Source organism: Chiroxiphia lanceolata, chromosome 6 (genome assembly GCF_009829145.1).
Source record: "Chiroxiphia lanceolata isolate bChiLan1 chromosome 6, bChiLan1.pri, whole genome shotgun sequence".
NCBI lineage: Eukaryota > Metazoa > Chordata > Aves > Passeriformes > Pipridae > Chiroxiphia > Chiroxiphia lanceolata.
Genome location: NC_045642.1, coordinates 59,151,775 through 59,438,022, shown reverse-complemented (window position 1 = coordinate 59,438,022; position 286,248 = coordinate 59,151,775). Strand labels below are relative to the sequence as shown.

Below are 286,248 nucleotides of genomic sequence, written 5' to 3'. Positions count from 1 at the left end.
TTTTTTACGGTACAACAGTTTCGGAGTTGTAAAGCAGGAACATGAATTTCAGATATGCCAAACAGCCTGGAATTCCTTTGGTTTCAATATTCCTGCTCTCTCCTTCTTTGAACAATCATTTCTTTTGATCCTTTTCTGTACCTCTTTGCTGCATTCCACCTTTTGATACCAGAGGACCACTTCTGTGTAAAAAAGTGAATTTTGAAGTAGTCTCAGAATACTTTACATTTCTTTACCCTAAAGTTCACAGAGGGTAATTCATGTCCTCAATCCATGCCTGGCTTAAGGGAATCTTCTGCAAACTGAATGAGAACTCCCCAGGAAGTATTTTTGCACCCCCACCCAGAACTTTGGCCCCGAGCATGTGAGGGAAGCCTCACATGGGATCAGCCTATATTGAGTCTTGACCAACATGTTCCCAGGGTGTGGGAAGGATTATACTTGTTTTTTAGAATAAACCCCAACCATTGCACATACAACATTAAGAAATGCGTTCTAAAACTTAAAGCTGATCACAGACCTGTATCTGATTTTAGAAACCAGTAGAGCATGTGGTATAAACCAGTTACCTTATTTCATAGCATATTCCTGAATCTCAAAGCACAGAATAGCGGTGTAGCTTTTTTCATTTGTTCCCAGAAATCAGATTTTACAGAAATCTGATAATACAATAGTCCAGCACTCATTAGTATAAATTACTGCTTCACCTTAAAAACCACTCCACTGTGACTCTCAAGGTTCATACATCTTAAGAATTGCACTTAAAGAGCTGTTAAAGAGCTGTAAACCTTAATGCAGTCACAATAGCCCTCAAGTCAGTGGTCTGGAGAAGAATTGGAGCACATTGCATGAGAGTTTGTCACTAACTAACTAAAACCCCAGAATATCCTAAAACATCAGAGGGCAGTTGTTCAGGAGGGTGTGACTCCCAGTGTCTGCCTGACCAGCCTCAGGAAAGAATGTGTATTTTGATTTGGTTTTTAAAAGCCTATTTGGTTTAGCTGCCGAATGGGAATGCTCTTCTAGTCTGCAAGTAAGTTCTCTGCTTACTTCAAAGCTGACATGGAGCAAGCTGCTAAAATGAACAGTTACACTTTTTTCATGGCATCAGACGTTTTCCTCCTCTTTCAAAACAACCCTAAACTGATAACTGTGAATTAAAATGTGGTATCTGGATTTTTTTTTTCAGCATCCCAGAGCTGCAGCTGAGACGGGAGCGGGGTTGGATGCAGGTTTCCCATGGCTTTTCCTAGGTCAGTGCCTAAGGGCTCAGACCACCTGCACGGCACCTGCAGGTGAATTATTCAAGGTAATGAGCCTGAAGATCTCCATTTGCTGTCAGCTTCCTCCCCCATTCATTTCAAATGCTGAGCTGTCACAGAGGGACTGTGACAAGCATTCTCCCTGAATGTGAGGGCCTCTTTTTTTTCTCCGGAACTGTGCTGGAGGATTTACTCACCCTTCAGCTGTTGGTGTTTCCAAGCTGGGCAGAATGCTTAGGAATACCACCAACAATTACAAACGATGTATCTCAGGTAACATCAAAGTGCAGATATTCTGAATAGACCCTTGATTTCTGCTGTGTCCTGCAGGACAACCCCTAATTTTGATCTGTTCCCACCTGTGACACCATTCACACTCCTGGGACATGAATTCATTGAAATGGAGGCAAAGGGAGCAGAGGGCTTTGTTGTATGGGGTCAGCAAAGGTGGGGGGCACTGGTGGCCACAAGACCTTGGTGAGGTGTAGGGAAGTGTGGCAGAACATGCTCCCTGTGTCCCAAGGTTTAATCCTTTGGAACAACCAGCTCAGAGGGCTGTACACAGCAGCAGGGTGCTAAACTCCCATGAAATGATGGGCTTCTTCATGTTGTAGGTTGAAATCCTGTGTCTTTCCCTGTGTCACATTGGCTTCCATTTGGACCCTCTCCTGAGATCTGACCTAGGAAAGCTCTCACAGCCCTCTTGGCTGTGTCAGGGGGCAAGTTTTAATCCTTACACATGCACTGTGTGATAAAACCTGAAACAAAGGGCATGCCCATGACCACCTGACCCAATCAAGGGCTCTCTGGTGAGGCCTGGGCTGGCTCAGGGGATGCTCGGCCTGTGTGAGTCCACATGATGGGGATTGCCCCTTGTTGGGAGCCCTGCTTTGGGCTGGGCCTTATCACTCCAGAGGTGGTGGGCACAAGAGGCCAACAGTTCTCATGGTGTGTGTTCACAACTGCTGGGAAGAATTGCTTCCCTGAGCTGCGAGGGAAGGAGCTGCACCCAAGACGCTTCCTCTGACGTGGTCTGCAAGGAGGTGCTGGCTCAGGATGTCAGATCTTCACACAGATGAGCTGGGAGATGCTTTGGCACATCATTTTGAAGTGGTTTGTCCATTAGTGTTCAGCAACATAAAATTTCCCCATTTTTCTGGCTTTCCAACTTTTATCTAGCCACCCCTTTTGGCAGGGAAGGTATGCCAAAGTATTTTCCTGTAAAGAAGCAGAGCTCCAGGGTTTTTCTGCAGTGCACCATAGGATGCTTTTTCTTTTTTGCAAGAAAAGGAAATGTTTAGTAAAAAGTTCAAGCCACAGATGTTGGATCTGTGGATACAGATTTTTTTTTTTTAAAATACCCTAAAGTTGGGAAGTGCCTGCCCTAGAACAACAGTTGGACTGTGTTCAGCTTTCTAAAATAACCATGCCCAAAATCCAGACTCTGACCCCACCCTTCAGGCTCATGTCTCTTTCTTTAGTAAAAGTGGAAATAGAAATTAAATCTCGCTTTATCTGAAATTTTCAATTCATAACACTCTTCATTTTTTAGTTTTGTTTTCTTAATAATTTGTGGTGGTTACAAAACGGGTCTTTTGACCTCTCTTGCCCTCTCAGCCAGCAGTTTTCCAAGCCTTGTCCTTCAGGGGTTAAGGAAAGGAGGCCTGAGAGAAACTGCCACTAATTAACTGTGACAGCTGAAATCTTTGAAATTGCTATTGAACTTGGAACCTTGTGTGCTATTGTTCTTCGCTCCTCTGCTGGAGTCTTGCGTGATGGTGGTTTGGATGGAAACATTTTTGGGCAGGTCCTTGGAAAAACAATGGGAAAAAGCCGTTTTAAACGACCCTGTGAAAGCCAGCAGTGGCAATACTGACCAGAACTTACAGTTTTGATTTCATGCATTTGGATTTGAAGGGGAGTTTCCCTCCAGGTTGATGGCAAAAGTCCACCTGAATCAGTGCTCAGGGACGGGGGACCAAAATCTTTCCAGGCCTAAGGACTAACTGATGGTGCTGTACATCTACCCAGGTGACAACTGTGGATTGAAAACAAATTTTGGGAAACCACAGTGTCGTTTTCAGCCTAGTTTTCAGCCTACCAGTCAATTACTGCTTATAATTGTGAAAGCATCAATTTTTATAAGGTGTCTTGAGATACTTCTTGAAGTATCAAAAGTATCTTGAGGTACTTTCCCACCATTCCTTCTGGTACCTGTAGTGAACACAAGAGGTCTACAAAAAAAACCTGAGCCTGAGCATTGAAATCTTCTGCTGGATGGCTACCTGTAATTCTTCTGAAGATGACACACAGAGAAAAAGAGAAGAGAAAATGAGTCAAAACTGTATTTTCTCTGGTTCTTGGCCGCTGGTGAGCAATACTGGTTTGGGTGTATATTTGTTCCCTAACTGCTTTGCCACATTATTTCAGCTTTGCTAAGGGATACAGACTGTGATCCCTCGACAGACACTCTCTTTGTCCTTGTGGAATATTTTTGAGTGAAGGGGACTTTGGACTTGTCTCAATATTTTTCTTCTGGGCAATTATGGTTTTCTGGCCTTTCCATAAAAGAATACCATATCCATATGTGTACTTGTGTCACCCAATCCTTGTTTTAATTAAGATGATCACCAGATTCATACTAACCCAAGCAGAAATGTGGGACAATGTCCACAAGCTGCCCTCTAACTTACATAGGATTGTTTTCTGTTACCACAGAGTAGGATCTCAGGAACTGAGCAGGATGTACCTGCCAAGAGTGTTTAATGCTGCTGAAAACACTTCTTTTTGGGTAACCTCAAAATGCTCCTGTTGGGAACCTTGAAGTCTGCTGTGCTTTAGAGAAATTATCCCCAGACCAGCCTGGCTGCTGCACAGTGCCATGTCCTGTTCCCTATGGATCAACTCTCCAGTCTCCAGCTTAAATGCATGCCCAGGTATGGGATAGATAGAAATGTCTTCCCTTTCTCAGTATTCAGTCCTGTATTAGCCACTGCAAAAGGCACAGCTCAGCTACAGAGAGCTCTGGAGTCTCAACTGACCCCGGATGAACCTTATCATAAAATAATAATAAAAATAATACAGGAATATGAATCCTGTAAATCACTGACCCCTTTTGAACATAAACTAGATCTCTTTTAACATTTTTAAGATTCATTTACCGCCGTCTTTATGGCCAGCTTGTATGTCATAATGGTATGGCCAGGTCTTCAGCTGATATAAATCCCAGAGGTTCCACTAAAACTGTCATTTCAGTTTTGATTTACAGTTGCCTGAGTGAGACAGTCCCTGTGCTATTTCTATTCAGATAAGGAGCTAGTGAAAGTTGTTATCAGAGCATATAACACTCTAATTTTTCTGACTTTGGAGACAGTTTAGAAAGCAGATCTTTGGAAGCCTCTTGAATTGGACTCATGATATTTGAATTTTAAATATCTTCTGATTTGCAACTGCAATTGCACTTGCAAATTTATCCGGGCCTTAATGTTATTTCAGCATGCCTGAATAGCTGATTTTATTTGCTTGCTTTGTGATTAAAACTAATGGGAGTAGACCACAACTTCATGCTGCGTTTCCATATAGGAGAGTAATTACAGAACAGGCTTTGAAAATATATTTGCAATGCACTTTCTTAATCAGGTTTTTACTAGGGAATATGCCCACTTCTTTGCATGTACACTTACTTTCCATGTGTTTAGAGCATTCAGGGAATTTGATTATCCTTTAAAGCCTGGCAAGAACACTTGTCAAAATACCACTTCTGCTCTTAGAGGTTAAGAAGTAATTTATTTCTTGACATTTGCTAACTTATTCTTCCTTGAAATCCTTGTCTTGTACTTGATATGGACATATCTGTAACTGACTAATTAAATTTCATGATAAACCTAACAAAAGCATTTCTGACAGTTTACACTTCTGGTTGTAATCATGAGTTTGGACATAAGAGGAGCAGCAAGAGTGGACAAGGCAGCAAAGAGAGAAGAAACCAAGGGACCTGAGCTGCTGCCAGAGGTGTGCTTAGAGAGAATAACACAGAGAATATGGGTGAGCAGTTGATTGCAATAAAACCAGGTGTTGCCCCCATACATTATTTGATTCCCACTCTGCTCAGAGAAACGAGATTTGATTCACAAAGAGTTCATAAAGAGTTTTGATTATAGGGGTAAAAAAAATAAAGTCAATTTCTTCTCTTAGTGGAAACAGCCAGTGAGATCCCCAAAAAACCACTGAACTCCTGGAAGACAGCACTGAAGGGACTCTCCACAGGACGTCAGTGACAGAGAGCAACAGGGCAATTGGTGATGACTTCATCCCTGTTCTCTTGGACCTCTTTTGCAAGAGCAGAATGGCTGAGGGGATCATGAGGAAACCCAGCCTCTTCCCTCTGCGTACAGCTCCTGCTCAGTGTGTCAGAGAGCACCAACCAAATCAGGAGGTGAGCCAGGAACTGCTGAGTCTGCTGAGGTGTTGCAGACCCCCTCGTGCGAGGCGTGCCTGGCCAGGATCACTCAGGACATGTGTCCCACCACCACACCAGCCAGGTTATAAATCCTTGCACAGACTGGACATCAAGCTGTCTGAACCCATGGAAAAGGAGCATCAGCCTTTGGTCCGGGGTTGTTGATAATGGCTAGAAATGTTCATTTTAAAAAATGAGGTAAGTGTAATGTTACTAGAAGGTGGAAAGCTTCCAAGCCTGATCCTGCCTCATGCCCCTGCTGCTCTTAGGCTTGAGACCAGACCTTAGGGGTAAGCTTCACCCTCCAGCAAATATTCACTGTGACGTTGTAGTCCCTCAAGGGAAAGGAGGGTTTATGATGGAAATGATGATGGAGTATTAAATGCCATGGTGCTTCATGAACAGCACAGCTACAACAACAACACCCAAACCAGGAAATAGGAAAAAGGTCTTCTCCATCCAGATGGGGAGGCAGGTGATATAACCCTACTGTACGTAACACCAGAGACTTTCCAAATCCTGCTCCAAATCTTATAATCCCTTCAGTCCTTAACGGTTCAAAATTACATCATCATTTCCTCCATTTCAGACAGAGCTTTACCCCTTCTGCTTCTTAGCTGCAGTGCAGCCTAATAGGACTCATACTTCTTCATCTTAAATGGAAAAATGTATGTCAAGGCAAAACAAAGCACAGCTTCTAGACCTCCACAGGGGGTGGAGGGGGCGTCTCATAAATCTGTATGTGATTAAAGGCAGCTGCAGATTGACATGGACAGTTTGAGCTTGTCAGTCCTTTGTGTGATAGATGGCTGCTGGAGCAAGACAGCAGTGGCAAGCTCAAGACAATGAATTTCCTGCACTTCCTAATCTTATTGCCGAGGATCGGGAAATACATGGCTAATCAGCCCTGGATTGGTAACTCCAGCACAAGCACTGCTATTTTTCAGCCTGGCCATTTATTCTTAAATCTTTCAATCTCTTGTTTCAATAGCACTGAATGTGGAGAAGTACAATGAATTCCTGTCTGGTAACCTGAGAATATCAGCTAATGGAAAAAACAAGAAGTGCTCTGCAACTATATGAAATTTTCAGGGATTTTTCCCTCCTGCCCTCAACTGGCTGATGTTAACATTTTTCTAATGTCCTTGAGATTACAGCAAACAGCTTGCAGGAGAAAAAGAAAAACAAACTCCACAAACAGCTTGAACCACATCCTCAGCTGGCACAAACCGATGCAACTCTTCTTTTTATACCAGCTGAGAAGCCAGGGTACTGCTGCTTTTATTTCAGCTTCACAACACAGTTACCATCATAAAAGTAAGATATTGAGATGAGTTTTGCTCCAAGTGACATCATAAAGTAGTGGGGAGCATGAAATGTGTTGGCAGAGCTAGAAGGGGTGATGTGCACAGAGTCCATTTGGCACCAGCAGCCAGACTCCAGGATCCATGGAGACGCATCCAAGGACAGAGTCTTGCATTTTGTCTCCTGTTTTTATGAACATCAAACTGATCTGTTTGTTTAGAAATGGAGGAAGGAAAAATAACGTAGCACGGTGGCATTTCTGATTATTTAGCATGTTTCACTACAAAAATTGAGTGGGTTAAAAGTCATCTCACTGTCTGTGAAGTCCTACTCATGCTGGTGTTTCCAGGCAAGCAGTTCCCCACTGGTGTTAGAGACAAGTAATAGGTACACAAAGAAAGGAAAAAGATGTAGCTGATGGAAATGATCATGTTAGACCTACAGGGTTGGCCTGGCTCTAGTGTTCAGATATTCAAGTTTTGGCTTAGACATGAGCAGTTCAGATGTTTTCAGTCCCCTGTGGACATTTGAGCAGCTGAAAATTAGTATAAAATGCAAGTTGTCCCTAATGAGCAGTGAATGTCATGACTGAAAACTGTCTCAGGACATCATCTTTCACCTCTGATGGAGAAATCTTCCATCTGGGCAGATATGACCAGCTCTTGGCAACTTGGAGCCTTCACTGCAGCATAAATAAGAGAACATCTGGCTTACACCAATCTTTAGTTTTCCATGCCCTTGGGAAAGTCATAGTACTGGCTCACCCTCCTCTACACCCTCTGCAGGATAACTCCATATCAAAGATACCTTAATAGAGAAACAATATGCTTTGGTCTTTATCAACAATATATTAATATTTGAAAGAGAATAGAATAGAATAGAATAGAATAGAATAGAATAGAATAGAATAGAATAGAATAGAATAGAATAGAATAATTTCAGTTGAAAGGTACCTACAATGATTATCTGGTCCAACTGTCTGCCCATTTCAAGGCTGACCAAAAGTTAAAACACATTGTTAAGGCATTGTCCAAATGCCTCTTAAACACTGATAGATTTGGGGCATGAACCACTTCTCTGGGAAGTCTGTTCCAGTGTATGACTACCCTCTTGGTAAAGAAATGCTCCCTAATATCCAGCCTAAACCTCTCCTGGTGCTGCTTTGAACCATTTCCACACAGTTGATCCTACACAGTTGCAGGATGTGAAGTTTATGAACAGGAGTTTGGGGATCTGAAGTTTTGAATTTAAATACAACTGCCACATCTCTCAAAGGTATTGTAAGTATTCATATTTTGTCTGGGAGAAGAGATTTTTGGTGAACTGCAAGTCTGGGGCTTAAAATGTGCAGAGATAACAAGTTACTAGGGACCTACTGATGTCAATAAAGGCTAAAGCAAAAGGGCCTTTAAAGTCAGGAGGACTCTGATGTGCTCCAGAAGATCCTTTGGAAAAGCTGACTCCAGGATTCAGTATTTGCTAACTGGAAGACCTCACATTTTGCATTTGGGTGACTGAAAAAATTACTGCCATGGAAACCATCTTTTCAAAGGTGAATTTTGAAGACAAAACAAAAGTAAGGAACTTGAAGCCACTGCTGTTTTGTATAAAGTGGGTAGTAATTGCTTTTTGGGCAGTCTTCCTGTATTTTCACAAAACTGCAATACCTATTCCAAATGACTGTAGTGTAAAAAACTGTGCCTGGCAAAAAAATCAGGCCTGGCAGCAACTTGTTTCAGAACTTTGAAAATGAGATTAATGAGGAAGAAGGTGTTGAAAAAGGGAGCCAGACAGGATGGAGATTGATGATTTTGTAGAATGGACTTTCTTGTAGCACTTCTCAAGTTTTCTTGCTTTTCATTTATTTTTGCATTATTCACCTGGAAGGAAAAAAAAAATCCTGAAGTTCATGCACTTCACTGGAAAATGCTGGTCTCAAAGAGATATGTTTGCTGTTTTCACATGGGAATGGTTACTACCTGGCATCTATTCTAAATTCAAAATGCATTGGGTCTAATTCATGTGTGTTGCAGCCTTCTCAAATTGCGGGATTTTCAGTCTGGATGCATTTGGCCCAGTGTGCTCTGCCTGCTTTAGCTTCAATACATTATGAGATTGCTAGTTCCATATCCCCTGAAGGATTATATTCTTCCTTGGGCACAGAGCCCACTCAGGTCTCTGTGTTCCACTAAACTAGACTATAAAGAGTAGGTGCAAACCCTGCACAGGAACTTCACTCATCATGTCAATACCTTTTTGAGTTGCCCTTCGAAAGAAGGTGTTTAATGATGGGCTTGGTGTGCTCTTCCCAGTCATGAAAGCTCTGAGGATTGAGTTCTTCTACACAGCTACCCTTAATGTGGGGAATAAAATCCTGCCAAACCCCTTCAGCTCATTGCCAGTGATAGAAGTGCCCATTAACCAGTGTAGTTACACCACCTGCACTGTTCTGCTGTCTGGGAAACATCCTGCATGTCTGCACCCCCAGCTCCTGCTGGGAATCCTCCAAAGCGAACTCCTCCATTCACCTTTCCAGGTGCCACACATCCCTTGTTCCTGGGTTGCACAGAGCTCAGACAGTGCCCTCCCTGTATCAATAGGCAGTGCCACCTGTGGACAGATGGGCAGGGGTGAGGAACGCAGTGGGAATTTTGGGTGATGTGATGTGGATCTCAGATTCAAACATCACTTCCATGGTGATGTCTTGCTGTAGCACAACACTGCAGATGCCTGAGATACAGTCTTTGCCAAGGAAGAGGAGAGGATCACGAGACAGGGCCAGGGCTGTGTGCCTTACCCTCGGTGTACAGGACTTGTCTAAGCTCAGCCTGCAGGTCACAGCCCAGAAAGCCTGAAATGACCCCCCACACTAAACTCCCCCAAAATGTCCCTCAGTCATGCAAGTCTGGAATGGCTCTGTGCATCGAACAGGCGGGAAAGAAGAAGTAACAAATAAGAGCTTTGCTGTCGTGTTTTGCTGTTGTTTGATTAGAAATCTTTGTCAGGAACAAAACCTGAACCTGCTGTGACTGTGGTTCTAGATTGGGATGCAAGAAGCGTGTATGAGGTCTCCAGGCATAGTTTACCTACAGCCTTGAATAAATCACTTGTTTCTCCTTTGCAGGAAGGGTTCATGGGCCTGTCTTTATCTGTCTTGTCCTGGTAGACTCTAAGGTGCTTTGTCAAGGCCATGGTTTGGAAAGTGCTAAGCAAATTTGGCCAAGGCCCATAGATGCTCCTGTAGCACAAGGCAGGAAGAGCAGCAAAATTTAGTGAGATTCTTTCTCAGGAAGGAGGGAGGGAGAGAGAACCTTTATAGAGCTGAATACTGGCTGTATTGCCTACAAAACTAGACTGAAGTTCAAGGTAAATCCAGTTTCTTTTGTTGCCTTTATTAAAGGCAAAAATCTGATACCTTCTAATGAGTATAAAATGTAAATCTAAATTACTTAAGCTTCATCAGAAGACTGGTCTTCCATTTGGGAGTAGCCTGTGCAGTTTTCAGTGTAAGAAACAGGCCATAACCCCTCCACAGGCAATACAATTAATCAAATAATACAATTATGCTAAGCCAGTGCTGATGATCATTTCAAGGGATAAGTATAGTTATCCTGGCTCGCAAATAAAAAACAAAAGTGATTGAAAGTTAGAACATGGAACAAATGGACAATTCTGAATCCTCCCTCTATTGTTAAACTGTACAAATCTATTGCTTTTCTAATAAATATTCCCAGCGCAAAGCGTTTTCTTGCCAATATTTTCAGCAGTGGAAGCCAAGCCAGAAGGTTCTGAAACCAGCATATTGGCATGGGTGTTTTTTCTTCTCCTTCTTCTAATATACCATGGAATCTAGTTAAATATTTTTCCACTCCTTACTTCTCTCTGCGTCTTCTGGAGAAAATGTGAGTCCTATTTCCTCATAAAAATATCTTAGCATTTGACAGGTTGGGTGTCTTTGATCCTGAAATATTTTTGGATGATTTTTCTCCCCCACTTTGACTTTGTAATATAACGCTCCATAAAAAGTATATGCATATATGCAACTTGAAAAGGGGATCCTTATTTGAAATTAAACTTTTACACCAATTAACCTCCTCCCAGTGCTCTATAAAGTGCAGTAAAAACAGTGCTCTTACAGAGACCCTTGCAATTCTCAGATTGATGCCTCCCTGGCTGTGGAACCCAGAACATCTGCTTTAAATTAGCTCTGATGGAAGGTCTACTTGTAAATGCATGACTTAATCAGCCTTACTAAAGTAAATGGCACATACTGTAGCAAAGGGTGCTTCAGAGTCAGACTCAGACCTGTCTTTCTTTTGAAGCAGAGAGGGGGGAAAAAAGGGGGGGCACAGAGGGGGCAAACTTTAAACCAAAGGCGATTTCTTTTTTTTTTTTTGTCTTTTATGAGCTGACATTAGCAGACGTGTGGCTGTACCATAGCCAGTCTAACTCCCCAGCACCATGTGCAGCTGTGCAGGGTAAGCCTGCCTTGCTCCTCCCCACCCTCATATCCCCATGCTTTCAGGCCCCCTTTAGGAGAAGGCTGCAGAGAATTCCATGGAGGCGTGCTAGGGAAGTGCTAGGGAATCTTCTTGTTCGCCTGAAGGCTCTTGCCCAGCATCCCCTGAGAGTGCCCAGTTTGTCCTGAGGGAAGTCTAAGGGCAGCTGATCCAGCTGACTTCCTCCAAGGATGAGTCTCCCTGCATTGTTCAGACCCTGCTAATCTTCCCTGAGCAAAAGGAGCCACAGGCTTCCTGTTGGCTTTTAACAGTGGGGATTGTGAGGGGTGAAGGGTTGCAGAAGGTCCTTATGAGGCTGAGTGACGGGGCAATAAAATGACAGATGAAATTCAGTGTATATAAACAGAAAGTGATGCATGTGGGGAAAACCAACCCTGGATTAATTATAAAATGATGGGCTCTGAGCTGACTCTTATGACTAAAAAGTGAACTTTGAATGAAAACATCAGCTCAGGGCTCAGAAGCCACCAGAAAAAAAGAAGTAAATTGAATGTTAGGAATGGTTAGGAAAGGAGTAGAAAGCAAAATAAAAAGTATTTCATCACTCTCTATAGCCATGGTTCATCCACACCTCAAATAACATGTGTTGTTCTGCTCCCTCACCTGAAAAAAAGGATACAGTAAACTAGAAAAGGTTCAAAAAGGGTAAAAAGGATGAGCAAAGGCTTGGAATTACTTCCATATGAGAAATTATTGAATCTGGAAAAGGGACAGATTAGGAGTAGGGGTATGACAGACCTCTAGAGCACCAGGGACCAACTGTTCACTGTCTTTTCCCTGGAAGTGTTCAAGGCCAGGTTGGACGGGGCTTGGAGCAACCTGGTCTAGAGAAGGTGTCCCTGCCCATGGCTGTGGAGTTGGAACTTATGGTCTTTGAAGTCCCTTCCAACCCAAACCATTCTGTGATTTTTGTAGTACAAAAACTAGTGGCCATGGCACAGAGCTAGTAAAAGCCAGGGTAAAAACAACAGGAAGTCTTTCTTCACGCAGTGATAACAAGAGCTGTGGAATTCCTACCAAAGGATGTTATGGATGCAAGAAGTTTAGTGGTTTCAGAAGAGGACAGATGAGAATTCAGAAGACACTAATAGGGTAGGGAATCGGTAGATAGGACATAAAGAAAATACTGCCAGAGAAAAGAAAACCCAGAAAAATTAGAACAAAGTGAACAATTAGAAAAATCTAGACAATAACAAAGGAAAAGGACAAGTAAAATGAGAAAAGGCACCGGGGAGCCTGAAGAATGGATCTGGAAAGGGATTAAGGGATTAGTCTCACTTGCAAGATGTGTAAGAATGGTTGTAAAATACACATGGAAGGCACAAGGACACAGACCAAAGATGTCAAGAAAAATGGGACAAAGTCACGAAGGTACAGGTGGGTGGGAATGAGGACCATCAAGATTGCTGGAGAGGAAAAAAAGTAAAGTGAAACAAGGGGGAAGAATAGTCAGGGAAGCAAGTTCTGCTGTTTGTCTGCCGAGGAGGGAGAGCTTTATGTGCAGAACAGCAGATTGTCACCACCTCAGGACAGTTCATTAATACATACTGGTCATGCCAAGGCATCTCATATAAAAACAAAGTGGAAGAACAACATCATAGATGCAAAATGGGGTCCACAAAACTCTGAAACCACTCAAACCGGGGTAGTTGTGCAATCTTAATCTGACCCTATTGTTCTTTACAGGATAATTACTCCAGTATATCCTTTTCCAAAAATTAACCCATGCATCTCGTTTCCTCTGCCTTTGCCCACAGCACTTTCATCCCCTCTACTTTTGAATCAGGCTGCTCTCTACCTTTGCTGGTGGGTTGAACGCTTTCCAACAACTTACCAGCTCCCGAGTTCTCCAATCAGAAGGTAAGAAGCACAGCAGCCATTCACTGAAAAGACACTAAAATTGATTTAACGGAGAAGAATCAGTATGTTTCTCCCAATCCTATTTTTTCAAAAGAGACAACTCCTTTGTTTTGAGTAAACAAATCTTCTAAAAAGGCCCAAATATTCAACCTGAGACTTCCGAAATATGTGAGAAATCTCTGCAATCGCATCTGCATAAAATATAAGCAATCAAATTTAGGACATTGCAATGTCAAATGCTGAGCAATTGCAATAAAAGGCAGCACAACTGGTCCCACATGTACCACAATGAACAGCAACACCATTATGCCATTTTTTTCCTCATTTTGGAACTACCTGTACTTGGAAAGAGAGAAGTTTTAAAGTAACAAGTGTATACATTAGGAACACCTAAAAAGGGAAAACCAGGGATGCTATGTTATCAAGTGTTAATGTATTTCACTTTACATGGATATCTTTATTTTCTGCAGTGTGCTTCAGGAATGCACATTAGGGCATGTGAGTGGGTCCTGGTGGGTTCAGTGGAACTTTAATGTGTACTCAAGTGCTCCTTTAAACCAGATTGAGGCATTTCCAACCCAGAAATAATATGCTAATATAAATCTCAATAGACATGTTAATTTAACGTTCCTGTTTGCATCCACAGTCACTGAAGTGGGTAGATAAAGACTTCGAGACTGAGATAATTTAGGGTCAGAGTGCAGCATTAGATTATGTAGTCTAGTTTAGCAAAGAGTAATCCACTTACTGAGGGTAACTGTCTTCTGAGACCAGTAATTTGAGTTTGGCACAAGGCTACATTGGGTTTGGCTGGAATTTCTTTTCCAGAAAGGGACATAAAGTGGCAGAAAGCCTCTCGCTGTCCTTGGTGATGAGTCCCTGAAATTATCTGTTCAATATTTCCTTTCAAGAGTTAAAACTCTGTTTTGCCTATGGGTTTTTGTGACACCATTCCTTTTCGCATAATCATAGGATTGTTAAGCGTGGAAATGACCTCTAAGATCAAGTCCAGTCATCAACCCAGCACCCACTATCATGTTCACCACTAAAAGGTGTCCTCACAGGTTTTTTTAACACTTCCAGGGATGGTAACTCCATTATTTCCCTAGGAAGCCTGTTCCAGTGCCTGACGACCCTGTCTGTGAAGAAATTTTTCCTAATATTCAACCTGAACCTCCCCTGGCACAAGTTGAGGCCATTTTCTCTCATCCTGAAAAGGGTTAGAAAACCATCGGTACCTGTAATTTTGGTGGAGAGGCTTATATACTGCTATTAAATCACTTTTCAGTCTTCTGTTTGTTTGTTTTTGATGAGCAGAACAGTCAGAGCTGTTTAAGTGTCCATCCATCATTTTCTCTAGCCTTTGATCAGCATTTTTGGTGCACAAAAGAGTCAACATCCAACACATAGAATGATTACTCCCATCCATGTGGCTTACTGCATTGTAGGCCACACTTCCCACCCCACAGATGGATGCTTGCTCAGAAATCCTCCTGATAAGCCACGCTCAAAAGGCCTAGACTTTATTTTTCTGAAAAGAAAGACGTGCAAGAGTGGTTTGTGATGTTTGGCAAGCAGCTTTGTCTTCGATTTCCTCTGTTGAGATGCTTGGGACTCTTTGTCTGAATAGCTCTGTGCATTACAATATAAAAATATGGTTTCTGTGAAAAGCCTCCTCTCCCTCTGCTGGTTCCACTCAAATCAGAATTAAACCAGAGTTAAATGGAAGCTTTCAAACCTCAGGACTTCCTGGGGGCCCTGCTCTTTGCTATCAATCCATCATTTCTTTACAGCTCATTTTCAGATGCATTTGTTAGAAGTTACTCTCTGGCTACACCCTTCTTTTTGTCATAAATCAGTCACTTCTGGCCCGAGTGGACACTTCTCAGTCCTTCCAGTGCCATTCCTGCCAGCCCTCACAAAATACAGCAGGCTGAGTCATACCTCAGGAAAAGGTCTGTAATTGCCCAATTTCATGTTATTTCTTTTCCATTAGAGAGCTAAACTAGAGGTGACCATTTACATTTTTGAGGTAATGCATATTCTAAATAATGCCTTGTTGCTGTTTTCTTCCTCTTCCACTTTCTTTTTGGGTTATTCATTATATGTGATTCTGAAAAACATTTATTTAGCATTGGTCTTTCAGTGTTAGAAAATATGAGACATATTGATTGGTAGTTGCTCATGTGAAGTTGTTTAAATAGTACTTTAAAAGACATTAAGCAGCATTTCGCATCAAAAACCACTCAGACACATGAATTTGGAAAGATGCTGACTAGACTCATATTTCCTGTATTAAAACACTTGTATAAAAATGTGTTCTTCTCTGATTTATCAAACAAGCAAATGACCCTCTGGAGAGTTTCTGGTTCAGACAAGAATACCTAAACAAAATCTCAGTGAATCACTTGAACTTGCTAGAATTTTTCCATATGAAGACCATTATAAATGTATCAATATTATGGTGTGCACATATTCAGTACAAGCCTGAAATCTGTATTACTACGGTGTTGGCTCTTGAGATATATGAGTAAAAATGCACACAAGAATACCAGGGAGATGTACAGAGAATATCAAATCCTCAATCACATTTGGTTTGCTACGTGCTGACAAAATATTTAGCCAAACTTACCTCCTTGTCTCAGCACCACAAATTTAAGCTTTAATTATAATTTAATTATATTTAAGTTTTTTTTTCCATTTCACATAGTTGTCTTGCATGCTTAGGGACAAGAAAACACCAGAGTGAGACCCACTGAGCAGATCTTAGCAGATAATTTGACCCATCTGTAGGATTTAGGAGTAGGTTGGGAGATGTCAAAGTATTTTAAGCAATTTAAAAGTCATGTGTTTAATTCAGCCGGTAGATATAGATGCATAAAAAACTCTACCAGATGTTGCAAGAAAGGCAGGGAATTGTGGGAGACATGGGAAAATCAGAGTGAAAAGAGAGAGGACAATGTGCAGCTTTTGGCTTAGGCCAAGAATTCGGGTCCTGATCTGAAACACAAGGGGTTGACAGAAAGATTCCTGTTGTTCTCAAAGGCTTTTGGCTAATATTTCCTAATATTACCTAAAAAACATTAGAGGCAGTGAGGCACTGAGATATCACACTGGTGACAGCTACAGTGCCTGATACAGACTGGAAGGATTTTTGCTTAAGCCTGAGTAAAGCTGAGACACAGACATATGGATGATAAATGTGTGTGTATGTGTGTGCATATATATATATATACACATATTTAAAATGTGTTCTATGGAATTGCTCTCTTGCTCTGGAGCCAGAGAGGAGCCTGCTCCAGCCTCAGAAGTGGCCAGCCCAGAGGAAGGGTGGTGGGCTAAGTGTGCTTCTGACCCATTGGCTGTTGAGAAGGAGCTAAATTCCTGTTTAGGCAGAGAGGAGGAAAGCTGCCTGAACTGCTGGCACCAGCAGCTACTTTGGCTGCTCAAATCTGGGACCTCCTAAACTGTAAAAGGAAAAAAAAAAAAGGGTATAAAGTACCTGATAAACATGTTCCACGAGAAAGGAGAGTAGATGGATTTCCCTTTCTGCCACAGGGGAAGCCTGGCATTAACTGTGGCCAGGGAAGAGAAGAAACTAAAGATTTGTTTGCTCATTTTGTCAAAGATTAAATGCTAAAGCTTAGGCATTGAAACAGTGAGATCTGAACAGATGTGGACAAGGAAGATTAATTAGTCACTAAGGAAGGAGGGAGAGCTGTGGCTGACAGGCAGATTGAAGGCTCGGATAATGTACAGAGGAATCTCAGCCCTGCTAACAGAAACCTAATGTGCTTTTGGAGCGGGGGAAGAACCTGGAAGGGAATGCTGGTGGGTCTGAGTGCCCTTCAGGTACACACTGCCCAGTAATGCTGATCTGTGATCACCAGTAAAGGTACCTGAGGAATCCTGGAGATGACTTGGGTGAGGAATTCGCCACAAAGTCCAAACGGGTCCAATAACAACCTCACAATAAGACTGAGAGAGGGAGGAAAAATCCCCTATAATGTATCTTCCCTGTGGTTTAATTTTTTACACTGTTAAAATTTTTCCATAATCCAAGCATTTGAGCACCGGTTGATTTTGGACATTTTAACAAAATATCTCTTTTAAAAGTCATTTGTTCTAGGACAGTGAACCAGACAGCACAGGAAACAGCTTAGAGAGCAGCTGAAGGAGCAAAATTAGAGGAATTTATAGTGCTACCTCCACAACAGAAGGAACTTCTGAATTCAGGATGGCCTGTCCCAGCATGGATGGAGCTCCCTCTCCATCCATACAGCTGTAAACTGGATGGAGAGAGTCTGTTGCCTTCTCCTGGGGGGGAGGATTGAGAAATTAGAGGGGAGACTGCACATCCCACTTCAGTCTTGGCTAAAGTCCCTTGGGCTCATGGATTTGAATCACGGTCTGTGCAGCTTTCTTGAAGTCAGCATTACAAGTTCAGCCGTGTGGTGATGGGGGGAAGGGGTCGGGTTGCCATGATTTCACTCAGTTAGTTTTTTACTCTCCATATAAATATATCCCAGTTTTGTTACCTTATGTTAAAAATTGCTTTTAATAGACACAGTGGAATCACAGCTAACCCAGACAGAAGTCGGATGGGGTTGTTATTTCTCTTCTCTCAGGTTTTTGGGGCAGGGAGGCCCTCCCTTGTAGTGTCAGAGCTGCAATAAACTCAGGGCAATTTGTGACTGTTAACAACAGTAGGACACTATCACCACCTCCCCACCATCAACATGGGTCTGTTATGATGGGATTCACATCTCAAGCTTGTTCAGTAAGTGCCTGTCCCATCACAACAGGCCTAAATATACAGACTGTACTGGGTTGGCTTCCCGTGTTTGCATGGGGACACTGCTGATGCTTTTTCAGGTCGTCAGTTCATAAGAGTGTCCACCTTAGGTTAGCCAGGAAAATGCTGCCAGGAATTGAATATATTTTTCTAGTCAGTAGTGAAAAATATTCCCTTCTGGATCTTTGGATTTCTAGACCTCTGTGAAGGCAAAGATGATCAGCCACTTCTGGAATGACTGCTAACCACAGGATTTCACTCAGACTATTTGTAATGGAGAGGCATTGTAGGCCAAGTAAGTGCCTCTGTACAGAACAGTGTCTTTGGTAATTGCTAGTGCCAGCATGTGAGAGCTTATCTGAAATGTTCTGTGGTTCTGCATCAGGCATGGGTGTTTACAGATATCCCTCATAAACTGATACCTCGTTATAATAGTCAGCACAGTGACCTCCAGAGTGGCTCTTTTGCTCTGTTACTGAAACATGAGCACACTGAAGTCCATGTGGGTGACCGTCTACCCACATCCTTCTGGTAGTGCAGGAATTAACTCCATTTCTGTATTTCATTTCATAGGAAGGGCTGGTTTCCTGCACTTGATGCTCATCAAGAGTTTACCTGACTCTGCAGCGTGAGAACTCCGAAGTTAAGAGTTGTACTTCCAGAACTTCATGGTTTGTTGAAATCCTCAGATGTTTCACTATTGCCTTTGTTGTTCTGTATTTTCCTTCCCTTATATAACTCACTGCTTTCTCTTAGTTAAAATCCATGCTGTGGTGGCCTGGGATAAAGTATGTCAACTGTCTCTGTGCATGGAGTGAGTAGAAGCTACTCCAGAGTTTCCCTTTCAGTGAGAGGGCTCTGTGACACAAACATAAATCTTTGAAGTATGTGTTGAGCCAGCTGCTACATCATTTAAAAATAGTCAGGTTGGTGCCAACAAGACAGATCACTCAACTTGGGGGCCATAAACAGAAATCAAAGGCATGCATTAACAATGCCCCAGTGTTTGTGTGGTTCCATGACGAACCCTCTGCCCCTTCTAGCACGTATGTGATGGTGTTACAGAAGAGCCTGCTGTCACTTCTAGCATGGATCAACATTGTCCAGTCTGGGAAGATGCTGTATGTTGCAGGCTGTATGAAGGGGGAAGATATTTTCTAACCTTCTGTGTTGGACTGCAGTCAGTTTTCTCAACTTCACAACAAAGGAGAGGTTTTAAGAGTTCTAATAGCCCCAGCAGCTCTGGTGACATGCCATTTGGGTATTAAATACTTGTAAAGGGTCAAAACCTATGAAGTGGTCGAAGGGAAAAGAAATGAGGTCAAAAGTTTAAGCCATGATACACAGTAGGCAGGGAGAACTCATATTTTAAGCAGTCTAGACAGCATATTAGCAGAGAAAGCTTACTGTGTTGTACTCTGTTTATGGGAGTTTTCCATAAACTGCAAAAAATATTAGGAGAGCAGCATAAGCAAAGCTTTTCCTTTCCCTGTTGAGAATAAACTGCTGTGCAGTTTTATGTTCAAAGAGCATGGCACCTATACACACTTAATTCAAGTAAAAGGGCTACCAGGCCTTAGGCAAAAAGATGAAAAAAAGAAAAAGTTTATTTAAGATGACTTTTTCCTGCTAAAATACCTCAGACCATTAATTTATGTATCTGTCTGGAGACAGGTATAACATAGCTGTTGGTGCTTTATAGCAGATTTAGGAGGCAACTGTAGTGCTTGGGCACCTGTGTTTTTTATGTTCATGTGTATATATTTTCTTGTTTTCAGAATGAAAAATATGCAGTCTTGATCCATTTGCTTTACTCAGCTTGTTTCAAGCTTTTTTTCCTCCCTGAATAAAAAGCAAAGTATGTGGCATTTTCAGTCCATAAATCTTGGTTGCTGTGGGCTAAGTTCTTCTTGCAGCTCTTATTTAGAGTAAGTTAATGAGGCCAACACGTACCCCAGGGCAGAATCTGGACCTCTGAGGCTACCTGGGTAAAACTGCCTAAGTGGAAGGATGGATAAAGCTTTGTCCTGGGACTTGGGTTCAGCTCAGGGAGCTCAGCTCTGTGATGTGATCCCTGAGTTCCTGGGGGAAGCTCCTTATGGTCTCTCAGGCTCTATGGCTGTGCTCCATGATGGCCCTGGATTGCAACACTTACACCCTTTATTTCCTTCAATTTTGTGCTAAAAATTCATGCTCTTATCTGCCCCTTTGCATCAACACAGAAGTGGAAACGATCATTACTTTGGTCTGACATGACTAAAAGTCCTTTTGGGGCAGGGAGCACTTTTTTTTTTTGATTCACTTCTACAAGAAAGTAAAATTGTCTCAAGTATTCTGCTAAAAGCAGTGCCATCAACAGCTTGATTATGTTGTACCATACAGTCAACATTTATAAGCTCTAATCAAGATGTTCTTGCCAAAACTCACTTGAGAGTGAGTTCAGGTAAACCTCTAAGCATACCTGAAGATACTGAACTAAAAGAGGGCACTGAAATAGCTGTCCACACGTGTGCATATCTAAAATACAACTGTCAAAACAGTTTTATGCAAAACACCTCAGCTATTCTATTTCTGTCTCACTGGTTCAGACTGACCCTCTAAACTGTGAATTCTTAGTCTTCATGAGCAGGAACCTCCTTTCTGGACTATAAACCACCAGCATCACTTTTTAAGAAACACAGGATTATGTAGGAATTGTTTCTGAACTTTAGATCAGGAGTTTAAAGCTTCGCAGTGGGAATTTCAAAAGCCCCTTTTGGAAACTGTGCCAGGCCACTGCAGAGCAGTTTTTTAAAGCCCTACATAAGTTCTGAGTCATGCTGCCCTCTTACCTGTGGGTGTTCAATATTAGACTGAGCATGTTGCCTAATTTTGCCTGTAAGTTTATCTGGTTCAGTTTGATAGTGGCGGGGTATGTATTTTGTAAAAGTGAGTCCATGAGAAGAAAGATCAGGGAGAAAATTTAAGTGGGATTGAGAAAGAGGGAGGCGGGAATATTGGGAAAAAACAAAGATATGAGAGTTATGTGAGAGAGCAAAATGAGGATAGAGAAAAACTATTAATTAATAAATATGATCTATATGGAGTATAAAAAAGTCCAGCTAGCTCCAGCATTATGAGATAAACTGAATCTTATACAAATGATACAGCAAAGGAGTCTTTTGCTGTAACGTAAAATGTAAATTTGAATTAAATGTTCTTATTGCTTGTATACATGTGGGGTCTTAAAGCATCACTGAACAAGGACCCAGAGGGAGAAGAGTGAGCAGGTGTTCTTTGCCAGGAAGATAGCTGGGATTTGAATCCCAGATAGGATTATAGTTTAACGGTGACTCTTGAAACAAAGTCCAGGTGCTGCAGTCTGGTCACTGGGATGGCAGGCTGAGTATCTGCCAGCCCAGAAAGAAAAGCAAACTTTTCTTCCCAAGAGAATAAGGATGTGTGAACTTCTAGCAAGGTAAGCTGAGGCAATTCACATGGAGCAGAAATCTCTCTGTGAAGATGAGATGAGGGAGGATTTTTAGCAACGTGCAGTGATGAGTCATTGCAACTTCTATTAATATAATTGGCACGTATGTAAATAAATTCACATGTGCTCCTCTGAAAAGTTAGCTCATGAAGTCAGTCAGCAATAATAAACTAAGAAGAAATGCAGTTTCATAGAAACAGTGACCCATGGCATTATTTTCCAGGCATTTTAGAAAGAAAAGGAACAACGTGGTCATTTGCAGCGGGACAAGTGACCGTGTATTTCAGAAATTGTCTTTTAGCTCTGCACAGGTATTTTCATTTTCATATGGTTTCATAGAAAAGTTTGCTAAAGAAATTTGTGCATTCTCTGATTGCTTACAGACAACATATGGTGTGTAGATCTGGGAAAGTGAATCATCACAGCTCCCTGGAAGTTAATAGAGCTTCAACTATGCTATACCTGTCGACCTGCCCATGTATAACAGGAGGTGGATGAAGTCCTTTCGTGTTTCAGGTAGTGGTATACATAAATACCACAATGTAGGACTGCCTTTCCCCCCCCTCCTCATAAAAGTCTGAAACCTGTGGCCTATTATGCCCTTAGCCACCCATTCATAGTTCAGACACCCTTGAGTCCAACATCGTACAAGAAGAAACTTGTATTTTTCTGAACAAAAGCTGCTGCTGCTCTTAGGGTGGGACTTTCCAGACTTATGGGTTATCCTAGTAAAACCCAGGAATGTTTTAAAGGCAGTAGCATTAGAGACCACCAACTATTTTATTGTTGAAGCCTAAAGAAAAATCTATTATACCTGAGATTGACTCTGTAGCTGTTTCTTTTAGCAGGCTCCTTAGAAAAGTAGAAGAGCTGAATTTTTACAAGGGCATTAAATGCATTATTTTAGATTGCATGAGTCTGGATATTTACACACAACTGTATAATAAGCATGTGAGAAAATAAACTACATTCAGCCATGTCACAACTCCTTTCTAACGCAGAATGCAGAAGAAACAGTATAAACAAAGAGAAGCAGATCTTGCCTGTTCGGCACATTACTTTTACTTTTCTAGATGTTTGTCAGTCCTGTCCTCATCAGTGTTATATACAAAAAAATCATGTGTACATAAAATATGTCCAAACATGCATCCATCCTCACAATCTTCCCAGGAAAGAGTTAATAAACAGACAGGGAATTCTGCAGGCTGAAAACTGAGTCACCTAAAACTGAAAACCTGAAACGTCTCAACAAGGTTCAGTGACAATTCCCGTTGACTTAGATGCACTGACTAACTGCATCTGATGGATCTGGGCTTTCCATGCACAAGACTCGGCAAGAAAATATCAGGTAAATGGATCGAGTTCTCTTGAGAGCCAAACTGATCCCGTGCACATCACTTATTTCAACACTTGTCCTGCTGAAGGTAATAAAGCAGGTGAAGTGGAAGCACCCCTGCTCCATGGTCAAACGTCCAGAGGCTCTTGTCCTGAGCATGTGACTTTTAATTTTTGGAAACACTGATGACAGGTTTGCACGTGGTAGCTCAAACTATATTCGGTGATCCAAATGTCTCATCTAGATATATGGCTATGCAGAACCTTCTTCACCAGCCATACCCCTTGCTATTATTTACAGCTTTGTTGGTCACTGAGTTAGTATTTCTCTCACAAAGCACTGCCTGTGGAGGATGTGAATACATAATGCAAGTTTTCAGGAGTGAGGGTTTAGTTAAAAGTGTTGCTTGCCTTCTCAAAGGAGTGATGTCCACTGCCTCTCTCAGTACAGGATGATATATGCAATTGAGAAGATCTGAGCCTTGCCATAAAACTCACTGTAGCCCTGACACTTGAGACATAGGGCCAGGCTGTCAAACTCTCAGACAAAGAACAGTTGTTCAAAGTATACCAAGGGAACCTGCATCTCTCCATGTAACATCCGTCGTGGTAGCCTAATTTACACCCACCGACCCCAGTCAGTATTTGCACTGCCTGCTGACAGGGAAGGTTACAGGAACTGCTCTGTAAGAAGGCCTACAGAGCTGGCTCCTTGCCTTGCTAGTTCAGAGGAAAATTCCTGCCAATTTGGCTGTTTTTTATGTTATACTACAAATAACAGAAAAAAAAAAAAGAAATTGAAAGTGTTGGATACATTTTGGCCTTATCTTAAGTCTGATTCAAATTTAAATGTAATACTTGACATGGGATTACCTCTTAAAATGTCCTTGATGATTCCCTCTCTACCTAAGAGGGAAGAAAATCAGACACAAAGAAACAGTGATCAAGATCTGGAGATTTAAAAATCAGCTGCTGTGCTTCATCCGATATATTCCCTGATCTACCCACACATTTATACTCTTGCTCACACACAGACAGAATTAATTCATCCCAAGATGCAACTGTGCATCTGTTTTATATATTTGACTAGTCACTTCAGAAATATTTTTAACTTGTGGGGAGCATTTACAAGTGCAAGAGCAGGAAAGGTGACAAATAAAGGTGAGAGTATACATTTACCAGACAAGAATAATGAGACATAACAACTATGGACAAAAATCTACTTCTCTGTGATTCATCCTATATGTAATCCCCAGCAGGGATTCGGTGATTTCACCTGGAAAGTATTGAGAGATTATAAGGAAATCCTGCCTGTTACTAGGCATAGGTAGGAGTCAGGTCATCTGCATCCACATCTACAGTAGCACGGATTTCTGTTGCTTGGTTTAAAGGTAATCTCAAGCTGTTGTTTAAATCAGGACAGCTGCTATTAACTGCTCATCCAAAGCAGCACATGATGATATGAAGCAATAGATAGGAATGCACAAGGCAGGATAAAGTCTAAATAAAGGACCCTGCTGCCTTCCAGGCAAACCCCTCGTTTCCTCAGGTGAACTTTTGCCTTCATTCCTACTAAAGAATTCTTAATCTTCCTGCTAAAAATCAAAGGTGTTGTCCTCTCTCTGACAGCAATTGCATCTTAAATTCCCCGGCTTAATTTGCCCTCACACAAATGCGAGCTGAAGGTTCATCTCTGATCTGAGCCTCTGCTTCTTTCCTGGTTACTGAAGTTGACAGGGATTTCTCTTTCCTTCTAATCTGAGGATCCCTCCTGACAGGGCTGCAGATGAGGAAAGGAGGCTGACCACAAAAAGTGAACTACCTCCGGCTTCCTCCAAATCCTTTTCCTGGTCCCCAAGGAATGCATTCAGGAGGCCAAATGCCTCAGGAAGCAGCTGCCACACTAAATACTTCTAGCTGGGGATTGGTTCTGAGACGGTGGGAAAGTTGAACTGGTTTGGAAAATGTAAGTGAAATCGCCTTCGAAACCAGCTTAGCAGGGAGCTGCCTCTCAGCTCATGTTTCATGGCACAGAGGAGATAAGAACCCCCCTTGCAGTGCAGATGCAAGGGGCTTTTCACACTTGATGCACCAGATATTGTTTAGGGTAAATAAGCAAAATCTCGGTGTTTCATTGCTATGGAACTGGGATTTCTTTTTCCTCCTCCTGAAGGATGACCCAAGGCTCGCAATGTCAGAAGATGTCTGCAGTCATACATTTGAGAATTGTGGAGTTGGAGGGGGATTTAAAGTATGTTGTAGCCTCTGGTTACATACTGGTACTGCTTCAGGTACCGCTTCAGGAGCAAGGCTACATCTCAACTTGGGAAAATGTGTTACAAATTAAGAAAAAAAAAAAAAAAAGGGAAAGAAAAGCTGATTACATTAGAGGCTTGGTCTATTTCGTATCTTATGCCCAGAGACCTTGATTAGTGCAAGTGCAAATGCTGGGCTGAAAAATAAAATAAAAAGCTTTGATTCAGCATATTTGTAACAAAACTGGGCTATTCTCCAGTTACCAGAGGGTTTTTCTTTTTAAATAAGATTTATCCTTTGCTTTTTGCATTTCTTGGGATAAATTATATAATTTGGGACCATCATCACTTGTATTTTTTCAGAACATAAACTCTTGTAAAAACAATGCATCTCTGTTTTAGAGAGAAATTTTAAGGAAGGTTGCGTTTTGTTTTGGTTTTTTTTTTGGGGGGGGGGAACAGGGAGAGACAGACAAAACCTTCCCAAATTCTAATTCTCCTAATCCCTGAACTGTTTTAGGAGAGAGGAACAGACCTGCTGTTTGCAGTGTGTTGCAGGCAAGACCGACCTCTGCAGGACAAAATGGGACAGGTCTAAGGAATATCAGGCTGAATGGAATTGTGGCTTGTAGCAATAGCACTAAAAAGTAAATATTCTCCTATTTTTTGGAGAAAGTCCTTCCTCTCCCCTCTTCTTAAGTAAAATTCAGTGTGTGTGTTTACAGAATGGGGCAGGTGAAATTTTTGTGTGCGCTCCAATCCTTCTCAAAGAGGGTTTCCTTTGCTCCCCCTCATGCACAGGAGGGTTGTGAAGGGTAATAAACTCTTGCCACTACTTTCACTCAGCATGAGAAGCTCCTTGCAAAGTGGCTGTCGAGCCCTAGGGCACTTTGCTATGAATTTGAAAAGTTACACAGTGGTGAAACTCAGCCTAACACTGAAAAGGGGATTAACATTTTTCCAAGCCCCCTATGACCAAACCTGGGATAGGTGACAGGGTGAGTGTGTGTGGCAAATTGGAAAGTGTTTCTCCTCCCACAGGCTGAAATTGAGAATAAGTCTCTTTTTTTTTTTTTTTTTTTTTAAAGGGTCCTGGATCAAAAAGCTGCCTTGATTGTTTTAAAGGCTGTTCTGGTTCTTTTCCTTCTAATCACTTGCCAGCACCAAAGAGAGCTGTTCTTGTACAGTCAGCACTGCAGATTCTTTGGAGATCCCAAACCAGTTGAATAAAAGCTAGTAAATCAAACAAGTTGCTCAGTGAGCAGTGGAGCTTGTGAATCCAGGCTTCCTGTGCCCCTCCAGTGTGGATGCTTTGGTGACTAATAACACCAGTGTCTCTGAAAGTGGTTGGACATGTGGATTCTCTGATGGCTGATAAGAGCTGAGCTCACACTGTGGTTTTTCTCCTCTGAGGAGTCTCTGACTTTGGTCTCTCCCCTTTTCTCAGGAGTGAGAAGTAGGAACTTGATGTATTTGAGTCCTCAGCCCTCCTGTAAGGTTTGGTGGAGGTGACCAGACAGATTCAAGAGCTATGCAGGGACACGACAGCAAAGACTGATGAACACACACACACACGTGGAGTACTTTGGTGACCCTTTAACCTGTCCACTGGAAAACTCAGCACCCCTCTCCCTCTGTGCTCCCTGTGGGCTGTCTGTTGCTCCTCTGGGTGTTTGTTCTTGGCACAGGTATTTATACAGCTGGGTGGTGAACTTATCACAGTTAAAAATGTATGAAGGATTGGGTTTGGGTACTAGGTTTGGGTTAATAAGACTTCATGGTTTGTCTTTTTTTCAGCCAGCACCATTCCCTCCTCTGCTTTGCTGCAAGGCTGCATGAACCCATCCTGTGCAGGCAGAAGTGGGTGGCCAGGAGGGGTGGGGTGAGGACGAGCAAGTATTTTGTCTTTACAATAGCAGCACCTGTTTTAAATGCACACCAAACTACAGCCACAGGCACCATGAGAGCTCAACTCTTCTTTCTTAAGAAAATAAAACTAAAATTATCTATTAAAAAAAAAAGGTGATGGGTTTCACACCTAGCAGAGGAAGAATAAGTATAAAACCGATGGCCAAAACATGAAAATTTGCTTTTCCAGCAGCTCTGACTTACACAGAGAAGTACTTCTTTTTGCAAGAATTATGAAGGGGGCAGACAAAGCAGAGAGATTTTGCAACTATGTCAACCTTTCAAATACAGATCCAGGCATGAGAATTTTAAGAAAAATTTCAAATTACCATGTAAAAAATAGCAGTGGGGAAGTCATGGCAAGAATACAATAGCCCTGAGGAGATAATCACACCAAAAGCATTGCCTAAGGTTGCTTAAACGTCCATCACTTGGAGTCTTTAAGTCAGTATTGGATGCTGTACCATCCAATGGAGGAGGAGGCAGTGTTTCTATGAATACTAGACAGCTTTACTATATGTCCAGTTTCCTTTTCATCAGATTTTTGTGCCCTTTTAACTTTCTAAAATGGCAAAATAATGTAAACTGAAATTCCGTATGACATCTGGATGACTTGTCACTCTTCTGGCTGTGGGAGGGTCAGGGAAAAGTTCTGTGCTTGTGTAATGTAATGCAGGAGATCTAATTTGATTATTACAATGACTCCTTATGGCCTAAAAGAATCTGTTATGTAGCCTGGGCTTGGGCTACTGAAAAAAACAAGTTATTGTTGAAATGGAGCTTTTGAGACCTGTTTTTTAAGTGCTGGAAAGTTCTTGGTTTTCAGATGACAATGCTGTGGTCGGTGATCATCTGACAACTGACCACTGTTTTACTTAGTGGCAAACACCTGCCATAACCAAAGCAATGGCAATGACAACCATTACCTACACTATTCCATGTATTCCTGCTTTATCCTTTTACTGAAAATTTAATTATTATCTTAGTTACTCTTCTGTAGTCTATGTGCTGCAGAATACACTGGAATTTATTAAAATGCCTTTTTAATTTTTTTTGACTGAGGCAAAATACTTAAGTAATTGATTTGAAGCAGGATTTTCTTTGATTATAACAAAATCACTAGATGCTTGAGCTGCTCCAGTTCCCTGCTTGCTTCCAGGAGGCTTTCATTTTGAATAAGCTCAGTCTCTGCTCCTCAGCCATCTGGCTTTGAGTTCTTCAGCATTTTCATCCTAATCTCCTTCATATGCAAGCCCAGAATACAGGAGTTTGTTCCAGCTCCAGATAAATAGTAGCTGGATTTTTCTCTCCCGGTTGCCAAAACTGCCACAGCCCATCACAGTCCAGCTATGCATTGTGACCTAAAGGACCTTGGTTGAGGTACTTGGCCTTCAGCTCCTATTTTGGTGATTCATCTGTGGGGAAAGTAAAACTGTGTCTGCAATGCTGATTACAGAATCGGATGTTTTCTTTGATGAAGACATTGCATTTTTGCTATTCCACCCAAAAGTTTGAATCAGAGGTAGGTAAACATGAGGAGTGGGTTTCATTTGTCCAGGTGGAAGTGCCTACAGGGTAGTTCTCTGCACCGTGCTAATATTCTGCATTTCTTTGTAGTCCATGGAGGGAGAGGCACATGGAGTGTAGGATTTATCTCATTGAAGACATCTGAAGGAATTTAGATGAACTAGACCTGGAAGTGATGTAGTTCATTCCCTCCAGTGATTAAAGGGAGCATTAAGTGGTTACAAACCAGACTTTTAAGTGCAAGATCCATTCTAAGCCCTTATAGAAATAAAGTGTCTGAAAGTCTGCAACTTTGCTGATTGCATTTCTTTCACCACGCTCGGGCTGAGCTCTACTCTTCATGAGTATCTTAGGGGGATTCTAACAATCAGGTATTGTAGCTGTGACATTATTACCATAAGCTGTAGCTCAGAAATGCCTCTAGATTAGCTGAAATGTGCTTTCCATCAACACCAGGTAGGGACACGTCTCTTTCCCTTCCTTTATTTTTTTGCAGGGAGGGCAAAGGGGAGCAAACCATGTCTTTTGCAATTCAAAACTGAACAGTCTCCACTTGTGTCAGCGTTCCCATATGACTTTCTTATAGTACAGTGGGGTCTCATGGAATGAAGGATCTTGTTTCACACACATCTGTCTTTTTAGAACCCACATCACCACAGCAGCAAACACTCGGTTTTAGTGACCTCCTGTGCCAATACTTGTGTCTCATTGGGAAGGGAAAGGATTTTCCTCCCTTGGCAGGTGAACATCTAGATTGTGTCTCATATTCCATCTCCTCAGAGCCAAGATCTGCAGAACATGCATTAGGAAGGCAGCAGTCTTAAGGTCTCTGGAGAATGAGATAATGTTATTAAACTTGTGCTCTCTTTTTCCCTTTGCAACAGTGTTTTTCAGCCTGTGGTCTGCGTACCTCTGGGAGTCTGCAGAATACTCCAAGAGGTCTGTGAAAAACAGCTAACAGAAGCAAGCCTATTGTCAGTGTGTTTAAATTCCCTATACAAGGATACATACCTCTTTTGGAAAAAAAAATAGGAGGCTTGTGAATTGAAAACTGTTGAAAACTGCAGCTCTGTAATATTCCAAGGTGTAATTTTTCTAAACACTTCGATGCGTGAAGGGTCGGAGGGTGAATTATTCTAGCTTGGTGGTTAGCACCATCACTCAGGCAAAAGCAGTTGCTTTTATAAGCATTTAATTATTTTGTACAAACAGGAGAGACTAAAAATTTCCTACCTCTGAATATCCTATAGCACAGGAATTAAGAAAATCTCTAGGAAGGTGTGAGGCTTGAATTGGGCAGGAAAAAATGTTGAAGCTTAGCACACGTGTGGGGAAAATTCCCACCTCCTCTATACTGTAGATATAAAAGCAACAGCTTTCCACACATCTCTCTCCTTGATGTTTTGTTCTGTGTGGGATCTGGTAAATGTTTCCTTGTGGCTGTATGTGTGCTCAGTGTTGGAGTGGTGGTACATGTCCCACAACTAGAGACTGTGAGGGTGGTAATATAGAGGTGGCACTGCATCAGGGTGCTGAAGGTCTGGGTTTGTGAGTTGAGCATCAAAAGATGCTTCATGATTTAGCCTTTTGTGGTTCACTCAAGGCCATACAGGAGGTCCTTGATAGAGAAACGATGTGAGGCTGAGTTTGCCAAATATGAGACCAGTACCTTCACCACAGGGCTGTGATGTTTCTACTAACACGAGAGACCAGATTAAGGATGAGCAAGGGAAGCTTTCTTTCCCCACAGAGAGTTTTTAAAGAGAACCAGCACATGGGAGTGCTACCACTGAGGAAGCTGTGCCAAGTGGCAGAGGGGGAAGACAAAGCCCTGTGTTGTATGTGGGAAGTACAGAGGTGACACAGAAAGAAACGTAAGGTTAGATTTACAAACCAGAGGAGAGGTTACAAAGAGGGTTACTGCTGCTCTGTGATGCAAATCCCATTGTATCCCTGCATACAGTTCAGAGCATCCTAACGAGAAGCAAAGATGGGTTCATGGTTCTAGTAAAAACAATATTTGGGTTTAAAACAATGAATCAGCTTAAACGGATGAACATCATCTTATTCCTTGAAAGACCTGTAATTCCTGAGGGATTGTCATAAGGTTCAGACATCCTGAGGAACTGTAATTGGATTTTTACCATAAACAAGCATGGAGAAACATGTTTCTTATTTAGATTGTTCATGTGTTCATGCACTTTTTTGCTTCCCTGTTAGTCAACAGAATTTCTGTGGACACAAATGGGAACAGGAAGGGAATATGTCGTGTGGGGAAAGGCAAACCTCCCAAAGCCCGTAGAACTCAAAACTATTAACCTATTTTGGGTATTTAGAAAACAAAATGTTTACCTTCACAAACTTGTTTTGCCTGTAATTTAAACTCATGTTCTCTCCCGTGCTATTTAAGGAGATTACATTTCAAAACCAAAGAGATTTTCTAGGGAGCCTGTATATGTATTAAAGAAGGATGATGAAAGCAAAGCAGCCACAGATCAGTCTTATGGAGAGGATTTCTGTATGTCCTGCCCTCATACTTCTGTGGTTTCTTCTGTTGGAAAGTGTTTTAGATTTTTATGTGACATCAAATATTAAATTATGTATTATATAAATGCAATAATGCACATTAATTTTAGCTTTGTATTTGTTATCTTTATTGCTTGTATTTATTTGTATTTTTGTTTGTATTTATTATATCTACTAAAGCTTCTGTTTGTTTCTCTCCCTTTTTATTTGTTGTGCCTCTGTCAACTTCTCACAGCAGTCCATGTGTTAGTGGGAGGTTACGCTCTGTTTAGAAAACATGAATCCAATAATGTGGAAAATAACTTTCAGACCTAATTTATTGGCATTGTCAAAGAATTTGGAAAATTTCAAACTTTAAGGTCAAGACAGCTGAGAAAGCAAATGTTTAAATATACCAAAGCTTGAAAGATTGAGTTGCTCTTCAGACTCCCCTTTCTTGTCAGTCTCTTTTTATTGCTCATAACTGAGTCAATTTTGCAAGCAGGATACTGTGAATGGGAGTGAATAAGATTCTTATTTGTATTACAATGACAACCAAACAACTTGTAATGATAAGGAGGTTTTCTTTTATGAGGGGAAGAACCAAAGTTGAGCTTTCAGATCTAACTTTCTGTGATCTGACAGTTGTATGTTTGATTTTTTGTTGTTATGGTTGTCTGCTAACCCAGAAAGACTGTAATGACAATTTTGAAGCACGGTGATAAAATTGGTTTTTACTGTGGTCCCTGAAAGTAGATAGTGTGGAAACAATTTGGCTGCAGTATTTTAAACAGTGGCTTGAATTGAAATACTTTATTTTTAGAGAACAGAAATATTTCTAAATTTTCTACTTTTTTTTTAACCTACATGCTGTATTTCTGTGTTTGTTGTGGCTTCTAAGGAATTACATTTTATTCTTTTGTCTATTCAGAAAGTTTTTGAACACACCACCAGCAAAACAAGAAGGGTGGTTCCTAAATACAGTGCTGAAGAGCCAGACCCAAGTCCCATGGAAATACTCGTCCCATCGACACATGAAGAGCAGGGCTGGGTTCACAGTGGGTCTGAGTCAAAACCTTGCAAAATCATTGTGAGCTTTCCCTGTGACTCCAGTTGTCTTTGGCTGATGTTCAGTGAATGGGGAGTCAGTTGACTTGTAATTCTGACCCCAACTTATTTTTATTTATTATGAGTGGACACCAACTGCTTCTTTGTTGTCTGAAATATACTGTGTGCCCTTGAACTTTGACATCTTCCTTCCAAGAGGATGATTTAGACTCGTCTGTGGTTTGCCAAACCAGCAGGCTACATCATACTTTTGGACTTCCGACAGACCATGAGGGACTAATCCCCCACCTACCTTTGGAGTGATACATAAAGCAAAATATGGAAAACATATACGAGGCCTTATGAAATAGAAGCATTGAGATCGACGGGGCCACAGTTTGTGTGATTACCTCTGCTGATATGTTCAATTAACAGTCTTGTCAAGGAGAACCTGGCTTTGGTCACTCAACCTTACTTCATTTAAGTTGATAGTCCTCGGCATCCAACAGTGGGATAAGCCAGATTCCTTAGCTTTGTTTGTTTTGGCCTACCGTGTCTCTTTATGAGGAAAATGGTCAAAGTAAAGTGCTTCCTCTGTGTATTTTGACAGGAAACAGTACTAATATGCTTTCCTTTTGTCGTATGCCTTGCTCTTTTCTCTCGGTGTTGTTTAAATATTTTCAGTCCAATGACATATTTATTAACCCACCACCCTCTGCATGGGGTAAGACTTTGATTGGCCCATCTGTAAAGACTCTCGGTTAAGGTGGTTTTTTCAGCGAGAGTTAATAATATTACTACTATTCACGTAAAACTCTGAGACAATCTCTTTAAAAATGGAGCACATTTATCTAAAACAGCTGGTTAAGAGAGCATGAGGGCCCAGCTAGAGTCGGCAAGGTCGGGGGTCAGGGTTAACACCAATCTCTGTGGAACTTTGAAGCTGACATTTTACAGATTATATGTGTCTCAGTGCACAGTGGGCATGGCATATAAATTGGTCTTAGAGGCCCCTATTTGTTCTCTGCATTTTTATGAGCCCACAGAGTTGTTCTTTGAAGCAGCACACACAGAAAATAAAAACTCATTTTAATGTTGTGGAACTATTTGCAGTAAATCATGTTAACATCCTGGCTTTTCTTTAGAGAGATTCAGTGTGTTTTTCCATGTTCTTGGGTGCTGTGATCACCCCTGATTTAATCCTGTATTTTTCATTTTAATCTCACTTCATACATCTTGTCTTCCCTCCTGTTCCTCGCTTTGGTATTTGCACAGTTGTCCTGCCTGGCTGGCTGATTTTAAACTACAGGGACACCTTCATTTTGCTTCATGTAGTGACTTACCTATTGTAAGTGCTTACTCCCTCCTCTATCAAAAATCTCCTGGCACTATAAACCCCTTGCTATTGTATGGCACTGCAGCCTTAGAAGAAAGCATCTGATTTCAAAGAGACCAAGTTCCATTCTGGAACTAATTATATCATTTATTTTATGATTTTTTTTTTAATTGCTAGGTGTTTTAACTGGAAAATACTGAATTCTGGAGAGCCACAAGGAACAGACACTGTTAACAGAATCTGCTGGAGGTATTTTAGCCACCTAATTAATTTTCAATAAATGCTTCCAATAGGTAATTTGCTTCTGGCCAAATGTAAATCAACTGGAGACAAATAGGGTTAAAATTAGAAATGTGTGATGGGGACAATGTTTATGGACAAAATAACCTGGCACTCCTAGAAATAACTTGCTGACAGTAATAGAAAATTAGACCACACAGACGTTAACAAAAACTGAACATTGTGTGTCACATGGCCCTGGTAGAGTTTCACCAGCTGGACATGCAATGGGCTCCTACGTGTGAGTCCCACCACACAAGGCCTGCTTATCCTTAATCTTCCTTGGTATGGATTTGGTATGACATGCCCCAGTCATCTTCTATGTGGCATCCTTTCTAAGGTGCCTTTTCTCCATTCTCTTTTGCAAAAATTGACTTTATGATCCTCTTGAACCTCCATGAAGCCTCAGAGACACTCCAGCTTGTACAAATAGCCTCTGCAGAGCTCCAAGATTCTGTGTTCTCTGGTCTCAGAGGTCATGTTTGCAGTAGCTGAAGCACAGACAGTTGAGGATTAAAGTTAATTACTAATGGTACAAATCTACATTGGCTTCTGAGAGAAATTTAAAATACAGATTAAAAAAAACCAAAACAAAACACTTCTTGTGTGTTTACTTTTTTATATTTCCTCACCCCTTTCACATGTTCTCCGCTCCTTCTAATCCCATTGTCTTCCCCTCTAGTAAATGAAGTCAGCATCTATCCCTCCCTAAAAGGTCTGGTGAGAGATTAATTTCATACTTCCCAGACTGCCATGCCAGGTGGCCCTTGGACAGGCCTGTCACATGGCCAAGGTCCCACATGAAGAAACACACTGCCTAAATCCCTTCCTGCCCTAAAATTCAAACTATAAAAAGTCTGACCTGGGCAGAAGTAGAGTCTTTATCCATGAAAACGTTCATATGACAAGAGGAGTGTTAAGGTTTGATGCCTCTTTATTATGGGTCTTAAGTCACTTATGTTTATAATTTAGAATAAATTAGGTAACTTGGTTCAGAGACAAGGACAGGATTGGTGTTACTTGCTACTGAGTGTGCCTGTGGATACTGGAAGGGCCCTCAGAGCAGATACCAGCTGCTGTTTAAACAGGGAAATCTCTCAAAGCTGGCATTCATGGGCAGACCAGCAGCAGCACTAACGAGGCTGCAGTGACATTGCTGGCCTGAAAAACAGGCCACAGAAAACACAGAAAATGAGATGGAACAGGCATAGGCTGCCATTAAACAAACCTAAGGACAAGTGAACTTTGGAGACATTTGTTTGCCCTTCTAGAAGGAAGCTTGCTTAAGTCTCTAGCATTTTCTGAAAGCAAAAAGTTAACATCGGAGGCTTGCAACTCCTGTAAACTTCTCTAAACATAAAGGTGACAAAGCAAACTGATAATTATCCTGACATTTTCCTAGTCTCTGTTGCTGAAAAGACACTCGTACAGTCTCAACATTTGCCTGAGTTTAGTGGATTTAAGTCTTGTCATGCTCTGTAGGTAGGATCTCTCTCAACTTCAGGAAAAGGGCTTGGCAGCAAATTTGTTGGTTGATTCAGAAAATCTTTTAACACTGTAGAATCATAGGGGGTCTGGAAAATTTTGTTCATCTTTTTGAAGTCCCGCAAAGTTTATTTCTGTCACTTCTGCTTTTCTGTGATGGCCAGTACATGGAAAATGGCAACATATCAGACTCCATTCCTGCCTCAAGCAGCCCCAAACAAGGTTGTGTGCTGGCTCCCACGCTGGTTTCCTTCTTTTTCTTGGCTGTGCTGGCGGAGGCATTTTGCTGACATTGAGAGAGGAATATTTATTTAGTTCTATACCAATGGAAAGTTTCTCCATCTGCAGTGCTGCTCATCAGAGATCTTCTTTTTTTCAAATGGCTTAGTGCTGGTAACCTCTCCAGTGGAAGACATTTGCTCAAGCATTTTGCTGAGCAGGCAATCGGGTGGGTTTCGTGATTGAACAGGACGTGCATGTCCATTCTGTTCCTGCTTCTCTCCAGCCTGGAGAGCTTTGCTGGTTAGTAAGAATGCTGTCACAGAACCTGCCCATAGGAGCAGCCACTGCAAGGCTTTGCATTTGGTCTGTGGTCATACCTCTGTAGAACAACATTGTGGAACTAAGTAGTAATAACAGTGTCTGTCAAAATGTCCAGCTCACGTCTTCCTTGTTATAAGACATGAAACATACTGTTGCTCCATTGAAATACCTAATCTGTAGAGCCTATATTCTTTGGTTTCCCCTGTTTTTGAGATTAGAAGGTTGGGGTGAAATACCCAATACACAAATCCTTGTATATTGACAAATTGTTCTCATTGAAAGCGGAACATACCTGGAGACCTTGCTATATGGCTTGAAAATTCTTAAGGAAATACTTTATGATCAACAAAACCAAACCAGCTGTTCCCATTTTGCTGGAATAATGCAAACCCAGCTGGAAAGTGAGCTGGACTGACCCCTGCCCTGAGGAGGCAGCAGCCCACAACAGAGCAGAGTGGTGGCAACAGTGCTGTAAACATCTTTGAAAGAGATTGTGAAATGTACAAAAAGAGAGTGCTGTTCCTTGATGTCCTTGACAATTCCACTTATTCCATGTCTAGCTATTCTTAAGACTCTTGCAAAGCACCACTTTCCAACACATCTGCGCAAACTGAGTGTTTTCTGAACTCACGTGTGCTGAAATCAGGATGAGCTTTCATAATTTTTGATGACATAACAAGAAAGGCAGGTAAGAGCTGAATCCAACAGAACTCTGCAACTCGACACAGAATCCCACTACAAACAGATATTTTAGATGGGCTCCCCAGAGCTGACATAGTTTAAAATGGATAAAGTAAATAACTGGTTAAAAAGATTGTGTAAAGATGAGGACAGATCCTCAGCTGGTATAAATTTCTGTAGCTCTGCTGAAGCCAGTGGAGCCTTTTTATACTCTGGTGTACTGGTGTTTCAGCCCATAAACTTGCCCTTTTAATTCCATCATTAATTATGAGCCATATTTTTGAAATTCATAGCCAGACAAATAATTCTTAGCATTGTGACTAAACATGCATTTAGGGTTGCAGGAAGAGGGATCAGTTAATCTAAAGAGCAATACGACAGCAATACCCATGAGAAAAGAGAATCTGATTTTGTATGGCATTTTTAGCATATTTTTCTGTTGTATTGTGGAGTGAATTGATGAATTAATCCTGAATCACATTTAATAATCGAGACTCAAGCAATCAATTATGTTCCAGCAATTCTGATTTTTATGACCCATCTACCTATAATAGCAAATTATTAACTGTGTTTCAGATGGAGTTATCATGAGTTCTTTACACAACTAGAAGAACAGATGGTCATAACATCAGACAGATGGATCAGTTTCAGATAATAATCTTGCTTTCTGGAAAAGGACAGTATTTTTATTTCTAAAATTCTATTAAGATAAATGATAGTAAGTTTTCCCTAAGCTCAGTGCTACCTAATAGTACAAGCTACTTCATGAGGGACTTAGAAGTCGCTGAAAATACTTTATTTTTGAGTTTATGGACATCTGATACAGTGCTGAATCCATATATTGCCTTTAAACCTAAAAAGCATAAAAAACCTCTACATTTTCTGCATTAATCTAGATGTATTTAATTAGCAGTACAGCACAAGGCTGGGAGCCAGGAGGTCTGGGTTGTAACTCCTATGGGGATCCTTTGCAAGCCTTGCCTTGCCTGTCACCTGGGAATAAAAGTCTCTCTAGGGAGAGTTTGCCACAGTGGAACTTAATTTACTGATGTTTTTAAAGCACTTTAAAGGACTGAAATGGGAGGCACAGGAAAAATGAGAATTGTGTGGATCTATTGTGCATCCCAGGACCCTGGTGACTGTTAATGATGGACACATGGCAGAAAGTTTACAGCATAGCTTAGATAGACATGTATTTGGGCACTTACCAAACATAAAGCCTGTTTCTGCTGAAATCAATAGAAGTCCTGTGCTAAGCCTCATGAAGGCAAGACCAGTCCTTGTTCAGGGTCTGTGTCAAAAAAACCCATTCTCATAAAATTTTCTCACCAAAACTACCTTTACCACAGTGAACTAGAAAGTGCAAAGGGTATGTAGAAAGTGCAAGATGCGTATCTCTTTAAATGAAATGGAATTTTATTCTTAATCTCAAGACAGGCTTTTCTTGAATGTTGTGCACAAATTTGTTTTACTTTGCTATTGCTAAATTTCTTGAGCTACTGCCAGTCATAATTCATTTGAGCTCTCATGTCATGATTAAACATGTTGAGTGACTGAATGAAGATGGGAAATGCCAGTGTATATAAATCACAACAGACTGCCAGTTGTTCTCCATTTGCTTCCTCCTCCTTTTCTCCTAACACCCATGATCAATGCTGTTTCCTGATTGCTTCACTCAAATGGAGATGTGTCCTCATCCAGCCTTTCTTACAGATTATTTTAAAAAACCTCTCTCTTGCTCTGCCAAGTAGCCCTTTTTTCTGGGGGAAGCCTGAGTGAGCCCAGCTGTAACACTCAGATGAGCCAAATCCAGTGGCTTCCATTAATACTGCAGGGGTAAGTCCACATTAATGTGAAAAGACATCTCAAAAAATATTTAGCTTGACTTTTCAGCCACATGAGTAATGCCATTTATTTACATCTATCTGTTCTCATGGATCTACCCCAGCAATGGCTCCTACCCCAGGCCAAAATGTCTTTAAGCTCACAGCTAGTGGAAAAAGCAGACAGAAATCTGGTGCTACATTTCATCCCTGGTTGATGAAGATAAAGAAACGTGCTCTGGGCTGCTGGCAGAAGGTCACAAAAAATGATAAGTGAAACACCGAAAAAATGGTAAATCACTCAAAGAATACTAGATCTATTTTGTTTTGTCCCAAAGTGTTTCATTATAATCATAAACTATAAGGTGTTAAAGGGGTTAACAGGCTCTCAACTCATTGTCAACTAATTATCTTTAAGGTGTTGTCATCACATACTAATCGCTGGGTGAATGCTGGTCCCACCACTGGGAGGTGCCCAACCCCAGGGTGACCTTCTCTCACCTAACAGATGCTTACTTCATTAACTTCAACCATCACTTGCACAAAAAAAAGCTTTTAGGGACTTTCATCTTTTTAAAAGGGCAGGCAAAAAACCCTAATAAACTGGTAGCCTGGTTAGCAGTAGGGGACAGCTTTAGCTTAAGGCACCATGGGTGGCTAAGATGTATGAGAAACAGATGTAAGGCCTTTGGTGATAGGTCTGCACTTTCTATTTATTGACAAATGAAACAGGCAATAGAAGGCAATTAAAAGCCAATGATTGCACACAAACAGTGCAAACCATAACAGCAGAGAGGAAAGAAAATCAACAACACAGTGCAGCTCAGCTTGTTCGGGGCCAAGTGACATCGATTTGGGAAGCAAAAATGTGATTTCTTTGCAAAGAAAATGTTTTGAGTTTAAAGATGAAGATGTTTGTTCTTGCTTTTGTATTTGGTTTTTCCACAAGTGCTGCCTAGTTACAAGGCACTTCCCAACTGTTTGACGATGGTTTTCTTTCTGTGGTTCAAAGAGAACGTTTAGTATTGGTTTTAACTGATGGAATGGATAAGAAAGATAATCAAATGTGAATAGATAGCAAAGGGACAGTCCTTTCTTGCAACAACTGACTGTGTCAGTGATTTGATATCACACCCCAAGTTTGATAACCTCTTTATATTTTAATATTTTCTTAACAGGCACTTGAGACCTGGACATGAAGAGATAAATTCAAATTCCTTTACTCAGCTTCTCTAAAGAGACAGGTTTATCCCTTTTATTACTAATCTTCTGCCCTCAGGAAATAAGCATGCAAGATAGTTTATCCCCGAAAGAACTCGAAGAGTGTGTGTTCTGCCTGTAGGCTGACCTCCCTGATCCCAGAATGTACAGATAGGTAATGTGGGGAAGAGGAGATCTTCTTTGTAGGCATTTTAACAACCAGACTTGTGATAACACCTACTTTTCACTTAATAAGATGAAGGTGCAAATCCATAGGCCTAATTTAAATGCATCTTTATTCTGCAAACCATGATTTTGCACCAGAGGCAAGGACAAAGCCAGCTCACCCTCCCAGGATGATGTTACGGCCAAGCAGAATCTCATTAAAAATCAATTCCTCATGTCTATAAAACAAGTTTATTTTATCTTGTGGGAGCCTGCTGTTAGCACTCACACAGTCCCATTGTGTGGAATTCTTGCCCCTAGTTGTATGCCAAACTGCATAGTGTACCATTAACGAGTTTCAATTTTATGCTAAGCTTTTCAATATTTTTGGTGTCATTTACTGCAGGTTATTTTGCCAGCATGTGGTGTCTTATAACATATGTTATTAATAGTGATGACATGTTTAGGTTCTGAAGGTTTAAACAAGACCTCCAATATTTACATTTATAAAAGAGGGAAATGATGAGAGCGGGGCTGGGATTAACCACTGAAGGCTCCAGCTGTGCAGGTATTCATCCTAACCCTTGCAGGTCAAGGCTTGCTAGCCAACTGTTACAAAAACATAATGCAAAACACATTTTATAAGCACCACAAGACAAGCCAATACAGGTTAATTATCTATTAATCTGCCCTTTTTTGCAGGGGGTAGTAGGAGGCACATGTGTTTGGCCTTGTGCTTTGTGGTACCCCATACACCCATGGTCTGCATGGGATGATGGAACCCTTGGCTGGGCAATTTGGGGAATGCCATGGGGCTCAGGTGTCCTGATGAATTTCACTGTCTTAACACCACAGATAATCATAGATTATCAGATAATCCCTTCCTTGAGTTGGAAGGGACCCACGAACGTCTTTGAGTACAACTCCAGACCCCACACAGGACAACCCCAAAAATCACACCATGTGTCTGAGACCACTGTCCAAATGTCTCTTAAACTCTGGAATAGTTCTTCACTGAGACTATGAAACCAAAGCAAAGTAAAATACATTCACTTACATCTCAATAAGAGAGGTTTGAGTTAATGCATTTTATGCCTTACTGCAACAGATTAAGGGTATCCACATGCTCAGTAAATAGTTTTGCTGACCTGTGGTAATTTAAATTGCTGTAACTTGGTTTTGTCTCTGGGCCTTTCATCTGTGGGGCTTTTGCATGTCTCTATCTGCGTCCTGGTGGAAAAATGGTAATTGGGAGTTTTAGGCACTCTTGTAATTAATAAATAACGGTCTCACAGTAATTTAGAAATATCATTTTTAAAAGCTGTGAAGAAAATATCATATGTTCAAAGTATTGCTAATCTTGTATGTGTGTATTTGGGAAGGAGGAGGGGGGGAGGAGAGGTGCTTCAGTCTGTAGTAGCAGATATAATTAGGATGATTAGTCAAGGCTGACTACACTGTAAATTATAGGGAGCAAAGAATGGTGCTTGAGTGATGTTTTGTGGTGCTAGGAAATGACTCATGTCTAGGAAAGATAAATACAGAGTATTAAATGAATTATCATATATTGTATTTAGTAATATCGACAAAAGAACTCTAATTTTTTTATTTCTGGGGTGCCCAAAATTGCAGGGTTAGGATTTTCAAAAGGATACTTCCAGCCTTATTTAGGCAAACAACCAATTGAGTTTGTTTGCTTGATTAAGCTTCCCTCAGAAATTCCAGTGACACTGGTTTAGATTTTTGGTTCACCAGAAAGTGCAGGCCTGGAAAAGTGCTGCTTAAAGTGAAATTTCCTGTGAACACACAGCATGATTGTTTTTATAACAGGTAGGTGTAAGCAGCAAGGAACTGATGGTCTCAAATGTGCCCATGGGCCCAGATGCTGAACTTGCATATGTGGAATAGAACATGGGCACGGGACCTCTTGGGAGAAGACAACCACTTTTATTCCTTCACTTCTACGTTGTTTGGTGCAATAGCATCCTTGAGGGCATCATCTGTTTATTTAAACATAATAATATGAATAGATATCATGTACTGAGTAATTAATAAGCTGATGTATTGTTCTGATCAGACAATTATGTCAGGTTTTAAAACACCTTATTTTATAAATGTCCTCTTTACCAGAATGTTTTGCACTCAGAAATCGGGCACAAGACCTTCATGGGTTAAAATCATAGTCCTATTCACTGTATAGACCCTAGCAATATAGGAATATCTCTGTGTGTCTTCTGTCCAGTCCAGCAATGGCAAGTGTGTATAAAGTGGCCTTGAAAACCAGTAGTCTTTATACTGTGTTATTTTCTGATATTTCACTACCTAGAAAATATCTATGAACCATCTTATATCCCACGGTTGTCTGGCAGCTGAGGGTGGCAAGTAAAGGACAGAGCAATTATTGTGCTTTATATAACAGTGATGTTATTCGCCATAATCTCAACTGCTTCAACTAAAATACAGATAATTAAAAATATGACATGACCTCATGGTAGTATATCTGAAATGCCTGGCCACAGAGAACAGCCGGGAGCCTGGTGACACGTCACCTGTTTGGATCACCAGGGAGCCCAAAATCTCTGTTCCTTGAACCTCTCTGGGCATAGGAGATGCTATGATTAGTCAATTTATTTTATTTTCCCATTATTTTGAATTGAAGTTTTGCAATAAATAAAGTCAAGGATAAAATATAGCTGGAATTATCCTTATGGTTTTGTATAAGGAAACGAACAAAATTACCTACTGCATCGCATTTTTCCACACCTATACTTTTGGCTTCTATTCACCCAAGAAAAATTGTGAATGTTTTAGGGAATTACAATCAAATCAGACTAACAGGAAGAAGATTCAAAGGAAGGGTTCACAGAAGAGTCCTACAGGTTTTATGGAATCAGATGTCTGTGTAAAATGGAAACTACTTTCAGTACTTAAAGTGACCTTATAAGAATAGAGGGAGAGCGACTTTTTACACAGGCAAGTAGTGACAGGATAAGGGGGAACTCTTTCAAACTAAACAAGGAGTGATTTAGATTGGATGTTAGGAAGAAATTCTTTACTGTGATGGTGGTGAGGCACTGGCACAGGTTGCCCAGAGAAGCTGTGGATGCCCCATCCCTGGAAGTGTTCGAGGCCAGGTTGGACAGGGCTTTGAGTAACATTGTTTAGTGAAAGGTGCCCTTCCCGTGGATTGGATCAAGATGATCTTTAGGGTCCCTTCTGATCCAAGCCATTCTGTGATGATTCTATGAAAGATGTAAATGAATGCCCCCCTCCCTGAGAGAAAGGCTGCAGCACAGCTCCTGCTGTATTAATAGAAACGGGAATACATGAGAAACAGTCATACTGAATACTCCAGGAAGAGAAGAAGCCTCTGCTGGAGTTCATGTTATATTAGACACAGGTTGATCCAAGCATGAGACACAGTCACAGCTTTCACCCTTTGGTTTAAATCCCCATCCCCAGAAATTACAATTCAATTTGAATTCAGCACTGTAAGAACATCTATGAATTGGAATACTTGCAGTACAGTCAGGAAACTTCAGTGTTTTTATAATGTTTAAAAGGCTTGTTTTTATGTGTTCTTTCAAAGGTTACACACAGAAGAAATAATTTGTTCTTGAATTTCTTAAAGTCAAGAAAAATCACCCAAATTTTATTTTCTTTTTAGTTAATGATTTTCAAAATAATATTTATTAGAGTTTTCCAAGGCAAATGGACAAGTTAGGCATGCATCTCCTGCTGATTTTAATGGGGACTCAACAATTCAGTGTCATATTTTTTCTTTAAAAAATCTCCCCTACCACTATGCAACTATTCATTTAGGCAGGACTGATTTTGTAGAGAAGGAGAGCCAGGACATTAACACAGCTCACAAATAACAGAGGGCTCAGCTGGGTGGTGAACTGGGTCCTGCCTCACCCTGCCACAGCCCTCTCACAACAGAGATAATCCTGGATTTAGGCATCCAGCACTAGGAGTGCAAACATAAAAGAATGCAGCTGGTGACTTTTTGCTTTATTCTTGTTTAGCTCCTTCTCCTAAAAGTCTCCAGGCCAGCTAGAATTTCACAACAGGGCCCCCTGCAGACAGTGGGAGCAAAGTAGTTGGTGGAGTCAGAAAATTTTGGAGAGCCAGAATGATCTGATCTTCATTATTGATCCTCTTGTTTCATACTTTATTTCTGTTGTGGTAAGTGTCACCGCCTCAGTACAGCATCTCTTAAAGGTCACCTGTGGAACTTTTCAGAATTTTAAGAGCGCTCAGCTTTCTCCAGTTCATCTGGTAACAAAGAGGTGGGACAGCACAGTGCTGTACCTCCCCAGAGAAGGACTGGGAAGGAAGGGAAGTGTGACAGGGACTCGGGTGTCCCAGCTGCTGTTGGGGCCAGGAATGTGGGTCCATATGCAGTGAGCTGGCTCTCCTACATCCTGTCAGTGGGGGCTCTGCCCTGGTCTTAACCTCAGCACAGGATCTTACCTCTTCCCTGAAATAGGGGTTACACGTACAGCAGCTGAGCAGCCTCAGGACCAGTGTTTTATTTCCTCTTTGCTTAAAACTGCCCTTTTTGTGGGCTATACCCATGCAGTTCACTGCTTTGGAGAAACACACAGAAACTCAGGTTTTGCAGGAGGATCTAAATTCAGTTATTGCTTTGAAGTCATTACTATAATCAACACCAAAAAACATATGGACTCAGATGCACTTCCCTGCTTTCCTTGTTTTTGTGTGCTCTTTGGGATCCAGGCAAAGTTCCTGCAGGTCTGGCTCTTTCTCACTCTTACTACCTATGTTTTCTCTTTAGCACTTGGAAGCCTTTTCCACTCCTCTCTGGCTGGATTTCTTTATCTCTGCTGGTCTTGAAGTCAACATCCTTCTGGATTAGAGCACGCTTCCATGTCCTGTTTCCTGCACACGGTGTCTTTCCCAGAATCTACAGTCCCTTTGGCATCTTCATTTTTCAATTCCCTCAATTGTCAGGTGACCTCAAGCAGACTCCAAAATGATCAAAGTTCCTACCTGATATCTGCAGCTTAGTTCTCTTCCCTCCCTATCCCTTAGGTGTTCATCATACTCAAGAAATGAGGTTATAGCCTTCTCCTTGTCCATGACTGTTGCAGCGGAACAGACTGTCGGTAACATTTAATGACCCCTATGCAAAAGCATAAAAGCTTCTCTCCTCACCCCTTGTGGATTCTGGGACACTGTAAGCCAAAGGGAGCCAAGAAAGAAAAAGATTCCCTGCTCAGAGTGGATTTTGTAGCCCCTCAGACATGCAGAGAGAGTCCCCTGTAGCAGCAAAATTCACAAGCTGTATGTGGAGAGGTTGCCCAAATTGTCACTTAAGTTAACATGAAATTTTACAGTCTTTCCCTAGGAACATATATTACTTTAACAAAATAAAAAGACTTTCCCCCTTATCAAGTATTATTCTTTTACATTTACAGTTTGCCTGACATACAGGAGTAATATTCCATGGTTTGCTACAACTTATAAGTTTATGACCCTTCTGTGGCAGATCAGACTAAACATAATTCATTCACAGCTACTTAGTGTTCTGGGAAATAAACCCCTGAACTTAAATAACTATAGTGTGACCTCTTTAAAATATTATTTATGGGTTAAGAACTATTATTATGTACATATCAAGATGTGCCAAAGGTTATAAAACAAACACTAGTCAGCAAACTGCACTGTTTACAGGCCGAGTCACTTGTGGCTTGCTTTCTCGTCATGGTCCTACAAATATCTGTAAATGGAGAAAAATAAGACTTGGCTGCCTTGGTAATTAAAATGAAGTTGATGCTATGGATCACTAAGGATTCAATAACAAATAATTCTCTGCCATAAACAGAATGCCGAACTATAGCTAAGCAATCCAGTTGAAATACATGGTGTTTTCCATTAAAAGAACATTGATTGCCACAGGGGTGCAGCCACTGTCACGATTAGCAGGGAAATGACAGCCCTTCATCTGCTATTCATTTTGTAAATCAGGTGATTGAATGCAGGGAGAAAGCTCCAAGCATGTAATGTAAGGCTCCCAGAAGGGAATTTCAGGTTCTGGTTTCGATATCTACCAGCCCACAGGGGGTTTGGGGAGCGTGTATGTATTCATTGCACTGTTTGTTCATGTGTAATCCACCTATATCAGAACACATCTTGTGCACAAGGCTCCTAAAATGTTTTATGGGCAGGGCTGTATAGACACATAGATCAGAAATGTTCATATGACTCAAAACTACATCGTGTAATTTTATGTGAGAAATCTGTCATGGTTTATTTCCACTTCCCCTCACTCCCCCCTTATAATAATAATAATATAATAATAATAATAATGACAAAAAAGATTTGAATGAAAAGTTAACCATCATCTCTATCTGGACAAGTATTATAACAGCCACATATAATATCACAGGACAGCCTCTTCTATTTCTTTTTCAGACAGGGAGGTTCCCCAGGAATGTCAAAGGGGTTTAAATAATTTCTGCAGTAAGGACAGATAGAAGTACCTGCATACAGGTTTTCTTTGCTTTCAAATCAAGTCCAGCTCACAGAGATCATCTCCATCCAACTTGCTAGACATCAGGGACAGTTTCATGCATGTAAGGTAAATGCTGAGTAATCAGTATGAGGAAATAAATAATTTTTCAGCCCTCTGAAGAGAGTTTTTTTCTGTTGTTAACTCAGGGGAATTTTTTTCTCCTTTGAGTACAAAAATACTGCATAAGAGAGCTGGTACCAAACCAGCAAACAGCACTGTGGTGAGGGCAATCCCTAGAGGTGGTGAAGACCAAGTTCATGTCCTTTTGAAAACTTGGGGTTTGCAGCTTTGTGTGCCACATCCTATGAGAATGCTTTGTCTGTTTACCCTCCTCTGACACTGACCAAAATCCCATCCTGGGCTGAGCCAGCTTTCCCTCTGGGACCTGGGTGGAAACCAGCACCTTTCCCATCAGAGGATTGTGTCCCTGGAATGTTTCAATCCATTTTGTTCAATAGTTCTCTTCTGCCCTACTAGTTAATGATTCTTCTACTGTGTTTGCTGAGGGATCTCAGTCTGTTACACAGATTAACCTTTCCTTCATCATTTGATCCCATTACACCAGTGACACCCCTACAGCAACTCCAGATATTCACATAAACCACCATTTTCATTGGATTGAGGCTGTTGAAAGATCCCAGTTTATTAGAAAGCAAAAGCCAGGTCTTGCACCCATATGGTGCAGTATGGGAACAGGGAGTTTGCTCACTGTAACCGAGAGTTATTACTTCCCGCAGAAGTGGGATGGAGTTGTATGAATTCCAGGATGATATCCCTTATCTGGGTGAAAAACTGACTGCTAGCATGTGAGCCAAACTGCTTACAAAGTCCTTCTGAGTTTCCCTTAGAACATGGCAGGTGCAAACTTAACCAGCAGTCTCCAGGGACATGGGAGGTACTGGAAGAGGCAGATCTTGAAGTGCTGGGTGTATTTTCCATCAACAAAAAGTAGGTAGCATTTCCTAATATTTGGTTCTTTTCCCTGTCTCACAGTTTAGGTTAATGTTTACTCATGGTAGGTATTTCCCATGACCTGCTTTAGTTTAGCTGAAGCAGGACTGTGGGGGACCTGGCTTTCAGAGGAGCTGTGCATCCATGTTTGTATCCTAGCCGAGAAAAATCCAAACCACAGAGAAACCAGGGCATGCTGTGAGCATAGAGCATCTGGGACAGTGTGAGCCAAGGAGGAGGACCCTGGTAGAGGAACTGAGTGAGCTAGGTCCTACTCCTGGCTCTGTTCCATCTGCAGGGTAGTCTCAGGCCACTACTTTTTCCCTCTTTGGCCTGTTTTCCTTCTTCCCTTGTGCATTGTCTGTTTTGATTGCAAGTTCTGTGGGACAAGCTGTGTGCTTCTTGCTAGATGTTCATCCAGTTCCTAGCACAGTGTAGTCCTGTGCTTATTTAATTCCTCTAAGGCACCGCTATAGTGCAAATAATATTAGATATCTGAACATTTTTGCTCTTGTATTTTTAATAAGATTAAATACGTGTTTTAAATGTGGTCCTTTGCAGACCTCCTGGTTTTTTTTCATTTACACCCCAGAGTAATTTTCGGCTTTGATTGCACAGGAGGCTTTAACATTTACATCCCTGGAAGAGGCTGGAGCTGTTAGTTGAAAGCACAGCCGTGTGCTGCTCAGTGCAGTCCCAGCCTGCCCAGGGGGCTGCCCTAACTAACCAGAATCAAATTAAAGCGCATCATAAAATTACAGCATGCTTTTCTGTAAAGTTTTATTTTTACTTTCCTAGGCCTGGCCTTCAGGTTTCATTAGGAGCAGCGCTCAGCAGAGCTCGCTGCAGGCTGAGGGTACCCTCTAGAGGAACAGGCAGCAGTGAAAAACAGGGATGCTCTGTCTTCCCAGGGGCTTTTTTAGGGCCAGTGAGAAATCAGGGGAAATGAAATGCTGAGTCTGGCCCCTGCCCACCTGTGCACTTTACCCTGTGCAAGGGAGACAGGATGCTGGTGGGTTTAGGTGTCATGTTTAAAGGGAGATATGTGCTGCCTTAATCCTTCAAAAATCAGGGCTTTGAGGTTCTCGGGGCTGCTGGGAAAGATGCAGTACAAACAGGGACACAACACTGTTCATGTTTCCTCCTGTCCATAGTGCTGGCAGAGAATCAGGTAGGCTGGAAAACATCATCAAGTCCAACCATTATCCCAGCACTCCCAAGCTCAACACTAAACCACGTTCCTAAGCACCACATCTAAGAGTTTTTTGAACGCTTCCAGGGACAGTTATTCCACTACTTCCCCAGACAGCCTGTTTTGGGAGGTTTGACCACCTTTTCAGTGAAGAAATTTTTCCTAATACCCAATCTAGATCTTCTCTGGTGCAATATGAGGCCATTTCCTCTCATCCTATTGCTTGTTACTTGAGGGAAGAGACCAACACCCACCTGTCTACAGTCTCCTTTCAGGTAGTTTTAGAGAGTCATAAGGCCCCCTGTTTAGCCCCCTTTTCTCCAAACTGAGCATCCCCAGGTCCCTTAGCCACTCTTCATCAGACTTTTGCTCCAGCCCCTTTCTCAGCTCTGTTGTCTGTCTCTGGACACGATCCAGCACCTCAACATCTTTCCTGTAATGAGAGGCCCAAAACTGAAAACAGGATTTGAAGTGTGGCCAGGTTGGTACAATGGCCTCAAGGCTTGTTCTCCAGGCTTACAGGGTCATGCAGGCTGAGCAAGACACTCATGCTGTCAGTTTTCTTCAGCCTGGCCAGCCCTGCTGGGAAAATTTCTGCCTCTGTCCATGGAAGGGGTAGGTCTTCCTCAAATGAAGCCCCACATCATGGGAAACAAAGGACTTCTTTGGTGTCCAAATTTTTGCAGTTTTTCCTTCTTCATAGGGACCTAGTCCAGCACTGAGCTCAGCTCTCAGGCTCCTGTGTGTCAGTGCTACACCACTAAGATAAATTCATCTGGCTGATCTGCTCAGCTGGAGACCAGCCATATTCTTTACATTCAGATCTCAGCACTCTCTGGTCCAATCTGACTGTTTCTTCACTCTCAAAAAATTCTCTTCTGGAAGGAGTGACTTCTGCAAGTAATACAAGGGCATTGGCAACACAGCTGGTTTCTCGAAGAATTATGGAAAAGCTTACAATATGTAATGACAGCACAATGTGTATGCAAAATGATGTTCCCATCCCATTCTCCCATTGCAAATGCCTAAGCTTTATACTCCTATTGCCTTACCTCATGGCAGTACTTCAGTGGCTCTCACGTGGTTTGAAAACAAAAGAGGCAGCTCCATCTAGAGGTCTGTGACAAGGCAGAAAAACCTGGTTTTCATAGTTCTGCACTTATGGGTTTCTGTCTGATGCAGTTCTGTGTAAGTGGGAGTGCTTTTTCTTGTGCGGGGTGGCTTTACCTCTGATTCCAAAGGAGGGAAGAGTCCCACTGTGGTAATCACCATGGAGTGGCGATGGGAATATGCTGGTAACTTTTACTCATAGATGCACACCAACAAAAGGGCTACTTTAAGTAATTAGGAATCTAACAGTTTGATTCAAAGGGTACTTGGGATGGTTTCTTTGTATCTCAGAGCTCTCACAGCACTGAGATTTTAAAGAGCTTGATAAAAGTGCATGCACTGCATATTTTTTTCCTACCAGTAATGATTAAAGCATAAACATAGAGATACCTCCACTGAATAGCATATCCCAGAGTGCAGGCCTGGCACAGCACTGCAATTGTATGCTGGTTTTGGTTCTGAACCAAGAGGAGAGTTCTTTATAATGGACTGAAGAATAAAAATCAATCCTTAGGTAGAATTTAAAGGTTAATAATGCTCAATTGTGTGTTTCTTTTTCTTCTAATCACCTTGTCCAGGTAATTGTTCCCTTCTGTCTTTGAGCATCCTTCATCACCGTTACCTGTAAATCCATTTGTTCTAACCCTTTTCTGCTGTCTTTTCAACTTCCATCTGTACTATAGGTATTAGAGATGACAGATCTGGTGGTTACTAGAAAATGTACAGATAAATAGAAATTATTGGTCAATGCTGACATTTCAGAGGAACAGAGTTCAGCACTTGAGGTGAAAAAAGAATATGCAGTTCTTGGCAGATGAGACTTTGTTTTAATGAGAAAAGGAAATTTAATGAGAGACAGGGCAGGAAACTGATAGATGAGGCTCAGTCTTGACTGATAAAAGGACTTTGAGGGCTTGCTGATCCTTCTTCAGAATTAAAGGAGTCGACTCAGTTAGGTATTATTAGCATTAGTCTGCAACATGCAGTCATAATAGTCTCATAACCTTAGTACATTTTTTTTTCTCCTCTTTAGTTTACTTACTGTTAAACAATATCTACAATTGTTTTAGCACAGATTATAGTCTTTTTTAAGTCTTTGGAAGACTTGAAAAATTGCAAAGTTAAACTATTCAGGAAAAGAACATCATCCTACTTCTTAAGGAATAATACTAATATTAGATAAACCTTTCTGGAGAACATTGGGAATGCCAGTCCATAAACAGATCTCTGGCACCCACTGCAGTGGATTTGTTTACCATTCTCTCCATCATTTGCTGTTTCACCTGTTCCAGTTTCAGGGCTCGGTCTCCTTCATCTGAAATACATCTACATACCGTTGCAGTGATGGGTCCTGATCTGACTCACGACTCTGAATCTTAACATAATTCCCTAATTTCAAATGTGAACCTGTTACCACATTCATCTAGGTCTCATCAGCTGGGCTTAGGCAGCAGCTCCTGACCAAAGTAGTATAGAAAGTACAAACAAAGATATTTCACAAATGGAAGGACCATCCTGTCAGTGTTCTGTGGCTGGCTGCACCAGCAAATCACAGAATCATTGAACCTTTTGTGTTGGAAGGGACCTTTAAAGCTCAATCCCCATGCAGTGAGTGGGGACATTAACTAAATCAGGTTGCTCAGAGCTCTGTCCAAACTGATCTTGAATGTTTCCAGGGATTGGGCATCCACCACCTTTCTGGACAACCTGTACCAGTGTTTCACCACTCTCATTATAAAAAATTTCTTCCTTATATCGAATCTAAATCAGCCAACTTTTAGTTTAAAACCATTACTGTTGTCTTACTGCAACGAGGTCTACTAAAAAGTCTTTTTCCATCTTTCTTATGAGCCCTCTCTAAGTACTGAAAGGTCTTCCTGGAGCCTTCTCTTTTCTGGGCTGAAGAATCCTCTCACAGGAGAGGTGCTCCAGCTGTCTGAGCATCCTTGTGGCCTCCTCTGGACCAGCTCCAACAAGTCCATGTCTTTCCTGTGCTGAGGACCTCAGAGCTGGATGCAGCATTCTAGGTGAGCTCCCACGAGAGCAGAGGGGCAGAATCACCTCCTTTGACCTGCTGGTCACTCTGCTTTTTGATGCAGCCCAGGATGTGATTTGTTTTCTAGCCTGCAAGCACACACTGACAAATCATATCCAGCTTTTCACCCACCAGCACCCCCAAGTCCTTCTTGGCAGGGCTGCTCTTAAACCATTCATCCCCCAGCCAGTATTGATACTGGGGGTTGCCACAACCCAAGTGCAGCACGAGTACTTGGCCTTGTTGAGCCTCCTCCCAGGGGCTCATTTCTCAAGCTTGTCCGAGTCCCTCTGGATGGGATCTTGTCCCTCAAACAATCATAATGTCCTTTCAGTTGCTGTGGTAGGATCAACTCCTTTTCTGAGCTGACACTCAGATCCTTGGACAGAAAAAAGATCCAGTGACAGCAAAAGGAGAGAATAGCATGCTGCATGAAGTGCACAGTGACTTCGTTAGAAAGACTCATTTCTGCAAGAGGAGCTTGAGGGATGAGAGGAAACAGGAGAGGGAGGTTGGTACAATGGCACAGTATGCCATGCCAGAGGGGGAATGGAGTGCCCTGGAATCCACTGATGTATGTAAAGCAAAGACTATGGAGTCTCCTCAGTGTTTGAAGAGTCCTGCTGTTCATGGAAAATCCTGGGATTCATTAAGCTCTGAGCTGTACCAGGAGCTAAAAGAGGCAGAGATGCTCTTTTTATTCTACCCTATTACCACCATGTAAGGAGAATGCACACACCTCTTACGATCTTGGGCCATTCCCAGCAACTCTCTGCTTCTCCATGATGTAAAGTCCACATCCTTGGGCTTCCTAAATACTTATATATTTCTTGTCCTACTGGTTTTGTTGCATAATGTGTTAGCATGTGCTAGCTTTGGAAAGAGGGTAGGAAGGAAGTTTGTTATCAGAAGCTGATAGGAGGGGAGTTGTATCCAAGGTGCCTTGTCTATAGGCAGGAGCAGATAAGCTGACTCACATCTCTGAGTCCCCAGCACCACAGCACTACACATCCCTATGCATGTACCATGTGAAACACAGACATGGGCATACACAAGAGGCTTTAACCTCTACACCAGGGATAATAGAACACTTTCTAATCACCTGTGCTGCTTGTACAAAACAGTAGTGTCTTGTATATCAGGGCACTGCAGGTTGAAGAAAACTGTCCAGATTGCTTGATGAAAGCCACTTTCATGAGAAGCTGCTGCCAGTCCTTCATGATAATTCGACACTGGTGCTGTTTTTCTATTGTTCTGAATCACATGAGGGTGAAGAAAGCAGAGAGAGGTGTGCATCATTGGTCTTCAGCATTCAGAAAGTGGAAGGGAAGGTCTTTCAGACCTTGATAATACTGGGTGATACTCCTCACTTGTAGGCATTTGTGGCTCTAGGCTTGCTTGTAAACCAGAAGGCCAGAAGAGAACTGTACAATTATCTGAACTAAATCTTCGTGCAAAACAGAAACTCATCACCCTTGTTTGATGCATCAGTCCCAAAAAAGAGGAACTAAAAGATATGTTTAAACTTGAATGTTGGATTCCAGTGAATTAGAAAGACAAAACCATGAATGAAGCGGAAGATTCTACAGCCTCCTATGTACACATTAGTGTATCTTTACTTAAATCCCATTATTATATATGTGGGTGAAAGCTGCTGTCCAACAAAAAGACACAGAAAAATCAGAAAAGCAGAGGGCACTGCAGATGCCTGATGTCTCAGAGCTCTCTGGTTTAAAGGAGAGGTTTGTTGGGCTCAGAGGGATTGGCAGGAGGGGCTGGCATGTGAACTGATTATCCACGTAGATGTCTTGAACCCATTTCTCAGTGTGTCCATCATGTTCGGGAATAAGTGAGAAACTAAATTATAAATAGTAGGGCAAGACTGCTGGGAAAGAAATAAATCCCAGTAAATCAGAACAATCAGTTTGTTCTCCAGTGTTTCCTGTACAAGTAATAAAATCTAATAACTGAGTTGCTGTTAACAGTTAATGACCACTGCATTTGTTAATGGACCCAGACAAATGAGAGCAGTTTAATACAACAAACAGGCCATTAGCTGTATTAATGGTTGGCTTGTAGGAGTTAGGGCTCTTATAAACTATATTCTGCAGTTTATAATACCAGCACTTTATAAAATGACCTGGTGTTTTCCAAAAAATAAAAAATAATAAGGATCAGGTGAGCTCTAATGTAGTAGTGGAAAATAAGTATGCATGGTAACTAAGAAAAGCTGATATTAGGCTAAAATCTCTTTTTCTAGTTTGCACTGGAATAAATCAGGATCAACAGCAGACACACAAGTCTTATATAGCTTAAATGAGTGGCAACTCCGCTTTTGACTTCAATGAGTTTGAGATTGATCTTGTAATTATTATCATTAGAGAGGAACTGGATCTTTTCTTTCCCCCCCTCAGACCACAAATGATTCCACAAATGGGATATTTGGTCTTTAGCAGCTGTCATTATTCAGAGGTTTAACAAGCACTCTTATAGAAAGAACTATAAAAGGCAAGTGGTATAAATAGACTAAAATTAATACAGGAACAAAATAGAGTTAGTTCCTGCTTCACTTGCCTCTACAGCTCTTTTAATTTTTGTATTTTTATAGTGTATTTAGCTGCAGTTCCATTTACAAGAAGTGTCAGCAGCATTTTTTGCAATGGTTGTTATAAAAGCCACAGTTTTTCCATCACTTTACAGACTGACTGCTGAATGTAACCAGTGTCTGGTAGAAATATGAAGTGGAACAATTTAAGCATTTGCTCTTAACTTGCCAAATCAGGATGATACTAAATTATTACAGAATTATAGGTTACTGAAGAAGGGAATAATTCACACTTTGGTAGGAAAAAGGCTCTAATTTGTGTATAGCTGCAGTGTGAGATAAGGCCAGGTTTAAATCATAAGTTTACAACAGAGCTTGGCCAAATTCTTTGGCTTTGTTTATGGAGCTGAATTGCAAGTTTTCCAGATAGACCCCCAAAAACACAAGAGAGAAGTTGCATAAACTTATCCTTGTGGTCACTGTGACCTGAAGGAAGAATGCAGGAGTAAACTCAGAGAGTTGTTCCCATCTATGGCCATTCATCCACCTGCAGGAAATGGTGCCTAAGCCAGTCTAAAGAGGTGTCACTGCAGTTTTTTATTTAGATATGGAAATTACAATCCAGGGGAACACAATGGACTCACTGGGTCTCTCCTAGATTCATCATATCTCAGCCATGTTGTTCCATGTCCTTCCTCTGTTGATTCCTCTCAGCTGGCAATTTGTGGTTTAAGAAGTTCCTGAACCAGGGTTTATCTCATGGTCAGTAGCCACTAGTAAGTCTATCCTCCATAAATATCTAGTCCTTTATGAGGCCACTTATATTTCTGCCCCCCATTTTTGGCAATGGATTCGAAATTATTTTGTGAAAAGGTGTTTGCTTCTATATGTTTTAAACCTGTGACCTCAAAATTTCTGTGACTACCCTTTAGGTCTTGGCTGGGAAAGACTGAAAAATCCTTTCCCATTCATCCAGCTCATACAGTTTTTGACTGTACAGATGTCTCTCACATTTTCCTCTTCAGTCATTCCTTCCCAGACCCAGAAATCTTAAGCTAGAGAGTCTTTCTCCCTTCTCAACCATGTTTCATGCCTTTCATTATCTTCATCATCTTTTTTTCTGTGTGTTTCCTAGTTCTACTCTGCAGTTTTTTAGATGCGGGGAGAAGTGGGTTTAAACATAATAAATGGTATGGGTGTATCATTTATAAAGTGCCTGAGTGACAGTTTTGGCATTGCTGTCAGTTCTGTTTCTAATCATTACCAATAGTCTATTTGTCTTTTTGACTGTTGGTGAGCACTAAGCTGTGTTTTTTTCCAGAGGGTTCTCCACCACTACACCAAAACCTTCTCTCAGAGTGGCAGGTTATCAAACCTGCTTGTTTATCCTGTAATTTACCCATAATTCAGATTACACTGCCTCCTGTGCTTTATTTTCTGTTTGTTGTCATTGCATGTCTTCCAGCACGCTGCTACTCAGGCACGTCAGATCTGTTCGCTCTTCTCAGGGGGTTTCTGGAACAACTCTGTGTCATCAGCCAACTGCTAAGGAAACCATCCAGCTTGGCAGGAAGCACTGGGAAGAGCCCAGTCTAGCTGAACACTGGAGGGCACAGAATGAATCACCGTGCCATGCCTGGAGCCTGGTCTCCGAGGTGGTGCAGAGAAAGAGAAGGGAATCCACGCTCCTGCAGTCCTGCCTGGCTCCCGGAGCTGTGCAGGGATGATCAGCTCTGTCATCACCAGATGGTGCTGCTGCATTCAGCCTCACAAGGTCATTGTGTGTAGGGATGTTTCGATTCCTTGAAGAGAATACTGAACTGGGGATGTTTTTCCACTGTGCAGATGTCTGGAGAGTAGGAAGGGTACGTTCTGACTTCATGTCACTCCTCAATTCTCTTTGAGAACAGGACATTTGGCCTTTGGTTGGGAGTTCAGAATAGGGGTCTGTTCAGATACTGTTTGAGATGATCAGTTCCAGAATGTTCCAGTGTTTGAATGGATAAACAAAATTAATTAGATTCATATCATACGCATCTACATGACTGATTTTTCCTCCAGTAGAAAACTGACCAGCAGTGAGTACTGCTGCTCATCAAAAGTACTTACAACTCTAACTCACCTGTTTTTTCCATGAGTTTTAGAATACTTGCTTTTTTTTAAACGTTCAGGTACAGGAATCGTGCTATCACATGGGACTCCAGTGCAAGAAGAGCCAATGAGCAGCACATTTGGGAGCAAAACGTTCCAAACCTTTCCTAAGGCCAAGGATACACCAAGCTCAGCCAAGATCAGAGAGAAGGACCCTCCACAATGCCTGGCCCATGCACCCCAGCTCTGTGCTGGCCATGGCCCAGAGCATCTTCCACCAAGCAAGAGGTAAATGCATGAATGAAAAATCCCAGATAGATAAGATGGGATAAGGGTGTGGATAAAGATCTTTTAATTCCCAACTCTCTGCGAGAGCTTTGGGGCTCTTGGCTGGACAGAGATGCTCCTGCTCAGACCTCTACTGAAAGGTGGGTAAGACACCTTGCTGGCAGCTGCTTGGGTTGGTCTCTACAGGTACAGAGAGAAGCCAAGCCTGCTCCTCACAGCCTTTCCCCTTCCCCTGGCCCTCTCCCAAGTGCCATGGGACACAAGGTGTGAAAGGAGCACCGAGAGCCAGAGGGACACATTTGTAGGTACCTCAGCACTTTCCTTAAGAAGTAAGCTCCTTGCCTCCAGATGGATGACCCAAATCTGTAGTTTTCTTGGGGAACACCAGCACACACCTAAGAAAGCCTGGCAAGCCTGAATTCCTTCCAGTCCTCTGAGAACAGGCACTCCAGCTCTAGATCCTATTGCTCGCAGTGTGTCTGGCAGGTTCAGACTAGTGGCCTTCAGTGTGTCCAGCAAAATCTTTAAGTGCACTTAATGTCGTGGAAGGGGCCCTTCCGGACAGGGCCCTTTGCAAACTGAAGAGCCCTTGTCCCTGTGTGTGTGTGCCCATGGTGCAAGGGGCAAAAGCAAGGCAGGAGTGGGCCTGTGTGCTGCAGGGCTGAGGGTTTGTGCCGCTTAAGTTCCACAAAGACGCATCTCAGGGGGAGAAAGAAAATGTTTATTAACCAAAGGGGAAGGGCAGGGAAGAACTTTCTTAACCTAAGGGGAAGGGGAGGGATGAACCTTCTTAACCTAAGGGGAAGGGGAGGGATGAACGTTCTTCAACCACAAAGTGGCTGGAGAAGGTAATCAGGCGTTGGAATGGGCTGCCTAGGGAAGTCGTGGATTCTCTGTCCCTGGAGGTTTTTAAGATGAGATTGGATGTGGCACTTAGTGCCATGGTGTCATGGGTTTACTTGTCCTTTCCCCCCTGGAACTAAAGGTGGTTGGTTCCACAGGGGTGGAGCCAGGAGAGTGAAGAGGGAGCCGCTGGGCCTGGGGGGGCCGAATCCCCCTCGACCCTGTCCTGGGACGGGACAGGGTGGTGGCCATGACCCTTGGTCCGTGGCAGCTGCTGTCCCAGAGCAGAGAGGCCCCTGCAGAACCTGCGACCCGAGGAGGTGTGGATCGTACTTGGAGGGGTCCCCTGAGAGCTTGCTCCCCTGGAGGGACCCCACGTAGCAGGGAAAAGACTCAGAGCTTTAACTCCCTGTAAGCCGTGGTAAAGATGATGGTGGAGCGGGTTGTCCCCCCACAGCCCATGAAGGACCATGGGGGATGCACAGACCCCTCGCACCCCCATAAAGAGAGACTTCAGCTATGGCCCTGAGAATTCTCCTCCTGCGTTGATGCAAGGGGCCAAAGGGTGGTTCAAAAGTGTATTTAATACTGTGTATTTTCTGACTTGTTAGTTTTTATCCTGTTAGCAATGAATTTGGATATTATCCTCCTGTACAGTCTGTTTTGCCTGTGTGAACCTCTCTCAATCTTTAGCAGTTTTTGGGAGGGTTTGAATCCGGCCAGAGTAAACCCACGACACATGGTCTAGTAACCAGGGCAGTAATGGATCAAGGTTTGGACCTGAGGATCTCAGACTTCCCTTCCAACCTGGCTGATCCTGTGATTCTATGGTTTTATGATTCTTAAGCTAAGGGAAAAGGAAGGGAAAAACCTTCCTAATCTAAGGGGAAGGGGACAGACAAAACATCTTAACCTAAGGGGAAGGGGAGGGAAGAACCTTCTTAACCTAAGGGAAAGGGAAGAACCTTATTAACTTAAGGGGAAGGGGAGGGAAGAACCTTCTTAACCTAAGGGGAAGGGGAGGGAAGAACCTTCTTAAACTAAGGGGAAGGAAAGGGAAGAACCTTCTTAAGCTAAGGGGAAGGGGAGGGATGAAGTGTGGGTAGGAGATGGGAAGGGAAGGGAGGAAGCTGTCCATAGGGATGGGGAGGCCAGGAGCTGCCTGGTTTTGCCAGCTGGCCCAGTTGGGCCCAGCATCAGCTGCAGCTCCAGCTGCGCTGAGAAGCTGACTCGTCCCTTGGTCTTTCATTGCTGTTGGAGGGACGCTGGTTGTGTCGATGGAGAGGATGACTTTGTTACTGCCCGTCGAAAAGCGGACAAGGCTGCAGTCCGCATGGTGGAGTAGGAGGGGCAGTCATCTTCAGACATGACTTCAAGGGCTGGAAGAGAGAGGAATGGAGCCAAGGTCAGAGCCTGGATCTGTGGGGACTCCAGGAGCCCCTCCTGAAAGGCCATCCCAGCCAGTTTTGCCATGGCCAGGAGGGAGAAGGGGCCAACAGGATGAGCGGGAAGGTGCTGGCCCTTAATGTCCCCTGTGCCCCTGAAATGTGTCCCTGCTCTGCCCACAGCGCAACTTGTCCATGCAGGGAGCAGAGCTCTGTGCGGCCAGGGCAGGGATTGCAGCTCCATGCTCGGGGTCTGTGCTCCTCCCCGCCAGCCCCCAGTGAGAGCCCGCTGTCCTCACTCACCCTTCATGATGGGCTGCAGGTCTTTTGTGTGCCAGGCGGCAACCCCTGTGAACAGAGAGCGTGTCAGGGCCCCAGCGGCACAGCTCCACCCCAGTGGCGCTGCCAGCCCAGCCACACGGCCTCCTGGCCACACGGCCTCCTGGCCACACGGCCTCCTGGCCACACGGCCTCCTGGCCTTCTCGCATCGGGACACCAAAGGGCACGACTGGCAGAGGGCGGCAGCAGTCACCAGGGCACTCAGAGTTTCACAGCACATCCCTGGGCCGCATCCTGCTGCCGCTGCAGTAGCCGGGGCTGGGGCCGAGCTGCAGTGGGGGGGAGGGACCGCGGGCTTGTGGCTCACCCATGAACCTGATGGCCACCTCTCGCAGGGGCTGCTGTGGGCTCTGCAGGTAGGGCAGGGCCTGGCGCAGGTGCTCGTCCCTTCGGCTGACGTCCTTGTCCATCTGTAGAGAGCAGCAGGGCACAGAGGGAAGGGTTGGCTGAGGCTCTGCCCCTTGGCCGGGTGCTGCCTGCTCCCAGCACTGGCCTCCCCTGCCTGCACAGCCCTGAGGCCCAGTGGTGCCGGGCTTTGGAGGGAGCAGAGTTGCTCATGGGGAGCCACGGGGCCACCCTGCCCCACAGCCCAGCTGGGCTGGGGCTCCAGCAGCCCCCTGGCTCAGGGGCAGCAGAGCCTGGAGAAGAGCCCACACGGCCGAGGGAAGGGAGCAGCGTGTGGGGTGCAGGCCGGTGTCCCACAGCTGGGTGCAGCAGTGGGCAGGGGCACAGGGCCAGCCCCACACACTGGGTATTGGGACTGGGGGCTTGTCCAGCCTGGGGCTGGGTCTTTAGGGTGCTCCTTACCAGGCAATCGCAGAACTCCAAGTGCTGCTGTTTCCTCAGCAGCTGCTCAAGATCCCTTCTCTTGAGGAAACTTGCAGCACAAAGGAGTGTTTCCCGAGAGGCCTGCAGAGCAGCAGAGACCAAGACATGGCACTACAGCCCAGGGCACAGCACTTGCATCCCTGGGCCAAGGCCAGGAAGAGGATGGAGCTCGCCAGGCATCAGGACAAGAGGCAGCTGAGCCCCCTGCCACAGGGACACCAGAGCCCACAAGTGCTCACCTCTGCTACGCACTGGTTCTCATCATAGCAGTGGAAGAACAGCGGCACAGGGCTCTGCTGCACAAGTGTCTTTTGTCCCTCTTCTGCCAGAAAGTCCATCATTTCTCGGAAGAGACGAATGGAGAGCAGCCGCACGTGGCTGTTGTCCTGGTGTAGAAGAAAAGAAGGAGACCTCAGCATTGGCTGCTCCAGGCCCACCAGGCAGAGGCCTGAAAATCCACAAGGCACAAACTATCCTGGAAGCACCAGAACCTTACATTGTCAAAGAGTGATAGAAGTGCTTCAGCCAGCTTTGGGGCAGCGGAGCTGAACGCCTGAAGATCTTCATCCCGGAGCACGTTGAGGAACACTGAGAGGGTCATCCCGACCAGCTCTCCGTCTTCATGATGCAGCAACGCCAGGAGGCTTTCAGCCAGGCTGCAGACGCTTTCGGCCTGTGTGGAACACAGTGCTCTGCTGTGAAGTCCTGAACAGCTGCCCCACCAACAGCTCTCTGGTGGTGCAAATCCCATGCTGCTGCCACAGGGCCCAGAGGCCAAAGGCCTGTCCCACAGGGCCTGGGCAGCTGCACAGGGAGGCAGGAGAGCTGGGAGCAGCAGCCACAGCTCCCAAAGCCCAGTCAAGCCCAAGTGCCTGTGTTCCCCAGCCCCAGGCTGCCAGCGTGGCTTCAGCCAGATGTCCCCTTCTTACCATTGAGGGATCCACACTGAGAACCAGGAGGCCTCTGAGTGCCAGGCGACGCCTGTCTGGGCACTGGCTCTGCAGGTTCCTTGACAGGATGGGCAGGACCCTGTCGTGACATTTTCTCCCATCCAGATAGTCCAGGAGCTGGAAGGCAGAGAGCAGTGACGGGGTGCCCGGGTGGTTGGAACCTGGAGCTGCCCAGGGCTGGGCCCAGGCAGCAGCACAGGGCGCAGGCACCATCCCGGGCAGCTGCGGCTGTGAGAGGGCAGAGAGGGGGAGGCAGGCAGGCAAAGCAGCACTTGCCATCAGGCTCACCTCCACAAGGAAGGCCAGGGCAGGGAGCTCCCAGCGAGGCTGGTCCCTGCTGAGCAGCCCAAGCAGGTGGATTGTCATCTGGGAATGGAAGGGGACCAAGACACTGCGCATCTCCCTGTCAGGAGGAAAAACAGAGCCATCGAGCCTGAGCTGGGCAGGCAAAACTCTCCAAGGACTGAGTCACAGAGGCTTGGATTTTTCCCACCAGCCCTGGACGGAACAGGACAATTGGTGAAGTGGCTCCTCCTGTGCATCTGCCTCTCACAGTCTTTTCCAATCTGCTCTGCCATCTCTTGATGTCAAGGCCTTTGGCCCACGCCCACGGGGGCTGTGTGGGATGCCCCATGCCCAGGGAAGAGACAACAGGGGCAGTGGGGAGAAGGGTGTCTCACCTGGCCAGCAGCCCCACTGCATAGTGGTGGGTGTCACAGCACAGGAGTGTCTCCCAGCCACACTTGCGTTCAATGGCCACCACCTCATTCTCCCAGTGCAGGCGGCAGAGCAGGGCCTTCAGGGTCTGTACTGCAAACCTGTGTGCAGAGCAAAGGCCAGGTCATGCTGGGAGCCCTGGCCTCAGCCCCAAGGGCATGGGAGGGATAGAGGACTGGGATGGAGCACCTGTTGGGGTTGCTGGGAAGGCCATATTCCTCCTGGCATCCCCTCCAGAAAGTGCTGACCTCCTCTGGCATCTGCTCTGTGCTCATGAAAATTTGGAAGAGCAGAGCCACTAGAAGATGGGGGGCATAATTGATTACAACATCTTGGCACTCGGGCTCCTGGATGATCAGCCACAGTGCCAGGGTTGCCTGCAAGAAAACCACACAGAGACAGCACTCAGTGCGAGAGGTCCATGTGGTGGGGCTGGAGCATGGGAGGGAGAGGCCAGGGGAGACCCAGGGGGAGCAGCCAGCCTGGTGTCCCTGAACCTGCCCCTCAGCCACACTTGCAGCCCAATGCCTGAGGCAGGGAGATGCAGTGGTGGGGGAGGATGGAGAGTCACTGGAGAGGCGACCTGGGGAGGAGCAAAGGCCAATTCCAGAAACTCACAGCCAGGGCAAAGATGTCGTCTCCATCAGAAGTGGACACATTGTGCACTGGCCAGTCCTCAATCACTCCAAGCAGTGTTGGCAGCACCTTCTCCACTGTTGTTCCTGAGGAGGCGATGCTGCTCCACATCATTGCAGCAGCTCTGTGGAGTTAGAGCTCTGCATCAGGGGGGTCTCAGCCACAGCACCATAGCCTGGGCAGCTGTGGGGGCCCAGGTGACAGAGGCATGGTGCCTTGAGGGGTATGGAGGGCACATGGCTGTAGGATCAGGGGCTGACTGGCCAGGGCTGGGAAATGGAGGGACCAGAGTATCCTGGAACACTCCATCTCTCTGGTAGACCAGGTGAGACAGGCTCTAGAGGGTGATGGGTTGTAAGGGTTGGTGATCCCTGAGCCACCAAGGCAGCTGGGCCCTGTACCTGTCACATGCTGGGGCACAGCGCAGGAGAGTCATCACAACCTCATGAGGGTTTGTGTCAGCGAGTCTGCGGATGTCAATGTGCTGCCTGACATCTGGAGACACGTGGAAGGTGAGGCACTGGTGGATGTACCTCACGATGGCCGGCACCTGAACAGGGAGTGGGGGAGAGTTGGAGAGCTGCCACAGTGAGCAGGGTGCCCAGCTTTCCCCAAGAGTACAGCCTCAAAGGCTTACGGGGCCCAGCAGACCTAGTTTGAGGGGCCACAAGACCCCTGGCGGGCAGGAGCCCAGGCCACAGGCTGCTTGCCTGCTTGCTTCTGATTGTAGACACCTTTCTCCACTAAAAAGTTCAGATTGGAAGTTGTCTGGGGTTTCTGTGGTCAGGTCTTGGTAGCAGGGTTCGACAGGGGTGGCCTCTGTCAGAAGTTGCTCAAAGCTTCCCCCATGTGGCAGAGCCAATGCCTGCCGGCTCCAGGACAGAGCTGCCGCTGGCCAAGGCCAAGCCACTCAGGAATGATAGTAATGCCTCTGTGATGCCATATTTAAGAGGGGAAAGAAAATTCTTGTGCAGGTGCAAATTGCAGCCAGGGAAGAATAGAGTGAGCACATGTGAACCACAACACAGAAAGCAAGGAGGACGAGGAGGAACTCCAGGTGCTGGAGCTGAGGTGCCCCTGCAGCCCATAGTGCAGATCCTGGTGAAGCAGCTGTGCCCCTGCAGCTCATGGAGGAGCACCAGGGTGCAGAGCTCCCCCTGCAGCCTGTGGGGGAGCCCCTGTGGCAGTGGGTGGATGGTCAAAGGAGGCTGTGAGCCTGTGGGAGGCCCATGCTGGAGCTGGGGGCTGGCAGGGACCTGCAGCCCATGGAGAGAGCCCACGCAGGAGCAGGTTTCCCTGGCAGGACTTGTAGCCCTGTGGAGGACCCACACTGGAGCATCTTGTTCCCGAAGGCCTGCACCCCATGGAGGCACCTGGATGAGAGGCAGCCGAGCCCCCTGCCACAGGGACAGCAGAGCCCACAAATGCTCACCTCTGCCATGCACTGGTTCTCATCATCCCAGCGGAAGAATGGGACCAGGCTCTGGTGCACATCCGTCTTTCCCTCTTCTGCTGCCAACTCCATCAGCTCTCGGAAGAGGCGAATGGAGAGCAGCTGCACGTGGCTGTTGTCCTGGTGCAAAAGAAGACAAAAAAGACCTCAGTAATGGCTGCTCCAGGCCCACCAGGCAGAGGTCTGAAAATCCCAAGAGCAAAAAGTTTCCTGGCAGCACCAGAACCTTACGTTGTCAAAGAGTGGCCGAAGTGCCTCAGCCAGCTTTGGGGCAGCGGAGCTGAATGTCTGAAGGTCTTCATCCCGGAGCACATTGAGGAACACTGAGAGGGTCATCCCGACCAGCTCTCCGTCTTCATGATGCAGCAACTCCAGGAGGCTTTCAGCCAGGCTGCAGATGCTTTTGGCCTGTGTGGAACACAGTGCTCTGCTGTGAAGCTGCGCAACAGCTCTCTGGTGGTGCAACCCCACAGGGCCCAGAGGCCAAAGGCCTGTCCCACAGGGCCTGGGCAGCAGAAGAGGGAGACAGGAGAGCTGGGAGCAGCAGCCACAGCTCCCAAAGCCCAGTCAAGCCCAAGTGCCTGTGTTCCCCAGCCAGTTCCAGTGTGGCTTCAGCCAGATGTCCCCTTCTTACCATTGAGGGATCCACACTGAGAACCAGGAGGCCTCTGAGTGCCAGGCGACGCCTGTCTGGGCACTGGCTCTGCAGGTTCCTTGACAGGATGGGCAGGACCCTGTCGTGACACTCTCTCCCACCCAGATAGTCCAGGAGCTGGAAGGCAGAGAGCAGTGATGGGATGCCCAGGTGGCAGGAGCCTGGAGCTGTCCAGGGCTGGGCCCAGGCAGCAGCACAGGGCGCAGGCACCGTCCCGGGCAGCTGCGGCTGTGAGAGGGCAGAGAGGGGGAGGCAGGCAAGCAAAGCAGCACTTGCCATCAGGCTCACCTCCACAAGGAAGGCCAGGGCAGGGAGCTCCCAGCGAGGCTGGTCCCTGCTGAGCAGCCCGATCAGGTGGATTGTCATCTGGGAATGGAAGGGGACCAAGACACTGCGCATCTCCCTGTCAGGAGGAAAAACAGAGCCATTGAGCCTGAGTTGGGTGGGCAAAGCTATCCAAGGATTGACTCCAGGACAGAGGCCTGGATTTTCCCACCAGCCCTGGACGGAACAGGACAATTGGTGAAGTGGCTCCTCCTGTGCACCTGCCTCTCACAGTCTTTTCTAATCTGCTCTGCCATCCCTTGATGTCAAGGCCTTTGGCCCACGCCCATGGGGGCTGTGTGGGATGCCCCATGCCCAGGGGAGAGACAACATGGGCAGTGGGGAGAAGGGTGTCTCACCTGGCCAGCAGCCCCACTGCATAGTGGTGGGTGTCACAGCACAGCAGTGTCTCCCAGCCACACTTGCGTTCAATGGCCACCACCTCATTCTCCCAGTGCAGGCGGCAGAGCAGGGCCTTCAGGGTCTGTACTGCAAACCTGTGTGCAGAGCAAAGGCCAGGTCATGCTGGGAGCCCTGGCCTCAGCCTCGAGGGCATGGGAGGGATAGAGGACTGGGATGGAGCACCTGTTGGGATTGCTGGGAAGGCCATGTTCCTCCTGACATCCCCTCCAGAAAGTGCTGACCTCCTCTGGCATCTGCTCTGTGCTCATGAAAATTTGGAAGAGCAGAGCCATGAGGAGCTGTGGGGCATAACTTATCAGGTCCTCTTGGCACTTGGGCTCCTGGATGATCAGCCACAGTGCCAGGGTTGCCTGCAAGAAAACCACACAGAGACAGCACTCAGTGCGAGAGGTCCATGTGGTGGGGCTGGAGCATGGGAGGGAGAGGCCAGCGGAGACCCAGGGGGAGCAGCCAGCCTGGTGTCCCTGAATCTGCCCCTCAGCCACACTTGCAGCCCAGTGCCTGAGGCAGGGAGATGCAGTGGTGGGGGAGGATGGAGAGTCACTGGAGAGGCGACCTGGGGAGGAGCAAAGGCCAATTCCAGAAACTCACAGCCAGGGCAAAGATGTCTGTGTCATCGCCATCAGAAGTGGACACATTGTGCACTGGCCAGTCCTCAATTGCTCCGAGCAGTGTTGGCAGCACCTTCTCCACTGTTGTTCCTGAGGAGGCGATGCTGCTCCACATCATTGCAGCAGCTCTGTGGAGTTAGAGCTCTGGGTCAGGGGGGTCTCAGCCACAGCGCCATAGCCTGGGCAGCTGTGGAGGCCCAGGTGACAGAGCCACGGTGCCTTGAGGGGCATGGAGGGCACATGGCTGTAGGATCAGGGGCTGATAGGCCAGGGCTGGGAAATGGAGGGACCAGAGTGTCCTGCAACTCTCCATCTCTCTGGTAGACCAGGTGAGACAGGCTCTAGAGGGTGATGGGTTGTAAGGGTTGGTGATCCCTGAGCCACCAAGGCAGCTGGGCCCTGTACCTGTCACACGCTGGGGCACAGTGCAGGAGAGTTGTCACCACATCACAGGGGTGTGCCTCAGTGAGTCTGCGGATGTCAATGTGCTGCCTGACATCTGGAGACACGTGGGATGTGAGGCACTGGTGGATGTACCTCACGATGGCCGGCACCTGAACAGGGAGTGGGGGAGAGTTGGAGAGTTGTAAGAGCGAGCAGGGTGTCCAGCTTCCCCCAAGAAGTGCTTCTCTTCCCACCACAGAGTGCAGCCTCAAAGGCTTAGGGGGCCCAGCAGACCCAGCTTGAGGGGCCACAAGACCCCTGGGGCACTTGAGCCCTGGCCACAGGCTGCTTACTTGCTTCCGACTGGAGACACCTTTCTCCTGGAAAAAGTCCAGATTGGGAGCATCGGTGACACACTGAGTGGGGGTGGTGTCATCGTTTCTGATGCCCTCAGTCATGGCGTCACCCTCTGCCATGAGATCAGTTGGTTTGGTTTCAGCGTTGATTGTGTCCTGGGTCAACGCAGTCTCAGGCTTTGCTGTGTCATCCATCGGTGTCGTGGCTGAGCTTGATGTGCCATCAGTTGACATCGGTGGGCAGTCAGCCCGTGCCACGATATCAAGGTCGGAGCTGGTTCTGTCATCAGCGAAAGCGGTGTCAGGCTTTGCTGTGCTGTCCATTGATGCCCCGTCAGAGTTTGATGTCCCGTCAGTGGGCATCGGCGCCATGTCAGCCTTGGCCATGACATCAGTCGCTGCAGTGTCAGAGCCGATTGTGTCATCAGCCAAAGCGGTGTCGGGCTTTGCTGTGCAATGAGTCAGTTCGATGTCAGCCTTCACAGTGAGATCGGCCAGTGCGGTGTCAGGGTTGGCCGTGTCCTCAGTCACAGCAGTGTCAGAGATTTCCATGGGATTAATCGGCGCAGTGCTGACATCAGGCTTCTCCTTGATCTCGGTTGTCCTGGTGTCAGGCTCTGCCATAACCTCAGGTGCTGTGGTCCTGGGTGTTCTGCGCCGAATTCCCATGAATTTCAGAAACCTCTGCATGAGAACAAAAGGCAGGGAAGAGAGGGAAGTCGGACGGAGTGATCCACCAGCGGTGCCAGGCTGAGCAGGGACAGCAGGCCCAGCCCAGGGGGGGATGGCTGCAGGTACCTGAACTGCTCTGCGGAAACGGCCACGGGGGCGGTCCTGCTCCTCTGTCCGTTCCTGGCCTGGATCTGTCAAAGAGCGAGCGCAGGCAGAGCTGAGGGGCTGCAGGAGAGGCCAGGGAACACAGCCCAGCCCTGTGCTCCAGAGGCAGGGCCGGCCCTGGGGTGCCCAGCAGATGGAGCAGGGATGCTGGGGAGGTCAGCCTGGGCCCCTCTTCCTCCCTGCCTTTCCCTGGGCGTGTCCACGGGGAACGGGAAGGAGCCAAGTTGGCTGCAGCCCGCAGCCCTGTGGCCCAACTCCAGCACTCACCCTGCTGCAGGGGCTGGAAGTGCTGCATCTCCTCAGGTTGCTGTTCTGAGGCAGCCCCAGGGCCTTCTCTCTTCCTCTTCAGCCTGAGCAGCCTGCGCAGGCCGGAGCGTCTCCCCGCCATCCCACACGTTGACCTTGAGGGTACGAGAGACGCCTTGGAAAAGACCCTGGTTGCCAAGTCTCACAGAATGTCTTCAAGGGCACCTTCCCCAGTGAGTGGGGATGCCCGGGAAAAACTCCAGATCACAAAGTCGGGTGTTCTGGCCTCAAGGGCACCTTCCACAGGGACTGCAGGTGACTGAGTCCCGTGGTCTGGCCTCGAGAGCAACTTCCACAGGGACTGTAGGTGACCAAGTCCCGTGGTCTGGCCTCGAGGGTACCTTCCACAGGGACTGGTGATGCCCAGAAAAGTTCTGAGTCACCAAAGTCCCGTGGCCTGGCCTCGAGGGCCACTCCCACAGGGAGTGGGGAAGCCTCAGAAAAGCTCTGGGTCACCAACTCCCGTGGTCCGGCCTCGAGGGATCTTGCTATAAAAAGAACTCTCGGAAATGCTTCGGGTCAGCGACGAATGAGTTGGCTGCGAGGAGACTCCTCACAGCACCGCTCTCTCCCGTCCTGACCAGACGCGTGCTCCGAGCACTGTGGCGCGGCCGCGTTGACGACAAACACCTATATCAGGATGTGTCACAAAGGGCCCTTGGACACACTGCCCTCTCCCATCCCATTGACGACAGCCACCATGTCACAAAGGGCCCTGTGACACAGGGACACGTGCCCTGGGGCCTCCCCCATTGTGGCCAACCTGCCCCAGGTTGGAAGGAATGCATTCCCTAAAGCATCTGAGACAGCTGGACGTGAACTTTAGGAATGGCTCCAAAAAGCACCAAACACTCCCCTCCCGTGCCACTGCTTTGAGTCCTGGCAGGGATGGTGCCCGTCTCCTGCCCCAAAGACCTGCGCCCCTGGGGACTTCCCTGCCACAGGGCAGCCAAAGCCAACAGGCATTCATGGCTGTGCTCTTGCAAGGGGTTGTTGGGAGGAGCTGCTGCAGCAACTGCTGGCAAGGCTTGGCATCTGTCAGAAGGCAGAAACTGTGGCTCCTTGCTGGAACGATTTCTTCACGGAAATGATTACCTGCAGCACAAAAACATCTTTGCTGGGAAGGCACAGAAGAATCTGGCCTTTAATAAACCTAAATTCAGGAAAGCATTATTTCCCATTACTCAACACAGGCAGTTGAAAGAAGTGGCAAACTTTGCAGTTTAACTGAATTGGGAGGACCTGAGAACATCAAAGATTTGGAAGCTCGCTTCCCCTCTCAAACCTGCAAATCCTTTGCGTTCACATGGTCCATTGAGAGTCAATTTCAAAAACTAAACAGAAGCAAAAAAACTGGGCATGGTTGTTTGGTTTGCAAACAGTTTTCTATTAAGGGAAAAGAATAAAATAATTCTGCTAAAGGATAAAAACTCTCAAGGAACAAAAGTTCCCTCAGTGTTCCAAAAGCACCCCAAACAAGGGAGGATATGGCAAAAACACTAATCCTCCCTCTGGTGCAGAGAGCTGACTGGCCAGGAAAGCCTTTGAAGGGCTCTCAGCAAAGTAAAATCTCTATTGGATGATTTGGAGCTGAGAGAGCGAGTGCTCCAGCCTTTCTAAGGCCTTCCAACTCATCCTGTGGACACTCGGGTGCTTTAAAGCTCAGGCTGTCTTCAAATCTTGCCTGCAGCCATGAGCAAGTCCAGGTGAAGTCTTCCCAGAACTGTGGGCTGCCCCTGGTGGTCAGGGTGGATTCCACCCTGGTTCATGTGGACTCAAGGGACAGCTCTTAGTAAGGAGAGGCTGAAAGTGCCAAGTGACAACTAGTGATGCCCTTGAGAAGGGAGACAGGGGGCTTTTTTATTTGAAGGTGTCATGAAAGCAGTGGAGTGGTGAATCAAGACATGGAAGTGAGAGCAGATAAATAGATGACAGAAAGAAATGTTTCTTTTGGACCAGCTCACTGCTGTGGGATGGAGGAAGCCAAGAAGTTATGAATATTCGAAGGAGGGAAAATAAAACTCCCCAGAATGATCACAGTTCATGCTAAAATGCATTTCAGAAGGAACAGCAATGTCCCCCTCTCATAGGTTTGTCTGTTTTAAATTAACAAAACAAAACAAAATAAAACAGAAAAAACAACCCCAAAAGAAAACCCAGAAGAAAAGTGTTGAACATGGGAGGGGGAGGAGGTGGCTGGAGTGATTCACACACACAGAAGAGTAGCCCATAGCCCCATATTCCAAGCTAATTGGCTCAGAAGTCTGTGGGGGGGAAGGTGAGTTTTTCTCCTGGGGAAACTGCAACTTTTTACTTTATTGTTGCCCGGGACTCAGGGAGGGCGTGTGTGGAGAGAAAAAAGCTCCAGGTTTTCATCTCTGTTTTCCTCCAAGTTGCCGAGTTGCCTTGGCCCCTGCCCGCCTCTGTTTCTCTCACTGCCTGCCCTGCCCACTGCCCAGTCTGCCTCAGATTTCATCGGAGAAGCCAGTGCCGACTGCAAAGGAGCTTTGGAGGGAAAAGGCCGGCCCTGCCCTCCTCGGTTGCCGTGTGGGCACAGCTCGGACCCACCAACGAAGGGGGGTGTCTCCATTCGGCCCCTCACGGGAGCCGCCACAGCCCAGCAGCGCCCCCTGCCGGTCGTGCATAGAATTGCGCCAAAAGGCAAAAAGAACTGGATTTGTTTGGGAATTTGGGTGCAGGACCGTTGTTTGCTTTTGTTCTTTTTCTGTGCTACCTATACACATATATCCTTTAATAAAGGGCTGCTATTTTTTTTATTTCTCCACATTTCCTTGACTTGAGCCTCTTAATTTTGGATTTACAATTGCTTAGAGAGGGAAGTTTGGTCTTCCTCATAACTCGTCCTCCTCAGCAAACACTTCTGTCTTGTTAAACTGAGACATAATTGGCACCCAACGTGAGGCCCTGAGAGAGGAAAGGTGGAGAAGAAATAACTGCCTTTATGTGATTTACACATGTATTGAACCTGTAGGCACCATGATGCTTGGGGTTGTTCTTTCCTCTGCCACATAACCATGCCAAGAGGCCTGTCCCATCTGTCAGTTTGTTTCAGCTGAGATATTAAGACCCTTCTTGAGATAAGGACCTTCAAGTTTGTGCATTGGGTTTATGACGTGGTGAACTCAGCACCTGTGAGTCTCATTTGGAATATGTCCTCAAGGTTGTAGTCCTGCTCTAGCCTAAACTGCTTCCTTTGGGGGTGGACTTTGCTGAATGAGAGAAGTGGCTGAGGCTTTACCTCTCCACTGAATCGTGGACGGTGGCCAATGCTCTGTGGGGATGGTTGGATAGATGGAAGGAGGCCAATTGGAAATGCAGAGGGAAACCCATCTGGGCTGCTGCTATGTGTCAAGACATTGCCACCTGGGTAGAGAAGTTGATTGTGAGAGTCCACCATGTAGATGCCACATGCCCAAAAATGCTTGTCCCAGTGTGTGTGTGCCCACGGCGCAAGGGGCAAAAGCAAGGCAGGAGCGGGCCCGTGTGCTGCAGGGCTGAGGGTTTGTGCCGCTTAAGTTCCACACTGATGCATCTCAGGGGGAGAAAGTGAATGTTTATTAATCAAAGGAGAAGGGGAGGGCTGAAGCTTCTTAACCTAAGGGGAAGGGGAGGGATGAAATTTCTTAATCTAAGGGGAAGGGGAGGGATGAACGTTCTTCAACCACAAAGTGGCTGGAGAAGGTAATCAGGTGTTGGAATGGGCTGCCTAGGGAAGTGGTGTATTCTCTGTCCCTGGAGGTTTTTAAGATGAGATTGGATGTGGCACTTAGTGCCATGGTGTCGTGGGTTTACTCGTCCTTTCCCCCCTGGAACTGAAGGTGGTTGGTTCCACAGGGGTGGACTTTCTGATTCTCACCGGGAGAAGAACCAATAGAAAGCTTTAGCAATGCCTCTGTGAATTAAATATTTAAAAGGCTGGAAGAGAAGCTTATTGCACAGTAGAAACTGGAGCCAGGAGAGTGACGAGGGAGCCGCTGGGCCTGGGGGGGCCGAATCCCCCTCAGCCCTGGCCCAGGATGGGACGGGGTGGTGGCCATGACCCTTGGTCTGTGGCAGCTGCTGTCCCAGAGCAGAGAGGCCCCTGCAGAACCTGCGACCCGAGGAGGTGTGGATCGTACTTGGAGGGGTCCCCTGAGAGCTTGCTCCCCTGGAGGGACCCCACGTAGCAGGGAAAAGACTCAGAGCTTTAACTCCCTGTAAGCCGTGGTGAAGATGATGGTGGAGCGGGTTGTCCCCCAACAGCCCATGAAGGACCATGGGGGATGCACAGACCCCTCACACCCCCATAAAGAGAGACTTTAGCTATGACCCTGAGAGTTCTCCTCCTGCGTTGATGCAAGGGGCCAAAGGGTGGTTGAAAAGTGGATTTAATACTGTGTATTTTCTGACTTGTTAGTTTTTATCCTGTTAGCAATAAATTTGAATATTATCCTCCTGTTGAGTCTGTTTTGCCTGTGTGAACCTCTCTCAATCTTTAGCAATTTTTGGGAGGGTTTGAATCCAGCCAGAGTAAACCCACGACACATGGTCTAGTAACCAGGGCAGTAATGGATCAAGGTTTGGACCTGAGGATCTCAGACTTCCCTTCCAACCTGGCTGATCCTGTGATTCTATGGTTTTATGATTCTTAAGCTAAGGGAAAAGGAAGGGAAAAACCTTCCTAACCTAAGGGGAAGGGGACAGACAAAACATCTTAACCTAAGGGGAAGGGGAGGGAAGAACCTTCTTAACCTAAGGGGAAGGGGAGGGAAGAACCTTCTTAAACTAAGGGGAAGGAAAGGGAAGAACCTTCTTAAGCTAAGGGGAAGGGGAGGGATGAAGTGTGGGCAGGAGATGGGAAGGAAGGGAGGAAGCTGTCCATAGGGATGGGGAGGCCAGGAGCTGCCTGGTTTTGCCAGCTGGCTCAGTTGGGCCCAGCATCAGCTGCAGCTCCAGCTGCGCTGAGAAGCTGACTCGTCCCTTGGTCTTTCATTGCTGTTGGAGGGACGCTGGTTGTGTCGATGGAGAGGATTACTTTGTTACTGCCCGTCGAAAAGCGGACAAGGCTGCAGTCCGCATGGTGGAGTAGGAGGGGCAGTCATCTTCAGACATGACTTCAAGGGCTGGAAGAGAGAGGAATGGAGCCAAGGTCAGAGCCCGGATCTGTGGGGACTCCAGGAGCCCCTCCTGAAAGGCCATCCCAGCCAGCTTTGCCATGGCCAGGAGGGAGAAGGGGCCAACAGGATGAGCGGGAAGGTGCTGGCCCTTAATGCCCCCTGTGCCCCTGAAATGTGTCCCTACTCTGCCCACAGCGCAACTTGTCCATGCAGGGAGTAGAGCTCTGTGCAGGCAGGGCAGGGATTGCAGCTCCATGCTCAGGGTCTGTGCTCCTCCCCGCCAGCCCCCAGGGAGAGCCCACTGTCCTCACTCACCCTTCATGATGGGCTGCAGGTCTTTTGTGTGCCAGGCAGCGACCCCTGTGAACAGAGAGCGTGTCAGGGCCCCAGCGGCACAGCTCCACCCCAGTGGCGCTGCCAGCCCAGCCACACGGCCTCCTGGCCACACGGCCTCCTGGCCACACGGCCTCCTGGCCACACGGCCTCCTGGCCTTCTCGCATCGGGACACCAAAGGGCACGACTGGCAGAGGGTGGCAGCAGTCACCAGGGCACTCAGAGTTTCACAGCACATCCCTGGGCCGCATCCTGCTGCCGCTGCAGCAGCCGGGGCTGGGGCCGAGCTGCAGTGGGGGGGAGGGACCGCGGGCTTGTGGCTCACCCATGAACCTGATGGCCACCTCTCGCAGGGGCTGCTGTGGGCTCTGCAGGTAGGGCAGGGCCTGGCGCAGGTGCTCGTCCCTTCGGCTGACGTCCTTGTCCATCTGTAGAGAGCAGCAGGGCACAGAGGGAAGGGTTGGCTGAGGCTCTGCCCCTTGGCCGGGTGCTGCCTGCTCCCAGCACTGGCCTCCCCTGCCTGCACAGCCCTGAGGCCCAGTGGTGCCGGGCTTTGGAGGGAGCAGAGTTTCTCATGGGGAGCCATGGGGCCACCCTGCCCCACAGCCCAGCTGGGCTGGGGTTCCAGCAGCCCCCTGGCTCAGGGGCAGCCTGGAGAAGAGCCCACATGGCCGAGGGAAGGTAGCAGCGTGTGGGGTGCAGGCTGGTGTCCCACAGCTGGGTGCAGCAGTGGGCAGGGGCACAGGGCCAACCCCACACACTGGGCATCGGGACTGGGGGCTTGTCCAGCCTGGGGTTGGGTCTTTAGGGTGCTCCTTACCAGGCAATCGCAGAACTCCAAGTGCTGCTGTTTCCTCAGCAGCTGCTCAAGATCCCTTCTCTTGAGGAAACTTGCAGCACAAAGGAGTGTTTCCCGAGAGGCCTGCAGAGCAGCAGAGACCAAGACATGGCACTACAGCCCAGGGCACAGCACTTGCATCCCTGGGCCAAGGCCAGGAAGAGGATGGAGCTCGCCAGGCATCACGACTAGAGGCAGCTGAGCCCCCTGCCACAGGGACGCCAGAGCCCACAAGTGCTCACCTCTGCCACGCACTGGTTCTCATCATAGCAGTGGAAGAACAGCGGCACAAGGCTCTGCTGCACAAGTGTCTTTTGTCCCTCTTCTGCCAGAAAGTCCATCATTTCTCGGAAGAGATGAATGGAGAGTAGCTGCACGTGGCTGTTGTCCTGGTGCAGAAGAAAAGAAGGAGACCTCAGCATTGGCTGCTCCAGGCCCACCAGGCAGAGGCCTGAAAATCCACAAGGCACAAACTATCCTGGTAGCACCAGAGCCTTACATTGTCAAAGAGTGGCCGAAGTGCCTCAGCCAGCTTTGGGGCAGCGGAGCTGAACGCCTGAAGATCTTCATCCCGGAGCACATTGAGGAACACAGAGAGGGTCATCCCGACCAGCTCTCCGTCTTCATGATACAGCAACTCCAGGAGGCTTTCAGCCAGGCTGCAGACGCTTTCGGCCTGTGTGGAACACAGTGCTCTGCTGTGAAGTCCTGAACAGCTGCCCCACCAACAGCTCTCTGGTGGTGCAAATCCCACGCTGATGCCACAGGGCCCAGAGGCCAAAGGCCTGTCCCACAGGGCCTGGGCAGCTGCACAGGGAGGCAGGAGAGCTGGGAGCAGCAGCCACAGCTCCCAAAGCCCAGTTAAGTCCAAGTGCCTGCATTCCCCAGCCCCAGGCTGCCAGTGTGGCTTCAGCCAGATGTCCCCTTCTTACCATTGAGGGATCCACACTGAGAACCAGGAGGCCTCTGAGTGCCAGGCGACGCCTGTCTGGGCACTGGCTCTGCAGGTTCCTTGACAGGATGGGCAGGACCCTGTCGTGACATTTTCTCCCATCCAGATAGTCCAGGAGCTGGAAGGCAGAGAGCAGTGACGGGGTGCCCGGGTGGTTGGAACCTGGAGCTGCCCAGGGCTGCGCCCAGGCAGCAGCACAGGGCGCAGGCACCATCCCGGGCAGCTGCGGCTGTGAGAGGGCAGAGAGGGGGAGGCAGGCACGCAAAGCAGCACTTGCCATCAGGCTCACCTCCACAAGGAAGGCCAGGGCAGGGAGCTCCCAGCGAGGCTGGTCCCTGCTGAGCAGCCCAAGCAGGTGGATTGTCATCTGGGAATGGAAGGGGACCAAGACACTGCGCATCTCTCTGTCAGGAGGAAAAACAGAGCCATCAAGCCTGAGCTGGGTGGGCAAAGCTCTCCAAGGACTGAGTCACAGAGGCTTGGATTTTTCCCACCAGCCCTGGACGGAACAGGACAATTGGTGAAGTGGCTCCTCCTGTGCATCTGCCTCTCACAGTCTTTTCCAATCTGCTCTGCCATCTCTTGATATCAAGGCCTTTGGCCCACGCCCACGGGGGCTGTGTGGGATGCCTCGTGCCCAGGGGAGAGACAACAGGGGCAGTGGGGAGAAGGGTGTCTCACCTGGCCAGCAGCCCCACTGCATAGTGGTGGGTGTCACAGCACAGGAGTGTCTCCCAGCCACACTTGCGTTCAATGGCCACCACCTCATTCTCCCAGTGCAGGCGGCAGAGCAGGGCCTTCAGGGTCTGTACTGCAAACCTGTGTGCAGAGCAAAGGCCAGGCCATGCTGGGAGCCCTGGCCTCAGCCCCAAGGGCATGGGAGGGATAGAGGACTGGGATGGAGCACCTGTTGGGGTTGCTGGGAAGGCCATATTCCTCCTGGCATCCCCTCCAGAAAGTGCTGACCTCCTCTGGCATCTGCTCTGTGCTCATGAAAATTTGGAAGAGCAGAGCCACTAGAAGATGGGGGGCATAATTGATTACAATATCTTGGCACTCGGGCTCCTGGATGATCAGCCACAGTGCCAGGGTTGCCTGCAAGAAAACCACACAGAGACAGCACTCAGTGCGAGAGGTCCATGTGGTGGGGCTGGAGCATGGGAGGGAGAGGCCAGGGGAGACCCAGGGGGAGCAGCCAGCCTGGTGTCCCTGAACCTGCCCCTCAGCCACACTTGCAGCCCAGTGCCTGGGGCAGGGAGATGCAGTGGTGGGGGAGGATGGAGAGTTGCTGGAGAGGCGACTTGGGGAGGAGCAAAGGCCAATTCCAGAAACTCACAGCCAGGGCAAAGATGTCTGTGTCGTCATCATCAGAAGTGGACACGGTGTGCACTGGCCAGTCCTCAATCACTCCGAGCAGTGTTGGCAGCACCTTCTCCACTGTTGTTCCCGAGGAGGCGATGCTGCTCCACATCACTGCAGCAGCTCTGTGGAGTTAGAGCTCTGCATCAGGGGGGTCTCAGCCACAGCACCATAGCCTGGGCAGCTGTGGGGGCCCAGGTGACAGAGCCACGGTGCCTTGAGGGGCAGGGAGGGCACATGGCTGCAGGATCAGGGGCTGACTGGCCAGGGCTGGGAAATGGAGGGGCCAGAGTATCCTGGAACACTCCATCTCTCTGGCAGACCAGGTGGGACAGGCTCTAGAGGGTGATGGGTTGTAAGGGTTGGTGATCCCTGAGCCACCAAGGCAGCTGGGCCCTGTACCTGTCACACGCTGGGGCACAGTGCAGGAGAGTCATCACAACCTCATGAGGGTTTGTGTCAGCGAGTCTGCGGATGTCAATGTGCTGCCTGACATCTGGAGACACGTGGGATGTGAGGCACTGGTGGATGTACCTCACGATGGCCGGCACCTGAACAGGGAGTGGGGGAGAGTTGGAGAGCTGCCACAGTGAGCAGGGTGCCCAGCTTTCCACAAGAGTACAGCCTCAAAGGCTTACGGGGCCCAGCAGACCTAGTTTGAGGGGCCACAAGACCCCTGGCGGGCAGGAGCCCTGGCCACAGGCTGCTTGCCTGCTTGCTTCTGATTGTAGACACCTTTCTCCACTAAAAAGTTCAGATTGGAAGTTGTCTGGGGTTTCTGTGGTCAGGTCTTGGTAGCAGGGTTCGACAGGGGTGGCCTCTGTCAGAAGCTGCTCAAAGCTTCCCCCATGTGGCAGAGCCAATGCCTGCCGGCTCCAGGACAGAGCTGCCGCTGGCCAAGGCCAAGCCACTCAGGAATGATAGTAATGCCTCTGTGATGCCATATTTAAGAGGGGAAAGAAAATTCTTGTGCAGGTGCAAATTGCAGCCAGGGAAGAATAGAGTGAGCACATGTGAACCACAACACAGAAAGCAAGGAGGACGAGGAGGAACTCCAGGTGCTGGAGCTGAGGTGCCCCTGCAGCCCGTGGTGCAGATCCTGGTGAAGCAGCTGTGCCCCTGCAGCTCATGGAGGAGCACCAGGGTGCAGAGCTCCCCCTGCAGCCTGTGGGGGAGCCCCTGTGGCAGTGGGTGGATGGTCAAAGGAGGCTGTGAGCCTGTGGGAGGCCCATGCTGGAGCTGGGCGCTGTCAGGGTCCTGCAGCCCATGGAGAGAGCCCACGCAGGAGCAGGTTTCCATGGCAGGACTTGTAGCCCTGTGGATGACCCACACTGGAGCATCTTGTTCCCGAAGGCCTGCACCCCATGGAGGCACCTGGATGAGAGGCAGCCGAGCCCCCTGCCACGGGGACAGCAGAGCCCACAAATGCTCACCTCTGCCATGCACTGGTTCTCATCATCCCAGCGGAAGAATGGGACCAGGCTCTGGTGCACATCCGTCTTTCCCTCTTCTGCTGCCAACTCCATCAGCTCTCGGAAGAGGCGAATGGAGAGCAGCTGCACGTGGCTGTTGTCCTGGTGCAAAAGAAGACAAAAAAGACCTCAGTAATGGCTGCTCCAGGCCCACCTGGCAGAGGTCTGAAAATCCCAAGAGCAAAAAGTTTCCTGGCAGCACCAGAACCTTACGTTGTCAAAGAGTGGCCGAAGTGCCTCAGCCAGCTTTGGGGCAGCGGAGCTGAATGTCTGAAGGTCTTCGTCCCGGAGCACATTGAGGAACACAGAGAGGGTCATCCCGACCAGCTCTCCGTCTTCATGATGCAGCAACTCCAGGAGGCTTTCAGCCAGGCTGCAGATGCTTTCGGCCTGTGTGGAACACAGTGCTGTGCTGTGAAGCTGTGCAACAGCTCTCTGGCGGTGCAACCCCACAGGGCCCAGAGGCCAAAGGCCTGTCCCACAGGGCCTGGGCAGCTGCACAGGGAGGCAGGAGAGCTGGGAGCAGCAGCCACAGCTCCCAAAGCCCAGCCAAGCCCAAGTGCCTGCGTTCCCCAGCCCCAGGCTGCCAGTGTGGCTTCAGCCAGATGTCCCCTTCTTACCATTGAGGGATCCACACTGAGAACCAGGAGGCCTCTGAGTGCCAGGCGACGCCTGTCTGGGCACTGGCTCTGCAGGTTCCTTGACAGGATGGGCAGGACCCTGTCATGACACTCTCTCCCATCCAGATAGTCCAGGAGCTGGAAGGCAGAGAGCAGTGACGGGGTGCCCAGGTGGCAGGAGCCTGGAGCTGTCCAGGACTGGGCCCAGGCAGCAGCACAGGGCGCAGGCACCATCCTGGGCAGCTGCGGCTGTGAGAGGGCAGAGAGGGGGAGGCAGGCAAGCAAAGCAGCACTTGCCATCAGGCTCACCTCCACAAGGAAGGCCAGGGCAGGGAGCTCCCAGCGAGGCTGGTCCCTGCTGAGCAGCCCGATCAGGTGGATTGTCATCTGGGAATGGAAGGGGACCAAGACACTGCGCATCTCCCTGTCAGGAGGAAAAACAGAGCCATTGAGCCTGAGCTGGGTGGGCAAAGCTCTCCAAGGATTGACTCCAGGACAGAGGCTTGCATTTTTCCCACCAGCCCTGGACAAAACGGGGATGTTTTGGGATGTAGCTCCTCCTGTGCATCTGCCTCTCACAGCCTTTTCTAATCTGCTCTGCCATCCCTTTATGTCAAGGCCTTTGGCCCACGCCCACGGGGGCTGTGTGGGATGTCCCATGCCCAGGGGAGAGACAACATGGGCAGTGGGGAGAAGGGTGTCTCACCTGGCCAGCAGCCCCACTGCATAGTGGTGGGTGTCACAGCACAGGAGTGTCTCCCAGCCACACTTGCGTTCAATGGCCACCACCTCATTCTCCCAGTGCAGGCGGCAGAGCAGGCCCTTCAGGGTCTGTACTGCAAACCTGTGTGCAGAGCAAAGGCCAGGTCATGCTGGGAGCCCTGGCCTCAGCCCCAAGGGCATGGGAGGAATAGAGGACTGGGATGGAGCACCTGTTGGGATTGCTGGGAAGGCCATGTTCCTCCTGACATCCCCTCCAGAAAGTGCTGACCTCCTCTGGCATCTGCTCTGTGCTCATGAAAATTTGGAAGAGCAGAGCCACGAGGAGCTGTGGGGCATAACTTGTCAGGTCCTCTTGGCACTTGGGCTCCTGGATGATCAGCCACAGTGCCAGGGTTGCCTGCAAGAAAATCACACAGAGACAGCACTCAGTGCGAGAGGTCCATGTGGTGGGGCTGGAGCATGGGAGGGAGAGGCCAGGGGAGACCCAGGGGGAGCAGCCAGCCTGGTGTCCCTGAACCTGCCCCTCAGCCACACTTGCAGCCCAGTGCCTGAGGCAGGGAGATGCAGTGGTGGGGGAAGTGACCTGGGGAGGAGCAAAGGCCAATTCCAGAAACTCACAGCCAGGGCAAAGATGTCTGTGTCATCGCCATTAGAAGTGGACACATTGTGCACTGGCCAGTCCTCAATTGCTCCGAGCAGTGTTGGCAGCACCTTCTCCATTGTTGTTCCTGAGGAAGCGATGCTGCTCCACATCATTGCAGCAGCTCTGTGGAGTCAGAGCTCTGCATCAGGGGGGTCTCAGCCACAGCACCATAGCCTGGGCAGCTGTGGGGGCCCAGGTGACAGAGGCATGGTGCCTTGAGGGGCATGGAGGGCACATGGCTGTAGGATCAGGGGCTGACAGGCCAGGGCTGGGAAATGGAGGGGCCAGAGTGTCCTGGAACACTCCATCTCTCTGGCAGACCAGGTGAGACAGGCTCTAGAGGGTGATGGGTTGTAAGGGTTGGTGATCCCTGAGCCACCAAGGCAGCTGGGCCCTGTACCTGTCACACGCTGGGGCACAGTGCAGGAGAGTTGTCACCACATCACAGGGGTGTGCCTCAGTGAGTCTGCGGATGTCAATGTGCTGCCTGACATCTGGAGACACATGGGATGTGAGGCACTGGTGGATGTACCTCACGATGGCCAGCACCTGAACAGGGAGTGGGGGAGAGTTGGAGAGTTGTAAGAGCGAGCAGGTTGTCCAGCTTCCCCCAAGAAGTGCTTCTCTTCCCACCACAGAGTGCAGCCTCAAAAGCTTAGGGGGCCCAGCAGACCCAGCTTGAGGGGCCACAAGACCCCTGGGGCACTTGAGCCCTGGCCACAGGCTGCTTACTTGCTTCCGACTGGAGACACCTTTCTCCTGGAAAAAGTACAGATTGGGAGCATCGGTGACACTCTGAGTGGGGGTGGTGTCATCGTTTCTGATGCCCTCAGTCATGGCGTCACCCTCTGCCATGAGATCAGTTGGTTTGGTTTCAGCGTTGATTGTGTCCTGGGTCAACGCAGACTCAGGCTTTGCTGTGTCATCCATCGGTGTCGTGGCTGAGCTTGATGTGCCATCAGTTGACATCGGTGGGCAGTCAGTCCGTGCCACGATATCAATGTCAGAGCTGGGTCTGTCATCAGCGAAAGCGGTGTCAGGCTTTGCTGTGCTGTCCATTGATGCCCCGTCAGAGTTTGATGTCCCGTCAGTGGGCATCGGCGCCATGTCAGCCTTGGCCATGACATCAGTCGCTGCAGTGTCAGAGCCGATTGTGTCATCAGCCAAAGCGGTGTCGGGCTTTGCTGTGCAATGAGTCAGTTCGATGTCAGCCTTCACAGTGAGATCGGCCAGTGCGGTGTCAGGGTTGGCCGTGTCCTCAGTCACAGCAGTGTCAGAGATTTCCATGGGATTAATCGGCGCAGTGCTGACATCAGGCTTCTCCTTGATCTCGGTTGTCCTGGTGTCAGGCTCTGCCATAACCTCAGGTGCTGTGGTCCTGGGTGTTCTGCGCCGAATTCCCATGAATTTCAGAAACCTCTGCACGAGAACAAAAGGCAGGGAAGAGAGGGAAGTCGGACGGAGTGATCCACCAGCGGTGCCAGGCTGAGCAGGGACAGCAGGCCCAGCCCAGGGGGGGATGGCTGCAGGTACCTGAACTGCTCTGCGGAAACGGCCACGGGGGCGGTCCTGCTCCTCTGTCCGTTCCTGGCCTGGATCTGTCAAAGAGCGAGCGCAGGCAGAGCTGAGGGGCTGCAGGAGAGGCCAGGGAACACAGCCCAGCCCTGTGCTCCAGAGGCAGGGCCGGCCCTGGGGTGCCCAGCGGATGGAGCAGGGATGCTGGGGAGGTCAGCCTGGGCCCCTCTTCCTCCCTGCCTTTCCCTGGGCGTGTCCACGGGGAACGGGAAGGAGCCAAGTTGGCTGCAGCCCGCAGCCCTGTGGCCCAACTCCAGCACTCACCCTGCTGCAGGGGCTGGAAGTGCTGCATCTCCTCAGGTTGCTGTTCTGAGGCAGCCCCAGGGCCTTCTCTCTTCCTCTTCAGCCTGAGCAGCCTGCGCAGGCCGGAGCGTCTCCCCGCCATCCCACACGTTGACCTTGAGGGTACGAGAGACGCCTTGGAAAAGACCCTGGTTGCCAAGTCTCACAGAATGTCTTCAAGGGCACCTTCCCCAGTGAGTGGGGATGCCCGGGAAAAACTCCAGATCACAAAGTCGGGTGTTCTGGCCTCAAGGGCACCTTCCACAGGGACTGCAGGTGACCGAGTCCCGTGGTCTGGCCTCGAGGGCACCTTCCACAGGGACTGTAGGTGACCAAGTCCCGTGGTCTGGTCTCGAGGGCACCTTCCACAGGGACTGGTGATGCCCAGAAAAGTTCTGGGTCACCGAAGTCCCGTGGCCTGGCCTCGAGGGCCACTCCCACAGGGAGTGGGGAAGCCTCAGAAAAGCTCTGGGTCACCAACTCCCGTGGTCCGGCCTCGAGGGATCTTGCTATAAAAAGAACTCTCGGAAATGCTTCGGGTCAGCGACGAATGAGTTGGCTGCGAGGAGACTCCTCACAGCACCGCTCTCTCCCGTCCTGACCAGACGCGTGCTCCGAGCACTGTGGCGCGGCCGCGTTGACGACAAACACCTATATCAGGATGTGTCACAAAGGGCCCATGGACACCCTGCCTGTCCCATCCCATTGACGACAGCCACCATGTCACAAAGGGCCCTGTGACACAGGGACACGTGCCCTGGGGCCTCCCCCATTGTGGCCAACCTGCCCCAGGTTGGAAGGAATGCATTCCCTAAAGCATCTGAGGCAACTGGATGTGAACTTTAGGAACTGCTCCAAAAAGCAGCAAACACTCCCCTCCTGCACCTGCTCATGGCAGCAGAAGGAGCCCCCTCGGGAGAAGTCCGGGCTGTGGCCATCTAAACAGGGGGCTGTGACACAGAGGAGACACATGTGGGCAAGGGCACGAATGCTGCTCTGACCCCTTTGGCCACGGCTGCACTGAAATCAGCAGCAACTCATTTGCCTTCCCATGATCCATTGAGAGTCAATTTCAAAAACTAAAGAGAAGCAAAAAAACCCGGCATTGTTTGGTTTGCAAAGGGTTTTTTATTAAGGGATAAGAATAGAATAATTCTGGTAAGGGATAAAAACCCTCAAGGAACAAAAGTTCCCTCAGTCTTCCAAAAGCACCCCAAACAAGGGAGGATATTGCAAAAACACTGATCCTCCCTCTGCTGCAGAGAGCTGACTGGCCAGGAAAGTTTTGAAGGGCTTGAAAATACAAACTGAAATCTGTATTGGATGATTTGGAGTTGAGAGAGCGAGTACTCCAGCCTTTCTCAGGCCTTCTCACTCATCCTAGGGACACTCAGGTGAGGTGCTTTAAAGTTCAGGCTGTCTTGTAATCTTGCCTGCAGCCATGAGGGAGTCCTGGTGAAGTCTTCCCAGAACTGCGAGTTGCCCCTGGTGGTCAGGGTGGGTTCTGCCCTGCTTCATATGGACTCCAAGGGACAGCTCTGAGTAAGGAGAGAGAGGACGAAAGTGCCAAGTGACAACTAGTAATGTTCTTGAGAGAGGAGATGAGGGGCTTTTTCATTTGAGCCTGTCATGATAGCAGAGGAGTGACAAGACACAGAAGTGAGAGCAGATACACAGAGGATAAAAAGAAATGTTTCTTTTGGACCAGCTCACTGCTGTGGTATAGAGGAAGCCAAGAAGGTAGGAATATTCAAACCAGGGAAAAATAAAACTACCCAGAATGATCACAGCTCGTGCCAAAATGCATTTCAGAAGCAACATCAATGCCTCTCCCTCCCAACCCCCAGTACCCTCCCTCATCCAAAAGCCCCCAAAGAACTAAATCTTTGAGTCTTTGAAGAGAAAGAAGTACTCTGTATTTACTTGGCCATACCTGTTACTTGGCCAGAGCTGTTAAAAGGTCTGGAGCTGGTCACTGCTGGACACAAGATCCCGGAACGTGTGGCTGGATTTTGTATGTTTTGGCAATTTCTAAGTTGAAGCCTGTGTTCTTCCCCAAGCTGAGCTGTCCTATCTGAGCTCCAAAAAATCTTCCACACTTCTTTTCTCTGGCTAATAGGGACAGATCAAGGAACTTAAAAGCCTTGGAAGAAGCCCTCTCAGAAGTCTGCTAAAAGACGCTACACATTTTTCTGGCAAAAGGGTTGCTTCCCTGTGAGGAACGATAACATTGCTGAAGCTGTTCCACCTGCTCTCTCCAGAGGAGGCAATGGGAAGCCCCCTGCTCTGTCTGAGGCTGGAAGGAGCCTTGGCTTGGTGCTCCTGCAAAACTTGTAGCTCTCAAAGAAGAAAAGAGCATGGGCAAGGGGGCAAGGAGGAAAGGGGGTGGCAAACCAGGGGCACTCTGCTCTGGCCTGAGTAGAATAGGAAAGATGAAGGGTTGAGGTGAGAAGAGTGGTCTGGAAAAGGACAAGAAAAGAAAAAAGAAAAGAAACACATGCCTAGAAAAGGCTGCAAGCTCTCAGCCAGCCTCGGCACCATCCAGCTGCAGCGGGGACATTCAAAAGACCACATCTTAGGCAGTGCAACCTCACCGGGATGATGTCAGCCAAACAGTGCCACAGGGAAAGCAGGACTTCCTTGTTCCCTACCCAGTTCACCCCATTTTGCTGTGAACTTTGCAAAGCAATTCCAACTTTCTTCATTCCAACTTTATTAGATGCCATCAAAGCCCCCAAGAAACGCGCCCCAAAACAAAGCCTGCACGCCGAGTGCCAAAATCCTTAATCAGCTGCGATTAATGCCCAATCGGCAGAGCTGTTCCAAGAAAGTTTTCAGAGGCCGAGCCAGCCCATCCCGATGCGCTCCTCCCTGCGGGCGGCTGGGGCAGCGCTGCCCTGGGTCACCGCTCTGGCCGTGCAGGCGGCGACCTGCCGCAGGTCGGAGCAGGGGCAGGCTCAGCCCTCGCCGGGAGATGCGGAGCGGCGGCTTTGGAGCCCGGCGGGCGGCGCGGAGCTTTGTCCCGGCCTTGCCAGCGGCTGTGCGGCCCCGCCGCGCTTCTCGGGGCTGGGCAGCGGCTCCTCCCGGCGGCAGCTCCTGGCTCCTGCCGGCCGGGCCTGGGCTAAAGCGGGGCGGGACGGGAGCGAGCCGCGCCGGGCGCCCGCCCGTCCCCAGCCCGGGGCCGCCCCCGCGGCTCCTCCCCGCCCGGCACCGCCCCACGCTCCGGTGTGCCCGAGCCGAGCACAGCCCAGCCGAGCTCAGCCCAACCCAGCCCAGCCTAACACAACACAACACAACCTAACCTAACCCAACCCAGCCCAACCCAACTGAGCCGCTCCCCCTGGGCAGGAGGAGGCCGGGCCGGGCGGCGGAGCGGCTGCGGGAGGCGGGCGGTGCGCGGCGGTTCCGCAGCTCCGGCATGGCCCGGGGGCGGGCGCGGTGTCGCCGCTCGGCCCCTTGAGGAGGTGCTGCGGGGCTGCTGCCGGCGCGGCAGGAGAGGCTGGGTGCGTGTCCCGGCGGGAGAGCGCTGTGGCTGTGCTCCGGGCTCCCGGCGGGGCGGGTATGTCCGGAGCCATGAAGTTCAACGGCGACCTGAAGGTGCGCATCGGGGAGGCGGTGGGGCTGCAGCCCACCCGCTGGTCCCTCCGGCACTCGCTCTTCCGCAAGGGCTACCAACTCCTGGATCCCTATGTCACCGTTAGCGTGGACCAGGTGCGCGTGGGGCAGACCAGCACCAAGCAGAAGACCAACAAACCCACCTACAACGAGGAGTTCTCGGCCACGGTCTCCGACGGCCATCAGATCGAGCTCTCCGTCTTCCACGACACCCCCATCGGCTACGACGACTTCGTGGCCAACTGCACCTTGCCCTTCCAGGACCTCCTGCGCTCCGCCGGCCCCAGCGACAGCTTCGAGGGCTGGGTGAGTGGCCGCTTTCGGTGGGGGAGAAGCTGAGCCGGACTCCTCTCGCAATGAATGGAGACGCCGGAAGGGGACTCGCAGAGCTGGGGCTTGTCCTCGCCTGCCTGTGCCGCAGCCGCGCGCTGTGTGTGTGTCTGCATGGACACAGGGCTGTTCCTTCCCGCATCTCTTTGTGCCCCTCTGCTTTAGGTTGCCTTAGGCTGCTTCTGCAGCTGATGCATTTGGGGACCCTAAGAGCAAAATGTCTCAGGTGTGGTAGCTGGAGGGTGCAGCCGCTGCAGCAGGGGCTGTGAAGTCTGTCCTCTTTGTAGGCTACCAGAAGACTTGGAATAGATAACTGAGAGGAAGGTGCCCATTCGTCCTCTTGCTTAGCACTGCACAGAGACGGTACGTGGAGACGTGGATAGCTGGGGTTGTACTTCTGCTCAGCTCTCCACATACTTGCACATGAGTTTGCTGTGTGCCTGCGAATTTCTGGGACTTCTTACCAGAATGTCAGGAGTAGCCTTGTGTCTGTTCTGTACAGTGTTGTTCTGGGTGAAGACAGTTTCACTTAGAGCTAGTTCTAGGTTATTTCCAAGTCATTGTCACTTGCATCCAGCCCAGAGAACCTCCTTTATGCCTTAGTCGTGATGTCAGAGAAATAGCACAGGCTCTAAAGTTGCACCTTTGCTTCCAGGACTGTAAAGGAGGAGCAAGTAATTGTGTTGATCCAGACAGTAGTTTGCTTATGAGAGTTAGGGGGAAAAGGCATTTCTTCGGAGTAGAGAAGGTGCAGAAGAGATGAGAATTTTTGAGGCTAAGCTAGATGTCAACATTTTGAGGCCAAGAAGCTCAACGTGTGCCATCAGGTAACCAGCAGAATAAATCAGATGGGGAGGAAGGAGAGCTGAGAGTATAGAGAACGGATTGACGTCTTGATCCTATCACAAGGAGATCAGTGGTGCTTTCTGCTCTCAGCCAGGGTCTGTGGCTGAGGTGTGCTGTTTCACCTTTGGGATGCTTAGAGTGATTGATGGATAGGTGTAGATTGGTGCTATTTTTGTTGTTTATTATGGAGTGCTCAGGTACCCTATGGATAGGCTTGAAGTTGATGTCCTGAAGGTGTTGTCTCTGAGACAGTCAGTGCTGTGACCGAGTGTGGGACAGAAGGGCCCCAGCCCAGCTGCAGTGGCTGAGCTGAGGTGTTGCCTGAGGCAGAGCAGAGTTGCTGGGGGTTTGCTGAGTGGGTTCGTGCCCAGCTTGCCAGGCTCCCTTTGGCACTGGAGAGAAGCTACTCCTGGGACTTGTGCTAAAGCAGTTTTACATATGGTCCAGAGCCCTACAGACAAGGCAAAGGAGTGAGCTCAGGAGAGTGAGCTGTGGTTTTGAGGGTTTTCTTCATGTTTGCTTTGCTGGGGGTGTTTCCTCTTTGCTGTTGAGTGAGGCCCTGTCCTCTTGGGAGGCTGGAATCGTGGTTGCGCTGGGGCTGGCTGCATGTGGGATTGAACTACTGTGCTGCAGAGGTGGTGGCCTTATTCCCATGACTAAAATACCTGTCATCATATTGCTCTAATATGGATGCATGCACGTTTCTTTCATTTCATGTGCTGTTTCTTTCATTTCATTCATCCTGCAGTGCTGATTTTTAGGGCTGATGCAGTCTGAAATAGTCATCTGGTCTTTGGTGAGGGAAAAGTTTCTAAGCCTTGCTGGATAGACATGTGTTTTATGAACTCCTGTACCTGTGAGCTGATGGGTGCAATGGGTTGAACAATCAGCAAGTTTTTTGAATGAGACTGATCTAAACTGATGTTATATCTCGGCACGTAGACAGAGGCTAAGAGCTGCTCTCCTTTCTAGTTAATGTCTGGAAATTACAGCTGATGTGGATTTACTGGGGAGTGAACAAGTGTTGTCTTCTGTTCCCTTTCTCCTCTCCTCTCCCTTGTGATTTGCTTTTTTAGCCTCTTGCATAGCGTGCAGCCAGGGTCACATGATGACAGGGAACAGCATCTTGCCCTGATAATTGAATATGCCTTGATAAATGCAGCAAGGCTGTCACGGGTGTTTGTGTATCAGAAGGATAGGAAATGCTGGTTTCTACTAACCCAGGGTCCACGAACTGCTGGCACAATACAAAATACCAGAAGGAACTGTAGATTATTTGCGACACCTATACTCCGAAGTCCTTCATTTCTGCCCTTTTCCATCCCCAAAACAAAAGCACAGATAGGCGAGGAATGAGTGAATAAAATGTAGGGAAAATTGATGAATCCCCAACATTTAACCTGGTTTATACTCCCTTGACTGTGCCCAATTTTTGATTTTGATTTGAAATAAAACTTTTATGTTTACTTTTCAGAGACAAAGATAACAGTATATTGGGAATTTCCAAATGATTGATAACAGCCAAACAGGGCAGGGCAGTTTGCTACCTCTGCTCCCTGAGCTCTTCTCCGCAGAGTGGAGCTGCCTGGGAATTACCTGTGCAGTCCCTCAGCTCACCTTCTGGCCTGAAAGTTTTGGCGAGAGTTCTCGGGCTCATGCTGCTCTGTTGATAAGCATGGGTTTTCTTCTGCTGAAAAAAAAGGAATGATTACTTGTAACTTGGTCACCACCTCTTGTGAGATCTGTAGGAAGTGTCAGCGAGAGGCAAGGAGGAGCAGTTGGTGTGTAAGCATTGGTACTTCCCAGATGACTTGCAGGTACCTCACTGCAATAATGGCCCTGAACACTTATGCAGATGAGTAAATGTATGGACATGAGCTGTCTCATCAGTAATGCTGATACACCTGAGTCATACCACTGGGTCAGGGACAGAGTTCTCTGTTCGTGATTTGCATTAAAATCCACGTTTCAGAGATTCTTCAAAAGTCACCCTTTTTCTCCCAACTATTTTAGTTGTTTTCTGAAGTCTTTCTAATAAACATATGAGCACAGTCTGGTATTTTCTAACTTGTATATTAATTGTTAAACACATTTGACTAAGTTTCCACTGATCAAACATCTAAGATCTTACTAACTTCAAGATCCTTCTCTCTTTCCCATTTCTTATATTTACTTGTCAAGTTGCGGCACCGTAGTTTTTATTAATATTGTCAAATAAATGCCATCTAGCCTTCAGCATACTTTAGTGTAGTCCAAACTGAGAGTGATCTCTCCAGTGCCATGTTCTCTCTGGGAGGCATTTGCCTGTGTGGGTGTGAAATTGTGCAAACCTGAATGGTAGCATTTCACACAGGTGCGCATGACCAGGTGCAGGGCAGGAGAGAACTGAGCTGGCTGCTATCCGAAAGCTCTTATGCTGTGATTTACATCAGGGTTGAAACTTGCCTTTTAAAGCATTTAGTTTTGCACTAGCATGTGCTAAGATCTTTTTACTCGGCAGGTAAATGCATCTTTAAAGTTATTATCTCCTCTTTAACTGCCTCTGAGTGCAGCGTAGGAAGATGTCGTAGGTCAGTGAAACAACATAAATAAGTTGGAGTACTGAGTGTAGCTGAAAGGGGGGATGTTTACAATACATAGGATTATTCCTATGAGTTTTATGTAGTAGCTAAAGTAATTTTTAACCTTGGGGAAACACTGTTTACAGGTACTGAATGGCATTGTTTACCAGGGAATTATTTAATCCTGATTGTAAAAATTGTTAGTCTCTGGGCAGAGATGTCATAATTTCTAGGACTTTAACAAGGAGTGTAAATTAAACCTTCATCTTGAAGTAGCACATCATCAGAGCACACTGAAGGAAATCACATAACAGATGGGCTATAAGATTAATGAGCCCGTCGCAACTTCCTGATGAGTTTGTTATGATTTGTTCATGTGTGCAGGAAGAGATTAAGACAAATAATTCTCGTGCATTCCTTCACTTGAGCTCTTTTGCTTGTACCCTTCCCTATGATTTTTTTTCTTTCTGAAGGCAAAAAAAAATTGTTCTTTACCCATGTTTATATACAATTGTATTTGCTGAACATTAAGTTGAGGCGTTAAAGGAAAAGGCAACTTCTCCAGAGCATCATGACTGTGGGAGAGAGCCAGGATGCTGCAGGTCAAATATGATATAGTTGCTGCTTGTTTTGACTCCTGCTTGGCTGCAGAGTGTTCTTCAGGTGAGCAAAACTTTCTTCAGGAGCCAAAATACTTTATAGCTCTTGACAGAGGATTTTGTGGTGCAGTATTTTGTGTCTGCATCAGTTGATGCCTACCTGTAGAGATGGACTGCAGCTTGTAGAGCTGGGAATAAACAGTGTCTCCTTCCAGAGGGCAGGAGGAGGCTGAGATAAAAAGCAGTGCTAATCTGTCCATATGATTTCTATTTCCATGAACACAATAACCATTTTTGTATGTAATACAGATCTCTGATTTGTGTGAAGGTCACACTGCACATTAATTGCAAACTAGGCTCCGGTAAAATAAGATCCTTCCCTATTCCTTGATAAGTTTTATGTTGTTTCTGTAATTATTATTACTGAAATGCAGTTATTATGTTTAGTAGGACTAGTGGAGAGAAAGACTCACTGCAGAATGTAAGATGGGTTTTAAAACTACTGTAATTTCAGCTTTTCTTTCTTTTCTTTAGCATACACTTGTCCTTTGGCCCTGTGAACAGATTCTTCAGAATGCCAGCAGAGTCCCCTGCACCACGGCTACCTGAGAGTGCCCTGCAGCCTAAAAGAAAGGCTGTAATAACTAAAAGAAAGGTTGTTGCTATTTGTCAGGTGTTAAATAATCCATGTGTGTGTGATGCTGATAACAGTTGTACTGATCAGAGCGGATGAGAACATCTAGAGCTGACTGTCGTGAAGGGCTGCACACTTTCTGCCCTGTTTCAGCATCAGAAGTTGAGCTATTTGGAGTCCTGTTTCCTGCTCCTCCCCAATAAATGGCCCGTCTGGCAACTGTGAGCATCCTTGGAGAACACAGGCATTTTGCTTGAGATTGTGTTTGCCTGGAAAGATTTGGTCAAAGCATGAGAAAAAACAGTTTCCAGTGATTGGAACCAGTAGGGGTCTGTAGAATTGAAGTCCCTGTCTTGCCTTTGAAGTGGGTACAGCAAGATGTGGGTTTGTCTGTCCTTCATGTACCTGGGTGCCTGGTCCTGCTGCAGTAATGGCTCTCTAGAGAGTTCCTTAGTCTGTTTTTCCACAGCTGTGTCTTGAGAGCTGTTGCTTTGATGTTCTTGGAGTTGGGAAGGGCTGTGGGAATGCTGGAGAGGTGTGTGTGAGAGAAGCACACTTCACTCAGAGCAGTTTGGGTGGGATAGGCTGTGCAAGGATCACCACCTCACTTTCCCCACCTGTGAGCATCCACTGAGCCAAAAGCTGAACCCAACCCCTCTGCAGGGTACCCAGGCCCTTTGGCTTTGCAGCTTGGTGGGCCCATAGGTTTGGGGAATATGGGCAGTTAGGTGTTTCTATCCCCTTCAGAGATGTTGGCAGTCACTGCATTCACCTGGGACTGTGGCTGAAGGGGGGGAGAATTCTTTGCCTGGGGAAGAGCAGGAGTCCTGAGAGTGAAGGATAGGGCAGGCCAGAGTCCAGGCAATCAGGTGCTTCAGTGACCCAGAGAGAAATGGTCTTATGGGGACTGCAGTGGCAGTCACTTCAAGGTGAATCTGCATGAGGGATGATATACAGGAGTACTGCATCCATCTCTGGGGCTCTCAATAAAAGGTGGTCATGGACCTGTTGGAGCAAGTCCAGAGGAGGCCACAAAGGTGCTCAAAGGGCTGGAGCACCTCTGCTATGAGGACAGGCTGAGAGAGTTGGGGTTTTTCAGCTTGGAGAAGAGAAGGCTCCAGGAAAACATTATAGCACCTTCTAGTACCTAGAGGGGCTGCAAGAGACCTGGAGAGGGACTTTGGACAAGGGCATGGAGTAACAGGACAAACGGTAATGGCTTTAAACTGAAAGGGGAGAGATTTAGATTGGATATAAGGAAGAAGTTTTTTACAATGAGGGTGGTAAAACATTGGCACAGGTGGTTCAAAGAAGTTATGGATGCCCCATCCCTGAAAGTGTTCAAGGCCAGGCTGGTTGGGGCTTGGAGCAGCTAGTCTAGTGGAAGGTGTCCCTGACCATGGTGTTGGGGGATGGAAGGAGGTGATCTTTAAAGTCCATTTCAACCCAAACCATTCTGTGAAGCCCTTGTTGATGTGATTTGTTGGAGTGGGGGCATTGACTTTAATGCCAGGGATATCTTTATATTCCTGCTGCTGGTGTTGCCACTGAATTACCTGCAAGCCCCAGTTAGAGGGAGAAGAGGCAGCCAAGGGCTGATGCCCACATTGCCTTCAACAGTGTTGATCATGGTAGAAGCTCATGAGAGGGTGTTTGCAGACCTACACCCCCAGCCCTGGGATTGCTCTTTTCAGAGAGACTGTGTGTGGAGGAGGAGGAGGGGGCAATGGGGTGACCACAGCACAAGTGAGCCCAGCACCCCAGGAAGCTCTGTCCTCAGCCCTGGGCCCCACAGCCTTGCCTCACTCAGTTCATGGTTTATATTTAGCTTTTGCCACAGGTCTTTCAGTAAAGCACATTTCACCCAGGCTGTCAGAGGCTTTCTGTTTGGAGTATTTTCTGAGTAATGATTTGGTTTCTGGCCATTTTGAGCTTATTGGCAATAAACCCTGCAGAACGGATTGTCAAGGGGGCCATTTAAGCTATTGAAATGCCATTAGAAAGTCTACTGATTTGCAGGGTAATTCAATATGAAAAACATATCCCTTAGTGAAGTGAATAAGACTCCCACCCTTTCTTCACAAACTATCAAAGCTCCTTTGATGTTTTAGGCTGGATTGTAGCTATTGTGCTTTGCTAATACAATCGGGAAATCGGGGACCTTTTGTGTAACCATGGAGAAAAAGATGAACAGAAGAATTTCCACGTGAAATGAGTTACTGGAAGCTTTTCTAAAGGATTCTGGATCAGCCATCGCACCTTTTTGCCTCCCAGATCTCATCCTATTTAGGCATGCAGTTAATATATGTCATACCATGCTGCAAACTTAATTTCTTCTCGAAACAGTGAGCAATCTTTGCTCTGACTGCTTGTTCCACCCCTGCATTATTTGTGGGGTGACCCAGGCTGGAGTCCTGGATAACGAACCTGGTGCCGTGTCCTGGTGGAGCTCACCAGGTGGTTGCTCCTCTCCCAAGCCATGCCCTTGTGCTGGTACAAGATCCCTGGATTGCTGTGAGAGAAAGACTTGCTTTGTAATAATTATATCAAAGATAACTAATATATATCTAGAACAAAGTGCATCTTGAAACGTCCAATTAACGTTGCTAAGCCACTTAGGGTAAGCCAGACAAACTGCTTAAATTTCTGCAATGCCAATGATGCTTTTTTATGCTCTGATATCGTGAGTTGTTCTCATCACTTACGGAGGTCAATTGCTGAGGAAACCATCCTGCTTTATTTTGGGAGCCAGCACCATGAACAGATGTAAACCAGGTCTTGTTGTGTTAGAACAATGCCGTGCAGGAGCAAGCATTTCTCAGCAGTTCTGGTGTTCCAGATATTCAGCGTCTGTCCTGGGCCCAAGGTGATGGAAAAAACTGCTTTTTCACTACCCCGACCTTGTGATCTCTTGTGCCCTTGTTGTGCTAGACCAGAGGCATCTAATCGATGGCCAGATCTATCCCACAGCTGCCAGAGCAGTCTGACCGGCTGATGGCCCCGCTCCCTGCTCTGCTCTTTCCTGGGGCTCCTCCAATGTGGGGCAGGGGGCAGGTTGCAAGCAGAAGAGTTGCTCTGACAACTGCCAGTTTTGGGCTACTGCCTTTCTTTGTGGGACCCACTGCATCTCCAGAAAGCCTCATGCTCTCTAGCCCAGCAATGATCTGTGTCCTGATGAAGGGATGCAGTCCTCAACACGAACAGAGAGAGACAGGGGATGCCTGTGTCTTGTCTGACAGGTAGATGTCACACCCAGGGTTGTCTCCTCTGAGTGCCACCTTGCAAAGCAGTGAAGCCCAGCCTGGGGAGGATGGCAATCCTGGGCTACACAGCCTCAGGGCATTTGGGATGTCAGGTCTGGGATAAGATTTCTGCTTGTCTGCTGGCCCTCCGTGTCACTGGATGGGAATTTCTGTGCTCCATCATATGGTGTGGTCCTGCCCTTTGGGCCAGCACAGCTCGCACTGCAGGAAGAGCCAGCTGCTGTGACTGTGCTTACCCAGGAGCTTTGCCAATACAAAAAAATGTTGGCAGGGGAGGAGGGAGGGAGTGGAGTGTGAATCTGTAGATGACATTACATAAGGACTTCTTCTTGGTGTTCACCTGCCCAGTTTTGTAAGTATTGAGTTTCATGAGTGAATTGATTGTATTTGCTTCAGTCGTATGGTGGCAGCTCTCCAGACTCCTTCTAGGAGAGTTCTCCTGACTGTGGAACAGGCAGGAGATGAAATACTGGTGAAGAAAAACAAGTTGGGCAGCTTGGGTAGCTGACTTGAGTTTGTGAGGTGGGAGACAGATTATTTATTCTGTTTTTTAAACCAACATGAGAACGCTGTTTAGGCATAAGTGGAATTTCTTTTTTTATTTTTTTATTTTTTTATTTTTTTTTACTTTATATTGTAATACAGATATTTTTGTCAAAAGGAGAAGAGGAGGAAAATACATCCATGCAAGTCACATTTCTAAACATGATTTGCTGTATGAGTATCGTGTGTCTGCTGTATGTTTAAAAAAAAAATCGTAAAACCATTTGCAGTGTGAAATCATTTGACAGATCAGTAGAGCCCTGTAATCTCTCAAATGGAGGCAAGTGAGGAAGAGGATGTGAGAAACAGGCTATGTGGCTATGCTGTCCCAGGACATTACACCTAATAGCAAGAATTACAGTGACAGACTGTCTGACAATGTGAATCTAGAGGCTGAGGAGAGGTTTGAGATAGTAGTTCCATATCTAACAGTGAGGTGTTTTTCCTGCCTTTGTCTTGTATATTCTATGCCAGCCATCCTCAGACAGGATTTTGACTTACCAGCTGGTCTCATTTAGTCTGAAAAAGCAGCTCATACCTGCCTGCAGCACCTCTGGTTTCTAGCCCTCTCTCTCTCTGGCCTACTCTGTGGTTTCTGTTTTGCCTTTGCTTGTTTCTTATTTTTTTCTTAGTTCCTTGTCATTAGTCTACATTTTAGCATAACACTGTCTTTTGTATTTTTTCTCTTGAGTAAATTTAATTTTACTCTGTCATGTAAGCAAGATGTCACTTGTAAATTTAAGTCTTCATATAAATCTCCACCTGCTTCAGTGTCTTAAACCACCTGTGATAGCAATGGGGTCTTAGTTTGGGAATCTTTTTATTGTTTTTTGGATAGAAAATATTTGCCATCATTCACAGTTTTATAGATACTGTAGTAGGTTCAACCAGGGACCAGCTGTAACTATGCCGAGTGCTGTGGGTGTGAGTCAGAGAGAGACGTGCACTGTCAGGAAGATCATTTAGGGTTGTGTCAGTCTGCTGGAGCTGGCTCCATGGCTGGGATAGGAAGGAGGGTGACAATTTTACTATGACAGTAAAAATCAGCCCACAGCATGGGATGTCTGTGCTCCAAAGTGCTTTTATCTGACAACATAGTTGCAAATCAATGCTGTCTCTGATAGCACTGGAGCTGGATTGGCAGCATGTGAGTTAGTTCCTAGAGGGATTCTCTCCACCTAGTCTGGTCAGTGTGCTCATCCCTTGCTAAATGTATTCAGTTCTGGGCTTTGTTCCTTCAGAATAATGAAGGTTGTCTAAATCAAGAATGGCTAATGAAAGACTAGCTTATCCTGTTTGAATTCCTACTTTGTCCTGCATTTATTTTCCTTGGTAAACAAGGCCTTATAGCTTGTTGGCCTTTTCCCCAGGATTGAAGAGCACAGGAAAAATGTAGTCCTAAGTAATGAAATTTGGGAATTGATTTACAGCGTGTTTCCTTCTATCTCATATCCTTTAATTCTTTTAAATTTTAAGTGCTTTAAATCTTATCCTTTCCTCATATGTAAACTGATACACACATGGTGTTTTCTATACCTCACTTTTTTCTGGCATCAATTTTTAATAACATCAATGTGAAAGTTATATTCTTCCTTTCTTACTTTTCATAAAAATTGTTTGCCTGTGTCTTCAGTGCGATTTCAGCAGAACAGGAGCCTGGTGCTTGCTTCTGGTGTTGCTTGCAAGATTTCCATCAGGGGATTTCCAGTGGCATCAATGGAGTTAATGCTGCCAGCTTTGCACTGGCTAATTGGGAGAAGAACTGGACATGTTTCTTTCCCCCTTCTTGCATGTAACAAGAGTTTATAATGATGGCTGGGTTGTACATTATTTATTGGGCACAGTGAGTGCCTATGGAGCTCTGAGGAAGAAGAGGGAACTGGCTTCCGTGCAATGAGTTCATTATCTAGGTCATTCACAGACTTAGGCATCTAACATTAATATGTTCAATTAAAATTTATTCTGTAAGGCAGTTTGCTCCTGGGCAAGGAAAAAAAATATAACCATGTGAGGAAAATGTTACTGTGCGGTCCCAATCCATGGTGGGATTTTTCTCAAAGCTACTCAGTTGGAAAACAGTGTTAGTACAAAAGCTCTGTTGGTGTTGAGTGTGCGAGCCTCCATCTCCTAATAGGTCTTGGTGGGAGTATTGCTGTTGATAATCAGTTTTCAAGTTGGAGCCCCACACCTATCACTTCATAATCTCTTTCCTCAGTAACAGTAAAAAGCACAGCTTTGGGTACTCCCCAAGAATTGCTCACATGACTGGTGTGTGAGGGAGGGCAAGGTACTGGAGATTGCTGGAAATGACTCTGCAATCAGTTTCCTTTCTTAGAAGTTTCTGTCCCTTGTTTCTGCAGGGGGCTCGTGATGTGGCAGCTCACAGACCTATGCTAAGGAAAAATACTGGCTTGTTGCATCTTCCTTAACGTAATGGGATGTAACTGTGGTCATTTAGTAGCTACTATATAAGCAACTAAGCTGTTCTCAGTTTTGAGTGGAGCAGAACTGGGTAGAAACCCAGCTGTGCTAGATCAAGCCATCTTCCTCTCGAAAATTACCCCCTGTTGTAATAACCCCATCAGTACTTCATGGTAGCAACTAATTTTGACCACATTTTCAAATAATTAGCTCAAGTAACATTTTTGCCAATCAAGATGATATTTCTCCCTGTTTTCTTGATTCTAGAAAGGGACACATTTGACTTTCTGTTGCAAAACCTTGCTGAATGATTTTTTGATGTGAACGTAGATCATCAAATTCATGGTGCTCATGTCCAAGAAAGGAGCGAGTTCAAGAGATCTGCTAGTGAGCCCAGATAGTAGGGTTTTCTTCTTTCCCTTTGAGGGACAAAAGGGGTATGATGAAGCAAAAGAAATGGGCAAAAGTGATACAGAAGCAGATGTCGTTTCTTTGTCACGTTCTGATCTCCAGCTCTACCTAAAGGACAGTGGAACCCCCATGTTTACTGTTAAAATGTAGTCTCTGTAGGCCAAAACTCACTGTATCCACATCCTTAGGGCTTGTCATCCTCTTGGAGTGACAGTGCTGAAATGAAGAACAAACTTCTGGATTCTGGAGTGTCTGGAAGGCTCAGGAATAAAGCATCAAAAATTCAGGCATCCTCATAGAATGTTTTTCAGCCCCTTGTAGGCAAAATACGTTCACGTGCTAGTATGGATGAAACCCTTTTCATTTGGGTTAATGCTTACAAAGTCATTCAGACTAGGAATGAGTTTTGTGTTCAAACATGATGGAGCACTTTTTCAGCAGGCTTGTGACTTGTGAGCTCTGGCAGTTTGTACAGGGCAGATCTGGGAGGGCACCCAGCAGGTTTTTGTCCTCCTCTGCCTCATGGGCAGTTGCTGTGAAGCAGGAAAGGCAGAGAGCTTCCTGCTTGTGCCTCTGCTTCTCACCTACCCTATTTCACAGCTGAGCTTGCTAAAAAACCCATCAGTCAAATGCTGAATGAGTTAATGTGGTGGGCTGTTAGCTGTGGTTTTGGAGTCGTGCAAAAGCAACCGTCCATTCTGCTGCCTTTGCAGAGGAGTGGTGATGACTGGAAGAAAAGGGGAGGGGGGGGAATTTTGGGGGGGCTAGGGCCAGTAATCTGCTTTTGATCAAAGCTTGATACCAAGATGGATTTTCCCCTAATTTTGTATCTACCAAAGAACTTGGTTAATGATGTATCAGTTTGTAGAATCACAGAATGGTTTGGGTTGGAAGGGACCTTAAAGATCATCTCGTTCCAGCCCCCCAGCCATGGGCAGGGACACCTTCCACTAGACCAGATTGCTCAGAGCCCCTTCCAACCTGGCCTTGAACACTTCCAGGGATGGGGCAGCCACAGCTTCTCTGGGCAACCTGTGCCAGTTGCCTCACCACCCTTACAGTAAAGAATTTCTTCCTAATATCTAATATAAATCTTCCCTCCTTAAACCATAGTCAACCCTGTGCTCTTCCCAGAAGCTGCCGATGTTGGACATGTACAAAACCCCACTCTGAGGTTACCTGAGCTCTGCCAAAGGGGTGTTGGGAGCTGTGTCTGGGGTGAGGAGTTGCTGTGTGTGGCTGCACCTCTGCAGGAGCACAGGATGTCACTGCTCGTGGTGTAGAGTTGCCGGTGAACGTGTGCGTGTCGTGGGACAGAACAGGACACAACACAAACTCATTTCGGTTCTTGCTCAGCACTGCCTGTAGCAAGGAGAAACCCCTTTGACTGCTTATGTTCTCTCTAGTTACCACTTCCTTGGGTAAAAGTCTTAGAATTAAAAACTTTAGCGCTCCAGAATTTGAGAAGAACCTTGGAATGGAGAATTCAAGCTATCGCCAAATCACCGACTGGTTCCTTTTAGAATTGCACAATTCTGATCTTGTCAAGAATAAAATTTTAGGGTTGAGGTGGATTTCTTCAAAGAAGAGCAAAGATCAGTCAAGTTGTCACATGTTTTGGCTTATGTGGATGCCATCTTAGAAGGCTTCTAGTATGTCCTTGCAAGTTTGTCATTTCCCTTTGTCATAGGGAAAGGAGTATTTGTGATTAATACGAGGTCACTGGTGTTATTTCTATATATAAAAAAGCTTACTGCAAAGAGACTTGCCTCAGCAATGCATATGCAGTACTCATTGTTTTTAAGCAATGCACTTCTTATTTTAGTAACATTTTTTGAAGCGCCTGTTCCTGTTTTGAACATGAGCATTAGGTGAGAAAAGAGCAACTGAGCTTGTTGGTTTTAAACAGCCCTCGGTGCCCGTATGCTTGGCTCCTGAAAGACTGTTCTGAAAACATCTTCCTGACCTCAGAAAAGCTCATCAACATTTTCTCAGTATAAGTCTTGTGGTTCATTTCTAGGTTGACTAAACTGTCTCTTTATGTTAATAGTCCTGGGCATAAGAAATTTTATTTGCAGAGAAATTTGCAGATTCCCCCATCCCTGGAAGTGCTCAAGGCCGGTTTGGATGCGACTTGGAGCAACCTGATCTAGTGGAAGGAGTCCCTGCCCATGGCAGGGCATAGGAACTGGGTGGTCTTTAAAGTCTCTTCCAACCCAAACCATTCTGTGATTCTATGAAATATGGGTTTGTTGGGGTTTATTTTAATTACTTCAACTGCATAAAAATACACTTTATCTGTGCCCAATAATGCTTTTCACTGTCAACAGTAAGAACAGGACGTGTTTTTTTCTTTTAAATATATACATATTTTAGCCAGTAAAAGGGTAGTTGCAAAATTCTTCACACCTATAGCATTTATTCTTACTCCATCTCTGACAATATTAAGCAACTGTTTCCACAGGAACAGTGCTCTTTACAATAGACAGTGTTGTGGTTTGCTTCAAAGCCACAACCAGAACATGTAGGTGTTTGAAGAGTACCAGATCTTTCCATCACTCACTGTGAATTTTCCAGTAGGTCATTACATGTTCAGACTTTCAGTATCTGAAACCACCCCACTGCTTCGTGTTACCGTCTGTGGTAATGTCCCAGAAGCTTTTCAAATGCTGCTGGGCTGCAGGAGGAACCTTTTAGAATCATAAAAAGCTGAAATTCATCGTGTAGCCGTGGTAGGGATCTAGTCAGCAGCTCCAGTTTAGGATCAGCTGTTCAAGGACAGGATGGACAGGGCTTGATTTAACCTGTGGAAGGTGTCCCTCCCTGTGGCAGTGGGATGGGAACTAGGTGATCTTTAAGGTCCCTTCTAACGCAAAGTATTTATTCTATGATTCCATCTAACTCTTCACTTCTATAATCTTACCTTGAGCTCTTCCTATATCATGTATATTAGGAGTTGAACAGCATTATGTGTTTTATTATCCTTTTTAAGGGACTATGTTTGTAATCATTCCCTTCACTGAATGTGTATCGGTTATTAGAGGGACCGTATCTCTTTCATTTATTTCCCCTCAAGGTGGTTGCTGAGAGTCCTGCTCGTACAGAACACAGGAATTGTTTGACTGGCTTCTCAGCTTTATATTACAAGGCTTGGTAAATCTTAAAGAAGGCAAGTGATTCAATTTTATTTTGAAAGAAAAGAAATTCTGTCCAAGGGATTTCTGTCCTCGGCAGATGAAGGCTCTCTGGTTGAGGTTATAAGACTAAAATTGATGTGACTTTTCCTGGAGTAAATAAAATTTTGCTTGGGAATTAAGGGAATGTGTCCCCCCTCACCAGGGCTATTTCTCAGTGGGAAGAGGAGCATAAGGTCCACATTAGCAGTGCCACCCACGTGCTTTTCTCCAGGAGGGTATTTATACTTTTGGTAGTGTGCTGGAGTTAAAAGCATGTGTGTTTGTATAGAAAGCATATGCAACACTGTGGCACAGATAAAATGCCAGGCCTCCCATTTACAAGGAAACTAAACATCTATCAAGGAGGGAACATGGCAACAGTTGTCCTAAATATGATGGCTTTGTAAGGGAGCCTGCCCTCTTGGCTTACCTGAGATTGCCTGGGACTTTTGGCAATCCTCAGCCGAAGCTTTGTTTGAAGAGAAGAACATTTACCTGCAGCTTCGTGGGTGATGTTGAGTTGCGGATGGGAAATGTGGCCAGCACCAGATTATGTTCTCAACTGACGTGAGAGCAAAACCACTCCAACCATACTCTGACCTTTTCCTCCACATACCAGTTCTGGGTGTCCTCCACCTCTGTTTTTTAGTCCAAGGTAAATCTCGGTCACATTGGTTGAGAAGTGCTTCCTCATCGTGAAACCACGCTTTGGAATGGGAAAAAGAAGCATTAAAAAGAGGAAATATGCGTGCTGCTGGTAGATGCCAGCAAGCTGCCTGTCAGCTTGCAGTTGCACACAAACCCCAAAAGAGCCTCCTCTCCTTCAGATGGAGGCAGATGGCTGGGTCAGCTGAACAGCACATCCCAGTGACACGGCACCTCGTCACCCATCCGGTGGCTTGGGAAGGCTGGAGGCCTGTTCAGCTCCTTCTGGTCTCAGCCTAATTGCTGGAGTCACAGCTGTGACTTAATGGTCACAAGTGGGTAGTGAGATCATCTTTCTCATGAGGTAGCTGAGGAAAACTGTAATCACAGACTTGATGGGACTAAAAATTGCTTGTCTTGGACAGTCTGTCTCTTATTGCAGTGCAGTGCTTGGCCTCAGGATTTCAGAACTTTTTTTTTTCCTAATCCTTTCTGTACAAATGAACAACCCAGGTCCTTCCCTATGAAGAACCTCATCTATACACCCTTTTTTCTAACTGCTGTTTTACAGAAATATTTTTATTGAACTCTTCCCTCTCACCCACCAAAAATACCCCAAACCCCAAACAGAAAAACAAACCCATAGACAAAACCCACTATAGACATAGGATATGATCTAACTTGGCAAAGCAGATGTTGGCAATGGTGTGTCCCTTCTGGGTGTTGACAGCTGCAACCTACATTCTTTTTGCTGCGTGAAGACTTGACTGTGGCTCCCAGCACTGACCTCGTGGGATTAGAGCAGAGTCATGAGCGGTAACATCTGGACACCAGGAGCAAACATCATACCTTCAGGAATGCTGGGGGAGTGCATGCCTTGGCACTCCTCTTTTTTTGTACCTTTGGAAACATCTAATTGGCTATGCAGCCAGAAACTGCTACTGCTTTTACATGATGTTCTGGGATGTGTGTACCAGGGATATTGAACAATCTCATAAATGGTTGGCAGAGAGTGGAAGAGGGAGTATGTGGGATAAAGTGCTTTTAACCTTTCTCTACATCTTTCCCTGTGTCCCAGGCAGGTTCTCTCCTGTGAGATGCCACTCATATTTGATATTTTGCTTTTCATCCTTCTGTCTCAAATCATTTGGCAGAACATGGAGTGTAAGAGGGGATGTGGTGGATTAATACTGGCTGGCTATAAATGATAGTCCTTAATAGTTTCAGTGTTAAGAAACTGCCAGGTGAGGAAGTGGGAGGAGGAAGAAGGAAGTCACTGTGATTATTCCAGATCTGGAAAGAATTATCAGAACATAGGTGCTTAGGCTTTCCCATGGTGTTACAGCCCATGCCAGCATCAAAAGTTGCTTGAATTAATCTCTCCTTTTTGTATCCTCACTATGGATGAGTAATACAGTTAAGACTTTAAATGGGAATATCCATGATGGGAGCTGTACTTCTAAAGACTGGCATGCCCCTGGGACATGTCTTTGAAGTCTAAGGTTTTGCCAGAAATATTGCTGATAACTTGATCTTGTACATCAGTTAATGCACTGTGATGCTGACAGGAGTGGTGGTGGTGTTTGCCCCCCAGTGCACTTAGAGCAAGGCTTTAAAGTCACTGAAAAGACTGATGGGTTCTGGTGCTGTGGAGCAATTGACTCTTCTTGACCTCTGGATTGCTGTGTTTGACCGCTGCACTTGTTGCTTTCATGGGTTCTGTGGAGTCTTCCTTGCACTTTTCCGAGGTGTTTTGCAGTGGGCTAGGCCAGGCTTTTGAAGACCCCAAGCCCTGTTTCTAGCTCTGCCTGTGCCATCCCCATGCACTGCTTTCCTTGTTGGCAGTCTAAGGTTTCCTTGGCACCCTGAGGGGCTTTGCTGTCTTTGGTTGGAAAGGTGGAGATGTGCATGATCTTGTCTGGAGCTCCTTTCATCCATCACATTGCCTTTAGGAGTGATACAGCAACACTGCTTTAGGATTTGGAATACGAGGATGGCAGCCTACCTGGGAAGCTTCCCTGGGTAAAAGCAAGTGCTGTGGGCCTCCCTGGCATTTCTACCCTAAAGTAGTGCTCTAGCAGCTCTGGAAGTCAGGCTGAGAAAGGTGAGTGATGATCAGGGCACATTCCTCTTGGACCCTCATACAGCACACAAACTACTTGCCAACTGAGCAAATTGGGTATTGCAAGGCCCTTGACTCAGAAGAGATCTTTTCAGCACTTAGTGTTGAGGGGAAGAAGAAGGAAGGTGCCTGTAAATCAAGCCCTCTGTTGGTTTGTGTCTGTACCTCTGTGTTGTGGAACCCCATCTTCCTGCTGTCAAGCTGCTGGCATTGAGATGTCGATCACGTCTCACTCCAGAATCCTTCTTTTTTTTTAATTTTACTGTGCTCATTAGTGGTCATTAAGCACCATAAATAACTGAAGTTTTCCAGCAGATTGCTTTTTGCTATACCACCAGGGTTTGACTTTTTAACTCTTGTTAAAAACACGGGATTTGGCTCTTTTCAAAAGTGAGCATCTGACAGAAATGGTTGGAGTCGCAGAAAGTTGTGACCTTTCCCCTTGCTACCTGAGGTGTTGAGAAATTTGATGGATTGTATCTGGGGGACTAATGGATTTTAATGGTTCGTGATCTCATCAGCTGTGGCCTGTTTTAGAAAGAAGAAAGGGCTACTGGACAAAAATGGAAAAGCAGCAGTACACCAAATGAATTATATGTAGCAGGAAGATATTTTAAAAATAGTGACACACCTAATGGAGGCTTGAATGAGAATAATTTCTCAGAAACTTAATATTAGGCAATAAAAACCTGTGAATAACAAGAAAATATTTCCCAGCACTGAAAATTAGAGAACAACATAAGTATGTAAATGAGCAAGGTACTGAGGAGACAACTGCAGAGGGGTTCTTTGCAGAGTATTGCAGCTGGTTTAGGGACCCACAATTCCCTGTGTTGGATCCATAAACAGGGTGTTGAGGACTGAAACTGTACAAGCCAGTGGATTTCCCTTAAGTTACACAGTGCTTTCCTGCTGTAGCTGTGTGGTGATGATTCTTGGGCAGCCAGCAAGAGTTCCTTGGACACAGAACCTCAGAACACGTGCAGACTTTGCTGCTATATGTAAAGTCCTGAATGATTTATAAGTCTGCCTAGATTTGTTAATAATATTAATTAAAACTGCAGGTGAATGCTGTGCCATGGTAGACTTCTCAAGGCTGAGAGAATCATTATTGCTTCTCTACCCAGTCTTTGTGTTTCTCCTTCTATATTTCTGCCTGTTGCGCCTGTTCTGTTCCTCTGTGGGCCAAACCCAGATCTTTGGTGTGCTCTGGCTGGTGTATGGGCTACCTGGGCTCACTGCCTTGTTATCACTCACCAGCCCTTTCCTTCTTGGGGAACCTTGCATCAGTGCTAAGCTCAGCTATGTCAGAGGAAGCTCTGCTCACCATCTCATGGCTGTGGCCCTTGGACCGTTTCCAAATGGGAAGTGCCACCAACTTGCCTACTTGGCACCAGTCAGTGACATATTTCTTTATTCCTGTAAACAGCAAAAGTGGCAGAGCTTCCTGGGTTTTCTGCCAAGTAGTGTCCAGTTAATGTAGAAGACTGAAGATATGCTTGTTGATAAACTACAGAACTTGGAGATAGAAAAGGGCATTCCCTGCATTGTGTACTCAGTGACAGACTTTCAGCCTCTTTTGCCTGCAGTTGCACACACACATGTTTGCAGGCAGATTTCCATATATTGCATATGCAGAACTGATAGCCTGATACCAGCTACTGAATGTGATCACGGGTGTATTTGCTGTAATCAAGTGTTCAGACAGCTGAAAATGAAGTCCTGCATTTGCCATCCTTTAATTTAGTGGTCCTGCAATTGATGTCAGTATTTGCCTTTGGGAAATTAAAGTAATCTGTGATTTTCCTCCCCACCCCTTAAAAAATAAAATAGCTGTGGGAGGAAGGCAAGTGGAGTTGAAAGGAAAATCCAGTGATGGACTGGCCATGGTGGTATTTGGCATGGTGTTACAAAGATTTATGTTTAATAATTAGTGTCTAATTGTGCTCAGCAGAGCTAAAGCTCTGCTTGTGAGTTCATGTCGTGGGGAAGGCAGCATCTGTCCTGCCCACATGGTTCTGGTTTCACATGGACCATGGTCGTACAGGCTGTGGGAGGGAGCTGGGGAGGCAGGTGTGGTGTCCTGCCCCTTCTTCTCTGCAGCCAGCTGGGCTGCAGGGGCTGCTCAGGGAGGCTCAGAGCAGCCTTTTCTCTCTACCTGGCATCTCCCCTGGCTGCCACATACCATTCCTGGGGCAGTTTCTGCACCTGCTTTGCTGTTCTTGGGCAGTTTGCAGAGTCATCCCGTGCTTGGCACATTCTCTGCCCTCGCTGGTAGGGTCTGGTCATCCTTCATGCTTTCTTCTCAGCCCATTTACCAATCTGGTCCCTTCTAGCCCCACACTTGTCTTGAAGTTGTGGATGAAATCCCTCCTCTGTTGCAGATTCCAGTTGTGTGCACGGGACTCTGAGACTCTCCCACGTTACCCCATTTTATTTTGAGTTTCACTTAAATTTCTGAAGGAACAGGTTCTTGTCCAGTGGTGGTACTGTTGGGGTCAATACTTCTTTTTCTTCAGGAAACTTCAGTACTGTGGGACTTATAAACAGGCAATTGGATTCCCTCCCCCTGCCACGTAACTCGGGAAAAGAAGTAAAAAATTCCTCTGGAGAGTTGCTGCTGCTTTTCTTTAAAAATATAAGGAGAACAAAAACATAATGGTCCCTGAACCAGTTATGTCTTTGTTTCTCCCTTTTTAACTTTATAACCCTAAAATTTTTCTTCAATTATACTAAAGAGGAGCTGCCTGCAACCATTACTCATAAACCATTCATTGCTTTAGAGGTGGGATTTCTCAAAAGTAATATAAATTGGTGTAACTCCATTAGGAGCAGGCTCTGGCTAATGCTCTTGAAAGTTTTATTTTTTTTAAGATTTTATACCTTTTCTAATTTATATTTTATTTATCTATATTTTATTTGTAGCCCTTCAAGAAAGTTTTCTTGGCAGGAATTTTCACAGGACGGATAGATCTTGTTCCTACCTGAGCAAATCTCCTATTGAAGTGGGAAATCTCTTAGGTGAAACCAGACTAAAATTGATTAAAGAGTCCAGGATTGGCTAAGAGTCATTAGTTATGCATGATTGTTCATGGCTGGTGCACAGCTTATAATTATGCAGCTTGACTGAAAACAAAAGTAATATTTTAAGCAGCTGTCCTGAAACAAAAAATTAGAATAACAATATTACAGTAATAGCTGGAATAACTGGTTATAGGAGTTATGAGAGAGACTGACTTTCCACCCATTCCTGAGTTTACCTACAGCCTTTCCCCAGCACTGGGACACCCTGTTCTCCCTCATTGCTTGGTGACTTGGCTTCTAAGTTAAATGTTGTTGGGAGCAAGGGAGATGCTGCTGTTTGGCAGCACCAGACTCAAACCTTGGGTGGAACAAGAGCTTGGGTTACTGCCATTCACGGAATGCCCAAATCTCCTTGAGCCTCCCCTGCACAGAGCTTCCCATGGGTCGTGGAGATACTGTCCCTGTCTGCCCTTAGCACCTGCAGTGGGAATTACTGCCCTAAGCACTTACCAGCCTTTGCAGGAATGAGAAGATACTTGACACCCTTTTGTTTGGGTTTGCTTGTTTGTTTGTTTTTTAGGCACACTGACTTGAGTCTTTAAAAGTGCACGCTGTGTGCATTTGTAATGCTTTAAACTGTTGGTCTGGAAATGCAAAATCCCCTCTGTACTAGACAGCCCTAAGGATTTTCATAGGTGCTTGACTTGGTAGACAGGTGTCTGTCAGCCTTGAAAAGGACAAGTGGGACTGATTAATCCAGACACCATGTATTTATCTGAGAAAGTTTCTATCTGACCTGTCCAACAAAGGCATGCTCAGGAAGTGCTACCTTATTAAAACACAGAAAGATCTGACATTCCATAAGCATGATCTGTTAGGAGCTTAAACAAGAAAGATTACAAGAAATAACTAGAGGCATGTGAAAAACCAGGTTTAACCTAACCCAGACTCTCAACTCTTTCAACTGAGCAGAGCCTTGGGAATTGCCTCTACAAATGACTGATTACATATGCAGTTCTGTTAATTAAAATTAAAAATTATGTAGGAAGTCAAAAGATAGAGCTACTTGTTTAATTAAGCTAATGAAGTCCCCAGGTAGCTTTTATATTTGCTTTATTCACTGCAAGTGTCTGGCCTGTTCTGGTTCTGAAGCCACGTCAGCATTGACATGGCTTAGAAAAAAGGCTGTACTTCTAGGATGCTTATGAATTGTGCCTGTGGGGAAGGAAGGACGGAGCAGCAATGGGAGAAAGGCTGTTCTAAGCTCCAGGGTAAATGCAGTCGTCTTTTGTGTCTGATCCAAAGACAATAAAAAGATTCCCACTGATTCTGATGTACTTCAGACCAGGCTTCCCAGACTGGATTATCTGTTGTGGGGGACGGGAGGAAAAAGGAAAAATTTTCTAAACTTGTGTTTGCAAGATTTAGTGCTTGTGCGAGATGCAGTGCTGAGGAGGTCTTTTCATGCTGGAGGCCCACCTTGTCTGGGTTTTGGAGAGGGAGCAACTCGCAGGGAGGCAGCCGCCCTTTGGATCTGCCTCTTCCCATCCACAGCGCGCCTCTCACAGAGCCACGATGGGCTGTCTCGGAGGCCAACCCACTATACCTGCTCTTCGGGTTCAGTGGATGCTTCAGCTGGGTGTTGATATGTTGCCTGAGAGATTACCCTCCTTCTGAATTTGTTTTCCAAACCTCTTCCATTGGTGAATCATGCATGACCAGTTTTTATTATATGTGTGAAGGCATGTGATTAAGGAGCCCTGTTTTGGTCTCCCTGCATCTGTTCCCTTGTCTGCTCCTGAATTAGCTTTTTTTTTTTTTTGTAACACAGTGAAAGGGAGTAAATACCATTTGCCCTGCTGTTGGGAACGATGTTAGTACAGCCCTTTTTGGAGAAGGTGTGTGAGGTGGTTGACTGGGGCCCCTCCTTGTGGGAAACCGATCTCTGGCAGCTCCCTTTGAAGTCACGTGGAGCGACACGATCTCGGCAAGTTCAGGCATGGGGCACCGTGTGAGTGGTTTGAGTTAGCAGTGAAGTCCTCCTTGGTTCTTGTTCAGCCTCGCTGCCAAGGGCTTGTGTCTCACAATGGAAATGTAATGAAGCCGTGGCTGAACTCATCATCCTTACCTGCTCGTTTCCAGCTCACTTGCCAAAATCCTCCAGCACTTGTTTTCTCTTAGGAACGGCTGTGGAGTTCAACAGAAGTTAAAGCGTATGCTTAGCTCTGGGCCAAAATCCTGTGGTGTTCTCACAGGTACAGCTGAGCTCCAACAGTTGATCTTATCCACCCCTGGTGCTATGGACAAATGTGCTGTCATCATTTCCTTGAAGGTGACTAAAGGATTTACCACACTGATAAGCACACTTTCCTCTCCCAGTGAGCTAAAACCTGGCCAACTTACCTCTAAACCAGCCAGAAAGTCTATGTTTTTCCTCCTGATTGTTCCCTGGGGGACCAGGCTGAGGATGAAAGCCCTGGAGAGAGGGGAGGGTGATGCTTGTTTACAGCTCTGTGTGCCAGTGGTGTGATGCTGCTCACCACCAGTTCAGTTTGATTTATTCAGAGATCACCTCACAGTATTCACAATATAAGGCATGCACAGAATTTCAGACTTCTCCTTTGTTTCTTCTAATACTTTCTCTTTGCACTTTATCTTCTGCTTTGATACTAAACCTTCCAGGCAGAAATCTGTGATTCCCTAAAAGAAGTTATCCTGTGCCAAATAGATCTTGGCATTAAGAAACTTTTCTCTGTGCGTATTACCCTTTGATTATTTTGTCAAATACATATGGTTACATTCCTGTATCACTTATCTCCTGTATTATGATGTAGGAGTTCCCCCTGAACATAATATATGCTGCCTTCAGGCTGTGGAGTTTTTCTGAGGTTCTCCAGCTTTCTTTGAGAAAGGAGATCAACATCACCTGCATTGTTGACCCAAACTGATTTCATGGTCTACTTTGGACTTTACTAATTCTGTTAAGAATAATACTATGACCCCTGTTTCTCTGTAAAAATGTAGGTTTGTGGGGTTTTTTTTTGCCTTTAAGCAGCCATGGTCAGTGCTGGGAGGAAAAGAAAGAAAGGAAGTGAGAAGAGAAACTTGGCATCTGCGTGGTACTTGCATTACACCCACACTGCTGTTGGGAGGTTGGATCCCGAGGATGTTGGCTGGTGCTGGGAGGTACCAGCATTGCCAGAGCTTTGCCAGCATGCAGTCAGGGCCTGGGCTGCCAGCCAGCCGTCCCCAGATAGGGTTATCCCTTCCATGGCTGGAGGGCCAGTCCTTTGGCAGCCGCTTCCTTTTGAAGTGCTCAGGTCTTATTAAGTAACATAACACTGAGAAGCCCTCTCAGTCTGTGAAAGTGGGTGCTGGTAATGAAAGTGCTTTAGTGACTGAAAAGGTTGAAGGAAGGCTTTTATTAGCAGTTCCTTCTTATAGGGAAGAAGTAGGGTACCACACTCCTAATCTGTGGGCATCTGTTTTCAGGTGGTTATGGGCATATTTCTGCAAGCCCAGTTGTGGCTGCAGTTGCTTGCTGGGTTGGTAAAGCTATCCTGAAGCATGTGCTGTTTCTGTAGCTGCACAGCAAACGTGAAGGCCATGATGAAGGTGTGAAGCAGGGGCAGCAGCTCAGCGTGGGAACGGTGGTGGGGCTGCACCAGCATCGCAGGTTGTGGTCCAGCAAGTGTGAGGAGCTCACAGGCCAATTGCTGCCAGCACGAGGCCCCTCCACGTTGTGTGGCCGTGGTACAGGGTTTGTGATGGTGAGAAGTATGTCCTGTCAGGTGGGTGTTGCTGCCTGGGAGCTGCTTGATCATCTGATCTCGGGCCGGTTCACGGGAGGGCAGGTCTGCGGTCTGACATTTTCATTTCAGTTTTCTAGGTCAGAGATTATTTTCTGTTTCGGGCACATTCCAGATATCTGGGAGTTATCTCAGGTGTTGTGTTGGCCGCTACTTAGCTGGTTGAATTTCATCTTTAAAGGAGATCACAGCAGGTCCAAAAGCCAGACTTTTACCTGTGGTCTGTTATTATTTATTTCATTTCATCTTGTCTTTTGTTGCTGTTGCTATCAATTTAAGACCAGAGAAACTCTTAAGACTGTCTGACTTAACCTCATTTAGGATAAAAATTCCCTGTTGGTCCTGCATCCAGTGGAGTGCTGGTGTACCAAAGTTTCAGCAGCTCCTGGCATGCTGGGGCTTCACTTCTTGTTTTGGAGCCTTTCAGCTGTAATTTTTAATTATATCCTGCTTACATGTGCTGTGGGAAGATCTTGAGTGTAGCTAGATCCTCTCTGCCGAGTGCTCTTGGCCTGTGGTATAACATGAGCACAGCTGCTTAGTTGGTGTAGGGGATTTGACTGGTCTTTAATCTTGGAGTCTGGAGGGGAGATAAACTGTTCTATAACTCATAAATCTCCTGCTATTACTTTCAGCATTATTTTGTTTCTGTTTTGTAAGACTGTGCTGCAGGCAGAGGACTATGCTGTGCTAGGGGCAGAGGAGTCCCATTTGTAGTGATGGAGAGCAAAGGTGTGCCACAGAGTTTGGGACCAGTTTTTGTCTCTGCCCTGTGTCGAAGGTGGATGATGCTTTTGTTGCATCTCCTGGTCTCAGCCCAGCTGCTTGAGTCTTGACAAGCCTTTGCTTTTAAGACTAAACAAGGAGTGCAGGATTTGCTCTGCATCCCACCAGAGACCATGTCTGTCAGAAGAAGGGAGGAAGGATCCTCTTTGTGAGTGTAAAAGTAGGAGTCTGACGTATCGTGTACAGAGACTGGCAGGAAAATGATAAGCACTGAAGAATGATTTTGGAAACCTAAGTAAGTAAAGGATTTTTCCATAAAATCTGAATTTTTGATATCCCATAAATCAGTTTGGGTGATGGGATGTTATAGATATTATGTATTTTTGAAAGAACTATTTATTTACAAAGCTGTGCATCTCTCCAGTGAACTCAAATTTAGACATAAACGATGCCTGATATTACTGGAGTTGAAATTTATTTGGGGAAATGTCTTCAGTATTAATGGAGACAGAGGGCTGTTCAAACACAGCTTCCTAAAGCCAATCTAATATGCAGCACAAACAAGCATGAAAATTAATATTGAGTCGAAGCTAAATATTGACTTTAAATTTTCCCTGAGAGAGTGATTTTTATGGGTTTTTTTAGTGGAAAATATAGTGCCCGCAAAATCAACTTTTTGATAGGATTTTCTCAAGCAGTTCTAGCTTCCCTGTTTTGTGTTCCACGAGTTAACAGTGGAGAGGAATCAGAGGGTTGACAGGATACATTGTGTGTTACCCCTGAAAAAGGAGGGAGCCTGGGCACATCATTCATTCTTGCAGGACTGGGAAATATTTTTCTACTCTGCAGTGTGCTCACCAAGGTGCATTAAATTCTGGGCACTTCTGTGGTGAAACTTGGTGCTGCCAATGTGAATTTGCTTCTTTTTCTGCCCAACTAAGGAAAGGTGCTTGTACAAGAGCAGAGAGGGTTCGGATAATGATTTTTATTTATTCCCCCAGAGAGATCTATTTTCAGAATTCCTGTTCAGCAGTGGTTATCGATACCCACGAGGTGCGAAGCTCCTCTTTGCTGATTTTAAACTTGCAATTTGTGGAGGGTGTCGGGGAGTGCCTTGTCCTTGTTTTGTTTGGTTTTGGTTTTTAAGTGAGATTTCTGTGTGACAGCCTGACTCAAACTTCAGGAATCCTTAGCTGTGACTTTATCTAGTGAATAAAAAAAATACAAAAGCAAGACTTGTATTAAAAATATATCTCAGAATGAAAAATCTACTCACTAAAAAATAGGTACTTTCTTTCAAGGACAGGTTGACTGACACTGGGATTGAATCTCTGATCCCTAAAATTATGTTCTGTATCTCTCTCTTTATCTAATTTAGATTAAATAACAAGAGGTCCTTAGGTAACAGCACTAACAGTTTTCTATTTCCTATGGTTTAAGGCCAAAAGGTGATTTATGTAAGAAATCAGCATTTACCTCAGCACTGATGATATTTTGAGAGACTGAAACAATTTCACTGGGATAATATATAATAGGGGGGAAATAACCATATAATTCTCAAAACAGATATGCATTGATCTTTTCAGAGAATTGTGTGCATTCAGTGTTAGTCCTGCTTCATGTATCTGACAAATTGGAATACAGTTAACCATATTTTATTTTTTTTAAATCTCTGTTTCCTCTAGTAAGGCTGAGATTGTGCAGCACTTCTAGGAAAAAGAAGGAATCAAATTTGTTGTTTTTTATGGAGCTGGACAGTTTGGGCCGTGGATGCTTTTTTTTCTTTTTTTAATTAAGGGAATGCATGAGAATATATACAGGTTTAAATATTATCAAATGTTGGCAAGATTAGTCATCCAAAATCCTGAAAAGGATTTTTGCCTTAAAGAAACCAATCTTCTAACATTGTCTTTACTTTTTCAGGTGGATTTGGAGCCAGAAGGCAAAGTGTTTGTTGTCATAACTCTTACAGGAAGCTTCACGGAAGGTAAGGGAATTATTCTGGCTTGTTTCCATTAAGAGCTGGACTCTGGTGTGTATTCCTGCCATCAGTTACCAGGCAGTACATAAGGGAATGGCATTCTTTACCAGGCACGTGCTGTGGTGTGCTGGAGATTTCTGGAGCAGTGGGGGAAATCTGGAAGGGGCTGTTGGTAACGACTCGTGCTGTTTGTGCCCTCTGCCCTGATCTTGGACCTGGGGAGCTGGTTCGTGCTTGATCTGGTTTATTTATCTGAAGTTGTCCTTCAAACAGATTGTTTTTGTCACTCCTACTTTTCACCTGGGTGCCTCTTGAAGGGCAAGCTAAGGAAAAACAGCATGTTTAAAGTGGAACATGTTTAAAACATCTGGATGACTTTTATTCCATAATGGTTCCCATCTACTTCACAAGCATTTCTGTTTCCCGGGTTCACTTTGCACAGGAAACTTAGAAGTTTTTAGTGTGACAGCTGCCCTGAAAAAGTATCTGGGCAGCTTTTTTTTTTCTGTAGCTATATTTTATAGTGTGATATTTTTAATTTCCCTGTTGTTTATTGTGATACTAATTATGAGCGTGGATGTGAGCTCTGCTGCAGCAACCCAGGAAACCTGGGATGGGGCACAGAAAAAGCTTATTTTCTTCAAACCATGGTTCTTGTTTTAGCTGCAGCCTCAAACTGCATTTGTTGGGGGGTGTTTTCTGTACAGAAGCCAGGAATTGAGGCAGGATCTGCTGTTACCTGCAGGATGGGGGAGATGGATTTTTAATGTTCTCTCTGGTTCTGCCCCAGAAACTGATTGCTTGGCACAAAGGCAGTGCTGGGGGTGGCTTTAGGAATTCTGGGGGAGCTCTGCTCTCCTGCCTTGCATCTACCATGGGTCCCACCTCGTGCTAGTGCCCAGGCCTGTCACTGCCCCTGCCTTTGTGCTTCAAATGCAGGTTTCAATAAGAGCTTGTGCTTTACTTGGGTGCTTTTGGAGAGTGTGTGCACCTGGGGCTGCTCTTACTCCTGGGGATGACTGACCGGGTGTAACTCCTCTTGTAGAAGGTATGTTAAGAGGGAGATAGGAACAGAAAGCCTGGCTTCAGTTCCTAAAGAAGTATATAGTCTTGGAGTGATGGAAAAGATGAGGAATATGACATTCTGGCACTGCAGTCAGGCAGAGAGGACCAGAATTCCCTTTTCCAGTAAAGTTCACTTACGAGGTAAAGTTGGGCAGGTTACATAGCATCACTACAACTTTTAGCTCTCTGTCTGCCGAGTAGGAATCCATGTTTTTCTCTGCCTAGGTGTCAGCTTTGTGGCCTGGGAACTGCTCTTGTGTTTATCCACATGTAAAATGTTAACAGAGCATTTACCTTTCCTACCCTTCCCTAGAACTGTGCTTTGACAGGGAGACATGAAGGTTACTTTTTCAAGTAGCTTCAGGCTTTCAAGTACTTTTGCAAGAAGCTTTCTATTTGTAACCAGAGAAGAGGATGAGTCCAAAACTGTGCTAGGGAGGCCTGGAGGACTTTTTTGAAGATCCAGAGGCCATGGCTCTTAGGGGTGAAAAGGACACTGGAAATTGGCTGTAATTGCCTATTGCAGAACTGATGATGGAAGGAGGGGAGAAAAAGGGGGCTTTTAGTGACCTGCATCCTGGTTTGTATCCACATGCAAGAGCATCATGCTTGGCCATTTAAAGCAGGTTTGAGCAGGGATGGTGGGCTTGAGCATTAATCCAGAGTGTGCTTCAAATCTGTGCTGGTGGCTGAGCTGAGATGAGAGATGGAGAACTCAGATGTTTGTACAGCTACTGCTTTCCAAGGGAAATGGGAAATGTTGGAAATTATTTACTTCTCTTTTCTGTGTTGTTATTGAGGATGTATAGACTTAACAGAACAGGAAGATCAAAGATCTTTTTGTTGTTGTTGTTGACTGGTAGTTCCCATGTATGATCACATTTAGAGTTTCCAAGAATAGACATAATGCAGGGCAAGCCTGATTGCAGATACTGACTTTTCCCAGTCATTGGATAAAGGAGGCATCCACAAGGAAGGGCTTTCCTTCTAATGAGCAGTGAGGTCTTGTTTATAACATCATATTTTATTCTTTTTTTTCTCTCTCTTTTGCTGAAAATGTGGAGGCTCAGAACTGTATTTGAAATTTGAAGTTTTATGAAAGGAAGACCAAGAATAGATCACAACCTGAAAGTACAAAAAGTGGCTTCCCACTTGTTCCCCTGACCTGGAAGGCAGCCACTATCACATCCTCCCTGCTCGTTATGGCTAATGTGGCAGAGACCTCCTGAAGGCTTTCTGTGTCTGTGGGCACACAGGGAACCCAATGGTCAGTGTGCATTAGATCCCACCAGTGTAACACGTGGATTTTCAAGCAATATGATATTTAGGACATTTAATCATTTTCCTGTGACTTTGATGGTTAAGAGTGTGTCTCTGGTGTGTTTTCTGCTCTGAAAAGGATTAAGCAGTGGTGACACAGTGCTACAAAAAGCAGCCAGACTTTAGCAGGTAAAAGGAGCATCGTGGCCGTGTCCACAGACAGACTCTTCAAGCCACCCACATGGGGTTTTTTTGCAGGATAACATAATGGAGTCAGTCTGAACTGTGGGGGAGCATCTTCCTTTGAAAAGCTTCTGAGAGCTCCACTGAGCAAAGGTGGAGCGTCAGTGCCTGCTGCTGGACCTCACACACCTCATTCATCTCAGAGAGGTTTTATGCCAACCTGGTTGTTTTGTTTATGGAAATAGTCAAATTCACAGGGGCTCAGGTGCCATTGTCTAAATCCAGCAAAGCAAAAGTCCAAAAAGTGGGTAGAGAGAGGGGATAAAAAAGAAAAAAAAAAGCAACCCCCCCAAAAAAAAACCCCAAATAAAAAAAGACTTGGATCTTAGGTCCACCTGACACTGTATTATTTTGTTGTCTGAGCAAGCTTACCCAAAACAGACAGTCCCGGTGTTGGTTGCTTGGACTTTCTTTACGTTCAGGAATGGTGGGGTTTTTCTGTTTGATCAAAAGTTCTTCTGACCAAAATCTAAATTTGGTTCTGTTCGCCTGCAGCAGGGATGGGGGAGAAGGGTGTCACTCCTGTGAGGGGTGCAGTGTGTCCGACAGAAGCATTCGTGTGCTGTCAGGATAAAGGCAGCATAGAAAACATACAGCTGGAAAGGTTAATTCTTTATAGGTTCCCATATGGCTCTTCTGTCCATCAGTGTTATCACCCTGCTGTGTTGAGGTAGGGAAATCTTCCCGTTTCACATGTTAAAAATACATGTAGCTTTTCAGGAAGAGAAAGGAACAGAGCAATAGGAAGCGAGGGAGACCTAGTGAAATTACCCCTGCCTATCTTTATTTTCTCTGTTGGATGTATTTGTTGCTGTGCTAAGCTGTACCTGATTATATTAACTCCCCTCATTCAGCTGACATTTCCTGTGTAAAGCAACCAGTGCAAAATTAAAATGAAAATCTCCTTACCTTGGGAGGAGATTACCTCTCACAGAAATCACAGAATATTCTGAGTTGGAAGAGACTCACAAGGATCATCAAAGTCCAGCTCCTGAACTCTCCAAGCATGCCTCATCTCTGCTGGCTGTGCTCGGTCTTGGTGGCACCTGTCTGGGGTGGAGGGAAGCACACTCTTGCCCAGCCATCTCCCTCACTAACCCAAGAGCTGTTTCAGTCCAGGCTGTTTCACAGAGAAGGTGAGGACTAACCTTCTACCTGCCAGTCTTCAGGCATTGTGTAGGGATTGATTTCCCTCCCCTCCTCGAATGAATTTATTTACTCTTTTCTGGGTTTTCTTTATTTCACCCTGCCTGATAACAGGATTTTTTTTCAAGTCACCAAAAAAGATTTCTTTTAAAATTTCCTTATTCTTTTTACTCTGGATACAAATATGATTTTTCCCCCAAGGGTGTCTTTAGCCTTTCTTACCTCCCTGTCGTGACATCTCGGTTCCCTACACTCTGCGTCTCTGTTTGTGTCTCCTTGCCCCTGCTCTCTTAAAACTAATTCACCAGGACTCCTTTTAAAAAAGTCTGCTTTATTTCTCTCTAAAACATATAGTGCTGTATAAGGTGTAGAGTTCCCTAATGTTTTTCCTCTTCTCCTAACGTTGGTCATAACCATTTCCAGGCAGACAACTTCCAAGTAGGGTGATCTTCCTCATCACTCCAGGGAGCACCTGGGAGCATCCTGGCAGAAAGACACACTGACTGGGGGCCTTTATGGTTCTCCAGCACCTCTGTGCTCTCCCAGGTGTCATCGAGGTCCCCCTGGCTCTGGCTGAAGGTTGTGTCTCTGGGAGGAGACTCCGGGGCTTGTGTTGCTTATAGGAAGTGGCTGATGCTGCTGGAGTACCCCAATGGGTGACATGAATTTAGATCCTCTCTCCACTGCTTGTCGATTTTTTTTGCCACTGAATACTGGTTTCAGCTGTGAAAAGGCAAATCCATGCATTACATTCTTCTTGATCAGGAGGTGATTGACTTGAAATAAAAAGCCTTGCAGTGACTGGGTGAACTGCTGCTGTTGGTGGTGCTTCTGGACACCTGTGAGAGGTTGGTAGAGATACTCAAGACCAGGTGATGGTGTGTGGGTGTTCGGCTGCAGCAAGGTCAGACTTGGACACTGAGAGGCCCCAGGTGTGTGCCTGAAGGATGGTATGAACCTCTCTCCTTGCAACACTGGGAACACCAAGTCCCCTTGCAGCTTTGCCTGCGAGGCGTGTTGCTGTGCCCTCAGTTTGCCGCCTCTCTTGCTATTTGCTCTATTTAATTTTGAGCAGAGCTAATTAAATTAATACAGATTAAGTGTTTGACTGAACTGATGAATGAGGCAAGCCCTGTAGAAAATAAAGTGCTTCTATTTTAGTGCTTTGAACTCTTGCAATTTGCCTTTTTTTAGCTTTTTTTTTTTTTTACGTTGTCACTCAACGTGATAATTCTGCTTGAAGTTCACTTTTAATTTCATCATTGTTAGATAAGTAATGGTTGTTTCTTTTCTTTCAGTGTCAGGAAAGACAAAGACAAATTTGAGTTCTGGGCAAGAAATAGAACAACGAGAATATTGAAAAGCCAAGTGACTTGGTAGAGCAGATATAGTATGCATTATTAAATAATTAATGTTGGTAGGGTTTGCAGCAGCAAGGAATCATAGAATCATGGGCTTGGGTTGGAAGGGACCTTAAAGATCATCTAGTTCCAACCCCTCCAAGGTTCCCTCCAAGGGAACCTGCAGGTTCAGGCAGGTTCCCTTCCTGAACCTGCCTCTAGACCAGGAAATGCTTCTTTGTTTTGCAACTGGCACATCATATGTTTGGGATAGTTTGTTCTCAAACACAGATACTTGGTCTTTTGCTGTCATTTTTCTTGGACTACATTTTGCTAACACCGAGTGGGTTTTATTTTAAGAAATAACATTTGCTCAGATGGGTACCAGTAAAAATCTGCAGCCTTAAAGTCTGAAGTGGTGTATAGGTGTTGTGCTAACAAGATCTTTGCACTATAATGTAGCTCTTCAGCCCCATAAAACTTCTATTGCCAGATATGTTATCAGGTTCTTGCACAAGACAGAGAAAAAAAGATTTTACCAGTTCTCCATTAACTGCAATAATGACTGTTTTTAGCCTGTTTTTTTTTCTAGTTAAGGGAATAATTATTGGAAGCCAGGAACCAGGAATGAATAATGTCCTGTTCTCATCCCCTGCCTAGTTGGGCCATTGTTCTGTTTTGGTTTACTAGCTCAAGCAGAGTTTTAAGACATGTAGTAGACACCATCTAGAGAACCTCCTGATCTATACAGGCAGTATCAGTACAGAATAGTATAGAGAAAGCTTTTGCTGTCTTTGGTTCCCAGTCTGAGAACATGGAAGTCTTTAATGTCTAGCCCAAAGTCTTACATGGCAGAGAGCAGCAGGAGACATGTTGTTCTATACCCTTGCATTTTTTTTCCAATACCTACACTTTTTCAAGTGCTTTACACTTGTCCCATGTGTGCGTGCTGCAGCCAAGGGATTTCCAGATGCACTCCATGTTATTTCAACTCTTCATTTCCACGTGGAAATAGGTCAGAACAATGTCAGTGTCTCCATGGGGGAGAAAACATACCTTAAATGTACTCTGGAGAAGATTGAGCCCTTGCAGAGACCAGGAATGTAATCGACAGATGCTGCACATCTCTGTGCAGCAGGCAGGTGAACTTCAGTGGATCCCCAGCCTTGATGGAAGATCAGTCAGATTAAAAAGTAAAAAGTTTCCAGAGGCTGATCTTGAAGTCCTGAGCAGGCATTGCTCTCCTGGAGGTCACACCCTGCAAACCTGCACCCCAACAGAGGTGTATCAGCTAAGCTAACGGGAGCAAGAGCAGCTCTTTGTCCTGAAGCCTCCATGAGCTTTTTTTCTTTTTCAAAGAGAAACCTTCAAAATGTACATATTGCATTTCACATGTAAATACTGCAGAGAGAACTCAAGTGTTTTTGCACCCTGACACTATCTCACATATGCCTCTCCTCCATTAAAAAAATAAATATGGCAAGTGTGGTAAATTCCAAATTTTCACGGGGAAAAAAAGATTTCAATGGGAAAGCAAACAAAACTGTTTATTCCTGATTGCTGGAAGATCCAGGCCCTGGGAAATGAAGTGGTTTGCTTGGTGTTTATGGAGAGGCTCTAACACAGAGCCAGGAGGTGAACAGCACCCCAGCCTGCTGCATATCCAAAAGACTACCTTTACTTCTTGGAAAACAGTCCTTTTGAGCACCACAGCTATTGCAGTATGTCTAATGCTGAGAGGATTTTGTCAGTAATTCATGACTTGCCGGGATCTGCCAACTGCTTAGATATCCAGGCACTGCAAAAATGCAGCAAGCAGCGATATCAGGGTTAACTTCACTTCCTCAGTGGGCTGTGTTTTGTCTGGGCTCTGAAACCTAGAGATAAATATGCAAGCTTGCAATCTGCCCTGGGATTTCAGTGTTCCTGGCTGTAATGAGGAACAGAGATTTTTTGCTTTATTTAAGTGTAATTCCTGGAAGAGGTGACCGGAGCTCCCAGAGGAGCTTAAATCTATCTCCTTGGCCTTGGAGGGCAGGGCTGTGCTGGAGCCAGTGTTTGTGCTGCCATGGAGCAGGATGGTGAATGTGGAGTGGAAGGAGGCAAACATGAAGCTATGGGAGGTCAGTGCTGTGATCCTGTGGCCAGGGATGATGGCAGCAGCCCTGATTGCTGCACCCTGTGCTGGGGGATGCTGTTTCATGGCCATCTCTCTCTGGACCCATTGTGGTCAAGGGCATCTGGATGGTGCTCTGGACTGGAACAAAGGGAGTTGTTCCATACACTAGCACACCTCATGGCTGTGCCTAAATTTCTCCAGACCACAGTTTGTGAGGTACCTGACTGATGAAATAGGTAAATGGATGTCCAAAACCTCCAGTAGTTTACCTAGGGTCACTCTGTAAATCTGTACCAGAAAGTGGAAAAAAATACCAATAAAACCACACTGGTTTATATATCTATCTATCTATATCTATCTATCTATCTATCTATCTATCTATATAACATCACCATCTATCAAATTAGGCTGTATCCCATTTAATATCCAAGTCTGTCAACTCTGGCTGCTAGAGGAGACTCCTAATTTAGGTGGCACCACCACAGTCAAGGATCTTCCTTGTGTCTGAGTGTCTGGCAGCCCAATCTGTCCAGTGTCCATAAGTCCCTGTCACCTGAAGGTAACAAAATGCTGTTGTGTCACAGTATTTAATTCCCTCAATTCACCTGGAAGCTATTCAGGCATTGTTAGTGCTTGTGGGGAGACCCAAGCTTCCCTCTGGCTCTGCAGACACGAGGAGGACCAGCAGCATCAGTCTGCTGCGTGTTGGGGATGTTGTGTCAGTTGAGTCCTGCACCTCACTGGAGGTGGGCAAGATATCTCAAACAGCCAAGCAGAACAGGGTCTTCAGCCTTAGGCGAGCTGGCACGGAGCTGTAGGAATCAGAATTCATCTTCTAGTGGTGCTTTTGGAGGCAAATATTTGCACTTGCAATTTATACACCCCTGTTTTAGGTTGTTCCTGAGTATGCCCAGCATAAAATAATGAGTTTCCTGCTCTTCAGTGCCAGATGTTTTTGTTTCCTGGAGTGGTTCAGCAGCAATGATTCTGTTGTTTTCCAGAATGAGATGCTGAGTTAAAATAGAGCTTTGAGCAGAGAGATCCTGATGTTGTTTTGCCAGGGTGACCTCAAGCTTGGCAGAGGCGAGAGTGGGAGGGATGGAAGCTTCTGCCATCCCTGTCTACCTTTGGGAAAAATCTGCTCATTCCTGATCTGGGAAAAACTGCACGACATCAGCGTGGCTTTGAGTGCTGTGGACACCCCCTGCACTCAGCAGGTTCCCACCTCACTGACTGCTCCTGCTGGCCATGCCAACACCACTGGTTTATGGGAATGAGGCAGTTTCATAACTGAGGGTAAATCTGTCTGTCTGAAAAGGATGCTCTTGGGTGTCCCTTGGGCTGCCTTGAGTGGGGCCAGTTCTGCACCGGACTCCAGCTGGCTGGACTGGGAAACTGAGCAAAGCTGGAGCAGGGCTGTGGGTTAGTTTGGGGCCAGATCTATCTTTTGATCGAACTCAGCACTGGCCCAGGGTGCTGTGGTGAGGCAGGAGGGGGAGCCCCAGCAGTGGGGCAGAGGAGGGAGGAAGGCAAGAGGTCTGGTTGAGAGGGTGTCCTGCTCTCCATGCCCCATCTGCTGGGACACAGGGCAAGGACAGTGAATGGTGGAAACACTGAGAAAAGTTGATTGGAGAAGAAATAGAGACAAAAGGGATGGGAGGAAGGCCAGATAAGAGGAATATTAGGAGAGACAGAAGGACGTAGGAGACTGGTCTAGGGGGTGGTGATAGGTGGATATGGACAGGAATTGTCAGGAAGAAGCAGCTTAAAGAAACTCAAAAAGTTTAGGAAGGTGAGAGGAGGAAAATACAGACAGATGGATTGTAGAGGAGCTGTGGGGGACAAGGAAAGGCTGCAGCAGCAGCAGCATAGCTGTGACTATCAAAGCCTGTTTCTTGCTAGAATCTGAAACAGTTTCTAATCCCAGAATCTCAGCTCTTTTCTGCCGTCTAGCTGTCAGACTTGTTGAGCAAGTGTGTCTGTCTGTCACTGTACTGGCACAGCAGCACACAGTCCTTTCCTAGGAAGTGTGTGTTCCCTGTTATTGCTCTCCTTTTTCCCTGAAGCTGTGTGAGACCACAGCCATGCTGGTGAGCTGGGACTGTGAAGGGGAAAGGCTGCTCCAGTTCCAGCAGATGAATTTGCTTCCAATGATAGTTTTCTTTGTTTGTAAAATGTAGGTAGTTGCCTTAAAACCAGAAACCTTTTCATTTGAAGAATTTTTACTAGAAAATGAAACTCTCAGAAGTCAGAGAATTCTGAATTTTTGTGTCTAAAATCTATCCTTCCTATACGTTCACAATACAATCTTGCAGATCACACTTGCAGGTCAGCAAGGACAAAGGCAGAAAGATGTTTCTTCTCCAGCCTGCCCAGATCAGAGTACTGAGGTGGTGGGTGAGGTATCTGGGGCCTCAGTCTGATCCTACACACGTTTTTACCTGCATGGTCTCTGTTCTGTATTTCACTTGTGAATGAGAGGTAGAGTGGGAAGAACAAGTCGTTCAGGGAAAGACTCCATTGTTGCATCTCAAAGGGCTGATGATAACTTGTACATGAAGGCCACTGCACTTCTTGGCCGTAGAGGCACCCTGTGTCCCATGTGTTGGGACAGATCTGGCTGGAAAATGTGTGGAAGGGTGTGCTGGAAGGAAGGCAGGGGTGAGAAAAGCTTAAATCTGTGTAAGGGCTGTCGTGACCATCAAACTGCAGGCTGGCTGACATCTCTTGTCATTTGAACTTAAATTCCCTCCCTGTGTGTTCTTTTCCCACTGAGGTACTGAGAAGAAAGATGAGAAGAGGTGAAGGCTTTAGGTGTCTCTCACAAGCTGTTGGAGAAAGTGACTGTCTTCCTGCTCATCCACCTCTGCTTGTTTGTTAATTGAGAGGAGTGAGATGGGAGAGCTGGTGGGGAGGCAGGGTATGTACTTATTGCTGCTGCTCTTACACCTGGTGGAAAGGGCCACCCATTTGTGAGAATGAAAGTGGCTGGTGGCACTGGTGGCCATTATGGAGCTGTTGAAATTGGTGGGTCCTTCCCTTTCTCAACATGTTCAGAGCAACAGAGCTGGTGAAGAGTTTGGAGCACAAGTTTGATGAGGATTGGTTGAGGGAGCTGGGGGTGTTTAGTCTGGAGTAAAAGAGTCTCAGGGGTAGCTTATCACTCTCTACAACTCCCTGGAAGGAGGGTGTAGCAAAGTGAGGGTCTGTCTATTCTCCCAGGCAACCAGTGACAGGATAAGAGGAAATGGCCTCAAGCTGTGCCAGGGGAGCTTCAGGTTGGATATCAGGAAGAATTCTTCACTGAAAGGGTGATTAACGTTGGAACAGGCTGCCCAGAGAGGCGGGGAGTTGCTATCCCTGGAAGTGTTCGAAAAATGACTGGACATGTCTCTTAGTGCCATTTGTTTGAATTCAGGATATCTGCTTTTGAAATCTCAGAAACACATCTCAGACATGGAGAAGTATGTATTGCAGGGTGAAAACCCTGTAGGGGAGGAGATGGGGAAGGGGGATAGATCAGCTCTGGCTGTGGTAGCTGCTGGGAAGCTGTTGAGGACAGCTGTGTTTCCTGAACATGCAGCTCCCCTGGCCTTGAGCCCTTGGGAAATCCGTCTGGGAAGTCATAATAATCCGCTGGCACTAGGAGGGGTGCAGTGTGTGTGCCAGAGCAGTCAAGGTCTGTGCCATCTGCAGAGGTGTTCTAGGAGGGACTGTGCAGTGAAGCCAAGTGCGGTCGCCAGCCTGAGCACTCGAGCACTGAGTATTTCCTTGCTGCATTGCCAAGGTGGGGACTGTGTTGATGAGAAGAGGTGCTGCCTTTTGGCAGGTCTCTTCCTGGTAGCAATAAGCTTGGGATACAAGAGGCTGAATTTATTTCTTTTGACAGATGCTTTGCTGCGGCAGTGTCTTACTCAGCCCATGGTGTGTGGGAATCTGCGTGGGAGAACGACATGGTAAACAACCTGCTTTTTAAGGCTGTTGCAATTAGAGAACTCGTTAGCAAGCTGCCACATGGAAATCTCAAAAGTGCCCGGGATCAGCTGTGTAATCAGAGCTGAGTGTGCAGCTGGACCACTTGGGCTGGGTCTGTGCAGCTGTGGGGTGACCAGTCCACCAGGAGAATCCTGGTGTTGCAGGGTGGTGATTCAGGTGTTGGTCATCCTGGTGAGCCCAAGGCCAAGTGCACCTCCAGGGCCTGGGGAAAAGCTGAGACATCGCACGGCAGCAGTCGGAGGCCCTGAGAGGGGAAAAGATGGGAGTGTTTAACTTATTCTAGTTAATTAGCTCTCCCAGTTAATTTATTCCTGACTAGATTCCAGTTGTGCTTTGGGTTACAGTTTGCCTTCTCATGGAGAGGTGCAGTGCCCCCGGAGAGGAAGGTATGAGGTTTCATCCTAGGGGTGGCTGTGTCGAGGAACGTGGTTGGTGTTTGTGGAAATGCTGCAAAACTTTGGGTGCCTCTGGGCGCAAGCTGCTCGATACTCCCATTTCAACTTGCCTTCTGTTCATCCTGGTTTCTTTGTGTGTTTTGTCTCGTGTTGCATAAAGAGTGTTTTCCTGCTCCTCCTTTCTTTGAGACAGACGTTAAGCCCGTGTCTCCAGAAAATTGCAGTGCCTGAACAAAAAGGTGGGAATTTTAAGGGGATTTAGTTGAGTGTGAGACCTTGAGTGGAGACTCTTGTTTTACTACCAGAGTGGCCAACTTTAATTCCAAAGCTGGCCACATGGCCCAAAAGAAGGATGTCCCCAGAGCATCCACTTAAAAATAGCTTTCAACTGCACCTGGTTAAAAATAGGTTTAACCTGGATCTCGTGCTTCCCTGTGTGGGCAGGGCCTCCTAATAGCATGTTGTGATACCTACTAGGGAACCACCTACGAGCATGTGAGTTGCTGATGGTTGCAACAGGCCAGAGCCCCAAGGCATCGGGAGCAGGGAAGGGTTCAGGATCTCCCTGCTCTTTGCCTGTCCTGACAATTCTGTTTTTCTCAAGGATTTTGCACAAGTGATGGGAGCTTTGACTTATAAATGCTGTCACACTCTGTTGCTGCTACTTCTGCCAGCATAGTTTGAAATCTTCTAAATCTTATGGCATGGAGGGTTTCTGGTGCATGAATTAATCATGGAAAAGATCAAAGTTGCTTTGTTAGTTTTCTTTTCCTGTTTTTAATGAATAATGTATTTAAATGGTTTCCTTCCCTGGTAAATCACATCTCAACATTTTTCTCTTGAGTGTAATAGGTGGGAAGGACTAACAGGAGGTTTTACAATGGAAATTCGCTTGCCTAAGCACAAGGAAATAGCAATAATTATGATTGTGAGGAGAGGAGGGAGAGGAATCAGTTTGTTAAGGCTCTAATGAGCAATGCAGTAAGAAGTATAAGGTAGTAGTATTATTTGCACATCTTAAGGTAAGGAGGAGAATTGTACCTATCTTATGATAAAATTGAGACTGCAAGCAGATGTGTAGTGCAGATCTTATGATAAAATTGAGACTGCCTTTAGCTGAGGAGGGGAGATGATTATTGCTGCCTGTTTCTCACTGTTTGTGCATGTCAACTTAAAATTTGAATCATAGGGCTTTTCTGTGAGGTTTTGGGATTTTTTTGGTGTTTAGTTGTTTTTGGTGTTGGGTTTTTTTTTGTTTGTTTTTTGTTCTTACCTAGGTCAATGTGACAGGAGTGGGTTATGGAGTAGTTGAAATACTGGTAGTTCTAAGATGGTAGGAAGGGGACTCCATTGTGAGAGGGGAACAGCAGGGTGGGGGTGACTTTTAGACTCTGTTTTTGCTGGAAAACCACGTTCAGCTACCGTCAGAGGGAAGCAGCTGTCTGTTATCCACTGGATATGACTGGACTAATTTACCTTGCTTTTCCAAACTGCATGGGTATCATGTGTCTCCTGCTTGGTATGGGACAGATATGAGATGGCTTTCCAGTCACAGTGCCAGTGCAGGGCTCTGATGGGCTCAGTTCAGTGCTCAGGTTTCTCCTGTCTCCCTCAAATCCCTCTTCTACTTTTTAAATAAAATCCTTCTCTTCTGGAATATCCTCTCTGTGCAAGCTGAGACAGTTCTCTGCCGTTGTCACCCCAGCCTGGTCTCTCTGGCAAACAGAAGTGTCCCAAGGTTGCCATCTCCAAATGAATGCAAAAACTTGCAGAGATGGAATGGTAAAATGGAGCTCAGGTAAAACCTTCCTTGCTCTTGATGGAGAAACAAGCATGGGGTGACAAATGGGGCTGTCCCCTTTCTTCTGTCAGTGTGGTGTGCCTGTACAGAGAAGGAAGAGGGAAGTGCAGGGAAGTGGCTGTTGCCTTCATGCACACCCTCCTTGTCATCCAGCAGCATTTATGCAGCCTGTGGCCTGGAAAGCACAAATGGGGCTGGCATGCAGTGGTCTCTGAGAACCTGGGGCATGGGGTTGCTCATGTCTGCTGAAATCTTCTGTTATCCTCTCTATCCCATTTACTCAGTTCCTGGTTACTCAGTACAGAAATGAATGGAAAGGCTTTTCCATTCATATTTTTCAGCCCTGTGCAACACCCTGCAGTGCCTTGTTCAGAGCTGTCAACATCCACAAGCAGACGTCTAAAAACAATTTTTCCCAGAAAAAGACTTGTAAAACCAGATGTGAAAAATAGCATTTTGTTTTGAGCTGCTCTGTGCGCATCTGAAAACCTGTGTGGCAATTGTGATTAAAACTCTGTATAGGATAACCTGTATGGGATTCGTAACTGGTTGGTAGACTCAAAGTGGCAGCAGAATACTTGTTTTGAGTTTCTCAAGCTGCCTTCTTCATGCTCTCTCATGTTCTCTCAGAACTCATGCAAACAGATAAAAAGGTCTTTCAGGCCCAGCACTGGGCTCTACCCTCTGCTTTGCAGCCCTCTCCCCTCCTGCATATGTAGATGGCTCCCAGCAGCCACATACTGGTCACTCCAGCTCTGCAGTGCTGGAATTTCTCTACCCAAGTGCAAAAGACTGAAGAAAACTGAAAAAGTGCTGAACCCCAGTCCCATGCTGGTGAGGAGAAGGTTAGGTTAGCAGTGATGGATGGAGCTGCTAAGCCTGAGAAACACAGAGACATGTCCTGTCAGCTTTTCTGTCTCACCTACTGGTGCCACCAGAGCTTTGGCATCATTGTGTAATTCTAGACATAAGCCTATAATGGGATTTTGCAGTAATAGCTGAGCACTGTCATGCTCATCAGTATTGTTGTGTGAACTTCATTGGTCCTGTTCTCGCTGCTGCTGCCACACTGAAACATCACCCTTCAGCCTCAGTCCTCAAAATGCTGCTAACCACTTAGAGCTGAATTCATGTCCTAGATCTGGCAAGAAAACAAGGAAGATGAATCTGCCTTACTTCAGCCCTTGGATGAGAAACAGAAACCTTGCCTCCAGTGCACAGTTCTGTGTGATCCAGTGCAGGGATGATTACATGTTTGCTTTTCCAAGACTATTTCATACTCATGAGTGGGGAAAGTTCTAATTTTTTGGTTTCAGAACATCATTGTTCCTTCTTACTCTTTCAGTATTCACAGGTATTTAAAAGATTTCAGACAGTATTTAAAAGATGAGCTGGCCATTATTGTGGCTTTTCTGTGAAATCCTTGAAGACAGTGCTGCCTGAACTAGCTGTTGCTTTCTCTGGTCTTCATATAAAACTTTATCCAGTTTCAGAGGGCAAAATGGCAGCTGGATCAACCATAAATCCCAGTCTGTGTTTGATGTGCCACACCTTTGATTTGCAAGGAGCCTCTCCTGGGAGTGGAACCAATATGGTTTTGTGCACAGACTGGCAAAAGCAGCGGAAGGAAAAGAACTCTGACAGATGTGAAGTAGGAGAGAAACCCTCTGTGGTTAACTCTTTGTGGATGTGGCTGTTTCCCACTGGCTGATCCAAGTTACTTTTGAGGGAAACTGAAGAAAAACCTTGGTAATAGGATAGGCAAGGCTTTACTCTGCAGCACTAATACTAAGGGAAGCAGAATAGTCAGCGATGGAAATACCACTTTGGGTTGTAGCCTTTAAATCCTGTTCCCTTTTCAGAGTCAGGCTGTCAGCTTCTTTAATGCTGTGTTGGTGGTATAATGTTTTAATTAGCAAGGCTTCCCATGGTTTTGACCATCCACAGGATCATGGTTATAAAACTCCTGATTAAAAGATACCAAACCTTAGTAAGGGATTTTTGTCATAACATACATGTTTTCCAGCCTGGAAAATAAACACCTGGGTTTAGCCTCAGTTTACATTCAGTAGATGTGAGGAAGCCCACTATTAGGTAAATATTAAGAGAACACCTACATACTGATGGCTGGAGGGGACAGGGGTGTGAGTTCATTTACTTGATCTGGTTTGTATATTCATTTCCTAAAACACCCACTACGTCTCACTGTTAGGGCTTGGGATAGATGAGCATTTAGCGTAATCTGAGATTGTTGTTCAGTGCTTGTGAGAGGTGAGGGATCTCTCAATCCACTAGCTTGCTTTTTTACAATGTTTGGGCTCTGCTCTGTGCTTTTACATCACTCAGTGCAAGGGGAGCTTGCTTGCAGTGCTCCCAGGGGAGCACAGGATAACATGTATGCAGTTCCTGGCACTAATAAAAAAAAGCTTAATTAAATTTTAATCTACCAGCATTATTGCTTTACGGCTTTTTACATTGCTTTTTTAAAATATCTTTATTCCTTTCAAAGAAAAATCCCACTGATTCATGCAGGAGTGTAACACTAGGCACTGTCATGTGTCAGGAGGTACCTGGATGACCTTTGCCGTGCCAGCGTTACAGCAGCAGTCGATAGCACGGCAGCAAGATTGATTTCCAGTAGATGGGACCTGAGAGGCTTTAACTACTTGAGGCAAATAGTTCCACACACACACACCTCACTTCATCCTGCAGCTCTTCCTCTTGTTTTTCTGCTGTAGTTATTGCCACTGCTGTAAGGATTTGCCTGAAATAACCCCCTGGAATACAAAATGGGAGGGAGAGAAATGGGGGGGGGATCTCTAACCAGGAAGGGCAGGATCAGGTAAGTGCTGGGGACAGGTGGGGTGGTATTAGAGGCTGCAGAGTGGGTGAGGATGTGCTAGTGCTTGCACATTGTCCTCAGACGACTCCATGGGTTATTTATTCTCCTCTCTTGCTGTGTGTATAATTTCCACTGCCATACACATGTGTTCAGCATGAGTGGAGAGGAGGAAAGAGGAAGAGGCTTTTCAGTATTGAACTTCGTAGCTACTTTTGCACACGGTATATCCCTCATAGTTACAGATGTCCAAATTTAACCACGGATGTGGAAACTCCCTTCACTGAGCAATTACTTGTCCACTTTTAGAGCAGTATTTGGATATTCATTTGAACCATTCATGGTGGTTGTTGCTTTACCAGAGATTAGAGGCATTTAAAAGTCTAGGTCTCTTAGAGTGGTCTAGGATGGCTTTGTTTTGTAAAATGCTCTCTGTGTGCAGAAGGAAAAGATATATCCTATAGGAAATTGGCCAGAATGCAAAACATGAGCGGGAAAAACATGATGGCGTATTCTCTGACACCAAAGGTGAGAGGCACAAGGGGCTGCTGCATTGGCCAGCCTGTCATAGAATCAGAGTGGTTTGGGTTGGAAGGGACCTTAAAGATCATCTCGTTCCAGCCCCCCAGCCATGGGCAGGGACACCTTCCACTAGACCAGGTTGCTCCAAGCCCAGCAACCTGGCCTTGAACACTTCCAGGGATGGGGCTTCCACAGTTTGTCTGGGCAACCTGTGCCAGTTGCCTCAGCACCCTCACAATAAAGAACTTCTTCCTAATATGCCATCTAAACCTACTCTTTTTCAGTTTGAAGCCATTCCCCCCTTATCCTATGACTCTATGCCCTTGTAAACAGTCTCTCTTCATATTTCTTGTAGGCTCCCTTCAGGTACTGAAAGGCTGCAGTAAGGTCACCCCAGAGCCTCTTCTCCAGGCTGAACGATACGAATTCTCTCAGCCTTTCCACCAGCAGACTTCAGTGCTGTGTTGATGGATGGTTTCTGCAGCCTCTCCCTCAGCAGTGCTGGGACCTGTTTAACAGATGTGATGGGTGTGAGCTGAGGAACTGCCTTCCTGGTGACTGGAGAGGGTGGTGGTTGGGAGGAAGGAGGTTTTGGTAGCGATATGTTCCACCATTTCAAAATCACTTGCACCCTGTTGAAGGGCTGAACCTTCCTGCTCCACGGTGTGGTGTGTGGGATGCATGAGTGCCCAAGCCCTCAGAGAGAGGGATTTATTCTGTGGGATGTGGTTGATCTAGTGTAGATCCACTAGATCACATGATGGGTGGTCTCCTAAAGGTACACCTGGGCCTGAGGTATGGCTGAGGTTGTGCTGGGCTCTCCCTCCCCAGTGAAATTCGAGTAATGTTTGAAGTATGAGTTATGCTTTTAGTAAAGAAAAAAACCCACCTTGTAGCATGTGTTTTAATGAAAAGTGGGTCAGTAAGAGAGAACCTGTTGTCCTATGTGAGGTGTTGGTGGCTGGAGAACAGGAGGTGGAGGCCAAGTGCAGCTCAGAGGAGAAGGCTCTAGGCTGGGTATAGGTGTGATCCACCAGTACAGGCAGCATGGAGACTTCTGCTGCCCATGAAAAAGCAAGTGACTGTCAGTTTTCTGTTTCCATGAACTGTTCCAAAGTTGCAGTGTGTCTGAAGCCAGGCAAACCACAGGGATGCACAGCAGTGGCTTTGCAGGCCATGTCCAAGTGTCCCCTGTTTTTGGTGCAGAGGATTGATTTTCTCTTGGCTGTGTGTGGGCTCTGCTGCATGAGAGAGCACCAGGGAGGTGATCACCCCATGCTGGTTCTTGATGGGAACCGTAACAAACACAGAAACTGCATGAGCTAAATTGGGAACACATTCTCTTAAACTCTGCTAAATGTGAGTGCCGGAACTTAAAGGGCATCAGCTGTTGGGCTTCTAATGGAGCAGCTGGTATGAAGCAAGCTGGTAACTGGATTCCTTCCTTAGGTGCTTTATTTACATGCTCACCACGCACTCATAGACTCTGTGCTTCCCTTTCCATGCCTCAGAAGTTCTCCTGTACATGCTGAACACTAGTACAGGATACTTTTCCAATTGAGGTGTTTGGCCCTTATCTAGGAAAACAAGAAAAAAGCTGCTTGCTTAAACCTAGATCAAAGAGATGTTCTCTTGAATTTGAAGTTGGGCAAATTCTGTAATACTGTAAGGAATATTTTTATTGTTATTATTTTTTTAATTCTCACGTGAAGCTGCAGGAGGCTCTGGCTCAGCGAAGCAACTGGCTCTTGATTTCTCTTTTGGGGAAGAGGGATGGTCTGGTTGCCCTCTTGAAGTTCTTCTCAGGCATGTTTCCTATGGTAGATAACGAGGCTGTTGAACTTGTGCAATAATTGAATGTTTGAAAGGAATATTAAACTCTGCAAATCAGCTCTCGCTTCTAGAGATTAAAATGACAGCTCCTATGTGGGAAAGAGGCAAATTATCTCCCAGCTGCAAAGTTCCTCCATCTTACTGTCATGTGTTTCTGGTTGCCCACTGACAGAGGCAGGATGCTGAATTAGGTGGATCAATGTTCTGACTCAATCTGGCAATTCCTGTGGTCCCCTGAATCCTGTTGACCTCAGTGGGAATTAAACACATGTTTAAGCACTTCCCTAGAAAGGCAGGCTCTTCTGCCCCAGTCCTTGCCCAACTGCTTGGAGCAGAGAGCAGGTCTTTGTTAAGTGCTTGGATTACCCTCACCACATCCTTTTTTTGCGTGTATGTTTTAGTGGGAAAATCCTAATCTATACCATGTGCTTCCATTTTAAAAATAAATCCAAGCTGTCCTAAAGTCAAGCCGTGCTCCATGTCGCAGTTGTACCGTCGTGTAGGGGGCTTCCATTAGTGCCTGTGGAGGGGACGAACCCACGAAAGGCTGGGAGAACACAACAGAAAAAAAACTCCTTGAGCTCTATGGCTGGCTTTGTTTCTAAACCTGTGTGGCAAGAGCACAGAGAGAAATACGGCCCCTTGAAGTGGCTGCGTTCAGTACTGACAGGATGGTTTCCCTTATCTCCACTCCTACAAAGAGAACTGGGAAATATGCCTGTGATGTGGGACTCCTGCATTTCAAGCCTTGATCAGGTTGACAGCTTTTCCTCTGTTTTTCCCCTCCGGCAGTTAATCAGCAAAGTTAGTTGAAAGCAAGGAATTGCTCTGCCCCCTTTTTGTGGGTGGATAAGTGGGATGGTGACAGCTGTGTTTGGGTTCTGCTGCCCATCCACTGCTCCGGGATGATCTGATGGGTGGGAAGTTTGCAGGCTGCCTGTCCCTTCCTGTGTCATTATACCCATGCAGAGGGTTTGGCAGGAGCTGGGTTTTGTCTTGCATCCAGTCCAGGCTCAAAGCAGGAGTCCTGAGTACACGCGTTGGTGCACAATCACCTCCAGCAGACTCCAGTGTGTGTCCCCAGAATGCCCTTTTTCCCAGGGCCTTTACTTCACAAAGCAACTGACTTGAAAACCACAGAATGCATTTCTTTCCTCTGAGGCAAGTGTGCCCCAGATGAGGCTTTGATCTGGGAAGCTCAGCTGAGCCTGACCTGGTCTGTGTGAGGGTCCCAGAGACCAGCTGGCTGGGATGTGCATGTCAGATGGCTGCTGCCAAATGGGAGTGGCTTTCTTGATCTAGAGCTCAGTTCTGCCTTTTGAGAGTCACTTGTTTTGTGTAAATTGAGCTTTGCGAGGAAATTGTTATATGGCTGAACTAAACCCGGTAAAAAATTAAATTATACAGATAGATAATTAAATTGTGATATTAAATTATACCAGGAGAGGTCTAGTCTGAACATTAGGAAGCATTTCTTTACTAAGAGGTTGTTCTTTACCAAGAGGTTGGTCAGACACTGGAACAGGCTTCCTAGAAAGGTGGTCAGTGCCCCCAGCCTGTCAGTGTTTAAGAGGCATTTGAACAATGCTCTTAAAATATATTAATTTTTGGTCCGTCCTGAAGTAGTCAGGCAGTTGGACTAGATGATTGTTGTGGGTCCCTTACAACTGAAATAGTCTGTTCTTTTCTAAAATTAGAGTAAATTTTGGCTCCCTGCTTTCCAGAACTGTAAAATATTATCTAACTTTGGAAAATGAGCACTTTAAAGAAAGTTGAGTGTGGCACATATGAAATGACTAACAGTCATTGAAAAAATAGCCTCGGTTTTTTTATATAATACAGGAAGCAAAAGTGCTGCAAATGGTGATACAGAAATGTAGCCTGAGAATACCAAAGGTATAACACTGTTCACCAAGCAAGACACTGCTTTGGCTCAGCAGGTGGTCATTTGGTTACATGTAGTCATGTTTTCAGGATTTATTGCCCAAAAAGCTGTGAGTTATAACAACTCATTAGCCTTAAGCTTCCAGTCTTTTTACAGTTTGTGAATTAATAAGTTAGTGATGTGTCTCCATATAGGAGAGGAGTGAGAGGAAGATAGAAAAAGGCAGTTATTTCTACATGAAAAATGGAATTTTGAACTAAAGGGTCCTTTGCAGTTAACTTCTGTACCTGTCCCAGATGCTATCCTTGTTCTAGACTGTGGTCTCCCAACTTCTAAACCGGAGATGCAATTATGGCTTTTGAAAGCATTTTATCATAGAACCACAAAACGGTCTGGGTTGGAAGGAACCCTAAAGATCATCCAGTTCCAACCCCCTGCCATGGGAAGTGAGACTTTCCACTAGACCAGGTTGCTCCAAGCCCTGTCCAACCTGGCCTTGAACACTTCCAAGGATGGTATATCCACAGCTTCTCTGGGCAACCCGTGCTAATGCCTCACCACCCTCACAGTCATTACTTTCTTCAAAATACCCAATCTAAACCTCTTGTCTTTCAGTTTAAATCCATTCCCCCTTGTCCTGTCACTCCATGCCCTTGTAAAAAGTCCCTCTCCAGCTCTCTTGTAGCACCTTTAGGCACTGAAAGGGGCTCTAATGTGTTCCCACAGCCTCCTCCTCTCCAAGCTGAACAATCCCAGCCTGTCTCCACAGCAGACGTGCTCCAGCCCTTGCATCATCTCTGTGGCCTCCTCTGGACTTGCTTCAGCAGTTCCATGTTTTCCTTATGCTGGGGGCCTGAATTGAACAGCATGGCAAAACCAGGAGTTTGTGTGATGATGTTAATCTTTTGTTGCCCTGTTGTTTTTGTTTTTTTTTACTTCCTACCCCCTGCACAGCGACTCTCCAGAGGGATCGGATTTTTAAGAACCTCACTCGGAAGCGCCAGCGGGCGATGCGAAGGCGAGTGCACCAGGTGAACGGGCACAAGTTCATGGCCACCTACCTGCGACAGCCAACGTACTGCTCACACTGCAGGGAGTTCATCTGGTAAGGACGGCTCAAAGAGGGTGTTTTGGAGCCTCCCATCCCTGGGGACCAACATGCAACCCCCAGTCCTGAACCAGTCACCCGGCACTTTACCAAGGGCCACCAATGTGACACTCCTTGACCATCAGGTTTAGGAGGGCACGTTTGTGCTGCAAACTGGAGTCTACTGCAGAGAGGCCATGGGGGATGTGAATCTTGGATGCTGGAAACAGAATGGGGTGGTGTAGGGATGAGGTAGTGTTCCTGCCTCGTAACCACAGATGTTATTTCAAGGAGGAAAAAAGTAACTGAGGCAACCTGAAGAAAGACCTCAGTCTGGAGTGGAACATTGAGATTACACTGAGGGAAAAAACAGTTGCTTGAAATTTTGGAGAAAACTCCTGAGAACAGAAAAGCCATCAGAGGTGTGAGGTGTGGGGTGATGCATGTGGGGGAGTAGGCAGAGCAGGGAGAAAAAGGTAGATATGCCTCAAAAGAACATGGAGTGGGAGAGATAATAACAGGTTGTGGGCTGCTGGGATCTCTCTAATATGTGCAGTGTGTGTTGTAATGAAGTGAGAAATTGGAGTGAGGGGGAATAAGGGGAATGCAGACATGTTGTCAACCTGCCCCGTAAGCCATGGCCTGTGCAGTGTTTTCCTGTGCTCTCACACCCCTGTGCTGGATTGCACCATTACTACCGGGCAGTTTTGCCTTGGGATCTGATCATTTGGGATCCTTTTGCATTTTGGCTCTCTCTTCTGTAAACAACCTCCAAGATGACCGTCTTTCTGATGCTAAATTATGTTCCTGTTTTGTTTTGAACAGGGGCGTGTTTGGGAAGCAGGGATACCAGTGCCAAGGTGAGGTGCTCCACTCCTGCTCTGTGTGTGTGTGTGTGTAGGATGTGCTGTTTCGGGAGCACTTTCCCGTGCTGCTGGGACATCCTGCAGTTACAAGCTTGTCTGAAGTCACCACTCCTCTTCCTCCCCAGCCAACCAAAACTGTGCATTTGAGCATCTGTCAGGCTTGCATGTGTGCAGGAGTGACCACTGACATTCCTGCAAACACTTGGGGGGTCTGGTTGCTGTGTTTCATCCTGTGCAGATCCACTGAGTTGCTGACTACATGCAACACCCAACTAGGCTTGAGGCACCCAGGGTCCCTTCAGGGCAGTGTTCAGCAGGTATTGTGACACAAAGTGCCCTACTGGAATGGCCACCCTCTTCCTTTCTCTCCCTATGAAGTTCAAATGAAGTAAAATTAGGGATTTTGTGACTTCAAAGGGCAGTTTGTGGGCTGACACAGCACTTTTGTCTGTTTGGCTGTTTGCATGGTTTGCCTGAATGACTGTGTAGATGTATGTGGTGCTTGTTTGCATTTAATTATTGTTCTGCCTCTCCCTTTTTTTGCCTTTTCCTCTTCCTTTTTCCCAGAATTACCTGCCTCACAGGTGTGTGGTCATTGATTATAGCCTTCTAATGCAGCCTGTTTGCCGTGCACTATAACAGGGCATTGGTGTCCTCATTCCCAAATCTTGCTTAGCGAAGCCTAGCCATGAGGTGTCCTCATATGAAAGGAAGCTGCATGTAAACAAAATGGTTATACTGCATAAAATGTCTGGGTGGAAATGAATGTTATTGGTAGCCCTTCATGAGTGAAAGCTTAAAGCAACAAACAGAATAGTGTGAGACCCTGAAAAATATCTGCCATTTGCAGTTGCCACTACAAAAATCTCCTTATGCAGACAGTGGCTGCGGGTCTTAGTGGTATCTACAGCACATGCTGGGTTATGGAATGAAGGAATCCAAGTTGGTTCCAGCCAAGCCATCTTCAGACTTGGAGAGAGCCCAACGCAGGTTTAGGGCTGATTAGCCCTCTTGATGGGGACTAACTAACTGGCCTAGACACTGCCCCATTCTGCTGCAGTTATCCAGCTTCCCAGACCCAAGCATTGCACTGAGCCTCAGGGACAAACTAACCTGGGCAGGATGCACTTGGACACCCAACCTAAGAGGCACTATGTCACTGAGATACAGGGATGACTCTGGGTATCTCAGACCTGTGTTCTCTAGGATGGGTTTTGTGTGTTGTGTGAAACACTCTTCACTGGATAATTATTTCAACAGCATTCTTTTAGTTCATTTGAGAAATTACAGTGTTGTTTTCTGTGTGCATCACCCATATTTTTTATAGGCAGCTTTTTCTAGGCTGTATGAATGACCCAGTGCAGGATTTCTGTTGCAGTGGGTTAAAGATACATCTCCAGATCTGTTAGGAGATTTTGTTAATTCCAAGACACTGATTATTCAGTTATTTTTCACGTCTTTTCTGTGTGCTGTTGATACAGCTAAACCTTAAAGAACCCAGCCTGTGGGTTGATGTATTCTGAGTCTTTCAAGAGCTCTTTTCAGCATGCCTCTTTTATTTCCTAGTATGCACCTGTGTTGTACACAAGCGCTGCCACCACCTAATTGTTACAGCTTGCACGTGCCAAAACAATACTAACAAGACCGATCTTAAGGTAAAGTCATGCTGGTTATTTTGGGTCATCATGCTTTGTCTGGGGTTGTCAGGGTTGCTGGGGTTGCCCTATAACAGAATTTACTCTATGTTATCATGTTACCCTATGTTATTCATGGATTTAAAAGTGGGAAAGAGTGTTAGTGACATGTAAAGGCCAAGCAATGTCATCCAGTTATTCTTTTGTTGATGCCAATAACTGTTTGGACTAGCACATGGTTTAGGAAGTTAGAGTGTCTTCATTGGAAGACATCAAAGAATAGCAAATCCACTGTTTTCCTTGGTAATTTTCTTGCCCGATTAACTGTGGGTGCAATCAAAATTTGGTGCCTGTTTCTTGATGTAGGTTTCTCTGGCCAACCATAGGTCTTTGTTATGCCTATTTTTGCTTTTCTGGTAACCTGAAGTGCCCATTTAGTCATTGCTCCACACCTTTGGCCTGTATGTTGTAACCCTTGCATAACTCGTGTTTCTGAAGGTTTTCTTTCTTGCTAGTTCTGGCTGTATTTGATGGGAGTAACATCTCCACCTAAAACTGCTCTGTGCATTGTGTGTCTCATTTCTGTAACTGGAAATTGTTTAATAACTGTTTGAGGAAAAATCAAGTAAAATCTATTTATTCATGAGGCAGCCCTGTGTTTTGTGCCATGCAATTGCTTTTGGTTGTTATTTCTTACCTCCAAACTGCTGAGCTGAACTTATTAAGACAACCCCATGACAAGCCAGATCAAAATAAGTTAAAATGCCTAAGGGTAAAGTGCAATTTAAATAGTGAGTGTCCTTGCCCCTCTTTCAGGATTGTGAAGGGTTTATAACACATTTAAGCTAGTTTAAAAGAAGCCAAAGGTGAGGAGGCACTGTTCACTTTAAACTTGTTGTTCCAGTCACACCCCTGATTTTTCTTTATGGAGCTCTGTGTTCCTCCTCAGCCTTCCAGGATCTGAATGTTAAAAAAACAAAGTCAAAAGTGATGAATTTGCTAAATGGGGGCTGGTTTCTTCAGGCAATGGAACATTTTTAAAGGTGTCTTTGAGATCTGAATGATTTACAGTCGGAAAAGAACAAGGTTAAAAAGGGGGTGAGAGCAAGTGATAAAATGAAATGTGTGGCTGAAAGGAAAACCTGTTAATAACAAGGACGGTGAGAAGAGGATTGAGAATTTTAGGAGGAGGTGCAAAAGCTATTCTATATTAAATTTAATAAAATCAACAGTTTGACCTAAAGTTACATTTTTGCACATAGTGTGCAAGTCAATAATTTGAAAACTGTGTGGTTACAAACTACTGTTGCTCACACTGCAGTGGGATTGGCCTGTGATGAAGTAATCCACACTTCTAATTCTAACTTGGCTTTAAGAATTTAGGGTCTAGACAACCCTAATTTTAAAATCTGCTTTGCCAGGTAGTCCAGCCAAGGAGAGCAGGGCTGGCTCACAGCAGATGACGCTGGTCATTCAGTGTTCACCTGCAGTAAACCTCAGTGAGATGATGGACCAGGACATTTTCTGACTTGGAATTATTTCCTTAGTTTTGCACTGAAATGTCTGTATGTACATGAACATCATCTTATATATATGTATTTGAATTTTAAACCTGTGCTTCTCTTCTGGTGCCTCAGGTGACCGAACAGAGGTTTGGAATCAACATTCCTCATAAGTTCAGCGTCCACAACTACAAAGTCCCGACGTTCTGTGACCACTGCGGGTCCTTGCTCTGGGGAATCATGCGACAGGGGCTACAGTGTAAAAGTGAGCAGCTTCTCACTGTTGCCTTTTCGCAAAATACATTTATTTTTAGACTTCCGATGCACCGTGTGGGCTTGATTTGTGCAACCTTGAAGAGAAAGCTGAGCAATGAATATTCATCTTTGTAAGAGTTAAAAAAACCTCCGATCTACTTTTTAGTCTTGGGCTGCCAGAAGGACTCTGCACTCTCAGCACAGCTTTGTTTAACTTGCATTATTAAAAATATTCTGCTTCCTGCATTCATATTTTCCCTTTACCTGAAGGTTTTTCCTCAGCTAATGAGATAAGGCAATGAAAAGGCATCCGAGGGGAAAAAGAGGGCATTGCTTTAGGCTGACTACCCTGTCTGTTAATTGATGACAAAGCATGTCCTGGTGTTATGTTTTTGTTTCAGTGATCCAGACTGTAAAACCCTAACAGTCTCCAGTTGCCTTCATCTCCCACAAGAGGGTGCGTGTGTGCCCATGAGTTAGAGCAAGAATGATTTTTGCTTACCACTGAGCACTGTCTTTCAAATTAGATACCTGAAAATGCAGGGGATGTTTGTTGCAAATTCTGTGACATTATAAATACTAACTGTACCTACAGGCATAGCCACAATGGTAGTTATGTACCTCAAAAATACAAGCTTACGAATTGCTTCAGGCAATGTGGCATCCTACTTGGAGAGTTTGTGGTCTATTCCTGATTTTCAGGATTTTATTCTCTTGTGAGAGTCCTAATTTTGCTTCTACTTAGATCAATGACAAAAATCCCTCTAGTTTAAAAATAGATCCAGGGTAGATCCAGATTAGTGTATGTTCTGAAGCAGAACTGCAAAATTATTTCTCAGCAGTAAATCCCTCCAAGTTGTTTAAATTGTTCCTTTGCTTTTGCTTTCCATCCCTCCCATCACCCGCGTCAGTCTGTAAAATGAACGTCCACATCCGATGCCAAGCAAACGTTGCTCCAAACTGTGGAGTGAACTCAGCAGAGCTCGCTAAAACCTTGGCATGCATGGGTCTGCAACCAGGAAGCATTTCCCCAAATTCGGTGAGTCGTCTTCTTTTAGCTTTTTCCTCCTCTATTTAAAACATTTACAACGGAGTCTGTATATGGGTGCAGAGACTTCAGTTAGGACAGATGGTGTTGGGTGGTGGAATGTAGGTGTAGGTTGTTACTGTCTGTGGCTTGTGGCAAAGGCTTCACCTGGGAAATGGATGCTTGATATCCAGGTTTACCCTGGTGCAGCCTTTAATCTATAGGTGTTGCTTTGCTATATGTTTATGTTTCACAGTGCTGTGACTCCATTCACTCTTTTATCTGTTCGTCGTGAATGAGAGGAGAATAAGGCCCCTAAATAATTGGTGGTCAATATAATTCATGCCATACGTTTTTTCACTTTCACTGGAAGCAAAAATGCTCTGTCTGCGTTTGTGTGGCTTGTGACAGAACAAAACAAGAGCTCAGCAAGAGGCCTAGTTCTCTTCCCAGCTTCATCACTATTTTTCTTAGTGTTCTTTGGGAAGCCGTTTCACTCTTCACTACAGTAACTCTGGCTAAAAATCTGTGGTCCCTGTCAACACAATATCTTTTGAGAAACCTGGTCTAATGGAAGGTATCCCTGCCCATGGCAGAAGGCTTGGAATTAGGTGATCTTTAAGATCTTCTCCAAGCCAAACCGTTCTATGATTCTGTGATCTCTGGTCTTACGTGTCTGAGACATGGTCCTCGTGAGATTGTTGCCAGGGTTGGGATGTAGCTGTACAGATTTTATCTGTACAATTCCTGCTTGTCAGCACTTAAGGCATCCTAAAAATCCAGCTAGTGTATATCTGAATCTGTTCATGGAGTTTAAGACACACTGTAAGAACTTAAGTGAAAGTGCTGGTAATGGAAATCAGAGCTGTCATTTGATAACAGGTCAGTTTTCATCATATTTCCTTTGCGAGCAGTTTTGAAAAGTGAGTTTGCTTGAGACCACTGTAACCCGTAATAAAAGGTTGGTCTACTTATATTTATTTGACCGAAAAAGAAAATATTAAAACCCAAAACATAATTCCCAGTTGTGGTAAATCTTGTAATACAGTTAGTCAGCTACATTGATCAACCACATCATGCTGTATCAGGCTAGCATGCTCATTAGGCTGTGCTGCCCCTTTGGATTTCAGTTAGTTCATAGCAGACTGTCTTATCTTTACTCTTCCTCCTGTAGCAGTCCAGGGGGACAGTTATCCTGGGAGTTACTGGGAAGCAAAAGTCCCACACTCCCTTCTCAGTTCTGCAAAAATCAGCACTTTTTAACATTTGTTGTTCGCATCATCTGCACATCAAAAGGAGATGAAACCAGAAAAAACTAAAAATCTGTGTTTGGTGTTTAACGATCTCTTCTTGTTATTTCTGAGCTGAAAGCTCCAGGAAAGTGTGTGCTGTAAGCACAGCCCTGAATGGCTTTATGCTGAATGAGAGTAGATTTAGATTAGATCTTTGGAAGAAATTCTCCACTGTGAGGGTGGTGAGGCACAGGTTGCCCAGAGAAGCTGTGGATGCCCCATCCCTGTAAGTGTTCAAGGCCAGGCTGGATGGAGCTTTCAGCAACCTGGTCTAGTGGAAGGTGTCTCTGCCCATGGCAGTTGGAAGAAGATGATCTTTAAGGTCTCTTCTGGCTCAAACCATTCTATCATTCTATGAATGCTCTTGGTTCTTTCCCTATGGTGACAAGTCTCCTGTGCAGGAGGAACTTTGCTGTACACCAAAGTAGTCACAAGATGGAGCTCACGAAGTCCGTGTGAGTTTGTTCAGACTACTAAACTGAATAAGAGTGCTCATTTGTATGCAAACACATACCTGCAGAGCCATGAACTGAGGGCACTGGAGGCTGACTTGATCTTTGTGTACTTCAGAATTACGAGCTCTAGAAATGTGTGCCAACACTGGTACGATTCACTGGTACAATTCCTGAATATGCAGCACCTCACTGCTGGTGTGGGAATGAACAGCTTTCCATTGAATTTACAGCTGTGGGGGAAGCCAGCAGCCCAGATGTGGGAAACATATTTTGAACTTTGGGTCCTGCTAAACTCGGCTTTGAGTAAGAGTCTTAAAATTGGGTAGAAACCTGAGAAATTCAGATGAAATCTGCTCTGGTTCTAGATCTCACCAGCACTTCACCTACTGCAGAAGTTATGGAGTTCTCCTTGCTCTGCTCTTAGATAGGGAGTGAGAATGGAGAGAGTCAGATTTGCCTCTAGGATCTGCTGGGCAATGGGTTTACAACTCGAAATGCCCAGGTTAGGAGCTGGTGTTGACATCTCAGCACATCCCTGAGCAGTGCTGAGTTTGGCCTGTCACACATGGCAGCTCTGTGGGGTGGTGGTACCAACACAACTTTCTGTTCCAGTGGCCATACAGTGCCCCTGAACAGGTCCCAAATGCCCATGTTGGTGGGTTGACCATCTGTGAGCACCTCTGAGTCAGAAGTACCATTTCTATGCAGACTGATACTTCTGTGATTCTGTGATTCTTTGCTTTCTTCCTTCCACAGAAACTGGTTTCGAGATCTACATTGAGACATCAGGGAAAAGGCAGCCTGAAGGATGGCAACAACGTTAGTGAGAGTTCAGAGAGCAAACTTGGGATCAAAGACTTGACCTTCCTTCGTGTATTGGGAAAGGGAAGCTTTGGAAAGGTGAGAGTTATTCATGGCTCTTTTGTGGGAAACCACATTCCTTATTTAAGAAGCTCCAAGGTAGGTGAAGTTATTTCATAACATGGCACACAGGCTGTCCAGTGGTACTCCAGTGTAAGTACTAAGTGGTACCTCCTTTGTCCAACAAAGCTGGTCACAGAGAGCAGGGAGAAAAGGGAAGAGAAAGAAAGTTGACAGCAAAGTTAAGAAGTGAATATCACAGGAAAGAAAGAAGTTAGCACCTGAAGGAACAGCTGCATGCCAGGGCCCATACCAAGAATTGCAAGTGTGTGTGTGTTAGCACTTGTTTGGGCAGCATTTCTTGGAGCATGTAAAGACTTCTCCTTTAAAGGAAACAAGACAGTGGTTTCAAGTGTGGTGAGATGGGGGTTTTGTTTCTCTGCTTTACCACAAAGCTGATTTGAAGTGGTGCATTTGGGTTTGATAACTGAGGAGGGAATTGGGATGAATGGCACTGCCCAGCGAGTTTGTCCTGGCACAGTGGGTGACCTTCGACCAGCTGTCCCTGTGCCAGACATTGGAGCAAAGTGTGTGGGTATTTCTGTCCAGAGAAGCCTGCTGCAGGCAGTAGCATGTGTCATTGATTGTACACTGATGCCCAGACTGACAGGCTGACTCACTTTCATCCACAAGCCTGGTCATGAGATGACTGACCTTTCCAGTGTGAGAAGGTGCAAGGCTCTGTGTTACTCAGAGACCAAGGGCTCCACCCTTGCCACTCACCCTCCCCTTTGGTTTAGGTGATGCTTGCCAAGATGAAAGAGAGTGGGCAGCTCTATGCAGTGAAGGTGTTGAAGAAGGACGTCATTCTCCAGGACGATGACGTCGAGTGCACCATGACTGAGAAACGCATCCTTTCCTTAGCAAGGAACCACCCATTCCTCACCAAGCTCTACTGTTGCTTCCAGACTGCTGTAAGTATAGCCCAGGGAGTGGACAGCCTTTCTCCTGACACTGGCTGGCATGAGGCACTCTGCTGTATATTTGGCCCCTGGCCCATTATAAATGTCCACCTTAGGCCAGGAGAAACCTCTCTGCTCAAGGGTGAAGAGAGCACTCTACTGTATTCCACCTCTAACATCTGCTGGGCATTTGGCAAACAAAATCCTGGCTTGTTCTAAGCTCCCCAACAAATTGGTAAGACACAAAGGTCTTCCCTAGAGACATCTCCATGCCACTGAATGTTTCCAAATGCATATGTGCCAATGGGTACAGACCTGCAGTGTCCTCTGGTTGCTGTGAGATCTCAAGCTCTGCTCTGTTGCTACCTGAATTTTAACAGGCCCGTGTTTGAATTTTTGGCAAACTCAGAGATTTGTGCTTGGAAGCAGGGGTAGCCTCCTGTCTCTGCCAGCCTGTGTATACTGGTCAGAACTGAACAAAAGATCCTTCTGGGGTTACTGGAAAGGGACTGACTGACATGGGTGGACACTGAGTCAGGTCCATGTACAGCTGGTATTTCTTCTTGTGTAGAGAAGACAAGTGGTAGCGTTGCTGTCACTTGTGCCTTGTGTAGCTCAGTAGAGGACTGCACATGCACTGCCTGCCCAGCTGAGAGCCTCATTTGGAGTGTGCTTGTGGGTGGGAGCCCCTTGCTGGTGTGGATGGTGGAGGGAGGAGTGGCTGAGGTGGAGGCAGTGGCCACAACCCTGTGCCAGCAAGGTGAGTTTGGCAGTCCCTCAGCTAAGCTGTTATTAGGACTGAAGCATTTTCTGCAGTGTAGCTCTTCCAAACTGCCTGGACTCCTTTCCAGTTGCATTTTGTCCTTTGCTAAATGGCAGTAGAGCTTGTTTTCCTCTGAGAAGAGGCAGGAGAAACTTGCCCTTTTAATTGTGGCTTTGCTCCTCCTACGTAAACCCAAAATACTTAAAAAAAAAAAAAAAAAAGGCAGACAAATGCATCCTGCCACCCACCTATTTCTCTTTTCAGCGAGGTGATGCAACAGCCAGCTATGAAGTTGAAGAAATATGCTCACTGAGGGTGGAACCCTTGGGTAGACTCATGTAATAGAAATGAGATGGTTGTGTTGGGTTTTTTTTAATACACAGCTCACATGGTTCACAGAGCACCTGGGCTGTATAGCAGAAGCAAAGCTTGTCACTAGTAACCAAGGAAACTCCTATTTTATTTAATAATATTTCAACTTTTAATACTTTTCCTGAAATACCAGAAGTGTCCAATATTGACGTGTTCTGTTTGAGGTCAAATGTGGGATACCAGTGGGTTTTGCCACTCATAGCTGTGCCCTTTGCTATGGCTTTGCTCACTGAGTTACAGCATAGATGTGAAAATAACACATGTTCTCCTGGGCTGTGCAGAGTGTTTCCCATGAACTTAAGCAAGATTTAAGGTCACTGTGTGAGTGCTGTCTATCATGTTCAAAAAAATGAATGCAATCTGCTGTGGGTGCAGACAAGGTCTTCTGGGCTGATGAAGTAATTGCAGAGTCTTTTGCAAAGAGGAAGAAAAGGGAAGAACTGAGCCTGTTTAGACTAGCAAATTGAAAGCAAAAAGAGGATCTGATTGATGTCTGCAGATGTCAAACACTGAGGAGGGAAACAAAGCTGTCAGGATTCTGGCTAAGATTAAATGAGTCTAGACTGGCCATGGATACAGTTAGACAGAAAATGAAAAGGAGGTTGCTAAACAGTAGAGCAGCCTGGAACAGGAATTTCTGGACCAGCTGGGCATCAGAGGAGCGGAGGGAAGAACCCCTCAGCCCTTGGTGTCCTGAACACAGAGCTGGTCAGTCTCTGAAATGGTGCCAAGGGAGTGGTGCTTGTCTAGCAGGACCCTGCTATTTCCAGTCTTTCCTAGGTTCCTCTTTTACTTGAATCCCACTTTGCTTCATTGTCTAGATTGTCTGTAACAGAAAACCACTTCTGCCTGATAATAAACAAAACCAAAAAGGAAGGGTTTACGAAAAAAAAAAGGCAGATTTCAAGCTAATGTGGTTCATGACGTCTTTTGCCCATGGTCTGCACTCAGTGACACCCACTGCAATCCAGAATAACCAGATTTAAATTGCTTATAAAAGCATAATTAAATCCTTTTGCTATAGTAGAGAAATGATTGCAACAGCAGGGTATCCACTGGACAGAATCCTTCCAGGAGGACTTAACCAGGCTGATATGAACTTAGGGTTTCTGTTCATCCCATGGCATTGGGATATCCCCCCCATTTACAAGAACTTGGCAGAAAAGATGTATATACATACATCTGTAACATTATATATACATAAAGAGTAACCACTTCTTCAAAATGTCAGCCTGCAACCATATATAAAAATGTTGGAATTGGGGGCAGGGTTACACAAAACAATACCTAGTTTTGCTTGCAGTGACATGGAAACCACGTCACATGTATCACACTTACAGTCCAAACTGTGAAAATGTGGTATTAAGGGTTCATGTTATAAAAAACAAAGCATAACTCCAGTCTGCCATGGAGATCCTGGATACATAATGACCTGCTGGGCCTGCTGTTAGGAATTTTTTAAGAACTGGCCACTTTGAGGCTTCTTACTATTTGTCAAAGCACAGTCAGAGCCTGATCCCATAAGATGCATCAGGACAGGCTGGCACTAACTGGCAGGGTTGTAGCCCAGCTGGAAGGTACCCAGGGCTTAAGGTGTATGCCAAGCTCAATATGAGCCAGCAGTGCAGTCCCACGGCACGTGAGTTAAATTATGTACTGGGCTGCTTTGGGAGCTCAGGAGATTCATTATCCCTGCTGCTTGGCACTGGTGAGGCTGTACCTAGAACAGAGGTGTCCAGCTATGGCCTCCCCCCTCCCAGTTCAAGAGGAAACTGTGGAAACTAGAAACAAGGTACTTGGAAGTGCATAAGATGCTGCTACAGTTTGAGGACAGAGCGCTCAGAGGCTTGGCTGGATCTAGAGCCCTTTAAATTCTAACTCTTGTATAACATTCCACCCAAACCAGCAAACTCTTCCCCTGAATTAAGCAGCCTGGGGGTGACTTTAACAGCCCAGGGTATGTCCGTGCTGCATGGAGTGGTGTTGTGTGGTGCCAGTAATGCAGCATTATTGCAGTGTGTTCAAGGCCAGGCTGGATGGAACTCGTAACAACCTGGTCTAGTGAAAGGTGTCCCTGCACAATAGCAAGGGGGTGGGAACTAGACAGTCTGTAAGGTCCCTTCCAACCCAACCCATTCTATGATTCTGTGATTAGCTGAGCTGGCACAAGTACTCAAAACAGCAATGCATTACCCAAGTTCATCTATATTGCTGCTACTTTTTATCACCTGTTTTAGAGCTGGCTGAGGTTTTTCTGTACTCATGTTTGCCACTGATGGTTTTCAGAAAGGTTTTCTGTTCTCCTGTGCTGCCTCGGTGCTCAGTGTGGTCCTGACTTAGTCTCAGATGCAGCACAAGTGATGCCCTCCAGCAGAGGTGGCCTTATTTGCCCGGGGTGGGCTGAGGCTGATCTCCAAACAGCCTCCTCGCTCCATCACAGCCAAATCCTGCAGCCACTAGGTGGTAGAAGCTGCAAGGGCTTTCTCTGCCTGCTGTGGGTCACAGTTTTCAGAGACTAAAGAGGAAATACTAGCTGCCCAGCAGGCTGGCAGATGCTGGATGTAGCACTCCGTGTGCCCAGCACTGGGCTGGGCAATTTTGGACTTGTACCTCCAGATTCCTTTCCTATGAAAGGCAGGGAAGCAGTCCTGCTGCTCCATTGTGGGGGGGAGAGTTTAAGTCCTGCTCCAGCTGCATCTGTGGGAGGTCTTCCTTGCTCACCACATCTCTGTTTTTTAAATCTTTTTTTTGATTGAAGGCCTTGCCTTGGGAGCTTTCCACCTTGCCTAAGCCATTTAACTCTGCTTTTTCTGGGGCCTTAGAATAATTCTTCAGTGTCAGAGAGGATTATGCTTCTGCTCCAGTCATCTGTGAGTTGCCAACAGGTGGTGGGACCTGGGAACAGTCATGGATCCTGCATTAGGGGCCGTAAGCACCAAAAAGTGTTTGTTTTCGTTTACCTGACACTGGTGTCATCCAACACCTCAACAATACTGTCCTAGAGGGGGTGAAAGAGGCTATATGTATAAATAGCTAAGTCAGTAATGTAATCCTGGGGAATGTGAATCCTGGAATGTTTTAATTAAAATGAGTTTGCAGTAAGTGGGTCCTGTCTTCTTCGGGGTTTAGGAACCATCCTTCCTGCACAGGTGGTTTGCTTTTAAATCCTTTTGTCTCCACTCATATACATGAGAATGAAGAGGGCTGGGGGAGATCAGCTTCCTATGCAAATAGTGTCAAATAGCTTCTGGGTTTTATGTTTATTGCCCTTATCCCTTTTCTCATGACCGAAGGGTCCTTCCAGGGGACTGTCCCGCAGGCAGTGCCATTCCCAGCACTGTTCCCGTCAGCCTGATCGTTATATGGATTTGCTTTGCCTGTGGCTCTGCTGACAGTTGCTGAGGCAGAGCCTGCCCATGTTGTTCCAAAAATAGTGAGACACCAGAACTTGGCAGAGGGATGTGATTTTCTATAACGAGTGTCCTTCGAGATAATAGCTGGCAGGGGTGCTATTTAAGCCAGGCGGGACTGGCCTGGGACTCCAGGACAGCACAATCATTGAACTGGTCCCATTTTACGAGGACAGCCTGCTGTTTGGCACGCAGCTTTTTGTTCCCTGTACAGGCTGCAGGCTGAAGTCACGCTCTCTCGACATGGAAGAGGAAGGTTTCTCCACATCTCTGCTGGCTCTTGGGGCACTCAGGCAGTTCTCCCAGGGTCAGCGTGGGTGTCATGTGATGGGTTACCCAGCTGAGCCTGTATTTCACCTCCTAGTGGTGTTAAGAGCTAACCTGGAGCCTTCTATGGGGGGCATAATTTTCAGGGGAGAGCCCAACAGCCAAGGGGGGGACTGAGTAGTGGCATCTGGCTGGTACCCTTGCTACCCAGGTGCCACAAGAGGAGTCTAAGTGCCCTTGTATTGCCCAGGAGAGTCCCTCAGCCATGGTCCCTCTGGGGGATCTCCAGCATCAACCTGGTTGTCCACCAGCCACTCTGCTGTCACCAAATGGAGAGAGCACAGGGCAGACCCGGGGCAGAGCCTGTTGTGGTGGAGGTGAGGAAGGCTGGAGAGACAGCAACAGCCTTCCCGAGGCTCTGATAGATGAGCAAGTGTCCTGACACAGACTTTGGAGTGTGCTGGTGGGTGTTAAGGAAGCAGTGAGGCCTCTTTGATGTTCTCTTTGGAAGGCGCTGAGAGGGAGCCCTTTGGGAGCAGGGAGGAAGGCTTTGATCAACTCCCAGGCTCTGAACCCCCAGCATTCCCTCTCTGGCATGTTGTAGAGGCACAACTCTGTATTCACCTGACAGCCAAATGCACTTCTTGGACACTTTTCTGCAGGCATTGAGACTTTTATTCTTGAGAGTTGAGGCCTGTGCTTGCCCCAAGCCGCTTTGCTGGAAGACCAGCACACACTTCATTGTTGCTTCAAGTCAAAACCAAGTGAAGATGTTGTTGGGACATCCTGTTTCTAGGCCTGTCATGTTTCAAAAAGCTTGCTACAGTCTGACATGGCTTCTGGTCATAAGCACAGGCACCTCTAAGGGGCTTGCTGCAGTCAGGTGTGAAGGAGCTCGAATTCTGCTTTACCTGGGGCAGCGGGTTGGTTTTTTGGGGCCTCCTGAAGAGGGAGGTACAGGGGAATTTCTTCTCTCTGCCTTCACTCTCATGTGTGGCTTCCGCAGGTGTGTGTGCTGTGGTGCCCTTGTGTTGGTTTCGTGACAACAGGAGGGACAGTTGCTTTTTGCTTTTCTGTGCCTCCTGTCCTATCTAGCACTGAATAAAGACAGAGTGGTCCAAAAGTGCATCTTTCCATGGTTTTACAGTGTTCACATCCACCAAAAACCTGTGATGTGTTTGCTGGCACTCTGGTTCAAGTTGTCAGTAAAGCAGATGTGCGAGGCCTCCAAAGCCTGGTGTGAAAGGCTCTCTCAGGTGTGCAGTGACACCTTGCAGTGGTCACTTTGTTGCAGGAGTGTTCCAGGTCAGGGTCTTCTTTGCAGGCAGAGTGGTTTTGCTTGCAGGGGATGAAACAAGATCAGAGTGACATTTCTGACTCTATCTGTGAACTTTGCCTGGTGTCCACATTTGGGCAGCACGTTGAGGTGATACAAGCTGAAGTGAAAACATGAGCTGGAGGGTTAGAAGGGTCAGCTGCCATCACCGTGTTGTAGCTCCCAAGTGTAACTTTCCCACCCCAGATGGTTGAGGGACTTTGGATACTTGCATTTTCATGAACCTGATAAATACCTGTCCCCATCTGCAGTGGCTTAGGGGAGAGACTGTAACTTGGACTAACTATCAAGTTCAGCAGCTGAAGGAGATGCTGTTGCCTATGGTTAGCCACAGCATGTGAAACTAATATTTTTTGGCCTTAAAATCAAGGAAGTTGTAGCATAAAAAGGGCTGAAAATGGAAGCAACTCTCAAGCAGCCTGAGGGAGCAGGTGCCAGACAGTACTGAGGAGGAAGGGGAAGAGAAAAACAAAGGCAGTGGAAGCTCAGAGAAGAGGTAACCAGCTGAGGTGCAACCCAATGGTGCTTTAGTCTCTTTGAATCCATATTGCTTTCCAGGTGATGTGTAAGGTGAGAGGATGCATCCCTCGTAGCAAGCTGTTTCCAAGTGGCCTTTGGGTGTTTTGATATTCTTAATTTTCCTGAAGACCTTTGGCTGTGCTGTAGAAGTAAGTGTCTAGCCTTCCCCAGCCCAGGCTGAGCCAGCAGATATTGCAGAGATCAGTATTTTTAAAAGCAGGGCAGAGCTGTCGCAGGTTGGTGACTCCATACTGAAAGCACGTATTCCAGTAGCCTTTTTCTGAACTGAGGGCTGTAAGAAGAGCATGATGTTCACAGTGCTACTCTCTTCTGAGACATCATGATGCCAGCAGCCAGCTGAGGGGTGCAGATGTCCTATAAATCTTTGATTAACAGGTAATGTCTGTAGCGTGATACATTTTAGTTCCTTATTCCTCAATTTATTCCCCTCTTAAGTTCAGCCAGTCCTTTGGTTTTTTTGATCTTTCAGGTGGCAAGGAGTGTTTATGTAGTTTTCTATAGCATTTCAGAAGGTCTGGGGAGGAAGATTTCATTTTACTTTCTTTTGATTCTTGCTAATTCTTTCAATTTGTTTCATGGGGTCTTTTATATTTTATTTTAACAGTGGCCAAACTGCCTTTCCTTTTTTATTTGGGATTAAAAAACCAAGCATTTTTTGTACACAATTTAATTGATTGACTTCGTATCTGAGTTTTGGGTTTTTTCCTAGTTGGGGTCTGGTTTTGTTTGAAATGGAACAGATAAGGATGAACAAGAGTGATAAAGATCATCCTTTTGCATATATGTTATGTTAAAGTTTCTAGTGAAAAGATGAACTAATGATGTAATCCTTCTGTGAATTAGCCTGTCTTGAAGGGGAGGGATGAGGAGGAAGGATGTGCATATGGTTCACTTGAATACCCCAAAACATGCATTGTTCCGGACAAGTGACTGAATTTGCCTGTTACAAATCTCTCCAGCGCACGAGCTTGAGATTTCAGCCAAGTGTTTAAGAAAATAGGGGCAAAAATTTGAAGGGTGCAGTTAGATTTGTGGTTATTTATTTTTTTTCCTGGGGCAAGTGGGAACCCACAACTCCCCTCAGCTCACCCTGGGTTGTGGTTGCTGTTGTTTAGCTCTTCTGGAATGAGTTTGGTATTAATGCTGTGCTGTGCACACAGGCACCATGGCAGCCTTCACCCCGAGGGACCCTGCAGAGTTTATTTATGCAAATGGAAAGAACCAGTTTATTATGTGTATGTGTCTCACTGCAGTGGCCTCATAAGGAAGCCTCGTGGTGCCCACTATCAGCAGGTCAAAGAGCAGAGCGTGGTTGAGGTGATAAATGGTGATAACTGCCCAGTTCACAGAGTTGTGACAGTGAGGTTGGTGACTCTTTGTTAAAGAAGCTGAAAACGAACCCTGTGTGGGGAAGTGACCTGCACTTCTCAGAAATGTGTTCACCAGCTGCTCAGCCTGGAGGAGACACCACGTGCACCTTATACCCATTCTGAGTTTGCTTAATTTTCGCTACACCTCCTTCCAGCTTAAAAACCCACACAAAACCAGCGGAAGGAGGAAAGCTTCCCTTTCTCAGCCTTTTGGCTGCATCACACAGTGACCCCCATCTCAGTAGCCCCAGGTCTGTATATGCAGTCTCTGGCTTGATTTCCCCGAGGCTGAAGAAGTTCCTGAGGGTACTCCTGCAGTCACTGAAGCAGGGAGGCAGAGCAGCTCAGAGAGCTGCACAACTCAGGGAGCAGATGGCTGTAAAACCTGCTGCCTCTCTGCGGTGTTGGGCTGCGAGTCCTGGGCCGGGGCAGCAGGTGCCGTGGCCCTGTTTGAGAAGTGTCACTGTCACGTGCATGTAGTTCCAGCTGAGCAAGCGTGGAGCAGAGGTGTTCCTTCTCTGCTTGGTGTATTTACTCTGATTTGAAATCAAAGGACCAAATCTTCACGCCTTGCTCCGTTGCAGTTAGGCGAGAGGGGCTTTGTCTGGAAGTTTGGGGCTGAACTCATTAGATCTGCTCTTGTGTGCACATGTGTGCGTGCAAGGGCTGTTTTAGTGATTCCCTCTTGGTAAGCCTGTTTTTATGACAGCTGAGATCTTCCCTGGTTCTGAGACACTGCCATGTATAACCCCCCCTGAGGAGCCTGCCCTCCCTCGGAGCTGGGAGCACCAGGCAGCTCGTGAGGGTGTGGCACTGCCTTGGTCAAAGGGCTGGGTATGGAGGGGAAGCATTTCCAACAAGGATTCATAGAATCTAATGATTGTGTGAAGGGCTGGGTGTGGAATCGTAGAAGCATAGAATATTCTGAGTTGAAAGGGACACATCAGGATCATCAAGTCCAACTCCTGGCTCTGCAGAGGACACCCCAAGAATCCCACCATGCACCTGAGGGCATTGTCCAAACGCTTCTTGAACTCCGTGAGGCTTGGTGCTGTGACCACTGCCCTGGGGAGCCTGTTCCAGTGCCTGACCACCCTCTGGGGGAAAAACTTTTCCTGGTATCCAACCTAAACTTCCCCTGACTCAGCTTCATGCCATTTCCCTGAGTACTGTCATTGGTCAGAAGTGTGAAGAGATCAGTGTCTGCCCCTCTGCTTCCCCTCACGAGGATGTTGAAGACTGCACTGAGGGAGGGGAGCCATTTCCAACAGGAATTCATAGATTCTGTGAAGGGCTGGGTATGAAGGATGGGCATTTCGGCACAGAGCAGCATCTAACAGTGGGCATTGACTGCATTAGTCCTACAGAGATAAATATTAGGAAACGAACCTGTTTATTATTCCTCCTGCAGATCCTGTGCTTTTGCAGTGGCTTGACCCAGATACTGATGGCCGCTTGCACTGCTGGGGGAGTTGGACATGTGGCTTTCCAAAGCCCAGTACTGAGACATCACGGTTTATTTGCTCACTCGTAGCAAGACCTAAGGCAGATTTGCTTTGTGTGGGGGTTGTGGACCACGAAGGGAGAACAGGAACATCGGGAGCGCTGAGGGAGCCTGCCAGCTCTTGTAATTATCTTGTAATAATTTGCTTGCAAGCTCCCTAAGCCCTGCTACTCTTTTTTGGAAACAATAAACTTTCTCTGGGAAGCAGTGACACAGCTGTCTCTGTTTGGGGATGATTTGGAGAGCCTGCCTTCTGCTCTGCAAAGCATAAACTGCCAAAACAGGGGAAAATGACTGTTTTCATGGGGAAACCCTTTGGCTTCAGTAAACTCAGACTGAGCCCAAAGCTGATTTTCTAAGGAGTTGTGTGCATTAATTATTTCCAAAAAGTTGAAATGCAAACATTAGCAGAATTCCTGAGCTAGGCCGATTTTTCTGGGGCAGGGGGGGAAGATTGAACCCTTGCCCTAAAATGCATTTAGCCATATCTGCCTTCTATGGCAGCTGTCAGCTAAAGAGGAGGCTTGGGTGAAATTCCAGCTGGGCTGTGTTCTTGGTGGGTTCATCCTCTTGTCCTGCAGAGGAACCAGCGTGGGCAGAAGCAGCATCTGGGAAAGCTGTGCTGCCACGGGGGTGCAGAGCTTGTCCAAACCTATTCCTGGTGGCATTGGAGGCTGGAGAGGCCTCATTGGTGTTTTCCAGTGGGTCTCCTGAACCTCTACTGATGACTGTTTAGAGAGAAGTCCCTCCTGGCCTCCATGCTTCCCTTGGCACAGCAGCTCTTGTAGGGTGGCAGGAAGGGGCGACTGCTGTCTTCTTCCCTGTCTGCACATGGGAAACACTTGTGTTTCCCCATCTCCTCCCTCCATGCTGCCTGAACCAGGGCAGTGATGATGCCCTGTCCCACTGGGAATATGGTTTAGGGGGTGATTATGGTGTTGCTAAGCTGGGGGTTGGACTAGATGATCTTGAAGGTCCCTTCCAATCCTGATGATTCTGTGATTTATGTAGCATGAAAGCCTGTGATCGGAGATAAGGGCCCAAGCTGTCTTCAGAGGTCTTTGATCTTGTGTGGGCTGTCCATGGACATCAGCTATGACTCTTAACTAGAAGAGTGTAGAAGTTGACCATCACACTGGTCTTTTAGGGCATAGTAAGAGAAAAAGGATGCTCTTTTAATAAAATCTGATTTTTCTTTTCCTCCTGTGATGATGAAGAGGAAAGCTATGAGGGTTTAAAACAGCTTGTGGATCTAATGAGGACAAAGGGCTGAAGTGATGCTTGAGATGGATCTCAGTGTCTACAAGGGGCAGTAACCAGTTTATAGATTGTCCTCCCAGTGGCTTTTGCAGCCAGGGATTTTCTTCAAGCCTCACCAAAACCCCCACCTAGAACAACAAACAAATACAATGTTTATGTGTAATTGGTATCAAACACTGCCCTTAGGACAGACTACATGCTTCCAACAGACCCTCCCCTGCTAGTAGGTAAACAAATAGGGATGGAAAACTGGAATTTAAACAAACAAACAAATAAATAAATAAAGCTAAAACCAGAGAGTTTTCTTGCACAACAGTTGTCAGGGTTAATTTCTAGGTTTAGGCAAGCCTTGAAATGAGCCCTCCTGATCCCACAGACTTTGTTTCCTCCAAGTGTTTCTTTAATTTACAGTAACAATTGCTCTGTGTCTTTATTCATCTCAATCCCAGTCCAGGAATGGTGCAATGTGATTTCCTCCTGTGGCTGTCACTTGCTGCAAAGCCTTTTGTGTCACTATTTCCTGTTGATTCAAGTGCTCTTTTCTTGCTGTTGCTGATGTCAAACAGAGATAGCAGATCAGGGAGACTTCTGGGCAATGGAAAATAGTGAACTAGATATGTGAGGAGTTCAGCATTAGGTCCTGTCAAAAACCAGTTCAACTTTCAACTCCTTCTTATTCCCACTGGTAATCGCCAAGAGAGGAGACACATAACTCTTAGGTCAAATTTGCAAGTGTCTGAACTATCTGCTCTTTTAAGATTTCCTTTTCCTGGCCCCTTTTTAAGTTATATACTCACTCTTCTGGCTTTAAATTGCCTTTTTTATTTATTTTATTTTTTTTCCCTCCCTCCCTGTGTCCTCTGTCTCCTCTGCCTCCCTTCCTGCCTCTTCTCTCTCCTCTGCCTCTTTCTTCCCCTCCCTTACCCCTCCCTCTTTCTCTCTTTTCCTTTTCCCCCTCTTTTCTTATCCTCTCTCCCCTCTTTTTTCACCCTCTTTTTTAAAAAAATAGAATACCACCTGTTTATTTTACTTTTCGATGATTCCCAAAAGAGTGGTTGGTCTTTGCGGTTTGGCAAGCTGATGGTCTTGCTTAAGAGTAAAAATGGGAGGCCTTGCCTGGCTTTTAGATGTTGTTCCCCAAAGGATGGTCATTATGCTGATTTTCCTAGTGCTTGTTGCCAGGCATGTAGCAGGCCAGTGCACAAATGCTGCATTATAAACCAGTTGTGATACCCATCCTACTCTTTTCTTCAGCAGCCCCGTGGGCCTTCTAAGTGTTAGAAAACTGGGCAGAAGACTAGCTGAACTCTTTAAAATAAACAAACAAATAAATAATTAAATAGAGTAGCCCAAAGTTCTATATTTATGCTTGACCTGTGAAATGAGCCCCTGGGTGCAGGTGACTGTATAACACATGAGGTGGTACTTGCTCAGGTGTGCAGTTAGTCTGAAGCAAGAGAAGTTTTTAGCAAAAAGCTGCTAATTCCGTGACAGCAGTGATGTGAATTTTAAAACTGTTTCAGTGCTCACTTCAGCATTTGAGAAAGAAGTAGTATCTTCCTTCAAGCATCACGGTAGAGAGGAGTACAACCAGGAGTCTGAGGTGGGCCATGGGGTTTTGCCTGCGCTGGAGAAGCTGTATGTTTTAAGATAGGAAGAGTTAACTTTGCTTCCCTGAAGCTCACCTTTAAGGAAAGAGTAGAAAATCCATGTGTGTTCACCTAACTATATGCATGTTTATACAAGCATATGTATTACTTACATAAATACACACACACCATCCCTCGTCAGGCTGCTGGTAAATTAAATTACTTCCTGTTGGGGATCTGGCAAGAGGGATTTCTTTTTTAAGTACAGGCTTGAGGAGATGCCTGGACAAGCTGGGCTGGATAAGCATGTGTCATGTGGAGAGATCAGCAAGGAAGGAGGCGGGGAAGAATAGCAAGGAGATGTAAAAGCTGGCCTGAATGGCAAGGCAGAGGCAATACCAGTGCTGCAGCTGGAGGAAGGGCTGCCAAACAGGTAGGCACAGCACAGCCAGACTGAGTTGAACCAGCTGCAGTGAAGATGTGGCATTAGAGATCTGATAAGGGCTGAAGAGCCAAGGCTGCTGGTGGGTTTGTACAGTTCATGCTCCTCTGGCTCAAACTGCTGCCGTAGATGAGCCAGCTTGGGTGTCTTTCATTGCCCTCTAATAAAGGCAGAGTGAACAATGAAATGTTGTTGTTTATATAGACTGGAGATAGCTTTTAACACGTGGCCTTGGTGCTGCACACAGTAGTGCTGTGAGATTGCTGGGAACAATGGTGAGGCTGCACTGCAAATTCTGTGTTTAATTTTGGGCCCCTCACTGCAAGAAAGACATTGAGGTACTGCAGCATGTCCAGAAAAGGGCAACAGAGCTGGGGAATCTGCTGAGGAGCAGTTGGGGGTGTTTAACCTGGAGAAAAAGAGGCTCATGAGGGGACCTTCTCCTTCTCTACCACTACCTTTCGGGGGCTGTAGCCATGTGGCAGTGAATGTCTTCTTCCAGGTAAAAAGCAGCAGGATGTGAGGAAGCAGCCTGAAGTTGCACCATGGGAGGTTTAGGTTTCATATTTGGAACAAATTCACTGAAAGGGTGGTCAAGTGCCTGGAACAGGCTACCTGGGGAAGTCTTTTAAATGTCTCCATCCCTGGAGGTATTTAAAAGTTGTGTAGATGTGGCACTTAGGGACATGGTTTAGTGGTGGGCTTGCCAGTGTTGGGTTAGTGGTTAGTTGATGATCTTTATAGGTCTTTTCCAACCCAAATGATTCCATGATTTAATGATCTTTATCTTCTGGAAGGAGCCCAGAAGGGACTGTTGGGCAGAGCCCAGGATGGCGTTGAGAAACAAGCTGTCCTCATCTGTCACAAGCCATTTGCTTTCCTTCTCGTGTCCATTGAGGAATGAGAGGATTTCTGGTTGCTTTTCTTCTGCTGTGTGTGTCTCAAGACGTTAATACCAGTAGTCATTTCAAGCTGGCTAGCTGCCAGAAAGTGGAGCACGACAATGCTTATCCTCTTAAAATTAGAGAGGGTTTAAAAGTATCTTGTAGATGATTAACATCAGACCTGGGAAGGGGCTTGTGGGGAAAGAAGGGCAAATATTACTGTTAAAAGCCTGACTGGTCTCGATTGAATTGTATGCCTGTTTTCCAATTTACTTGTTCCTGATACTCAGAGTAAAACTGAAGCAATAAATACTGAAGGTTCTGAAACAATTATTAAGAGAAATTTTTGAACCAGACTGCAGCAATTCTAGGGTTTAGTTTTGGGACAGATCTCTGTGTGTCCTTCCTCTCACAATGAAACAAGCACCCCTTTTGCACATCCTGAACCCCTACTCACTGTTAAGCATGCAGCTCAAGTGAGCTTGCCTATGTGTAGGCTTTTGCAAAACCCAGAACAAAGCCAAAAAAGAAACCTCAGAGACCAGCAGCTGTGGTTAATGAACTGAACGTTATCAAACGGGTTACTTTTCTGCTCAGCAGAAGCTTTGATTTATACTTCATCCTTATCAGTTCCTCCGTTGCCCAGAGGTCTCTGCAGGTTAATCAGAGGAAAGCTGGAGTCTGAGGGCCTGAAAAGCAGCTGCCATGCAAGTGTATGGCAGGAAATCCCATCCTGGAAAACAACACACATACTTCAGAAATAATGGTGGGATATCCTCGAGACAATGTTGTGCTGTCATGGCAAAGCTGCAGTCTGTGAGCAGTCTGGTTATGCACATTGTATTAAGGAACATCTTTCCCCAGAGATCTAAGGTGTTTACTAGGGAGTGAGTGACCTTTTACAGATTTGTTATGTGCCACTCGGGTTAGAGAATGCTGATGGAGTATCATTCCTTGCTGTGTCAGGCTAAGGATAGTTCAGAGAAAACCCAACAGGAGCTGATTAGCGATGAGCACGCACCTACTGATATGTCCAATCCACATGTGAACAGGAATTCGTTTCATGACCGGGGGCAAAACTTTTGGGAGGAGTGCAGGGCAAGGAGGTACTAACAGATCCTCCTGGTATTGACTTGATTTTTCCTGAAAAAGCATCAGCATTTCCCCCCGTACACTGTCTCATGAGTACTTAATCTGTTTTTATTTGGGAGATAATAGTTTTGCTTAAGAGTTTTCTAGGCCCAACCAAGGATGTGATTAATGCTGTTCATGTTTGTTGTGTTTGCCTGTGTGAAGGATCGCCTGTTCTTTGTGATGGAGTTCGTAAATGGCGGGGACTTGATGTTCCACATTCAGAAGTCGCGTCGCTTCGATGAAGATCGGGCCCGGTTCTATGCCGCAGAAATTATTTCAGCCCTTATGTTTCTCCATGAAAGAGGCATCATTTATCGGTGAGCTCTGCATTCATTCCTTCTCTTTGTCTGGACCCCGTGGCTGAGGTGATAGCTGGAGTTTCCTACTTGAATAAACAACTGTCACTTGCTATCCACCAGGAACAAGTTGTCAGCTGGGGTAACAGTAACTCCACATCCTCCCCTGCATTGTTGGCCAAGGTGCACCACTTTCCAGGAAGAAGTGAAATTTTTGGGCAGGCATTAGATTAAACCTTCCTAGATTTTCTGGGAGGTGAACATAAGCATATGTTACTTTTGCCACTGTGTGCCATGCTATTTAAAAGGCTGGGGTGTGCTGATTACACCAAAGCCTCTGTTTCCCTATAGCAGCTACAGACCTGTGTTTAAACCCTATGTGTTTGACGTATCTATCCAGTGCCACTCAGCCACTAAAAGTCTTCTCATTCCTGCCATGGTCCTGCAGCAGGAGTTTTTCCTGCCTGTCGATGTCTGGCACCTTTGTGTTTGCAGCAGCATTGGAGCATTGTTGCCTCCCTGCGTAAGCCTCCACTCCGGGTCTCAAGACTTTTCTCAGGAAGCTATTTCCCACAGATAGCTTTCTTTTGTTATTTGTCATTGTTCTGTACTCAGGGGGGCAATTTCGTTATATTTTTTCCTTTCTGTACTGCTCTAGTGCTCCCCTGTGAGCTCAAGCATAAAGGCATAGAGCAGCCAGCATGGATCAGAGCCAGTCTACTGAGCAGAGCCCTCCCTGACCAGGGTGACCATTTGACCAGCATCTTCCCATGTGCCCCAGAGGCAGAGCAGGGCCTCTTCTGGTGTGGAACAGGGCAGATGGAACAGGGAGATGTCAGCACTGAGGCAGTCTGGTTGTACAGAACGGTTTCTTTCTGCCGTGCTTTGCAGGATATCTTTGGCATCCTCCTGCCCAGAGCGCTGGAGAGGAGGAACAGACAGTTGTTTTCTTTGGAATGCTGTTACCTGGAATCCAGCAGCAAAGCATGCATATTTGAGTATGGTCTGCTGTAGCCCTGCTCAGTCCCACTTGTGGCATGCCAGCACTGCAAAGAATAATGTCAAGTCTCTCTTTTTTGCTGCGTGGTTACAGTTGTACAGCTGGGACTCAGAGCTGGGTTCAGGATGGGACCGGTTCCAATCTCAGTCAGGCTCTGTTGGTACCATTTCAGACTGTGGGTTGGGCCAAGTGTTGTTTGGTTTGAGACTTTACACAGTTTAACCCAGACATTAGTGCATCCTCCTGTGACAGATAAACCCAGGTTTGAGCTCACTAAAACCATAATAGCTGAGGGCTAAAGTGGCCAAAGGGCTGGGTGCTCTGTGGGGGGCACTTTCCTGTTTGACGGTGAGATGATAGGATCAGTTAAGTAAAAGCAGCTTCTCTTGTCTCTTCCTAGCTCCAAGCAAGAAACAGATGGTCAGGTGAGGACAGAGAATATTAAAATATTTTTAAGTATGAAATCATATGATATACATGGCACAGTGAAATAGAGAAGGAGTGTCATTTTAATGCTCTCCGGGCCCTGAGAGCATGAAAATGACTAGTGATAGATACCATATGTATCAAGCTCCTAAAGCACAGTGATTGTCTGCATAGAATAGCAAATCTACTTACACTACAGCTGGATTTCAGTGTAATTCTTCCCTTGTGAATAATGCCAGTTGCTGAAGAGAAACCCTGCCAGATAATTACGCAAATGACATTATCCTTAAAATAGTGACATCCAGTAGTTATTGTCAATCATTCAGCAGCAAAACTGTATCTGTGCATAATGTAATGCCACTGTGCTTACAGCTTATCCTGTCCCCCCCCAGCCTGCTGCCTGTCACAGGGCAGGAGTAACCGATCCCTCTGGATTTTGGCACTCTTCAAGTGCTGCCATAATTCATGATAGAAACTGGAGGAGTAATTGAAAAGCTCCTTGAACAACTGCACAGACTTTGATCTTGTTGAGAAACTGGTTAAGCTGTGGAGTCAGGTAGCTTCAGCTGCATGGGGCAGATTTGCAGAGGGATGACTTGGTTTCTTAAAATTAGATGGGGTTCTGGAAGATTTAAGAGAAGAGAGCTGCTGGCTGTGGTTGTACTGATCTGATGTTGCTTCTGTCAGGTTGCAAACACTGGACTCTAGGAGGGAGTCTGCAGTATGGAAGGGGTAATTCAGGAGGGAATCACTGCACTTGTGTAACAGAGGTTTGAGATTTTATGGTCAGAATGTGAGTGCTGGGAACAGCAGAGAGAGACACCAGGAATAGTCTGACCAGAAAGCATTTTGCCACAAGTTATTCAAGGTGTCTCTTCTTTCTGGATTCCCAGGGTCAGCAGAGGAAGAGAGTTGCTGACCTAGAATACCCTGGGTCATTTGGTTTTCTTCTGGGCTAAACTTAATAATGCTGTATTTCTCCTTGCCCCTTCGAGATTAAGCAGTTCAGGAGAGAATCTGCATTTATTAGTGCAATGAGCGTTTTCCCAGTAGGTCAAGTTACTTTTGCCACAAGTGCTGCCAAAAGCAGGGCCTCCTCTGCATTCAAATGCCCCAGGGGTTTGAAAACCAGCACTGGAAGTTCATCAAGAAGTAGCTGAGATGTGTCACTGTGGCCCGGTGTGACAATGCTGGTAGCTGCTAAAATCAGGTGTTTGTTGATTCCTCTTTCAGCCACACATAAGCAGTTTGAAATAGGTCTAGTACAGTACTTCTGCAAATGCTACTGTGTGTCCATGACAATGAAGTTCTTGAGGCAGGTGGTAAATTTGGTTATATGTGATTTTTAATGTTAAAACTGGGCTTACTGCTGGATTGGAGCTCTTTTCATAGGGTGGTTTTCATGATTCAACTGAAATTTCAAGTGAGTTTGCTCTTCACTTTGAGGAAACTCCTTTTTGTTACTAAGCCATGGCTGGAATAGAAGTCCTTAAACACACACATATGTATTAGGGCTTTTTTAAAAGAGAGCTTTCACTTTCACAGACCTTTATTTCTTTTCTTCATTTGCAACTCTGCAAAGGAGAGATGGCTTTCTGGCCTTATCAAGGAAAGATCTTTGTCTTGCCCTAAGATAAGGTTTAGCTGCCAACTTAGCAGGACCTATTTAAAGTTGCTTCCTGAAAAAAAAAAAAAAAAAACAATCAGCACATACAGGGAAATGCATCCAGACATGAAAACAAGCTTTTTACATGTTGCAACACAGTATGTTGTGCACACTTAACCACAGAGGAGTAGGACAAGGACATATTTGGGATCAGCTCGTGCTGGATGTTGCCAGGAAAAAGTTAGGTGATAATCAAGGCTGTTGCAAATAAAATCTTTGCTCACAGGGCAATGTTTGAGCACTGCTGCTTTCTTTAAACTTACTTCTAAAGGAAAATAGTTTGCTGGGCTCTGTTACAAGTAGGTTGGTTTGTCATTTTTATCTAAAGACTGCATGTGCTATTTTCCTTGAGTCAGCTCTTCCAGACTTTCATTTTCCAGTTCAGCAGTTCCCAGGGTAGGGAAAGCATATTTTGGCTTCTGTGCATGCCAGAAACAAAACAAAGCAGTGTATCTGAGCAGAATTAGGTTGCACAGTGGCTTACTCAGTGCAAGTGATCTAGTCCACTCACAATCTGCTAAAAAGCAAAAAGATAGTGAATGATTTTAAGGGTTTATTTTAAAAGCAGTAGCTCCTTCCATGTAGTGTTACTGTAAGAATGGCTGTTCTGCCCTGCTGCCCTCAAATTCAGACCCCTTGCACAGGCTGATGTACAGCTTTGCTAATGGATGGGTCCACTTGCCGAGGTCTCCTACATGGTGTCCCTCAGTAGAGGCACCATACCTGCATGCTGAGGGCAATTGCAAATGTTTCCTTAAACTTAGTTGTTGTGGGCCTGGATTTTTTTGGAGGAGGGGGCTTAGGGGCTTAGAGTACGATGATGACCTTTCTACAAGCAACATAGAGCAGTCAGCCCAACCTAGTGGCACAGCCTTAACTTTTCTGACAAGCCTTCTTTCTCTCTCTCTGAAAATGTGTCTCCCAGTCACTTTCCAAACACATCTTCACTACCTGTAGAGGGGATACAGGATGCAGTATATGGTGACATACCTGAACTAGAGCTGGAAGCAGAGGCAGTATCACCTTTGCAGCCTGAGGTATGGAGTTGGATGGTCGAGACACTCAGGTGACCCAGCTCACCGTTTGGCATGGCACAGTGTCAGATACATCCTTAAGGCTATAGAGAGTGTAGCATGCAGGTAATGTAGCTGACCAGGAGCCAGAGGAGCTAAAAGGTTGGGCTGGAGAGTCTGGGAGAAGGACTGGTTATTGGCTGGCTGAAGAACCCTGTTTTTATCCTGAGGGCTCATGCTAGTTAGCTCATTCCACTGCCTTTGTGTCTGTATTGAAGTTTCTAAGGCAGCCCACACATCTAGAGATGTTTGGGGTCTGCTTGTGCTCCATCACGCCTCTGGATGTGGGATGGTGTGCACGGAGTCCCTGTGCTCTGATGTGGCACCAGCCACCATTAAGTAGGTCCTGTGACTTGATGGTGTTTATTGGCATGCATGGTCCCTTTGGAAGGCAAAATATAATTATACAATTATCCAGATGAGACCATGGGCTGGTCTTGGGGCTTAACACTTGGGGAAAATAAGATAGGCATATTAACAGGAAGTGTTTACTCTTCTGTGTGTTACCTGAAAGCATCTCCTCTATGTGTGTGGTGTTCTTAGGAGAGGGAAAGACTCTGTCTTTCCTAGGATCTGGAAAGACTGCTGGGTACTGGCCAGGTCTCTAAAATCATCACCTTTCTGTAGTGGAGGAGACCCATTAGGTCTGCAGCTGTGTGTCTCATGACTCTTGGCTTTTATAGAGAATGGGCTTTTTGCAACAGGTTAATTCCCTGCCAGTTCAAACCTGTGACACTTAAAGGAAGCTTTACGTAAGCCTTTTATGGAGATCAGTTTTGCTGGAAAGACTCCTATTAACTCTAACAACACTAAGATTTCTTTCAGCAAAATCAATTAAAAATTACGTGCTGAAAACAGAAGCTGAATGTCTTTCCTAATTACGTACAGCCACTGTTAACAGAGCAACTTTTATTAGTGTGCTGTTTGCTTTTTCCATGGGTCAAGGCAGTATAGACATGGGATTCCTCATGTTTGCTCTCTGTTGTTTTTTGGTTGTTTTTCTTTTTGGCCACTGGTGATTTTGTTTATTCTCATTCTATGCCCTTTTTTACATCTGGAGCCAGATCTTATTTCCCCTGAAGTCAAGGGGCTTTCCCCAGGGAGATAAATTAGCAGTTGAACTGGATCTGTGACTGATATCAGCAATGCTCTGTGGGGCAAACTGGCTGCCAGGGCAGGGGCTGTCCCAGGGATTATCGATGGTTTGCTTAGGTGCTGTGCATAGCTTTGTTTTCTTGGCAAACAAAGATAAATCTTTGGTTCACTGAAGTGTTTTTAAGCTTTTCTGAAAGAGGGAGACCTTGTAGCAGCCTGGAGACCTTATAGCAGCCTTCTAATACCTAAACAAGGCCTACAAGAAGGCTGGAGAGAGACTTTTTACAAGGGTATGCAGTGAAGGACAAGGGGAAAGCTGAAGGAGGGTAGATTTAGATTATATATTAGAAGAAAATTCTTTGATGTTAGGGTGCTGAGGCACTGGAACAGGTTGCTCAGACAAACTGTGGCTGCATCCCTGGAAGTGTTAAAAGCCAGGTTGGACGGGGCTCGGAGCAACCTGGTCTAGTGGAAGGTGTCCCTGCCCATGGCAGGGGGTTTGGAATGAGATGAACTCTAAGGTCCCTTCCAACCCAAACTGTATTATGATTCAGTGAAAGTTTTTGCTTGAATGTACTGCAGCAGATGCCTCTGTAGGTACTCTTTACTGATTTGATGGATTTTTATGCCTCCCTCTTCCCCACCGATTCTTCTGTGTATGGAGAGTCATGTTGTTTGCATCTGAGAGGAAAGGGTGGGAAAGAGCTCAACCAGTGCCAAAAGAGGTGTGAGTCCCCTCTGTGGAGGACCATAACCTCAGCTGTGGGATCTGGTCCCTATTGCTCTGAGAGCTCCTAGAACTCCAGTGTTTTGCAGAACTGCAACCCTGAAGACCAGAGTAGATATATGTAAGGAGAACAAAATGAAGGATGATGCTGTGTTATGAGAACAGCAGAAAGAATGAAATATAAGCTGATTATATGGTGAATGAGTGAAGCAAATCACCTAAAAGCTGCAAGCTGGCACAGAATAACATATCAGCAGCCATGTTCCTACAGCAACTGCTTATTGTAGAAGAGGAATTTTCATGCCTGAGTCTCTGGAAACACTTAATTCAGCTTTAGAAAATATAAAGGGATGTCTCTGAGGGTCAGGAGTGTAGTGATGTCTGTGGCTATCTTATCTGACAGTCAACAGCTCGTGTAGACTGATTTGTGCTTCTAGACACTACATCTTCCACATAGTTTTCCACTCAGATGTGGTTGTTGCACGCTTGTGAGATGGGCTCTTTTACAGCCTCTGGCATGCAGTGCTTAAAGGGTTGTTTCTCTGTACTTGACCAAATGGAAAGTGCAGAGAAAAAAAGCCGAGCCTCTCACGTTTCGATGTCATGTTTAATCAGTCAGTGTGCAGGACAGTTTAGTCCTGATTTACAGTTATGCTTACGAAGAGCAGTCCTGTTTTGAGATCCACACATCAGATCTCTGTGCCCCATTGACTCCACTGTATATCGTCTGTGAACTTTGATGGAACTTTCCACATGACTAAGGACTACTGAATAGCCTACAGAAGTTGTTGGCTCTGCTAGTGTCTACTTTTCCTTTATGGTTATTTAAAGGGATTGATTGGAAACCTGCAAACCCTGCACATAATGAGTTTGTATAAATCATTAAAAAACAGAGCTTGAAGGGGCCTCAAGAGTTTGACTGGTTCATCCACCGACCCCAAGGCTGGAGAACCCTTACCTAAATGCAAATCTCTCATACTTTCACTCTTCTCCTTTGCTGTAACTCTTACATTTGCGTGTAATAACTTGTGAACTCTTACAGGCACAAACTCTCATTTACCAAACGTTTGCAATGAGAGGTCAGCGTTAGTCAGGAATTCTGGTACTGCTGCAATAGAAATAAACAGCACTACTCCTCTGTGCAGGGGGATAAGTGATTACCTGTGATTTGTGTTCTGACATTCTTTTTGTGACTAATACATCGTTATGAAAGCATTTCACAATTAAAAAGTGGGCAGATGCAATTAAGAAATAGCTACATGTAATGATTACAGACAAGTTCTTAAAGAAAGGAGATTTGGAGACCAGATTTAGGCTCAATCTTAAGTCCCAGAGCACCTGCGAATATTTAGATTAGAACTTCTGAAACTAAAAACATTTCTGCAAAAATATTGGTTTCCTGCCTTTCCCACCCTCTTCATTCTACTTTAAAGGCATAGAAGCCATGAGAAGCAGAAAAAAACACAAAAATTTAAATAAGTTTGAAGATGTTATGTAAGTATATTTTTTAAAATTGCCCCTAAATATTATTGCTATGTTTTCAGCCAGAACCGTTCATCTGACTTTTAACATATTCCCTAATATCAAGGACATTCAGGTCTATGATTTTATGAATTTTGAAAACATTTGCTCTGAGATCTCCAGAATTGCCCAGCATTAATCCAGTAATTTTATTGATCTCTGTACCCATCTCGAACCGAGAAAGCTTTTAGTATTAATGTCAGAGAATATGAGCCCTGGGTTAGCATTAGAGAGGTTGATATATATAGCTGAGGAAAAGGTCTCTCTGTCAACTTTAATAAATGTTTTGTGCAACTTTTTAAAACATTATGCCAACAAAATGCTGTTGCATCTGCTCCCTCTGACTTGCTGAAATGGAGGATTTCTTGCAATGCAACATGTTGCAGCGAGTGAAGCTGCTCTGTGTGTAAGGGAGACAGTGAGAGATTCAGTGTTGTTTAAATACTTGGCCTGCAGCAACTGCCGTAGCTATCCAGGGATTATTTGACTTACTCTTTTAGCTGTAGCAAGATCGGCACCTGATGTGTCCTTGGTCAGTAATACCAATGTTTAGGTTTTATTCTTTGTGCCAATGGGCAGGCAGACACTCTGCTTTTATGGAAACAGAGTTATTTTGTAAAGCCACACAACAACCTTTAGTATCAGTGGTGCACTGCCTTGTCTGTAGATTCTAGTTCAGAACCATCAGCTGCCTGTAACAGCACAGATATAAACCAGAAATAATAACACAGTATAAAATTTAAATTATTACATGGCAGTGCTGCATGGTATGGCATGGCAGTAGCTGTCTGGTTTACAATTCAGAATTTCTGTGGGAGAAAATTCCCTTTTTTCTACCACTGGTACTATGGGCAGGACAGTGGGCACAGCTTTGTTTCTGCCCTCTGTGTGCCAGCAGAGCTGGGGCTGGGGCTTGTTGTTAGCTGCTGGTGTTGGCCAGGATGCAGGATGTGAAGGTTATTCCCGTGGAGCAAGGGGAAAGCATTGCTCATCATTTGCCCTCTGAGTCATTGCAGCTTTACTGTTAATAGGATGGAGAACCTCCCCTTTTATGAGGCCGTGCCTAAAGGCACAGTTTAATCTTGGATTTGTATTACCTGTTATTATTCCACTGAAGTAGTGGCGGCATTCCAGCTGACAACAATGGGAATGGGAGCAAGCCTTCAAGTTCCAGCCATGTACAAATGGGATATATTCAAAACCACGGAGATCCTCCATGCTGTGAGCTGATTTCTTCTGAATCAATTAAAGTTTCACAAGCACAATATATTATTAACATCCAGAGCTGCTTTCACAAATCTCTCGGCAGCGTAGTAGAGACGTGCTCATGAATCAGGAAAATTACTTCTAAGTAGGAGAGGTTATTTACTAGCTAAATCCCTGATCCAGGCATACTGCCATGGAAAATTTATCCAATAGGATGTGTATGTTCACATCTGAAGCATTTCTGGTCTACATTTCAGGGAAGGCAGCAGTGTCCCGGTGCCTTGGCGGAGTGGGTCATGTCATCTTTGGTTATTGTGTTGGAAAAGGAAAGGGGCTGGAGGAGGAGACAGGGCAGGGGTAAATGGAGAAAAGCAGGGTTAACTGTGCAAGGTAGCAGGGGGAAATTATTCCATGTGCAAACCTGTGTTGTAAAGGGATGGTAGGAAGTGATCCTTTCAACTTCTTCAAGGATTATCAAGTAAGCCAATGTGGGCTGCTGTAGTGAGGCTGCAGCACTTCTTGGTGTCCAGACTCTGTGGCACTCATGTTAAGAGTCTGAGCTGGTGTGTGACATTTAGCAAGCAAGCTTTGGGTTTTCTCCTCCCTTCTCTGGATCTGGTTACATTCCTTTTGACATTTACCTGAATATGAAAATGTAGCAAGGTCCCATGTCCTTGTTGAGTTGTGCCTAAAAGCTGAGTTCGTGTGCTTTGTATTTCTCTTTGTCAGTATCTCTTAACTGTAGGTTGAGGAATCATGTGCTTATCTATGGTTTTGTCACAGTCTTATCAATTTAATATTGCTTTCCGCATTGCCTGCACCTTCTCTAAATTTTTTTCTCTCTCTTTATCCTTTGTAGCCATTCTTCCTAACTAGAACTCCCCATTCCAATGTTCCTCATGTCACTAGTTCAAAACTTGGTGCCCAAACAGCAGCTTTACAGCCAGAATTTCTACCTTCAGGCACTGTTGAGCACAGAGGGAGCAAAAATCTTGGCAGCTGGCTTCTGCTCCTTGCTTCTCTGCCCAGCCTTGATAAATGAGAAAGCTAAGGAGCTCCTCTGACTCTTGCCAGCTGGCCAAGCTCCCAAAGAGATAGTCCACCCACTGCGAAGGTCAGAAGGCGGCACTGCCCGGCTGCTCTTCCCTTGCATTAGCACGGAGCGTGGAGCAAGAGCTGGTCCTGCCTGTCCTGCTCCTGCTGGGGTCTCTTTGGGGCCAGGGCCAACCCCTGCAGGAGGGTGACAGTTCTTGGTGTCCTCTGTGTCCTCTGTGCTGCTTTTGAAGAGTTCAGATTCGGGATGGCTGATCAATGGTGGTAGGTTTAAGATGGACTGGTGTAACTCAGATCTGAAATCATGATTTTTTTTTCCCTGTTCTTACACTAAGAGAAAATGCCTAAATAACGTTTTGGAAAGGAACCAGAGCGAAGGGAGACCTGCTTTCAAACCCCTAAAGCCACAAGTCATCTGTGGCATGAGTGGGCTGAAGTTGGATTCATGAGTGGAAAGTCTCTGTTTCCCACATCCCCCTACACTGTTTTGATCTTGCGAAATTGCCCTGCTCACTCAAATGGGTGACTACCCTGACAGGGATAGCCCCAGGGGCAAAGACAGGTATTTTGTGTGATAAAATTAATGGGAATCTGTCTTGCAGCCTGCCCTGTTTACTGCACCTTATTGACTCCACTGAGAGCTGCCTTTGGGGTCCTTTAGGACTGATGGTTTTGCCAAGCCACAGGGCACTCAGGAGAATTTCCTGCCAGAGCTGTTGGATGCTGCTTTTCAGCATCAGCTAGTGGCATCTCTGAATCCTCACTGGCCAGGAAGCAAGACAGCAAATGCCAAATATTGCCATGAACCAGTAAGCTGATATTGGAATGGGGACACGTGGAAGAGAGGGGATGTCAAATGATGGTTTCTGGAGGCCGGGCTGTTACCTCTGCATGAGTTAAATGTGTCATGGAGTATCGGGTATCTCCGTGTTCTGTCATGTCTAGGACAGGTTAATTGAAGTCACTGTTTGACTGTCCAAGAGGCTTCCTTACTTTCTCTTGACTTTCTTACAACCAGACTCATGCTGAAATTCTCCACCTCTTCTCCAGGGAAGCTCCAGATATTTCCAAGTCTTGTGTCTTCCTTGAGGCCTTGCTGTGGTTTGGGGTAGTTCAAGCTGATCTCCTGTTCCCTGGGGGATGCAGTTAGAAGACAGCTGTCCCTCTATAGAGGTGGTTTATAGATGTGAGCACACCATTCCCATAAGGTTCTGATCCCTAATTCCCTGAAGCCCACACTGAATATGTAAGTGTGCCTGTATCCAGTGGGTATAACACAGGCATTGCTCACTTGCTCCCAGGCTTTCCTTGGGCTCTGTTGGCAGGGCCATGGGCAGCATTGTCCAGGCGAGTGTCTGTCCCAGGCGCTGTTATATAAGGAGGAATTTCAACATTAATTACGTGTCTTGGCTTTAGGTTTCATTCTGTCTCTCCAGACACCAGAATTAGTCTCAGAAGATTGAGTGTGGCTACTGCAAACAAAACAAACAAAGTTTATTTCACAGGCTTTGGGCTCCACTGCTTTCTGCAGGAGCATCCGCTCTTTCGGGATGTTTTCCCTTTGTTTCCCTGCCACTGAGAAGGGACAGCAGTTTTTCTGGAGATGTTACCAAGCATAGCTAACACGCTCAAATATCTGAGCTGCAGGAGGGCTGGCACTTCCAGTCAGGCTGATTAAAAAAGAAAACTTAACATGTCCCTTTACTCTCAGCCATCTTCCTCGATTCTGAAGGGCTGGAGGAGGGAGGGATGGATGGGCAGAGGCACAGCGCTGTTGCCATCAGGGCTGTAGAGGTTGGCTGGCACAGAGGTGTGTGCTGGGCCAGAGGTATCTGTGTGGATCATGTTCTCCCTAATGGCTTTCCTCCCCCCGTTTGAAGTCATTAATGCTCGTTAAGCCAGGATGGAAACAAACCCAAACAACAACAGTCTACAAAATAATTCCGTCACTCCAGACTGGTTCTTTTTTTTTCCTCCAGTGAAGCAATTAGTCTCCTGTGATCCCATTTTTAGCCAGACTGGAAACAGCCAGCCGGACAATAGTGAATTCCTATCCTGGCAGGGCAGTCACCGGATCTGCTCCCTGATGGGAAAGGTGAGGCGAGTTCCCTCGCCTGTCTCTGGGGGAAGAATCTCCCTAAAGAAATTCCTGTGGGCCTTGCTGAAAGCCCTATTTTTGTGCAGCCTCTCCTGGTGAGTCACAACCTCTGGCTCTCTGGCTACTCTGAGAGCTCTCTGTACTTAGGATGTTCTCCCAGCCCACTGCAGGGTTAACCCTTCTGTGGTTTTGCTCTCATGCATGTACAGCCCGTCCCACTCGCTGGCTGATGATGTTGGTTGTAGGTGCCAGAAAGTCATGAAGTAATCTGTGGTTTATACCAACACAGGCCAATGTAGGACTCGCATGGAGGTGGGCAGGATTTTTCCAGTCTTGTTCATCTGAGTGGTACTTTATCCTAGGAATGGCTCAGCCTGTGTAAAGGGACAGCGCTGCAAAGCAGGGCACTGAGTGATATGAGTGGGGTCTGGCAAAATTCAGGGTGTGTGGCTGGGAGGAGATGGGCCAGCTAAAGCCACTGAAACTGCCTCCTGAACAGGTTGCCCAGAGAAGTTGTGGATGGCCCATCCCTGGAAGTGTTTAGGTGTTCAGGCTGGATGGAGCTCTGAGCAACCTGATCTAGTGTGTGCCATACCTGTCCATGGCCAGGGGATTTTTATGGCCCCTTCCAACCCAAACCATTCTGCGATTCTGTTCTACGATTCTGTGAAGTCCTGTGGTGGCACCACACAGGGCTGTGACGCAGCTTGGCCGGAGCCACCTGGGAAATGTCTCTATTCCTGTAACTGGTTGCAACGTGAAGTGACGTCCTCTGCCCAGGGCAAACCCTGCAGCTGTGCCGCACACAGGGCCTTCCTCTTGCCTCTGAGGTTTTTGTAGTATGTGGGGAAGCACTGGATTCCCCCTCCATTGCTGCACCTCCTTGCAGGGCACTGCCTGCCAGGCGTGCAGCACCCTCGCTGCCCTGGAAAGCTCGAATGGGAGAGGGTATGAAAGGGCAGGTTCAGGCTGGAGAGCATTGTGACCATGCTGCTCTGAGAGAAAGCTTAAAATCACCATAAAAAGGGACCTTGCTCTCTTTACTTTCTAAAAAGCAGCCCTGATGGCACTTAAACAGCTGGCCAGTGCTAAACCCGAACACTTCCCTTTCAGGGCGCAGGAAGGCTCTAAGCCCAAATCCATGTTTTAGCTCATGCACACGAGGTAAAAGCCACAGGGTTGCTAGTCAGGTGCCAGGAAAAGCTGCAGCTGCCCAGAAAAGGGCAGCTGAGGACAGAGGGGAGCTCTGCTTGCTCGGCTGCTGGGATTAACAGCAGTTCACCACGTGTTTGAGTAGTGTGTCACCAGTGCTGGAGCTCTGACTTCTGTGGTATGAAGGTGCCGTGTGGGCACCGGGGCCATTGGGCTGTGGAATGCTGTGCCTTGAGATGGAAAGCTGGGGTGGAGAAACACTTGGCAAAGAAATCTGCCGTGCAGGCTCATGCAGGGGATGCACAGCGAAAAGTGTTCCTGCCTGATCCCTGAAGCTTGGATCAGCACTGGGGCAGAGCCTGCTGCATCCAAGCATTACACTGGGTGTCAGCTGCACCCACTCCATGCCTGGGCAGAGCCACTTTGGTTGCTGTGGAGGGATGAAAGGCTGTTGATAAGCATTGTCATCCTGCTGGGTGTCTTCTCTTTTGAGTCATTCCAGCCATGGTGGTGGTTGCTGGAAGTGCCAGGAGTGACAGCAAGCGCTTGGGGTGGGGACAGCAAACCAAGTGCCCAAGGGTTGAGTTCCAGGTAGCTGGGGTGGCTGTGGAGATACAGGCATATGCAATGGAAAATCAGGAATTGAAAACCAGGAGTATGAAATGAAGGAATTGGCTGGAAAGGAGGCAAGATGGGTTTGCGTTTGTATCACTGTGGTGCTTCCCAAGTCACCACAGGGACAATATGAGGTGGGAAGTGAAAGTAACCCCGTGTTTAAAAGCTGATTCCAAATGCCCTTGGATGTAATCTTGATGTGAAAGCAGCTGCTATGTCGTGGTGTGGTTGCTTTCCTGTCAGCAGTGTCTAGCACTGCTCTCACAACCACGAGATCATTTCATGTACCATGAAATCTTTTCTCGTGCAAAATCATGAAGAAGTTTGCAAACCATTTGTGCAGTAAAGCACTGTGAGATCTGCTTGAGAACAGAGATGGAGGAGAGGTAAACCACATGTGAATGGTGTTCCCAAAGAGCAGAGAGGACACAGGTCATTTATTGCTCCTTGTCTGCACATCCATCTAGAACAGTTCCAGGGGTTCATTAGCTTTAATGTGTCTTTTGCGGGTGATGCATTTCAGCATGTTAATATTAAAATAATTCCCTCTTTATTCCTTTTTCTCGGGGCAGTAAAGAGTCATTCTGCTTTACCTGAGCCTCCATGGGCTTCCATTAGTACTCAATCAATTATTTATTCATGGGAGAGTATCTGAAAACTGCAGTCCAGTCTGAGAGCAGCAGCACTTGACTGTGTAGATGAGTTTGAACTACTGAACCCACTGGAATTGTCAATAACATTAAGAACTGCTTTCCTGCCACAAAATAAAAATATGGCCTTGTAGGTGGAGTGTGCTAAACCTTGATGAGGATATGAGCTAAAAACCAGTGAGCTTTAGACATCACCTGGGTGTACCTTTAGTGAGAACACACAAGGAGGTTTTTGAAAACCATCTTGTCTTCAAGTTGACTAACTTTTGTATTGTGATCGAAAATGTGTATTGTTGTGCAGTTCTGGGTTGTGTAAACATAGGAGGTCTGGACAGAAATTCTGTACTTCTGAGTTTTGATCTCATGTGATGCCTCAGCAAGGGGCACCAAGATTTTTGCCTGCTGTTTCTTGTCCCCCTAGACTAGAAATAAGTTTCAATGGAGAATTGTGGTGTCTTTTTCCTGACAAAAGGGATTTATCATCAAGATGCTCAAGCATACAGTCAAGGCCTATTCCCAGGTATACAGGCATACAGTACCCCTGGGTATCCTTCTCCATGGTCATATGTTGCAGAGGCCAAAGTGCCCCACTGCACTGAGGAGGTTGGAGTTGGGTTACAGTGATTCTCATGCAGGGACTTGACATATCAATGTGCTAAAATCTCAAGAGTGTAAAGACCAGCTTTTCTTGTTCATGTCTCATTTTTACTCTTTTTCTCAATAGGGTCAGTGGAGACAGTGCTTATTTTCGTTTTCTGATTCATTTGTTTCATATATAACAGGAACAAGGGAGTTGGCAGCTCTTTGTGCATGGTAGCCATGTCAGATGAGCATCACTTGACTTCTGCTCTAAGTTACTTCTGTTTTACTTGCAATCAGGCAACCACCTAAGGCACCTAATTTGGGAACTTTGATAGCCTTGTCATCTGGTCAGTCAAATTTTAGGGGGGCTGAAGTGCCTTGGGAAAGCACCTGTTTCCCTGTGCCAGCTGAAGAGTGAGCCTGAACCAGTGAGACTCATGTGTTAAGTGCCTGATGTGACATGAGGACATTTTTCATGGGCAGTTTGGGGTCTGTTTGATGCTATGGCATTTGGGGTGACACATGGGATCTAGTCTGTCCCTGTTGGCCTGGCACAAAGGTTAGTGTCACTGGTTCCTGCATGCAGGCAGCTTGGGAGGAGTCCCCCAGAGTGGGAGTGGAGCTGCAGAGAGCCAGACATTCCCAGCCTGGAATTCCACCTGGCTCTACCCTGCTTATCCACGATCCTTGGGCTTCACACAGCCCGGGGTGAATCACCTGTAATGAGTGAATAGCAACAGTAATCCACATGAAATGAAAAACTAAATCTTGGGATAATGACCTATTTGCTAGGCTCCTACAAAAACCTCTTCTATCTGATATTTAAGTGGTGGTTGTGGCCAAAAGCAGGGAGACCAGAGCATTTAGGAAAGCACTTTGTTTGCCCTCAGGTTCCCTGGAGTCTTAGGAAAAAAAGAGTCAATGATATCAGTGATGGTGTCAGTTTGTTCCAAGGGGAACCAGGCAGTACCCCCTCCTGTGCAGTACTGGGATGCCTGTGTGCTTTGTGCCCACAATGTGTCACTAGCACGGAGACTGTTCTTTTGCTCTGCACATAAAAATTCAGTGCAGATGGTGAGATTTTCAAAAGTATCCACGCTGGGCCAGCACAGATGCTCCTTCAAAAGTTAGTAGTAAGTTTGGCAGTGGAAATCTACAGGCTAAAGCAAGGTGCTTTCAAAAATCCTGTCTAAAAATACAGGACTTCTGCCTTCAGCTTTGTTTATTCCATTATAGAAAGGAGATTAGTGCCTATAGCCTTAGCTTTATAAATCTGGATCTGTAATTCAGAGCCTTAATAAGGTTAAGTAATTTTTTTTTTCTCAGAGTCTTTTTCAAAATTGAGTTAACTTGACTTTTTTCCACTGATTTACCTGGATTCAGGATCAGGCTCAGAGTAAAGTGAATCTTATCCATATCAGATGAATGTGGGGAAGTCTGCCTTACAAGACATACAGGTTCAGTGCAGGAGTGGCCTTCCCAAAGAGCCCTGCTGGCATTGCCAATACCAGCCCAGGTTGATTTGCTGCTCAAGCTGTCACCAGAGGCAGTCTGCACACATCATCCTGATGGATAGGGCCATCTTTATTTTTATTTCTACTTTCTTTGATATTTCTGAGAGTGAAATACTCCTAGTAAGACTGGAGTGTGGGGAGGGTGGATGTCATGGAAGCGGTGAGATTAGCAGTGAGAGCAGGAGAGTTGCTTTAGTGTTGGCTGCCTCCTCATTCCCCCAGGGCAGGCTCAGTGGCACACAGTGGTGAAATGGGGACCTGCCACTATGTGCTGGTGAAAGGAGGAGCCTTTACAGCAGCACAGTCCAACCCTGATCCTACCAGGACAGCTTGGAGATGGGACAGGGCCTTCGAGCAGCTCTGTGGTGGGCTATGGGCAGTTGGTGATGGCTAATCTTGGAAAACTCTTTCACTCCATCTTGCAACGTTGAGACCGTGTTGTGCTGTGGGATCAAACCTGATTTCATTTTAATTTCTGTATCAGGCTTGAATCAACATTAGTCTATTTTTGTCTAAGTGGCACAACAGGCTTATGCTTTTTAACATCTCCTGGCACCATCAGTCATAAGCCCACACCTGATTTTGTTTCGTGCGTTTGGGTCTTGAGTCTGTTGTGCTCCTCCTCTGAAGACTTCAGGCAATGGGATGCACAGAAAGAAGCATTGTGGTTGTGGGGTTTTTTTTTCTCTTTCCCTCTCTTTCTGGCAAGGGTAAAATAGGAGCTCTGTTGGGAGCAACTCAGCAAGTAATGTTTCAGGGCCAGCAAATTCCAGTGTTGCTGCCCAGTGGGACTGAGGAGTCTATCACAGGACCAGGCTGGCGGCTCCTCCGGAGAGGGAACGCGTGGTGTGCATACCAAAAGCTGGACACGAGGCCTTTTTCTGTGCACCTCTCCCCTTCCTGCACTAAATGGGAGGACGTTTGCTCTGGGATTCAGGGAAATGCCTCAAGTGTAACTCCTCTTTTCCTGATTAGAGTCCCACATAAAAGTGCAGCAGATATTATATAGATTATATATACACATATATAAAAAAATTTACGTACACCAATTTGGACATATATATATATATATAGGGATTGTGCCATCTTTGGGATTACTCCAACATGGCAATCTCCAGCGCGTCTGTGTTTCAGCAGTAATGGCTCTGGCTCGTGGCTGCCCCATTTCACAAGAGTGTCTTTTTGCCCTTGTAAAGCTGCCTTTGGACACTGTCATTAGCTCTCTTACAGCTGCCATGTGTGTAATAAAGGGGAAGCTTATAGGTGTGCCTGACCCCAGAGGGACTCAAGACACCCATGAGGCCCCACTGGATCTGTACCAGTTGGATTCAGATCCACTAACGTGGTGGAAGCTTTGTGATTGTCTGTTGTGGTATGCCAAGGGTTTTTTAGTTATGCCTGTATACTTGAGCCTACCACTCTGTTTTAACTGGAGGATGAATCATGCCTGCTCATCTCAGCAGCAATGAAATCCTCTGAGTAATTGTGTTCGCTTCCACAGGCACTTTTCTGAAGTGCCCAGAGGGAGGGGAGGTGGGACGGCTGGCGCTTCAAACCATGAGAGGTCTTGGATCCCTGGTCATGCCATCTTTGCTGTAAGAGAAGTCAGTGCCTTGGGCACTGCTTCGTCTCTGGAGCAGCAGGCCCAGGGAGTGCCCAAGGGTAGGGATGGTGTTCTGATGTGGTCTGGGGAACTGGGTTCCAGAGAGCCCGTGCCAGCAGGAAGGGGTCAGGCAGCCAGGCAGCCGGCAGCACTGGGTTCCAGCCCATCTCTGCCAAAATCCCCCGGCGCTGCCTTAACCCGGGCAGATTGCTTGCATAAACTTGTCCTTGTGCTTGAAGAGCTGCTTGACTTTTAAGATTAAAATGTAATAACAGCTCTTCTGGATATAAGTACTGCCACTCTGAGTTTAGTCTGAAGCCCAAACAGCAGGGCAAGACTGTATTTTAAAGCTTATTCAGACTTATCCCTGTGAGTGTGCAAGACTGACACCGAGTGCCTTTGGACATCCTGAAGAGCACAGATGCAGGTGGGTGTGAGGATCTCCCTCTGTCTTGCACAAATTCACACACCTGTGACCTTGCCCTCAGGGTAGTCCCTAGGCATGTGCTGTGCTCAGAGTTTTTAGAGAAGTTCAGCTATGTGTTCTGGTGGTGTTTCTGACCCCAGACATGAATCCCTATTGCATCAGTCTATAACATCTTGTGTTGCAAGAGAGGTGGAGCCTGCTTTGGAGGCTGGGTGTCCGTAATCCATCTCAACTTTATCCTAACCCACAGGTGCAGAGCATTTTAAAAGGTCTGTGCTCTGTGTGCCAGCGGGTGGGAATTAGGTGATGCAGAGAAAAGCCATGAGGCTCTGTTGTGTTCTGACACATTCCTTCTCTGCAGCTCTCTGCAGAGTCTGTAGGGCGTGCTGTGGTGGGATGAGGCTGTAAAATCCCCAGGCATAGTACTGGAGCACTACTCGGGTGCTGAGGTGCTCTGCCTCTCACAGCTGCCCAAAGCAGCCAGCAGGGACAGGCGGTTGTCTCCTGTTCAATGGCCTAGCAATGAGGGTGGATTTTCAGTGGAGTTTCTCTTACTCATACCACTTATCCTGAGTCTGAGTTGGATCCTTGAATCATTATATCACATTTCTGCTATTGCTTTGTTTTTGGGAAATGAGAAGTTCAGCCTGGAGCCATGGTGGCTGTATTTACGGTCCCTAAACACTTAAGTGTGGTCAGCTTTTGAAAACAACTTCTGGCTGTTAGGCCAGTGCAGAAGGGCACTTGCTATGTTTCATTGCTACTGTCTGGTAATTATGAATTACAGAATCTGGAGACATCTTCCCTTCACTTCTGTCCTGTCACATTGCACTGCAGGTTGCAGTACACCATATCCAGGCTGTCTGCTTGCCTACTGGTGGTCTGAATGTGTTTGCACCTCAGAGGTTGTTTGGAAACCAGAAGAAATGTTTTCTTTACCCAAAAGAGTGTTTTTCAAGGAAACAAGGAGTTGAAGTTGCGTTTTACAGTCCCTGTGCTGTAATTTGGATGTTACTTTGTGCAGTACTGGGAAGGATGGAGCACACAGACTAAATCCCATGGGATTTTGGGGATTGTGCTGTGAAGCTGTGGGTGTGTAAAGCAATGCTTTGCATCTCAGCATGTCAGCCCCATGCAGTGATTTATGTAAATGGTTAGACACTGATTATATACTGTGTAACAAAGTCCTACCTCTGGTTCTTCACTTGGTGCTGTGCCCACGAGGGTGCCCTGTGTAAGCACGGGGGGGCTGCTCCACCTGTGCTGATTTTCCCCTTTAAAATATGACAGGAGTTGAATTAGATGAAGCCTCTGAGGCTGGAAGGGAGCAACAGTTCATCCTTTTAATTGGCAGCAAAACTCAGGATTTCAAACTGTTTTTCTCCAGCTCGGTGCAGCTTGATCTTTTTCTGATCTGGTGTTTCATTTGTGATTTCACTGTTTCCTACTACCCTAAAGATGTTTCTAAGCAAATAGCAGCAGCTTAGCCTGAGTTTTTATGTCTTAGCTCTGGTGGAATACGTAACAGGTCAGCTTCAGCCTGTATTTACTGCTGCCTGCTCACACTCAGCTTTACCACTGCCTAGGAAATTTGCTTAACTCTTCCTTGATGCTGTGAGAATATGAGTTTCTGGTTATAAAAGCTTACTTGACCATAACGATACATTTTGGTTGTTATTAGAAAAATATGGGCGATGTGAACCATTTTCTGTGAAGGAATTTTATAAGCAAGTTCTCTACAACCCAAGACACACGGGATTAGAAATAGCCTTAATTCCCAAAGTGGTATGAAATCTTGGGAACAAAACATGAAGGTCCCTGGTCCAAACCTGGTGGGAATAGATCAATGAAAATAATTATTTTCTTTGAGAAATAGAAAATTGTTTCAGATTTTGTGGGCCCAAAATAGCTGTTAGGGCTTTTGTAAAACAGTAATTTTTTTTTGCAAGTCAAGAGAGCGTTGGTTTCCAGTAAACTAAAATATTTTGTTTGGATGTTAATGATGAATGGAAAGGAAAATGGGAAACAATATTAGCTTCACATGAGTATTCAGGGCTTTACATAAAACTGAGACCTCCATTTCATCTCCTCATTGAATCAAAATATGGGTTTAAATCTGTTGTCCACTGTGTTTGGAGCAGGGCCTCCAACTTGAAAAATCCTGCCTCTTCTTTAAGTACCTTACCAACTGTGCTATTCCACAGGTTGTATATCTTTCATTCTCCTCTGCTGAAGCTACTTCATTTCACACACACAGAAAAATAATTACAATGTCACTGGAGAAGGAGTTGGAAATGTGTATTGCTTTGGCTACAGAGCAGGCAATAGAAACACATTTTTCTCCATCATGATGGAGATTTCAGTATTTCTATGAAGTCAAATGACTTCAGCAGAAGAGGTGGAGAAAAATCAAAATCTCCTCCCTGCTTGTGAAGGGGGTTGAATGCACATTTGCTCACCCAAAAGTGTTTCCAAGGAGTGTCTACGGAGAAAATATTTTTTCCCTTTCAGAAATGCCAAAATTACTCATTTGGCTAATTTCAGGTTTGGGGACTTTGTTTTTCACTGTGTATTTTTTATAAACCATTTGGCTGGAGTTTGACGTTGGTCACACCTACCTTTGTGTCCGGCTCCCACTGCTCTGCACCTACAGCTTCCGTGGCTGAATGATTTGCATTCAGATGGGAACACCAGGCTTTTACAAGCTTTAAACTGGACCTCTGACATTAGCAAACCTGGGAGAACCTTGAACTGAGGCAAGAAGCCAGTTTCTGCCACCCCTCCTCCTCTGAAGAAGATCCTTACTGCATGTACAGCTCTTACCACAACAGAGACGTAAAACCAAAATAAGGGGAAAATAACTTCATCTTTTCAAACATAGTTTGTACATCACGAGTAAGATGGTCAGAGTAGAGCAAGTGGCAGGTACGTGTATAACACATATTCATTGGCACAACTCCATGGTGCAGGGAGATTGCATTTGACAGGTTGCTTCGGAAAAGGACCAGATCATCTGCAATTGTAATTTTGTGTTTTTTACGAATGTCAAACTCGAGCAGCAGATGTGTAAAGAACACCTCTTCCAGAGAGTGACGCTGAAGCAGCTCATTTTGTCACTTCTTCTGGGTCTAGACTAAACCAAGGCCGTTAAGCTGATGTGCCGTAGCTGTGGGTGAGGACAAAGACGGCCTTTCTGAGTCAGGATGAAGCCTGTTTTCCAGGGAAGGTTTGCCAGTGAAAGGCAGAACCTCAGCCGGACCTCAGAAAACCTCTTTGCCGTTATAGCTTCATGGAACTGCTAAAAATATTGGATGGAAAATGCAAGTATTAAGGAAATGAGGTAGATTTGGGCCTTCTGAGCTGGATGACTTCCAGTTTCATCAACTTCCCGGAATTCTTGCAAAAATGAAGAGCTCCTTGTAAATCTCAGAAGCTGTCAGTGTTTTTCCTCTCATGTGGCTGTGCTGGTTCACAGAGTATCAATGTGTGGGGGGACCTGTCAACATCGAGCAGCGAGTTCAGAGCTTAGCGACTGCTGGGATGGCTTGAGACAAATGCTCAAACCACAACTTTCCGAGAGAATTATCTTATAGGGCAGCTGGAGAGAGCAGGCTCCAATGGAGCCATGTGGCTGAGCCAGCCACTGCCCATCCTAAAATGATCTGCACGTAGCAAGGGCCTGAGCAAGCAAGAGCCAGAGTAATGTCACATTGCAGGCTATGTGAAAATAGAAAATGTTGGATTTCACATTGCTGGACAGAAGTCAGGAGAAGCCGGCGTTTCAGCTGCAGGAGGAGACAACAGGCACTGTTAATGAGTGTAACGTGCCATGTGGAGAAGCCAAAGGGCTGGAGGTTTGCCTCGTGTGGTTAAAACTGTGCTCATCCAGTGAGAGGCAGAGAGTTTAATTAAATTCAGTGGCAGTCACACAGGTAGAGGCTCTCTGGGAGGACACAGCGAGCGCAGAGCACTCTCGCACCTGCAGAGCTGTGCTGAGCACAGTGCATTATCCAGCTAACAGGGGTTTGGGGGCTCCTGCAGCATGTCCTGTGGGGCAGAGACTGGGAAGTGGCAGCTTGCCTGGAGATGTGGTCGGCAGAGCTGGCCCTGCTCTGTAGCTGTCTCTTGCTGCTCCATGTACGTGACTCTTTCTGCTGACTCAGATGTAAGGATGGTGTATTTTGAGGTATTCCCAAAGCATGCCAGGACATGGTTGATGTTGCAGGGAGTGAGGGGAGGTTTTCAAGGGGATTATCGAGCGAGTTCACCAAAATTCCCCTTCCAGTTGTACCTTTAGGGGCACACCACAACAGTCAGCACTGCCCAGGACCGAGTAGTGTTTGCTACATTTAAACCCAAGCCAAGAATAAACTGCACGTTTCAACCACATCGCTGCAGATTCCTGGAAACAAGGCCTACCTTTGTGCTTGGAGGGCTTCCTGGCTCTGCCAGGAACCACAGGGAAGAGCAACAGGAGCTTTGGCTGTAAAGTGGTGCTGAAGATGGACTGTCATGGGTAACCAAGCACAATACCTCTCACTGTACTCACCTAAAGCTTTCCCAGGACAAGCCTTTGCCCACAGGCCTTAGCAGCCATTCGTGATTCTCAGAAGGGAAAAAAATAAGTGTCTCCCGCTGAGCATCCCGCCCAGAGCAAACACTGCAGCGGGAGACAGGCGTGGGCACTGTCCCTGGCATCCAGATTTCAGTGGCCACTGGATGGCTGATGGGCCTGCTGGGAAGGGCAGAAGCATTGCAGCAGGCCTTTTGCTGGCTTGTGTTGCCAAGCTGAGTTAAAGTTGAAGAGAGAGGATGTGTGATGATCTGGTGATTAAGATCCGGACCTGGAATTCAGGAAGCTGGTGTTCGGTCTTGTCTCTGGGGGACACGGGCAAGTTTCTTAACCTCTATCCCTTGCTTTCCCATCCATTCAAGAGAGTAATAATACTTTTCCTTATCTCTTTAGGAGAGGATGTGGCTCTGATTGTCTTAACACAATGTGTCCTTGATCTTTCTCCACTGCAACAGTGAAGTTGAGGGAGAGATGTCTCAAGCCACAGAGAAGCTTCCTGTGGTGGTATGGGCTGTGGAAATGCCAATGCACAGCAGAGCCATCAACCACATGATTTTCGCTTTAGGATCATAGATGGAGGATGACCAGGATCAGGCTGAATTCAGATTTCAGCTCACCCCTGGGTTTTCATAGTGATATGGATATGCCACCACCTATGATAGGATGGGAACCGTTTTAAACGAAAAGAGATTTACATTAGATTTACATAAACTAAAAGATTTACATTAGATATTAGGAAGAAGGTCTTTACTTAGCGGGTAGTGAGGCACTGTCACAGGCTGTCCAGAGAAGTTTTGGATCCATCCAAAAGTGTTTGGATCCAACCCAGAAGTGTTCAAGGCCAGTTTGGATGGGGCTTTTGGTCTAGTGGAAGGTACCTCTGCTCGTGGCAGTGGGCTTGGAACTAGATGATCTTTAAAATCTCTTCCAGTTCTTCAATTCTATGATACTGTGTTACCACCCTCCCCATTGCTCCCACTTTCCAGGGAAATAGATGTCCAACCAGAGGGCAGAGTGGATCAAGATCCAGCATGGCTTTAAGAGGCCCTGAGACCATCAAATGTATTTAGATTTTTGGTCATGATCTGGGCTTGGGAATGACTTTGAAGGTGGCTTCGTCTAGGACTACAAGGTGTCCTCCACCTCAGTAAAATGGTGATGGTAACACCTCCCTGCCATAGAGCTGCTGTGAGGGTTCTGGGCAGCTCTTGGGCCAATACCTGAGACAGTTCAAAAAATGAGCTGTGAAATGTTTGTGCTGCACAGAACTCCCATCATAGCTCCTTTCCTCCATCTCCAGTGGTGCCTGGAGCTTGTTTGACAGCTGAAAAACAGAGGTGCTATGAGCTGATGTATTTTTAGGCAGGCATTGCCTAAGTCTGCAGGTGACCCCATGCTTTCTGGTGATGTTCCTGACAGTGCTTCTGACTGTGGGCTATTCCCTTGGGCAGTCTCAAGGTCAGGCAAGCTGATAAGCTTTGTTAGGGCTCTGTCATTCTGAAAGATCTGCTTTTGATGAGGAGCTCCCGGGCTGTTAGAGGTGATGTATTGGAAAATGTGCCTCTCTGCAGCTTGTTGGGCTGCAGATCTCTTGACAATGACAAGGAGGTCCCTACCCAAATGAGCACTATGGGGAAAGTTCACTTCTTATATTAGTGTGCTGCTGGAATCAATACAGCTGGGAAGATTTAAAAACTTTACCTTATGGTGGAGGCACCTCATGCTGCCCAGAGATTCCCACTGCCCATGTGGTGTGATGTCGGCAGGGAGTTTCTTTTCTTCTGAACCTGGATAATGCTCCAGTTGGAGTTTATTAATCAGACTTGCCCCGATACAGGGAAGTCTGTGGCTGAAACCCCCACACCTCGGGAGAAGAGGGGATCTGCTGCCCCTCTGCAGAGGTCTTGCTCGCCTCCCAAGCTCCAGCTGTCTGCTCCAGTGCTTTGCTGAATCAGAGCATGTCCCGTGCGGTGCATTTTGCTGCTGCATGGTAACATCCTTACGCAATCTGACAGCTCTGGCAACCTCTGCTCCAGTGAGTCCCAGAGCTAAATGAGCAGGAGCCCTACCAGCCAAGCTTGTGGTGAGTTTGGAAAGCCATGTGGGTGAAATCCTGTAGCACCTGCCCCTTTTAAATGCTGTTCGGCAGAATGGTGTTTGTTCCTCCCTCCCTTTTGTAAGAGATGAAGTAAAAGAAAACCCCATCCTGCATGACTTTTGTTTATTTTTTTGTGATGATGAATCTTGTCCAGTTTACAAGTTGAGTTCTGAGGCCTGGGATGCTGCCTCCCTCTGTGCTGGGGCTGCTCCAAGCACGTAGCAACTCTGTGAATGATTCTCATTGCAGGGACTTGAAACTGGACAACGTGCTGCTGGACTACGAGGGGCACTGCAAGCTGGCAGACTTTGGAATGTGCAAAGAGGGCATTCATGACGGCATCACCACAGCCACCTTCTGTGGTACGCCAGACTACATCGCTCCAGAGGTATAGGAAACCTTTCTTTGGCCAGGAAAACTTGGTTACAATATGGAAAGCACAGGTTAGCTTTGGAACAGCCAGTGTAGTCCCTGGTATCTTTAGCTGTGCCTTATTTGACTGCCAAGCTCAAGGCTTCCTCCTAAATGTGTTATCAATCCCTTGTGCAAACAAAGTATGAGTAAATCTTCGGGCTGCTGTATGCACCAGAGTAAGTCTATATTTTTGATTAGAAAACATGAGATGAGAAATGGAAATAGAGCTACAAAAATCTTGAGAGTCACATACAGATGCTGTCCCAGTTTGATTTGAAAGAAGAGTGAATTCTCCTTCATTTTCCAGTTCCTTTTTCTACCTCCTTGCATTCCCTGTCATTCCCCAAGCTCACTACAAAATTAATAAACAGCTCTTCAAGGATCAGATGCTGCCAGATGTTCTGACAGGGTTTCAGATCCTTCAGCACAATTGAATTTTTGTCCATGGTTCATGTTTGTACCATTCTCACACACTCGCAGTCCTTCCCCTCTCCAGCTGAAAGCCTTGCCATTGGAGCCAGGTAAACATTTCCTTCCCAGGGGCAAGGAAGAGGCGATGTCAACTCACACACTTGGCTGCTCAGCCAGTTTTGCCAAAGTGCCTCCTCTCCAGCTCAGCCTCAGGATCACTCTAGGGGCTTGTTTCCCAGGTGACCCTGTGAGCAGCTGAACTAGTTCACCCCTTTAAAATGCACTGAGGTACCTCTGTGCTGATCTGGGCGTTCCCAGAGTGAGATCACCTTTACATTCCCGGACATCCACCAGCCTTGCAGAGAGCACTGTTAGGACATAGCAAGAACTTGTACATTAACGTTTCCAAATCCTTTTTCCTCTCCAGCTCGGTTTGAAAAGCTTCAGGGTTAATACTTCCTTCCCACCTTTTCCCCAGATCCTACAGGAGATGCTGTATGGCCCTGACGTGGACTGGTGGGCCATGGGTGTGCTGCTGTACGAGATGCTGTGCGGCCACGCGCCCTTCGAGGCGGAGAACGAGGACGACCTCTTCGAGGCCATTCTGAATGACGAAGTCGTCTACCCGACGTGGCTCCAGCAGGATGCGGTGGCAATCCTCAAAGCAGTGAGTTCCTTTGGCCATTTCCTCTCTGTCCTGGCTTTCTTCATCCAAACTCCAGCAAAGGAAAAACAGGGCTGCGGTATTGGCACACAGAAATTGCAGTTACCCTGACCCTGACCCTCTTCTTATCTTGGATTGAAGGGTAAACAGAAAAAACACATCCTGCTACACTTAGGTGTGTTTGCATAGTTATGGCCTTTGTATGGCTCAGTAGCCAACCTGGCAAGAGAAGTATGAGCATGTCTGTGTGTCTGGGCATTTCCCTGATGGCTTAATGATTGACAGCATGTGATCATCGTCCGGAACGGAAGCAGCAGGTAAACACAGTGTTTAGTATGTACTGACTGTATGGTTTCCACGTGACTGCAGTGGCAAAGAAGTGAGAGCTTCATGATAATCCTTCGTTCTGACTGTGGGTAATAACTAAATCCCCCAGGATTGCTGCCTACCTGCATGCAAAGACAGGGGTTTAATTTTTGTGTGTTTGGGAGGCAAAAAAAAGGGGCTGTACAACAAAGAGCTTGAGGAGAGCTGTTGCTGGCGACACTTTGTCCTTGTCCTACCAGATACTCCTCACTTTTTCCATGGTTCTTTTATCCACATCCCTCAAATATTTTCCTGTGAAATGGGAATGAAGCTTTGTAAGATTTTGGGCTGTGTGGGAGCCTAGTGCACTGGAAGTACCTGGCTTTTCTGTAGTGAATCAAAAGGTGATTAAGCTACAGACCTTACTTGGCTTACTTCTGCTTCCTACCCCTCATCAAATCATTTAATATCTCTAAGCACTTTTTGGAGAGAGAGAGGGATCAGCATATTCTCTTTTCTTGCAAAAGCACAGTGAACAAAGATGTATATAAGACTGGATACTACTAAATATTGTGGCAATAGAGGATCTAAGAAATGGTTACATAACATATTAATTTACATTAACTTGTGAAGCACTGATACAAAGAAATGGGGCAATCAATGATGGGCCCATTTGAGGGAAAGAAGAGAGCTTGTTTTCATCAGCTTTTTAGTAGTAAAAATCTGGAAGTTTTCTGCTGAAGGGTTTCTGTTGTATAAGAGTTGAGCAACTACTTTCTGTAGCTGAAAACGCATCTGATAAATTCCACAGAAATCAATTGAGAAAAAAATCCACTTCTTGAGGAGGCAGAGGAGTTTTTAAATCACAAGTTGTGCTCAGGAGTGATTGTTTGTCATGCTGAAGGCCCTCTTGGGTTTTGAAAGTAACCTGCAACGTATATGAAATATAAAAAAGGTGAAGTTCAGATTCATTGCAGCTTCTGTAGCAGTGTTCATGTAGTTGGACTGGGACTCTTGAATGCCTGAGCCAATTCCTGTTCAGCTGAAGTAATAGCAGAATAGATTTGTTGCAGGTGTCTTGCATAAGTATGACATGGAGGTAAAATGTGGTCAGGTAGATACTCATCATAACAGGACCCTCAGGAGGTAGTAAAATATGATTTGTGTTTTAACTTCTTGATGAAAAGCTTATTTTCTTAATTCTGATTGGAACCTTATAAAAACAGTCAGTGCAAGCTGCAGTCATCCCTGGCTGCTCTACCTTGTGTTCAGAGCCCAAATTTTAACAGTAAGTCCCTTCTGTGATTAACAGGCAAGAAACATGATGAGGGGTACTGGAGAAAAAAGCCCAGAATTGAGGAGGGAGCTAAGAATTTAAATAGAAAGCAATTGAGTGTTTCCAAAACTGCACAGCCAGCTTAGTAACTGCCTGATAAATCTCTCCAGCCACTCTGCTTGTCTGCTCTATCACGTGTTGCTGATGAAACCTAAATGAAACCAAAACTGCCTCTCTGAAATGCACATGCACTGCTCAAGGGAACCACTACCCTATGTCTGCTCTCGGGAAAAAGGCTGAAATTCGGGGCATTAACCAGAAACCTTGTGATAAAGTAGTGGGAAGTTGCAACTGAAATTCTCACTGGCCCTTCAGTTCTTCAGTGTTTCTATTCCCTGGGTGGTCACTACGTGGAGGTGACTTTTGCATCTTGTTGTACAGCACTGATGGTTGTTGGCTGCAGCCTGAATTTCTGCAGCTTCACAGTGGCTGCTTTTGGGTTCAAGAGCTGTTCACTAGAAGAGCTCCTTATTTCCTCGTTCCTTTCTTACGCTGAGTTTTTAGAGGCATCACAGCATGTTGGCTTTAATGGGAAGAAAACATCCTGTCATGACATTGTCTGGGGCTTTGGATTAAAATGGAACAACCTCCCCACAGTTTGCTTTATTTTTGGTTACAGCAATCCAATTGCTGCTGAGATATTATATTTGCAGCGTACAACGTTTGGTCAGTGTTTTTTGGTGCCAGTATAACACAGTATGGTAAACCTGATTTTTTTTTAAGGAAGATAGTAGATTTTCTAGCTGCTAAATATATAGATTTTTTTTTCTCCCAGACTTCTATATGCTAATATTTCTCTTAGATACAGCATTATGACTGCATGAGCATCTTCTAGTCACTGCTGTGTTTACCTCCAACAAAACATGCACTTGAGCTCCCTGATTTACAGTTGTGACAGTGCTTTCTAACCCATGATGTTAAGAGCTCTTGGAAATCAGAGCATTCAACTACTGCAGTGACATAAATGATTATAAGTAATTACATGGCACGGAAGCCTATAGAAGATCAGGGAATTAAACCTGGGTTCTCTTGTATTGCAGGATAAGGCCATAATAGCCTTAATAACTGGATTATCCCCTCACTAAAAGTTCTGGCCTCTAACCTTGAACAGGACTAGTGAGAATTCACTGAGTCTTGAAGGGTACAAAGCTCTGAAATGAAAATCAAATTCTTCTGCTAGGAAGATGCAATGAGGTGTAGGTGCTTAGAGATGCTGTACAAATGGATATGTCTAAGTTTAGAAAGCATTTGATCTGTTTGCCTTTGTGAAGAGCATCATTTTGAACAAGGATAATAGGTTTTAGGACCCATTTCACAGATGCTGTTACCTTGTTTTGATTTCGTTTTGCGTAATTGTGCTTCACCAATTTCCCCCCACCAGAAACCACATGATTTCTGAAGGTTGCACCTTGTTCATCTTTTCAGTTTCCTGATAATAACAAAACCACGTCCTTAGGACCTCATTTGCGTCACTGGGTGTTCCTGGAAGGTTTTTGAGCACTGGTACCAAGGAAAACAAAACCAACCCCAGTGCCCTGGGACTTTGTATAGAATTGAAAGCAGAAATATTTGTGCTCTAGAAAAGTAAGTTTTTATCTGTTTCCTTTTTAATGTTTTTTTGTCCTTGATATTTTCCCTCAGGAGCTGGGGAGACAGTAGGACAGAGGTAAATCAGTGTAAGTCAGCAGGATTTTACTGGAGTCAGTATTCCCAGAGGAGGAAAGCAGGACATCTCACTTTTGTACCCTGCCCTGTATGAATGTGTCACTGGGGAATTCAGGTATTGATGCTTCAAGTCAGGAGGAGAGGACTCAAACTGAGTCTCATCTGCTTGTGTGAGCAGCTCAAACTGGGCATGGATTTGCTTGTGGGAGTAAAAAAGTGCAGAAAAGCAGAATTGCTGCTGAATGGATTCAGACCACTCCAACTTATTCTAGACTTACGTTTTGCTTTGATTTTGATTCCCAAAGGAAAAAGGTTTCTCCATAGCTTTACCTGAATGCACTCACAAGGAGTTTATGCCAGAGGAGCTATTGAGTTTGTGTGTGTAAAATAAATTCTTTCAAATACTCTCTGCCATCAGCTGACAAAGTAATCACCGGTGTCTGATGATGGAGAGACTGTGAAAGAGAAACTGCATGAGCACACGGAGAGCAGAGACTGCTGCACCGAATCTTCTACAGTGAGAGTGCAGCTAGAGATTGCTTTGTTACAGCATATCAATATTCTGAATTTGTTAACTGTCACTAGCAAAAAGTGCTGGAGCACAGAGGGGAGCTTTCCAGGCAGCCAGAGGCTTTGGGATTCGGCTGAGTGAACTGCAAAATGAAATACAATCCTCTTGCTTCCCATAAAGCGGGGTGGTATTTTGGCAGCGTGTTTCACTCGCCTCATGTATGGCTTTCTCAGATGCAATTCAATCCCACTGCCTTGCTCACAGTCAGCTTAGCTGGAGGGCAGAATGGAGGGACACAGTAAAAATCAGGTCTCAAAAGTCGATGTCGTAATGGGAAGCAAATTCACAGGGAAAGCTGCAGGGATTTTCCTTCCCAAGTCTGGTTTCGGATGAGGAGAGAAGGGCTAAGCCTATTGAGTCGCTCCATGGACTGATGATCTGAAGTAGCCACGGCTGGCCCAAAGGCTTGGAAATTTGGATGAGCAATTGCAGCTTAGATGTTTTCACCCTCAGAGCCTGGTAACAGCAGGGGCTGGAAAGCAGCATCTCCCCAGGGAAATGTTAGCATTGCTCTGCCTTCTGCACCCTGTATTTCTGAATTCCTGTCACGGCTGAGTTTGCTGAAGCAGAGGGTGACTCTTGGCATTTGTATGCTAACCACCAGTCTTAATGAGGACTCTGAAACACTTCTGGCCTAGCTAAAATGCCTCTTCCAAAAGTGAGGCTTAGGCAACCTTGCCTGTATCTATATACTTTGAGGACACAAATGAGACTAAAGCCTGTCCTTCCTCCAGCTGGTTAAAAACATGCATTTTGAGGAAAACACTACTGGAGTTAAGAGGCAGAAGTGGTAATGTCCCCCTTCAGGTGGTTTTTTTGTGAAAAATAAACACTAGGCAAGAAAAGAGGAAGGTGCAGAGGAAATTGGCTGTGGTTTTAGCAGGCTCTGCTCTCACCCAGCACAGGTGGAACAGCACAGGGGAGTCCAAATTCCAATGCCTTAGTGCAAAGAGTGAGAGGGATGGAAAGGTGAGGGAGCTTAGCTGAGAGCAAGCGTGACATGTATCTCAGAGAAAAATTGCATCACCAACACAGTGCCAAGAATGCAAGAGAAAAACCTGAAGTTCATCTGTTTTTCTAGGGAACAGTAATCTGGAAGTGACGCTGACTCAGAAGGCAAATGGTCTGCTTGAGTGAACTCCTTCCTGCTTTGTGTCACTGAGTTCACTTCCCCTGTGCCAGATACCCTTTAAACTTTGTTCTTGCAGATTTGTGTAAAATCCCTTTTGCACTGCCAGGTCAACATTAGGTCAACATGTCATGTCTGGGAATTGGTGCTTTGGACTGAGCTGCAGCAATACTGATGCTCTGTGGGTCAGCAGGAGCCAGGTCCTGCTCTGATGGCCTGTGTTTCATGGGCTCGTTTGTGGCTGTCAGAGCACAAGGTGGGGGAGTTGGCATTTCCTGTGTGTATCCATATACGTACATAGAGATAAATTCTGTGGCTGTTAGGAAAGTGTTTGTGTGTATGTTGGGATTTTCTTCCCTAAAGTTGCAGCTGATATTAGGTGAGGAAAAACTAAATTTGAAGGGTACTTTCCTCTGTCCCTCCTTCTGGTGAAAAGGAACAGTGTTTCCCATCATTTCTCAGGCATTCTGGGAAATGATAAAGTGAGATAAATGTTATTGTTATTGTTGTGTGTGTGTGAGCTGAATCCGGGACTTTCTGGGAAGCAGTTATCATTCCACAGAAATAATGAGGAAGTTCTAATGTCCCACTTGGTCAGTGCACAGGGCAGTCCAGTCTGACTGGGTGCAGGGTAACAGCTCCAGCAGAACCTTTGGAGACTCAGGGTGTGCAGGCACTTACTATAATGGGCCGAGAAGAAAGAAGATGGGAGAGATCACAGAGTGGGTTGGGTTCGGTTGGAAGGGACCTTAAAGATCACCCAATTCCAACCCCCTGCCATGGCCAGGGACACCTTCCACTAGACCAGGCTGCTCAAAGGCCCATCCAACCTGGCCTTGAACACTTTCAGGGATGAGTCATCCACAACTTCTCTGGGCAAGTGCCTCACCACCCCACAGTCAAGAATTTCTTCCTTGTATCTAGTCTATATCTCTCCTCTTCTAGTTTAAAACTGTTCCCCTCGTCCTGTTGCTACCTCCCTGTGTAAGAAGTCCCTATCCCTTTTTTTTAATAAGCTCCCTTTAAGTCCTGGAAGGCCACGTACAGATGCAGAAAAGAAATTTCCTTAGGGAAATTCCATCCAGGGCCTGCTGAAGGAGAGAAAGCAAAGCAAGCACTGAGCTGTGCTGCAGGAGGAGTAAACTACCCACCCTAAGGGGATGCCACCATGAGTGCCCAAACCCTTGGCCAGGACCCCTTATTTTCAGAAGGGTTTTGTGGATGGTGAGAGCTCTGTGCTGAACCAGACTGACCCCCACCACTGTAGGCAACTTGAAAATGCCATTAATGAGAAGAGGAGGCAAAGGGATGGAATTCTTGCAGCAGAAAGGCTTAGAGGCAGATTTTGTAACATAATGAAAGCAAACAGTTTGCTGTGACAGAGTGCATGGGAAAGGGCTGGTTTCAGACTGCTGGCAAGGACATCTAAGTTCAGGAGAGGTGTGGATGATCCAAGCTGCCTACTCACTGCAGCTGCTCGCCCCTGACATCAGCACACAGGGTGAGGTCTTCTGGACTTTGGAGATATTTATTCTCTTCATACTCTGCAGTCGCTTGGGGTTGAACACCCCTGGATTCTGGGAAATCAGAAGTAACTGTCATCAGCTCAGATACCACGTTGGGTGTCTGCATCCTCCCTCAACACATCACTCAGAATACCTGAACTGTGCTTTACTTGACACATTCAGATGCAGTCCATGTGTGCTTCCTACTGCCTTTGTGCCTGGCCCTTTCTCTAAGTCCTGGGCAGTCAGTTTGGCCATGTGTGAACTAGACCAAACCCCTATGTTTGTGCTTCCCAGCCCTCTCCAAGCACTTCTGAGGTGTGAGAAGAGGCAGCCAGATGCTGGTGGTCCAGGGGTGCCTACTTTTCTCTTTCATCACTCTACACAAGGTGCCTGCCTCTCCTTCACACTTGCATCCTACAGATCTGGGCCAGTTTCTTTCTTTCCAAGAGACAGAAAAAGGCAGATAATCTGTTTCATATGCAGTGCTGGAATAGCGTATGAATATAGAATGAACTTGTTTTTGAATGAGCTAGATGCTGGGAGTATTTTTTTGACAAAGCTTAAAAGGAGAAAAACCAACACAATGATGGACCCACTAAAATCAAAGAGGGAGCTAGATGAGCTCAATGCTTTATCATCAGAGCTGAAGAGCCTGCTAACAAAGGCAGATAGATATTAAAAGTGCCTTCAAATATGCCAATAAATTATTCTCCTTGGCATCTCTTCAGAGTTGGCAGTCACCATTTGATTAAGCTTTGGCTTTCAGAGTGAGGCTGATATTTAAATCTCCCTGTGAGGCTCTATGCAGGATCTGTGTACACATTTTTCCTTTATTTTGCTTTTCAGAAATGCTTTCATCTTGCATTTCCTCATTGGCTCCACAGCCACTGCTGCAAAAGCAGGACTCCAGAGCCTGTCGTTTCCCAGCTGGGAAGGAGTTCTTCAGTTTTTAAATGATCCTTGTCCAGACCATTTCTGCCATAAACACACACGGTGGTGAAGTGTCAGGGCTGTGCCCCACCACAGGTTACCTTCTTACCTGTTTTGCCTGAGCTTGCACATCCATCTCTGTAACATGCTGTCTCTTTCCCTCCTAATTTTCAAACAGCAAACAGCTTTCCTCAGTGATTTTAGTCACTTCTCTCGATTGATCACACCTCTTTCTCAAGTGCTTCTCTTCCCCGCAGTAATAGTCCCATGCTTCTGAATAATTCACTGTGAAAGAAAACTAAAGCCATCTGTGTATAGCTTGCCAAGGCCAAATTCATCCTGAAATAGTCATTAAGTCTTTCACCTTTCCCTTTCCAACAGGCTTGAATTAACTTCTCATTAAAGTCTGCAGCATGCAAGCTCAGATTTACTTCAAAAAAAATGCTCCTAACCCAGCCTATTGTGATGTCAATTGTGACTCATCCTCCTCTTTCCTACCAGAGATGGGAGAAAAGTGAAGGAGCATTCATTGTGCCCATGACTTGTCTTCCTCATCCTTTTTTTCCTTCTTACTCCTAGGTGCTTAAGGAAGGAGCAGTTCCTGTGTCTGAGGCTAAGACTTGTGGACCAGGCTCCCTTCTCATCTGTGCCACAGTTAAACAGTGATATTATAGACCCTCAAAAGTGGTTTGGTGAAGCCCATTAAAACCCAGTCTCAAGGATACCCTTGAGAACCTATGTCCAGCCTGGAGATGGGAATGCTGAATGACAGGACCAGCAATAGCTGTGCAGCCCCTGGTGGAGGGGGCCAGTCCATCTAACTGGGAGGTCCCCACACCACTATAGGGGTAACAAATCTCCCACTGTCCGAGCTATTCAAGGCTTTAGGTCTTACTCTTCCCTCCAGCTTTGAACTTTCTGACATGCTGTGTCTTTTCAGGAACTTTAAAATTAAAAGAATTGAAATATAACCAAGACTACAAAAAAAAAAGCTCCTTTGAAGTATTTTCCTGGCTTTTTTTTTTTCTTAATTGGCCTTTGCAGGTTTGTCCGGGGCACTTTAGTCCTCTTTGTACTTGACCCTATGTAAATAGACCACCCAGGGTTGTGTAACAGATTCCCAGTTCCTCTTGACAGGACTATCAGAAAAGGATTAATTGTTTGCTCGTGCAACCCAAGGGAGACTTTACCCCTACTTAAAACGAGAGCAGGATCATGTCCCCAGTCTGTTAATAAGCGTGATGCTCATTCTCCCTCTGTATTTGTGTTACTCTGATTGATGTATTGATTTAGTAATGGACCTGCATATCCCATGTTGTACCTATAGTCCAGCTGGGGTAATTGAAAACCAGCAGCCAGAGTCTGATACTGTCTGAGCAGCCCCTGCAGCTGGTGACCCACATGGGAACTGGGGGTGACTCCTCAGTTCTGAAAACACAGCTTTCTGGTGGGACATCTTGACCAAAACCTGTGTCAAACATTCCACATATCTAATGACTGAAGTTAATTTCTGCTTCTTGTTATTTATTACAAGAACACCAAAGGGAGAAATGTCAAAAATCACTAGTTGTCATCAGGGGCCAATGCATTTGATACTTGTGGCCTTTTTATTCTGCATTAGTGTTGATGAGTGGAGAGAGCCAGGGAAACAGGTAGATTTAAGCACAGCAAAGAAGTTTGTAGCTATTCAGAGAACATTTAATTTCCATATTTTAGGCCAGGTTCTCTCCTGGCAATAGTCAGCAAAATTACATCAGTTTACACCACCGGAAGATTTGGAGCCAGATGTGTCTGCCCCACGTGTGAGTTGCTCTATCCACCTTGGTTTATTTTACTAGTCTCTTGCTCAGCACTGTTTGCAATACAGTTAATCCTTCTTGTTTCATCGAGCAGCCATTTCTGCACTAGGAGAAAGCGAGATCAAATTTATCTGCTTAATATCCACTGCAGTGACATTTTGTCCTTCTTGCCTGGGGCTGGCACATTAGACATGTGGCTGCTGTCGTGCTTATTGTTAGGGTCTTCTGGCTTTTAGAAGCTGGGCTGAAGACTTATTTTTACCTCCTTTCCCCTCCCTTTTTATCTGGAAAAGGAGATAACAGATATTTCACACTCTGTCTCATCCTCCCCCCCCCTCCTCCTTAGAATGCTTTCAGGGCAGTCTTGTACTTCTGAACCCTGGCACTGCCCTCGCTGGACCTTTTCTGTGCTGAAGGATTTCACCTGCTCCCAGTTTTGTGTAGCCAGGACTGCAGCATGGGGGTAGAAGCACCCTGTGGGGTCACATTCTGGCTCAGCACCATGATGAATTGCACTGGTACAAATCAGGGCTTTCAGCAATCGATCCCTCCAGTTGCAGGGTAGGAGCCTCTAATGGCTGCAGTCAGAGCAAATCCCCAGAGTCAAACAGAGGTGGCATTCGAGAGAGCCACGATGACTCCAAGTCCTATTCTCAGCAGCACAGCCCTCACTGAAGGTCAGTAGGATTCGGGCTTCCAAGTGCCTGGCTCACCCCCACAACCCGGCACTGGCTGAGCTGCCCTAAGTACAAGGACTTTAACTCTGACCACCCTGCTCCCAGGGCTGACACCATTCGGTGGGACTGGGCTGTGCTGCCTCCCTCGCCCCCCATAACCCACTTGTGTGTCCAAGCCCTGGATGGCTCTTGCATGGGGAAGTGAGGCATCTCCCTGGCAGGACTGGGATGGATGGTGATGGGAGCCTTGCCCAGGAGAGCATAAGACAAGACTGGCTCAAAACGAGCAGCTTTTTATTTTTAAAAAAAAAAAAAAAGAACGACTCCTGGCTTCCAGTCATTAAAAATAATAGACATTAACAGACAGAACCATAGAACCATCTTTCTTCTCCTTTGTTTGAAGGCTAATGACACCTCAGACCATGGATTTGTTTGCCTTATGTAATAGGCAGCCAAACTGTTTTCGGCAGCTGCAGCATTCAGTGGAGAGATTCAAGGAGGGAAGCCTTAATTAGAGTAATTGCTCTATTTATATAATGATTCCCTTTTGTCTGAGATCAAATGGATCTTTGAGAAATCTTATTTCCTTTCGAGTTAATTTCTGCCCTGTTAGTTTAGCTCATGAATCTTAATGAAGACGAGCACCTTGGGTGTCTCCAGATCTCCCCACTCTCCCTCATTACTAGAGGAGAGACTGTGGGGCATTAATCTCCTGTGCTGCTGCTGATCTTTACTTTGGTAGCAACATGGGAGTGTTAAAGCCATGAAAGGGAAATCATCCTTTCCTTTAACAGTTTGGACTTGACTATTACATTGGCACAATTTGAATAGGGGTCCTCTGAGGCAGGTGGTTTGTTGGAGAGGAGTGAGACTGAGGTACTGCCATTGTGTCTGTGACAGGCTGCCCTTGGGCTCCTGGCAAAATAAAGTGATGAATTTTCCTGGGTCTCTGTTGGGAGCACAGGCTGTCTCTTTCAGGGCAAATACACCAGAGTACCAATGGGAACTGGTGTGTCTAAAATGTTCTTTAATACGAGAAAAAATGATTTCTTCCTTGTCCGGAGGGCTGACAATGCAAAGGGAATGGCTGAGCAGGAGGTTGTTTTTCACTTCCTGAAGTGCAGTACTTCTGTGACGGGATCTGGGCTTGTTAATGTTTTCCTAGAACGTGATGCAATTTCGCGTCATCTGTCACTGTGATATTACTCATGAAATTAATTACCCTGATGCAAATAGCACATACATCAGTTACGTAAAACAAATCAGGGATTCCAGTATTGAGAAAGGGAACTTGTAATTCAAGGAAATTAATGCTCAGAAACATCTGGTTTGTGCAAACATCCCTTCAGTGACACCCAGGCCGTTAGACGGATTTGCAGACTCAGCCCCTTGAGACAGAAGTTGCAACGCTGCATGTGAGCAGCACTGGAAACATTCAGTGCAGCCTTGCCCAGCAGACTGAGAGTCTTGGAGCCTTTCCCAGCATGGTCCAAGCCATGGGCGAAGGGGAAGGCCGGCATAGATCCCTGCTCTCTCTCACCTGCTCGCAGGCTGAGCTCCCAGGGCTGACACAGGTTTTTCCCCATGGTTGGCACTGCTGTGGCTGCATTTTTTCCTTGTAACTTCACGGGCCCTCCGTAAACTAATCCCCAGCTTTTAATTTCTTGTCATGGCTTGCTGCGTTTTCTTTCAGTAAAGTTTTTCAAATGATCTCGTGAAGTCATGTTTTTGGCTCATGCCAGCTGCTGGTTTTGGCTGCGATGCTGCTGGGAGGGTTAGCTCAGGTCAGTGAGAGCCCCGCTTGATTTTTCTACTCAGCAAACTAGTGTAGCCCAAAGGATCCCAATCTGAAGATGCTCCCAAGGGGCTCTTTACCCTGGGAATGGGATAATTTCCAATGGCTGGATGTGATCACAGAGCAAGGGCTGGACGTCCTGGTTCAGGTTTAAGCTTGATAGTGTTGCTATTGTTTTTTCTTGGAGGCCTCTTGGATTTGGGTGATTGCATGTTTCTTTTTGCTCAGGAACATCTCTGGTTTGCCTTGTTGTTGTTACTGTTAAAATTTTTTTCGCTGTGTTTCTTCACTGAGCTGTGTGTGCCAGAGGTTGAGATTCATGCTGGATTCGTGGTTACTGTGCAAAATTAGAGATACTGAGTAAACATTAGGAGATGACATTTTGCCACAAAAACCTTTCTGCTGAACATCTCTCATCACCTGCAAAAACATTGCAGGATTGTCCTTGGAAGGACATTTAGGGCTAAACAGCCTGTGAAGCAACAATCAAACTCTGGCCTTTCTGTGGATACCAGGAACAGCCAACACTTCTTAAGACATTTTCCAGCTGTCTCTGAACAAAACCGAAGGGATCACGGGGAAGACGAGCTACATTTCTGAAAATCCTTCCCCTGTCTGTGTGTCTGTGTGGTCTGGACACTCAGCTTTACCCCTCCTGCTGCACAAGTGTCTCTTACATGGTTCAGGACAGGAGTATGGGCTCCAGCTACTTGCTTCAGAGATGAAGGCTGAGCTTGTGATTAAGTTCTTCAGAAATCCTGAGTTAGAGGTGCCATCAGACAGCAGAGACAGCATGAGACAGGGCTGTCAGGTGCTGCCCTATTGCAGTAGAGAAGTGTCAGTACTGCCTAGGGCAGAGAGGGAGAATTCATGGGCTTTTGAGCCTTTGAGAGGTCACAGGAGTCTTTTGGTTTTACCTGAGTACTAAACAACACAAACTGAAACATCATCCATTTCTATGTCAGTGCAATAATTTCTGGTGAATTCAAATGGTGTTGAAGAGTGTTAATTATTCAAAAATTTCTTTTTTTCATTTTATATACCTCTTACAGTAAGGCAGGTAACTGTTCCAGTGCAGAGCATCAGTGCTGTCTCTGTTAGTCATCGTTTGCACTCCTGCTTTTCAGTCCAACTGCCAAATAAAGATTGGAGTCTCTTCCCAGGGAAGAGACCCCTTCACCAGGCTGTAATGGACCTGCCACTCCAAAATTCACCAGGAAATTTTGCATAAGGGAGGAGCAGTAATGGCCAATCTCTTGTTTTCCATCACAGCCCCTGGTTGCAGAGGTGTGTGTACATCTACAGATGAGTAACCTGCCGGGTGCTGCAGCTGCCAGAGTGCAGGACTGTGTTTCACCTACCACATGATGCTGTGCAAAGGCAACGTTTTCAGTTCCAGTTCCCATGTGTAGGTGCAGTAGCAGGGTCTCAGCACAGTGTACAGTGCATTTGTCAGGGCTGTAAGTTAATGGTAAGAGATCAACTGTGCTCTGAAATGGTATCAGAGAATCACAGAATGCTTTGAGTTGGAAGGGACCTTAAAGACCATCAAGTTCCAACCCCTGCCATGGGCAGGGACACCTTCTACTAGATCAGGTTGCTCTGAGCCCCATCCAACCTGGCCTTGAACACTTCCATGGATGGGGTATCCACAGTGTTTCTGGAATATCTGTTCCATATACCTGTTCTATATCTTGTCCTTTTGCTGAAGCAAACCAGTGTGTTTGACTGCCAGGAAAGGGGGGCCTCCTCATGTTATGTTAATACACCTTGTAGAGTGCCTGATTTATATTCACTTTCAGTGACCTGCTAGCCTGAATTAGGCACTTCAAGTACCTGGGAAACAAGCTTGGAGAAGCCTGTCCAGAGTGGTTTATGGTGCTGCCCTTTGTGCTTCACAGCCCTGTTTTTACAGAGCCAGAGAGGCAGCAGCACTGAGTTCCTGCCTGACAGAGGAAGGGGGTGCTTGATTGGGTGTTCCATAGGTCAGCTCTCTCCTGTCAGAAGTAAGCAATAATTGAGAGGGTTTTTTGGCAACCTGGTATCACTTTCAGCAGCCAACCAGGGGAACATGTTCCAGCAGTGAGTGAATTTGAGTCCTTTCCTCTCCTCCTGCCTCCTTTGGGCACCCGTTGTGGTGCAGATGGTGCCCAGAGTTTCCCAGCCGAGGTTTCCCAATCTCTGGGTCCAATACACAGACCAGAGCTGGCCAGTCAAATTTGGACAATCATTTTGTTTTGAATGTTGTTTTACTTTTTCAGAGCCCAAAACAGACCACCTCAAGGCATGACCTTTGCCTAATCCTCATTGTCCTAGCAACAAGGGTGTTTTAAGCAGCCAGGAATGCATTTATATTGGCTCTTGGATTGTTGCATTGGATGCCTTCACTTGGTGCAGTTTTGGCATCATGTGGAATAAATCAAGTAAATAGGAATGTAAACACACTTTTTTATCCCAGGTCTGTGAACTGGTCTGGGAATGGGCAGTCGGGTTCAGGTTTTGGTCTTATATGGTTGGGGATGAATGGGAACCCAAGCAAAGTGTATTGCCAGTCCTTTTCAGAGATTATTTGCTTTCATGATTATTTTTTTCCCTCTCCACATTTAGCAGAAGGTTCCTGGTGTAATGGAGGCGGCAGTAGGGTGGGAGCCAGGAGACATTTGACTTATGCCCAGCTCTTTTCCCCATTTTTTTTTTTTCTTGCCTTTTTGGGCTGTTTTGGTCTGTACCACTCCCAGCACCAGCAAGCTCTGATCTTGTTTGTGCTTTCTAGGTGTTCCAGCAATGCAAATAAGAGTTGGTGAGGTGCAGATATCCATCTGTGGGGACAAAGAAGATGGGCAAGGAATTTCTAGAGAAAGACAGGGCTGCCAGGAGGTTTCTGGCCTGTTTTGCAAACCAAAGAAGTCTAGTTCAAGGCTTGCAAAGGCTTGTCTGAACCAGGTCTCTGAGAGATTTTGGCTTGACCCATTTCTTGTTTGGAAACCGAGCTGTGTCTGGAGATCAGTATCCCACAGAAATTTTGGGGCAGTCTCTTGGGAAACAAATTGTGTTGGGATTCTGCTGGTAGAAAGGAGAAGAACAGGCTGAAAGGGCTGGGGAGACTCAGAAGTTCTGCTTGTCCTTGAGCCTGACCCTGGAAATGCTGCATCACTGAGGACTGAAGAGTCCAGAGAAGCATGGGAAGAGCCCAGCTGTGGAAAGCCATGGGTGTTTTGCTCCTTGTGCAGTCCTAGTGACTCCTCTTATAGGTCTGGGTGCACTCTGCAGCTCTTTCTACTGATATTTTGGGTGGAATACTGGGAAAAGGTTCTGCTGTAGGGAATCCTGTAGTAGCACGTCCTTGAAGGGCTCAGGAGATCAGGCTGGATCTGTGGGGCTTGTGCTGATGTCAGCAGATTTTGGGGTCCTGCGAGGTCTCAGCTGCAGATGCCCCATCTGCTTTGGCTCTGAAGCTCCCTCAGAATGGAGTATTGGGGAGAATTCTGTAAACCAGGCAGTTGTTTTTCTCCTCCCTGTCTTCTTTCTAGGTAGGGAATGACTAGACCTTTTATCCACTCGTCCTAGGAGAATTTGTACCTTGTGAAAAGCTCCTGCAGTCAGAATGAAGCTGGTCTCTCACTGCACCTCCCCTTCTTTTCATTTCCCCATTGCTGAGATGCAGCAGACTTGGCCATTCCTGAAACAGTGACCGATTGTCTGGTTTGGCTGGTTCAGCTATTTGCTAAACATAATGCTCTTTCATCTTCCAGGAAATCGTCTGGACACCTCCACCGGAGTGGAGCTTGCTTTATGCTCCTCTTTCAATAGGCAAATAAAAGCAGCTATTTTCCCAGTTTAAACATAACCTGGTTTCTCTAGCGAATTAGAAATATTCAAAGGAAGGGGGAAGATTGTTTATTACTGAATTTTTAAGAACTGTAATCCGAAATTAACAAGCCAACCAGACTCTTTTCCTTCCTGGGGAAAGGATTCTCCTCCTCTCCTGTAAGAAATATCTACAGCACTCACACTTCATCATTCTCATTGGGACCTGAAGGGCACCCACCGGGGCCCTCTCGCACTGTCTGCGTGATGAACAGCTTTCCTCATTGCTCCCTGGCAAGTCAGGGCACTTTGGCTGAGGTTTGAGATTTCTTTTCACTGGTAGCAGAATAAAAATGCTACAAAATGAAATCCTCTATTAGTGTTTCACCAGTGAGGGAGGAGACGGTTGCCTGCCTGCTCTCGTCTGCTCAGGGTCGGGGGGGCTCTAAAAGCCAGTGCCTTGCCCATTTTCCTCTGTTTCCTGAGGTTACAGGAAGGAAAGCATAGGCATCTGGCAGTGCTTCAGCATTTAGGAAAAAGGCACAGCTCAGGACTCATTCCAGGCAAAAGCCTGGCTGGCTGATGAGCAGCGTTTGAGAGCGAGCTCGTAATCCTGAGAAATTAATACAGAAACAAGTAACGACCAAACCCACTGGGCAACATTTGTAATGTTGCTAATGATGCAATTCAACTTTCTTTTCTTATTGTGGTAATAAAGGATTTCACTAAAAGAAAAAAGGCCAAGCAGAAATACACCCCGACTTCTTCCTCTGGAGAGTGAGTCAAGTTCCTTGCATGTGGTTCCAGCACAGCGACATTGAGAAGTCTGGCCAGCAACTGGGTTCAACAGGAAAGCTGAGGACAAGCTTTTGTGCAGCTGCTAATAGGTCCCTCTCCTGTGGCCGTGCTGGATGGGAGGAAACAAACAGCCCTTTTTGTTTTGCAGTTCATGACCAAGAACCCCACCATGCGCCTGGGCAGCCCCGGGCTGGGCGGCGAGAGCGCGATCCTGCGGCACCCCTACTTCAAGGACCTGGACTGGGACCTGCTGAACCAGCGCCAGATGGAGCCACCGTTCAGGCCCCGAATTGTATGTGGCAAGGAGGGGTGGGGGAAAGGGATTCCTGGGGTTTTTTTCCTCTTGTTGGCTCTAGAAGCACATTTATTCCCATGAGACAGGAAAGGAGGCGAAGGAAGGGCAACCTTGACACACAAGGCCTGGCCCAGGAGCAAGGAGGTGAGATCTCTGGTCCTGGCTTGGCTGCTGGTTGGCCACCTGATGTTGTACAGGTTGCTGGATTTTCAAAGGCAGCTCAGTGAAAAGGTGCAGGTTTGTTAAAACAACTGCAGCAGATTAGGCACCTGACTACCCTTTGCCTTGCCCCAAAGATAAAACAGGATAAGTAGTCCTCATCCTGCTCACTCCACCTAACCCTTCACAACAGGGCTGTCTCTCCCTTGTTTCTCTCTGTCTGTTCAGCACCAAGCACAGTGCTCCCTGCTCAGGCCACTGTCAGCTGAGTGGTTCAAATGGCAGAGAGGCTGCAGAGGACCTGGTGCTGTCCCTTTCCCCAGTGGTGCTACACAGGGTACTCTGTGAGAGAAGAGTGGTGCTCTCCATGGACAGCCTTTCCAAGATGGTCTCTGTGGCTTCCTTGTTGGAATTGTTGCCTGGAATGGTTTGTCTCATGCTGTGGTCACTCTGCAAGCTCTTAGTGGCAATGGTCCACCCAGTCCTGCTCCATCATCAAGGGGTGCAGGATCAGGGATTCAGGGGAGGTGTGACAGCTCAACAGCAGACTCCTGAGTTGTTCCTTGACCCAAATCAAAGGCTAAGGGAGCCTGCTCAGTCTACCGTGAGCTGAACAGGATCTGGGAACATTAGACTTCAATGTCAATAAATTTTATTGAACTTCAGTGTCAATAAAACATCTTGCTCTGGATGCAGGAAAAACACGTGCCTCATGAAAATGTGCCACAAACCCAGTCTGTGTGTGTGTGTATTCTAAACAGTCCCACTTTGTGGAACACAGCAAGGAATCCAGCACCTGGAGGCGAGCCATTTGTCTTCCCACAGCCCAGTAATTCATCATTGTGCAAGTTTAATGGCTGGCACATGGAGGAGTGTCCTCCCACCCCCTCCCCAAAACCCAGCTGAGATGCTCTGCAGATAAGGGGGACTGTGTAGAGTTATAACAGAGCTGATAACTGCTTCAAATGTCTGGGTCTGTGCTGCCATTTGAGGGAAGGGACTGATTTATGTGCCCTGTCCTGCCATGTCTGGGCAGGGAACACCCCGGAGGCAGTACCAGTTAAATCTGAGAGTGGGTTCCCGGTCAGAAACCTGCAGAGGCTCGAAAAGGTTGTGCACTGCTCCCAGTCCAACCCCAGAAACAGCTCTCAGTCAGCTCAGCCTCAGTTATGTAGGTAATGGTTCAATGCACTCAGGACTGAAGGTGCAGAGCAGATCATCAGGCAGATGATACATACTTTTGACATCTCTTTCCTTTGTCTTTTCCATTTGACAGAAATCCAAAGATGACGTGAGCAACTTTGATCCAGATTTTATAAAAGAAGAGCCCATCCTGACTCCCATTGAAGAAGGGATTCTTCCAATGATAAACCAAGATGAATTTAGAAACTTTTCATTCACCAGCCCAGAACTGCAGCAATAGCTGTGGCTCTGGAGAAGGGCTGCCGAGAGGACTGGGGGGAAATGAAAGCCAAGTTTACCAGTAATTTCATTCTCAAGGAGTAAAAATGCACTGACTTACAGGATACAGCAGCACCACTGTCAATGTTACCTTAATGTGAAATTGAAACCTTCCTGTTTGTAGGACTTATGCAGCTCTTGGATCAAATATTGACAGGGGTGGAATAAACATGATATTGTAAATAGCTGATGCAGACAGAGCACTGAATGCTGAGCTGGTTGGCTCAGCCTGAATGTCACTGCTTGCAGTAGATTCGAGGAGTCGGCGTGAGCATGAAACAAGTGTCTTGCAGCTCTGAGCCAAATAGACTTGTTACAATTCTGATTGTTTGCAAGACTATTTTGAGGAGTCCCAGCACTGTCCAGCGTTTTGGAGGCGTGATCCAACATCCCATGGCCTGACTGAACCAGATGTTCCTACTGACTTTACCTGTTTCTGCAGTATTTATTTCTTTCCGAAGGACAAATGGCTCTCTTTGCCACTGTTTGGGTTCCCATGTGAAATATTTCATTGTGCTGACTTGCAGAAGGAAAAAAACAAATGCCCTGTGCCCCACACAGATTCTTCCAAATCAAAGGGAAGTCATGTGCTCGTAGTGTTTTACTGTTTGTGCGATATGAAAAGTTTTAGTGTTTGCATTCTGTGAAATGCCTTTTTACATCATGCATCTTCAATGCTCCTTTCTTTGCCTCCCAGCTGTTTTCAACTATAATGTAACTTGTAAAACCTTACTGTTTATTTAGGCCTATTCTATTTAATTATGCTATACAGAGCCCCTTTTGTGGGTTTAGTGCCTCATTAAAATTTTGATCCAAAGTGGTAGCACTTAAATTATTTGTAGCGTTATTGCGATGGGAGCCGCAGAGCTGGCAAACTGCTTGAAAGCAGAGGTGTCAACCAACAGGTAACACAAAAGGACAACTTTTCTCCCTTGAGAACGATAAACCTTATCTAAGATACAGGGTGACTTGGTTTGGTTTGGGTTTAAGGGCTTGTTACTCACAGGGCACTTCTTATCGGTTGTGGCCTCAAGTACAAGCAGACTGAGATGATTTTTTCAGTGCAGGTTGTAGAAACCAGGTGCCCTGGGAGATGGATCTGCGCTTTCCCTGCTCTCCTGGAAGCTGGATGATTTTTCTGTAGCTCCTTGGCACACCTTTGCACTCCTTGATGGGCTTGAAGCTGTATGACAGGTTTATAGCCTCTTCCTTGGGCAGATATGAATTGCTGGAGAATGAAAAGGATTTCTAACCTCTTGCAAAACTAATGATGTTTGTATAGGGCTACTCACAAGCTATAACTTGAGAGAAGGGTGAGGTGCAGCAGAGAGGGGCAGTTCTGCACAGACCTGGCACCACTGCAGCTGTGGAGGTGGTGTAGGAGCGCAGAAGCCTTTGGCAAGGAAATTAACCCCCATTACAGCACAGACCCCCCAGTATGTACGTGCTCACCTCCTCTGAAACCAAGTTGGAAATAAGAAATCAAAGCTGAGACCTACCTTTCACTTCTACCCCTAAAGCATCACTGAACTGTCTGACAGGTGGGGTACAGGGTCAGTTACCCTTGGACTCTTCATGCCTTTGTGCTTGTGTGTTACCCCAGTTCTCCCTCTTTCTTTCCTGCATCTCCTCTATCACGTAAGGACAGCTTCATCCTCTAATCTCCCTTCCCTTCCATGGGCATCTTGTGGCCACATTGCAGCCCATCCCTTTGCTGGTCTGTAGATACCCAGCTCCTTCAAAGTGGGGCAAAAGAGGAGGAAAAACAGTTGTGTCATATAAGCAGGAGAAAGAAGAGCAAATATCCAGAAAAATGATCTGAGAACCAGTCATGCAGGCTAGCTTGAATTGTTTTCCCATATAGGAAGAAACAGTACAGGGATGGATTCATTTGCATGAGGGGCCCACTTGTGGCATGTTATTCACATGGTGAATGTTATTCACATGGCATGTTATTATGCGTGGTGTTCACCCACCTAGTGCAGACATGACCTTGGGCAACTCCTCACTCCTTTTCCCGCTTGTTTTCCCAGTGTTAGGACTGCAGCAGTGCTTGCTTGGCAAGGGGTAAGTGCGTGCAGCAAAGCTGGACGCTGAGAGTGGGAGCCCCAAAACTGTCTGTGAATTTTGTGTTGATGGCTTTCTGACTCTCCCACTGTCAATGATTATGAACAGTCCGTCCTTCCTTAAAGATCAGTGCTGGAGAACAGTAAGTTCTTTTTTTGTAACCTTTTTCTGCCAGCACAATGGTATCACCCCAGGGTTTCATTGCTTGTGTTATCCCTTGGGGCTTCTGGTTTATGGAATCGTCCTGCTGGAGAAGCTAGTGCCACATGTTGCCTTCAGCATCAAAATGTGATCCCGTCTCCATGGCCCCAGGATCTGAGTATTTACACCACTGAAGAATGTGCAGTAGTCACCTCTGGAGACCTTTATTGGTGTGGGAATATCATATCATGTCATATCATATCAATACCCACCAGTCTGCATCCTGAAAGCTTGGGGAGTGGAAATTAAATCACCTCTGCAGGTGCTCTGTTGGGATTGTTGAGAACTGTAAATCAGAAAGTTTGTAGATGTCTGGAGGATATAAAATGGTGTCTAAGGCTACCCTGGGGAGCGGGAAAAGCTCCTGCTCTGGCCAGCCAGTACTTGCTTTGGCCCTGGGCTTGGCTTGATGGAGATGAAATGCCAAAGGGAGTTTCTTCCCCAGCTTTACTTTTCATAGATTTCAAGTGGTGTCAGGGTCACTCCACCTTACCATCATTCTCACTGCAAACTCGTGGACAGATCTGTGGATGGACTTAGAAGCTGAAGGTTCTGCTATACAGGAGTTTTCTTGGCTTTCACAATTTCCCCTGGATCTTCCTTTATAATTTAGGGCATCTCTTCCCCTCCATTGCCTGCCTGGAACTCACATGTCTCTGTAATGATTTGAGCTGCTCGAGTCAGCAGATCCTGAGTCAGCCGCATTTGGCCAACATCCCTGAACTTTCTCATACTTTTTATGAGGAGCTGCCATTTCAATCATGTTTCCTCAGACTCTGTCAGCAGCAGGGATGAAGATCAGCTCAATAAAAAGTATCTATGCAATAGCTTTGCTTTTGAAAAAGCTGAATTAGTGTTTGCATTGGCATTTGATATGTGAATAAATACTGATTTATTAAAAAAAAGAGGGGAGAAAAAAAGCAGGAATACAAAAAAGAAGGAGTTTTCCATTAGCTACCCTGCCAACTGTTTTGGCTTTGTTGCTTGCCTCAGTGGATGCAAGATGGTTTTAGTCTATTAATTTGGTCCTGGCTTTAGAAGTATATTAAGCTGGCAGCCATGGGTTTGTAAGGTTTAAAGCATAAAATGCTTGTATTCGCTCCAGTGTGAAATCTGGCAATTGAGCAAATTGTAATTAGTTCCCTTTGCACTGCTTTTAGTGCTTGCATGAAAAGAGAAGATCCCTTTGATGTCTCTAAATTTGTGTTCTGTGCAATCCTTTCATTTTCAAAGAGGTATGTGAAATTTAGCTATAAAATTCAGTGGCCTACATCTCCTTCGAGGCCTTTGAAAGTTGTTGGTAAGAAGCAGATGGTCCAGGATGAATAGATGAAAATCACCTCACATCTACTCAGGCTGGCTATGCTGCCAAAGACATCATTTTTAATACCGCTGCTTGATAGGCAATGGAAAAAAAAAATCCCACAGACTCCCACCGCCTCAGGGTTTTTAAAGTAAAAAATGCAATTCTGACTGCTGGCTGAGAATGCTTTGAATGTATTCACAAAGACTGGCAGAGGTTCCTCACTCCTTGTGAAGTCCTATATGGTTTGCAGCAGTATTTTCCCTTGGAGCTGTGTGCTCCTGCAGAAGCTGCTCTTTCTCCAGTTGGATTTGAGAGAGGCTCCAGTGGCTGTGGTATGAGGACTCGATTAGCAATGCCCAGAGCCAGGAGCAATGAAGAGGAAAACGTGTCTGGGATCATCTGCTCTTCATCCTTTGGCCAGAAAGTAAAGAGCTGTTCACTGCTGCCTGCTCTCCCTTGGTTTGCTCAGCTGCTCAAGCGTGTAGCCAGAAGGTCTCTGCTTCTCCCCAGGGAGACCATTTCACAGCATTTACAACTCTTCCTGCTAAGTAAATGTCCTGATATTTAGAAATGACGTGAATGAGATGAAAATCTGTCTTATCATGCCATTAGGATTCTCATTGGAAGCTGCAAGTCAGGGTTTGTATTACTAAATATATACAGGGCTGCCAAACCAAAGCATTCAGAAATGATGAGTCAGGTTGTCTGAAAATCACGGCTCACTCAGGAACCACGAACTTTCCAAAATAATAAATGTCAAAGTCCTCTCCTTTCTTTCTTTCTTTTTTTTTTTTTTTTAAATCTGTATTATGAGTATTTTGGATCCTGACTTGCACTTCTCCACATCAACAGGACCTGGAATGTCCTGTAATTATAATTTTATTAGATGAAAGCTGGGGTCTGTGAATTGATGTGAAGCCAGGCATTGGAGCATGGAGGAAAATAGCAAACACCAAGAGATGGGTGATAAAACTGTGAGAACAGAGGGCATGGGGTTTAAGTATTTTTCCATCTCTTCCTATTCTTTATGTACAGTCACCACAGCGTGGTCCCTTGCCTCACTGTCTCAAAACCCACAAAGCAGGGCATGCGGCCCTCAGGAGGCACGGGAGTGAAGAAAGAAGAGGAAGGCCAGGGAGGGCATTTAGGTGCTGTACAGTGGCTGCGTGTCGGGCTTGTCCAGCAGCATTTCTGGACTCGTGCATCAGGCCTTGCACAAGCCTGTCACCTTTTGCCTTCTGCAGCCCATCCTGCTTCCCCTGGTCACAGTGCTTGGCATCACCGCTCGGGCTGCCATCCTCTGGAAGTGTCCTGCTGATGCAGCCAAGCCTGAAGGAAGAACAGGAGGGCAAAAAGCATGGAAGAAAGGGAGTAGTGTTGGTGTTAGGCTATGTGGGTGTCTTCTGGTCCTGATGGCGACTTTGATACAACCAGTGTCCCAGTGACATCCCTATATATGACTGGAAGCTGTGGGAGAAGGCCAGGCTGTCTCCCCTCTCACGCTTTGTAGTAGAAGCTAGAAAAGAGAGGGGGCAGAAGGGTGTCCTCTAAGAAATGGGGTCACAACTCTGGGTTGTGACTGAGAGGGTGCAGTATATTTTAGAAGGGCCTCAGGCCACTTGCAGGCAACTTATGAAGGCAAGAGTCGTCCTTTCATCTCCACCCCATCCACACTGGCGAAGGCAGTTGTCTTTGCCTCCATGAGGGCGGTGTGATTGAGGAGACTTGGGGACCACAGGTCTGAGGGATGGTGGGAGTTGGCAAAAGGCTGCTGGGCGAAAATGCCGAGGACCATCCCCAGACCCTTTCATCTCAAGAAGGAAGCTGGAAATGAGCTTTGGTCAGACAAAGTCTTCTCTGCGTGGGCTCCCACAGGTAACATGTCGGTGTGAAGGTTTTAGCCCTGAAACAGTTTTAACTTGCCCACGGAGTCGGCTCTCCCGCCCCAGCTCTGAGCTCCCACGGCTGTTGTTGGCAACAGGTCTTATATAAGTGGAGCTGAGAGATTTTAGCAGTGAGTTCAGGATTGCTCAAAACTAGTGACTCAGTTTCTCCAGGGCCTCCTTCCCCCTCCTTCAAGTGAGGGGTTTATTCATCACCTGGTCTCTCATCTTCAAAAGTTCAACGTGGACTGGGATCAGAGCCTCAGTTTTTCTACAACAATGACAACTGAAACTGTGTTTCTTCTTAAAGGGAACCTGTTTCACCTTTAGCTCACGTGATTCTAGGAACAAGATCTCCAGATCTTCAAGCCACTGAAACAACTGCATCACCACCACTATAGCCACCACATCTGCCAGGAGAGGAACATTGCAAGGGTTGTTAATGAGCCCTTTTGGAGACTGGCCAAGGTGTGCTGTGGTTGGGTGGGGAGTAAGAGGCAATTCTATGTATCTCCATCTTATCTGCTTCTAGACTCAGACAGGAAGCAGTTTCAAACCTCCTCGTCATGATGGGCTTGTTCTGCTGCCCAGAGACACTTCCTGCAGAAAAGTGTGGCTTTGTTTTCCCAAATGCAGTCTAAAAGAAATGGGATGTTAAGGGTTTTGTTAGAGATTGGTGCTAACCACAGTTTTCTTCTGAACTGAGACTCAGTGTTGCTTTCACCCCAAGAACTGCGTTGTTGGGTTTTTAAATGACTCTGGCCAGTGTTTCCTCTAGCTTCTGGGATGTTGGTGTCCCCCAAACTTGGAGCGAAGGCAGTGCCATCAGTAGCTCAAACCTTCTGACTCAAGGCAGGAGGGCAGTATTACAGGTGAGTATTTCAACTGGAGCTGAGTCACCATTATTTTCAAGCTCTGTGGACGCACTCTGGGGACTTGAGCTTAAGTTATTGTTACCTGATAGACATATCTGGACATGTAGCTCTCCTTGGGTCAGCCTTTCTGCTTGCCACTCCTTAGGCCCTTTATTCTCGTTCATCTCCAGCCCTTTCTCCAAGGGGAAGCATGGGTGGTGGTTTTATTCAGCTCAGTGCTTCTGCCACCTCCCAGGACAGTGGGGAAAACCTGCCTCCAGCTGCCTAAGGAAACGGGTCAACTGAGCCTTATGTCACAGGGAAACGTTCTCTTTCAAATGCTAATCTCTGTAGCTTAAAACTCAGTTTTAACTGGAGGGAAAAAGGCAAGAGTGACCTTTAAGTATGCTCAGCTAGGCCTGGACTTTAACAAAATCCTTCCACTTGTGGGAACCTTCATCCCCAAGTTTCACCAAGGCTGCCTGCAGACCTATGGAAATTGCCACGTAGAGCCTGTGTCTAAATTACACCCTGGCAACTGAAGGCTCTTTTGTTTTTGCTTACAATGAGCAAGAGTTTCCCCTGCCAGCTCGGGATGCCTTCTCTCATCTGTTACCCTGACTCCTTTAATTTTCCTTCCACTGCACCAATTTACCATGGCCCCGAGTCTCCTGCACACACAGATGGGAGTTCTGCCGGTGCCCATCTGGTGAAGATGTTGTAACCCAAAATGGGGTTGTCTCTCAGCTATTTTGGTGGAGTCTGGTAATTTGTCTGACATGGAAAATCCCCAAACTGCAATCAGTGCCCTGGACGCTTGAGTGGAAAATGACAAAATTATACCGTGGCTCATCTCCCCATGGTCAATTACTCTGTGCCTACATACGGATGTGTTGGGGTTGCCTGGGCCAGCCAGTGTGACTGTAAAGGTATCCAGCCTTTGTTTTGGCTCCATGGCCTCTGTATTGGGTTAAACATAGAGGGAAACACAGCACCCATGGCTGTGCTGGCAGTGGAGGTTTGTTAGACGTGGGTGATCCTCAGTTCCTCTGAAAGCATCTTGTGCATAAAGCCATTGACCTCCCTTTCTGTCCTGTTTAGCCAGGCCTAGGCAGAGGGACTGGGAGGAATGGATTGATGGTCTCTCCTCCCAGCAAGAGAGGATGTGTCTCCTGGGCCAGAGGGAGGTACCAGGGAGCCTGTCGGTGGTGGCCAAATTTTGAGGGTGACCTCATGTATGTGTCTCTCAGTTTTGGTGGGAGCACGAGGATATCCCAGGGACTCCTGAGCACTAACAAATGGCTTTGGAGCCCCCAGCAGCACCTGGATTTCAACACCAGGCAGGTGGCCCATAGCATCCTGCTTTGGAGACTGGTTCCTAGGCAGAGGCAAAGCAGGATCAAGGAGTTGCCTGGAGCTACCCAGGCCTGGAGTGAAAGCCTTAATGCAGCAAGCTTATTAGTGCTCAGCTGGGCTGGAAGAGGCCCATGAGGTCACTCAGGGACTTTGCCCTAGTCCTCCACCCACCTGTGCACTCAGACTGGGGCCGTGGTGAGCAGTTCCTTAGGGAGTGGAGCCTGCCTGGTGTGCAGGACCTCACAGCTGGGCTTGAGCAATGCGGGGAAAAAAGCACCTGTACAGCTGGAATTGGAATCAGGAAACTTCTTTTAAGAATAGAATCATGGAATATCCTGAGTTGGAGGGACCCACAAGGATCATGGAGTCCAGCTCCTGGCTCTCCACAGGACCACCCTTAATTAGACAATATGTAAATGAGCATCCTACTTGAGAAAGGGTGATTTAAGCCTAAGCTGTTGTTTGTGCCAAGAGCCTTCCCTGCTCCTTTCTCTCAGCCTTTCCCACTGGGCACTGGTGCCCCTGAGCCAGTTGTTTACAGAGTGATGACCACAGCCAGCAAGAGCCCCACGATGATTTAAGGTCATCAGGAAAAGGTCACAGAGGTTAAACCTACACATCTAAATCTTGGTGTCCACATAAAAGCAGGATTCTGCAGCTTGTTTTTATGATCAACATGAAGTGACTCCAGCAGCTTTCCAAGATAGGGTACAAGATAAACCTGCAACAAACCTGAGTAGAGAAGTGATTTTCTTTTAGTTGCTGTTGTAGGACAGTAGAGATGAAAAACCAAGTATCCAAGGGTCACTCATCCCCTGATTAGATACATATAATGAGATGGAAAGCTAAGCTATCATATTTAGAATCAGTCAATTAGAGGGTTAGGGCTATAGATGTATTTAGCTTTAGCGTTAGGGAGATATTTAAACCACATACTGTACTTAGTCATTACCATGCTAAGTGATAGTAGATGCAGGTCACCCTATATATGGGCCATGGTAATCAGCTTCAAGTATTACTAATTAAGCCTTTTCACCTTTGGGCTCCCTTCCATGCCACCACACATAAAATGGGCCATCGAGGTCACGGTGTGATGCTCCTTAAAACCCAACACCCACTGTTTATCGTGGAGTGGAGGGTGGATTTGGCTTTCTAGTTCAGCCTCTGCTGCATGGAGAGAGTTGTAAACAAACAGCTCTTGCTTTAGCACATACTTTGCTTCTGAGTTGCAAGATGCCAGCTGGGCACTGCGAGCCCTTCACTTGCCCAGCTGCCTGTCTGGCATTATTTGAAGCCCATGAACTATCCAGGTGAAAAAACCATGTCCAAGCGAGCGTGGCTCTGTCATCTCCCTCCTGGCAATCCTCACTCATGTTTTCAGAGGAAGTCAATGAAAGCTGCAAATGCTGTAGTTACTCTGGAAAGCAGCTTATGCGATTAGGCAGAAGGTCAAAAATAGAAAAGCCCACAAAGGAAGGCCTAAAAAATTGTGGGTGTGTTACAGTGATGCCCAGTGATGGCTTCGCTCCCTCCCTCCACATGCCCTGAGACACAGGTGGTGTCCAAGGTCCTCAGCCAACTCCAGTACCAGCCCCTTCACCACAGAGTTCATGGATCCCTCAGGCCAAAAGCTCCTATGACTTTATTTTAATATGAAGGGTATTTGAATCTGCTTTTAGGATTCTGCTGTGTCAGGCTGGTGGCAGAGCCACAAGCCACCCTGCTGCAGGTGGTCAGGAGAACAGGGAGATTTCCAGTGCCTCCTAGCCCAGGAGAAAGGCAGGGGATGCCCAGGGAGAAGGGAGTGCAGTGTCTCTGTGTGCTCTCCAGCCCAAGGGCAGCTACTTTTTTGGAGCAGCTTCTCTCTCTCAGTATTACCGAGGCATTCCTGGGAGTACCCAGGCCCCACTTTCATAAAATCATAGAATATCCTGAGTTGGAAGGGATCATCAAAGTCCAACTCCTGGCCCTGCGCAGGACAACCCCAAGAATCACATGATGTGCCTGAGAGTGTTATCCAAATGCTCCTTGAGCTCTGGCAGGATTGGGGCTGAGAAACAACAGCCCTGCCCTTAAACCTTCTCCTCTCCACCCTTTCTTGAGAGGCTCCATTTCTGCCTTCATTTCTGGTCTCCCAGGAATCTGAGTAAAGCTGTCTTCCCTGCAATGGTAAAGCTGAATACATGCCCATAAGAACCATTTCCCGGCACTTCTAAACCCATCAACTCCATCCCTCCAGGGCAAGTCTTTGCAAGCAGGCAGGAGCTGGCATGGAGGGCTCGGAGGTGGGGTTCCATGTCTCAGGAGAGCACCAGGAACTGGTGCTGCTCACCCAGAACTAGGAAAGGTCTCAACCTTGGCATGCCCTGGGACCAGAAAATGATTTGAAACACTGGGTATTTTATTGGAGGTGGGGCAAGCGTTCCCCCAGCTCCTCTCAGCTGGCTGGGGCCAGCTGGTGAAGATCCCCCTGGGGAAGCTGCCAGTTTTGGGGCTGATGGAGACCTGCCCCGGAGGGGTGGAGCAAGGATGATGCAATGAACCATGGCTCTTGCACCACTGGAGCTGGGGCGGGCAGGGAAAGTGTCCATGGTGGCCAGAGCCAGCACTGGGTGGTCAGGGTGGTGTGTAACATGTCAGCAGCTCTTCACTGGGCTTTGGGGGGGCTGCCAGAGCTATTGGCTTTCTTGTCAAGTCCTCAATGTTTGGTTAGCTGCTATTCCGTGGGTGCTGTAGGTGGAGCAGAGAATTTTGATTGAGCAGCAAGCAGCTGTGGCAAGAAGCCTGTGACAAACATTTCATGTTTTCATAGAATCATAGAGTGGTAAAATGTTTTGTGTTGGAAGGTGCCTTAAAGATCATCTAATTCCACCCTCCTGCCAAGGGCAGGGACACCTTCCACTAGACCAGATTGCTTCAAGCCCCCTCCAACCTGGCCTTGGACAATTCCAGGGATGGGACATCCACAGCTTCTCTGGGCAACCTGTGCCAGGGCCTCACTGCCCTCCCAGTGAAGAATTTCTTCCCAATATCCAACCTAAACATCCCCTCTTTCAGTTTGAAGCCATTCCGCCATGTCCTATCACTACATGCCCGCCTCCAAAGTCCCTCTCCAGCTCTCTTGCAGCCCCTTTAGGTACTGGAAGGGGCTCTAAGGTCTCCCTGGAGGCTTTGCTTCTCCAGTCTGAACAGCCCCAACTCTCTCAGCCTGTGCTCACAGGAGAGGTGCTCCACATGTGCAGACCAGTGTGTTGGTAACACATTCCTGAACTCACAGCATGACACACTTACTGCTCTCCCTTTTCACTGGCAAAGCTGCCAAGGGTGGCTGGGGAGGTACAGTGGGGTGGGAGGAGCAGGGCTGGAGCAGCAGGGATGAACCTCAGCCACAAAGCTGCAGCAGCATTGCCAGCTGCAGGAACTGCAGTCAGTGATGGCTGCTATAACCCCAATGATATTTCACTTATGCTGATGGGGAAGCATTTTTGTCCCATGAACTGTGCTCTCCAGAGCAGGTAAAATCCTCTGCTTGATTTTTTTCCCCCCCTAATTCTTAGCCAGTGACTGCAGGTCTTGGAGGGACTTTCCATCTAGTCTGATTGGCAGATCACATTCTCTGCGCCTCCGCACTTGCAGGTTGGTCAATCACTGGACAAGTCTTTGCAAATCCATGTTCAGCCATGCAAGCCCTCAGACATGCTTCACTCCATACCTACATGATTGTCTCATTTGATCTCTTCCTTTTGTGTGTTTGCCAATTTGTGACCCTCCAGTGCCATTTCAGGTCCTTGTTTGGGGATGAGCACCATTGTACCAAGGAGAAAGTATAAATGTGACCTGTGAAAAGTTGATTTTTATCACTATTTGTGCCTGTGTTTTGTTTTGGGAGGGCTGTTTGTTGTTATTTGCCCAGCTTGCCGAGCTACTCCTGTGCTCAGTCTGTGCTTGAAGGTGGTGTAAATAAGCACAAATCTGCCCATCTGGGTAGGGATGTCTTTGCTGTTGGTCCATGCTGGATGAGCAGAGTGTTGCCATGGCTTGAATGCCAGCTTTGGTGATGTCATGGCCAGAGCCCCCTCCATCACCAGTGGGGAGGGCGGGTGCTTCCCCTCGCTCAGCATCATAGCAGGGCCAGAGGTGCTCACCTTTTCCCATGGTAGGAGACAGGCACTCTCAGCACAGGGAGTTTTTCCAACTCTTCCCCACGTTGCTCTGTCAGAGCACCTCTCAGCCCCACTGGGTGTTCAGCCCAGCCCCACTCCAGGAGCTCTCTGCTGGGCTCTCCCAGCCACCTGCACTGGCACAATGGGTGGGAAGGGTGCAGGGAGCATGTGTGAAACCAAGGAACCTCCTCAGTCTCCAACATGCCAGGGGGCGGGGGTCCATAAGATCCATGATCCATCACCCTCTTTGCTGGCTGTTTTTTCCTCCTGAACTTTGCTGGTTTTGCGTAGGCACCAGAGGTGTCCCACCAGCCTTTCTCTGAGCCATGGCCCATCTGTGATAGCCAAGAGCAAAGAGGTTGAATGTGTGGGGGTCCTGCACATCAGAGACCCCCAGCTGGCATCTGTCTCTGCTTAGAAAGATGAAGATTTCTTTGCCAGAGAGGGTATTGTGAAACAACGGCTGTCCGGGAGTGAGAGGGTGGAGCCAACAGGAAGCACACCTGTGGTTTAGATATGGAGTGAGAGCCTGGATTTTCAGAAGTAAACTCTGGGTCACGGTTTTGGGAGATGCTGGGGTTGAGTTGGTATTTTCCTATTTGTTTTCTTCCATTGCAGCTGTAGGTCTTATTCAGGAGATCTGAATTTCTGAAGGGGGGTGCCTGGGCTCCAAGCCTGTGTTCCTGGTGATGGTGATGGAAAGCCTGCCTGTGACCTAAAACACCATTGGCTTTCCAAAGCCTAAGCCCACCAAAGCCATATGTGGACCATTGTGTGATGCCTCCCAGTGCATCCCAAGGGAAGAGAGAGAGAGAGAGAGAGAGAGCCCTCTCCTGACTACCTGGTGCAGGGATTTGGAGAGAAACAGAAGGCAATAGCCATGCTGGGCACTGACCCAGCCACCAAGCCCAGAGCCAAGGTGGTGTGAGCACTGTGACATGAGGGCAAAAGGCAGACCTGCCCTGTGTGAGCAAGTAACACAGGCTGTGGGAACATTCAGTTGCCTCTTGGCCATTTGCCTATTACGAGGCTTGTCTAGGAGGGGACTGTGTTTCTTGCAGCATTCCCTGGTGCAGTGATATGGGCTGTGACACAGTTTGTCCACCGGCACACACAGTAAACAACATGACTGTTAGTCCTGGAGTCCTGCCCGGCAGCCGGTGCTGAGCACTGCTGCCATCCCTGTGGGATGGGGACACACATCTGCCACAGGAGGAGGTATCTTTTCAGCTGAAGGAAGCCCAGAGGCTGCTTTTTGGGGCTACAGCAGCCGAGCAGGTGCCACAGTGATGGTGGGAGCCTCCTTATTGATGGGTTTGCTGCTCATCTTCATCTGAGGCTGTTGCACCATCACAGCCGGCAAGTCAAACATTGCAAGGAGTTCCCTCTGCTCCTTCCTGGGTTAGCCGTTGTTGAATCACTCAATATTTGTTCTGGTTACATGGCCCTTCTTGTCAGAGCTTTTTACTATTTCACCCTTCCACTTCCCGGCAGACCAGGGTTCATGTCCTGACCCACCAGCATTCCAAGCTCTGTTTGCAGACTCCTAGGCTTTCCATCCCAGCCCTCTGAGCTGGGCAGGCTCAGTATCCCCACTGCCTTCCTAGGCATGTGTCAGGGCTGACTAAGGGCTCTGCCTCACTGTCCCAGGGGAATTTAGCTGCAGCACTCAGCACATTTCTGCTACCTGCCCACCCCAGTTATATCTCTCCCAGGACAATTCTGCCCTCCACAGCATCCTGAAAGCTCCTCAGTGTGCTCTGGTATCTGGGGTGTGAGGTGAGAGCATCCCAGAGGTCCAACCCGTCCTGAAATTAGCCTAAACACCATGCATTTGGGCATGCCTGGTGCCTCATTTTCCTCAGGTCAAGAGGGATGGGGTCCTCAGGAGGATGATTCATGGCTGCCCTTTTCGGGTTCACAAACCATCCCAGCAGGACCATGCCCAGATTTTGGATGTGACCCTAACCCAGGTGATACCACACAGGGAGCTTCCAGCTGCCCTTGGGGATGGTAGGTGGGTGCAGCCATTGCTGTGCACTGCCAAGGCTGGTGTGTGGAGCAGATGTTTCCAGAGCCATGAACACACCCCAGCAGCATCCAAGAGCTGCCTTCAGGGCTTGGGTCCGACAGGAGGTCACAACTCTTCCCCCCTGCCCCACACCACAGTGTTGGCTACCCTACACAGCTATGAGGGAGCCTGAGCAGAGTGAGGCTCCCTCCTTGTGGCATCAGTCCACTGTGCCCATGTGTTTATGCTCCAGCTGATTAAAGCTTCAAGTGAGGCAATTGTGGGATGTAGGATGTATAAAAAGGAGGTGCTGAGATGTCACAGTCTGGGGAGACAAGGTCCTCAGTCTTGTTGGAGAGTATCTAGGGGTGTATTTGTGGCTCGCTTCTGTGCCTTCCTCACACTGCCTCATACCCAGCCTGAGCCACTGGATCACCTTCACGAGATGGTGATTTCTAGTAGGGGTTCAGGGTGGTCAGCAGTGGCCTGAAGGGGTTTGTTTTGTTCCTGACATAGGGTTATCTTCCCTCCCTGGCAAGGAGAATTGAAGCAGCTGGAGAGCCTGGCCCTATGTGTCCAGGCAAAAGTAGACCCTGGAAAGCCACAGCCAAGTGGGCTTTACCCTTAGAGTTCACTCCAGTTTTATTTTCAAGGACTTTTCTCAATTTGAACTAATGAAAGATATTCTCTAACAAGGATAGATAAACCCAGCTTGTCACTGTAGCACTGAGCATCCCTCTCACATCTCAAGGCTTTTTTTTCTTTTTTGATATTGGTTTTATTTGGAGTTTTCATAGAATCACAGAATGCTTTGGGCTGGAAGGGACCTTAAAGATCATCTCATTCCAACCCTCTTGCCATGGGCAGGAACACCTTCTGCTAGACCAGGTTGATAAGAGCTCCATTCAACCTGGCTTTGAACACTTCCAGGGATGGGGCAGCCACAGCTTCTCTGAGCAACCTGTGCCGGTGGCTCTGCACCCTAAGCATTCTCTTTTAAGCATCTTATTTATTTATTTCTTTCCTCCTCAGAAACCAGTTGCCTGTGTGCCCTCTGGATGAATCCAGCTTTTCTTACTGCTGCCCCACCTTCCCATCTCCTGCAGCTAGACAGTGGTTGAGACATGGTATTTATGTGCTTATGCATGTTGCATATGCAGAGATCCTCTATTAATGTTAAACACGCTTTGATCAGAAAAGTAATGACTCCCCTGGCATGAATTGCTTCACAAATTTTCTCTTTTGTGGAGAGAAGCTCCTTGGCTTGAGCTTTTCCGTCCTAACAGGAACAAGTTATATCTGATGAACAAACCTTGCTGCTTTCGCTCACAAAGCAGTAATTTACTCTCCAAGAGGCGATATCCCAACTTATCATCCCCGCAGCACCGTTTATTCGGCAGCGCACTCAGCCGGGAGGACAATGTGGGATGCAAGCCGTGGGGTTGCTATCTGCTCTGCACCATCTGGCATGACTTTCCCCTTCTTGGTATATTTTAGGACACATAAACTAGCGGGGAAGTGTTTTTCTTCGTGTGAGGAAATTCAAGTCACCACATAACCAAATTTACCCCACAGAATAGCAGCTACAGCTCCCAGTAGATCCAGTGGAAAATAGTTGTAGCCCAGCGAATTCCTCTTTGGTCCATACAGCTGCAAAACCGTAAAACACTTGGATGTTTCCCTGCACAAAGCTCCTGTAAAGGCTTCCTGCAGCCTTGACTCCTCGCCAGCCCAGCCTCCCAGGCTGCCTGAGCCCAGCCAGGGCTTTCCAAAAAAAATCTTGTCAAAACCTCCACAGTTTCTCTGGTTTGTGTTTTGTGCAGCGCTCTGATGTGAAAATATTGATTCTGGACTTTAAAGCAGCTGCTTTGTATATTTGACCAATTCAGTGGTACCAAAGTTTGGCCTGAGTTGTCCTTATCTGGTCCTTTTTTATCTTTCTAATGCAGCCTTAAAAGCACAGGAGGTATTGACATTAGGAAGAGCCAAATATAACAGTGATGCAGCATAAATCCTATACCCAGGCAGTATTGTCTGTCTTGGCTACATGTAGCTTTTATTTTTTCTTTTACCCTCCAGATTCAAAATGGAAAGTTTTTAAAAGGCCATTTCAGGAGAATTTTAAGCATATATGCAGAAACAGGGAAAAGTCAGGCTGATTGAAAAAATACAAAAACCCCCAAGCCTTTAGCTGAAGAAGAGTAGGTTTAGATTGGATATTGGGAAGAAATTCTTCCCCATGAGGGTAGTGAGGCACTGGCACAGGGTGCCCAGAGAAGCTGTGGCTTCCCTGTCCCTGGAAGTGTTCAAGGCCAGGTTAGCTGGCCTTGAGCAACCTGGTCTAGTGGAAGATTTTTCCTGTGCTTGGCAAGGGTTTGGAACTAGGTGGTCTTTAAGGTCTCTTCCAACTCAAACCATTCTATGATTCTGTGAGTGTTTGCAGTACCACAGTGCTTCTGTAGGCGATCTGGGAGGTGCTGAGCTCAGCTCATTGCTCCCCCCAACGTTGATGGAGCTTCACTCAGGGCCAGACCCTGCCTCACCCCTTGGTCCCAATGCTCTGCTGATACATCTGCAGCCCATGGTGAGGGATTTGGTACAGAGGCCATGGGGCCAAATTCCTATTTAGTGTGAATTAACACTCTGTGAGCATTGACCCCTCTCTGGCAGGGCATAACTTATCCCATGGCAGGGGCTTCACCTCCAACTGTTGCTTAGCTTTCTTCCGGGATCTTTGCAAAAGGCACATCCAGGTCTCTGTTGTCTCATAGAGACCAAGGGCTGCCCAGGCCTTGGTGGTTTCAGTCTGTCCTCAGAGGACTGGGGTGTCAGGCCAGCTGGGAGGCTGGGGAACTGCATCCCTGCTTTGCATCTCTGACAACTGCAGCTGCTTTAATTGTACTGTCTACCTTCCTCCTCCCAGGCCTTGCAATCAGCAAATGAAGGCAAGTGAAAGAGATAATCAGCTGTGTGTGGCTTTATAGCCTGCTCTGCCTTTCAGGCTGGCTGTAGCTTGAGCCATGCACAGGGAGAAAGGAGCCTCCTCCTGCACCCTCCCAGCCTCTGCCTTTCCCAGGGTTTGATTGAGACAGGGCACGGCTTCAGTCCCAAATCCGCCCTGCCAGGACTGAGGTATTTTTAATGTTCTCATTATACCTGTTAATAACTTGAGGAAATGAGACTCAAAGCATGCTGGTCACAGATGGCCCTGCCCAGAGATTTCTGTGCCTAGGGGTTTTCAGCAATTTCTGAGTGCATACCTTTCCATGGGGTTGAGGCCAAAATGATTTGTTGCAAGGAGCGGGAGCGCATCCTGTGCTCACAGTCCACTAGGCCCCAGTCAAAACTCTTTTTCATTTGGTTAACATGAGCTCAGCTTGTGTTTGTGCCTGCTCTGACAGGGATTCAGGTGGGAGCAGGGTTTGGAGGTTGTCTGGCCCCATTGTGGCATCCCACACTCCTCAGCCCAGCGCTGCTTCCTGCTAAGCAGTCCTGAGAGGAACTCCGGTGATGAACTGTTTTGGCAAAGCTGCAGATGACCCCACCAGCAGCTCCAAAGCCTTGCATCAGAGATCTGTTCATTAGAAAAGCCTTTGCCCTTAGTCAGCAGTGTCCCAGTGAGGTGTCATGCTGAGCCAAGCTAAAAATTTAACCCTTGGATGAAGGAGCATCAAAGATACATTTGCTCTAACTTGGAAGTAGTTTTGTATCTCTGAATCAAAACCTTTCCACGACTTGGTCCCACTTGAAACTGGGTACATGGAGTAAATCTTCCTAACACCTAACAACTGGGTGTCTATGCTGAACCATGGACATCTCCCACCACTGTATCTCCCACAGCTCTGCACTGGTAACAGGGACAAGTTGCACGAGGCCAGATGAGGAGCCAAGGGACATTTTCTCTTCCAGCTTTCCACATGTCACACCACCACAAGCCAGCCCAGCTCCGGCAGCCAGCTTTGAGGACAAGACACCCACTGCAGGGTCCAGCTGAGAAGTGAGTTCACCTCTCCATGGAGAGGTGAAGGCAGCCTGACCTGCCCTCCAGCTCTGTGCCTGTTTGATGCCAGGGGAAAAAAAGTATTGTCCCCTTGCCACCTGCAGCCTGCTTTTATCTCCACTTGCCAGCATCCTGTTCCCTTGCTTAGTCCAAGTCTCCTTAAAAGGCCAAAAGGCAGGAGGATCAAGGATGGGGAATTTCCTCCTGGGCATGGCTCAGTGATGCTGTGGGAAGTTAAGTGCCTGAATGCAGCTATTTTGGAAACCAAGCAGACAGGGTGAGAGGTAAAGGGGTCTCTGCTGCCATCGATGGACTTCATGGGGATGCTCTGGAGCTGGGGTTGATGCAGGGACTGTGCTGTCTCCCTCAGCAATTTTAGATTGGTGAAATCCCAAAACTTTCCAGACTGCATCCTGGTGCCTTAGGTAGGGGCGTAGGATAGCAAGACTGAGGAGGTACTGGAGGTGGATCATAGACTTCCCACTGAGCCCAGTGGCAGCTTTGTGGAGAGCTGGTGGATCTTGTGAGGCTGCAGCCCACCTCTGCATTTGGGAGAGAGGCAGGGAAAATGATCTAGCTTTCTGTTTCCAGCCTCTTTGGCTTTCTCTCAGGGCTGGAAAATATGAAAAGAAAGTGTGGGGGAGAGAGAAGGAAAATCTTCTATAAGTGAGACACAGCGTCACCTCTGAAACCGGGAGATGTTGTCTCGGTCTCATGGGAAGCTGCTGCTGCAATGGGCCTGGGTCTGATGTACACTGAGCAGCTTGGCAAAAGTGTCCTCATGGAGCATCATGGGACGCTTTTACTCTCTGCAGCTTGTTTTGAAAGGTGAGGAGCTGATCGGAGCCTGTCTAGCCCAGCTCTTCAAGCAACAGCACGATGTGTGGCTGCAATTCAGGGCAGGTGTCACAGAACATTAAGCTCGCACAGAGGCAGTGGGGAAAGAGCTGAACTTCAGATAGCCTGCTAAGACTAAAGCAAGATCAGCTGAGAAAACTACCCTGGCTTTCCACTGCTGCCAGTACCGGCAAAAGCCGGAGACGGAGCAGTCCCGGCTCAGACAAAACAGCCCGCTGGGCTTTGTTGCCGGCTTTTGTCTGCGGGCGGCAGTTTTACGCAAGGCTGGTTCCCCACTCCCTGTAAAGCTGTGCAAAACCTGCATATCCCCGCAAAACATGACAGGGTGAGCTAAGAGCTCACAGGTCACTTGAACTCGGCTCAGAGCAAAGGTGAGGGTTGTTCCTGTCCCCACATGGGGATTTAGCCTCCTGGGGCTCCACGAATACCCTGAAGTGGGAAGAGCGGGGAAAAAAATCTTTACGTGGAAGAGCTCGTGGAGAAGCCACAGGTGATCCAGGGTACTTGGTCAGGATAGAGGAGCAGGAGAGGGCTTGGGGGCGCTTACCCTCAGGAGAGAGGCAAAAAGGTAAACTCATCAGAGTTTTTGAAGCTGTTTGTGCCCTGCCTGAGTTTGTGCTCTTGATGGGCGTCTTCCTTACGGCATTTGGTGAAAGCAAGTCTGAGAGTTGTTTAGCGGCAGTTTATTTTTAGCCGAGATGACTTGTGACAGCACAATGGTGTTGCAACACTACGGTTCTTGTTTGTGGTTCCCCGGTGCTTTGGTACAGGAGCGAGTGAAGACAGAGGCTCATTGTGCTGGAAAGTGCAGAGATGTTGCAAGAGCCGGTTCCCTCCCAGGGAGGCAGAGAAAAGACCTGTAAAAGCAGAAAGAAGGAAGTGGAGTTGGCCTCCTGTGCAACCTGATGCAAATCCATGCTGCCCTGGACCTGGGTCCTCATTCCAGCCCCACAGACACACTGTGGTTGGAGCCACCTACCCCAACCCCATGTGCCCCAGCACAGCCAAGTGCTGCACCAACCACCTGTGGACCTTCTTCTTTTTCAGGGGGCTGGAGATGAGAGGCTCCTGCCACAGGTTACTCCTCCTTCCAGCTCTCTTTCCAGCCTTGATGTTTCTTATGGTCATTAAGGGTTTTCACATTTGCTTTGCTTTCCCCTCCATCCCCTCCATGAGTGCGAACCACACCTCTAAAATAGTTGTTCTAACTCCAGCAACATCGTTGCAGCTGCATGAAGTGGCGGCAACAGGAGCCAACACAGGGCCAGGGAGGAGACTGAGGGCCAAAAGGAAATCTAAACCTACATCTCATCGCTGTAGCTAAACCTGTCTGCCAAAAGCAGGCTTCTCAGCTCTGCTTCTCACTTCAGCTTCTTACCTGATGTAAGGGAAGAAACATCGGAGGAATAAGGGTCTGGCTTCCTTGGCTACTGCCCCTTCCCCTGTGCCTGTTTTATGCCCATGTAAATCCATTAACCCTTGCCCAAGGTAACAGCATGGAATAAGGTACCTGATCTGCCTCTTTTCAGGCAACACAACCTGACATGAAAGCTGTGCTAGCTTGGTACACTGTGCTGTAAATCCCTATGTGTTGATTCCCTGTCTCCTCCTCAAGTTTTACAGGATGCCAACAGCTTTCTGCTTGTTTTATGATTTCATGGCAGTTGCTCGACACATCAATACGAGAATTAATTAATGTTGGCTACAGGGTAGGCAGCAGGTCAGGCAGCCCAAGAGCAAACAAGGTCAGGATTTCAGCAACAGCCCATTTAGAGAACTTGCTGGGGCTCCAGCAGAGCAGCCTCATCTCTCCAATTTTTATTTGGATCACTGCTCTCTCGCCTTGTTTGCAAGTTCTGTCCTGTTGGCAAGGCTGCTGTGAAGCCAAACCCAGAAGAGGACAGAAGATAATTCTGCTCCGTACAGAGAATGAGGATTAGGGCAGGGATAGTGTATGGCTCACAAACATACACTCACTACAAAACAATTATTGACTTAAAATCCCTTTACTGATGTCCCAACTTCCATTTGATGATGTTAAAAGGTCAGAAGGAAAATTAAAGCGTTTTTTGCCCTAATCCCTTTAAGTGCTAAATTTGTGGAAAGCAATTGAACCAACAATTTAGATTAAGGCAATAGCTTCAGATGACGGAGCAACTCCGATCCTCAAAGGATGCCTGAATGAAATGCAGCTTTTCAGAATGAGATTGGAATTGCCCTTGGCCTCCTGTTACAAAAATCCTCCCCGTTGGCTCAGTATGCAAATAATCCCAAACTGCCATGCTTATTGCAATGTTCAGCCCTGCAACATGCCCTTTTTGAACAGCAACAATAAATACAAGGGAAAAGAAAGATCTGTGTCAAACTGGCTCCAAATCAATCTGTTTCCCAAATAAATCATTATTGCTACTACTGAGTAGTATTTATCAGTTGATGCTGCTCTTTACAGTCCTTGGTAGGGATGAAATACTCTTTTTATTTAATTTTTTTCCAAGCTTTCTCTGGATCGTCAGGGTGCATCTCCCTGATGGAGAGGAGGGATTGCCCTCCCTCTGTGGAAAGGAGCCCAGTGAGTACAAAGCACAGCCTGATGGGAGATGCGAAGGCAAACCCCAAAGAGGGCTCGAGGGCAGTGTGGCTCCTTTCTTCCCTGACCCCAGGTCCCTGACCCTGCTCCAGCTGAATGCCCTCAGCTCAGGCAGGCAACAATCCAACAGGCTGTGAGATGGCAGATGATAGGATCTTGTACAGTTTAATTGGGTTGTAGCCAACCTTCGTTTCCTTGGTGCCTCTGTTGATAGAAGGGCTTTTACTGCACACACAAGCCTTAGCAGAGACAAAACTCATGTCTCCTCTTCTAATAGGAGAATTGATAGATATGACACTGTCAGCAAAATATGTTTTCCATGCAAGGCTCTGGATAGGAGAAGAGCCTTTCCCTGCAGATACACTTAGCAAGCAAGGGGAGGTCCTGGGGACAGGAGTCAGATCAATGTCCTCACAGCAAGGCACAGCCAGCCCACTGGATGTCATAGAATGATAGAGGGGCTTGGGTTGGAGGGGAGCTTAAAGACCATCCAGTAGCAAACACCCCTGCCATGGGCAGGGACACCTTCCACTAGACCAGGTTGCTCCAAGCCCCATCCAACCTGGCCTTGAACACTTCCAGGGATGAGGTAGCCACAGCTACTCTGGGCAACCTGTGCCAGTGCCTCACCACCCTCACAGTGAAGAATTTCTTCCTAATATCCAATCTAAACCTACTCTCTTGCAGAGATATCTGGTTGTACCCCTAAAACCAGAGCACCCCTAAGTGCTAAGCTGATGATATGTCCTGTTAACTTTCTGAGGAGATGACCCCACTGACAGGGCCACCTCTGCCCACCTTTCCACTGGGATGGAGAGGTGAATTCTCCAAAACTCTGCTCAAAGCTGGAGAGGAGACCATGCAAGGACTAAACCATTCTGGACTTTCTCACCAAGCCCAAGGGGTGATGGGATAGTGGTGTTTGGACTCCCATTGCTCAACCTCTATAAACTGATAGTTTTACTGTTATTCCCATGTGAGATGACCCTTTGTAATCTAAAACACAACAGCTGACCATCCTGGTGAAGGAGAAAAACCCTCTTAGTAGCAGCAGTAATGTTAAATTCCCATGTACCACTCCTAAACAGCAGTTCCAATCATCCCTCTATACCAAATCCCTTGGCTTCAATTTCCACCCCCCCTCCCTTTTTTTTTTTTGGAGTTTTAGATTTGCCTAGGAAATTTCTCGTCCTGAGAACAGTTCTGAGAAACATGTTTTCCATGACTGGTTCCTTCAGAAATGTTATTACTGGCTTGGGATAATTCTTATACAATAAGATTAAGTTTCTCTTGCTGGAAAATTCAGACACTAAAAATTTTTAATGTCAAAAACCAAACAAGTAAAAACAAGTAATTTCCTAAGAACATACACAATCTGGTGTTGGTAGTCTTTCATGGGAAAATGCTCCGTTCCAGTGTGTGTGTCTGTTTCTAAGGAAACTAATGGCAAATAGGGTGAAAGGAAAAACACACAGGATAATTACAAAGCCCCACTTATCAACCTGCTTCTAACCACTCTTTGGAGTGGTAGGCAAACATGCAAAATGCTGAACCACTCTATATTTTTATGATGCTTTGAAGTGTGAGCTCCAAAAAAATTTTAACTCACATCACTTCAGCATTTCCATGACTGAGCAGTGCTAGTGGTTTTGGGCAACAGCCACCATTTGGCTTTCCAGAAAGAAGTCCAAAACAAGGACCTAGTTGGAGAAGAGATGGGCAAAGGAAGGAGCTTGTGAAGTCTTACTGGATAAGTCCACCTTGGTCCTTCTCATGCACTGTGGAATATTCCCACCATGCAGCATGTGGTGCTCCAGGGTGGCATCTTCAAAGCCCAAACAAGTTCTTGGTTGGCAGAAGGGGAACTAAGGTCCTTGAAGTTTTTCAGAGGTGATTTTTCAGGGATGCTTTAGTCGGGGTACACTCCCTGCTTCAGCCAAGCATGTGTGCTCCACGCTCCCCCTTTTCTTGTATCCATCCCTGTCTGGAGCAGTGTGGCAACAAGAGGTGCTGGGTGTTGACACTGGGGAGCCTCTGCCATCAGCAGATGCAGGTGTTGGCAAGTGCAGGCGGGATTCTAAAAATATCCTGCGTGCTTTATTCTTGTTTCAAAGGCCATTAAGTATTTCTATGAGAGTCTTTTTCATCTTCAGCATGGAGATCTGCCTAATACTCCCACACATTCTTTATAATCCCCTGAATCTCAGGTTCCTCCATATGGGAGTAGCTGGGCTGCAGATCTGTGCAACAAAACCTTTAGTGCTGTGTGGCAACACTGAGAAATATGGGCAATGAACCCGAATTAGTTCTCACTTCAGCTGCCTTTGCAACACTAATTCTGCTGAGTGCAGGCTCTGGGTTTACTTCCCGTATCTGTAAAGAGCACAATCAAATCCAATTACTCTTCACATGAGCATAATCCACACATGTGACTTTTTAATGCAGAATATTTAGGTCTGCTTCATAAATAGCAATGGAGTGTTGCGAGGGAGTATCAGCTCAGCCAAAGGCACCTCATGGAACCCAACACACCCGTGAAAAGGCGGGAGAGACGAGCCCTAAAAACAAAAGCACGTTGCCTTCCTCTCGTTCCAGGTCTGCAGATGCAATTCCAGTGTGTGTGCTCTGTGATTCCAAGCAGCCCGGGTGTTTTAGTCATCCTAATGTGTTTGCTTAGGCACCAACATTAGTGTCAAAAGCACTTAATGCAAAGGAAACTTCCCAGGAGTGCACCGCTCGCTGCCAGATCCATCAGTCTTGCGTCGGGAGCGTATACGCTGTGCAGCATTTACTACTGTGGGCTGGGTAATTAATTACCCACGGATTCTGAGGTCTGCTTCCCACTAGGCCGTCTGGGAAAAGGCTGCTGTGCCCCATATTGACAGGCTGAGATGGCTGGGGTTGTTCAGCCTGGAGAAGAGAAGGCTTTGGGGAGACCTTAGAGCCCCTAAAGGGGGCCTTAGAGTGCCTGAAGGGGCTCCAAGAGAGCTGGAGAGGGACTTTTGACAAGGGGTGCATGTGTTGATAGGTCATGGGGGAATGGCCTTAAACTGAAGTAGTTCAGGTTTAGATTGGATATTAGGAAGAAATTCTTGACTGTGAAGGTGGTGAGGTCCTGGCACAGGTTTCCCAGAGAGGTTGTGGCTGGCCCATCACTGTAAGTGTTCAAGGCCAGGTTGGATGGAGCTTTGAGCAGCCTGGTCTAGTGGAAGATGTCCCTGCCCATGGCAGGGGGGTTGGAACTGGATGGTTTTTGAGGTCCCTTCCAACCTGAAGTGTTCTCTGTTTCTATGATTCTATATCAGATGCCCATGGGTAAGGCCTTGTGCACTCACATCAGCCTTGGATGACAACAAATCTGAGCAGAGGGGAAATATTTATTCTTGACTGACGCTGCAATCTCGTTTCGAGCAGATGGTTCAAACCAGTATCAGAGATATACAGTGGCACGCCCTCACCCTGGACTCTGTTCATGAAAACTCATGTTTCCCATGAGGCTTATTAGGGCTGGGTAAGTCTGGGTGAGGTTCAGCTGCTGGGAATCCTTGGTGAGGTGTCTGACCCCTTTCCCGGCTGCTGGCAATCACCTGCATTTTCTACTGTGCCCCCAGCTCTTTTTCAGTGCAAGCAGCTCGGTTTGGAAGTGGGCCTTTAAATGAGGCTTGCCTGAGCCGAGCTGTGGGTTTTGGGGTGGAGGATTTGGCCAAGAACCTTCCCATGTGACTCCATCTTTTAGTAAGCAACTGCAAGGCTCAGTCTGTGGGCTCTCCTTAGGCAAATGAAGAGAGACCTGGCTCGCTCTCTGCTTTAAGAAGCCCTGTTTCCTTCATGATTTGTTTGCTGCTTTGATTATTTCTTTTTTCAGGTTTGTGTGTCTTTGATGTAAAGGAAACAGTTAGGAGGAATTTGAGCTCGGCTGTGGAGGTGAAGAAGTAATCAGAGATCACATTTAAACCTGCTACTGGAGTTTTGAAGGCGACTGTTAGAGTAATTTTTCTTTTCTACTGTCTTCTTTCTTTCTCCTTTGTAGCAGAAAATGAGCTTTCTGGGGATTCCTGCTCATCACATCTTGCTGGAGATGGGTGAATCCTCTGTGTCCATCAGGAGTTGCTGCTTTACTGTCATTCACCTTCTGCAGATCAGCTCTGCCTGCAAAGGTGCCTGTAGTGCCCACAGCCGTCCTGCCGTGCATGCTCCCTTCCCTGGGGAAAATACTCATTAGCTGTAAAAAGGAAAACAGAATAATAATATTAATATACAAAAAAACCCCCCCGCCATTGCCGTAGCTCAAGTGGGTTTTTTTTCTAGGGGTTCCAGTGCCAAACCCTTACTCCTGGAAATATCCAGAGCTAATCCATCTTTATAGACGCCAGAGTCACCCTAACAGCAGCTGAATCAAAAATAGGCTTCTCTGCTCCTACTTTGTACCTATATGTGGAGCTTATGGGCCCTTCAGAGCCTGGTGATGATGGCTTTGCCTGGCAGGACACTGTCCCAGGTTTCTTGAAGATGGAAGGTGGAGGATCCCATGCCTGCTCAGGAGCTTTCTGGAGGGAGCAGGGAAGCAGCGAGGCTGGTTTGCTCTTCCCACATGCCAATTTACTGTAACACAAGGCAAGTCACCTCCTAGCTATCATCAAAGTGGTGGTGTTTATTCCAGGGGATTTTTGGGGTGGATTTGCCTAGGGCTGGTGCCTGAGCTGGAGAGGCCATTAATTAGAGCAAACAATATTGACTTCAAGCCTCTTTTGAGAAACTGAGGATCATTTTAAAGAGGCAGATCCCTGAAAGGGCCTTGTGCCAATCCCTTGCCATTCCAGGAAGTTCTGAGCCAGCCTGGCTCATCCTATCCTGGCCTGCACCTCCCGCTCTAACAAGGATTTAACATCTCCACTACAAATCTGTAGTGTCAGGACTAGAAAAACTGACTTTCTTTCTATATATATCTCTGAGAGAGAGGGAGATAATTACAAACAATACAACTGTGAACAATCACTTGCAACGTGAACATTGCAAATAATATTTTCACCCCAAATCCCAGAGTTTTTCAGCCTGTGGAGAAGGGGTGTGATTTCCTGCTCCTCCAGCTGGTCCCTGGTTTGCAGCCAGTGGTTTTATGCTGCCAGGGAGCAGAATTTGGAGTATTTGGGTGCAGACACCGTGGCTGTGTCTCTGTCACCACGTGCTTCAGCAGCTGGAATGCAGAGCTCCTCAAAGGGAACACCATCCAATTTCCTGGCACAGTGCAATTCCCCGGCCCCTTGGCATTTTGCAGCCCATAGAAAAGGTTTCTTGCTCAGGGCTTTGTTAGTGTTTGGCGTTTTAAAAACACTAAGCAGACATCACTCTCCTAATCCTGTCAGACTTGCAATGAAGCAGATATGTAATCCTTCACGGGTATTAAATTTAAGAGCAATAAAGTCACTTTAAGAATTACACTGTCAAAAACCTGCCTAAGCAGAGGAAAATATCCTTAATTTTGACTTCATCAGGAATCTATTTCCAGTTGTTATTGCCTGTGAAAACCTTCCCTGCACGTGTGGAGGTAAAGATGAGAAAAATCAGCAACAGGCCATCCCAGATCACTCTTTTCTGAATACTTTTGGGAGAAACAATTCCCTGTAATATATGACCATATTCACATGCATGCATATATGCCTGTACAACTGCTTTTATATATGGAACAGCAGATGTGGGTGCACTCAGGGGCACCCCTGTGTATAAGGAAAAGCCCCAAGCAGCATGATGCATATTCATGCCAGGGGAATGGTTTTGGGGGGGTAGGAGGGAGATGTTCTGGGGACTGGGAAGTGGAGAAGGTGGAAGCTCTGCCACAGGCAGGATCAGCAACTCTGGGAGCCAGGCCTATGGAGGGATGAACAACAGATGAGGAGGTTGAACAAGGAATGGGGGTTACACCCCTGAGGAGGGGGAGCAGTAAGGAGAAGTCTCTGAGCCTCTGGTTTTGGAGCCCTTTCTAACTGGGCAGCTGTAGCTTGGCTTTGCTTGGCTTAGCCCAAACATTGGTGGAAGCAGGTAGGTTTCCTAGATGGAAAGCAGATTTCTTGGCTGAGTAAACATCTGAGTTAGCTACCTAATTTAACAATAATATTAGCAAGCAATTAAAATCTTTAACTCAGCCTCTACTTTTGGCATGAAATGAATAAAAGGTCCCTTTCCCACTCTTCCCCAGTGCCATGGATGCGAGCTCTGGTGCAGGCAGGAGGATGAGATGAAGCTGCCATGGTGGTGGTACCTGAGGCACAGGAGTAGGGGAGCCTTGAAACAAAAAGCTTTTGTGAGACTTCAGGTCAATAAAGTGGAAAACTCTTATCTACACTGGCCATGAGCTGTGCAGCAGGATGTGGTGGGCAAAACATGGAATGGTTGTTTCAGATGCAACTTTTCTTCAAGCAGCAATTCCCCTTCTCCTCCCACCAGCCGTGGCACAGGGCACAGGGAGCTGAAAGCAGAGAAGCGTTTCAGGAGTGAGACCTGCTGAAATCCAGCTCATCTAGAGCCTGTTGCTTCCTATCAGGACATCACACAAACGGATCCTGTGTGACATGAGTGCCCCCTCTCCACCTCCACCCTCTGCCCCCCAGCCTGCCTGGTAGTCAGGCAAACACACGGTTTTGCTGTGGTTTACATGAAAACTTTTTCCATGTGACAAAACGAAGCCTTGTGGTATCACCCAGAACCATCCAGCCGTTGGCACAGGAACTGCCCGAGACCACAGGCTAATTAAGGAGCCTTTAAATAGTTTCCGCCAGCGATATGATAAAGTGCTGACTCGCGAGATGACGAAGCCTTGAGAAAGGTGACAGGGTTTTCCATGCCACCACCTTCCCCTTTCCTCTCCTACAATGAGCTATCGGCAGCTGCCTTCCCAGGAAAGCTGCTTAGCGCCGAGGCAGTGATGGAAGGCGCTCCTTCCCTATTGAATGCTCGGATCATCCCCCCACGGGCTCTGGATGCTGCAAAGGGGAGCTCTGTCAGCATGGGGTGACCCGTTTGGGGTCGGAGGCAGCTCGGCTGGGTTTGTTTAGTGCCGCAGCCCGGTCCCACCATCTGAAGAGGGTTTATTCACATCCAGCCCTTCCGGAGCGAGCATCTCCAGGCTGCTCCCTCCCTCTTGGCTCCAGCCTGCCGGGTCTCACAGGCTGAGCCTGCTCCAACACGAACACGCTCCGCGCGGAGAGCCGGGGCGAGAGCCGGAGTTTGCAGATGTCTCCCCTTAAAAACCCCGCAAATCGGGTGGAAATCCCCCGCCCCGGGGCTGAAGTAGGGGGGGGGGGGCAGGCCCAGCACTGAAATGAGTTTTGGTTTGATCCTGATTAGAGGAAGGCAGGAGGAGCCTGAGCCAACGTGGCCCCCGTTGCTCTTAACCTCGGATGACCCCGTGTAGAAGTCCGAGCGCTAAAGCCCTGCGGCCGCAGGAACCGCCGGCATTCCTCTGCACGGATCTCATAAAACTCCTCTGGAAAGACTCCGGGTCCCAGCGAGGCGTTTTCACTCCTTAGGATGGGGCACTGGATATGCTTTTGCTGTAAAGTGAGACTTTGTGGGGATAAATCTTTGCAGAATTTGCAGGTCCCTCGTCACCTTCCAGGCATGTCCTGTAAAACCATCACCTAGACAATGGTATCGGGTACTTTTTAAAGCAACACAGGTATTGTATTCCCTACATAAAATACCCCGCAGAAAGCGATTAGTCTATACAGTTTGACATTAGGTAAAATCTGTGAGATAAACATCTTTTGGATGGAGAATTTGAGCTGAATTCTGCTGTGGAATAAGCAGACTGAAGTCCCCTAAACTTGTTTTTTTGTTTTTGTTTTTGTTTTTTTTTAACAGAGTTAGAAATGTGTGATAAAAGGCACATATTTCTGTGGCTGAGTCACCCCTTGTAAACAGTGTTGCATTAGTGTTTGCCTTGAAACACCTTCCCTTGGAGCAGCCAGCCTTGACCCTTTCAGACAGCATGAAAATATCTATATATATATAGTTTCAGTGGCTTTTCATACTGTCTGACCAGCTGCCAGCAGCTGCTTAGGAGCTGCCTTCCCTTGAGGCAAGGACACAAACAGGAATCTGTATTATGTGCTCAATTTTCTCCTAAAAGGTAAAATTGACTTTTAACAAATCAGAGAGATTGGCTGATCATGGGCTATTCTGCAATGGATGCTGTTTACCTGCTGACTGATGAAGGCTGTAAACCTGCTCTCGATGGAGTGACATGGACTGGGGATTGAGAATGTTGGATTTATGTTAGACAGTGTGACTTTTGCCTCCTCTTTGTGTTCCAGGGAGAGCAGGAGAGGAAAAACTCACCCGAGCAAAGGCAGCTGCTCGCCTCCATGTCTGTGGCAGCACAATATTGGCCTCTTAATTTCCTACTGATTAAACCATAGGAAAACAAAATCTGCTTTGCCCGGAGCGATTTGGCTTCTGCTCAAAAGCCTTCTCATCAAAATGAAATATCATTTGCTGTGAAACCGTTAGCAGGAGGATAAATGTAGTTATAAAAGCAGCTATTTGTAAAACCCAAGTGGGGAGCAGTTAAATGCTGTAATTTAGGGGGAAATCTCCACAAGGGCTCTGGAGGGCAAAAATTCTTATAAAGCCCAACTTTCATCAGGATTCTCTGATGAAACAGACAATTGTTCAGCTGTCCATCATGCAGATACAGAAGTATTTTCTTTCCTAGCAACTCTCTTGGCTTGTCTAAAGGACAGGCTGGTTGGCATGGGGCTGGAGGGACCCTCCAGTTTGATCTTGGTGTCCCCAGGTTCAGAGGGGCAGTCGGTGACATCTTACTTGGGAAGCACAAGGCAAAAGACGATGGTGTAGCCCCTTGAACACCCATGTGTTGTCATCAGCAGGGCTTGAGGCTGGAAAATAGAGTGCTAGTGAAAGAAGGAACCTATACAATCCTCTAGAACGCCGAGTAAATAGCAGGTCATTTTACTCCTGAGAAGTAGCTGCAAGAGGGAGATGTGATTGAATGTACCAAATCTATTTCTTTAATAAGTAGAAATATCAAGGAATGGAATATTAATTCAGAGCTCACGAGAAGCTCAGGAAGAAATTTCACCACAGGAGCTGAAGTTTTGAGGCAACCAAGCACCTGAGCTGAATTTTGGAAGTACTTTCACGATAGCAAAATTATCCATGGTGATTTTTTTTCCCTTAAAGTCTCCTTAGTCCTGATGAAAAACGGTGTTTTCTTGAACATTGCCTGAATTACATTAAGAATTTTGAGTGAAGAGGGAAAATGTCTACCTCCCCAAAACCCTAACAAAACAAGGAGTCAACTTTTCATTTCAAGTTGATTCAAAATAAATTTTTGATCGGTGAACCAAAAAATCCTTCATTCAGATAGCGCAGCCGTAATTATCTCGCCCTTAAGGGCAGACTGACCGGGTGATGTTGAAGCATTTTGGAGCGTGTTATGGAGATGTCTTGAATCTGTTTCCCGTACCCGGTGCTTTCAGTTTAAACAAAATGTTTCCTGAAAGCCATTGGTCTGTCGTCTTTCATTTCTGCTAAAAATAAAGCTCCTTATTTCTAGTCTCCCTCTTTCTTCCCCCCCCCATCCTCCACAAACCCAGACTAATATCAAGAGCTCTGTGAGGCTGAAGGTTTAGGAAGCATAGCCAGTGCTGTGGATGCTTCCCTTTAAAATCATCTCTGTGCCCTTTGGGTCGTCTGACTCTCAACTGTCATTGTAACAATGAGGAAAAAACAGCATTTTTTCTTCTCTTAGTGCTGCTTCTGTTACATAACTGCTAATACAGTATCTGGCTCGTCTAGCCCATTGGTCCTTGGGGCTTTCAGACCTATTTACACACAAACAGACTGACATCCATCTGAAAGTCATCCCGGGCACACAGAAGTGATCCTTTTGCCTCCCAAAAATAGCAACCCCTTTCTGCAGGGCACTGAATAACTGTTTGGCAAAGCAAGTGCCAGGTTGGTGCTTAGGTTAATCTGCTTAGATTGACTAACACAGTAGTGCACAGTAGAAAATACCCAGTCAAGTAAATTACATCATCCAGGGAAAAGCTATTCTAAAGAAAGCTCACGCTTTATAAGCCTGTGCAAAATCCTGCTCAGGTAAACATTTACATATATTTACAAGCAGGAGCTCATTTCTTCCCTTGTGAAAAAAAGAAAAATGGGATCTTTGAAGTTTTTGGCTAGTAGAAAATCATCAGGCTAAATTAATTGCTGGCCAAGGTCCAGAATGAATTAAAAACCCATCACAATTTTTCTCACATTAGTAGTACTAAGTAGGTAAAGCCCCCAATCCAGAAGAAAGGAGATCAAGGTGTTGCTTAGCATTGTGTTTAAGAAATGGCACTTCCCTGGCTATATGGGGTCTATCTTTGAAATGCCGTAATTCCTTCTACTGTCAGATCATCTTTTAACAATCTCCATCACTTGATGCTTTGCTAAAATATGTTGTTCTCTCTGCAGGCTTAAATGCAACATGAGAAGGGGAAAAAAATTGAAGTTTGAGCAGACAGGGGAATTTAGAGGCTATGAGCATGTCTGGGTTTAAACATTTCACTCCTGCTGTCTTGGCTTTTACTGTCCTGTTCAGAAACATTTTCAATGGAAGATCTGTTTTCAGTGGTGGGACCTGAAAGGGGCTGATGGTGCCGTGCCTGGCTGACAGCAGCTCTCTGGTTCAGTTTTCTGGGTTGGTCCCCTGAAAGCTTTTGCCAGAGGAAGTGCTTGAGCAAAATGAAAGATGGGATCAAAAGGTAAGGTTTTATCTAGCTGTTGCCATCAAGCCAGATCACAGCACAGATGAGAGCTCTTGCTCACAGCACCCCAAACGGGCATGCCCTTGGGAATTACAGCCTAGAGGGAAAACACCACGACAGTCCCAAAGAGGCAGGAAAAATGCCACCACAGATGTGTGGAAAGGTAGCGGAGGGTGCTGGAGATGGACCAGATTTTGAGGTCTCTTTTACATTCCCTGGACCAGAGCCCATTCCAGCCACCCTTACATACGGCAGTGTGCTGGAACAGAACGGTGGTTGTGCAACAACAACTAGACTCACCACACAGGCAGGTCCCCGGGGGTCAACCTCAGTGCATAGACCCCCAAACCCAGCCTTGGCAGCTGCATCATGCCTCTGATTTGGTTTTGTTCTTGCAGAAAGTACTGTGTCTCATACCAGAAGCTCTGCTTTAGCTTTCTGTGGTTGTACTGAAAGCTCTCCTCGAGCAAAGCTCTTTGTCCTGGTTTGAGCTTTAGATTACAGTTTGGGCCTAAATATGCAAATGTGTCACGTGGGGATTCCCACAGAATGGAGTAAAAGTAGTGTAATTGGCCTAAGTTTGTATTTAAACACAGTGGCTTTTTTTCTTTTAAGTCTTGGTTGAATTTCAGCTGGATAGAAAATTAGATTTGGGTTGAAAGTATTCTTTTTTTTTTTTTCTCTTCTTCCTCCCAAATTCATCTGCTCGAGCTCTCATCAGTTTTCAGAACACCTAGATACTCCACTTATATTCATTTTATTTTGGAAGAATCTTTGCTTGTTACTTTTCCCTCCCATCCCTTTTCATCCTCTTTTTACTATGGTCTTGATCCACTTTGGCTTAAACTCACACGAAATAAAAAACAGCTACATTGGTAAAAAAAAAAGGATAAAATCTCTGAGAGTGTAATTGAGCCTTTTATGATTTTATCTGCCTGACTGTGTTAGCAGAAGGGCTATTAAGTGAATGTGAAATTTTAAACCAGGCATTGTATATGATATATTGGCTTCTGCAGTGCATACATGTGATCCACTGGGAGCTGGATGGGTGATTCATGGTTACGAGACTTAGTATTGCTCAAGAGTTGAACACGGCAGCATTAATCAGGTTCTTCACACTGATTGCCCTGCCCTGAACTGCTTATTTCCAGCTCTCCTGTGGCTCTCCCTTCCCACTTATTCACCAGTTTGATCTCCCCAGTGCTGCAGATAACCTTATCTATCCAGTGTTTAAATACAGCCACAGACATGCCTTGGCAGCGTGACGGTCATAATATCATGTCCTTACTATTATGTGTATCACACAGAATCCTCATGCTCATAAGAATGAAGAAAGTCCTCAATAAATGTTATTACTATTGGTATTTAGCAAAGGTATTTCTCACTGGCACAAGTGTTCCTATGTAAGTATATATTAAATGCCCATTTAAAATCCTCAATCTCTTTTTTTTCTACGCTACAAATGAGCTGATAAATGATTGCAGCCTGTTGGGATTATAATATGAATTGACATTCAAAAAAAAAAGAAGTTCCAGCTCCATCTGTTTGGGTTACATAACTCATGATCTCAAGCAATCTCAGAGGCAGGATTTTCTGCATAAATAGTACAATTTCCAGTAAGGAGATTAAGGCTTCTTTGCTGGGAAAGGAAGAAATTACCAAAAAAGCTGTCATGTCCATGGACACAAATAAATCATGTTCCAAAACACACAGGAAGATAAATTTATGTCATTTAGTCCCTCTGCCTCAGATGCTCCCTCCACTCCTGTCAGAGAGAAGTATTTTGCTACAAAATACCATTCATCCTTTAAATATTTATAAAACACAGTCAGCTATATTTTCTCCATATGTTAACTCTTTTAAAAATCAGTGCTGCTGTTAATATTGTACATTTTTGCAGTTTTAACCCCAGTGCCTTTTTTTTAATATCCAGTGGCTTTCCGTAAGTGCTGGACTTCAGTAAATCCAAGCATTGGGAGGCATAAAGTATGTTTCACCAGGATGAAGAGGAGCACTCAGAACAGCTACTATAGGGCAGCCTGGCAGCAGATCCTGCTGTGTGCAATGGAGAGAAAAACTCTCCCCAGTGTCTGACAGCACCATGTCTGCGCTCCGCGAGGGAACACGAGTTTTTAAGTTAAAAAAAACACTTTATTTTTTTGGTGTGAATGGGGAGAAAACTCTGTGTTTGGCCTGTTTCTGCAGACAGACGGGCAAGTGTTTCTGCAGACAGACTGTTACCACACGTCACATCCTCCAGAGGCAAAGCTCCCATTAAAAGGCTGCTGGCAGAGAGCATTTATTAGAGCAGCCTGCAACGCCGGCTCGCCTGTGGCAGCGGTGGCAGCGCTGCTCCAAAACCAGCACTGCATGGCGAGCAGGTCCAGATCCCTGTGCTGACGAAAATTCTCTTTGCCAGAGAGGAAAAACAAGCAAAGCCCACTTGGGAAAGCCCCAGCTCAGGCTCGGGTTCTGTGCAGGGTTGGTGGGTCATTTCCCCAGCACAGCTGTAGGCTCTCACCTGCCTCTCTCCAGCGCTGAACCCGTTTCTACCCCTATTTATTTTTTCTTACCTGTACCCAGGCCTCTCTGGGCTGTGATGGGGTTTCTCGTCTTTTATGTCTAAGGTAATGTTTTAGCATGGATTGAGCCACGTCTCCTCAGCAGATCCCTCTTTCCTCTCCCTGGTGTCTTCTCCTTGGAAAGCCAAGCGAGTCAGGTATGTGGTTAACAGGAAATGTCGTGCTGGTAGCTCCCATCTTACTGCTTGTGCATTACCATCCCTCTGCTGAAACCACTTCATGCCTGAGTCATGTATTCACCATCCCTGTGCTCTTCGGACACCTCCATTCTTTTACCCGTCCCCTATGGGCTTTAGGAGCTCAGGGACCTCCAAGGACACCCCAGCAGGATGCCCTGGGAAAACCTCCCTCTTCCCAGGCTTGGCTCTTTGCTTTTCAGCCAAAATGGTGTGTAAACAAGCGAGGAAGCCATCACTCTGCTCTCACACAAGTCTCCAGGACTCTAAAATAACTCCGTATCTCCTTGTTTTACCACAAGGGAAATAAACATGGACATGCTGATATGCAGAAGAACCAGTGCAGCAGAGGGGCAACTGCTTGCCTGGAAGCTCGTGTGCCCAGCAGCATTAGCAAACGGAGTCGAGCCCAACATGTTTTGGAGCAGTATCCCACTTCATTCCTGGGGAACTGCTGCTCATGACCTGCCACAGCAAAACGTTACAGAGGTGACTTGGGAAAGCAGAGACTGTGTATGAGAGGGATTATGGAGTCAGTGCCTTCCTGCTGCCTGTCCTCCGTTTTCCATGTGCATCCCCTCGACTCGGCAGTGAGACAGTCCCCGCTCTGCAGGGGTTACCACACCCGATTCCCTCCCCAGGTGCCACAGGCAACAGTTTCCCATCAAAACCCCTTTGACTCAGCTTCACAAAACCCCCGCCCTAAACCACTGCACGCCCAGCGAGGTAAATGGAGACAGTTTTCCACAGCTGGTCCCTGTGTTCCTGGAGATGACCTGAATATTGAAGGGAAAGGCCCTGGGTTTCCCTGTCCTGCCGGGCACTGGGGGCACAGAGTGTCTGTGTGGGTGCTGCAGTGAGCACTGACCAGAGAGCTGCAAGATGCCACTGCATGTATGAGTGACTACGAACACTTCCTATCACCTAAAAGGAGAAAGGACAAGTTCTGGCCTGGTCAAATGGAGAAGAAAGCACTTGCTGGAGCAGGAGCTGCCTGGGAGCAGGGAACAGGGTCAGTGACCTGCACGCAGCCCCATTTAACACTTCATGCCCTGAAGAGGCTGCAGTCACTTCCTAAGGGTCAAAATTATGTTAGAGCGGGACGTGAACTCTGATGTTGTTTCAGAGTGACGGATCAATACTCCTGGCGTGGGAAAGCAGCCAGAGGTGAGGCAGAGCCCCACTGCCAAGGCAAGGCTTGGCAGCACCATGTGGCTTGCTAGTGAGTTTATAATATGGAATTGCTAATGCATTTATGCTTTAATTGCTATTTAGCAATTAGGCATTTGGGAGGAGTTGCTCAGACAGGAGAGATTAGAGAGGGCCAACAGGAGAAGAGATACTAATCAACGAGACAATGGACTTTCTCTGGTCTGATGTGTTGGCTAACTCCAGGAAATTATATTTTCCTCATACCCCTCCTATAAGCCTGCAAGAGCTTGGCCTGATTTCACGAACACCCAGCACTTTGAAGCTGGCCACATCCAACCTCAGGAAGCGTAGCTGTGTCTGGCACTGGCCATAGCCCCGAGAGCAGCAGCTGCCTCTGCTTAGCAGCATTTTTCAGGTGAGCGTCCATATGCACCATTTAAGTACTTGCACTGAGATGTGCAGTTTTATAATTTCTTTTTAAAAATAAACTGGTTGTGCTGTCTCAGACATGATAGACAGAACTTCATTACTCTCTCCACAGGGCTGCAGCAGCAATTTCTTTACCACCACGCACAGCAGAGGCTGCAGGACGCTCACACATGCTACAGAAACACTGAGGTCATGCGGAAAGTTTTCAAATTAATGAGGGCTCCTGGACATGACTGTGTTTTGAAAAATAAACATTGCTCCTGGGTAGTTTTCAGCTCATTTAAGTCACTTTCAGCCCATTTTTTTTAAGATGAGTTTGCTCTGCAGGGAAAAAATAATAAAAATTGTGTGATGCAAGCTGCTTGTCTTTTCTTGATGGGGCAAAAACATGTGAGGGACTTTTTTTCTGTAAAAAGTCCCTGCTAAGAGATTAGTGGTTATCATACAGATCTGTGAATTTGGAAATTTGGGATGTATCCCTGAGAAGCTGACTGGTTGTCTACACGATCTTGACATTGTCAGTCAATGGGCTGGCAGTGAGCTGACCTTTGGGTTGAGACAAGCCTGCCTGTCTCTGTTTTGAGGGGAAAGGGGGTGTTTTTTGTTGGGTTCTATTACTGTGGCCGTGTTTCTACATCTCTGATTTTCCACTGAGAAGCAACAGAGTCGGAGCAGCCTTCCCGTCCCTGCCTTTCCTGCAGCCTGATGCAGTGGGGACACCTCAGGCAGGCTCTGCCCCCTCCTCTGCACACACCTGTGGGGAAGGAAGGTCACATCAAGATGCCATGTAAGGGGCACTGCTCAGCCAGCCAGGCTGGCTAGAGAAGAGCCTGAGATGTCACTAGGGTGTTTCTTTCCCCCTTACCCTGCCAGCTGTAGGCCTTTATTGTGCAGTGCTCCGGGCACATCAGACTGAGAGAACCAGGTGAGCTGGGTGTGTGTTCCTGCTACTAACTCGGTTCTGGTGATACATATGCCTCTAACAGCTACTGAGACCCTTTGGCTTGTGAATTCCCAGCCCAGTTCACCTCAGTTATATCTCCTATGGATCTTGGTACCTAAGGAATTGATTTTTGTTTGTTTATTTTCAAATTCATATCGATTTAAAACCCTTCAAAAGTGTTCCTGTTACACCAGAGCGGATTCTTCCTTCTCAAAAAAAACACGCTCTACTCCTGCAATTAGATTTCTTTTCTGCTGCTTTGGGAGAAGTTGTTCAGCTGCTGGTCCTATCAATAATCCAGGAGTTGCTGTACTCAGGCCTACGCTTGCTTTTACCTGGGGGAGCTTGCGGGCAGTACTGTCTTCTCTCAGTTTTGCGTAACAGTTCCAGTAAAATAAATGACTAGTAGAGATGCTATTGCTACAATCCTCTTGCACTTTTTAAAATAAAGTCCTGAAATGGTGATGAAATTTAACTAGTTTCTGATGTTGCTGTCCAGTTTTTTGATGACATGTTTTTTTCATGATGAACCGAAGGCTCCTCAACTGACTAAAATAAAAATTACATCCACAAACTACTTTTTTCTTCTTTCTAAGACTGAATACCTATATGTACTAAAGGCTTACTGTGAGCAAAAGCTGCCAGCATAAACAAATTTTCACTTGGTTCTGAAAATGGTGAGGTCTGTGGTCATTCTTATCTAGATCAAGTTCCTACGAGATCTTTGTTTCCCACGCTCATGAGTTGCCTCTTACTGATGAACAGTTTCATTACTTAGCATGTGATCTTAGATAGCAAAGTGAGGTTTGATGCACCAACTTTGTCATTATGGTTCTGAATTTTGCTTAGTCAGTTCCTTGCCAAACTCCTTCCATCCTGTGTTGATATATTTTGACATACAAACCCAGGGTTTTCCTGGGCTCTGAAATGCTGGGCTCATTAGCTTCCACCAGAACCTTGCCAAATTCTTCATTAGCAATATAAGAATGCCCCTAGCTCATTCTATGCCTCAGTTATCTGACTTTTTTCTTATTTTCCCACCTGCCAAAGTTCTCTGACAACCCAGCACTGGTGGTCCTTCTTTCATTGCCCCACACTTCACCCTTCCTGCACTCCAGGAATGAAGAGTTTGAACAAAGAAAAGCGATCAGAGGATGCTGGTCTCTGTTGCTGCTGGCTGAGGTGAGTAGCACTTATGAGAAGACACCAGGCAGAATGCTCAGATGCTGCTTTATGGTCAAATACCTAGAGCTGTTCAGTTGCTGCCATTCCTCAGCTCTTACTTGGCCTTCACTTTTTCTGACAGGAGTTGTTGCAGTTCTGCTGGAAAATACCTATTATACCTTTCCTGGGTGGAGAACTCAGTCTCCCTTCCAAAGGAGCAGATTCACAGACTATTTATGTATCTAGGTCCAACTGATTTTTATCTTAGTTGCCTGAATACCTTTGCATATCTGGACCTAAGTGTTTTGTCTGTGGTCATGCAGGAAGTCTATGGTAAGCAGAGAAGTGAAAACACAACCCAAGCAACTACTTGTGCCATTCTTCTCTTCACTGGGCTTTTTGAGGGGGCAGGAGAAGATCCCAATTTGCTGTGAATAAGAGCAGTATAAATGCCCTTCGACATTTGTCTTTAAAATAAAAACCCTTATCACTCCTGAAAATGATGTCTATTGATTAGCCTCTCATAAACTGGAGAGCTCATTTCAGCTGGCACTGCCATGGCTGAAAGCCAACGTTGCAATTGATCATTTAATTAACTGGAAGAAAATTAAAGGAACTGTAATCTGTGTCTCAGCTCTGTTGTTATCAAGCTGGCAAAGTGCTTATTTCTGCCTGGAGCAACGATTGGTTCCTTGACCCTGCAATTTAGAAACACTGGTTTAGGCATCCCCCCTCACCTACCCACCTGGTTTTCTGCAAGGCAGGAAGCAACCCAACCTGATGCTTCCTTCATCTGTCTATGGATCCCAGACCCTTCAGGGGTTCCTGACTCCTCTCACAGCAGGCTGGATCAGCTAAACCCACATTTCACCATATCCGTGAAGTCTGTGGTTCTAGATTAATAGGTGGAAAATATGAATCTGAAGGAAAAATGGATGTACTATGAAAGTCATTATTTAGAATCTGAAATGAGAACATGGGAGCTCTTGAATTTACTTGAATACCAACACTTCTCCAAAGGGATTGAGATGTTGATTTCCATTTTGTTACTTCAAATACGTAAGAGGGAACAGTGTGTTTGAGAGAGAAATTACAGGTCCTGAAAATTTAGTGAGCTCTTAAAGCTTTGACTTAACCAAGTCAGTTGAGTGGTCTATGAACATAGAGAGGAAAAAAAAAAAGGTATAACAAGCCATTGTTTTAATGATTGTGTTGCCATATCAAGAGAAGAAAGACAGCTGCTTCCAACTTGTCTTTGCATGCCTAAGTAATATGTTAATTACCTCATTCCCCCATAAATGCCTACAGTCTTCCAAAAGGCATGTTAAAACAGACATAGTCATTAAAGCTTGCACTGCATTTTCTAATGTGTTGCTGGGAAAACAAACAAACAAACAAATAAAACCTCAAGCCCTTTGTCTTTTAGCTAGATCCAAGTTGGGGAAATGTTAAGTAGAAACACTTAAGAAACTGTATCACTGGAAAGAAAGTGGTTTTTAATGTCAAAACAGGAAAAAAGAAATCAGAACTTGAAAATTCACAATGTTGGGTCATGTAAAAGCATTAGGTCACCTTTACATTTATTACAAGTGCAGCCCATTTAATTTCATCTTTCGATTTATTTTGGACTCTTTCTTGCTCTGTGTGAGAAACTTGTGGTCCAGGCTGTAAAATAACAAAGGGCTTGGTAGGAGGGATGAGAAGGATCAAAAGAGGGAAAAAGAAACCTCATTCAGAATGTTCATCCTGATCATAACTAGCTGTAGGAGTCAGAAATCTGCATGAAATTGAAACCACGTCTCCTCCTGAGAAACACATTTTCCCTCTGCTCTGGGTTATAACTTATGCAAAGGCTGTCGCACCATTCATGCTGCTCCTGCTGACGGCTCCTCTGGTTTCCCTTACGTGTCCTCAAAGCGTTTCACTTGTGTTTATAGTACCTTCAAAAGGGAAGCTGTGCAAAGAAGAAAGTAAAACTAGCCCGGTAGGTCTGAGGCGTTACGGGCTGATTGGCATATTGGGAGTGGCTCGCTGGCTCCAGAGATGTGGGTTAAAACCACTGTGTTGGTCAGAAGGAGAACCAGCCGGTGCCCTGCTTACCAGTGTGATGACAGACTATGTTCTGGTCACCGTGGCCTCACGGAGAAAGTCAGAGTGCTCAGAGTGTGTGAGCAGAGACAGAGGGAGGAAAGAAAGTGTTTGTGTCTCCACCTTACGCAGTTAAGACCGATGGCCAAGAAAGCAGCACTTGATGTGCTTAAGAGTACTCAGGACCAAGCCCAGTAACACCAAACGTGCTGTTTTGGCACTCAGAGGGGGGAAAACCTCTGCCCAAATCTCTTTTGCCTGGTTTGGCAACAAGATTTAAACCCAGCTGCCTCATGTCCCCAAGTGTCTCTCTGGAAACATCAGTTAGGGGGCTAAGGCAAAACAGCTCCCAGAGGAGAGACAAAGGGAAGCTTTGCCCAAGTGGTTGCCAAACTTTGGTCTGAGCTGGACAGGACAGATGCTGAATAAGCATCTTTGACCTCCAAGAGAGCACTTTACCCCCCAGACTTCGGCTACTCTTTCCAAATCCCATTGCTGTGCCTAGCTGCAGGGTGGAGTTACCAGCTGAGGATCCTGAGCACAGAAATATCTTGAAAACCAAAACCTAGACCCAGCTTTGGCAAGACCATGGGATCAAGCAGCACTCCTTTTTTTTTCAGTGTTTACATTGTGGTTGTCTCAGCTGCTCCCTCCTCAGCTGGTTTCTGTGCCAGGCCCCAGATGTTCTGGTGCACTTCATGAAGAGCTGGACTTTGTGCCCGACACACAGCGAGCCCCTCTCCTAAGCCCTTTGGCAAAGGACTGTAGAACTAAAATCCGAAAGCTTTTCTCTAAGTGAGTTGTGTAGAGTCCCACAGGAAGCCTGGAACCAAACCTCAGCTCCCAGAGCCTTTGTTCAGGGCTTTGACCACAAACCCATCTTTTCTGTAAGGACACTATTAAAATTCCATCCTGCTTTTTGTCCACATCAGGAAAACCACCATACAATTGGCAATATCTGCTCAGGAGGGGCCAGGATAGGCAGGATGCAGTAGATTGGTGAAACTGTACGGTGTAGCCTGATGAGTGTCTGCTTGCCTTACGCTTTCATCTGTTAAATTCCTTTCATGGGTAGAAAATCCTTCCCCGAATCTAATTGCAGTGAATTGGATGCAGTGCTTTTATTATACTGCAGAATTTGTTACCACACTGGGGTATGTCTCTGTGTGGAAATCACAGTTCAGAGAGTATTACCAAATGCCTAAAATGTGCACTGACCCAAGCAAGCTTTAAGAGGTGGTCGTAGTTTAAAAAATGTGAATTGTGCAAATATGAAAAAAAAAATAAGTAAAATCCCGGCACAAGAAGGAGAGAAGAAGCATTGAGGTTAGAAAAGACCAGAGGAAAAAACAGTTGCCAAAGAGAGATTGTGTCTCCCATCACGTACTCTTGTTTCAGACTATACTTCATATTTGAGAGACAGCAGCATTAGGTTTCCGCTGCCAATGGTTTGGTTTGAATTCGATTCAATTTTTCTACTGTGAAGAGTTAACCACTGGAGATCTCAGGTTCTTGCACTGTTAAGCACAGTAAGTTGTAGTAACAACCATTAGATCATTACAGCCTGTGCCACAGAGCCCCGGGTCTGCACACATTAGAGACCTCGTGGCACTTCTCTGTCAAGTCAGCGCTCCACAGCGGTGCTGTAAGACAGGTTTTGTGGTCAAATATTGATAGGGTAGCATGTACCCTTCATTATAGCTTAATTATTGAACCAATGAGTGCTAATTCCCTAAATGTAAGGGGCTGTACTATGAAGAAAAAGCCCAGGAAAGCCAGTGCTGTGGGCAGGTTGTTAGTGACATCCCATGTGATGTGAGTTGCCAGCTCCAGTGGGATAAACAGAAGGATCCTTGCTTCTCCTTGACACCCTCTGGAGGGAAGGTGCCTGAGACAATTAAACCCCTGATTTCTTCCTGCTTAAATCAGAAGTTTTGCCACTCATTATTGATGGGGATACACTTGTCTCCTGAGATGCTTACGGAGCCCGTCCCATAGACATTTGACCCATCAGCAAACAGATCTGAAGCCAGAGGCAGAAGCACATCTCACACCTTCAAGAGGACTTGTTCTGCTGCCGAATCCCTCCTGCTGTCCTCACTGGGCCATTTGCTGACTCATCAGCTTTGTGCATTTGCCCTAATTAGTCATATGCAAACACCATTGTATTCAGGAAGTTTGGTAACGTAAGTTGGAGTATGAACTTAGTGCAGGAATAAAGGTCAAAAAAAGTGACTAAGGCATCATATACTGCAATAAGTTTCTGTTATCAACCACTGAGAAAGCGGGAAAGAAAAATGTCTATGCTGAATTTTAGTGGAGTGACGCAAAACTTTAATAAAGGGGAGGATGTGTGTGGGGGGAGAGCGTTTGCTTAACATCTCTCAAGAGCTGCTATAGTACGAAATGCTTAATTGCAGAACAAGTTTCCACTAACACACTTCTGAAAACACAGCTGGGTTTTGAAGCATTATTCTTTATTATGAGCTCAGAGTAAGCATGTTTGGCATGAAAGAAATGTGTCTCGTAAGGAGACCACAACACTTACTCACAGCTCCCCAGCCAGTTCATGCTGGGAAGTCTGATATCTTTGAACAATCATTTGAACATTGTTAGCAATGCATAGAGTGGGATTTTTCTGCAGTGCTTTTTACTCAGGGATCACTAACACATCTTAAGCCTCTGAGTGATTTAAAGTGATCAGAACCCAGTGTGAGAATACTCAATGAGGAACCCTTTCCATATATAGCACATTATGTGAATTTGGACAATGGTAATAAAGGTGCACAAGTGGATGCTAAGACATCCGTGCTTATGGGCACCAAAATTGTCATTCAAAGAGTGATAGGATTGAAAATAAGAGCTTACTGGGTAGGATAAGGCAGGTTCTGTAGGTTGCAGCTGGGCAGTCCCTGGTCCAGACTGCATCAGTGTCACTTAGTCTTTGAAGGGCACCGAGACTGCAGTCAAAGTGCAGAAGAGGCTTTCACTTTTAAGCGTGCCAGACCTCACCAGGAACCTCTTCAACCTCACACTCAGATTAGAGAAGTTGCAATGGCTGCTCTGAGTTGCGCCAGCCTCCTCTAAGGCACAGGAAGTACCTCTGGTAGCACCACTTCACTACCGAAACTCCCCCAGATGCGTTTCCAGGTGCTCTGATGGGGAAGATGTCAGTGAGCTGGGCCTGTCATTTCTGCACCTGCCAGGAGATCCCCCCATTCCACCATGGAAATTCCTTAGGGGTTGTTTTGGTGACTCTGTGATTGGACTAAAACACTGCATGGCTGCTGTGCATGACTGAATTTCTTCCTATGTTTAAGCTGCCTAAACCTCATTTTGAAAGATAAAGTTGTCTGAGGCCTTGGGTAGGGCTTCTTGGTGCTTATGCAAGACAGTCGAGGTTGAGTCTCGCTTTGATTATTTCTCTTCTCGAGGCTCCAGTGAGCACAGAACAACAGAAATATCAGTAGTTCACAGCCACACTGCCATGGGCTATTGTGTTGTCACAGCTAATATGCAAACTAAAGATGGGCTTTGTCAGTGTTTAGATGGAAAACCTTAAAGGAATAAAAGGAGTCTATAGCACCTGTGCCTCTTCTGTATATCTGACTGCTGCGGGCAGAAGCAATCCATTTCATACAGAAACTCCTTGTGATTGCTATCAAATGTCATGGTCACTGCTTTTTCTTCAAAACAAACAAACAAACAAAAATCCCAAACACAGAACACCCATGGCTGTATGCAAAAAATGACTGCTTGTTACCTGAAAGTTGGGAACCCACAGCAGGAGTGTTAGGAAGGTGCAGTACCTGAAACACCATCAACTTTGCCCTGCAGGTGTTTCTTACATCACCACACGTGCACACAGAAGCACAAGAATGTCACTTATGCGTGTCAAAGCTGCTTTTTTTTAAAGGTATCATTACCTCTGAGCTGCAAACTGAGTAGTCTCGTAACGTTCAGCTCCAGATGATCACTTACAGTCACTGCTGGAGGGAGCCTGCAAGATGTAAAGGAACTGCTGAGCTCCGTGGGGTCGCTCTACCTGGAACTGTGCCTTTCCTGCCTCCCCACAGTGCTCAGACACATATGACCCTGAGCTAAGGGTACATAGGTTAGGATTTTAATTTTAATTGCATGGGCTCTGCCCCCAGTTTTCTTCTCCCTGTTCCCCCATGGCTATGGCCTGGCTCCCAATCCAAGGGGCCACTTGTGAGTGCCTGCAAGGTTGTGCCAGTGCCAGGTGTCCCGTTAAGCCCCTGTCCCCTGTACAGCCACTCCTGCCAAGCCTCCGAGGCTAGTCAAGGTTTGCAGGAGACCCCGGAGCCCTCGGCTGAGCAGTTCCTGAGGATGCCCTTGCCATGGGGGAGCAGGGAGAGGAAAATTGGGGTTAGGGTTGGGTTTGGGCTGGCCTGGATGGGTAGCAGGGAAGGCAGCGGGTTCATGGTGTGAGACGCAGCCCTGGTCGAGCCTCCTGGCTCTGCCATTGGGTGTTGGTTGGGGTTTGGGAAGTTGTAAAACTTGCTCGAAATGTGCTTAATTACCCCCGTGTTCTCCTTCTGGGCCGCCCAGCCATGGAGCTGTCTGTTCCCTTTAATTAATGTGAGGTTCTGAACTCTTTAACTGGAAGTTGTCTAGAAAACATGTCTTGTGAGGAACGGTTGAGGGAGCTGGGTTTGTTTAGTCTCAAGGAAAGGAGGCTCAGGGGGGACCTCATTGCTCTCCACAACTACTTTAAAGGAAGCCGTAGTGAGGTGAGGGCTGGTCTCTCCTGCCATGCCTGCAGTGAGAGGACTAGAGGAAAAGGCCTTAAACTGAGACAGGAGAGATTCAGATTAAATACTAGAAAAAAAATTCACTGTTCGGGTGGTCAGGCATTGGAATAAGTTGCCCAGGGAGGTGGTGGAGTCACCATCACTGGAGGTGTTTAAGGGGCATCTGGACCTGATGCTGGGTGATGCGGTTCATGGCTTACAGCAGCAGTGCTTGGTAGACAGATGGACTAGAGCTTAAGGGCCTCTTCCAAATTCTATGATGCTGTGGCTCTGAATGTCCTGGGGTTTTTGTACTACGACACCTTCGGGAAAGGAAGTGTGGAGTCAAGCACTGAACTAAGTTATGTGAGGCAAAAAAGCCAAAACCAAAAAAGACAACCCCCCCCCCAAAAAAAAAAAAAAAACAAACAACAAAACAAAACACAAAAAGGGGAATAAGCCCACGGGGGTGCGATCTGTTACAGATCTGCACCGGGTGGAACCGAGCCGGCCCCGGCTGGGACGAGCGCCCGCCGCCGGGCGCTCCGCGGGGGCTCCGCTCCGGGAGCCGCCGGGAGGCCCCGGCAAGGGCCGGAGGCGGGCGGGAGGCTCCGGGATCCGCCGGGAGGCCCCGGGAAGGGCGGGCAGGGTCCGGGAGCGGCCGTGGCGGCGACAGCGGCGGCGCCGCCCCGCACACAGCGCCGCACGTGAGGCGCCGTCCCCCGCCCAGCTGAGCGCTCAGCTGACCCCGCGCAGGGGCCGGGCCGCGCCGCCGCTCCTCACTGGCGCAGCGCGGGGCCCGCGCCGCCCCCGCCCCCGCCCACCGCCCGCCGCCGTCGCCGCCGCGCCCGCCGGCGCCCGCACCTCCCCGCAGCCTCTGCCCCGATGCTCTGAGCCCGCGCGGCTCCAGACCCGGCCCCTTCCCCGGCCGTGCCGCCATCTCCCCCGCGCCCCCGCGGCGGCCATTGGAGCCCGCGGCCGCCTCGCACCCACAAGGGAAGCCGGCGGGAGGAGAAGCCGTCCCGGCCGCCATGGACAGCCCCGGCGGCGTCACCGACAAGAAGAGGTACCGATGCCGCGCCGCCCGCTCGCTGCTGCCGGCGCCCGCCGTCCCCCGCTTTGTTACCGCCACCCCCTCCCCGGCCCCTTCCCCGCTTCCCTCCCCGCCCTCCCCCGGCCCGCGGAGCGCTCCGCTCTTCCATTCCTCCTCCTCCTCCTCCTTTTCCTTCTCCTCCTCGCCGCCGTCCACGTCGCCATTTTGTCGGCGGGGGGAGCGGGCCGGGGCTCGGGGCCGGCGGCGGGGCCGGGGGGGCAGCGCCCGGTGTCGGCCGCGGGGCCGGGGAGCGACCCGGGGGCTGCCCCGCTCCTGGAAATGGGCGGGCAGGGATTGATTGTCCCGTGGTCCCGGCGCGCAGCGAGCCCGCGGTGGCTCTGGCTTTGTGCGGGAAAGGGCCGGTTCGCAATCTGGAGATATTAAGCTTAAAAAAAAAATAAATCCCTCAAACCCGCGTGGGGATGGGGCCGGGGGGGGGTGGTTGTTAAGAGGGGGATGGCGAGCGGACGGTGCGAGCTGAGGAGTATGAATAATTCACCGAGGATTGTTGGCGCAAATTGGGGGGTGGGGGGAATAAAAGCCTTAAAAGCCTTTGTTAGGCGGTGAAGTTTAAGGAGCCAGGGGGCTCGGGTGAGCAGGTCCGGGCGGTGATGCCGGTGTTGGGGGGGGATTTAATTACCGTGATGGCCATCTGCATAAAGGCTTGTTTATAATGGATATCGATACCTCTCCTTGGTTTTTTTTTATTATTCGAGATGGGTTTTGTCTGCTTTTATATCCGAGGGTCATCTGAGCAGGTTAAGCGCCGTAAGTGTTTCAGCGTGTAAGTTGTGCCGGGAAGGAGCCCGGCCGGCTTGTAAAATGGATGGTGAGCTTTGTGCTGAGCTGGGAGGGATCGGGAGCGCCGGGACAGCACCGGCTCCCAGCGCCTTTGGAGCAGTCACGGGGGTGCGAGGGGTCGGATGGGGGAGAAGCAGCTTTTAGTGAAATACGTAGAGGGGAGCACCTGAGGTGGCACTGATTCCCTGACCTTTGGTTTGTCTCTGCTCGAAGCTGGTGGCTCTTGAGAAAATGTTGCAACCAAAATGATTTGCTCTGGTGCCGTAATTTAGTGGCAGGTCTAGAAAGGGGGGTTAAGACTTAAGTTGTTCTCTGATCCTTTTTCGTTTGGTTGGTTGGTTTATTGTTTGGGGTTTTTTTTGGTTTTTTTGTTTCCCTACTTTTTTTCCCTTTTGCCCTTGAGCATTTGTTATTTTTTACTTACCATTCTGCCCCGCTGGAGTACTTTTTTTTTTTCTCAATTTCCTTATCCTGGATGTAATCTGCTTTCTTCAGAATGTAAGAATCAGTATGCAAAGCTTATCCTTCCTTCCTAAAGGCAGGGCTTAAGAAAGAGAATTTGTTGTTTTCTGTTTCCAGTAGACCGAGTTCAAAGTTGGGGATGTTTCTTATAAAGCAGCAAAGAATATTCAGATTAGTCCTGTTGTAGGGGTTTTAATGGAAAACATAAAGCTGTGTTTATGGTACGTTCATCCTGGGGGCTGTGGATGTGCAGTTGAGCTAAGATGGCTAAGAAAAAAGGAAGGATATGAATTCAGCAGAGAACTTATTGGAAATCTCAAGCATTTATCAAGAAACCAGGTTGTTTTAGAAGGATTCAGGTTTGATGGTGTCCATATTCAGAATACCTTGAAGGGAGAAGGCATTTGGGTCCTGTTATTTATCATCTTTGATGATAAAACTTTGGCTGATTGTATATAAAGTACACCTCAATTTTGGCATTGGTTGAGATCCTTTTATTCCTTGCCTCTCCCTCTGCTTGTATTTGGATAGTGTTTATCTCTTGATAGTTAAGGTGAAGCTTGTTGTTTATTTAATTTCATGCTGTGAGATGGCAGAAATTATGGAATTTGATCAAGTTTGTGTCTCAGCCTTACATAAGTGAAATTTAGTCATTACAGTATCTGGAGGTGTGGATTTTTATACTGGTCTGTTGAATCCATTCTTTGATGTAGTTCCAGGCTTCTTATATATTTACAGGGGTCAGGATCTCATAAGAAATCAAGTATGAGCATCATGATTAGATACTGAGCTATTTGGGTTTTAGCCATTCCTTAGTAGTTGTATCACTTTGATGTGCTCCTGGATTTTCCCCCAGGTGCTACAAGGAGCTCCTGTCAGTGCATGGACTGGGTGAACCAGTGTTGTTGGGAGCTTTGTTTATTGACTCCAGTTTGAGCCAAATTTAGGGCTTTTGCTGAAATGTATGAGATTTCCTCATTATTCTTTAAAAAAATTCCTGTGCAGATGGCTGATGCAATGAGAAGTTTTTTTCTCAGGTCTGTGGTGTGACACTTCACTATTAGCAGAGGAATTCTTGGACCTTTTTAAGTAAATGAGCCATTTAGGGTTACTGGTTACTTTGGCAGTGGCTCGCAGCTGGTAGATAATCCAAGATTCATTTATTCTAGTGTGTTTTAAGTCCTTATAGCATAAAATAGTTATTTTTAATGGTATGTGCGGTAAATAAAACTGAGAAATGGTTTCTGGAGTGCTCATTCTCAGTCTTAAGATGGTATAGAACAGGACTGAGTGCCTTGCAGAAGAACTTAAGCTTTTCAATTTCTCAGAGTTGGGCCTTGAAACTTATTTTTTTGGTGGCTAAGGGGGGTGATCTGAAAGACTGGTTTTTTTTCTGCTGGATCTTTGCTACCGAAGTCCAGCTCCAGAATCTGCTTGAGGAGCCTGTATCTTGTGCTGCTGGCTTTGAGGGGCAGTGGCTACTGCTGGTTTTTCTTCAACCTGTGTGAGGTCTTTAGGATTGTATGTGCCATTGCTTTTGTCTGTTAATTTCTTTCAGCGCTGGTGGAACTGAGCCACCATTACTGGAATCGAAAGTGAACACAAAAACCTTTTGTATATACTCTAACTGTGTCTCTCCGAGTTGTAAGAAGAGGAGAAATCTTTCAGTAAATCTGTAGAGTCTCCCCGCAGGTATGGGGGAGGCTGAGTGGTTTCTGGCTTTCAAAACAGTGGTTTTACTGCTTTCTGGGTTTTTCTGGATTGTTTGCCTTGCCATGGGGCTTACCTGACAGTAGTGCCTGTGTTGTCTGTTTGCACTTCCTCAAACACGAAACAGTTCTGCAAATTGCTTCAATAAAAGTGCTCAGAAATGGCTTTCCATTGCCCACTAAAGGTGAAGGGGGACAGCACAGTGCTCTGCCCTTCCTCCTCAGCATCAAGGCACTGAAAATCAGGGGAGAACAGCTGAGAAGGATTTCTCTTCTGCAGAAACTTTCCATAATTTTGCTCTATTGGTGCTTTGGTTTCCTTCTATCAAGTGGAGGTCTGATAATTTGGCAGTATGCTGATGGAAGCAGCGGGAGGCTTTCTGGTTTTTGTTTACAGTCATGCTTGCTTTGCCCTTTAAAACACAGTGTCTCCAGGCTGCAGTCTGGGTCTCTTGGTTGGGATGCCTGAAATACCAACAGACAGTCCACACTTAGCCAAGAGGGCTGGTCCAGGTTGTCAGGTGGTCTGTAGCAGGGCGATGGGATAGTAAGAGGGTTTTATTTCAAGTACTTTCAAGATTTTTTAGCAACTCTGCCCTGCCATTTCCTTTCTGTTGTCTCTGGAGGCACATCCTGGACCATTTTTGGAAGGTGGTGGTGGGGGAACAAATGTAGCTGCAAACTGTTATCAGCAGCTTAAATCGGGCAGTTAAGTCAACTGTTGGTTTAAAGGTGGAGGTGTGAAGTGGATAATCCGTTTTATTCTCTCATTTAATTGCCATCCCCATCTTCTAGTTGGTTTCTCTCTTATCAGAAATGTCCATCAAGAGCTTACTTAGGTTAGGATAAGATCCTATGTCCTTTGTAAGCCTTGAGGAGGTGAGAAGCATAGTTAATGTGCTGTCTTTCTACTGCCACCAGAAGAGAGGCCAGAGAAGACCATCCTGCTGTCATGGGTAACACCTCGGTCAGCAGTGTAACACATGGACTGACTTACAGGTGCTTGTGCTTCCTCCTCTGCACACAGACCTTTGTTCCTCCCTATCCTTGAACTATAATGCCTGGAGTTTATAAGGCTGGTTCTAAGACTCCGATTGCTGATGGTGAAGTGGAAAAAAAAATTAGTCAATAAATATTAATAACACTGGCAAATGTCAGCAGCGTTGCAGTGTAAGCCCAAACTCTTCTGGGGTTCTTAAGATTGCACACATTCCCTTTGGTGTGCTTCCAGCCTGGAAGCCTCAAGGACTCTTGCTGAGAGTAACACAGTGGATTGAATTCTTGAGTGTGTTCATGTTGTTCAATAGTAATATTGCACCAATTTATGTCAGAGTACTGGATTTCAAGTAGGCTTGCCTAAGATTTTTAATACTAAAGGGGACATTGAATGACAGAAGCTACTGGTTTTTGAGGTTTTTGGTTTTGTGGCTTTTTTTTTTTGTGTGTGTGCTGCAGAAGAGAATTTGGCAGTATTAACTCTATTTATTCCTGAAGAGCTTGGTGGTATGATATGCCAACAAAATAATAGAGTGCACTGCTAAAAACCCAGGAGGGAAGTCCTGCATGGATCAGTGGTGGCATACAAGAGCATCAGGCTTTTCCTGATGATACCGCTCTTCCAAGGAGATGCAAATACCAATCTGATTACAAGATGTGTTCTTTAAAAAACAAACAGCTTCAAAACAAAAACAAATCTTGCCAGAGCCTTACAAGAAGGTACCTGTGAGGTAACCTGTACCTATTCCTAGCAAGCTGATGTCCAAAAGGAAGGAATGTTCCAGATTACAAGTCATCAGCTCTAACTGCTCCTTTTATCTTCGCATACACAGTTACATGGGCAGGTGTTTACATGCCGCAGAAAAACCACCTAGGTAATGCATGGAAAGAACTTGGACCTTAATCATCTTTTCATGTTATAACAGCCCTTTCTCTTTTGAATTCGAGAAGGACTGAGCCTCTCTTGAGAAACCTCCTTTGTATTGGAGGAAAGCATGTGGGAAAATCGGAGTTTTCCAGGGAGTACTGCTCTGAAATGGGAGGCACGTGGGGGTTTTATGACACGGAGGACTACAAAAATGGCTCAGGAGAGAAGGTGAGCCTTTGTACTTTAACTAATGACTGGAAATTCAGAGAAGATACGGGTTTCCAAATTACCATTGGATATGAAGGCTATTAAGCTTTTCCTCTACTGAGATCTCTGCTATTTAGCTTAGAATAAAAGTCTCTATGAAAATTAAGTCCTGAAATTTTTTGGAACGTGAAATCAAGTGAATGCATGCCAGCATATGTATTTTTTTAAGTACAGTTTATGTAGGTGATGAACACATTGGGGCTCTTTGATGTGGAGCCACAGCCTCAGTTGAAGCTGTGCCTGTTCATAGCAGCCTGGGGGCTGGGTCTGGGATCTCAGAGTAAGTGCATTGATAAAGAGGGGTTTCACTGTGTCCATGATCTGTCATTTCTTCCTGTTGAAGTCTGATAGTACTGGGACTTGTACAGAAATGTAGCTTTTTAAAACCTTGAGATATTTTAGTACCAAGACATGCAAAATGGCTCCGCTGGCACTGAAGAACTGGCGCTTCAAGATGATCCATCAGTCATTCCTTAAAGATATCCAATGCAAACTGTGTGTTAGGAGAGAAGCTGTGCAGCTTCTGTTTAATTTGGTGTGAATGAATGCTCCTTAAGTGTTTTGAGGAGAAATGTTACAAGAAGTCTTGTAACTCACTACATTAAAATAGAGCCTGAACTTCAAACGCAGAACTGAGGATACTGAATCAACAGCACTGATTATATTTACAGCAGTGGAAGGTTTTACCAGGTAATTTATTTAATGCCTTTTTGACTTGATTTGTAATAATCCTGGAAGTGTAACCTGAAAAAGATGACCCATTTTGTTTACCAGAATGAGTTCTTTCTGTGTCAGTTCTAAACCAAAACTAGAGTGATGCCACTTCATGGAAACTTGTGCATTTCAAGAAGTGAAAGAATTTGAGGCCAAGTCTCCTGTTTTTGCTCACAAAAGAGAATAGTAAATGGACTGTTATGTTAGAAAGGGAGTTACTAGAGGCTTACCTCCTTCCATTTGTTTCCTGCTCAGCTCTGTTGGAAGAACATATGCTCCAAGGAACAGAAGGCTTGAAGTAATCCACATCAAATATAAAAGCTGCAGCCTCTACCAGCTAAACTAAAGAAGGGAATGGTTTAACTGGGGATGTGAATATTTGGTGCTCAGTCCTTCAGAAGGGACTTTTTTCCTTGCACCCTATTGAATCTACTGGATGCTGAACTGACATTGCTGCAGGCTTTCTGTCCTAACTATTGTTGTGTTTTTCTTGACTGCTCAGTGGGACTGTTTGTTCTTTATTCATACAGAAAAATAAAAGTTGATCTCTCTTATTTTTGTTCCTTTTTTTTGTTTTGTTTTGTTTTCTTTTGTTCTTAAAACCTTTGATCACAAAATACCCCTTTAACTGAAAGCACTTGAGGAACTTGAGTGAAGGGATGAGAACTTGGATGGAAGCAGTAAGGGAAAATGTCCAGCCTCCAGTCTAGGAAACCAAATGCAGCGAATAAAATAGATGATATGTTTTAAAGCAATGATTTAGACTAAAACTAGTCACTTTATCAAGAGTCTGCATTTGTCTGAAGACAGACCAGTTTGTAGCTAAAACATTGTTAACTGAGAGCCTGACAGATATCTTGGGGATATGTTTTGCATCACTTTTTGTGAGCTCGGTAGCAGCAAAAGCAGGAGGGCTGTAGGGAGGAGAGCACTTAAGTGTCTAGCTCTGTCGAGCCCCTGCTCAGATATCTCTTTTGAATAGCTCTGATTTTTCTGTAGTAATAAACACAATTTAACTACCATGTATCTTTGATCTCGAAGGACAAAGCACAAGTAATTAGGAAAGAAAAAAATGATATATTCAAGGAAAAAGCCAAATAACCTAGCTAAAAAAAAAAAAAAAGGAATTTTCTTACAAACCACCACTTATGCCATGTGGTTATTTTAAAACAGTAAATTACCATGCAAAGGTAAACTATCAGTGGGTTACGTTGTGTAGTAAGACACAGCAGAATCGCTTCACCACGATGTGAAATAGAAATTATGATCTTGGAAGCTTCTACCTACTTGCTCACACTTTATAAATGGGGAGGTAGTTGGAGTTTCAGGTCAATTCAAGGCCAAATCCACATGATGGATAATCTTGTCAGTGTGGTCCTGTGCTGGCTTCAGGACTTTCAGGCTCTGCTGCCGTCTCTTAGGCCATAATTTACCTGTCTTTAAAAGGGGTGTTTATATGGACTTCATGGCCTTGGTAGTAACACTTTACTGGGGCAGATGATGTGTAGCCCAGTGGACTCTGCTCTCGCTGCCTCTCCCCACTATCATTTTGCAAACGGCAGTGGGTTTTGGAGTGTTTGTGCTGCTGTAGCTGATTCAGGCTGAACTGCCTGCTTGCTCTCCTGATTTGTTAGGGTTTTATTAGTTAGGGTTTTTTTGGTGGTAGTCAAGCTGTGGTAAATGTAACTACCCTCCTGTAAAGAAAATGGTTTAAATTGCAGTTAGAAGGTAATATACATATGAAAGAGTTTTGATAGTTTACATACAGAGGTGTTGTCTCTGCTTGGATACTGTGTTAGCTTCTGCAGTTAAATTTCTTTTAAATCATTCTTACTGTACGTAAGGAATTTCTGAGTTCTTTTCCTCAGCTGGATTAGTGGGCTGTGATGTTCATTGATTCATGAAGAGCAAGACTTTCTTCTGTGCAATCACATGCTTGTGATTACACATGACATTTGGGTGTGGGCTTTTTTCTTTTGTGTCAGTTTTTTGTTTGTTTGTTTGGGGTTTTTTTGTTTTGTTTCTTTTGTTTGGTATTTTTCTCACAAGAAGTCTCTACACAGGCGGTAAAATAAGAATTGGTAAATAAAATTGACCATAATGGTGAAAGCAATAGTACTTAAAAAAGGAAATCATGTCAAAGCAAGACTCTGGGCAATGTTTGTGTGGGTCCATCTCAAAACTCTATGGTGTTAATGCTCCAATTCTGTCACCCCTCATTGAAGTTGATCAGCTTCAATTAAAAAGTATTTTTAAGGGGATAAGGGGACTAACTGGCATGTTCTTCATGTATGCCAGGTGGAAGATGAGGGACTTTTGGGTGGGTTCTCTTGGTGTTTTTTTTTCCTTTGGAAGAATACTTGCAGCATTAGCTCCCCATATATCCAAATAATTGGATTTGAATAGTATTCTCTTTCATTATAAACTCATTTTTCGTATGAAGTTGTCTATAGGGCAGTTCCACTGTTTTAGTTTCTCTGTGCTAAGCACAGGGCTTGCCTGGGATTTCTTTCCATGGTTGGAATTATTTAGTCCAGCTCTGGACAAAATGAAGTTCTAAAAAGAAAAATGAGTGGCTGCATATTCAGCACAGTTGAGAGAGTAGAGCTCTCTTGTAACACACCCTGGCTGTAGGTGAGAGTGGTCATCATGGACATGCCCAATCCACATGAACACAGCTGGTTACTCTGGGTGTTCTGCTGGGGTACAGCTGCAGACTGGGAGCTGCACCTCTGTCCTGTACAGCTGTACTGGCAGAAATACCTGGATTAAGCTGAACCTGAAAAGAGGACCGAGTTTTATACCAAATGCAGGAGCAAGTTCAACCTTAAAAGCGAAATACAAGGCCCATTCCAGGTCTTTGGAACTTTCTAAAGTTCCAATACCATCTCGATGTCCTACACTGTTAATATATTATTGTATTGTAATAGCTGCATCTCTTTTGTGTAATGAATTAAAAATGAAGCTGTGATGTAGTGGATATGGTCTCTGTGACTCCCATTTCTAAGCCAGGTATTTCCCATACTAGTTTTACAGTCTGAGGAGAGGTTGTACCCAACAGTGAAGGATTCTGTGAATCTTGTACTGGCAAGTGATGGGAATTAATGGTATAACTGAAAGCTAGTTAAAGCTCAATAAGGAGATGTTAACATTTTTGAGGCATGTTATTCATTTGGTGTACATTGTTTCCACATGGTATATTTCTGTGAAACTTTAGGAACAGATAATACAATGAATACAAAGAAACTTGATACTAGAAAACAATTCTAAATAGAGCAATTTGAATTGCTATCAGATGTTTACAATTTTTTAAAATGTTCTCAAAACCTGGATCAGGAAAGGTGTGCCTGGATTAATTAATATGGTCACAATAGCTATTTTACAGAGGAATTGAAGACACCTATAGGGTAAAATCTACCCAGTTAGAACAGGAGAAAAGCCAGAAAATATATAACAGTAGCAAAGCAACATACAGGAAACTCACTGATTTTTGTGTTAATCTAATATTGTGTACACAATGTAAAAATTTCCTTAACACTGAGTGGTGATAAAAAAAAACCTAGAAGTAAACAAAGTGGGCTATTATCTAGTTATTTTTAATTGAAGTTTATCAATTACTGGTGATATTTTCCAGTTTTTTGGTTTTTTTTTTTTTAAACCTATTTGCCAGTGGTAAATAAGCAGGAATTAATCAGTATATACATTGCCATTGATTCGTTTTACACTCAGGGAGATGGAAACTGGGGGCTGTATTCAGACACTTGGGGACTCACTTGTAGGAATACGCCATGGTGGGCAGAGGGGTCTTTGGGATGGGGAAGTATGTATTATGTGGGAGATGCTCTGGCCCAAATGGTTCCTGTGACCATAGTGACAGGAGTTGCACAGTCAAGTGGAGAGGCCACATTAACATCTGTAACTGTGGTGTGCATGGGATTGCTGCTGGTGTGCTTTATCCTGAAGGATGTTTGGCTAATTCTTGCTGTAAGACTTTGTTTCTATTCACCATACTGTATTTTAAAGCCTTTTTGATTTTAGGCAGTAAGTGAAAGTCTGGGTTATATCCTTCAGCTTGAGCTCTTGGTTCAGCAGCAGTGAATCCTGGTCATGAAATACCCTTTTGCTCTGGGTCTCTAACTCAACTTCTGGAACTCAGATTTTATTCAGCTATTGCGTGTAAACTTCTCTTATATATAGAAAGTGCCTGGTACTGAGTTTAAAGGGGTCAGTGAAACACTGCTTTCTGTGAGTTATAGGGATAATGTGCTTAGGATTGCTCTCTGCTTCTGTATTCTGGTGGCAGAAATACAAAATGGAAATGAATGTCTGGCACTGGAATTGTGCAGGACAAATCATACCTGCAAATTTGTGCAATTTCCTGTCCAGCACTGGCGCTTCTGATATTTTCCCTGCATGTACAATCACTCTTCAGCTGAGATTTTCTTCAGGTGTTTTTGTTCTGTGCAAGACTGACACCAGAAGGTTCTAATACAGCTCTCAAGCTTGGGGGCTGTTTTAAGTGGACTTGGTTCCATTTCTACAGAATGGTATTTCTGTTGTGAAGATCATGAGTTGTACACAGGGGCAGTTCTGAAAAAACTGATAAGAGAAGTGATAGGATTTATTTAAATTGATTTTGTGGCAGCTCACATCTTGCTATTTAAAGTCTTCTCCCTTGAGCTTCCTTTTTTCCCTCCTAGTTGAGAAAGTGCTCACTTTGGCAATACATTTTCTTTACAGGAATTCAACATCATTTAATTGGCTACACAGAAATTTGTGGGCAGCTACATATGCTGAAGTGTGTTTTTTTCATTTACTTTATGCAACTGTAAGTAACAAAGCTCAGAGTAGTTGCAACAGTAAAGGATTTTTTTTCCTTTTTTTTTTTTATTTGGTGGCGTTCAGTGTTGAGGCAACAATGACTTCATTTGGTAATTAAACCTCATTTGTGAAAGACCTTTTCCCTATTAATTTGATCCATTAAAGAAATGCTCTTTGAAGCTGGTAGTTAATCTTCCTATTTAAATGGCTGGGTTTTACTCAGATTGGTTACAGCTTTGGTTTAAATAGCAGCTAAAAATAGCAAACTGTTGTGCTGTACAGTTTAAACATCTATCTATAGTAGTAGCCTTTCTAGAAAGGAAACACGTAGTAAAAGGGAGAGGAGATGCTACCGCTCGGACAGCGCTGGTTGGGACCAGCATCGTCCTTTTCCTTGGATTTTGCCCTTCTCACAGTCAGGCAGCTCTCCAGCCGGTGGCACTTGAGGATCTTACTCCGGGATTAATTTTTAACAGAAGCACTATGAGCTCAATTTAACCTGCGTTTCGGTCGGTAATTAGTGATTCCCCTGTTGTGAGAAGCTTTAACTCTTCCTGTTGAAGGCTGCTGTTAATTGTGCTAAAACCTTGCAAAAAATCTAGAAACTACCCAAAATACTTTCAGGAACATTAGGCTGTCAGAAAGAAAATACAAGGGCTGAAAGCCCAGCTTGTGAGGTTACCATCTATTTTCATCTCTTGCGTTGTCCTTCTCTACGTGCCTTGTGTGATTCACACAAGCCTGACAAACCTGTGGCCTTGGAGTGCACTCACTGCCAAAGCAAGGAGGGGGGTTTAACTTAGAAGTGTCTGCAGTTGAAAAGGAAGCCATGACAAAACTGCAGGCATCTGGGTGAAGAGAAACCAGTTACTTCAGTAATTCTCCATTGAGTTCTTGTTGTAGGATGAACTTTCTGCAGGTGATGGGATCTTGAATGAGTGGCTAACAAAGAAAAATCAGAAGTATAAAGGTGAATCTGTCTAAGGCAGCAGAATTGCTTGGGCTACTGTCATGGTTTCAGCTGGGATAGAGTTAATTTTCTTCCTAGTAGCTGGTGCAGTGCTGTGTGTTGGATTTAGTATAATGTTGATAACACACTGATGTTCTAGTTGTTGCTGAGCAGTGCTTACTCTGAGTCAAGCAAGGACTTTCCAGTTTCCCATGCTCTGCCAGTGAGGAGATGCACAAGGAGCCAGGACAGCTGACCTGAGCTGACCAAAGAGATGTTCCAAACCACAGAACGTCATGCCCAGTGTATAAACTGGGGGAGTTGGCCGGGAGGCGCCAGTCTCTGCTTTGGGATGGGCTGGACATCGGTCAGTGGGTGGTGAGCAATTGCACTGTGCACCACTTGTCTGTCTTGGGTTTTGTTTCTCTCTCTTTGTTGTCTCCCTTATCATTACAATTCTTATTTTATTTGAATTATTAAACTGTTCTTATGTCAGTCCACGGGTTTTACCTTTTTCCAGTCCTCCTCCCCCTCCCACCAGGGCAGGACAGGTTTGTGGTACTTAGTTGTGGGCTGGGGTTCAGCCACGACAGTTACCTTGAAATACCTTTGACAAAATTGAGTTTACAGTGAAATCTGTGGTCCAAGAAAGAGGAAAAAGAGAATTCGGATATTTTTTCACCTCCACCCTTAGTCTTCCATCATGAGAAAAGGTACTTGAGGCCTGGCTTCAGTAAGAAATGTTTAATCAGTGAGGTTAAATAGCTAGAATGTTTTTTCAGTATTGTTAAAGGTCAGACTTTTCGTAATGGCTCTTCCTGGATATACCTGTATGTCAGGAGCCTCAAGCTTCTCAGACCAAGATATCTATGACTAGAGCAGGAACATCTGTTGTCAGAAGGAAATTGAATGTGAAGAAATCTGCAAGATGGGGAAATACAGTCAGATATTTTAAGCTACCCTTCTGGAGGACTTGAGCTTATATACACAGCAACCAACAGAACTATTGTATGTCCAGAGTTTTTTACAACTATAATTCCCATAAGTTAGTTTTCCAAAGATCTTTGTTATTATTATGTTTAATAATGTTTCTTATTACACAAAAATAGTATTTCTGTAATCTAATGGCGTGATTTTGCCACTAAAGGAGAAAACATCCTGTTCTTTGCTCTTATAAAGCTTATGACTATGAAAATCAAGCCACTAGCGCTTCCTTCTGCTGGCAGGGGCAGGAGGCAGAAGGAAAGGACAGTGGGATTGGGAATGGGTGGGGATGCTGCACAGTTTTATGAAGTTGGAAAAAATTAAGGTAATTGTAGAAGAGATTCTTACATCTTACTCTGTCTTTATCATGGATTATTAAGCTTCTTTCATGTTTGAAGAAAAACGATTCTTTCATGTTCCGTGCTTCCAACATCTGTTTTAATAGTATTGTCGCTTGCATGTTTCTGCACAAACTAAGAAAGTTTTTGGCTGTTGTGGGTAGGACATCAGGTAAAGGTCTGAAAATGTGTTCTTTTGGGTATGCATTTGACTGCTTACATTGAAGAGGGGAGATTTATATTAGATATTAGGAAGAAAATCTTGACTGTGAGGGTGGTGAGGCCCTGGCACTGGGTGCCCAGAGGAGCTGTGGATGACCCATCCCTGGAAGTGTTCAAGGATAGATTGGGCAATGCTTGGAGTGTCCTGGTCTAGTGGAAGGTGTTCCTCCCCGTGGCAGGGGACTGGAACAAGATGATTTTTAAGGTCACTTCCATCCCAGACCATTCTGTGATACTATGCCTGGTTCATTGTGTCCCAGCAATATTAGCCCGTGAATCGCCTTGCTCTATAATTTGTGTGCTCTCACAACATATGTGCTAACTAGAAAGTGCTTTGGCACAGATCTGCAGACCTAGCTATGTGAATTTGACAGTGGTAGTACATGGCTTTCAAGTCTATTGAAATTTGAAAAAGTAATTTGTAAACTGCAACTGTCTTTTGTATCAAGTGTGTGCAAAATGGAGATAGGGTGCCTTCAGAAGACATAAATGTATAAAAAGAAAAACGAGCAAGAAAAACTTGGAGCTCCCATCTCAAAATGTTTAGTCCAAAACTCATGTGACAGATGCATGAGGGAGATGTGGGTGCTGGGAAAAGGGGCAATTATCCATGTTACCGATGGACAGTCTGAGTTGTTTCGGTGCTTGCTCTCAGTGAGCTCTTCTTTACCTCATGTGTTGTGGGGGAGGCAAGTCTACAGAGGCCATGGAAAGAGAATGAGGCATTTTCTGAGTTTTCCAGTATAGGGGAGACTATGGAAGGGGCTGGAGAAGGAGTGAATCCTAGAATTATCATAGAATCATAGAATAGTTTGGGTTGGGAAAGAGCTGGGAAAGGTACTTTCTGGATCACTTGAAAAGCAGGATATCTCATACTAAATCAGTATCCTTGTTCATCTGACTTGTGAGGTGGGCTTTGTAAAGATGGTGAAAAAGGATGAACTTGGAGAGTGTACATGAGCTGGAAATAACCTACTCTGTAGTATGTTGAATGGACCTGAGGGGTTAGGAAACAGGATTTGAAGGCTGGAGAGGCAGCAGTCCAGGTATGAGATAAGCAGGAACAGTTCTGAGTACACACGTGTCTGTTTGAAGAACTGATCCCGTTGGAAGACTCTGTAGGTTTGAATTCAGTCCTGGCAGAGCCCAGCCACGGCAGAACTTGATACAATTGCCCTTTTAAACTGAGGTTTTAAATTATTCAACTTCGATAACTGCTTAATTGGACAGCTTAGTTTCAAATTTAACTTCCACAGAGAACTCTTGCTTCCTGTGCTAACCCCAGATTTGTTTGTTCAGGATTAGCTCTGAACGCAGAAAAGAGAAGTCAAGGGATGCGGCCCGGTGCCGAAGGAGCAAGGAGTCGGAAGTGTTCTATGAACTCGCCCACCAGCTGCCTCTGCCCCACACCGTGAGCGCCCACCTGGACAAGGCGTCCATCATGAGGCTGACCATCAGCTACCTGCGCATGAGGAAGCTGCTGGATGCTGGTAAAGGAATGGTGGGGCAGGATCCCACCCTGCTCTAGTGATCCTGGTTGGCTCATCACAGCTGTAGTGCCGTTTTCAGTCACATTTGGCGCTTCTCCCAAAGTTAATTTCCTTCCTGCACTTGTTTGTTCCAGCTGTGCTTTACTCAGCTGTAGGCAGTTGGTGCAAGGCTGGCTGAGCTGACTGTGGATGTATCCCCTTAATATAAACTGCAAGGAATATTTTTGTAATCTGTGCCCCACTGAAGGTGAAGTTAGCTGAGGATGTGTTGTCTCTGCAGTGACACCTGCCCATGCAACTGCAGGAGTATCTGAGTTAGGTTATGAACCAGTGCTGTGGGTGCTGTACTGGTTATTTGCACATCTGCCTTTAAAGTATGGAGGAGTAAGTTCAGTAGCCAGACTCTGAAATCTCTCCCAGCAAGCCCATGAGTGAAGTTTGTAGTGCCTTTTTGAGATAATGCCTTTTTGACATAAATGGTAATATTTTTGCCATGTAGACTTTCTCCTTAAGGTGGAAGGTTTATTGCTTAATGCATAAAAGCACAGAGGGTTAACTTCACTCTGTTTCTCTGTGATTTGTGATACCGTTACTGGAGCTTGAAGAACTGATCACTTATCTAAATGAATTATAGTGGTTTTGAATGGTCCTGCAAGATTGGCTTCTTGCAGAGTGGTGCCAGATGTAATTTCTGATGGTAAGTGAAGAATGGGTAGTGTTTACTTAAACAGAAATGTGTGACTGCTTGCAGGTGAGCTGGAGACAGAAGCCAAAATGGAGAAGGAACTGAACTGTTTCTACTTGAAGGCTCTTGATGGATTTGTCATGGTTCTGTCCGAAGATGGGGACATGATTTACATGTCTGAAAATGTGAACAAGTGCATGGGACTCACTCAGGTGAAATACTGACTGTTTCAAACCTGTAAAAGCTGTTCCATTTTTGTATATGTGAAGTTAAACACCCATATACCTCCTATTTCTTGCAGTTTGAGTTGACGGGGCACAGTGTATTTGATTTCACTCATCCATGTGACCATGAAGAGCTGAGAGAAATGCTTACACACAGAAATGGTGAGAAAAAAGAAAAAAAATCAATTTAATTTACTTATGGTTAGTTCCTGTTGGCATTAATACAGTTGGATATCTGCCAGAAAATGGTTTTGAGTGAACAAACTACTGTGCTTTTCTGCTTAAATCTCAAAGTAAACCTTGTTGAGAGATACTAATAACAGAAATAGCCAAAATGTTTTGGCAATATCCTAATTATAGGAAAAATGAGACTTCATTATTACTCTTTAATCTAACAAAATTAATGACTGAAATGGAGTTCTTGAGGGTTGAAAGAATTCAAGTGCCTACAGGAATAAAATTAAAGGTAGGTTGAATGAGAATGATTTTAAGCAATTGCTGCAGAAGGACATGGAGAGGTTCAGTTGGTGCATTTGTCTTGGTCTGGGCTTGCCTTTACAGGACAACTGAAAAGCAAATGCTTTCTTCCAGAAAAGTGTGGTGGTATACTTAAGACACAAGAAAAGATACTGTATTTGAATTTTAGGACACCAAAAAACAAACTGGGGAAGAATTGCACAACCCCAAAAAGGGCTTTGGGATTGATCCTTCTGTGCACCCTTTAGTTGGTGCGTGAAATAGGTATCTTTTCACAGACTTCTGACTCCTTTTCTCTGTCTGAGGGAGCAGAACACCGTGTTCACGTGTTCTGTATGCTTTTGAATTTAAAATTGCCCATGAATTACTGCTTTTATGTCTTCTAAAGATCTGATAATGACTATAAAGACTTGGCAGCCCATCTGCCTCCAAACAATTCTGCTTTACTCAGTAGTTAGAAGTCTAAAATCCAACCTCTATAATTTCTGTTTCTTCAAACAGGGGTTATATGGACTCTGAATCCAGATAGTGATGACTTACTAAACCTGACCTCTGCTTTCAGGTAGCACTGTAAATCAGAAGTCTTATGTTGTCATCCTACTAATTGAGTAGAAGAGACCTGATAAGATAACATAGCACTAAGGGCCCTGACTTTGGTTTTGTAAGCATTTTGTAAACTTGTCTGCCTTTAGTACTGAAATATATTTCTAAGGCTAGATTAGATTCCCCCCAGCCCCCACTTTTGGAATACAGTAATGCAGTCTTAGGGCTGGGGAAACAACTTCCCTAAAGCAGTTTAAAAAAACTGGTTTTGTTGCAAAAGCTTATTCTTAAAAATGTCATCTCGCTGAGTTTCATACAAACCCAGCTCTAGCATGTCTAAATTGGCCAGGCTGGAATAAGATGTCTGGAAAGCATTATTACAAAAGCTGTTTTGCAAATGAAGTTGGCAGACAAAAGTCTGAATTACGGTAATAATAATACATTTTTATATTTATTAGTATTCCCAGGTTGCATTCTACTGCAGCTCTTACATCAGTGGAATTATTTTGGTTTTGAATTGAGTATTAAATATTCCCCTTTGGGATTGTATGAGTGCAAGCGAATATGAATGTGACTGGCAGAAACAGAACTCCATTCTCTTTTTATGAAGCTGCTTTTTAAACTTTCAAAGCTGGTGATCTTAAAAACTAATCCCTGATGCTGAATCAGACTTGAGAAAGTTGCTCCATCTTTTACAGTTGCTTTGTAAAGCAGAGCCTTAAGCATCAGGATTTGGTAACAGTAATGTCGTGTGACCTTCAACTATTGATTTCTAGATTGGTTTAATTCTTTTAAAACATATTGAATTAAAGAAGTTTTGGTTGCTTCTGTGAACTCTGCTTTAGTTTCCCTGCCCCGTTATTGAGGATATTTTGATGTGGCCTAAAATGGGCTTGACCCCGTTAGTCTTTGCCTCCACTAGAAGCCATAGACAATGTAGGTATTGGGGTTTTAATGTTCTTCTAATGAATTTTGCATACTAATAGCTGCAGTGCAAGCCACCCTGAAGAATTTCATAGCTGCTATTATCTGTGGAGGATGAGAGCAAATTACCATATAAACTTGTACCCAGGAGCAAGGTCATAAGTTCTAAACTTTCCCCTCTGCCAGGATTCGTCCTTGCTCCTTAGCAAGCCTCAGCAAACTGGCTCTCCCACTGCTCCTTCTCCTGGGTGCTTTATTTCCTTCTTCCACCCATTGTGAGCTGCTTGCAGCTCTCCTGATACCATCAGTTACATTTTCTTTGCCCACAAAAGCATAACTAGTAATTGTCTCTGAAAGGATCTCCCCTGTAAAAGCAAAATCATAGCTTAAAGCCTGCTGGTAGCAAGTAAAGCTAAAAAGTTACTGCTGCTAACCTTGATTTGTATTAGGGTTTCCTGATATTTTTTTTTTTCTGCCCAAGAATGCTAAAAATGTGTTTAAAAACCTGGTCCCTGTTTACTCCAAGAGGGTAAATTGCTGTGGAAGTATTTGGATGCATGTAAACAGCAGAATTGTTAATTCTGAATTGAAAAATTTAAAGCTACTGCAGTCCTGGAGAGCTACAGGCCTGAAAAGTATGTGGTTTGAACCTGAATTACTGATGCATTTCAATGGAAACCAACTCAACTCAACAGGGCTTCTCATTCTGCATGTGCTTTTCTTGTCCACTGCCACATTAAAAAATATTAAATTTTCAGTCAGTCTTTTCCCCCCATCCCTTTTTCCTGAAATCTGTGAGCGTAGAGTTGGCTACAAAAACAATACTGATCTTAAAACATTGAAACTGGGCTGCAAAAGCCTCTCCTATGAGGACAGCCTGAGAGGGGCTCCAAGAGAGCTGGAGAAAGACTTCAAACAAGGTCATGGAGTGACAGAACAAGGAGGAATGGCTTCTAACTGACAGAGGGCAGGGTTAGATTGGATATTAGGAAGAAATTCTTCCATATGAGGGTGATGAGGTCCTGGCACAGGTTTCCCAGAGAAGCTGTAGCTGCCCCATCCCTGGAAGTGTTCAAGGCCAGGTTGGATGGGGCTTGGAGCAACCTGGTGTAGTGGCATGGGTGTTGAAAATAGATGATCTTTGATCTCTTCCAACCCAAACCATTCTCTGATTCTATGAAACTTCAGGTTTTTGTCTCCACAATAGTAAAACTTATTCTGAAAAGTATTATTATCAAAAACGCTATTAGACTTATCAATCTTTTTAGTTTATTTTTTGAGTCCTCTCCTAGACTCAGAGTTCTCTAACATGCTGGGGGATTTTTTGCACCATGATGATCCAAGAGCTTAAGAACTGGTTTGCTGTCTGCTTTTGCCAGGTCCTGTGAAAAAGGGCAAAGAGCAAAACACGGAGCGCAGCTTTTTTCTCAGAATGAAGTGTACACTGACTAGCAGGGGAAGAACAGTGAATATAAAGTCTGCTACCTGGAAGGTAACTAACGCAACGGAGTATTTACATAATTTGGCAGCTTCCTCTTCAGATGTCATAACACTGTATTTCAACATTTTTACTTCATGTAACGAGCTTGAGTTTCACTAAATACTTTATAATTTAATGACTGTGCTTCAATATGCTGAATTTTAATGCTAAATACATCACAGAGGTAACTGAAACAATGTTTTAAAATTAGTTTTTCAAGACTCTTCTAATGAATTTTCCATTTTAAGTTAGAGGTAATTTACTTACAAACAATTGTAATTACTAAATATGTTTGCATAAAGCCTTCTCTGGGAAAAAAATACTTGACACCACTTACGCTGATCCCTGATTTCTTTTGATTTGACACTGAAAATGTGACAGTTGAGGTCTCTCTGAAGGACTTCAATGCCATTCTTTTCAAGCTACTGGCTCTCCCTTTTGTAACAGTTGGAACAAAAAGAGGCCAGCCTGATAACTTTCTGCAGTGAATGCATTTTCTCCTCTGCACAAAAAGTAACCTTTTACTGTATCGAGTGAATTATGGCTCACAGTTCTCTTTTATAACTTGAATTTCATTACCCTGGATCAAACAACTTCTCTGCTGCTGTCTGTGAACAATTTCTGCTTCAGAGTGGTTAAAAGAAAACCCCACAAAATGCAAAACTTCTTGTCTTTTGAAGGAAATATTGGATCCCTAACATCACTTCTGCAGAAGATCTAAAATGGAGGTTGCTGCTGTTACCGTAACATTCAAATTTAAACAGCAAGATACTTTTTGCTGAGGCAGTTGCTTATTAGTGTCGTTACTGTAACTTTCAAAGAGCAGCAGTTCACAGAAATGCAGCAATTTGTGGTGTTGCCTCACGCAGCACTGAGGGGAAGGAGCTGACAGCCTGTGTGCCCATTGCAGGCTGTGCGGTGTGGGGAGGAGAACAACTGCTCTCCTGTAGCCATCCCTCCATCCTTCCATCCGTCCCTCCATCCATCCCACAGCACTGCTCCTTCCTCTGGCTGCTACCACATCGAGGGGTGGGGAGGGAAGGACTTTGCTCTGGTGTGCTAATTGCAATATGAGTGTGTTGTCTGGCAGACAAGAACCTCGTCTCTCTTTAAAATACAACTTCCCCGTAGGTGCTGCACTGCACTGGACACATCCGTGTGTACGACACGTGTGGTAACCAAACTCACTGCGGCTACAAAAAGCCTCCCATGACGTGTCTGGTGTTGATCTGTGAACCTATTCCTCACCCATCAAACATTGAGGTCCCCTTGGACAGTAAAACGTTCCTCAGTCGTCACAGTCTCGATATGAAATTTTCCTATTGTGATGAAAGGTAATAAATGTAATTTATACTCTCAAAAATAATGTAAATGTAAATGCCTTGTACATTTACATAGTCTTTCTTGATAACTCGATTCATCTCCCCAGTGGAATCATTGGTGGGATACTTTGGCTTTTACTGAATGATGAGGATACCTTCAAAGCCATATTTTTAGATCTAAGAAGAATGAAGGGTTTGTTTAAGGCCAGATTGGATGGGACATGGAGCAACCTGGTCTAGTGGAAGGTGTCCTGCCCATGGCAGGGGTGTTGGAACAAGGTGATTTTTAAGGTCCTTTCCAGCCCAAACCATTCTATGAATAAATCTTTTACCTGCAGTTAACTGCCTGTTCAAACTGGTCTTTACTACAGTGACAGTGATTAAATTGAAATGAGAAGATTCTTCCAGACACTGAAAAAACAGGAAGGTTTTAGGTTTCTCAAGTATGGGACATTTTGGTGACTGAAAAGAGTGTGTATGTAATACTTGTCAGATGCATTTTATTGCTATTGCTTCCCCTCTCCCTTCCTCAGGAGATCAGTGTTTGCTTTCTTCAGTCAAAAAAAACCCCAAAAGTTCAGCTGTATTTTTAATGCAATACATCTGCTGTTGAAAAATGAGATTTTTGTGTTTTGGTACAAATCAGGTGTGTAAGCAAACACAAAAGATTGATTTTGCTATCCTCTGGACACTTAGCTTGACAAATTTGATAAACCCAAGTGAAGGAAATAATCAGTCCTGAGGTTTTTTTGTTGTTTGGGGCTTGTTTGTTTTATTTGTTTATTTTTAATTTGGTGTTATTTGTTACTGCCCATTTCCTTTTCTTTAGAACAAAAGTGAACTTCTAGTTAGTTGCTACAATTAGATACAAAAAGAGGTTAGTGCAGGTTATTTCTCTCCTCTGCAGGAATTACCTTTCTAGGACTGATGGTGTCACGTAAAAGGTACTTATTTGGTCACATTCTGCATCTATAATGGGGCAAAATGCAAGCTCTGCCCTTGTTAGCACTGCCCTCTAGAGACTGAAGAAATCCCATTTTCCTTAAAAGCAGGCAGTGTTTCAGGGGGAAGAGCAAATCTGATTTCTCATTTCTCTTAGTTGCAGGTTTAAAACTGTTGAAGTGTGTCGTTGTTATTTTATTAAATTCTCATATTTGCCTAAGCTGGTCTGTAAGTAGCTGGTCCACCTTGAAGTAAAAAAATTACAAGTGTCTAGAAAGCAGGGATTTGCTTAATTCTATCCCACTATAAATACTCGGTGAGAAGCAGAATCCTATGCCTGCTGAAATTTCTCTTTTAAAGAAGCATAAAAATAGCAATTTATTTCAAAATGAAAAGTCCTGGTAAAACGCAGTTGCTGCTGGTGTGCATGGAAGTGACTCTTAGGGATTTTTTAGATCTGCAAGCATCCACATGTATTTGTGCTTGTCCATATCTGCTTTTACATAGTCATTTTCTCCCTTGTTTTAAAGAATTACAGAGTTGATGGGGTATGAGCCAGAGGAGCTCCTGGGCCGCTCAATCTATGAGTATTATCATGCACTGGATTCTGATCATCTGACCAAAACACACCATGACAGTAAGTGAAAAGTGAATTTAAAGTCCTCCAACTACAGGGGATGAGAGACATCACTGGGGGAAAGCAGCAGCAGCAGAACAAGAGCTTTTTTTTTTTTAAGTGCATATATGAATCTGCAGTGGATGTTTACCTTAAATGATTTTTGTTTTTTCTGCATGTAATTAAAGCTGGTGTCCTTTCTGTTTTTAGTGTTCACAAAAGGGCAGGTGACAACAGGGCAGTACAGAATGCTGGCAAAACAAGGTGGCTATGTCTGGGTTGAAACTCAAGCAACTGTTATATACAACACTAAGAATTCTCAGCCACAGTGCATAGTGTGTGTAAACTATGTGTTGAGGTAAGTTGAGTGGACTTCAATGTTCTTTGTCATCATCTTTATTGAAGACAAAGTCAGGTTCTGATGGAACTACATCTTTTTTTTTTCAACTTTCTGAGAATGCCATCCCCTGTTGAATATGTTATGATGTTACTGTTCCCTACAAATGAAATGAATTTTTGCTTAGAATACTGCCAGTCCTAGGATAAGAAATTATATTTGAAAACAAAACGCATTTTGGATGTAGTGATGAGTGTAGGACCAGCCTCTTCTATACTGTCTCACTGTAAGCATTTGAGCATTTGTGTGCTCAAAAAACTCTCTAATCTTTGTCTGAGCAGTTAATTCCACCAATAACTTGTAGTCATGGAGCCAGAGCAGCAGTAATGGTGCCTTTTGTAATCCCATTTATCTTTTTCTTTCTTAGAATTCCTCCTTTAATTGAAAGCTTCAACTCAAAGCAGACTTGTTGACTGTTTTTCTGCAATTGTATAATAGTCCTAAATTAGCTTTTCAAAACTTTAGTGAATGTACCAGTATAAATCTGTCAAGGTATTGCATGTACATAAGTAGTTTAGGAAATATCTAACTTTTTTCCCTTTTTCTGTCTTCCTTAATGCTTTCAGAAAAGCATGTTTATTTTTGTTACTTTTTTTTGATGGCTAACTAACTACAGTTAGTACTTGCTTTGTCTGTTACTTTTGAGGAAAGAACGAGTAAGAAAAAAAGAACTTTTAAAGCCCTTATCCTGGTAATTTTGTGGGATGTGTGTGGTGGGATTTTTTATTTTGTTTAGGGAGGGAGGGTGGGTTTCAACTTACAAAACTGTTAAGCCAAAATTTATTTCTTTTAGCTGTTCTTTAACAGTCATCTTCCTCTCTGTCTGACAGCGGAATTGTTCAGAAGGACTTAATTTTTTCCCTTGGACAAACTGAGTGTATGCTGAAACCAGTGGAGTCTCCTGATATGAAAATGACCAAAATATTCAGTAAAGATGACCTGGATGATACCAACAGCCTCTTTGAAAAACTTAAACAGGAACCAGATGCTTTAACTGTGCTGGCCCCAGCTGCTGGAGACACAATTATCTCTCTAGATTTCAGCAGTAATGGTGGGTGTGTGTTTAAATTGGAAAGCATGCTACTTAGCAAAGTTAGTATTTTAAAGTACATTTCAAAAAATAACCTCCCAGTACCACTTGCCCAGTGGTATTTCAGCTGCTGTTTAACTTTATTGAGGTCCATAGACACGCACAGTGCTGTTACTTAGGTTGATGGTTTCTTTTAATTTTTATAGAGTCTGATGAACAACAATGTGATGAAGTTCCTTTGTATAACGATGTAATGCTCCCCTCATCCAGTGAGAAATTGCAGAATATAAATATGGCAATGTCCCCACTACCTGCCTCTGAAACTACAAAGCCACTTCGTAGCAATGCTGATCCTGCACTCAATAGAGAAGTTGTATTAAAGCTGGAGCCAAACACAGAGCCACTCGAACTTTCTTTTACCATGCCTCAGGTGCAAGAGCAACCAACCAGCCCTTCTGATGCAAGTACCAGCCAAAGTTCACCTGAGGTTAGTTTCGTAATTTGGATATGCTGTCATTAAAATGTATGTGCTGTTGGGGCTTGTGGGGCAAATCTGATGGTTAAGGATGCAGCCAGGACGGGAATTGGGAATTATTTCTACCTTGTGACTTAAGCTCACGCCATGATCTGAGGAAACAGATAAATTTTCATATCTTTTCATTAAAGTGAGTCTTGCAAACACATGCAATACCATCTGATAGAAATGAGGAGAGCTTGGGATTGGTCTTTTTAGAAAAGAATGATTCAGACACAACTTCCTTAAACAGCAAAGTAGTTGTAACAAGTTACTGTAGAGGCTACTTCCAGGTTCCAGATAGGCAAGTGCTTCCCAAGTGGGGTAAATTTGAATGTATACAGGCAACTGTAGGTGTTTTCCCTTCCCATTTGAATTTCGTGCAACTAAGTTTGAAATTAAATTAGAATGTATTTCAGAGAATCTGTAGATAGCAGTGCAAAACGGTGTAATGAGAGAAACCTAAAACTGTGCTCAAAATGTCTTCACAGCCCAGTAGTCCCAACGACTACTGCTTTGACGTGGATAATGATATGGCAAATGAATTCAAACTGGAATTAGTGGAGAAACTCTTTGCCATAGATACAGAAGCAAAAAATCCGTTCTCTACTCAGGTAAAGTACAGTAACTTAAAATTCTTTATCATCACCATACTTATTCTGAATGTGCTTCTCTTTCTCCTTAGAACGTCTTCAGGAACTTCCTTCGTTCTTTATGTAACATTTTCATTAAAGTGCAAAAAAAATAGTTAAAGATTTGGTAAAAGGAAGAGCCTTGATGAAGCCATGAAGTCCTAGCTGAGATTTCTTCCATATTTATAAGTTTTACGTCTCTTCTTTTCCAGGAAACCGATTTAGATTTGGAGATGTTGGCTCCTTACATCCCGATGGATGATGACTTCCAGCTGCGATCCTTTGATCAGCTCTCTCCGCTGGAAAGCAGCTCTCCCAGCTCTCAGAGTGCAGCCACCATTACCATATTTCAGCAGACTCAGACGCCGTCGAGTCCTGCTGAGGAGATAAAGCCGGCGGTGGAACGCGCGGACGATGTGAAGACAATAATCGTCCCTTCGTCTCCTGTGCACGTGGGCAGTGAAACGAGCAGTGCCCCGGCGTCGCCTTACGGTGGGAACAGGAGTCGAACCGCCTCTCCAATCAGAGCAGGAAAAGGAACAGTGGAGCAGACGGAAAAACCTTCTCCAGGAGCACCCAGCTTGCTAACAGTAACTCTGAATAAAAGGTATTTTGCAAGCGCAGCTTAAGGCCTAGTGTCAGTTCAAGGAACTAGGTATAATACACCTGTAAACTCTGCCATGTGTTGTATGTTGTCTTCGGCATTCTGCTTCAAAGTAGGAATTGGTACATTTAAATTTGGACACTTCAAACAAGTCTGGGGTTTTTTAATAAGTAAACCTCCCTGAAGTTAATTTTACGGTAGCTTTTACATAAGCACCTTATGTAACAGGCAGCTACTGTATGCAGACTGTGTTCAGATTTTGATCTGCCTTGTACCTGACATGCAGCCTGTGGACAAGAAGGCAGTAGGCAATTTACAGGTAGTTGCACCCACACAGTATTTGTGGTGCTTTCCTTGTCCACTTTGTTAGAAGTAAGGGGCAGCTACAGTCTGAGCTACATTTATTGCTTTTAAAATGAGCCGTATTTTATGATGATGGATTGTGGTGTATGTAGTAGGCATTTACCACAATAGAAAACTACGTAAAGTCAAACATCAGTTTTATGATGCATAAAAGATTTATCCGTACGTAGAAATGTTCAGAAGAGACTTTCCCTCACCCTTCCCTCCCTTCTTTCAAAAGTAAATTGCTGAACTTTTATGCTTTTTTTCCTGAAGATTTAAATTTTTGTTAAAACTCATTCTGAGCTTCACAGCAAGATTAAAAGCTAACATTTGCTATGCTCATAGACAATGATTGTTGAAATGAGTCAATTTATGAACGCAAAGTAGTAGAGTTCATAAATTCAGTTCTGTGATGATGTGTATATTTAAGTGTCCACGAAAGAAGAATGGCTTGAGGAGAGTAGAAACGTCTTAACAGCCTGAATCAATTTTTCTTAGATCTACTGCACTGGATGAAGAACTAAATCCAAAGATGCTAGCTTTGCATAATGCTCAGAGAAAACGAAAAATGGAACATGATGGTTCACTTTTTCAGGCAGTTGGAATTGTGAGTTTTGTTTTACCATTTTAAAATATTCCCTTTTAACCTTGCAATTTCTGAAATGAGGCATCACTGCAGACTCCTGAGTTGAGCTGTTGATAAGCAATGGAATCTTGGGATCAGAAATAATTAATTGTTTGATAGTGAAATTTATATTTATATATCTATGCAGATACTCCAATTTTAGTTCTCTTTTTACTGTCAGCTGTTTCAAAAGTGCCCTCTACACTCAAGCACATTTCTTGATTAGGTAGAAGATACTCTTCTGTGAACATACATGTTCTTCAGTAGGATATGCACAAATGTAAGACATCACATTGAAATGTGTAATTGCTGTATTTATTTCATTTTTTAATTGAAACTCAGTTTTCATATTTGTCGATACCAGAGATAGTGTTCTTATGCTTCTTCCTATGTTTTCATTTTTCCATTAAGTCTGAGATTCCTTTACTTAATGAGATAACAAGACCATCTGAACCACGAGGGAATAGAATTCCTGTAATAACTTAGCAAATGTCTGTTACTACCACTCTTTTCCATGCACACTCTGTCTAGTATTAGTGTGTGTGATTTTGGAGTAGGTCACCATCATCTGTCCTAATTATTCAAAAGAAACTTTTTAGATATTCTTATATTTGTGTCACTTAATTGGGGGTTGTCCAACTTGTTATTTTCTGCAGGGGTATTTTTGTCTCCATAATCTTTGTCTCTTGCTGTCAGTTCTTAGTCTTTTGAATCCTTGAGCTTTGCCATTGTACACTGTTCTCTCTCTTCTTGCCTTCATTGCAAATTTCCACTTCTTAAGTTTTGCACAGTTAAGTCTTACTTTCTCTACTGCAATGTAGCCTTTGAGATTCTTTGTTTCTCTAGTGGTCCATCTCTTAATTGTAGTCACCTATCATGTCTTACAGTGCAGGATTATTTTTCCTCTGAACTCTGCATTATTCCTTTGCTAGTATTCTGCTTTGGGCATGAGATAAATCACTGTTTGTTGTCTTTATCATTGCTGTCCTCTAAAAGAGCTGTGAAAGATTTTATATGTCCAGTTTTTCTATGAGGCAAACACTTTATTTTTTCTTTAAATCGTAATTATGCCATTGTTTTCATTTGCTAAATGCTCTGCATGTTGTTCTGTTTCTTCCAGAAGCCATATTAGAATTCATAGCTCTGCAAGAAATTTTGTTGCCTTCCATTGCCCTTTGCTCATGCAGTGGTGCTACAGCTGTTGCAGTGTTGCTGAAAAAATATTCAAAATAGCTTGGGATGTCATTAAATACACAAAACACAAGCAGTTCAGTATTAACTGCTGTAACAGTTTTCAGTCTTCTGTGCTTAGTGGCAGTTTAATGCTTACAGGTTCAGACTTCATCCTTTGCTAAACCTTTTTCTTTTTTCTGTATATGACAAAAGTGTTGTAAATATTTTGATGGTTTCTCAGAATCAGCAGCTCAATTTTCATGAAGCTGGGTCTTACTGATGTTATTTTAAGAAAGTGCTTTTGCTGTTTGGCTTCTTTCTCCAGAATGGATTTCTGAGAGGGACACACAGGCCTTTCACACATGCAGAAGAAAAATGATGTTAAATCCAGGCTTGGGATACACGCTATTCTGGAATTGTACAAACACTTGGCACAACTTCTTAGCTTTAGGGAAGCAGAACGTATTTTGCAAGGAGTGAAAATAAGTGAAGACCAAAGTAAAGTACTCCTTTAGCTTCCTAGGAAACAGGAGAATTAGGCGAGGGCAAGATGTGTCACAGTCTGATTATAAAATAATGTTCTAAATCATTACACTGGAAAAGTTATGAGTCATACTTTTCTTAAAATGAAGGGCTGGATTGCATTCACAATAAAAAAGTGAACCAGCAACGATGTAGGTGACTGACCTCAGTATGAACTGCAGCTTCTGAGTAAACTGTACCTTCTATCATACATCTGTTCTTTTGACTTGCATGGGTGTTTTATAATCTGAAAACATGCTCTTTACTGTTTTAAATGTTGGCTATAGTGGCAGGGTTCTGAAATACCTTCTCCTCTTGTTGCAGCAGTCAGTAGTACTAACAAGACCAAACTTTGCAGATTCAACTATTTCTGCCAGGAAACTTGATACTAAGACCGCGTTTTTTCCTTCCATCTGTTTCAGTGGCAGCTGCTTCTTCCTTATCCTAATTACATGAAGTCCTTACAGCTTCCTAATCCCCATATCTTCTGTGCTGCTGTCAAAACAATATGCTAAGGAGCCATATCTGCAGTCAACTGGCTTAGGACTGCATTCCCCACAAGGCAATAACTGGAGTGCAAGCAGAATTCACATCTTAAATTTAGATAGAATCGACCTACCGAGGTTCCTGAGTCTCCTGTCTATACACTGTTAATTCCAGTGCAGAAAACCATTAGAGACTCCAGTGTAAACCTGATGCTTACTCACACCAGAGCAGTGCTAATTAAATGGGTGTGTATGTGTACATGTACCCGCTAATCTTGACTGTGGTAACTGGTGATAACCAGGATTTAGTAATTGTTTTCTGTAAGGGAAGTAAGGTCTTGAAATCTGATTCAGTTTTCATTTAAGTAATTTTCAAGGTTAGTGGACTTGTAAATACATTTCTGCCCAAGTTCTGAACAAAGGCCACTTTGAATTGTATCAGTGCCTACATTAGTAACTAGTGACGGGAACTGTTAATTTGGAAGAGGGATGTGGAGGGACAGAAAGATACAGTATTCAATAAAGAAGATTCATTTTATTTCTTTCTAGGGGTCTTTATTCCAGCAGACAGGAGACCGCGGAGGAAATGCATCACTTGCTTGGAAACGTGTAAAGGGATGCAAAACAAATGGTCATAATGGAGTGGAGCAAAAGACAATCATTCTACTATCAACTGGTTGGTATCTTCCTTTAATAGGCAGCGGGGGTGGAGGGGACTGTGTGAAAGAGAACTGAGTGGCCAAAACTATCCAAACTTATCTCCTTATGCACAGCTCTGGAGGAGAGGTTAAGCATGGTGAATAAAGTGCACTTTTTCTCCTTCCCCTCCCTCTTTAGACATAGCAAGTAAACTTCTAGGGCAGTCGATGGATGAGAGTGGACTCCCCCAACTCACGAGTTACGACTGCGAAGTAAACGCTCCCATACAAGGCAACAGAAACCTGCTACAGGGTGAAGAACTGCTCAGAGCTCTGGATCAAGTTAACTGAGCTTTCACAAAACTTGTTCCTTTTTTGGACACTGGTGAATCATCACCTAAAGCAGTCTATTTATATTTTCTATATCTGATTTTAGAAGCCTGGCTACAGTACTGCACTAATTCAGTTAGTTCAGTTTTGATCCCCTTTCTACTTATTTTGACAGTCTTTTTAATATGTTCTTTATGTAACAATAACTCAAACTATAGTGCATTTTTATAATACTTTGGTACATACACTTTTAAGTCCATTACATTTAAAACACACTTGCAATAGCAGCTTTGAAATATGCACCTAATTTTAAAAAAACATATTTATTTTTTGGCTGGGGAGTTGGTCACCAAAACTTACCATTAGTAAAATGTCAACACAGGAAAAACTGGCAATACTTCCATGCTGCTTTTCATAGGTAGTTGGAAGACTCGTGCTCTCTTACTCTTTATGTTCAAGTAAGTTTTTTATTTTAATAGTTTTTATAAGAAGCAACAATGCTTTGCAGCAGTGCATTGTAGCCACAATCGCACAATATATTTTCTTAAAAAATACCAGCAGTTCCTCATGCAATATATTCTGCATTTATAAAAACTAGTTTTTAAGAAGAATCTTTTGTTTGCCTATGAAAACATGTTTAAACCTGGATTATGTCATTATTTTAGTCACGTTGTAATATAAATTGTTCTTAAATGCTGTCTTATGCTTTTGACTTCAATGAGTGTGGTCAGTTAGTCAAAGGAAAGGGTTTATCTGGAAAGGGCTAGCAGCATTTTATTTGGATACGTTCTCAATTTAGAGAAAGTTTGATGTTCCTAAAGTAGTCACTTTGCCAGCTTAAAAAAAAAAAAAATCCCTGCCTGTAGTTGTTGAAGTTAATGCTAATATTGTGTATGATCTTAAATCTAAATGTTCAGCTTACCCTGTGTGGTATAGGTGATATTTCAAGCAGATTGTAAAACATCTTGCATTGTTAGCAGACTTTTATCTAGTACAACATTGAGTTGCTCAATATTTTGATGTTTTGGTTTTATGCACCTTGTTGCTATTAACATCCATATGTTTTCATGTAGATTTCAATAACTTGAATATATTTAGAAGCCTTTTTATTTAGAAATATATAGTTGTCACAAACATCTTATTTTCCTATATGTACTGTACAAAACCTTCATTCACTCATTCTTTTGCTCTTTGTGGTTGGATCTAACACTAACTGTATTGTTTTCTTACATCAATAAACTATATGTGGACCAGGCCCCCTTGGGGAGTGTGTTATCTGAGAGAAATGAGATAATTTATATTTTTGTTAGTGGTTATTGTTCATCCGTGTTCCCTTTTTAACTTAGAGTTGATTGGAGATCACTGCTTCCTTGTTTTGATTGTAACATCTCTGCGTTAATTATTTGAGCCTATCCAGTGCTCCTAGACAGTGTTGTACTACCACTCGCCAAAGACACACTTCTCAGTCTGTTATCACACCAGTGAGCAAACTTGAAAGCGAGGAGGCAGCATATTTGTGTTACTTTAGAGCAGAAAGATTCACCTTTATGAACAGCTTAAAGGCTTGTCTCTGGAAGCTTTATCAAGGTAACACAGGAAAGCAGGAAAAAAAATCAAATTCACGGGAGTGATCAATCTAAGATGGGTTTTTATCACAAAACTCTGTGATTAAAAATTTAAGCTGGTACTTGATAAAACTTGTTCTACATTCTTGTGCTGTTGACTCGGTGACTTTTCTTAGTTTGGTGTCATAAAACATGATGCTACTGGTATAACCCTGTATTGTGTAAATATGGTCAAGATATTCTGTGCATTCTCCAAACTATTTTAAAAAAAACTTCTCTCTCTGTAAGTAATCAACTGTGGAGTGTCACAGGAATTACTTTGGTTTAACGCTGTAAACTTTGGTTTCATTGCACTGCTTTGAAATCAGTATAATAGTACATAATCTTAACTTGTTCTCTAAAATGACTGTTTCGCTGAAAGATGCACTGTCCAAACTGCCACAACTGTATTAAGCCAAAAGGACACTATGAGCAAGATAAGGCATTGGCAGCAGGTGGTTACACACTTGTTACAGTTTTGCGTAGAAGTTGCACAGAGAGGATAAAGTGTGTAGGGGCACTCAGCTGGAGCTGGAGCTTAGTGCAGAGAACATTTTCACTGTATACACCCGCCACTGAATAGTAAAGACTTTTAATGCAGCCTATACAGCTTACAAAGTTCTCTGGCTGAAAGCAGCAGAGCTCCTGCCTGCCTGGTGTGCGAGGTCTCAGGGCTGGCATTCTTTCCATGGCATTTCTTTCTCTGTCAGCAGTTAAAAGGTTCAAACAGTGAAGTCAGCTAAAGCCCCCGTTGTTGGGGCATTCCTCCTGCTTAGCTCTGCACGGATTGACATGGTGCTTTGGAGAGATAGTGGGGAGGGTCTTGCAAGCAGGTGAGAAGTGCAGCTGGGTTCTGCTTTTTGTACTGCCCCCATTGGGTTATCCCTTTGCATCTCCCAAGAGAAATGCCACACCATCCTGCTTGATGGTGTTCTGCTGCTCTCTTGACCATATTTTGGAGGAACCTGACCTGTTTGGATCTGTCAGTTCCTCTTCAGTGTACTTTAAGAGGGCAGATAAGTTTTCATTGAGAGAAGTCCATGTTAAAAAGAGGAGGAAAACTGAAGTGACCCACGTGATTTGTGGTTTTGAGCCTGCTGGAATCACAGAATGGTGTAGCTTGGAGGGGACCTTAAAGATAACCTCATTCCAACAGTACTGTCACGGACAGGGACACCTTCCACTAGACCAAGATGCTCAAAATCCCATCAAATCTTGCCTTGATCATCTCTGATCTTAATGACAGCAGCTGTGGATTTAAGAGAGCCAGAATCTTTCCAACTCTGAGGTTTTTTACTATGCATAGTAACAAGGCACAGCATTTTGTTTACTGGGATGAACTGCAGTAGCTGTTTTGGTTTACTCTAGGGAAAAAAAAAACCAACCTAACAAAAACTTACCAGACCTCCTAGAGACAGTGAAGAAGGCATGGAAAAGTAATAGTAATTGCTCTGGCCTTGCATGAGCTTTGGTAAATGCAGATGCCAGTTTGCAAAGCTAGAAGTACACCTTTCAGTTGCCTTTTTTTTTTTTGTTTCTGTTTTACTAGCTTTTTTTTCCCCTTTAGACTCCAGGAATACACAGCCTGATTCTAAACGTACTTTGGAGGACAAGCTTCTAGAATAAATTGCCTCCTTAATGTTTTTTTATTGATTTTGAACACTTTCTTTGCTGCCTTGCTGCCTTTTTTAAATGTAGAGGCACTATGTTAGAAATGAGGAGGAAATTCATGACCGTGAGGGTGGTGAGGTACAGGCAGAGGTTTCCCAAGGAAGCTGTGGGTGCCCCATCACTGGTATTGTCCAAGGCCAGGTTGAACAGGGCTTGGAGCAACCTGGTCTAGTGGAAGGTGCCCCTGCCTATGGCACGGGCTTGGAACTAAGTGGGTTTTAAGATCCCTTCCTACCCAGACCATTCTGTGGTTCTATGATTTATCCTTTGCCATTAGTAGTTATGAAGAAACCATGGGTAAATACAGTGTTTCCTCCTGCATATAGAACATCCTAGATTATGTGGAAATTAAAAACTGAGGAGAACAACAAAGTTAGCTTCCTGGTTTTCTTGACTACAGCAATAGTCAAGCCAGGGTTTCTTCAGGGCACAGCACAATTATTTTTTTTTTTACATATGAATTCTAATTGATGTTTTAATCATCAACAGTGATGATTTTGCTAAAAGGTAAAGGAATTTTTAAACTAGTATTTATGATGATATTGTTCATTCCTTTATCCAAACATAGTTGCAGTAGCAACTGTGGCTTCCCAGAAGTCACTTAAATCTGCTGTCCAGTAACTTATCTTGGGTGTAGTATAGTGGGTAAATTAAGGTCACCTGTAGTCCAAAATACACCTTTCTAACATACTTTCACCTGGTGCAACTGGCTTGGACCTTGGTGATCTTTGAAAACCTTTGAGTAAAATGGAAGCAACTTACAATTAAGTTTCCTTCCTTCAGTGTCTGTGTACGCACATTAAACTCTCACAAAGTGATACTGAATTAAAGAATCACAGATTAGGGCCAAAAAGAACAATTTACACATAACACTAGTGACAATTTAAAGACTTCAGAGCTTATTTGGGATGAAATTATCAGCTCTACTTGCAGTTAAATACAACTGTAAGGTCAAAAAAGTCTGGTGATTACAGGTTAAACTATTGCATATTTAATGGTAATTTTTCATTATTGAAAGAGCTCTTTAATTAAACAGCTAAATGATTGTAGCTAAAGGCAGAACTGTGGGTTGTTCCACCAGTATCTGTTGGCAAGTGTTCTCTGCTGTTACACTGCTGAGTAAACCTTTTGCAGTGGGAGCTGGGAGCATCCTGCCACTGTCAGCCAGGCTGGACATGCCCCAGATCAGCCATCTGTTCCCATTCCCACTGATGAGCTGCTCCTGAGTAGAGCACACATCTCACTCAAGTGTCACTGCACTTAAGCACATTATTCAAACTGTAATTGTTCAGCATGAAAATAAACACTTCACAGGCCAGGAATACTTTGTAGGAAGGCCATTTTTTCATAGGAATTCACATGATTGAGTATTCAGCTTTCATTAAAAATACTATTAGTCATTAGGCACTTGGCTCCCTGGAAAGCTCTGTTTGGGAGGAATAGTGATTTTTGATCCAAATTCTAGAAATGAGTTGTCATTTACCTTCTGCTTCCCTGTTTACCTTGAGCAAGTTACCAAAAAGTTAAAGAGTTTGCTACTGGATTTATACAGTACAGTAGATTTTGTGAATAATAGCAGTATTCTCTCATGAAGAAGTGGTATATTTTAATGGAATTCTTTTTTGGAACCAAGTACAACGTATTGCAATTGATATTTCTCTTGAAACATTTTGACGTACTTGTGACTGTATTTCTTTTTGATTGTGTAACAGTATAAAATTCAATAAAAGAGAGGGTTTGTTTCTAATTTGTGACACCTGTGATCCTTCTGTTCATCCCATTTCCTTGCAGTAAAAGATGGAGGTGGCAGCCCACCTTAAAGTGAACTAAATAACCACTGTGCATAAATAACTGAAACTCCTCGCAGATTCGAGATCTTACTGACTGCTGTCAGAAACTTGGGCACCAGACAGACATGTGGTCACTTTCCCGAAAGCATTCATATATTTCATATTAAATATAATATAAACATTATATTTATATATAAGCTGAATCCTGTTCGCCTTAGGTGGTTATCCCACCTGTATTAAGGAGACCACGTGCATGAACAAAAGAGGCCAAACATACAATTTAACCAGTCGGACATAGGGACGGTGTAGGTTTTCCTGTGGAAAGCCAGAGAGAGAGAGAGAGAGAGCAACAGATACGCAGATACGGAGCCAGAGGGACAGAGAATGTTTTATGAGACCCCTTTGAGTAATCACATCAAGAATACCCTTAGTAACAAAACAGAAACCCCCCTGAATCCGCTGCTGTGGGTACATGCAAATAACTTGACAAGGACTTGTGACTCCTGCTGTCCTGTTAAATCAATACCACTTCCTACTGCACAGACCAAAAAGATTTTGCAATGCTTTTGCTTGCTTGACAAGTCTGAAAGCAGAAGGCACGTGCGAGTGCTGTCACAGTAGAGTATGATCCTGTTATCTGTTATTAGTGTATTTGCACATACAGAAGTTGGAATATGCTATTTAATAAAATATATCCATGATTTATTTTCATGAAAATGGATTAAAATATGATTTATTTTCATGTTTTCAATTTGAAAATGTGTTCTAATACAACATATAAGATATTTAAAGAAAAAGGAGTTGTCTTGTGCCATGTGCACCTGTAAAACCCCGTTATTTATATCTATGCAGGATAAATGGCTTTTAACTTGCAAGTTAGAAACTAGGAATTAATAGGTCAAACAGGATTTTATCCTTTTGTTTAGGAGTTAAATAAGAATATGAAGAAGATACAGTAACCGGCAAACTCTTCCTTACATCATCTAAGTTTTTCAAAATTTTTTTCTTTAGTTTGGAAGGCATCAATTAAGAATTGAAATGTAGTAATGAAAAATCTGAAGGAGCACTGAAAACACACAGTTTATGAAAAAGAGTATTAATTAGTCTAAGAATTGATACTGTATTTAACTTTATATACCACATAAGGGGAATTATACAAAGAGACCCTGTTACTTGGTTTTATTCCTCTGCATTTTCATTCTTTACACTGTACCCAAACTTTCTGCAAAGGAAGACTTAGCACATGTTAACATGGGCACAATAGCCTCATCCTCACTACATCTTGCATCATCTGACACGATCAAAGTGTGACAACACACAGCCCCAGCTACCTTAGGAAAAAAAAGTAAAAATTCCATATAGTGCTTCTTGAAACACCATCCCCAAGAAATCACCCGACTCACTGCGTGCTTAAAATACAAAAATCAGAAAACACACTCAAGCTTTACAAATTCAGCATCACTCCAGAGCCAGGCTCCTCTGCTCCCACCAAATTAAGGGTAACTCCTGTAACTAAATAGGGTTTGGCTTGAGCTGTCATCATGGCTGGGCTTCGCGAACGAAGATTTGGGAAGGCTTTATCCACATTTGTTACAGTAGGTAAGGATGAACTCACTCCACGATGTGTCAATTTTAACTTACTTGTGCTTTGAATCCTTAAATCCACTGAGGGGGGAGCACATTATATCTGTTTTCCCAACAGTGTTGTCATTCTGTTCTAAAATCAGTACAATCTGTTGAAGTCAGGGTCATGTACTGGATGAAGGAGGTCACTTCCCTACATCCCTAAACGTGAATCTAAATGATAAGATGAAAATGTCTTTTCGGAAAACAAACAAACAAAAAACAACCAACAACAAAAAAACCCACAAACCAAACCTCAGCAGGTGCAGCTCTCCTCCTGCAGCTGATAAAACCTGTCCAGTTCATATGCAACAGCTCTGTGAATGCTCCTGTTCCTATAATCAACAACATTGGCAAACAGTGGTGCTCACAGGCAACAGCTGTTCACCCGATGGCCATTCATCTCCTAAAAAAGGCTGCTAAAGGTTGGATTCCAGCAACCTCTTGGGACATACAATAAATATGGAAAGATGCTTGCGTGCCTGAAGCACTGTGTGGAAGCTCCTGTCATTGTAGGAGCTGACAGCTTGATGTGCCCTGCCATAAGGAGCGACCTTTGGATCAATTAGTTGATGCTAATGGTGAACTGGAGAAACCACGGCACCACAGCCAGCAGAATTTAACAGTCATTTTGCTATTTGAGAAAGCGAAATGTGAATTTTTAACCTGGTCGCTGGACAAAACTCCTGCAGGTTTTAAATATCCCAAAGGCACCACACGCGTAACGCGCTCCATCCCATTCTTATTCCACACTTTCCCTACGTGCTGTTTCTCACCCGTTAAGGATCCCCTTGCGCAGGGGCGATCTCCCACCAGCCGAGACCACATCCCCGTAGCCCTCAGGGTGCAGAGGCACTTGGATGCTCTCCTGCCAAGCCTGGGGACCACTCCCGGCGCAGGTGCCGCTGCCCAGCCCCGCTCCCACAACCCGCAGGCTGCCCGCAGCCCAGCCCCGACCGCAGGGGCAATCACCGCAACGCCGCCTTGAAACACGAGCCTCGTCCCTAAAAACCCTCCTGGGAGCCTCCACAGGGCTGCGGAGCATCCCGGGCACCAACCGCGGCTCCCGCAGGAGCCACCCCACCACCGCCCGAGCAGCGCCCGCTGCTCGCCGGGTCCGTACTCACGGCGGCTCGGGGCTCTCTCCGACGCCGGGGCTCCTCTGGGTGTCCGCTCAGCCCCTCAGTGCGCGGGGGAGCGCGGGCAGCGGAGCCCCCTCCGCCCGCTCCGCGCCGCCGGCGAGGCCGCACCCACCCACCCTACGTGCGGCTCGGCAGCCGCGGCCCCCTCCCCGCCCGCCCCGCTGCCCCGGCCGCCTACGTGTGGCCGTGCATGCGGGGAGCGCCCGGCACGGCACGGCAGGGCAGGGCACGGCATCGCATCCCTCCGCTCGGGGGGGCGGCCGCCGGCTCGTCCCCTCTGCCTGTCGCGCTCGCTCAGGCGGAAACGGGG

The 286,248-nt window shown here is 45.7% G+C and overlaps 3 protein-coding genes and 1 long non-coding RNA gene across 5 annotated transcripts; 2 read left to right on the top strand and 2 right to left on the bottom strand.

The window, feature by feature from the left end:
• Positions 1 to 58,600: 58,600 nt before the first annotated feature.
• On the bottom strand, positions 58,601 to 81,578 carry LOC116788453. Its single transcript, XM_032691295.1, has 23 exons — positions 81,458 to 81,578; positions 81,152 to 81,216; positions 80,351 to 81,037; positions 80,019 to 80,167; positions 79,594 to 79,741; positions 79,185 to 79,372; positions 78,959 to 79,096; positions 78,562 to 78,676; positions 78,253 to 78,390; positions 77,846 to 78,022; positions 77,594 to 77,734; positions 76,563 to 76,711; positions 65,658 to 65,805; positions 61,765 to 61,952; positions 61,539 to 61,676; positions 61,147 to 61,261; positions 60,838 to 60,975; positions 60,405 to 60,581; positions 60,148 to 60,294; positions 59,888 to 59,989; positions 59,388 to 59,490; positions 59,044 to 59,088; positions 58,601 to 58,734 (listed from the first exon to the last, which is right to left on the bottom strand). Exons 1-23 carry the CDS (start codon positions 81,576 to 81,578, stop codon positions 58,601 to 58,603), a joined length of 3,651 nt encoding a protein of 1,216 aa, XP_032547186.1.
• Positions 81,579 to 85,036: 3,458 nt separating this feature from the next.
• PRKCH (protein kinase C eta) lies at positions 85,037 to 203,351 on the top strand. The gene is made up of 14 exons (XM_032691997.1): positions 85,037 to 85,396; positions 112,124 to 112,187; positions 133,580 to 133,730; positions 134,538 to 134,572; positions 136,145 to 136,233; positions 137,850 to 137,979; positions 138,881 to 139,008; positions 141,500 to 141,643; positions 142,405 to 142,578; positions 157,600 to 157,754; positions 183,062 to 183,200; positions 184,116 to 184,304; positions 200,771 to 200,914; positions 202,353 to 203,351. The coding sequence occupies exons 1-14, from the start codon at positions 85,037 to 85,039 to the stop codon at positions 202,497 to 202,499; spliced, it is 2,049 nt and encodes a 682-aa protein (XP_032547888.1). The 3' UTR covers positions 202,500 to 203,351.
• A 45,412-nt stretch (positions 203,352 to 248,763) lies between these two features.
• Positions 248,764 to 283,130, top strand: HIF1A (hypoxia inducible factor 1 subunit alpha). Of its 2 annotated transcripts, XM_032690258.1 has the most exons (15): positions 248,800 to 248,952; positions 263,410 to 263,600; positions 264,352 to 264,497; positions 264,587 to 264,671; positions 267,833 to 267,945; positions 269,065 to 269,267; positions 270,728 to 270,834; positions 271,024 to 271,171; positions 272,041 to 272,261; positions 272,447 to 272,727; positions 273,246 to 273,368; positions 273,599 to 273,993; positions 274,834 to 274,942; positions 277,690 to 277,816; positions 277,978 to 283,130. In XM_032690258.1, the coding sequence occupies exons 1-15, from the start codon at positions 248,918 to 248,920 to the stop codon at positions 278,127 to 278,129; spliced, it is 2,436 nt and encodes an 811-aa protein (XP_032546149.1). In that variant the 5' UTR covers positions 248,800 to 248,917; the 3' UTR covers positions 278,130 to 283,130. The 2 variants fall into 2 exon arrangements, 1 of the variants encoding a protein (XP_032546149.1); XR_004357518.1 differs by lacking the exon at positions 274,834 to 274,942 and having other exon boundaries at positions 248,764 to 248,952; positions 277,978 to 278,095.
• Positions 258,855 to 285,967, bottom strand: LOC116788013. The gene is made up of 3 exons (XR_004357519.1): positions 285,920 to 285,967; positions 261,158 to 261,487; positions 258,855 to 259,395 (listed from the first exon to the last, which is right to left on the bottom strand). It is a non-coding gene; the product is annotated as an uncharacterized LOC116788013 (long non-coding RNA).
• Positions 285,968 to 286,248: the final 281 nt, after the last annotated feature.

Coding starts and splice junctions, on each gene's coding strand:
- LOC116788453 (XM_032691295.1), bottom strand. CDS start 81,578: ATGGCGGGGAGACGCTCCGGCCTGCGCAGGCTGCTCAGGCTGAAGAGG. Junction 76,712..77,593: donor AGAACCAGTGCATGGCAGAG/GTGAGCATTTGT, acceptor CTCCCTGTTCAG/GTGCCGGCCATCGTGAGGTA. Junction 61,677..61,764: donor CTTCCCAGCAACCCCAACAG/GTGCTCCATCCC, acceptor CTCTGCACACAG/GTTTGCAGTACAGACCCTGA.
- PRKCH (XM_032691997.1), top strand. CDS start 85,037: ATGTCCGGAGCCATGAAGTTCAACGGCGACCTGAAGGTGCGCATCGGG. Junction 112,188..133,579: donor TACAGGAAGCTTCACGGAAG/GTAAGGGAATTA, acceptor CCCCCTGCACAG/CGACTCTCCAGAGGGATCGG. Junction 183,201..184,115: donor CAGACTACATCGCTCCAGAG/GTATAGGAAACC, acceptor CCTTTTCCCCAG/ATCCTACAGGAGATGCTGTA.
- HIF1A (XM_032690258.1), top strand. CDS start 248,918: ATGGACAGCCCCGGCGGCGTCACCGACAAGAAGAG. Junction 263,601..264,351: donor GAGGAAGCTGCTGGATGCTG/GTAAAGGAATGG, acceptor GACTGCTTGCAG/GTGAGCTGGAGACAGAAGCC. Junction 272,262..272,446: donor TCTAGATTTCAGCAGTAATG/GTGGGTGTGTGT, acceptor TAATTTTTATAG/AGTCTGATGAACAACAATGT.